This window comes from Giraffa tippelskirchi, chromosome 4, assembly GCF_054371585.1.
Source record: "Giraffa tippelskirchi isolate mGirTip1 chromosome 4, T2T-mGirTip1v1.2.pri, whole genome shotgun sequence".
NCBI lineage: Eukaryota > Metazoa > Chordata > Mammalia > Artiodactyla > Giraffidae > Giraffa > Giraffa tippelskirchi.
The window spans coordinates 97,411,208-97,623,040 of record NC_137278.1 but is presented as its reverse complement, the minus strand read 5'-3'; the positions used below and the strand labels follow the sequence as shown (position 1 = coordinate 97,623,040).

General features: G+C 39.9%; 3 protein-coding genes and 2 long non-coding RNA genes across 9 annotated transcripts; 3 read left to right on the top strand and 2 right to left on the bottom strand.

The window, feature by feature from the left end:
• Window positions 1–21,833: 21,833 nt before the first annotated feature.
• On the bottom strand, window positions 21,834–65,623 carry COA5 (cytochrome c oxidase assembly factor 5). Of its 2 annotated transcripts, XM_081484539.1 has the most exons (4): window positions 65,446–65,623; window positions 38,809–38,944; window positions 24,492–24,575; window positions 21,834–22,360 (listed from the first exon to the last, which is right to left on the bottom strand). In XM_081484539.1, exons 1-3 carry the CDS (start codon window positions 65,542–65,544, stop codon window positions 24,508–24,510), a joined length of 303 nt encoding a protein of 100 aa, XP_081340665.1. In that variant the 5' UTR covers window positions 65,545–65,623; the 3' UTR covers window positions 21,834–22,360; window positions 24,492–24,507. The 2 variants fall into 2 exon arrangements, with proteins under 2 accessions (XP_081340665.1, XP_081340666.1); XM_081484540.1 differs by lacking the exon at window positions 38,809–38,944.
• Window positions 55,955–60,519, top strand: LOC145503916 (uncharacterized). The gene is made up of 2 exons (XR_014051906.1): window positions 55,955–56,283; window positions 56,583–60,519. It is a non-coding gene; the product is annotated as an uncharacterized LOC145503916 (long non-coding RNA).
• A 128-nt stretch (window positions 65,624–65,751) lies between the features above and the next one.
• Window positions 65,752–75,261, top strand: UNC50 (unc-50 inner nuclear membrane RNA binding protein). 2 transcript variants are annotated; one of them, XM_081484537.1, is made up of 6 exons: window positions 65,752–65,853; window positions 66,937–67,220; window positions 68,601–68,721; window positions 73,223–73,362; window positions 73,452–73,553; window positions 74,927–75,261. In XM_081484537.1, exons 2-6 carry the CDS (start codon window positions 66,941–66,943, stop codon window positions 75,061–75,063), a joined length of 780 nt encoding a protein of 259 aa, XP_081340663.1. In that variant the 5' UTR covers window positions 65,752–65,853; window positions 66,937–66,940; the 3' UTR covers window positions 75,064–75,261. The 2 variants fall into 2 exon arrangements, with proteins under 2 accessions (XP_081340663.1, XP_081340664.1); XM_081484538.1 differs by having other exon boundaries at window positions 65,752–66,064.
• A 582-nt stretch (window positions 75,262–75,843) lies between these two features.
• On the bottom strand, window positions 75,844–192,923 carry MGAT4A (alpha-1,3-mannosyl-glycoprotein 4-beta-N-acetylglucosaminyltransferase A). 3 transcript variants are annotated; one of them, XR_014051894.1, is made up of 17 exons: window positions 192,855–192,923; window positions 188,019–188,339; window positions 147,534–147,701; window positions 146,031–146,171; window positions 133,002–133,135; window positions 113,890–113,936; window positions 111,337–111,450; window positions 109,403–109,478; window positions 101,927–102,041; window positions 100,670–100,800; window positions 97,703–97,810; window positions 97,071–97,264; window positions 92,162–92,240; window positions 91,288–91,354; window positions 83,055–83,167; window positions 82,808–82,912; window positions 75,844–79,621 (listed from the first exon to the last, which is right to left on the bottom strand). XR_014051894.1 is itself a non-coding variant. In XM_081484535.1 (17 exons), the coding sequence occupies exons 3-17, from the start codon at window positions 188,110–188,112 to the stop codon at window positions 82,886–82,888; spliced, it is 1,608 nt and encodes a 535-aa protein (XP_081340661.1). In that variant the 5' UTR covers window positions 188,113–188,339; window positions 191,579–191,669; window positions 192,743–192,923; the 3' UTR covers window positions 82,818–82,885. The 3 variants fall into 3 exon arrangements, 2 of the variants coding, with proteins under 2 accessions (XP_081340661.1, XP_081340660.1); XM_081484535.1 differs by lacking the exon at window positions 75,844–79,621 and adding an exon at window positions 191,579–191,669 and having other exon boundaries at window positions 82,818–82,912; window positions 192,743–192,923; XM_081484534.1 differs by lacking the exon at window positions 75,844–79,621 and having other exon boundaries at window positions 82,818–82,912; window positions 192,743–192,923.
• LOC145503913 (uncharacterized) lies at window positions 76,611–84,352 on the top strand. The gene is made up of 3 exons (XR_014051900.1): window positions 76,611–76,794; window positions 83,064–83,196; window positions 84,086–84,352. It is a non-coding gene; the product is annotated as an uncharacterized LOC145503913 (long non-coding RNA).
• Window positions 192,924–211,833: the final 18,910 nt, after the last annotated feature.

Sequence of the window (211,833 nt, the reverse complement as noted above, 5' to 3'; positions counted from 1 at the left end):
TTGTGGAGTATCTTTTTTAGGTTCTGGTCTTTTTTATCGATGGCTGTTCAGCAGGCTATTGTGGTCTGGGTGTGCTCATGAGAGGAGGTTAGCTCAAGGCCCTGCTACTCTGCCAACCTGTCCCAGAAACCGAGGACATGTTAAGCCAAGGTCATTGTGCTGTCCACAGGATGGACCGTGTGTGCACAGTAAGTATCAGAGAAAAAGCCCCTTATGCCTCCAGCAGGAGACAGGAGGAACAATTCCTCAGATCTGTGTGCAGCGTGGACACAGCGGGCAGAGGTGAGACTGCTGGCGTCATGTCTTTCTGAGTGTGTTAGCTCTGCTCATATCTTCCCATGTCCATAAGTGTGGGTGGCTGGCCATCCGTCTGTGACTCGGTGAAATGTTGCCCCGTGGTCTGGTTGTTCACTGTGTTGCACCCTGTGCTTGGCACAGCTGACTGGGATCTCTGTCGGACAGGTTCCTAGCAGTAGAAACTAAAGGATAGTAGTACAGCTAAAGGATAATTTAAATGTTCTGAAATTTTTGGACTTTTAATATTACCACAGTACTCAAAAAGTTAACCTACCACCTGGAACACCAGCCTTTCCCTTTCTCATTGGAGCTGGAGATGGCACCTTGTTTCACTTCTATTTCTTTGATTACTCTGAAACTGAACACGTTTTATACTATATTCATGCTTTGCGCAACTTCGACTGTTGATCTTTTTCATGTGACTGTTTTTAATACTATATTCTTGTCATATTTTGCAGTTTTTAAAAAAACCCATTTGTCAATTGTCTTTTGGTTTCATTGATGGTAGGTATGGGGTCTGCGTGCTAAGTTGCTTCAGTTGTGTCTGACTTTTTGTGACCCTATGAACCATACCCCACCAGACTCCTGTCCACGAGATTCTCCAGATAATACTAGAGTGGGTTGCATGCCCTCCTCCAGGGGATCTTCCTGACCCAGGGATCGAACCCCCAGCTCTTACGTCTCCTGCACTGCAGGTGGGTTCATTACGGCCGAGGTACTGGGGAAGCCCACGTAGGGGGGTCTACAGAAGTGAAAACATGTTATGTGATGAGGTACACCTCTTTTCATTTTGCTGTTTATTCTGAAATCCACGAAGAGGACGTCATGCTGTGTCCTCACTGCAGGATAGCACTGTGCTTGTCTCCTTGCACACCCACGGTTTAAATCCACTTATGATTCCTGCCTTTGCTCTGATACTGAGGTTATGTAAAAATTATTCACCTGTTCTTACTTCTAGTGCTTTGATGGCTGCTTTACATTTAGAGCAATTCATCTGGAATTATTTTTGGCATAAGGCATGAGTTGTATTTGCTACAGTCAGCATGACTCCCTCCTCTAAGCTAGCCCGAATGTTGCTTCTTTAAAGAGAAGGTAAGAAGCTTTAAGACACTGGCCACGGTCACCAGGCACTTCCTGCTGCTGCTGCTGCTAAGTCACTTCAGTCGTGTCCGACTCTGTGTGACCCCATGGATGGCAGCCCACCAGGCTCCCCCGTCCATGGGATTCTCCAGGCAAGAGTACTGAAGTGGGGTACCATCACCTTCTCTGGGCACTTCCTGCTGCCCCTCCTCAATGCCACCCTGGGTTTCTGTTCCAGCCTGTAGTGGGTGACTTGGTTCAGTTGGGCTGCTTGGTTCTAGGGGCAGTGACCAGGGAGGTTCTGATCTGAGGAAGTTAAGAGGAACTGGCTGTTAGGAGTTCCCGTTTGTAATTTTGCTGAGGACAAAGACAATCCTGTTGAAACAGTGCTATTGAAAGGGCCCTTACTTTTGTTACTTTCTTGAAGGCTGTTCTAACCGGTTTCCTTTTTAAAAAAACATTTTTGACACAGTTGATTTACAATGTTGTGTTATTATTTTCTGGTATATGGCACAGTGACTCAGTCATGTATCTGTATATATATTCTTTCATATTTTCTACTAGAGGTTTTCACAAGTTACTGAATATAGTTCACTGTACTATATATAGTAATGTGTATATGGTAATCCCAAACTTCTATCCCTCTCCCCACTTCTCCTACAGTAGCCATAGGTTTGTTTTGTATGTCTGAGAGAGTTTCTGTGTGTGCGCTTTTTAAAATTATGGCTGTACTGCAGCAGGTGGAATCTAGTTCCTTGACGAGAGATCAAACCCTGGGCCGCCTGCTTTGGGAGCACGGAGCCTTAACCACTGGACCATCAGGGAAGTTCCTATTTCTGTTTCATAGAAGTTCATTTCTACCAATTTTAGACTCCACATATAGGTGATACGTTTCTGTCTGATAATCTCTAGGGCTACCTATGTTGCTGCAAATGGCATTATTTCATTTTTTATGCTGAGTAGTATTCCATTGTGTATATACACACACACCCCACATATTCTTTATCCATTCATCTGCTGATGGACATTTAGGTGGCTTCCATGCCTTGGCTGTTGTAAATAGTGCTGCAGTGAACACTGGGATGCACGTATCTTTTTGAATTAGTTTTCTCCACATGTATGCCCAGGAGTGGGATTGCTGGATCATATGGTAACTCTGTTTAGTTTAAGGAACCTCCACACTGCTTTCCGTAGTGGCTGCACCAATTTACATTCTATGTTCTTTGCTGAAATATCAACCAGTAAGTTGGAACCATTTTTGACTGCTCCTTGCAGTATCCACCCCTAGCCTCATGTGCTCCTGTATTGTATTAATGAGGTTGAGCTTCCTGCCCAGGGTGACCCCTCAGTCAGGTGGCAGAGCTCCCAGCGTTGCCTTCTGTTCTGGGCTGGCGAGCACCAGCAGCTATGCCAGTAGAAGGGCCAGGCCTCATGTCTGGACATCCTCTAGGGAGCCAGCACCTTCTGGCAAGAAGGCCTTGTGAAACTCTCCATGTGGAGATGAACCAACTCTTCCTTCCCCCAAATGTCTTCCCTTACAAGCCTCTCTGAAGTTTTTTTTTTTTTTTTTTTTTTTAACTGCAGGTGCTGCTCTGCAGTATATGAACCCTAGTCCAGGAGCACAAAAAGTTCCCTGAGACAGTACAGCTCAGGGTGCTTGACCTGCCCCATACTGCTCACGGGGGCTGCCCAGAGGGAAGGCAGAGCTGCCCTACAGGTGGTGATGACTCTTTATATACTTTAAATGTACCCTCCTCAGAGGCCCTTTTCGAAAGTAGGAAGTAATTACATTTACAGTGGATCAACTCGAGTATTTGAGTAAGGAAAATAGAAATGAAAATTAAGTCCCTTAGAAGTAAGATCTGCCTTTAATTCCCACGAACACCCAGCAGCACATCACTGGAGGGGGGAAGTGATTGGAGAGATGGAAACTTCTATTTAGCACACTCCATGCTCCCAACAGGATCCTGGAAGCAAAAGAGTACCGGCCAGAATAGACCATCCAGTGCTTTGTTTATACCGATTGTGGGTGATGACACCCACAGGTTGGCCCAAGGGTCAGCCCACAATGTGTCTGTACGTCAAATGGCGATGTCTAGGTGGAGAGCGCAGGTGGGGGCTTTGCTGTGTTCTGAACTGCAGCAGGGCCCTGTGAGTGGACCTACCCAGGGCACCTCCCACACCCACAACTTAGCCTGTGCCATTCAGGGGAGGATCCTCTCCTCAGTCTTAGATTGGGCAAATGGGTAATAACTTTGTCTTCTTTTTATTACAGCTCTCACTACCTAGGCTCTCACACAGATTCCACACTCCCAAGTCCCCCACCTCGGATCCCCTTTGGGCTTCTGCACTCCTTTGCACTGACTCCTTCCTGCACCAGACTTCCAGTGGGCCTATTAGGCCAGTCCAGGCAGGTCTACATTTAATCCCTCTCTGTTTTACCCTTTAACACACAATAGCCAGGCTGAAGAGAACAGGAAACACGTGCTTGTTCTCAGTGAGGAGGAACCTATCTGTGTTAGAGCGGTGAAGGCAGGGGTGTGGCACTTCGTCCCTACCTCCCTAATGCTCGCCTCGCTCTTGGCCTCTGTGGTTGCTCTCCTGGCCCTTCTCTGCCTCTGACCACCCCTCTTCACTTTCACTGGCTGTTGTCCTCCACCCGCCACCAACACTGTGGTGGTCCCTAGAGCTCTTCTATCACACTTCATATGACACTCCTGAAAAATCTTGTTAGTCATTCATATAGAATAAATTACCAATTATTTGGTAAGCAGTTACCAAATAATTTGCTAATGACCCTCAATTTTCCAGATCCATCCTAGACTCTGCCCACATTCATCTGAACATCAACCACATGCCAGCCATTCTACCTGAGTGTCTCGCTGGTGTCCCAAACACAGCATGTCAACACCAAACTCACATTCTGTCCTCCAGACTAGCTGAGCTCTCCTAGGATAAATGACCTCCCCTTCCACCCTGGGTCACCTTCCTCCCTGTCCCTCCACATCCCACCAGCCACTAAGATCCTGTCTCTTCAATCCATCCCATAATTTCCATCCACATAATCACAGCCCTGGTCCATGTCTGAGTTCCTTCTGATCTAGACCACTTTCCCTCAGCTTTCCTATTCCTCTTTTCAAGGCCCATTTCAGACAAATTGCCCTCTTTTATGGTAATTTCTATCCACAAGATGAGCTGACCCTTAAAAAAAAAAGTTCCCCTAGTCAGTGTTGAATATATACCTATTATATTATGCATATCTCGTTCATCATGTTACTTACTTTTTACTTTATCCAGCATGTTACTTTGAGTTACAGCAGCAAGTATAATGCCTCACACAGGAGCTACTCAAAAAAGTTTACTGAATGGAAAGATGTTTTTGATCAATTAAAATCTTACCTGATTCATTACTAGACTATTGCTTTTCTCTATATAAGCAGCTAAAACACATTATAAGGAATCAAATTCAACAGCTCAAGGGAGAAGGCAAGCTTAATAGCATACAGGACAAACAGCAGGACAGTGGTTTTCTCTGGGGGTGAGCAAGAGGGTCTCTGAAAAATGTCAGGCATTACCGAGGGTTCAGACATTATTCCACTGATCTGGATGCTACTTATACATAATCTACTTTATAGTTAATCGATAAATTATAAAAATACTGTTATCGGGACCAGCCTCATACACCCAGTGGGCAGGCCCCAAAATTCTGCAAGACAAAAGGCAGTGGCACAATATATTTAAAGTGATAAAAGGGGAAAAGCCTACAAACTAATAATAATCCACCCAACAAAGCTTTCGTTCTGGTTTGATGGAGAGATCAAACATTTTACAGACAAGCAAAAGCTATTTAAAGAGTTCAAGCACCACAAAACCAGCTTTACAAGAAATGTTAAAAGAACTTCTCTAAGTGAAAAAGAAAAGGCTAGGAGGAGAAAAATGAGAATCATGAAAGGAAGAAGCTCACTGCTAAAGTTAGAAAATTAACACCTTATTGACCAGGGAAATTTTGTAGAAACTAACGCCTGTGGCTGGTGATTTGTTATGTAAGTAAATGTTGAAATGTATCCAGTCAATCCATAACCTTTGGGTAACAAAAGACATATTAATGTGTCTCTAGTCAATAATGTGTTAACCATGTACAAAGCTAGTAGGAGGTTAAAGTAGTAAAATCATCTATATCCTCAATAAGTAGTTACTGGTTACGTAAATATTTAAAATATGAAAACTGGTATTTGTTGAGGGAGAGGAGCAAAAATACAGGGTTAGTTACAATGCATTTGAAGTTATGAGATTAGCAACTTATATATAAAATAACGTACATGCACCAAAAAAAGGAATCATAACTCTGAAGACAGTCATCAAATCACAAGGGAAGAAAAGAAAAGAAGGAAGATGAACAAGAACTACGAAAACAATCCCCAAACAACTAATGAGCTAAATGCTCCAATCAAAAGACAGTGATGGCTATTTCTTTAGAAACTAGAACTAAAACTGCCATATGACCCAGCAATCCCACTGCTGGGCATATGCCCTGAGAAAATCATAATTCAAAAAGATAAATGTACCTCAATGTCCACTGCAGGACCATTTACAACAAGACATGGAAGCAACCTAGATGTCCATCAACATATGAATAAAGAGGTGGTACATATATACAATGGAATATTACTCAGCCATAAAAATGAACACATTTGAGTCAGTTCTAGTGAGGTGTATAACCCTTGAGCCTGCTATACAGAGTGAAGTAAATCAGAAAGAAAAAAACATATATATATATATATATATATATATGGAAATCTAGAAGAATGGTACTGACATACCTATTTGCAGAACAGGAACACTGAGACACAGACATAGACTTGTGGACACAGCAGGGGAAGGAGAGGGTGGGACAAACTGAGGAGCATTGAAACATGTATTACTGTATGTAAAACAGATAGCTAATGGGAAGCTGCTGTAAAACACAGGGAGCTCAACCTGGTGCGCTTTGACAACCAAGAGGGGTGAGATGGGGTGGAAGGGAATGGGAGGTTTAACAGGAGGGGACACGTGTATACTTACGGCTGATTCATCACTGCTCTAGGGCAGAATTCCATCACCTCCACTAGCTTTGTTCGTAGTGATGCTTTCTAAGGCCCACTTGACTTCACATTCCAGGATGTCTGGCTCTAGGTGAGTGATCACACCATCGTGATTATCTGTGTCGTGAAGATCTTTTTTGTACAGTTCTTCTGTGTATTCTTGCCACCTCTTCTTAATATCTTCTGCTTCTGTTAGGTCCATACCATTTCTGTCCTTTATCGAGCCTATCTTTGCATGAAATGTTCCTTTGGTATCTCTAATTTTCTTGAAGAGGTCTCTAGTCTTTCCCAATCTGTTGTTTTCCTCTATTTGTTTGCACTGATCGCTGAGGAAGGCTTTCTTATCTCTCCTTGCTATTCTTTGGAACTCTGCATTCAGATGAGAATATCTTTCCTTTTCTCCTTTGCTTTTCGCTTCTCTTCTCTTCCCAGCTATCTGTAAGGCCTCCTCAGACAGCCATTTTGCTTTTTTGCATTTCTTTTCCATGGGGATTTTCTTGATCCCTGTCTCCTGTACAATGTCACGAACGTCTGTCCATAGTTCATCAGGCATTCTGTCTATCAGGTCTAGTCCCTTAAATCTATTTGTCACTTCCACTGTATACTCATAAGGGATCTGATCTAGGTCATACCTGAATGGTCTAGTGGTTTTCCCTACTTTCTTCAATTTAAGTCTGAATTTGGCAATAAGCAGTTCATGATCTGAGCCACAGTCTGCTCCCGGTCTTGTTTTTGCTGACTGTATAGAGCTTCTCCATCTTTGGCTGCAAAGAATATAATCAATCTGATTTCGGTGTTGACCATCTGGTGATGTCCACGTGTAGAGTCTTCTCTTGTGTTGTTGGAATAGGGTGTTTGCTATTACCAGTGCGTTCTCGTGGCAAAACTCTATTAGCCTTTGCCCTGCTTCATTCTGTACTCCAAGGCCAAACCTGCCTGTTACGCCAGGTGTTTCTTGACTTCCTACTTTTGCATTCCAGTCCCCTATAATGAAAAGGACATCTTTTTTGGGTGTTAGTTCTAGAAGGTCTTGTAGGTCTTCATAGAATCGTTCAACTTCAGCTTCTTCGGCGTTACTGGTCGGGGCATAGACTTGGATTACCGTGATATTGAATGGTTTGCCTTGGAAGCGAACAGAGATCATTCTATCGTTTTTGAGATTGCATCCAAGTACTGCATTTCGGACTCTTTTGTTGACCATGATGGCTACTCCATTTCTTCTAAGGGATTCTTGCCCACAGTAGTAGATATAATGGTCATCTGAGTTAAATTCACCCATTCCAGTCCATCTTAGTTCGCTGATTCCTAGAATGTCAAAAGTCCGTCTAGTCAAGGCTATGGTTTTTCCAGTGGTCATGTATGGATGTGAGAGTTGGACGGTGAAGAAAGCTGAGCGCCGCAGAATTGATGCTTTTGAACTGTGGTGTTGGAGAAGACTCTTGAGAGTTTCTTGGACTGCAAGGAGATCCAATCAATCCATCCTAAAAGAGATCAATCCTGGGTGTTCATTGGAAGGTCTGATGTTGAAGCTGAAGCTCCAATACTTTGGCCACCTCATGCGAAGGGTTGACTCATTGGAAAAGACCCTAATGCTGGGTAGGATTGGGGGCGGGAGGAGAAGGGGACGACAGAGGATGAGATGGTTGGATGGCATCACCGACTCGATGAACATGGGTTTGGGTAGACTCCGGGAGTTGGTGATGGACAGAGAGGCCTGGCGTGCTGCAATTCATGGGGTCGCAGAGAGTCGGACACAACTGAGCGACTGAACTGAACTGAACTAGGGCAGAAACCAACACAACATGGAAAAGCAATTATCCTCCAATTTTGGCTGAGGAATAGAAAAACAAGACCCAATATATATACACATTGTCTATAAAATACACAATTCTGACTATAGACACACACAGACAGAAAGGAAACAGGAAAAGGTATTTCATGCAAATGGTAATCAAAACAAAGATGGGGTAACAATACTTACACCAGGCCCCCAAAAACCTTTTAAAATAAAGACTAACAAGAGACAAAGAAGGACATTTATAATGACAAAGAGACCAAGAAGATATGACAACTGTTATATATGCACCCAAGATAAAAGGGGCTTCCCTGGTGGCTCAGATGGTAAAGAATCTGCTTGCAATGTGGGAGACCCAGGTTTGATCCCTGGGTTGGGAAGATCCTTGGAGAAGGGAATGGCAACCCACTCCAGTATTCTTGCCTGGAGAATCTCATGGACAGGAGTCTGGTGGTCTACAGTCCATGGAATCACAAAGAGTTGGACACAACTGAGTGACTAACACTTTCACCTTTCACCCAAGATAGAAGTACTTAAATATGTAAAGCAAATACTAACAAAAAGGTACAAATCATCATCAGTAACAAAATAACAGTAGGGACTTTTATATCTCAACTCCATCAACGGATTATCCAGAAAGAAAATAAATAAGGAAACACTGGCCTTAAATGACATTAAACCAGATGGACTTAATATATAGAGAACATTCTAACCAAGAGAAGGAGAATGCATTCTTTTCAAGAGAAAATGGAACATTTTTCAGGACAGATGACATGCTAGGCAATAAAGCAAGCCTTGGCAAATTTAAGAAAATTGAAATCCCTAAACATCTTTTCTGACCACAATTCTATGAGACCAGAAATCAACTACAAGAAGATGACTGCAAAAAAACACACAAATATGTAGAGGCAAAACAACATGCTACTAAACAAGCAATGGATCACTAAAGAAGTCAAAGAGGAAATCAAAACATAAATGGAAAACAAATAAAAAGCACAATGATCCAAAATCTATGGGACACTGCAAAAGGAGTTCTAAAGAGGGAAGTTTATAGCAATAGCTTATCTCAGGAAATAAGAAAAATCTGAAATAAGCAACCTATCCTTACACCTAAAGGAACCAGAGAAAAAACAAAACCCAAAGTTAGTAGAAGGAAAGAAATCATAAAGATCAGAGAAGAAATAAATGAAACTGAGACTAAGAAAAAAATAGAAAATATCAATAAAACTAAGATCTGATTCATTGAAAAGATAAAACTGATAAGCCTTTAGCCAGACTCATCTAGACATAAGACCCAAGTCAATAAAATTATAAGTGAAAAAGAATAACTGACACCACAGAAATACATGGGGACATAAGACTATACCACAAACTATATGCCAATAAAATGGACAACCTAAAAGAAATGGAAAATTTCCTAGAAACGTACAATCTCCCAAGACTGAAGCAGGAAGAAATAAAAAGTATGAATAGACCAATTACCAATAATAAGTTGAATCAGTAATAAAAACTCCCAAAAAACAAAAGTTCAGGACCAAATGGCTTCACATGTGAATTCTACTAAACATTTAGAAGACAGTTAACACCCATCTTTCTCAAACTGTTCCAAAAAATTGCAGAGGAATGAAAGCTTCCAGAATCATTCTAGCCAGCAGCACCACCTTGATACCAAAAGTAGACAAAGATATCACAAAAACAAAAATTACAGGTCAAAATCACTGAAGAAAATAGATGTAAAAATCCTCAACAAAACAGCAAACTAAATTCAACAACACACTAAAAAGATCATACACCAAGATCATATGGAGTTTCTCTCTGGGAGGTAAGGATGGTCCACTATCTGCAAATCATTCAATGTAACATACCCCATTAACAGACTGAAAAATAAAAATTACATGACTAAAAACCAAAAAAATCATATGATCATCTCAGTACACACAGAATAAGCTTTTAAAAAAGTTCAACATCATTCACAATACTCTCCAGAAAGTAGCTATAGAGGGAATAACCTCAGTGTAATAAAGGCCATATATAATAAACCTATAGCTAACATCGCACTTGTCAGTGAAAAGCTAAAAGTATTTCCTCTTAAGATCAGGAATAGGAAGATGCACATTCTTATTCAAAGTCTTACAACAACCAGACAAGAAACTGAAAATAGAAAGAGATTAAATTGGAAAGGAAAAAGTAAAACTATTCCTGTTTGCAGATGACATGACACTATATATAGAAAATTCTAAGATACCACCAAAAAGACCACCAAAAAACTAATAGACCTTACCAATGAATTCAGTAAAGCTGCAGGAGAAAAACACACAGAAATATATTTCTCTACTCTAACAATGAACTTTCAGAATGAGAACTTAAGAACTCCATTTACCACTGCATCAAAAAGAGTAAGATACCTAGCAATAAATCTAACTAAGGAGATAAAAGGCCATTACTCACAAAACTGTGAGACAGTGAGGAAAAAAACTGAAGATGACACAAATAGATGGAACAATATACTGTGTTCATGGACTGGAAGAATACTGTTAAAATGACCACACTACCCAAGGCAATCTACACATTCAGTGCATTCCTTATCAAAATACCAATGGCATTTTTCACAGAACTAGGATGAATAATTCTAAACTTTGTATGGAAACAAAAGACCCCAAATAGCCAAACCAATCTTGAGAAAGAGTAGCTTGGAGCTGAAGTTATACTCCCTGACTTCAGACTATACTACAAAGATTCAGTCATCAAAACATTACGGTGCTGGCACAAAACATACACAGCACAATGGAGCAGAAAAGAGAGCCCAGAAATAAACCTCAACATGTATGGTCAATTAACTACTATGTATAAAATAAGTACACTACAAGGATATACTGTCCAGCACAGAGAACAGAGCCAATATTTTATAAAAATTTTAAATGGATTATAATCTATAAAAATTCTGATCCCTGTGTTGTACACTTGAAACTTCTAAAACATTGTAAATCAACTATACCTTAGTGAAGAAATAAACATCCTATTGACTTTTCTGATATATTTAACAGTAAAAATTACCTGTTAATTCATCATTTAATGAAAACTTTGAAAAGAAAATTTTAAAAATTCCACTTACAATAGCATCAAAAAGAGTAAAATAATTAGGAATAAATCTAACCAAGGACATAAAAGTCTTATACTCTGAAAACTACAAAATGTTGCTGGAATTAAAGACAGAAATAAATGAGAAGACATCCTACATGAATGGACTGGAAAACTCTGTATTGTTAAGACACCGGTACTATTCAAAGTATAAAGACTCAAAATATTCCCCATCAAAATCCCATTGGTATTCATTAAGAAATAGAAAAGTCCATTCTAAAATTCACATGGAATCTCAAGGGACTCTGAACAGCCAAAACAGTCTTGACAAATAACAAAGTTGGAGGCCTTGTACTTCCTGATTTCAAAACTTAACAGAAAACTACAGTAATCAAATCAGTGTGGCAATGGCATAAAGACACATGGTGCAAAGGAATAAAGAGCCCAGAAATAAACCCTAGTGTTGATGGGCAAATAACTTTCAACGAAGAAGACCATTCAATGAGGAAACAACAATCTTGTCAACAGTGTTTGGAAAACTGGACATCTATGTGCAAAAGACTGAGACTGGACCCTAACCTTACACATATCAACTCAAACTGGAACAGAGACCTAAACATAAGAAGATGATACAACTCCTAGGAGAAAACAGGGGAAGAGCTTTCTTGGACTGGAATTATTTCTGGGCACAGGCAACGAAAGTATAAACAGATAAACTGGACTATATCAAAATTTAAAACTACACATCAAAAGAACACAATCAACAGAGTGAAATAAAGTGGGAGAAAATATATTCAAATCATATATGTGGTAAGGAGTTAATATCTAGAATATGTCTTTTCATAGTTCTATATGTCTTTTCTAGTTCTTTTACTAGAATTTAATAAAAAAAAAAGATCAAGCAATGCTTTTTATATAAAAGTGGGCAAAGACCTTGAATAGACATTTCTCCAGAGACGATCTACAAACAGCTAACAACACTTGAAATGACAAAACAGTGCTCAACATCAGTAGAACTGGAGGACAGGGAAATGGGGAATTGTTTAATTGGTAAAGAGTTTCTGTTTTCCAGGATGAGAAGAGTTCTGGTGACTGGTTGCATAACAAGGTGAATTACTTAACACTACTGAATTGTATCCTTAAAAATGGTTTGGAGAAAGAAATGGCAGTCCATTCCAGTATTCTTGCCTGGGAAATCCCATGGACAGAAGAGCCTGGTGGGCTATAGTCCATGGGGTCGCAAGAGTTGGACAGCACCAAGGCAGCAGGAGGCACTTGCCAGAGGCCCCAGAGCTTTTGATGGCAGAGCCAGAACTGTGGCTGAGGACTCCCAGCTCCCAGGCCTCTTGATCCTGGCCTCTCTCACTAGATATGTGTGTGGAAAACTAGAATCTAAAATATGCCTGAGGGCTTCCCTGGTGGCTCAGTGGTAGGGAATCTGAGTGCCAATGCAGAAGACCTGAGTCCGCTCCCTGGTCAGGGAAGAGCCCACATACCTAGGGGAGCCTAAGCCAGTGCGCCACAGTTACTGACCCTGTGCACTAGAGCCTGGAAGCTGCAACTACTGAAGCCCGTGCACCCTAGAGCCTGTGCTGCACAAGAAAAACCACTGCAATGAGAAGCCCATGTACCACAGCTAGAGAGCAGACTGTGCTTGCCGCAACTAGAGAAAAGCCCAAGCAGCATTGAAGACCCTAGACAGCCAAAAATAAATAAAGTCATTAAAAAAAAAGATTAAGATGGTAAATTTTCCATCATGTAGATTTTACCACAACTAAAAATTTAAAATATAGGTACTAGGTATTCTTTAAATGGATCATAGACCCATATGTAAGCCAAAACCATGAAGCACTCAGATGAAAACAGGAATAAATTTTCCCAAGCCTGGAACAGGCAGAGTCTTCCTTTAGATACACCAAAAAGAAAAATTGGAATTCATCAAAATTAACAATTGTGCTCCAAAGAGAGCATTAAAAAAGATAAACCACAAACTGGGAGAAAACATGTATTTTTCAAAGGCCAACCATTTGTCTTTAAGTAACTTGTATACATAATGTATCAAATAACCTCTTACAACTCAACAATAAAAAGACCCACTTAAAAGAAAAATGGGCAAAGGATTTGAATAGACATTTTCCCAAAGACATACAAATGGCCAATAAGCACACAAAAACATGCTGAATATCATTAACCATTGAGAAATGGTAGTCAAAATCCCAGTCAGATACCACTTCATATCTAGTAGAATGACCACAATCAAAAGGATGAAAAATACAGTGAGGTGCTCCTATGTTGGCTGCATGTATATATTTACAACTGTTACTTCTTCTTATTGGATTGATCCCTTGATCATTATGTAATGTCCTTATCTCTCGTGTTAGTCGCTCAGTTGTGTCCAACTCTGTGACCCCACGGACCGTAGTCCACCAAGCTCCTCTGTTTATGGAATTCTCCAGGCAGGAATACTAGAGTGGACTGCCATGCCCTTCTCCAGGGGATCTTCTCGACCCAGGGATTGAACCCAGGTCTTCTGCATTGCAGGCAGACTCCTTACCAGAGTCTGAGCCACCAGGGAAACCCTTATCTCTTGTAATAGTCTTTATTTTACAGTCTATTTTGTCTCATGTGAGTATTGCTACTCCAGCTTTCTTTTGATTTGCATTTACATGCAATATCTTTTTCTATCCCTTCACTTTCAGTCTATATGTGTCCCTAGGTCTAAAGTAGATCTCTTGTAGACAGCATACATACGGGTCTTTTCCTTGCACTCTAACATAGGAGCACCTCAATATATAAGGCAAATGCTAACAGCCATAAAAGGTGAAATCAACAGTAACACATTAATAATGGGAGACTTTAACACCCCACTTACACCAATGGACAGATCATCCAGCTAGAACATTAATAAAAAATGCAACCCTTAAATGACACACTAGACAAAAGAGACTTAATTGATATCTTATGGGACATTCCATCTGAAAGCAGCAGAATACACTTTCTTCTCAGGTGCACGAAGAACATTCTCCAGGACAGATCACATCTGGGGTCACAAATAAGTCTTGGTACATTTAAGGAAACTGAAATTTTATCAGGCATCTTTTCTGACCACAACGCTATGAGATTAGGAATCAATTACAGGAAAAAAAACTGGAAAAAAAAAAACTAAACTAAAAAACACAAAGGCATGGAGGCTAAACAAAATAACTAATGGATCACTGAAGAAGTCAAAGAGGGAATAAAGAATGTAGATACAAGTGACAACAAAACATTATGATCCAAAACCCAGAGGACACAGCAAACGCAGGTTTGAGAGTTTATAGCAATATAATGTTACTCAAGAAACAAGAAAAAATCTCAAATAAACAACTTAAACTTATGCCTAAAACAACCAGAGAAACAACAAACAAAACCCCAAATTAGTAGAAGGAAAGAAATCATAAAGACCAGAGCAGAAATAAATGAAATAGAGACAAAGAAAACAGTAAAGATTAATGAAACTAAAAGCTAGTTCTCTGAGAAGATGAAATTAAACCTTCAGCCAGAAAATTGATAAACCTTCAGGTGGGTTTAGAAAAGGCGGAGGAACTAGAGATCAAATTGCCAACACCCACTGGATCACACAAAAAAATTCCAGAAAAACATCTACCTCTGCTTCATGGACTTTTACTGTGTGGATCACAACAAACTGTAGAAAATTCTTAAAGAGATGGGAATACTAGATCACCTTACCTGTCTCCTGAGAAACCTGTATGCAAGTCTAGAAACAACAGTTAGAACCAGACATGGAACAACAGACTGGTTCAAAATTGGGAAAGGAGTTGTCACCATGCTTATTTAACTCACACACAGAGTACATCATGCAAAATGCCAGGCTGGAAGAAGCACAGCTGGAATCAAGATTGCCAGGAGAAATATCAACAATCTTAGATATGCAGATGATACCACTGTAATGGCAGAAAGTGAAGAGCAACTAAAGAGCTTCTTGATGAGGGTGAAAGAGGAGAGTAAAAAAGTTGGCTTCAAGATCAACATTCAAAAAACTAGTAGTAAGATCATGGCATCAGGTCCCATCACTTCATGGCAAACAGAAGAGGAAAAAGTGGAAACTGACAGACTTTTATTTTCTTGGGCTCCAAAATCACTGTGGACGGTGACTGCAGCCATGAAATTAAAAGACACTTTAAAAAGGAAAAGATGCTTGCTCCTTGGAAGGAAAGCTATGATAAACCTTGACAGTGTTATTAAAAACCAGAGACATCACTTTGCCAACAAAGGTCTGTATAGTCAAAGCTATGTTTTTCCAGTAGACATGTACAGATGTAGGAGTTAGACCATAAAGAAGCCTGAGTGCTAAAAAGTTGATGCTTTCGAATTGTGGTGTTGGAGAAGACTATTGAGAATCCCTTGGACTGCAAGAGATCAAAATAATCAGTCCTAAAGGAAACCAACCTGACTATGCATTGGAAGGACTGAGGCTGAAGCTCCAATACTTTTGGTCACTGCATGTGAAGAGCTGACTCGCTGGAAAACCCTGATACTGGAAAAGAGAAGGCAAAAGGAGAAGAATACAGCAAAGGATGAGATGGTTAGATACCATCACTGACTCGATGGATGTGAATCTGAGCAAATTCCAGGAGATAGTGGGCAGGGGAGCCTGGTATGCTGCAGTCCATGGGGTCGCAAAGAGACACAACTTAGTGACTGAACGACAACAGCAAGACTCACCAAGAATAAAAGGAGAGGATTCAAATCAATAAAATTAGAAATGAAAAAGAAGTTACAACAGATACCACATAAATAACAAAGCATTTTAAGAGATAATACAAGCAACTACATGTCAATAAAATTGACAACCTAGAAGAAATGGACAAATTCTTAAAAAGTTACAACCTTTGAAGACTAAACCCAGGAAAAAATAGAAAATACAAACAGACTAATCACAAGTACTGAAATTGAAACTGATTAAAAATCTTCCAACAAACAAACAAACCAGGATCAGGTGACTTCACAGGTGTATTCTATCAAACATGTACAGAAGAGTTAACAGCTACCCTTCTGAAACGCTTCCAAAAAAATTTCCAAGAAACGAATATTCCCAAGCTCATTCTACCAATACAAGGCCACCATCATACTGAAACCAAAATCAGACCAAGATATCACAAAAAAATTATAGGCCAATATCACTGATGAACATAGAAGCACAAGTCCTCAACAGAATATGATTATATTGAATCTAAAAACACATTAAAAGGATCATACACTTTGATCAAGTGGAATTTGTACCAGTGATGCGAAGAGTTTTCAATATCTGGAAATCAATCACTGACATATACAACATCAAGAAATTGAAGAATAAAAACCATATGATCATCTCAATGGAGGTTCAGAAAAAGCTTTTGACAGAATTCAACACCCATTTATGATAAAAATTCTCCAGAAAGGGAGCACAGAGGGAACCTACCTCAACATAATAAAGGCCGTATACAGCAAACATCATTCTCAACAGTGAAAAACTAAAAGCATCTCTTCTATGATCAGGAACAAGACAAGGATGTCCACTCTCACCACTTTTATTCAACATAATTTTGGAAGTCCTAGCCAAGGCAATCAGAGAAGAAAAAGAAATAAAAGGAATCTAAGTTGGAAAAGAAGAAATTAAACTCACTCTTTCCAGATAACATGATCCTATACACAGAAAATCCTAAAGATGCTACCAGAAAACCACTAGAGCTCTTCAGTGAATTTGGTAAACTGGCAGGATACAGAATTAATTAACAGAAATATCTTGCATTCTCATACACTAATAATGAAAGATTAGAAAGAGAAATCAAGGAAACAATACCATTTACCATCAAATCAAAAAGAATAAAATACATACTTAAGGAGGCAGAAGATCTGTACTCAGAAAACTATAAGATACTGATGAAAGAAATAAAAGATGATACAAACAGATGGAGAGATATACCATGTTCTTGGACTGGAAGAATCAATATTGTGAAAATGATGACACTACTCAAAGCAATCTACAGATTCCATGCAAACCCTATCAAATTAACAATAGCATTTTCCACAGAATTAGAACAAAAAATTTTACAATTTGTATGGAAACACGAAAGACCATGAATAACCAAAGTAATCTTGAGAAAGAAAAATGGAGCTGGAGGAATCAGGCCCCCTGATTTCAGACTACAAAGCTAGAGCAGTCAAAACAGTATGGTACTGGCACAAAAACAGTAATATAGATCAATGGAACAGGTAGAAAGTCCAGAGATAAACCCATATACCTATGGCTACCTAATCTATGACAAAGGAGGCAACAATATACAATGGAGAAAAGACAGTCTCTTCACTAAGTGGTTCTGGGCAAACTGGAGAGCAAATGTAAACGAATGAACACCATAGACAAAAATACTCAAAATGGGTTAAAGACCTAAATGCAAGGCCAGATACTAAAAAACTCCTAGAGGAAAACATAGGCAAAACACTCAGACATTAATTACAGTAAGATCTTTTTCAATCTACCTCCTAGAGTAATGAAAATAAAAATAAAGAAAAGGGACCTAATTAAAAGCTTTTGTATAGCAAATGAAACCATAAACAAAATCAAAAGATAATCCTCAAAATGGAAGAAAATATTTGCAAATGAAGGAACCAACAAGAGATTAATCTCCAAAATGTGCAAACAGCTCAATATCAAAAAACCAAGCAACTCAGTTAAAAAAAAAACAAACAAAACAGCACATAAGATCTAAATAAACATTATGTTTATTTAGATCTTATGTGCTGTTTTGTTTTTTTTTCTTTAAAGAAGACAGATGGCTAAAAAGCACGTGAAAAGATGTTCAACACATCACTAATTATTAGAGAAATGAAATCAAAACTACAATGAGGTATCACCTCATACCAGTCAAAATGGCCATCCAGAAACAATAAATGCTGCAGGAGGTGTGAAGAAAAGGGAACCCTCTTACACTGTTGATGAGAAAGTAAATTGGTACAGCTACTATGGAGATTCCTTAAAAAACTGAAAACAGAGCTACCGTATGACCTAGCAGGGCTTCCCTCATAGCTCAGCTGGTAAAGAATCTGCCTGCAATGCAGGAGACCTGGGTTCGATTCCTGGGTCAGGAAGAATCCCTGGAGAAGGAAATGACAACCCACTCCAGTATTCCTGCCTGGAGAATCCCATGAACAGAGGGGAAGCAAGAGTTGGACACGCCTTAGCAACTAAACCACCACCAGCAACCTTCAGTTCAGTTCAGTTCAGTCGCTCAGTCATATCCGACTCTTCGCAACCCTATGAACCGCAGCACGCCAGGCCTCCCTGTCCATCACTAACTCCCCGAGTCCACCCAAATCCATGTCCATCAAGTCGGCGATGCCATCCAGCCATCTCATCCTCTGTCATCCCCTTCTCCTCCTGCCCTCAATCCTTCCCAGCATCAGGGTCTTTTACAATGAGTCAGCTCTTCACACCAGGTGGCCAAAGTATAGGAGTTTCAGCTTCAACATCAGTCCTTCCAATGAACAACCAGGACTGATTTCCTTTAGGATGGACTGGTTGGATCTCCTTGCAGTCCAAGGGACTCTCAAGAGTCTTCTCCAACACCACAGCTCAGAAGCATCAATTCTTCGGCACTCAGCTTTCTTTATAGTCCAACTCTCACATCCATACATGACCACTGGAAAAACCATAGCCTTGACTAGACGGACCTTTGTTGGCAAAGTAATGTCTCTGCTTTTAATATGCTGTCTAGGTTGGTCATAACTTTCCTTCCAAGGAGTAAGAGTCTTTTAATTTCATGGCTGCAGTCACCATCTGCAGTGATTTTGGAACCCAGAAAAATAAAGTCTGCCACTGTTTCCCCATCTATCTGCCATAAAGTGATGGGACCAGATGCCATGATCTTAGTTTTCTGAATGTTGAGCTTTCAGCCAACTTTTTCATCAAGAGGCTTTCACTTTCATCAAGAGGCTCTTTACTTCTTCTTCACTTTCTGCCATAAGGGTGGTGTCATCTGCATATCTGAAGTTATTGATATTTCTCCTGGCAATCTTGATTCCAGCTTGTGCTTCCTCCAGCCCAGTGTTTCTCATGATGTACTCTGCATATAAGTTAAATAAGCAGGGTGACAATATACAGCCTTGACGTACTCCTTTCCTGATTTGGAGCCAGGCTGTTGTTCCATGTCCAGTTCTAACTGTTGCTTCCTGACCTGCATATAGGTTTCTCAAGAGGCAGGTCAGGTGGTCTGTTATTCCCATCTCTTTCAGAATTTTCCACAGTTTATTGTGATCCACACAGCAACCTTATGACCTAGCAATCCCACTCCTGGGCATATATCTGGAGAAAATCGTAATTCAATATTGCACCCCAATATTCACTGCAATGCTATTTACAATAGGCAAGACATGGAAGTATCCTAAATGTCCATCAACAGAGGAGTGGATAAAGAAGATGCAATACATATATACAACAGAATACTACTTAGCCAAAGAAAAAGAACAGAATCATGCCATTTGCAGCAACATGGATGGTCCTAGAAATTGTCATACTGAATGAAGTGAGACAGACAAATAACACTGTAACACTTATATGTGGAATCTTAAATGATACAAATGAACTTATCTTTAAAAAAAGAAAGTTGTATAAAACAAATTTACAGTTACCAGGGCGTAAGGGGGGAGGGGATAAACCAGAAGATGAGGATGGACGTATATACACTACTACGTATAACACAGATACTCAGGATCTACTGTACAGCACAGGGAGCTCAATACTCTGTTATGGCATGCATGGAAAAAGAAACCGACAAAAGGGAAATACACACACACTCACAACTGATTCATTTTATTGTACACCTGAAACTAACACCACACTGTAAATCAACTGTACTCCAATAAAATTTTCAAAAAATAAAAATGACCTAAAAATAGTTATAATATAAAAAACAAACAAAAATATGAAAAATAACAACTGTTGGTGATATGGAAAAGCTGCAGTCCTCATACACTGCTGGTGGGGATGTAAAATGATGCAGCCACCGTAGAAAAGTTTGGCAGTTCATCAGTTAAAGCTGAAGTTATCATATGACACAGAAATAAAAATGTCCACGTAAAATTCATTCATGAATGTTCATATCATTAGTCATAATAGCCCCAAAGTACAACAACTCAAATATTCATCAACTGATAAATGGTTAAATAAAATGTGGTATATTTATACTATGGAATGTTATTCAGCAATAAAAAGAAATGAAGTACAGATGGATGCTACATATAGATGAATCTTGAAAAATGAAGAAAGAATCCAGTCATAAAAGGTCACATATTACATAATTCTAAGTTTATGAAATGTCCAGAATAAGTGAATCTATAGACAGAAAATGTATAAGTGGTTCCTAGGAACTGGGGTACCCAAGGAGAGAAGTGAGTACCTGCTAATGGAGATAGGGCTTCTCTTGGGAGTGATGTAAATGCTCTGGAATTGGATAGTGGTGATGGCTTCATGACTCTGTGACTACTAAGAGAAAAAAACTGAATTTTTACTCTAAGAGTGAAGTTTAAGGTATTTGAATTTCTCCCAATGAAGCTCTCAAAAAAGCTGTAACTAAGAAAAAATAGGGCTCTATAACATAATTTGAGTTTCTTAACAAACTTAACCTTTAATAAAAGTTGCGGCACTTAAACAGATATATACACAAGTTACTGAAAAAAATCTATCATTTTCTCTTTCCCAATGAATAATATATAAAATAGACCTCAGTGATATTCTGCAACAAGGACCAGTGCTGATGCAGAATTTTCACTTTAGGTGAACCTTTAAGAAAGCAAAGATCTACAGAATACCTTGATTGCTCTAACTCCAGTGAACTGCAGATCTATGAAGAAGCAATGGCTCTTCCATCATTCTTCAATCCTGAAAATAAAACTGGAAACTGGATTCATATCTGGCTCTACTGTATTATGTGACTGGAATAAGATCACTGTGATTTTAAACTTTTTCAAGTATTTCATAATTTTCAGTCTTGCCTTCTAGAGTCAACACTGTTTCAGTTTGCTCTGAATCCTTGCCTTTTAGGATAAGGCCCACCACTCAACCAAGGTGATTCTGACATGAATTACCAAATACAGTGCATAAGACCCAGCCCTGGCCAAGATCATGGAGTCCTGTCCCTTTTCCCACAGGGACTGGTCCAATTCAAGGTGTTCCAGAGAAGACAAGAGTCCTTTTGTGGAATCTGATTAGTGGACCCCAGAAAAGGAGGTTATCTTTCTTCTTTTTGGATCACAGACTTTAAGGATGTGTGCTCTGGGGGGACACTGGCCTCTTCCCCATTATGGAGAGAGGGCCAGCCTGAAAATGAGGTCAGGAAACAGAAAAACACTCAGGAGAGGGAGGCCAGAAGGCCTGGCAGCATAGTCCCAGCTTTGGATCCAGCTTTGCCTAATGAATGACATGTTTCGAGGTTGTTACTGAATGAATCAGTGCAGGGGAAGCATTTCTTCACCAAGCAGTCAAACAATTTATTTTAGAACTAAATAGTACAATCTGAATAAAGCAAGTTTTACCCTAAAGTTTCCAGACAGATAATTTTCTCATCAGGCTGCATGTTGATTTTCACAGTCCCATCCCCAGCCTCCACAGTATTGACAAAGGATGCACAAATTGTGTCATCTGGTTGAGAAGTCAATTTGGAAACTAACAATCTTTCCATTCCCTGTGCTTCAGAACAATTCTTAAAACACATCTATTATGTTCTCAGCTCATAACTATTCAATTAAATTTTTATTCTAAGAATAACTTGGAGCAAGAGAAATCATTTATACCTACTGAAAACCAGAACTCATCCATTTTCTTGTTTCATGGAGGAAAAAACTGGTCCACCTGAACAGATGTAACAAAAAGTATGTTTCTCATTTTGGCTTCTCTGGTTTAATGACCAGAATCCTTTGTTGTTTTCATCTTGGTTTCAACATAGTAGTATTAATATCCTTTTCTTCCCCTGAATCTTGATCTGGCATCCAACTGAAAATAAATACACAAGTAAATCATATTTTGGACACAATAATCAAACACAGTTTTGGTAACAGGTGTCACTACATGAGAGGAGTAAACCACCTTCCAGCACAATCAAAAAGGCAACTGTCACAGCTCGGGGGAAGAAAAAAAATAACAGAGGAAAAGATGGGGTTAAAAACAAAAGTTCCATTTACGGTCACAGTGAAGAATTTTCTTCTTGAGTCCAACTTGCATTCATCTTTTTTTCTGGAGTACACTCAATATACATTATTCTTATAACAAAGCTGACTTTCTAATTAAGCTTTATTTGGGTTAATATTCAAGTATTTTTAGAATCTTTAAATAGTAACTGAGAAAAGAGCCTTGAAATATATGTAACACACAGCCATTTTGAGATTATAAATCCTTAAATTACTACTCATAGGTCAACTGCATATTCTTTGACTTAAGCCTCACAGTACAGCCACTTCTTAAGTGGTGCCACAGGATGGAGGGTCCTAGTCAGTACAGAAGGCAAAATTGCACAGTCAATACCATTCCACAGAAATTCCATAGGAATGAATTAGTTTAGAGCTAAACCCTATTAATGAGGACAACACAGCCAGCATGGGACAGACCACTATTTCTTCATCTGAGCACTAGATACAGTAGCTAAGAGCCACATTTTCAAAAAGTAAGTAATTTTCAAACAGGGGAATCATGATCCGGATGATGAGATGCTTGCTACTTATTAAGAGGGCACAGCAGATTCAAACCTACCATTTCACCTTCACTCTGAGTTACATACCCATTGTTTGAAATATTAAGCAAAATTACCAGCACAATTTAAATCATTTTATTTCAGGTTTTTGCCAATTGAAGTTGCAACAGTTAGTTCCTCACACTGACTAATGGTGAGTCCTAGTCTTGAAGAAAGGTTGCAAGGATCTCTTAAATCTGCTAAAAAGTTCCCAATACTGCTCTGTCTGGGGTCAAAGTGTGAGTGAAGTTCTGCCTTGTACTGATATTTAGAAATGGTCAGAAGCATGTTTACTTTTTACTCAAGATTATTACAAATGTCTGCAGAAGGCACAAAAACTGTGGAAAAGTTTTACATGTTCTGATTTCTTAATGTTCTTTGGAGATAAAAGCCTGAGCTTCAGGATGGGCATTAACAGGGTGTTTATTACAAATCCAGTCATGATTAATAAGGACACCTCATTGCCTCCTACACTAACTGTTCTTTATGACTTCTCAATTATATAAACATGATTTAACATTCTTGAAAGGTCTAAAGGCTTGCATTTTACAAGGGTAACAAAACTGTGTGGGAGAAGGCAAGAAAATCCTCTTTTCTTACATTAAATGACAGGAAAATATGGCGAAGAACTGTGTCACTTGAGAAACCATTGCCAAATTTAATCTCACTTTACACCTCCCTGGATCTGATTAGTTAGCAAAGTTTTTCTCTGGCCTCCCAGATCAATATGCTCTGCTTCTCCAATCAACAAAAGGAAAGGGAGTTACGTGCTGCTCACCAATCGAGAGCATGTTCAAATTAAAGTTACTGCTGTTTTTAAAGGGATGTTCATTTTTGTGATTTCGTATTTTCTTTTCACAAAGACAATTTTCAATCACAAAATTGGATTGAACCATTCCTGGTTTCTATTCCAAAGACCTTTGTAGATCTTTGAATCAAAGAACAGTAGAGTACAAACCATGAGATTTGTAATGTCCTTTAGGCTATCTCTCCACAATTCATCACTACAGATTCAAACACAGACGCCAACATTTTTTCTAATCACATCAACACGTAAGGCACAGTGCACACACTTCAGACCCCCACATTATGGCTGTGTAATTGCCAAATGACCCAAATACACGGTGACCAACATCAACTTTTTTCCATTTATACATGCCAAGACCATGGTCTTAACTCTTTTAGAAATTCACGAAGTTTAGCTGCTGTGGTCAGCGTAACAGAACAATCAGCTGTGGGTTTCCATGAACCTCACATTAATTCACTGGGTGAGAAAAAATACATCTTTTTTTCCAAATGACATCACTGCAACCTATTTATAATTACTAAGTAACTCACATATTTAACTCCACAGAGCTAATTTTGAGCATAAGCTTTTAAAAATCTTTAGCCACTTACCATTGATCTTTTACACTCAAAAAATGAGTACTTTAAAGCTTTGCAGTTTCCTTCCTTCAGACACTGCCGAGGGGATTTTCCTTCCTACGACACAAAAACAATTTAAATACATGGGAAATTCTCTCACAAAGTACAAAGTAACTGTCCAGTTTTTTTTTAAGCTAAGCAAAATGAGAAAACAGTAATTTATATAAGAAATAATTCATAAATCATTTTAACTGTTGGTACCTAAGGAGAAAAGGATTTATCCTAATAAAAAATGTGTAAAATAATTTGGGGGCGTTTGAATTCTTGAAAACATTGGTTTCCATGAGACACTTTTCTACATAAAGATCTAGAAACTGAAATCTAGCTCCTTATGTGTAAGAAAAGAAAAGAGTGGAGGCGAAAGTAGCAACGGGGTTTCTTCAGTATTTTTAAAACTTCTACACTCAAGGAGTCCTGAAGACAGGGAAGATAGTGTGTATGACACAGCAACAGAGGGAGGGAGAAAGAGAACATGCAAGTGAAAGTTCAGGAACACTGGGAGCAAAGGGGAGGGGTTTGTCCTAGAAGCCAGGATCAAGTTGCTTTAAAGTCTCCAATTACATTATCCTTTTACACAAGGAAGTCTACCTGGAACACATCTTTGCATTTTCCCACCCCTTACCTTCCCAGTCAAGTTCTCTATTCCGAGAAGCTCACTGAGTAAGAATTGGAAAAGAAAAGTGAAATTTTTAACAGAATTTATATATACTTGTGAGGGAAGATCTTCCTGGGCTCAATGTGTAATTAACTTGTCTTTAAGCAGTGAAAGCTCATAAGCGCTTAAGAAAATTGGATTGAACCATTCCCTTTCTGCCAACAAGACAGGATATTGTTGAAGTTCAGTAGCCGGTACTACTATAAGATTAGTGCTATTTCTGACTCTTAACAAATAATAAGACTTTAAAAATCACCTTTGATAAAATAACTGTGAAAGTAGATAAGAGCTAAAATTTAGTAGGATTTTAGTAGGTAAATCCCAGACAACCATTGGTTCTTGAGACAACCACTTGCAGCAAGCGGCGGCTGCGCAGCACTGGAGTGGCCGAGAGGAGCTACCCCACGTCCAAGGTAAGAGAAACCCCAGTTAAACGGCAGGTGCTGAGAGACGGCATCAGAGGGCAGACAGACTGAAACCACAATCACAGACAACTAGCCAGTCTGATCACGTGGACCACAGCCTTGGCTAACTCAGTGAAACTAAGCCATGCCGTGTACGGCCACCCAAGACAGACGGGTCATGGTGGAGAGGTCTGACAGAATGTGGTCCACTGGAGAAGGGAATGGCAAACCACTTCAGTATACTTGCCCTGAGAACCCCATGAACAGTAGGAAAAGGCAAAAATATAGGACACTGAACTCCTCAGAACGGTAGGTGCCCAATATGCTACTGGAGATCAGTGGAGAAATAACTCCAGAAAGAATGAAGAGACAGAGCCAAAGCAAAAACAACACCTAGTTGTGGATGGGACTGTGGATGTGACAGAAGCAAGATCCGATGCTGTAAAGAGCAATACTGCATAGGAACCGAATGTTAGGTCCATGAATCAAGGCAAACTGAAAGTGGTTAAACAGGAGATGGCAAGAGTGAACACTGACATTTTAGGAATCAGCAAACTAAAATGGACTGGAATGGGTGAATTTAACTCAGATGACCATTATATCTACTACTGTGGGCAAGAATCCCTTAGAAGAAGTGGAGTAGCCATCATAGTCAACAAAAGAGTCTGAAATGCAGTACTTGGATGCAATCTCAAAAATGACAGAATGTTCTCTGTTCGTTTCCAAGGCAAATAGTTTTAATATCAAGGTAATCCAAGTCTATGCCCTGACCAGTAATGCTGAAGAAGCTGAAGTTGAATGGTTCTATGAAGACCTACAACACCTTCTAGAACTAACACCCCTAAAAGATGTCCTTTTCATTATAGGGGGCTGGAATGCAAAAGTAGGAAGTCAAGAAACATCTGGAGTAACAGGCAAATTTGGCCTTGGAATACAGAATGAAGCAGGGCAAAGGCTAATAGAATTTTGCCAAGAGAATACACTGGTCATAGCAAACACCCTCTTCCAACAACACAAGAGAAGACTCTACATGTGGACATCACCAGATGGTCAACACCAAAATCAGACTGATTATATTCTTTGCAGCCAAGGATGGAGAAGCTCCATACAGTCAGCAAAAACAAGACCGGGAGCTGACTGTGGCTCAGATCATGAATCCCTTATTGCCAAATTCAGACTTAAATTGAAGAAAGGCAATGCCAAAGAATGCTCAAACTACCACACAACTGCACTCATCTCACACACTAGTAAAGTAATTCTCAAAACTCTCCAAGCCAGGCTTCCACAATATGTGAACCGTGAACTTCCAGATGTTCAAGCTGGTTTTAGAAAAGGCAGAGGAACCAGAAATCAGATTGCCAACATCCACTGGATCATCGAAAAAGCAAGAGAGTTCCAGAAAAACATCTATTTCTGCTTTATTGACTATGCCAAAGCCTTTGACTGTGTGGATCACAATAAACTGTGGAAAATTCTGAAAGAGATGGGAATACCAGACCACCTGACCTGCCTCTTGAGAAGCCTGTATGCAGGTCAGGAAGCAACAGTTAGAACTGGACATGGAACAACAGACTGGTTCCAAATCGGGAAAGGAGTACGTCAAGGCTGTATATTGTCACCCTGCTTATTTAACTTATATGCAGAGTGCATCATGAGAAATGCTGGGCTGGAGGAAGCACAAGCTGGAATCAAGATTGCCAGGAGAAAGATCAATAACTTCAGATATGCAGATGACACCACCCTTATGGCAGAAAGTGAAGAAGAACTAGAAAAAGCCTCTTGATGAAAGTGAAAGTGGAGAGTGAAAAAGTTGGCTGAAAGCTCAACGTTCAGAAAACTAAGATCATGGCATCTGGTCCCATCACTTCATGGCAAATAGATGGCGAAACAGTGGCTGACTTTATGTTTTCTGGCTCCAAAATCACTGCAGATGGTGACTGCAGCCATGAAATTAAAAGACGCTTACTTGGCAGGAAAGTTATGACCAACCTAGACAGCATATTAAAAAGCAGAGACATTACTTTGCCAACAAAGGTCCATCTCATCAAGGCTATGGTTTTTCCAGTAGTCATGTGTGGATGTGAGAGTTGGACTATAAAGAAAGCTGAGCACCAAAGAATTGATGCTTTTGAACTGTGGTGTTGGAGAAGGCTCTTGAGAATCCCTTGGACTGCCAGGAGATCCAACCAGTCCATCCTAAAGGAGATCAGTCCTGAGTGTTCATTGGAATGACTGATGTTGAAATTGAAACTCCAATACTTTGGCCATCTGATGCAAAGAGCTGACTCATTTGTAAAGACTCTGATGCTGGGAAAGATTGAAGGCAGGGGGAGAAGGGGAGGACAGAGGATGAGATGGTTGGATGGCATCACCGACTCAATGGGCGAGTTTGGGTAAACTCTGGGAGTTGGTGATGGACAGGAAGGCCTGGCATGCTGCGGTCCATGGGGTTGCTGAGAGTCAGACACAACTGAGCGACTGAACTGAACTGAACTTTTCCTTTCCGGCATTATTTTTTCTTTTGGATGGTTTTGGTCACTGCCTCCTATAAAATGTTATATTAACAACTTAACAGAAGCAGAAGAGATTAAGGAAGGGTGGAAAGAACACATAAAAGCACTATGCAGAAAAGGTCTTTATGACCCAGATAACCACAGTGGTGTGGATAGTCACTTAGAGCCAGACATCTTGGAGTGTGAAGTCAAGTGAGTCTTAAGAAGCATTACTATGAACAAAGTTAGCGGAGGTAACAGAATGCTTACCTACTGAAATACTACTAAATTTTAGTTCTTACCTAGCTCACATCATAAGCTCCTTACTGGAAAATTCAGGCTTAAACTGAAGAAAGTATCGGAAAACACTAGACCATTCAGGTATGACCTAAATCAAACCCCTTATGATTATACAGTGGAGGTGACAAATAGATTCAAGGGATTAGATCTGCTTACCAGATTCTTAAATAAACGATGCAAAGAAAGAGAGGAAAATAACAGAATGGGAAAGACTAGGGATCTCATCAATAAAACTGGAGATATCAAGAGAACGTTTCATGCAAGGATGGGCACAATAAAAGACAGAAATGCTAAAGACCTAACAGAAGCAGAAGCGATTAAGAGGAGGTAGCAAGAATACACAGCAGAACTGTACCAAAAAGGTCTTACTGACCCGGAAAACCATGATGGTGTAATCACTCAGAGTCAGATATCCTGGAGTGTGAAGTCAAGTGGGCCTTAGGAAGCATCACTACAAACAAAGCTAGAGGAGGGGAGTGGTCCCAAGACAGCGGAGGAATAGGACGGGGAGACCCCTTTCTCCCCCACAAATCCATCAAAAGATCATCTGCATGTGGAGCAGCTTCCACAAAACAACTTCTGAATGCTGGCAGATGACCCCAGATACCAATTTCTCTGAAATTACGTAGCACAAAGGATAAAGACAGAAAGGGAGACCAAGGATTTCCGGACGGAGACTCGTCCTGGGGAGGGAGTCAAGAAGAATTTTCCACACAACAGGAAACCCTCTCACAGGTGGGATCAGTGGGGAGCTTCGGAATCTCAGAGACAGCAAAATCGAAAAAAATCATCACAGAAATTCTACCGAAAGGCAATTACCAGCCAAGAAGCAGCTCCCACGCTTGCAACCGCCCACAGTGAATGGGGCTGGGTGCAGAAGTGCGTGCTGCATTGTCAGTCCTTAGGGAAAAGACTAGGGTTGAATGCCATGAGGACTCAATGAGGGGACCAATGTGACATAGCACAGACAGAATGGGGAGTTTAAACCCAAACTGTGGGAATGACAGAGAAACAAAGAACAACAAAGGACCTTTCCCTCAGGAAGGCTCCGCACCGTGACCCCTGGTGCACTCACAGAACAAAGGGTCGCACCCTCGCAAATATCAAAGGAGAGCAAGCCCGCTGCTGTTTGTGGCACTCCCTGGAGGCAGAGAGACAGGTGCGAAAGAGCCAGAGGCAAAAGGCAAAGGGCCACTGCAATCTCGGCCCCAGAGACTGTATTTCCCACCAAGCACTGAGCAGGCTGCCAACCGCTAACCACGTCTTCCTGGGACCCTGCATGGTTCATATCTGCCGGTAGTGTCAGAGTCTGAGACCAGCTCCCCTGAGGAAACGCACAGCCCACCCGGGACTGGGCCCTCGCAGTGCACCTGGGAGCCTGAGCAGCTTGGACATGGGAGGTACATGCTGCCTCGGGCTGTGGCAACCCCCATGTGGTCCCTCCACTGCGAGTGCTCCCCACACATGCCGGTGGGGTTTTGTTTGTAGTGTCCCGCCCCCTCCAAAGCACAGCTGAGCAAGTGAGCCCAGATTAGGGGCCACTTTCACCCTCTCATGTCAGGGCAGAAATCAGACACTGAAGAGAGACCTACAAACAGAGGAGGCCAACTTAAGCAATGAAAAGAAGGGGGAACCGCTCCATAACTGGCAGGTGCAACAGATTAAAATCCTGCAGTTAAGCTGTGATGGTGCATTTGAGGGGCGACTGTAGACTTTGAGAACAAGTACAAGCTGGAACAAGGGACTATCTGACACTGAACTGACCCCACGCTATCCACAAGAGCTCCAGAGACATTTCTAGATATGTTTTTCTTGTTATTATTTTTAAAGTGAAAGTGAAGTCGCTCAGTCGTGTCCGACTCTTTGCGACCCCATGGACTGTAGCCTACCACACTCCTCCGTCCATGGGATTTTCCAGGCAAGAGTACTGGAGTGGGGTGCCATTTCCTTCTCCAGAGGATCTTCCCAACCCAGGGATCAAACCTGGGTCTCCCGCATTGTAGGCAGATGCTTTACCATCTGAGCCACCAGGGAAGTCACTATTATTTTTAAAGTTTTTATTATTTTTAAATTCCTTTTTATCATTATTTTCCCTTTTTCCCCCCTCTTTTTTCCCCTTCCTTCCATCTTTTTCTTTTTTCCCTCATCAGTTCAGTTCAGTCGCTTAGTCGTGTCCGACTCTTTGCGACCCCATGAATCGTAGCACGCCAGGTCTCCCTGTCCATCACCAACTCCAGGAGTTTACCCAAACCCATGTTGATCGAGTTAGTCATGCCATCCAACCATCTCATCTTCTGTCGTCCCCTTCTCCTCCTGCCCCCAATCCTTCCCAGCATTAGGGTCTTTTCCAATGAGTCAACTCTTCGCACGAGGTGGCCAAAGTATTGGACTTTCAGCTTCAACATCAGTCCTTCCAATGAACACCCAGGACTGATCTCCTCTTTAGTACTCCTTTAACTATTTTTTTCATAGCCTATTTATATCTTTCTTTAAAAATATTTACTTTTTAAATAAATTCCACATTCTTTATTTTTATGTTCGAGTCTGGATTTGTTATATCGTACTTTTCCAAGCCAGGCTTCAGCAATACGTGAACCGTGAACTTCCAGATGTTCAAGCTGGTTTTAGAAAAGGCAAAGGAACCAGAGATCAAATTGCCAATATCCGCTGGATCATTGAAAAAGCAAGACAGTTCCAGAAAAACACCTATTTCTGCTTTACTGACTATGCCAAAGCCTTTGACTGTGTGGATCACGATCAACTGTGGAAAATTCTGAAAGAGATGGGAATAACAGACCATCTGACCCGTCTCTTGAGAAACCTGTATGCAGGTCAGGAAGCAACAGTTAGAACTGGACATGAAACAACAGACTGGTTCCAAATAGGAAAAGGAGTCCGTCAAGGCTGTATATTGTCACCCTGCTTATTTAACTTATATGCAGAGTACATCATGAGAAACGCTGGGCTGGAAGAAACACAAGCTAGAATCAAGATTGCCGGGAGAAATATCAATAACCTCAGATATGCGGATGACACCACCCTTATGGCAGAAAGTGAAGAAGAACTAAAGAGCCTCTTGATGAAGGTGAAAGTGGAGAGTAAAAAAGTTGGCTTGAAGCTCAACGTTCAGAAAACTAAGATCATGGCATCTGGTCCCATCACTTCATGGCAAATAGATGGGGAAACAGTGGAAACAGTGTCACACTTTATTTTTGGGGGCTCCAAAATCACTGCTGATGGTGATTGCAGCCATGAAATTAAAAGACGCTTACTCCTTGGAAGGAAGGTTATGGCCAACCTAGATAGCATATTTAAAAGCAGAGACATTACTTTGCCAACAAAAGTACGTCTAGTCAAGGCTATGGTTTTTCCAGTGGTCATGTATGGATGTGAGAGTTGGATGGTGAAGAAAGCTGAGCGCCGAAGAATTGATGCTTTTGAACTGTGGTGTTGGAGAAGACTCTTGAGAGTCCCTTGGACTGCAAGGAGATCCAATCAATTCATCCTAAAAGAGATCAATCCTGGGTGTTCATTGGAAGGTCTGATGTTGAAGCTGAAACTCCAATACTTTGGGTACCTCATGCGAGGAGTGGACTCACTGGAAAAGACCCTAATGCTGGGTAGGATTGGGGGCAGGAGGAGAAGGGGACGACAGAGGATGAGATGGTTGGATGGCATCACCGACTCGATGGACATGGGTTTGGGTAGACTCCGGGAGCTGGTGATGGACAGAGAGGCCTGGCGTGCTGCAATTCATGGGGTCGCAAAGAGTCGGACACGACTGAGCGACTGAACTGAACTGAACTGAACTTTTGAGAGTCTAATTGGTACTTTAGGTTTTTAATTTTTGCTTTTTGAGCTTTTGTTATTAATAAGAGTCTAATTTTCAGTATCCATTTTCACTTAGGGATTTCATTACTATCTTGATTGGTCCCTTCCCTTTTGACTCTCCTTTTTCTCCTTCTCGTCACCTCTATCTCCTTTTTCCTTCTTCTCTTTTCTGTATTACTCTATGAATCTCTTTGTTTCTGACGGCTGTGGAGAGTTGTTTCACCATTAACCTAGTGGTTTTGTCTTCTGTGCTGTGTGGTCGAAGTCTTGATGCTACTGTAAAAGGTGGGGACTGAAACCCAGAGGCAGGAGGCTCAACTCCAGAACTTTGGACCATAACAAAACTCCTGACCCCAGGGAACATTGATATATGGGGGCCTACCCCAAAACCTCTATACTACACTGAGATCAAGCTCCACCCAAGAGCCAGCAAGCTCTAGTGCAAGACACCCCACACTAATCCTCCAGCAAAGCAGGAACATGACATTAAACATTTAAGAAAAAAAAAAAAAAAAAAAGGCTGCCCCAAAGTTTACCAAACCCATAAACTCACTACTGGACACTCCACTGCCCTCCAGAGAGACAAAATCCAGTTCCATTCACCAGGAAACAGACACAGGTTCCCCCAGCCAGGAAACCTTCACAAGCCACTGGGCCAACCCAACCCACAGGGAGCAGACTTCAGAATTAACAGGAACTATGACCCTCCAGCCTGCAGATAAGGAGACTGTAAACACAGCACACAAAATAAAATGAAAAGGCAAAGAAATATCCAGCAGGTGAAAAAACATGAAAAAAACCACCAAACCAAACCAAAGATGAATAGGGAGTCTACCTGAAAAATAATTCAGAATGATGTTAGTAAAGATGATATAAAATCTTGAAAACAAAATGGAGATACAGATAAATAGACTAGAGACACAGATTGAGAAGATGTAAGAAATGTTTAACAAGGACCTAGACGGAATAAAGAACAGTAATGAACAATGTAATAACTGAGATGAAAAACACTCTGGAGGGAACCAACAGTAAAGTAATTGAGGCAGAAGAAAGGATAAGTGAGCTGGATGATAGCATGGTGTAAATAAATGAAACAGAGTGCAAAAAAAGAACAAAGAATAGAAAGAAATAAAGACAGCCTCAGAGACCTCTGGGACAATGTTAAGTGCCCCAACATTCGAATCATAGGCATCCCAGAAGACAATAAAAGGAAAGAACACGAGAAAGTACTGGAGATAACAGTCGAAAACTTACCTAAAATGGGGAAGGAAATAGCCACCCAAGTCCAAGAAGAGAGTCCCATACAGGATAAACCCAAGGAGAAACACACCAAGACACATATTAAACTAACAAAAATTAAACACAATAAATATTAAAAGCAGCAAGGGAAAAGCAACAAATAACACACAAGGGGATCCTCATAAGGATAACAGCTGATCTTCCAACAGAAACTCTGCAGGCGAGAAACAAATGACAGTATATATTTAAGTGATGAAAGGAAAAAATCAATGAAGATTACTCTACCCAACAAAGATCTCAGTCAGATTTAAAGAAGAAATCAAAAGATTTACAGACAATCAAAAGCTAACAGAATGCAGCACCACCAAATCAGCACTTCAACAAATGCTAAAGGATTTTCTCTTGACAGGAAACATGGGAAAGGTTTATAAAACAATAAAGTAAGTGGTAATGGGATCATATTTATCAATAATTACCTTAAACATAAATAGGTTAAATGCTCCAACCAAAGACAAAGACTGGCCAAATGGATACAAAAACAAGATCCCCCATATAATGCTGCCTACAAGAGACCTACCTCAAACCAAGGGACACATACAAACTGAAAGTGAGGGGATGGAAAATATGGTTCATGCAAATGGAGACCAAAAGAAAGTTGGAGTAGCAATACTCATATCAGATAAAATACCTTAAAATAAACTGTTATAAGAGACAAAGAAGGATACTACATAATGATCAAGGGGTTAATACAAGGAACATCTCAATACATAAGGCAAATTCTAACAACTATTATAGGGGAAACTGACAGTAACACAAAAATATTGGGGGACTTTAATATCCCACTCACACCAACAGACAGATCATCCAGACAGAAAATTAACTAGCTTTAAATGATACATTGGACCACACAGACCTAATCGGTATCTACTGGGCATTTCACCCCAAAACAACAGATTTCACTTTTTTCTCAAATGTGCATGGAATATTCTCCAGGATAGAACACATCTTGGGCCACAAATCAAGCCTTGGTGAGTTTTAAAAAACTGAAATCATTTCAAGAATTTTTTCTGATCACAATACTGTAAGATTAGATATCAACTACAGGAAAAGAAAACTATAAGAAAACACAAACATATGGAGGCTAAACAACATGCTTCTGAATAACCAACAGATCACAGAAGAAAAAAAAGGAAATCAAAATATGCATAGGAACAAATGATAATGAAAATATGACAACTCCAAACCTATGGAATTCAGTAAAGCAGTGCTAAGAGGCAAGTTCACAGCAATACAAGCCTACCTCAAGAAACAAGAGAAAAATCAAATAAACAACCTAACCTTACACCTAAAGCAACTAGAAAAAGAATAAAAACCCAAAGTTAACAGAAGGAAAGAAATCATAAAAATCAGCAGAAATAAATGAAAAAGATATTGAGAAGATAAACCAAACTGTTAGCCAAACTCATCAAGATAAAAAAAGAGGGAGATGACTCAAATCAATAAAATTAGAAATGAAAATGGAGAAATTACAACAGACAACACACAAATACAAACTATGAGCAACTATATACCAATAAAATGGACAACTTGAAAGAAATGGACAAATTCTTAGAAAAGTATAACCTTCCAAAACTGAACCAGGAAGAAATAGAAATTCACAAACATGGAAAATAGAACTGTAATGAAAAATCTTCCAACAAACAAAAGCCCAGGACCATATGGCTTCACAGGTGAATTCTACCAAAAATTTCAAGAGCTACTACCTATCCTACTCAAACTCTTCCAGAAAATTGCAGAGGAAAGAAAACTTCCAAACTCATCCTACAAGGCCACAATCACTCTGATACCAAAACCAGATGAAGATGCCACACACAAAAAAGTAAACTACAGGGCAATATCACTGATGAACATAGATGCAAAAATCATCAACAAATTCTGGCAAACAGAATCCAATGACACATTAAAAATATCATACATCATGATCAAGTGGGCTTTAGTCCAAGGATGTAAGAACTCTTCAATATTCACAAATCAATGTGACAGACCATATCAACAAATTGAAAGATAAAAACCATATGATTATTTCCATAGATGCAGAGAAAGCCTTTAACAAAATTCAAAACTCATTTATGATAAAAATTCTCCAGAAAGTAGGCACAGAAGGGACATACCTCAAGATAATAAAAGCCATATACAACCAACCCACAGCAAACATTATTCTCAATGGCTAAAACTTGAAAGCATTTCCTCGAAAATCAGGAACAAGACAAGGGCGCCCACTCTCACTACTACTACTCAACATAGTTTTGGAAATCCTAGCCACAGAAATCAGAGAAGAAAAGAAGTAAAAGGAATCCAGGATGGAAAAGTAGAAGTAAATCTCTCACAATTTGAGATGACATGATCTTCTACATAGAAAACCCTAAAGATGCCAGCAGAAAATGCTGCTGCTGCTGCTGCTGCTAAGTCACTTCAGTCGTGTCCGACTCTGTGCGACCCCACAGACGGCAGCCAACCAGGCTCCGCCGTCCCTGGGATTCTCCAGGCAAGAATACTGGAGTGGGTGGCCATTTCCTTCTCCAGTGCATGAAAGGGAAAAGTGAAAGTGAAGTCGCTCAATCGTGTCCGACACTTAGCGACCCCATGGACTGTAGCCTACCAGGCTCCTCCATCCATGGGATTTTCCAGGCAAGAGTACTGGAGTGGGGTGCCATTGCCTTCTCCGAGCAGAAAATAACTAGACCTAATCAATGAATATAGTAAATTCAAAGGATATAAAATGAATATACTACCCAAAGTAATCTATAGATTCAAGGCAATCCCTATCAAACTACCAACGGTATTTTTCACAGAATTAAAACCAGTAATTTCACAATTTGTATGAGCTACAAAAGATCCAAAATAGCCAAAGCAACCTTGAGAAAGAAGAATGGAACTGGAGGAATCAACTTTCCCAACTTCAGACTATACTACAAAGCTACGGTCATCAAGACAGTACTGGCACAAAGACAGAAATACAGATCAATGGAACAAAATAGAAAGTTCGGAGATAAATCCACAGCTATGGACACCTTATCTTTGACAAAGGAAGCAAAAATATACAATGGAGAAAAGACAGTCTCTTCAACAAGTGGTACTGGGAAAACTGGTCAGCTATGTTTAGAAGAATGAAACTAGGACAGTTGCTAACACCAGACACAAAAATAAACTCAAAACAGATTAACAACCTAGATGTAAGACCAGAAACTATAAAACTCTTAGACAAAAACGTAGACAGAACACTCTCTGACTCACCTCCCAGAGTGACGGAAATAAAAAAAATAAACAAATGGGACCTAATTAAACTTAAAACCTTTTGCATAACGAAGGAAACTATAAACAAGGTGAAAAGACAGCCCTCAGAATGGGAGAAAGCAATAGCAAATGAAAACAACTGACACAGGACTAATCTCCAAAATATATTTAGCAGCGCAATACCAGAAAAATGAACAACCCAATTAAAAAGTGGGCAAAAGACCTAAACAGACATTTCTCCAAGAAGACATACAGATGGCTAGTAAACACAGGAAGATGCTTGACATTTCTCATTATTAGAGAATTGCAAATCAAAACCACAATGAGGTATTATCTCACATGGATCAGAATGGCCATCATCAAAAAGTCTACAAACAATAAATGCTGTAGAGGATATGGAGAAAAGGGAACCCCCTTACACTGTTGGTGGAGAACAGTGTGGAGATTCTAGGAATAGAATTGCCATGCAACCCAGCAATCTCACTGCTGGGCATAAACCCCAAGGAAATCAGAACTGAAAGAGACACAAGTACCTCAGTGTTCATTGCAGCACTATTTACAATAGCTAAAACATGGAAGCAACCTAGATGTCCATTGGCAGATGAATGGATAAGGAAGTTGTGGTACATATACACAATGGAACATTACTCAGTTATAAAAACTAATGCATCTGAGTCAGTTCTAATGAGGTGGATTAACCTGGAGTCGATTATACAGAGTGAAGTATGTCAGAAAGAGAAAGACAAATACTTTATATTAACATGTATATATGGAATTTAGAAAGATGGTACCAACAATCCTATATGCAGGGCAACAAAGGAGACACAGATGTAAAGAACAGACTTTTGGACTCAGTGGGAGAAGGCGAGGATGGGACGACTTGAGAGAATAGTATTGAAACATATATATTACCATATGTAAAACAGATGACTAGATCAAGTTTGACGCATGAAGCAAAGCACCCAAAGTTGGCGCTCTGGGACAACTTAGAGGGATAGGGTGGGGAGGGAGGTGGGAAGGGGATTCAGGATGGGGAGAACACATGTATGTCTATGGGCGATTCATGTTGATGTATGGCAAAAACCATCACAACACTGTAATTATCCTCCAATTAAAATACATTAATTTTTTAAAAATAAAAACATAAGAAGCAAAGAACAAACAAACAAACAAAAGCTAGAGGAGGTGATGGAATTCCAGCTGAGCTATTTAAAATCTTAAAAGATGATGCTATTAAAGTGCTGCACTCAATATGTCAGCAAACTTGGAAAACAGCAATGCGTAAAGGACCAGAAAAGATCAGTTTTCGTTACAATCCCAAAGAAAGGCAATGACAAAAAATGTTCAAACTACCATACAATTGCACTCAATTCACTAGCTAGTAAGGTTATGCTCAAAATCTTTCAAGCTAGGATTCAGCACTACATGAATGGAGAAACTCAAGATGTACAAGCTGGGTTTAGAAAAGGAACCAGAGATCAAATTGCCAACATTCATTGGATCATAAAGCAAGGGGATTCCAGAAAAACATCTACTTCTGCTTCATTGACTATGATAAACCTTTGACTGTGTGGATCACAACAAACTGTGGAAAATTATTAAAGAGATGGGAATACCAAATCCCCTTACCTGTCTTCTGCTGTCTCCTAAGAAACCTGTATGCAGGTCAGGAAGCAACAGTTAGAGCCAGACAAGGGGAGAAAAAGATGGCGGAGGAGTAGGTGGATGTGGAATTATGTCTCTCTCCACGGATACATCAGGAATACACATTCAGACACAGAAGTGCTTGCAGAACACCAGCTGAGAGCAGGCAGGAGTACCTGACCACTGGGAAGGAATATATAGAATCATGCAAAACTCGGTAGGATGAAGGAAGTAGGGGGAAAAACAGAAGAGTTAGTAGGACTGGACCTGCCCTCAGTGGGTGGGGGAACTGAAGCAAGGGTCTGATCCCCACATCGGGGCAACTCTGGGTCAGAGGAGAAACATTTGATGCTGAGAGTGAAGCAGCTGATCTGTGACAGTCTAAGTGGAATGCGAATCACACAGACAATCCTTGCTGCAGCCATACATACCCCAAACAGGTCCCCTAGAAGGCAGAGCGGCTGGGAGCTGGAGCGCAGCGATTGTAGAGCAATCCCAGGGCGAGGATTTCTGTTGACTGTGGGGAGACAGCCCGAGGGGAAGTGAGGAGATTGTGGTGGGAAAAGCCTGTGGAGGAAAACCAGCCATTGAGGGAATGCAATAAGCTCAGTCATGTGTAGGGGTTGGAGCCATCACCGCAGCATCTCTCTCACCACATGCCAACACCAGTAGCTGAACAATAGAGAGACTGGCCCTTCAAGCGCTTGACTCGGGAAACAAGAGAAGGACTCCAACCAGGCGAGTCCCTTTATGTGCCTGACTCGCAGAGCTTCAGAAAAGGACCCAAGCCAGGGAGCCCTCTAAGATGACCCACATGCGGAGGTGGAGATAAAACCCAATTGAAACCCAGGGTAGTATGGCTAAGGAAGAGGACCCAAAACCTTCCCACTAGCTGTACCAACTGTGGATTAAATCCATACAATCAACTACGCAGACTCTGTATCTATGGAATATATAAAAGGACGTTGAGAATTCTCACAAAAGAAAATGCACTAGTTTTGACAGCTGTGGACATTGGAGGCAAGAACAGACAGGAGTAGGACCAGATTATAGAGTCTGAGCTGCCCCCACAGCAGGTCCAGACACCAGCCCAGTGCTGGAGTGCATTCTAGGGAGGCAAGGTGGACTGTGACTCCTAACGAGGGAAAGGATGCTGACAGCAGAGGCTCAAGTAAGACATTTATTATCCTTATATTTTGACTGTTCTGTGGTTGCTTCTGGATTTTTTTTCCTTTTTCATCTGCTGTTGTAGCTTTTGACTTTATTAGCACTATTAAGTCTATTTAAGCTTTTTAGAACTTTTTAAAATCACACTTTTTATTTCTGTTACATACTTCTGCCTCTGCATTGGCCTTTCATGGTTCTGTAGGGTTTTGTTTTTTTTTCCCCCCCTACCTTTTCCTTTCTTTAATTTCAGCTTTTAAATTTTAAAATGTTACTATTTTTTTCTACACTTATTCCTCTGTTTGCTTTTCCTACTCTTCTTTTCCCACTGCAGTTAATCTTTAATGTGTCTTCTTCATCTACCTCTATTTAACTCTGCATTTCTATTCTCTTTCTTTTTCTCACCATATTTGTTAGTTTGTTTTTGTTGCTTTATTCCCCAGTTGGCACCTTGCTTTAGTTTTGTTTTCCAGTTTGTGCTTTAGGCAAGTTAGTTTTGTTCTTAACTGGTGGATATTATTTTTGGACCGTTTGGTTTTGCTTATGGGTGTATATTATGTATGTATATTCCATATTCCAATATTTCCATGATTTTGTAACTGACATTTGTCTGTGGTGTGTCTTTTGTGTCTCATTTTTGTGTTATTTGTTTTAATCCCATTTAATGTCATAACAAATTACCTGTGGAATCTCCATTCCCAGCCAGTGATCAAGCCCTGAGCCTTTGGAGTGGGAGCACTGACTCCAAGACCCTAAACTACCAGAGAACTCATGACCCTAGGGAATATCAAATAGTGAGAACTCCCACAAAGCCAACCATGTGTATACAAGATCTGGCATCACCCAACTGCCAATAGAACCCTGTACAGGTTTGGATGCCTCATCCAAACAACAAACAAGACAAAAATACAAACCCAATCATCAGCAGACAGAATTATCACCTCACTCAGTCCTGCCGTCGGGGTCAGGGTGGGGGGGAACAACTTACCTCCTTCTACCAGAACACAAGCACATGTCACACCCTACACAAAACTTATACAAACCACTGGAGCAACCTCGGGAGGGCAGAAACCAAAAGAAGAAAGAATTCAACCTCCAAGTCTCAGAAACAGAGACCTCAAACACAGTCAGTTTAAAAAAAGAAAAATGAAAGAGAAATACTGTGCAAATGAAGAAACAACCTAGAAACACACAAGTCCAAATAAATGAAGAGGAAGTAGGCAAACTACCTGAAAAAGAATTCAGGATGATAGTAAAGATGATCCAAAACCTCAAAAGTAGAATAGAGAAAATGCAAGAATCAATTAACAAAGACCTAGAAGAAATAAATGGCAACCCACTCCAGTACTCTTGCCTGGAAACGCCCATGGACGGAGGAGCCTGGTAGGCTGCAGTCCATCGGGTCGCTAAGGGTCGGACACGACTGAAGCGACTTAGCAGCAGCAGCAGAAGAAGAAATAAAGAATGAACATACAAAGACAAATGACACAATTACTGAAATTAAAAATACTCCAGAAGGAATCAATAGCAGAATACCTGAGCCAGAAGGACAGCCAAGTGACCTGGAAGATAGAATGGTGGAAATGACTGCCAAAGAGCAGAATAAGTAAAAGGAACGAAAATAATTGAGGATAGTCTCAAAGACCTCTGGGACAATATTAAACACACCAACATTCGAATGATAGGGATTCCAGAAGAAGAAAAGAAAAAGGAAGGGTATGAGAAAATTTTTGAAGAGTCTAGTTGAAAATTTCCCCAACATAGAAGACAACATAGTCAATCAAGTCCAAGAAATGCAAAGAGTTCCATACAGGATAAACCCATGGAGAAACATGCCAAGACACATACTAATCAAACTAACAAAGATTAAACACAAAGAAAGAATGTTTAAAGCAGCAAGAGAAAAGCAACAAGTTAACATACAAAGGAAATACCACAGGTTTAACAGCTGATCTTTCAGCAGAAAACCTGCAGTCCAGAAGTGAATGGCAGGGTATATTTAAAATACTGAAAGGGAAAAATCTACAACCAAGATTACTCTACCCAACAAGGATCTCATTCAAAATTGATAGCAAAATCAAAAACCTTACAGACAAGGAAAAGTTAACATAATTTAGTACCACCAAACCAACTTTACAACAAATGTTAAAAGGACTTATATAGATAGGGAGTGCAACAGAAGAAAAAGATCTACAAAAACAAACCCCAAACAATTAAGAAAATGGCAATAGGAATGTATATACCAATAATTACTTTGAATGTAAATGGATTAAATGCTTCTACCAAAAGACACAGACTGGCTGAATGGATACATTCAAGACCCATATATATGCTATGGGTCTACAAGAAACCCACTTCAGAGCTAAACACACAAACACACTGAAAGTAAGAGGATGGAAAAATATATCCCATGCAAATGGAAATCAAAAGAAAGCTAGGGAAGCAATCCTCATATCAGACAAAATAGACCTGAAAGTAAAGACTATTACAAGAGATATGAAAGGACACTACATAATGATCAAGGTATTAATCCAAGAGGAAGACACAACAATTGTAAATATCTATGCACCCAATATAGGAGCACCTCAATACACAAGACAAACACAAACAGACATAAAAGGAGAAACTGACAGTAACACAATAATAGTAGGAGACTTCAATACCCCACTTACACCAATGGACAGATCATTAAAACAGAAAATTAATAAGGAAACACAAGCCTTAACTGACATATTAGACCAAATGGATCTTACTGATATCTTCAGGACATTCCATTCAAATGCAGAAGAATACACTTTCTTCTCAAGTGCACATGGAACTTTCTCCAGGATAGACCACGTCTTGGGTCACAAGTCAAACCTCAGTAAATTTAAGACTAAATATCAATTACAAGAAAATAACTAAAAACACAAACACATGGAGATTAAACAATACGTTTCTAAATAACAAAGAGGTTACTGAAGAAATTAAAAGGGAAATTAAAAAATTCCTAGAAACAAATGACAATGAAAACATGGTAACTCAAAACCTATGGGATGCAGCAAAAGCAGTTCTAAGAGGCGAGTTTACACAATACACCCCTAGCTCGAGAAACAAGAAAAACACTGAATAGACGACTTAACGTTACACCTAAAACAACTGGAAAAAGAAGAAGAAGAACAACAACAAAAAAACCCAAAGTTAGCAGGAGGAAAGAAATCATAAAGATCAGAGCAGAAATAAATGAAAAAGAAATTTAAGAAACAATAGTATAGATTAATAAAACTAAAATCTGGTTCTTTGAGAAGATAAAACAAAATTGACAAACCTTCAGGCAGACTCATCAAGAAAAAAAGAGAAGAATCAAATCAACAAAATTAGAAAAGAAAAAGGAGAGGTTACAACTGACAATGCAGAAATACAAAGGATTATAAGACACTATTATGAGTAACTATATGGCAATAAAATGGACAACCTGAAAGAAATGGACAGGTTTTTAGAAAAGTTTAATCTTACAAGACTGAACCAGGAAGAAATAGAAATTACGAACCACCCAATTACAAGCACTGAAATCAAAACTATGATCAAAAACCTCTCAAAAAACAAAAGCCCACGGCCAGATGGCTTCACAGGTGAATTCTGTCAAACATTTAGACAAGGGCTAATGCCTATCCTTCTAAAACTCTTTCAAAAAATTTCAGAGGAAGGAACACATCCAAATACATTCTATGAGGCCACCATCAGCCTGATACTAAAATCAGGCAAAGACAACAAAAAAGAAAATTACAGGCCAATATAACTGATAAACATAGATGCAAAAATCCTCAACAAATCTCTAGGAAACAATTCAATAACACATTAAAAAGCTCATACGCCATGATCAAGTCAGGTTTATTCCAGGGATGCAAGGATTCTTCAATATATGCAAATCAATCACTGTGATACACCATATTAACAAATTGAAAGATAAAAACCATATGATAATCTCAATAGATGCAGAAAAGGCCTTTGATAAAATTCAGCACTCATTTATGATAAAAACTCTTAAAAAAATGGGCAGAGAAGAACCTACCTCAACTTAGTAAAGGCCATATATGATAAGCCCACAGCAAACATTATTCTCAATAGTGAAACACGGAAAGCATTCCCTCTAAGATCAGAAACAAGACAAGGGGTTCCACTCCTACCACTATTATTCAACATAGTTTTAGAAGTCCTAGCTATAACAATCAGAGAAAAAAAAAGAAATAAAGGGAATCTAGATAGGAAGAGAAGAAATAAAACTCACTGTTTGCAGATGACATGATACTATACGTAGAAAACCCTGAAGATACTATCAGAAAATTACTAGAGCTAATCAGTGAATTTAGCAAAGTCACGGGATACAAAATCAATACACAGAAATCACTTGCATTCCCCTATACTAACAACAACAACAAAAAAATCAGAAAGAGAAATTAAGGAATCAATCTCATTCACCACTACAACAAAAACAATAAAATATTTAGGAATAAACCTACCTAAGGAGACAAAAGAACTGCGTACGGAAAATTGTAAGACAGTGATGAAAGGAATGAGATGACATAAACAGATGGAGAGGTATTCCATGTTCCGGGGTTGGAAGACTCAGTATTGTGAAAATGACTATACTACCAAATGCAATCTACAGATTCAACGTGATCTCTATCAAATTACCAATGGCATTTTTCACAGAACTAGAAGAAAAAATTTCACAATTCATATGGAAACACAAAAGATCCCGAATAGCCAAAGCAGTCTTTTTTTTTTAATTAGCTTATTTTCTATTTTTTAACTTTACAATATTGTATTTGTTTTGCCACACATTGACATGAATCCACCATGGGTGTACATGTTTTCCCCTTCCAGAACCCCCCTTCCACCTCCCTCCCCATCCCATCCCTCTGGGTCATCCGAAAGCAGTCTTAAGAAAGATGAAAGGAGCTAGAGGAACCAACCTTACTGACTTCAGATTATACTACAAAGCTACAGTCAACAAGACAGTATGGTACTGGCACAAAAACAGAAATATAGACTAATGAAACAAGACAAAGAGCCCAGAGATTAAACCCATGCACCTATGGGTACTTTATTTTTGACAAAGGAGGAAAGAATATACAATGGGGCAAAGACAGCCTCTTCAATAAATGGTGCTAGGAAAACTGGACAGCTACATGTAAAAGAATGAAATCAGAACACTTCCTAACACCAAACACAAAGATAAAAACAAAATGGACTAAAGACCTAAATGTAAGACCAGAATCTATATAACTCTTAGAGGAAAACATAGGCAGAACATTTGATGACATAAACCAAAACAATATCCTTTGACCCACCTCCTAGAGTAATGGAAATAAAAACCAAAACAAACAAGTGGGATCTAATTAAACTTAAAAGCTTTTGCACAGCAAAGGAAACTATAAACAAGGTGAAAAGGCAACCCTTAGAAAGGGAGAAAACAACAGCAAATGAAACAACTGACAAAGGATTGATTTCCAAAATATACAAGCAGCTCATACAACTCAATGCCAGAAAAACAAACAACCCAATCAAAAAGTGGTGAAAAGACCTAAACAGACATTTCTCCAAAGACATACAGATGACTAACAAATACATGAAAAGATGCTCAACATCGCTCATTATTAGAGAAATGCAAATCAAAACTACAATGAGATGCTACCTCACACTAGTCAGAATAGCCATCATCCAAAAGTCTACAAACAATAAATGCTGGAGAGGGTGTGGAGAAAAGGGAACCCTCTTGCACTGTTGGTGGGAATGTAAATTGATACAGCCACTATGGAAGATGGTATAGAGAGTCCTTAAAAAACTAAGAATAGAACCAACGTATGACCCAGCAATCCCACTACTAGGCATATACTCTGAGGAAATCAAAACTGAAAAAGACACGTGTGTGTACCCCAATGTTCCCTGTAGCACTATTTACTAAAGTCGGAACATGAAAGCAACCTAGATGTCCACAGACGGGTGAATGGGTAAAGAAGCTGTGGTACATATATACAATGGAATATTACTCAGCCATAAAAATGAACACATCTGAGGTGGATGAAACTAGGGCCTATTATACAGAGTGAAGTAATTCAGAAACACAAAGATAAATATTGTATACTAACGCATATATATGGAATCTAGAAAGATGGTACTGATTAATTTATTTACAGGGCAGCAACGGAGAAACAGACATAGAGAGAAGACTTATGGACACAAGGGGCGGGGAGAGGAAGGAGAGGGTGAGATGTATGGAGAGAGTAACATGGATACTTACATTACCATATGTACAACAGAATGCCAATAGGAATTTGCTATATGACTCAGGGAACTCAAACAGGGGTTCTGTAACAACCTAGAGGGGTGGGATGGGGAGGGAGATGGGAGGAAGGTTCAAGAAGGAGGGGACATATGTGTACCTATGGCTGATTCATGTTGATATTTGACAGAAAACAACAAATTCCGTAAGGCAATTATCCTTCAATTAAAAAATAAATTAATTAAAAACAAAACAGAACTGGACATGGAACAACACACTGGGTCAAAATTGATTAAGAAATACAACAAGGCTGTATATTGTCACCCTGCTTATTTAACTTCTACGCACAGTACATCAAGTGAAATGCCAGGCTGAATGAAGCACAAGCTGGAATCAAGATTTCTAGGAGAAATATCAACAATCTCAGATATGCAGATGATACCACTCTAATGACAGAAAGTGAAGAGGAGCTAAAGAGCCTCTTGATGAGGGTGAAAGAGGAGAATGAAAAAGCTGGCTTAAAACTCAACATTTAAAAAACTAAGATCATGGCATCCAGTCCCATTACTTCAAGGCAAATAGAAGGGGGAAAAGTGGAAGCAGTGACAGACTTTATTTTCTTGGGCTCCAAAATCACTATGGACAGTGACTGCAGTCATGAAGATGCTTGCTCCTTGGAAGAAAAGCTATGACAAACCTAGACAGCCTATTAAAAAGCAGAGACATCACTTTGCCAACAAAGGTCCATATAGCCAAAGCTACGGTTTTTCTAGTAATGTACAGATGTTTTGAGAGTTGGACCATAGAAGGCTGAGCACCGAAGAATTGATCCTTTCAAACTGTGATGCTAGAGAAGACTCTTGAGAGCCCTTGGACTGCACGATCAAACCAGTCATCCTAAAGGAAATCACCCTGAATATTCATTGGAAGGACTGGTGCCGAAGCTCTAATACTTTGGCCACCTGATGTGAAGTCAATTCACTGGAAAGGACCTGATGCTGGGAAAGACTGAAGGCAAAAGGAGAAGGGGGCAGCAGAGGATGAGATGGTTGGATGGCATCACCAACTCAATGGGCATGAATCTGAGCAAGATCTGTGAGATATGGAAGAGTAGAGCCTGGCGTGCTGCAATCCACGGGATCAGAAAGGACTCAGTGATTGAACAACAACAACTGTGGGATATAAATCCTAATACTACATGTTCATTATCTTAAAATATTTTGAACAAATATACAGCCATAAATTGAACTTAGCACAAAGGCACTTAAACATATGGGACATATGGAAGCACCATATTTTACAATTTAGAGAGGAAAGACTAAAATTTAACTACTTAAAAAATTTTTTTTGAATGCCATACCCTCTGATTTGTCTAGTGACTAAACACCCATAAGGACTACTCTATTAAAAAAAAAAATCAGAACTGCCCCAGATTAGTTTAGCAGGAGGTTAAAAGCAAACACAAGATACTCCTGCCAGGGTTTCCCCGGTGCCAGTGTAGGAGACAAGGGTTCCATCCCTGGTCCAGGAAGATCCCACATGCCGAGAAGCAGCTAAGCCATGCGCAACTACTGAGCCCGTGTCCCAGAGCCCACAGGTCACAACTTCTGAAGCCCAGACACTCTAGAGCTAGTGCATCTAGAGAGCAGCCCCTGCTCGCTGCAACGAGAGAAAAGCCCACATAGCAACAAAGACGCAGCACAGCCAAAAGTAAATAAATAAAATTATTTTTAAAAAAGATACTCCTAAAAAAAAAATAAATTAAAAAAAAAATAAAAAAGATACTCCTGTCTACACGAGGCTCCAACAGCAGGCAGGAGGTGCACCCGTGCTAGCGTTCCTTGGAACTGTGAGCGAGTCACACAACATGGTGGGGAGGTGACACAGGGGGACAGGGGTGGTGCTGAGGGGGTTCCATTTCCCAGGAACGTGAATGAATACACCACCACCTGGAAAAAGGAGACTGAACTTGGATTTTCTGAATCACATGAGGTTGAATGACATTAACCTGTCAATTCATGAGGGGAAAAAAATCAAAACTTTACATCTTGTTACTATTAAAGAAATAACAAATAAATAAGACATATACTGCCTATAAACATTAGCTTCACGAATTACTTGACAATATGAAGGAAGATCATGGAATCTTCCTAATCAAAGAAAGTTCCAATGCACAATGAATCAAGCATATGTGTCTGAGAATAAAAATGATTCTGTTCTATGTTAACTTTATTTATTTATTTTTTTAATAAATTTATTTATTTTAGTTGGGGGCTAATTACTTTACAATATTATAATAGTTTTTGCCATACATTGACATGAATCAGCCATGGGTTTACATGTGTTCCCCTTCCTGGACCCCCCACCCACCTCCCTCCCCATCCCATCCCTCTGGGTCATCCCGTTGCCCCGGCCCTGAGCCCTGTCTCATGCATCGAACATGGAATGGTGTTCTGTTTCACATATGATAATATACATGTTTCAATGCTATTATCCCAGAACGTCCCACCCTCACCTTCTCCCTCAGAATCCATAAAATTGTTCTATGCATCTGTGTCTCTTATTCTGTCTCGCATATAGGGTTATCGTTACCATCTTTCAAATTCCATATATATGCATTAGTATACTGTATTGTTGTTTTTCTTTCTGGCTTACTTCACTCTGTATAATGGGCTCCAGTTTCATCCATCTCAGTAGAACCAATTCAAATGTATTTTTTTTTAATGGCTGAGTAATATTCCATTGTGTACACGTACCACAGCTTCCTTATCCATTCGTCTGCTGATGGACATCTAGGTTGCTTCCATGTCCTGGCTATTGTAAACAGTGCTGCGATGAACATTGGGGTACACGCGTCTCTTTCAATTCTGGTTTCCTCGGTGTATATGCCCAGCAGTGGGATTGCTGGGTCCAATGGCAGATCTATTTCCAGTTTTTTAAGGAATCTCCACACTGTTCTCCGTAGTGGCTGTACTAGTTTGCATCCCCACCAACAATGTAAGAGGGTTCCCTTTTCTCCACACCCTCTCCAGCATTTATTGCTTGTAGACTTTTGGATAGCAGCCATTCTGACTGGTGTGAAATGATACCTCATTGTGGTTTTGATTTGCATTTCTCTAATAATGAGTGATGTTGAGCATCTTTTCATGTGTTTGTTAGCCATCTGTATTTCTTCTTTGGAGAAATGTCTGTTTAGTTCTTTGGCCCATTTTTTGATTGGGTCGTTTATTTTTCTGGAATTCAGCTGCAGAAGTTGCTTGTATATTTTTGAGATTAATTGTTTGTCTGTTGCTTCGTTTGCTATTATATTCTCCCATTCTGAAGGCTGTCTTTTCACCTTGCTTATAGTTTCCTTTGTTGTGCAAAAGCTTTTAAGTTTAATTAGGTCCCATTTGTTTATTTTTGCTTTTATTTCCAATATTCTGGGAGGTGGGTCATGGAGGATCCTGCTGTGATTTATGTCAGAGAGTGTTTTGCCTATGTTTTCCTCTAGGAGTTTTATAGTTTCTGGTCTTACGTTTAGATCTTTAATCCATTTTGAGTTTATTTTTGTGTATGGTGTTAGGAAGTGTTCTAGTTTCATTCTTTTACAAGTGGTTGACCAGTTTTCCCAGCACCACTTGTTAAAGAGATTGTCTTTTCTCCGTTGTATATTCTTTCCTCCTTTGTCGAAGATAAGGTGTCCATATGTGCGTGGGTTTATCTCTGGGCTTTCTATTTTGTTCCATTGATCTATATTTCTATCTTTGTGCCAGTACCATACTGTCTTGATGACTGTGGCTTTGTAGTAGAGCCTGAAGTCAGGCAGGTTGATTCCTCCAATTCCATTCTTCTTCCTCAAGATTGCTTTGGCTATTCGAGGTTTCTTATATTTCCATACAAATTGTGAGATGATTTGTTCTAGTTCTGTGAAAAATACCATTGGTAGCTTGATAGGGATTGCATTGAATCTATAGATTGCTTTGGGTAGTATATTCATTTTCACTATATTAATTCTTCCAATCCATGAACACGGTATATTTCTCCATCTGTTTGTGTCCTCTTTGATTTCTTTCATCAGTGTTTTACAGTTTTCTATATATATAAGTCTTTTGTTTCTTCAGGTAGATATATTCCTAAGTATTTTATTCTTTTTGTTGCAATGGTGAATGGTATTGTTTCCTTAATTTCTCTTTCTGTTTTCTCATTATTGGAGTATAGGAATGCAAGGGATTTCTGTGTGTTAATTTTATATCCTGCAACTTGACTATATTCATTGATTAACTCTAGTAATTTTCTAGTAGAGTCTTTAGGGTTTTCTATGTAGAGGATCATGTCATCTGCAAACAGTGAGAGTTTTACTTCTTCTTTTCCTATCTGTATTCCTTTTATTTCTTTTTCAGCTCTGATTGCTGTGGCCAAAACTTCCAAAACTATGTTGAATAGTAGTGGTGAGTGTGGGCACCCTTGCCTTGTTCCTGACATTAGGGGAACTGCTTTCAATTTTTCACCATTGAGGATAATGTTTGCTGTGGGTTTGTCATATATAGCTTTTATTATGTTGAGGTATGTTCCTTCTATTCCTGCTTTCTGGAGGGTTTTTATCATAAATGGATGCTGAATTTTGTCAAAGGCTTTTTCTGCATCTATTGAGATAACCATATGGTTTTTTTCTTTCAATTTGTTAATGTGGTGTATTACATTGATTGATTTGCGGATGTTAAAAAAACCTTGCATTCCTGGGATAAAGCCCACTTGGTCATGATGTATGATCTTTTTAATATGATGTTGGATTCTGTTTGCTAGAATTTTATTAAGGATTTTTGCATCTATGTTCATCAGTGATATTGGCCTGTAGTTTTCCTTTTTTGTGACATCTTTGTCTGGTTTTGGAATTAGGGTGATGGTGGCCTCATAGAATGAGTTTGGAAGTTTACCATCTTCTGCAATTTTCTGGAAGAGTTTGAGTAGGAGAGGTGTTAGCTCTTCTCTAAATTTTTGGTAGAATTCCGCTGTGAAGCCGTCTGGTCCTGGGCTTTTGTTTGCTGGAAGATTTCTTTTTCTTTTTTTTGTTTTTTTAATAAATTTATTTATTTTAGTTGGGGGCTAATTACTTTACAATATTGTAATAGTTTTTGCCATACATTGACATGAATCAGCCATGGGTTTACATGTGTTCCCCTTCCTGGACCCCCCACCCACCTCCCTCCCCATCCCATCCTTCTGGATCATCCCATTGATTACAGTTTCGATTTCCGTGCTTGTGATGGGTCTGTTAAGATCTTCTATTTCTTCCTGGTTCAGTTTTGGAAAGTTATACTTTTCTAAGAATTTGTCCATTTCTTCCAAGTTGTCCGTTTTATTGGCATATAGCTGTTGGTAGTAGTCTCTTATGATCGTTTGTATTTCTGTGGAGTCTGTTGTGATCTCTCCATTTTCATTTCTAATTTTGTTGATCTGATTCTTTTCCCTTTGTTTCTTGATGAGTCTGGCTAAATGGCTTGTCAATTTTGTTTATCTTCTCGAAAAACCAGCTTTTAGTTTTGTTGATTTTTGCTATGGTCTCTTTTGTTTCTTTTGCATTTATTTCTGCCCTAATTTTTAAGATTTCTTTCCTTCTACTGACCCTGGGGTTCTTCATTTCTTCCTTCTCTAGTTGCTTTAGGTGTAGAGTTAGTTGATTTATTTGATTTTTTTCTTGTTTCTTGAGGCACGCCTGTATTGCTATGAACCTTCCCCTTAGTATTGCTTTTACGGTGTCCCATAGGTTTTGGGTTGTTGTGTTTCCATTTTCATTCGTTTCTATGCATAATTTTATTTCTTTTTTGATTTCTTCTGTGATTTGTTGGTTATTCAGAAGCGTGTTGTTTAGCCTTCGTATGTTGGAATTTTTAATAGTTTTTTTCCTGTAATTGAGGTCTAATCTTACTGCATTGTGGTCAGAGAAGATGGCTGGGATGATTTCAAGTTTTTTGAATTTACCAAGGCTAGATTTATGGCCCAGGATGTGATCTATCCTGGAGAAAGTTCCATGTGCACTTGAGAAAAATGTAAAATTGATTGTTTTGGGGTGGAAAGTCCTGTAAATATCAATTAAATCTAATTTGTCTATTGTATCATTTAAAGTTTGTGTTTCCTTGTTAATTTTCTGTTTAGTTGATCTATCCATATGCGTGAGTGGAGTATTAAAGTCTCCCACTATTATTGTGTTATTGTTAATTTCCCCTTTCATACTTGTTAGTATTTGCCTTATATATTGTGGTGCTCCTATGTTGGGTGCATATATATTTGATTGATCCTTTGATCTTTATGTAGTGTCCTTCTTTGTCCTTTTCACATCCTTTATTTTAAAGTCTATTTTATGTGAAATGAGTATTGCGACTCCTGCTTTCTTTTGGTCTCCGTTTGCATGAAATATGTTTTTCCATCCCTTCACTTTCAGCCTGTGTGTGTCCCTAGTTTTGAGGTGGGTCTCCTGTAGACAGCATATATAGGGGTCTTGTTTTTGTATCCATTCAGCAAGCCTTTGTCTTTTGGTTGGGGCATTCAACCCATTTACATTTAAGGTAATTATTGGTAAGTATGATCCCGTTGCCATTTACTTTGTTGTTTTGAGTTCGTGTTGAAACATCCTTTCTGTGTTTCCTGTTTAGAGAAGATCCTTTAGCATTTGTTGGAGAGCTGGTTTGGTGGTGCTGAATTCCCTCAGCTCTTGCTTGTCTGTAAAGCTTTTGAATTCTCCTTCATATCTGAATGAGATCCTTGCTGGGTACAGTAATCTGGGTTGTAGATTATTCTCTTTCATTACTTTAAGTATGTCCTGCCATTCCCTTCTAGCCTGAAGGGTTTCTATTGAAAGATCAGCTGTTATCCTTATGGGGATCCCCTTGTGTGTTATTTGTTGTTTTTCCCTTGCTGCTTTTAATATTTGTTCTTTGTGTTTGATCTTTGTTAATTTGATTAATATGTGTCTTGGGGTGTTTCACCTTGGGTTTATCCTGTTTGGAACTCTCTGGGTTTCTTGGACTTCTGTGACTATTTCTTTCCTCATTTTAGGGAAATTTTCAACTATTCTCTCCTCGAGTATTTTTTCATGGCCTTTCCTTTTATCTTCTTCTTCTGGGACTCCTATGATTCGAATGTTGGGGCGTTTCATATTGTCCCAGAGGTCCCTGAGGTTTTCCTCATTCTTTTGATTCTTTTTTCTTTTTTCCTCTCTGCTTCATTTCCATCATTCTATCTTCTACCTCACTTATCCTATCTTCTGCCTCCGTTATTCTACTGTTGGTTCCCTCCAGAGTGTCTTTTATCTCCTTTATTTCATTATTCATTCTATATTGACTCCTTTTTATTTCTTCTAAGTCCTTGATAAACATTTCTTGCATCTTCTCAATCCTTGTCTCCAGGCTATTTATCTGTAACTCCATTTTGCTTTCAAGATTTTGGATCATTTTTATTATCATTATTCTAAATTCTTTTTCAGATAGATTCCCTATCTCCTCCTCTTTTGTTTGGTTTTGTGGGCATTTCTCATTTTCCTTTACTTGCTGAGTATTTCTCTGCCTTTTCATCTTGTTTAGATTGCTGTGTTAGGCGTGGCCCTTCTGTATTCTGGTAGTATGAAGTTCCTCTTTATTGTGGAGGTTCCTCACTGTGGTTGGGGTTGGACAGTTGGCTTGTCAAGGCTTCCTGGTTGGGGGAGCTTGTGTCGGTGTTCTGGTGGGTGGAGCTGAATTTCTGCTCTCTAGGGTGCAATGGAGTAACCAGTATTAATTTTTGAGATGTCTATGGATTTGGTGTGCCTCTGGGCAGCCTGTATATTGATGCTCAGGGCTATGTTCCTGCATTGATGGAGAATTTGCGTGGTATGTCTTGCTCTGGAACTTATTGGCTCTTGGGTGGAGCTTGGTTTCAGTGTATATGTGGAGGCTATTGGATGCTCTCTTATTAATTAATGTTTCCCCTGGCTTTCAGTCTTACTCTTGCAGTAGCCTCAAGACTTCTCCTTCATACAGCATCAATAATAAAACTTTTAGGTTAATGGTGAAAAGATTCTCCACAGTAAGGGATACCCAGAAAGGTTCACTGAGTTACATGGAGAGATGAGGTGGGGGAGGGGGGTTTGAGGTGACCAGGAGGGGAAGAGGGGAATTCAAATGTGGAGAGAGCAATCTAGCCAGTAAGCACTTCCCTTTGTGCTTTCCACAGTTTGGAACCCTCAGAGTGGTTCACAGAGATACATAGAGAGGGGGGGAGGAAGGTAATAGAGGTGAGCATGAGTAGAAAGGGAGGAATCAAGAGGGGAGAGAGAGATCTGGGCAGTATCCTGTTCCTGAAGTGTTCTCCGGTACCCAGAACACCCTCAGAGATTCACAGAATTGGGCTGAGAAGAGAAGGAGGAGGGTGGGAGATAGAGGTTCCCTGGGGGAGAAGAAAGAGCATCAATAGGGGGAGAGAGTAATCAGGCCAGTGATCACACTCCTGAGTAAAAATGGGTCCTAAAGATTGGGTTCTTAAATGTACAAAATTGATATCAAATATGTAAAACAAAGATTACAAATCTAGAGTAGAGGTTAGACTCTTATAAAACTTACAATATAAAAAAAAAGAAAAAAAAGAAACTGTAAAAAGAAAAAAAACAGTAAAACAGTAAAAAAAAGAAACAGTAAAAAAAGTAAAACAGGAAAAAAACACAAAAGGTATAAGATATATGTATGCAGTTTGCTTCAAAAATAGGGTTTTTTTTTTTTGCAAGTTAATAGTGGGTTATGAAAATGAAAGTTAAAGGTGTAATAGAGGACTTGAAGAAAAAGGAAAGAAGAGAAAAAAAAATTTTTTTTAATTAAAAAAAAAAAATAATAATAGTAAAAAAATATATATCCCGGACTTTCTCTGGAGCTGTTGTGAGCAGTGTGGGGTCTGCTCAGTTTCAGATAGATCCTTGTTCCTGCTTATACTTTTCAAGATCTATAGGTCCTTTTCAATGCAGTCGGTATTAACTACAGGGATTTTAATCTGTTGGCCTGTCACTTGCAAAGCGCTTCCCTCTGTTTATTTGGCTTCTGTTTGGAGGTCTCTTCAGTATCTTATTTCCGCCCTGCAACAAAGCGGTGGAGGTGGTCTCCTCAGGTTCGCTTGTTCAATTGTGCTGTGGGGAGGAAGGAACACTGCAAACCTGGTGTGTGTGTGGTGAGCTCGCAGTGTCTCGGCCGCACTGGGTTCGCCCCCGCTCACGGCGTGTGTGCTTTCCCGTCTACCCTGCTCAGGCTTCAGGCTACTCAGCCGGGGAGTGGGCCCTGAGATGCGTGCACTTCCCAGGTCTAAGCCGCTCAGGTTCAGGCTCCCGGTTACTTCACAAAGGCGCAGACTTGGTTTCGCCCACGGCTTGTGCCGTTCCCGGTCGGAGCTGCTCAGGCGGCCAGGAGTTTGGCAAGCGTGCTCTCCCCTGTTGGGGCGGTGCGGCTTATCACCTCCCTGGTCCCCGCCTCGGTTTACGGGCGCGCCCGGCTCCGGTGTGCTTTGTGTCGGTTCTGGGGAGCTGGTCTCTGGCTGCGACCCTCCCGGCGGCTGTCGACCCTCCGGGATCTCAGGCAGTCTTTGCTTAGAAACTGGGAGCCTGTTTGCAGTTAGGTAGGGGGTGCCCTCTCTGGGGCCGAGTTTGCCCCTTTCCAGCTCTGGGTGGCCCCGCCTGCCCGCTGTGTCCGGCGGGGGATGGGGCGGTCCGCAGCCGGCTAGCTCTCCTCTGGTATCGCTCAGTCCTTTGTTCTCTGAGCGGGCCGGCAGTGCCTTAGAGTTGGGCTTTTCGCGGGATAGTTCTCTGTCTCTGGCTGTCCCACAGTTTAGGTTACTATCTCACGTTAGCTCCCTCAGATTGCCCTCAGGGCACTCGGGCCCGGTCCTTACCCTAGGCAGTGCCGCCCGCTCCTCTCCGTTCAGCCCCCACTTGCTGGTGGCGGATGATGCAAGCGTCTGGGGTTCTTTGCTGGGAGTTGCTTTAGGCACGTAATCTGTGGGTTTTATTTATTTTTTCCTCCCAGTTACGTTGCCCTCCGAGATAAGAAATCTTACCCACACCCGCCGGTGAGAGGGTTTCCTGGTGCTTGGAAATTTCTCCTCTTTTACGACTCCCTCCCCGGGACGGGTCTCTGTCCCTAACTCTTTTGTCTCTCTTTTTATCTTTTATAATTTCTCCTACCTCTTTTGAAGATAATGCGCTGTCTTTGTGGAAGCCTGACGTCCTCTGCCAGCCTTCACAAGTAGTTTTGTGAAGTTTGCTCAGCGTTCAGATGTTCTTTCGATAAATTTGTGGAGGAGAGAGTGGTCTCCCCGTCCTATTCCTCCGCCATCTTAGCCCCCCTATGTTAACTTTGAAAGCCCAAACAGCAACAATTAGGTGCTCTAAAATCTGAACAGCTTTAGTGCCAGTTCTCAACACTTCAGAAAAATGTTAATGAGGCTGGCAGGAGTACTACTTCGAAGGCAATGGCACCCCACTCCAGTACTCTTGCCTGGAAAATCCCATGGACAGAGGAGCCTGGTAGGCTACAGTCCATGGGGTCGCTAAGAGTCGCACACGACTGAGCAACTTCACTTTCACTTTTCCCTTTCATGCACTGGAGAAGGAAATGGCAACCCACTCCAGTATTCTTGCCTGGAGACTCCCAGGGACGGCGGAGCCTGGTGGGCTGCCGTCTATGGGGTCGCACAGAGTCGGACACGACTGAAGCGACTTAGCAGCTTAAACACCTGGTGTTTAAATTTTGCCTGCTCTTCCGTCATCAGGGATTTCCCCTCAAGCAGATTTTTGACCCTGCAACCCCACCAGTACAGTCACTCCCCAAAACCTTCATTTTGCAAGTGCCAGTCACACTCCTAGTTTTCTCTGTGAAAAAAGCTACAGGGTACATCTATGGCATTCCTGACCCCAGGAATCTTGGCCACATTCCAGTCTTTATGTCTGCTTGGGCCCTAGATTTGAATGGTCATTTATTGGGTTGGCCAAAAAGTTCGTTCAGGTTTGGCAATAGAATGGTATGGAAACACCTGGACCAACCTCTTGGCCAACTCAATCAATACCACAGTGAACCTCAACAGTGAACCAGAACAGAGTAGTAAGCTTCTCTATACTATTCCTCCCTCAGACTCTGTAATGAGGCTGCCAACATGAACAATATGGAGAGAGATAAAAGGACTACAATTACACAAAAGACTGTAATCTATAAACTGATGCTTCCTTAAAATGTATTTAAGATGCCATCTTTTTCACAAGCTTTCAACCCATACTGCCAACTGCCTAATGGGAAGATCCATCTAGATAAAATACCTACGAGAGAAATGTTACTTCATCTTCCTCCAACCCCTTAACAATCACTCTTTTATGGGTGAGCTGGATTAACCAGCCATTTTGCAGCTGGGCAGTGTCACGTGACTACGTTCTAGCCAATGGAATGTGTAGGGCACCGGAAAGTAAAACTTCCGGGTTGGTCCTTAAGGGAAACTGGCTTGCCCACTCTCCCACTCACTCCACCATGTTACCAGGCTTGATGATGTGGCAGCATGGCATTCTCAGACCAAGAGTATGAGAGTAACATCCTATCTCTCATCATAGCACCTAATCCCACAGATCAACAGTGTTTAGATCCATGAAAGACAGGGTCAAACTAGACCCCAATTACAGGCACAAGAGCAAAAGAGAGAATTCTCTATGGTATTTTAAGCCAGTGTTATTCCGGTCTCTGTAACATTTACCGGAATCTATAATTAATACACTCCCACGTTTATTTGCCTTCTGAGGTCCAGAATGGTGACTCCCAAACATGGTGACTCCCAAACATGGCTGTACCCAAAAGCCAAGTTGGGACACTTTTAATTTATAAGGGAGACAGGAGAGCAGTGGAATCTGTACTTTTAAGGGCTCCATCCCCAACACCAGGTGATTCTGATAAAAAGCCAGCAATCAGGAAGCTGTTAACAGAGACACAAGGGAGATAACTTGTAGTTGAGTTCCTTGGGCAGTTTTCAACCTTTTTGATCTCCCAGGAATCATAAAATCCTAAGAAGTTTATCTGAAAGATGCCTTTTGAATCTGCTTTTTCCTTGTGTCTCTTCTCTAGCCCCACTGGAGTTTACACCCTTATTACCATTACCCGGCATTTCTCTGAGCCCCTACAGTTGCTGGACTCTCACTGCAGCCCCCAAACTTTATATTTTATGCTGAATTCTTCCCTAAAGTGAGGTCCAGCAGCTTTTCACGTGGGCTCACTGTCAAAAGACTGGGTTAACTTCCTTACTCAAGGAGCCGAGAAATCAAGAACCTTATCACGAATGTGGCTGCCACACAGAGCAGGCACAGACTCAGCAGAATTTCCCTTGGTTCCGAGTCCTCGTGGCAAGGGGTGGGCTGGAGCTGCCAGTGACACCATGGGAGAAGGGATGATAACCTCCTGGATTTGCATAACTCAATGTTTTGCCTCACTACTGCCCCTTTACAGTCCAGTTGAAGTGACCATTCAGGATGAATTTAACACAAACTATAAACGCACTTCCATTTAAGAGACCGTTTATATGTTGAATAGTAGTGGTGAGAGTGGGCACCCTTGTCTTGTTCCTGATTTTAGGGGAAATGCTTTCAGTTTTTTCCCCATTTAGGATGTTTGCCATGGGTTTGTCATATATAGCTTTTATTATGTTGAGGTATGTTCCTTCTATTCCTGCTTTTTGGAGGGTTTTTATCATAAATGGATGTTGAATTTTGTCAAAGGCTTTCTCTGCATCTATTGAAATAATCATATGGTTTTTATCTTTCAATTTGTTAATGTGGTGCATTACATTGATTTGCAGATATTGAAGAATCCTTGCATCCCTGGGATAAAGCCCACTTGGTCATGATGTATGATCTTTTTAATATGTTGTTGGATTCTGTTTGCTAGGATTTTATTAAGGATTTTTGCATCTATGTTCATCAGTGATACTGGCCTGTAGTTTTCTTTTTTTGTAACATCTTTGTCACGTTTTGGTATTAGGGTGATGGTGGCCTCACAGAATGAGTTTGGAAGTTTACCTTCCTCTCCAATTTTCTGGAACAGTTTGAGTAGGATAGGTGTTAGCTCTTCTCTAAATTTTTGGTAGAATTCAGCTGTGAAGCCATCTGGTCCTGGGCTTTTGTTTGCTGGAAGATTTCTGATTACAGTTTCAAGTTCTGTGCCTGTGATGGGTCTGTTGAGATTTTCTATTTCTTCCTGGTTCAGTTTTGGGAAGTCGTACTTTTCTAAGAATTTATCCATTTCTTCCAAGTTGTCCATTTTATTTCCATATAGTTGCTGAAAATAGTCTTTTATGATCCTTTGTATTTCTGTGTTGTCTGTTGTGATCTCTCCATTTTCATTTCTAATTTTGTTGATTTGATTCTTCTCCCTTTGTTTCTTGATGAGTCTGGCTAATGGCTTGTCAATTTTATTTATCTTCTCAAAGAACCAGCTTTTGGCTTTGTTGATTTTTGCTATGGTCTCTTTTGTTTCTTCCGCATTTATTTCTGCCCTAATTTTTAAGATTTCTTTCCTTCTACTAACCCTGGGGTTCTTCATCTCTTCCTTTTCTAGTTGCTTTAGGTGTAGAGTTAGGTTATTTATTTGGCTTTTTTCTTGTTTCTTGAGGTGAGCCTGTATTGCTATGAATCTTCCCCTTAGCACTGCTTTTATCATGTCCCATAGGTTTTGGGTTGTTATGTTTTCATTTTAGTTCGTTTCTATGCATATTTTTATGTCTTTTTTGATTTCTTCTGTGACCCAGCAATCCCACTGCTAGGCATATACACTGAGGAAAACAGACTTGAAAGAGACACGTGTACTCCAATGTTCATCGCAGCACTGTTTTAATAGCCAGGACATGGAAGCAGCCTAGATGCCCATCAGCTGATGAATGGATAAGGAAGCTGTGGTACATATACACAATGGAATATTACTCGGCCATTAAAAAGAATACATTCAAATCAGTTCTAATGAGGTGGATGAAACTGGAGCCTATTATACAGTGAAGTAAGCCAGAAAGAAAAACACCAATACAGTATACTAACACATATATATGGTATTTAGTCAATCAGTAAAGATAACCCTGTATTTGAGACATCAAATGAGACACAGATAAATAGAACAGTATTATGGACTCTATGGGAGAGGGCGAGGGCGGGATGATATGGGAGAATGGCATGGAGGCATGTAAATTATCATATGTGAAATGAATCGCCAGTCCAGGTTCAATGCATGATACAGGGTGCTCGGGGCTGGTGCACCGGGATGACCCAGAGGGATGGGATAGGGAGGGAGGTGGAAGGGGGATTCTGGAAGAGGAAAACATGTACACCCATGGTGGAAATAAAAAAAAAAAAAGGGAGACCGTTTATAAATATAATACCACATTCTCCTAGTTGACTACATTCAGCAACAAAAAGGCCATGTACTGAATGCGGGCAAAGAACATCTGTGCCTCACGTCCTGGTCATTATCTCTGTCTACAGTTTTCCAGCTTCCCAGAGATCATTTATCTCTATGTCCCTGCAATCAGACTTGGCACTCAACTGTTTGCTAAATCAACCTATCACTGCCAAAAAACCAATTCAGTGTTCTCCTTATCACCAGTGTCCTCTTCCACTTCCAGAGTTTCTTTCCCAAGCTCCTCACTCTGACACACCAGGGCCATCATCCATGGCAACCTTTCTCTCCTCCTCCAGCCCAGCTTCTGGGTGGCCCTCCCACATCTCCCTGATTTTTCTGCACATGCTGTTCTTTCAGAGTCTCCCCACAACCACCAGAGCCTCCACTGCTTTACTTCATCAACTACTACTCAACCTTTAAGACTCAGAGCAAAGGTCACCTCCTCTGGTGAGAAGTTTCCAAACTCTCAAGCAAAATAAGCTGCTCTCCCTTGGGCACCCAAGGCACTTTGCTCCTCTACCCATTAAACAAGTATTTACCAAAGCTTACACAGCCCTTCCCCTGTAGCTCAGCGGGTAAAGAATCCGCCTGCAATGTGGGAGACCTGGGTTCGATCCCTGGGTTGGGAATATCCCCTGGAGAAGGGAAAAGCTCCAGTATTATAGCCTGGAGAATTCCACAGACTGTATAGTCCATGGGGTCGCAAAGAGTCTGACATGACTCAGCAACTTTCACTTCACACAGACCCTGCCAACACCAGTGAACCAAATGTAAATCATGAACCAGCAGAAACACCAATATCGCCAATATCATTGATGTCCATATTCGGGTAGTTGTCTTCCCTTTGAAATAAGGGTAACTTTCTGAAATTACATCTCCAAATGCAAGAATAACCGCCAGCAACTTGCTGCAGGGTTGGGGGCACTGAGTGCAGCAGTGCATGCACGGAACCTTCTGAAGGAGGTCACCATTATCTTCACTACCTCCACCACAGTTTGGCCCCAGGTCAAATAACAGGGAGGGAACACAGACCTGACCATCAACAGAAAATTGGATTAAAGACTTATTGAGCATGGCCCTGCCCATCAGTCAGCCTCTCCCATTAGGAAGCTTCCATAAGCCTCTTACCCTTCTCCATCAGAGGGCAGACAGAATGAAAACCACAATCACAGAACACTAATCAATCTGATCACATAGACCACAGCCTTGTCTAACTCAACGAAACTATGAACCATGCCGTGTAGGACCACCCAAGACGGACGGGTCATGGTGGAGAGTCCTGACCAAACGTGGTCCACTGGAAAAGGGAATGGAAAACCACTTCAGTATTCTTGCTTTGAGAACGCCATGAACAGTATGAAAAGGAAAAAAGACAGGACACTGAAACATGAACTCCCCAGGTCGGTAGGTGCCCAACATGCTACTGGAGATCAGTGGAGAAATAACTACAGAAAGAATAGAGATGGAGCCAAAGCAAAAACAACACACAGTTGTGGAGGTGACTGGTGATAGAAGTAAAGTCTGATGCTGTAAAGAGCAATATGGCATAGGAACCTGGAACGTTAGGTCCATGAATCAAGGAAAACTGGAAGTGGTCAAACAGGAGGTGGCAAGAGTGAACATTGACATTTTAGGAATCAGTGAACTAAAATGGACTGGAATGGGTGAATTTAACTCAGATGACCATTATACCTACTACTGTGGGCAAGAATCCCTTAGAAGAAATGGAGTAGCCATCATAGTCAACAAAAGAGTCCAAAATGCAGTAATTGGGTGCAATCTCAAAAACGACAGAATGTTCTCTGTTCATTTCCAAGGAAAACCATTTAATATCAACGTAATCCAAGTCTATGCCCTGACCAGTAATGCTGAAGAAGCTGAAGTTGAATGGTTCTATGAAGACCTACAAGACCTTTTAGAACTAACACCCAAAAAAGATGTCCTTTTCATTATAGGGGACTGGAATGCAAAAGTAGGAAGTCAAGAAACACCTGGAGTAACAGGCAAATTTGGCCTTGGAGTACAGAATGAAGCAGGACAAAGGCTAATAGAGTTTTGCCAAGAGAATGCACTGGTCATAGCAAACACCCTCTTCCAATAACACAAGAGAAGACTCTACACATCATCACATGGACATCACCAGATGGTCAACACCAAAATCAGATTGATTATATTCTTTGCAGCTAAAGATGGAGAAGCTCTATACAGTCACCAAAAACAAGACTGGGAGCGGACTGTGGCTCAGATCATAAACTCCTTATTGCCAAATTCAGACTTAAACTGAAGAAAGTAGGGAAAACCACTAGACCATCAGGTATGACCTAAACCAAATCACTAACGATTATACACTGGAAGTGACATATAGATTCAAGGGATTCAATCTGATAGAGTGCCTGAAGAACTATGGACAGAGGTTCGTGACATTCTACAGGAGGAAATGATCAAAACCATCCCAAAGAAAAATGCAAAAAGGCAAAATGGTTGTCTGAGGAGGCCTTAAAAATAGCTGTGAAAAGAAGAGAAGCGAAAGGCAAAAGAGAAAAGGAAAGACATATCCATTTAAATGCAGAGTTCCAAAGAATAGCAAGGAGAGATAAGAAAGCCTTCCTCAGTGATCAATGCAAAGAAATAGAGGAAAACAATAGAATGGGAAAGACTAGAGATCTCTTCAACAAAAAGTAGAGATTCCAAGGGAACACTTCAAGCAAAGATGGGCACAATAAAGGATAGAAATGGTGTGGACCTAACAGAAGCAGAAGATATTAAGAAGAGGTGGCAAGAATACACAGAAGAACTATACAAAAAAGATCTTCACAACCCAGGTAATCACAATGGTGTGATCACTAACCTAGAGCCAGACATCCTAAAATGCAAAGTCAAGTGGCCCTTAGGAAGCATCACTACGAACAAAGTTAGTGGAGGGGATGTAATTCCAGTCGAGCTATTTCAAATCCTAAAAGATGATGCTGTGAAAGTGCTGCACTCAATATGTCAGCAAATTTGGAAAACTCAACAGTGGCCATAGGACTGGAAAAGGTCAGTTTTCATTCCAATCCCAAAGAAGGGCAATGCTAAAGAATGCTGAAATTACCACACAATTATACTCATCTCACACGCTAGCAAAGTAATGCTCAAAATTCTCCAAGCCAGGCTTCAACAGTACCTGAACTGCGAACTTCCTGATGTTCAAGCTGGATTTAGAAAACGCAGAGGAACCAGAGATCAAACTGCCAACATCTGTTTGATCATGGAAAAAATGAGAGTTCCAGAAAAACATCTACTTCTGCTTTATTGACTATGCCAAAGCCTTCGACTGTGTGGATCACAATAAACTGTGGAAAATTCTAGAGAGATGGAACACCAGACCATCTGACCTGCCTCCTGAGAAACCTGTACGCAGGTCAAGAACAACAGTTAGAACTGGACATGGAACAACAGACTGGTTCCAAATCAAAAAAGGAGTATATCAAGGCTGTATATTGTCATCATGCTTATTTAACTTCTACGCACAGTATATCATGAGAAATGCTGGCCAGGATGAAGTACAAGCTGGAATCAAGATTGCTGGGAGAAACAGCAATAACCTTAGATACGCAGATGACACCACACTTATCGAAGAAAGCAAAGAACCAAAGAGCCTCTTGATGAAAGAGGAGAGTGAAAAAGTTGGCTTAAAGCTCAACATTCAGAAAACTAAGATCATGGCATCTGGTCCCATCACTTCATGGCAGATAGATGGGGAAACAAAGGAAACAGTGACAGACTTTATTTTGGGGGGCTCCAAAATCACTGCAGATGGTGACTGCAGCCATGAAATTAAAAGACGCTTGCTCCTTGGAAGATAAGTTATGACCAAATTAGACAGCATATTAAAAAGCAGAGACATTACTTTGCCAACAAAGGTCCATCTAGTCAATAGCTTTGGTTTTTCCAGTAGTCATGTATGGATGTGAGAGTTGGACTATAAGAAAGCTGAGCACCAAAGAACTGATGCTTTTGAACTGTGGTGTTGGAGAAGACTCTTGAGATTCCTTTGGATAGCAAGGAGATCCAACCAGTCCATCCTGAAGGAAATCAGTCGTGAATATTCATTGGAAGGACTAATGCTGAAGCTGATAATCCAATACTTTGGCCACCTGATGTGAAGAACTGGTTCACTGGAAAAGACCCTGATGCTGGGAATAATTGAAGGCAGGAAAAGGGGACGACAGTGGTTGAGATGGTTGGATGGCATCACTGACTCAGTGGACGAGTTTGAGTAAACTCCGGGAGTTGGTGATGGACAGGGAAGCCTGGAGTGCTTCAGTCCATGGGGTTCCAACGAGTGGGACACGACTGAGTGACTGAACTGAACTGAATGGCAGAATCCAGGTTTGCCAGTAGACTTTGAACCTCATTGGGCTTCCCACGTGGCGCTAGTGGTAAAGAACCCACTTGGAACGCAGGAGAGACAAAAGACACGGGTTCGATCCCAGGTCGGGAAGATCCCCTGGAGGCGGGCACGGCAACCCACTCCAATATTCTTGCCTGACCATCCCATGGACAGAGGAGCCTAGAGGGCTAGGGTCTACGGGGTCGCAAAAAGTAGGAAACGACTTAAGGCACGCATGCTATCAGATTGGCTCCGGAGAAGACCTGTGGCTGTACTGAGAGAAAGATAGCAAATTCCTGTCTCCCATCACAGCACCTAAAACCACAAGTTCAACGGTAGGGGGCGCAAGATACAAAGTGGTGAAAATAAAAAAGCTGTCTCTTCTACAGCTTATCCTGGAATACACAGAACTCAGCAACAAGTTCAGACCAGCACAAAGTAAATACAGCATATATTCAGCCACAACTGAACTGAGAAAGGAGGTTTCAAGAGGCAACACAGTATGCCAGGTTCATGTAATTATCTGCTAATTTACTGGTTCTCATTTTCGAGGGCTCAAGAAACCTGTGATACTCTCCTATGTCTCCAGAACCCAGCAGAGCAGCAGCATTCCGTGTTTCAAGGCCCGAGATAGTTCAAACTTCACAAAAACCGAGAGGGGCAACATCGTTTTCTGCAATTTCACCATTGGGAAGTCAGGTTTCGACCGTGGACTCGCCCAAGTTCATTAAGTTGGTGGACACCTAGGACCGCGAACTCAGAGGCTCGACTCAGCCACCACTGGGGCCCGCCAGGGACCCTCCGCCAGCCTCGCCTCCCCGCTTCGGGCCTCGGTCATCCGAGCGCCCGGCCGCGCTACCTTGAGCACGCAGTCAGACTGCAGCAGACACACGCCCAGATCCTCCTTCACGCCCGCGCACGCGCCGCCCTCCGGCTTGTCCTCGTAATACCGGGGCATTACTGCGCCTCCAGCTGGCCGCGGCCTCCACCCTCTCCTTCCGAGACGGCCCAGACTGCTCAGATGCCAGTGATGCCTCGGCGGGCGGAACCGGAAATCGACAGCAGCCACTTCCGGTGGGCGCACGGCGAGTGGCGTAACGCGAGAGGCGTCGCGCGCGGTATTTGTGGGTCACGTGACGCGACGCGACGCGCCCCCTACGCTGTTGACGTTGCGGGGAGGGAAGTTGACCCAGCGGCTGCTGGGTTGGCTGCTGGGCGGTGGTGGCGGTGGTGTGTTAAGCCAGTGGACGCCGCCGCGGGGCTCCAGGTGAGGCCTGCCGACGGCCCCGTCTGCGCGCGACTCGGGCTCGCAGGGAGACCTTTTCCTCCGGCAACTTGCGGCCCCACGTGATGTGGGGGCCAGCCCTGGAGTGACCGCGCCCGGGTCCGGCTGCTCGGCGTGCGGTGGGGCTGCCAGACACCATCGCGGAGACTGGTTACAGCCCAATTTCAGATAACAGCGAATGATGTCTGCATAGGTGTGGGTCTCACGCAGTGTTTCGGGCCTGCTTATATTACAAGTTACTGTCATATCTGCGATGCAGTTGTAACGGGACGTCCTGTGTTTTTATGCTCAATCTGGCCGCCTTACCGGAGGCCCCGAGCCGGCGGGGAGCAGCTGGCGTCCTGGAGGCCTGGGGAGTGGAGCCCGGCACTGGGCTGCCGGGGCGGGACATGGAGTCCGGACGGTGACCAGCGCCTCCCTGGCTTCAGACTGGTTGGGCTGGGCTCCCACGCTGTCGTTCCCCTGATGAACTAGTCAGGAAGTAAAACACTATACGTTTGAGTTTTGCCTTGTTTTTACATCCCATGCTAATGAACGAGTTGCTTGTTGGTGAGGCGCTGATGGACTCCTGTGATAAGCCATTTACTTTACCTCGTCGGAAACATCGTTTCTGTTTGGCTTCAGCAAAGGCTTTTCCTTCAAGTCTTGATTGTTAGCACAGATGACAGGTGGACTTTTGATTCAGACTGCCTGAGTTCAGATTTTGACTCCATCACTATCTCTGCTTCTGGAGAAGGGGTGGGAGGGGGTGGGGAGAGGTGGAGCAGGTCTGAGGATTGACAGAAGTGAAGTACAGAGAATGGGTGGACCTTGTAAAAGCGTTATTATGAAAGTTCGGAAGGCCACGGGGCAGCCCTTTCCCGAAGTGCAATGGGCAGTTCTCCAGCTCCCAAATCAGCCTCAAAACCAACTTTACTCTCTTTTGAGCCCTGCCTCTTCTCAGGGATTGGGGCCAAAATGTGACGTGACTTGTCTCCTAAATAACTCACAAGAGGAGTGCTAGAGGCTGGCAGTTTGTTCTGATGATTTGTATTAATAATATAATTTTTCCTCCCTTCTATCTAGGAAGATGTTACCAAGTACTTTGGTGAATTCCCCATTGCAGGGGAACGGAGTGTTGAGTTCCAGGGATGCAGCCAGACACACAGCCGGAGCAAAACGCTACAAATACCTGAGGAGACTTTTTCGTTTCCGGCAGATGGACTTTGAGTTTGCTGCCTGGCAGATGCTCTACCTGTTCACTTCCCCACAGAGAGTTTATAGAAACTTTCACTATAGGAAGCAGACGAAAGATCAGTGGGCCAGGGATGACCCGGCTTTCTTGGTCCTGTTAAGTATCTGGCTCTGTGGTAAGTGTATATCTGCAGGAGAGTTGAGAAGTCAGTTGAATGTTGGACTTGTCATTTGGAGAATCCTGTTGTTAGCGTGTTATGGGTCATAATTTGGGGTTCTCTGAAGCCACTGTCTTCCTTTCTGAAGTCTCCAAAACCTCCTCGCAGAAAGAGAGTGGTATTCTTCCTGATTTTAAAGGTCCCCAGCAGATGCCAGAGTAAACTGGTTCCTTGGAACTTTGAAAAGTACAGGACAGAGTCACTCCATGTCTTTCAACTGCCATGATAAATACGTAGGGCTTCCCTGGTGGTTCAGACAGTAAAGAATCTGCCTGCAGTGCTGGAGACCTGAGTTTGATCCCTGGGTCAGGAAGATCCCCTGGAGAAGGAAATGGCTACCCACTCCAGTATTCTTGCCTGGAGAATCCCATCGACAGAGGAGCCTGGTGGGCTACAGTCCATGGGGTCGCAAAAGAATCAGATACAACTGAGCTATTAACACTTTCACATTTTTCGTAAATTCATTGATACCCAAATGCAAACTTACTGTGAAAAAGAACTACTGAGATTGGAAATTACATTTCACCCTCAGGCTGATCCCGGGCTTCCTCGGTGACTCAGTTGGTAAATAACCTGCCTGCAGTGCAGGAGACCCACATTTGATCCCTGGGTCAGGAAGATCCCCTGGAGAAGGGAATGGCAACCCACTCCAGTACTCTTGCCTGGAGAATTCCATGGACAGAGGAGCCTGGTGGGCTACAGTCCATGGGGTCTCAAAGAGTCAGACATGACTGAGCCGACTAACACTTTCACTTCTCACTTTCATCAGGCCAATCCAGAGTGAGGGTTCTGAAAGTACTAATGTGATCTTGAGAAATTGCTTTAAGTTCTCCAATAGTGCAGTGAAAGGATCTGAACCACCTTTAGTGTCTCAATCATATCTGACTTTTTGTGACCCCATGAACTGTAGCCTTCCAGTCTCCTCTGTCTGTGAAATTCACGAGGCAGGAATACAGAAGTGTGTAGCCATTCCATCCTCCAGAGGATCTTCCTGGGTCTCCTGCATTGCAGGCAGATTCTTTACAATCTAAGCCAGCAGGGAAGCCCACCTTTAACTGGATTTAAATATGTGAGTGCCTTCTCAGTAGTGGTCGTATTCTGAATGCTGGGGCTACCCTGGTGAATCACAGATAGACAGGGGCCTCCTCAGTAAATGTCAGGTGTGTTCCAGGACGATCTGCATTTCTTAATCAGTTACATCTATTAATAAGATAGCTTAGGGGTTTTGTTTACATTCCTGCATCCCATTCTGGAGTGGGCATCTGAAAGGCAGAAACTGACCTGTATGCTTAGAATCTAGCAAAGTGCCTGAAAGCATCTTGTAAATCTTTCTTGCAGTGTCCACTATAGGATTTGGCTTTGTGCTGGACATGGGATTTTTTGAGACGATAAAGCTGCTCCTTTGGGTGGTATTCATAGACTGTGTAGGCGTTGGTCTTCTCATATCAACCTTAATGTGGTAAGTACGGAAGCTTTGGTTTTTCAGATGCTACTGTAGAGCTTCCCTCTGTTTGCTTCAGAGAGTAGCTGATGGAAACAGAAACTATGAACTGAAAGAACTGATTTTGTCCGCCAGGATAACCATAACTCATTCTCCTGTGTTGGCACCTAGAGCAGAAAATACTCTTCAGGGGATGGTCCGCTTTGTCAGACTGCACCAAATAAGTGAATTGAAGTCATGATTATGTTGTATTAACAAAATACCTGATTTTGCAAAAATGTTTCACAGGCAATTCTGCTGAAGTTGTCTGGATGATGGCACAGTATTCTGCTGCCTTGGTCAGCAGGTCATTTCTCAATGAGTAAAACGTGGAGGGTTATGTCATGGAATCTAACTTTGAATCTTTGACACGAAATGAAGCACATGAAAAAGGATTGTTTTGGTTAAGCTTCCTTCCTGCTGAGACACACGAGCGGGTTTTATGTTTTATTTGACTGAGTTCTCAATCTCTCTCTGGGTTTGCTGTATCAGCAATAGTGTGCTGAGTATCAATTTGGAGTCTGATTTTTTGATGGGTGCTCTTATGTGGTTGGCGGAAGGGGTAGACATGCGGGTGAGCTCAGCAGGGGGCTGGTGGTTGCTGTTATGTATCAGAGAAAACACTGGAATCTGAGTTGCAGAGAGACCTGGGTTCAAATGCCAGCTCAGCCATTTACCCTGTCCTTCTTGGAAGATGGAAGTTAATTATCTATTTGTGAGGTATTTGAAAAGCTGGTGCTGTGAAAAGCACCTGGCATACAGTCTGTGCTCAATAAATGGTAGCTGTTAACATTTTGAAAAAGATTGTGAGATGCTAACCTCTGATGATACCAACCTATTATTTTGCTTTGTAACTTCTAACCAGTCCAGTAGGTTTTGTATGTGCTGGGTAGTCAGAAAATGCAGTGCACCAGTAATCTAAAATTCTAAGTGAAAGTCGCTCAGTCATGTCTGACTCTTTGCGACCCCATAGTCTGTGGAATTCTCCAGGCCAGAATACGGGAGTGGGTAGCCTTTTCCTTCTCCAGGGGATCTTCCAAACCCAGGTATCGAACCCAGGTCTCCTGCGTTGCAGGTGGATTCTTTACCAGCTGAGCCACAAGGGAAGCCCTTAAAATTCTTAATTATGGCCTAAAAAGAATACTGCTAACTAAGATGGCAAATAGATGGGGAAACAGTGGCTGACTTTATTTTTGAGGGCTCCAAAATCACTGCAGATGGTGATTGTAGCCATGAAATTAAAAGATGCTTATTCCTTGGAAGGAAAGTTATGACCAACCTAGATAGCATATTAAAAAGCAGAGACATTACTTTGCCAACAAAGGTCCATCTAGTCAAGGCTATGGTTTTTCTGGTAGTCATGTATGGATGTGAGAGTTGGACTATAAGGAAAGCTGAGCGCCGAAGAATTGCTTTTGAACTGTGGTGTTGGAGAAGACTCTTGAGAGTCCCTTAGACTGCAAGGAAATCCAACCAATCCATCCTAAAGGAGATCAGTCCTGGGTGTTCATTGGAAGGACTGATGTTGAAGCTGAAACTTCAGTACTTTGGCCACCTGATGCAAAGAGCTGACTCATTTGAAAAGACCCTGATGCTGGGAAAGATTGAGGGCAGGAGGAAGAGGGGACGACAGAGGGTGAGCTGGTAGGATGGCATCACCGACTCAGTGGACAGGAGTTTGGGTAGGCTCCGGGAGTTGGTGATGGACAGGGAGGCCTGGTGTGCTGCGGTTCATGGGGTCGCAAAGAGTCGGACACGACTGAGTGACTGAACTGAACTGAACTAATGAAAAATCTTCTGACTGTGGAGGAGGAGGAGCTGGAGAGAGTGGTGAGGCTGGGTGCAATTGTGTGGTCTGTGTTTGAGCAGAGGAAGCCCAGACTGGTGTGGCAGGTCCAGAAGTAGAGGATGGTAGGGAAGAGGGGGCGGCCAGGGCCTCTGGGGCGGCCTGCAGGCTGCAGACTTCGGGTGCAGGTGTGTTCCGTGTGAGGCGTGCTGAGGTCAGGACTGTTGATAATGAAATAAAGGGTCATTAGACACTGGGGGAAGGGACCTGGAAGCTGTAGCAGTCTGGCTAAAATGAGGATGTGACTGGCATTCTTAATCTGAAGGTGGGAGGGGAGGACTCAGCTGTCTTTGAGCTCTCCCGGGAGGAGTGTCAGTGTTCTAGAGGTGAGACCTGGATAAAGGCCAGAAGCCTGGGAAGCACCTGTTTAAGGGCTGAGCAGAGGGGTGGGGGCAGCAGCAAGACCATTGAATGGGAACCCTTGAATGGTGAGCTAAATGCTTCTTACTCCATTCATTTTATAGCACAGTCTTGGCTCAAGTGGAAGGTGTTTTGGTAAGTTCCAGTTTGTTCTAGCAAAGCACTCAGATCTTGATATTTTCAGACAGTTGAGTATAGGACTATTTTATTAGTACTATGACACTTCTCGTTTTTCTTTTTATTTCCACTGTAGGCACAGCATTTTTCTTAATGGTATCCTTGAAATCACATGTAGAAACAACCGTCGAATTTCTGTAACTGTTTACAATCCTTTTTGTTCTTTTCCTTTGAAGACCTGTCTTTCTGTTACCTGGATGTCAGTCTTTTCATTTCTTCATCATTTAAAGGAACCATGAGACCATGCTGTGGAACAGGGGCATGAGCTTGAGTGATTGTTTTTGTGGTTGGAAATGTCGCTGGCCACTCTTTCCTTACTGGTTCCTCTGGATTCCCTGAACTTTCCACAGCGGGGTGGGGGTTGGTGGGGTGTATGTGACCCCAGTCTCAGGCCACAGACCTGTTCTCTATTTGTGTTCACTCTCTGGGTGATCTCATTCAAGTTCATGGCTTTTAGTACCAGCTTAAAGCTCAACGTTCAGAAAACTAAGATCATGGCATCTGGTCCCATCACTTCATGGCAAATAGATGGGGAAACAGTGGAAACAGTGTCACACTTTATTTTTTGGGGCTCCAAAATCACTGCTGATGGTGATTGCAGCCATGAAATTAAAAGACGCTTACTCCTTGGAAGGAAGGTTATGGCCAACCTAGATAGCATATTTAAAAGCAGAGACATTACTTTGCCAACAAAAGTACGTCTAGTCAAGGCTATGGTTTTTCCAGTGGTCATGTATGGATGTGAGAGTTGGACGGTGAAGAAAGCTGAGCGCCGAAGAATTGATGCTTTTGAACTGTGGTGTTGGAGAAGACTCTTGAGAGTCCCTTGGACTGCAAGGAGATCCAATCAATCCATCCTAAAAGAGATCAATCCTGGGTGTTCATTGGAAGGTCTGATGTTGAAGCTGAAACTCCAATACTTTGGCCACCTCATGCGAAGGGTGGACTCACTGGAAAAGACCCTAATGCTGGGTAGGATTGGGGGCAGGGAGAAGGGGACGACAGAGGATGAGATGGTTGGATGGCATCACCGACTCGATGGACATGGGTTTGGGTAGACTCCGGGAGTTGGTGATGGACAGAGAGGCCTGGCGTGCTGCAATTCATGGGGTCGCAAAGAGTCGGACACGACTGAGCGACTGAATTGAACTGCACACATGAATCTATATATCCCGTGTGGACTGCTCCTCTAAACTTCTAGACCTTCCTACTATATTTCTTACTTCTTCAGCATAACAGGGCCAGGTCCAAACTCCTGTACTCTCCCCTTCCTGCACCCAAATCACTCTTGGTGCAGCCACTCCTACCTCAGTGGCACCTCCGTCTTTCACTTGTTTTAAGGCAGAAGTCTCTCAGCTGTCCTTGACTAATCTTTTTCCCTGGTACCCACTGTCTAGTTCTCTTGTTGTTCCCACCTTCCAGCTGTAGTCGTCCCCAGGCCATCACCTCTGCTGCTGCCACCCTCTTCATCTCCTCCTCGCAGTAACTTCCCTCCTGCCTCTCTGCTTCCATTCTTGTCCCCAGGGTCTGTTCTCAGACCACAGCCAGAGGAACCCCATCAAAACAGTAAGTCAAACGTCCTTTTGGGAACTCCACAGTGACTTCTTATTCCACCAAGGGTAAAAGCTGAACGTCTGACAGTGGCCACAGGGTCTGTAAGATGCTCCTTTTTCTTTTCCCATTTCATTCCCTGCTGTCTTCTCACCTGTTGCAGGCACTCTGAGCCCCTCCCCATTCCTCAAGCAGACCAAGCCCTCCCCCACCCTCTGTGCTCAAGACGCCTCTCTGCTTGGAAGGCTCCACCCCAGGGGTTCCTGTCACTGCCGCTGGTTCTTTGCCCAGATGTCGCTCTCTCGTGACTGTTGTCATAGTTAACATTTCACCTTTGTAGCTTCTGTCCTGTCCTGTTCAGTTTTTCTCCATAGGCCATCTGACTGTATTGTTGTCAGTCCACTCCCGCTAGATTGAAGGCAAAAATTTGTTTTGTTTACCACCATATCTCCAGTGTCTGGAATAATGCTTGAGCCATAGAAGACAGTAAATACGCATGGGGTTAATTTTATTATATTATGAAAGAAATGTTATCTTTTTCTTCAGGTTTATCTCCAATAAGTATTTAGTGAAACGGCAGAGCAGAGACTACGATGTGGAGTGGGGCTATGCCTTCGACGTGCATCTGAATGCTTTTTACCCTCTCCTGGTCATTTTGCATTTTATACAGCTTTTTTTCATCAACCGTAAGTAGCAGTTACTTCTAAGCTTGGTTATCAGAAAGTCTTCATTGTACCCACTCAAAAAAGATTCACTGTATGTGTCTCTTTGGCAGATGTCATCCTAACAGACACATTTATTGGATATTTAGTTGGAAATACCTTATGGTTGGTTGCTGTTGGCTACTATATCTATGTAACTTTCTTAGGATACAGTGGTAAGTAATTGCTTTTTTTGGTTGACAACACTACAGGGAGGGGAGAAGTTATAACAGTAATACAATGAGCTTACTTTTATGGAGCTGGCACTGTCCCTGGTGTTTTACATATTCTCCCAGTTAATCTTTAGTTATATGATACAGGTTTACTATTCCCCATTTTTCAAACAAGGAGACAAGTCCAGAGAGATTAAGTAATTTATCCACGGTCCCGTAGCTCCAAAGTGGCATAGCTGGTACATAACAAACTTTTATCATTTCAAGGAACCATGTTAAACCATACTGATGCTCTCCAGGTTTCTTGCAGGAACACATGACCAGTTTCTTTTCTCCTAGGCTTTTGGGTTCTGGGTTTCAGGCAGTCTGTCAGATGAGGAAAGGGTTGGGTCCAGTGTATGGGCACGTTTAAAACTTTTGCCGTATTTTCTGTTTTATGATTGGGGGATGATTCTGAAATATTCTTCATTTTGAAAACATCTGTGTTGGTCCCAGGCCACCTGCTGGACTGGAGAAGCCTAGGGGTGAGAGGTACTGTGGATAATGACAGAAGATCAAGCCCAGCTTCTGCTAAGCTCAGGATATGTTTATAAATTCATTATTCAATTCTGCTATTGGTTCATCTTTCATAGTATGAATGAGAACCATATTTATTTTTCTTCATGTATGTTAAGAAATGACTGCTATTAAGAGTTCAATTTAGAGATCTTATGATTTGTTAGTGTTATGTATTTTAGCCCTTTACTTTATTGTCCCTCTAGATGATTAGGATCTTACTGTAAACTAAGTCACTTGGACTCACATGTGACTGATTCCACTGGTCAGAGAGTCCCCTTGACTTTGTCAGGAACCACTTACCCACCCCCCCAAACTGTAACACCTCGTTTTGGGCATTGGGGAGGTCCTGTCTCTAGTTCGGGGGAGATGGAAGTGCATTTTGGATCACTGTCCTAGTAACTCCCTACAATTTAGAAGATTCTTTGGGCATAGCTCAGTTTCAGTTTGGGGACTACTTGTATGAGAAATACTTAGGTTTGAATGCATGGGGTATGGAACCACTAACAGGAAGCCGCAAGTGAGAAAGAAAGAAACACAGATATCTGGGGGTGGGTTTTATATTTGAGAGCTTCATTTCTTTCCTAAAATCTGGGATACTAGTTGAGATCTCACCTTCTCAAAGTGGAGGTGTTACACTCCCTCAGTTGGGAAAGCTCAAACAGCTGAAAGTTGGTTTTTTCCTATAACGTCATCCATCTCTGCTGGTACATTAAGATGGGAAGCTTCTGAAGCATCACAGATTTAAATTCACCACTTGATCCATTAATAACTGGCGATGTTGACTCTCACCCTTGACCTGAATCCTGGTCCTTTTCCAGCACTGCCGTTTTTGAAAAACACAGTGGTTCTTCTCTACCCGTTCGCACCTCTCATCCTGCTCTACGGACTGTCACTAGCACTGGGCTGGAACTTCACCCACATGCTCTGCTCCTTCTACAAGTACAGGGTGAGGTAGGGAGCCTCTCACCTCTGAGCAGCAGCAACAGTAGTGGCGAGGCGGTGATTTCCTGTGAGACCTGTAAATAAAGTATCAGTGTAGATATCTTAAAGGTATAAAGTTGGCAAATTTGAAGAAGTATAAATGTTAATACTTAGTACATTCCTTAAAACTAATTAAATGTACATTTCTACAATAAATATTTTTTAAACTAAAGTGTTACCTTTTATTCATAAATATTTGCACACCGAATGCTACACAAAGTATTAAGGCTATGAGGAAAATAAAAAGGTAAAACTTTTTAACGTAAGTTATTTTTGAACGTGTATCCACATGACAGTAGTCATGTGTGTCCCATCCCCTCCCCGACTGTTACTGACAAGGTACAGAGTCACCCCCATTTCTAACAGGCCGCATTTTAAACTTTTATATAAGCCACAGGGTCCTAGTTTAAGCTTTAAAAGTCTCCTTAGGAATCACTGAACTGCAGGCTGTAAATGTCACTAGTAGCCATTATTTATGAAAAAAAGAAATACCCAACCAACAAAATGTAGTAGATTGAAGAGGCCCCCAGAAGCTGTTCTTACTCCGGGAATTCTATAGCATACATAAGGTATGAGTGAGCCGCTGTATAACACTGCTAATCATGGTCTTAACAACTAAAGCTTTTTTCTTTCTTTAAAGACTTTCCAAACCACACAAATCTACTATTGTTTTCTAACTGAAAATAGTCCCAGTAAGCTATTATTATATATTAGTGTTAAACAAAACTATAATAATAAAAAAGCTTGGTACTCATGAAGTTTTACCTGTTTTTTATTAGAAGGAGTCTTGAATTCAACATGGCTTTTTAAACTTCTTTATTTCAAATACACATGAACGGTCGTGGCACAGAGAAACAGTGATGAAGGCACAGTCAACGGGACCAGTTATCAGGTTTTCGGTTTTAGCAGCAAATTTGAAAATAAATAATCTGCCTTTGAAAATCCAACAGGACCTAAAACATTACTACAGTTGTTACCAAAAAATCTGACCAATGAAGATGTTAGAAGGAAAATATGTACAATATATTTCAGGGAAAAAAAAAAACATTGGTACAACCTGGAAAAGCAGTTCTTCAGGCAGCAGCTCCCAGGGCTGCTTCCAGAAACACCCCCAATCACAAAGACAGCCTTTCCAAACGAAGTTTGTTCTCAAGGAGAAATGCTTTAGTCTTTCATTCCATGAATGAAACAATGGTTACATTTAATCACCTGATTTCTAAAATCTTTCTTAGAAAACACGACCAACTACACTGAAAATGTCAAATCTGCTGGCAGTGCATCTTACAGTACTGTTGATACCGGTCATCATTAAGGCTCAGAGACTATGTCTTCAACAGGTATTTTCACCCAAATTTCAGCAAACTGAGCATTTTGAACAAATAATGGAATGCTTATCAAACTCAAGTACCAAATCTTTGATTCCAGGGCAATTTGCTAATCACTAATGCTCTGAATTAAACAGCCTTCCTTCAGTCCAAGAGTATGGAATGTTCCCCACAACAGACAATCCTCATTCTAGAACAGTTTTAGCACCACAGTTCCTAATGTTTTTCCACACAAAGTGTTTCCAGTCCAACACTCAGTTTACATTTTTTGAATGACATCTAAATTCTCCACTCACATACTCTGAAGCTCCAGCCCTTTCTGGTTTGTTCCTCTGGAAATGCTCTAGCTAGCACCCTAACAGGTGAAGCGGGTGTTTCAGGTAAGAAGAGTCAAGTTTCTGTATAGATATTGATGATAAAAAAAAAAATGCCTTTTTTTTTTTTTAGTAATACTCTTGTAGTCGTCTCTTCAGCACTGTAGGTTCACGTGCATTGAAGAAATAAAGGAAGCATATCAGATATGCCATATATATGTTAACAATAATTAAAGATAGACAATTCTCAAGCTAAATCTCACACACTATAAACACTGCTCCATAGCTTGGAAATGTTTCCTTTTCTTTAGGACTTCAGATAGGATTATGACTCAAATCTTTGACTTTCTGATAACTTTAGCCTCTCATTTTCTTTTCATTCAATGTTTCTTATATCAGGGCTATGGCAATATAGTCAAGCACAAAAAATATGGATAAACCAAAATTAAACCAGCAATTAACAGTTTGGGAACAGAAGTATTTTGGAAAATATATGTGAATTACAAAAGTTTGTTTAGCACATATAGGATTTGATCTGTGCTTAGATTATAAAGTAATACAGAGTAGATTATTTGATCTCTAAACAAAGGCATACTTTTTTTTCCTCTTACTAGCTTATTTCAAATACCATTGTTCATTCTTAATAATAACTGACAGGGTCAGAACAGTCAAAATCAACATAAAGTGACACTGATTTCAGGAAAAATATGCCTTACTGGATCCTGCTCCTGTGATGTCACGCTAGCAGTTCCTTTATGAAACGTGCTACTAAGCTGCTGCAAGTTTTTGCCAACAACCTTCCAATGAAAATTAAGGAGAGAATCCCAGATGAGACTTGGGTATATAATCTGGTAGGGCAAGACTTGATTCATGTGTTTATCAAGAAATAACCCAACTACGTGTAAAAAAAAATGAAACTAGAACACTTACACCATACAGAAGAAATAAACTCAAAATGGATTAAAGATTTAAATGTAAGGCCAGAAACCATAAAGCTTTTACAGGAAAGCATACATGGTACACTCTTTGACATACATCACAGCAAGATTCTCCATGACCCACCTCCTAGAGTAACAGAAATAAAAACAAAAGTAAACAAATGAGACTTAATTAAAAGCTTTTATATGGCAAAGGAAACAATAAACAAGAGACAACCCTCAGAATGGAAGAAAACAAAACAAGTGACAAAGGATTAATCTCCAAAATATACAAGCAGCTCATGCAGCTCAAAACCAGAAGAACAACCCAATCAAAACACAGACGGATGACCTAAACAGACATTTCTCAGAAGACATACAGATGGCCAACAAACATGAAAAGATGCTCAATATAGCTGATTATTAATGCAAATCAGAACTACATGGAAGTTATCACCTCATGCCAGTCAGAATGGTCATCAGTAAAAAACCTACAATGAATGCTGGAGAAGATCTGGAGAAAAGGGAACCCTCTCGCACTGTTGGTGGGAATGTAAATTGATACAGCCAGTATGACGATTCCTTAAAAAAACTGGGAATAGAACTACCACATGACCCAACAATCCCACTACTGGGCATATAGCCTGAGAAAACCATAAATGAAAGAGACACATGTAACCCCAATGTTCATTGCAGCACTTTTTACAATAGCTAGGACATGGAAGCAACTTAGATGTCCATCAACAGATGAATGGATAAAGAAATTGTACATATATACAGTGGAATACTACTCAGCTATTAAATAAAAAAGTATGCATGTGAGTCAGTCCTAGAGATGGATGAACCTAGAGCCTATTATACAGAGTGAAGTAAGTCAAAAAGAGAGAGACAAATATTGTATATTAACGCATGCATATGGAATCTAGAATGATGGTACTGATGATCCTATGTGCAGGACAGCAATGGAGATGCAGCCATAGAGAACAGAGCTGTGGACACAATTGGGGAAGGAGAGGTGGGACAGATTGAGAGAATATGGAAACATATACATTATGGAACATATACATATATGGAAACATATACATTACCATACGTAAAACAGCAAGTGAGAATTTGCTGTATGACTCAGGAAACTCAACCCAGTGCTCTGTGACAACCTAGGAGGGTGGGATAGATTGGGAGGGGGTTTCAGAAGGGAGGGAACATATGTATACCTGTGGCTGATTCATGCTGATGTATGGCAGAAACCAACACAATATTGTGAGGCAGTAATCCTCCAATTTAAAAAATAAAAATAAAAGAACATACCAGAAGGAATCAAGTAGGAAGACTTTTCTGCTTCACCTCTTTCAAATATCATATTCATTTCCTATTGCTGCATTAAATCATGGCAAATTTAAAAGCTTAAGACAACACCCATTTATTATCTCACAGCTCTGTAGGCCAGAAGTCCAGGCAGACAGGACTGCGCTCTCTGCTCAAGGTCTCACAAGGCTGTAATCCAGGTGCTGGCGGGTACCGGGCTCTTGGCTGCTGAAGCAGAGTCCATCTGCAGACTCCTTCAGATTGTTGGCTGAGTTCAGTTCCTGTGGCTGCAGGACTGCAGTTTCCATTCCCTTGGCTGCCAGCTGGGGCCTCTCAGCTCCTTAAGAGGCATTTCTCCTCATGTGGCTGCCCCCACCTGAAATCAGCCAGGGGGTCTCAAGTCCTCCTGCTTTGAATCTCTGACTTCTGCTGACAGCCTGAGAAAACTCAGGGCCCACATGATTTGGTTAGCTGTTCCCCGATAATCTCCCTGTTGCTGTACAACATAAATATGGATCATACTCACAGGTTTCACATACACTCAAAATCTACAAAGTCACTGAGGGTCATCCACAGAAGTCTGGCTGCTACAAAAACACACTGCTATTAATTAGAGTAATCTTTCCAAATATCTTGTTTGCATATAATCACACTTGGGTTCGAGGACAGCACTGTTGGCAGACAATGTTTTCATTACTAGGATACATTTAAGAGAAGACTTCACAGCATTGCTGAAGTTTTTTTAATTATTTACTGATGCAACTGTTGATCTAAAAAGCTATAAAAGACATCTCCAACGTTGAATTAACCTATACATACATGCCTAGAGCCTGCATGCTAAATAATCCACGTGCATTCATGTTTTCCAAAGCTTGTCAATCACAAGCTTTGGAACCTCAACCCCAAGTTGTAGATCTTACTGGACTCCAATAGCAGAGACAGTGAATGCCATAAAGAATGCATGAGACTGAGAGCAAAGAATTTAGAACTGGATCTCAGAAACCTGTAAATAGGTCCTCAACTTTCTCTTCTCCCCACAAATACTCATCATTTACACTATGATATATTCTGCATGTCTGCTTTTAGCTTCATGATTGCAACTCATTATTCTGGATTCTAAAATGTTCATATTAGCACTCTTGACACAGTGATGTCCTATAGAATTTTCTGGGATGATGGAGATATTCTATATCTGTGCTGTTTGATCCAGTGGCCACTAGCCATAGGGAGAGCCAGTGTGACTACAGAGCTGAATGTTTTATTAATTTAAGTAGCTTCCTGGTGTCCAGTGGCTACTGTAGAGGACAGCAGAGCTCCAGAGACATCATGCCATAGATACACAGAAAAGTAAAATTAGTCCCACCACTTGACACACTTTTCCCCACTCACTCTTTGGGCAAAAGTGGTTCAGCATCCATTCAAGGTCAAGTATTTACTTTCTCTCTTGTTTCAGGTTCCCTAATCTTCTGTCCCAGTACTTCAGTCCCTAACTTGATTCTTAAGGGCAACCACTAGAGTTGCCTGTTCTTGGCAAGCTTCTAATTGTCTAGTGGAAATCAGGGGAGGAGAGCTCAGCAAACAGGAGGCTCACAGACACCTGTACAGCAGGGGACAGACAGGAAGCACGATGTACACGCTTGCCCACAGGAGCTTGATGTTTGGTCAGTGAGTACATGTCTGTGCACACACACACCCCACAGAAACTAGACAGTTGAGACTGTGTGTGTGTGTGTGTACGTGCAAGTGTGTGGCAAGGACAGCAGGTGAAGAGAGTTCAGGAAAAGGAAGAGGAGTGTGGGCTGGAAGAGTTGGTCCCCTCCCCCAGACCCTGCCTGGGTACCTGCCACGTGTCAGGCAGTGTTCTGGGCTCAATGAGGCACTGGTAACAAATTCACAGGGAGGAAGGTGTGCACAAGTGAGTCCTTGAAAGATAAGATGTGGCTAAAACTCTTCTCAGGAACAGGAGGGGTGAGCTAATAAGGGGAGACTGAGGGTGAAAACAGGGCAGAGCTGCCTGGATAAGGCTCAGTCTCAAGACATACACCCTGACAAAGGACCAGGAACTGCAGTTACTGTCACCTCTCTGGACTCTCAGAGCATGGCTTTTCTTCCTCAAGTCAGAGTCGGCTACTTGGGAAGCAGAGAAACAAGGGAGTTCTAAACCCACCTCCAGATATTTACCTCCTGACACTTAGTTGTTAGAGCAGCAATTTAGTATGTGAAGCTGGTTCCAATGTTTTATAATGAGAGGCTATGCTTTTCCAGTGAAATTTCCCTGCCAGGCACTGGGCCAAGGAGAGTTGGGAAGAAAAGGTAAATTAAAGAAAATACGAAGTAAATTTTAAAAACTTTGAGGAAAATGTTTAACTGGACTTTGACATAAAAATAATCATTGTTGGCAACTTTTTAATCAAGAACCATTCAAGTAATGGAAAAAATTGTACCCTATCTGTGTTTTCCAGAAATAAGGCTGTTTGAAAGCTATTTGTTCAGCCTACTGGGTACAGGTGACACTTCTCCAAGCTAAAGGCAACCAGCTAGAACCTCCAGTGCCCAAGGCCTTGGCCATGGGCTCTTCTGAAAGCCCAGAGGATTTAACCTCTGCACACCTGTAACCGCCTGCAACCCACCTGAGGACACTACCGTGGTTGGGAACTGATGTGGATAATTCATAATTTTGTAAAAGACTTCTGTTAAGATCACTGACTGCTAAGGCTGATAATATTTTTGTCTACAGAAGTGACATCATGTGGAATTGCAGGTTTAAGAGTAATAAATACTCTTTGGATGTGAATTTACTTACAAGTTCATATTGCAACAGAGTAAATTATTTTGAAAAACATACACCTGTTACAATACCTTTCACCAAAAACCCACCATTACAATTAACATTTTTCTTTAAAATTAAACCAATTGTGACTCATACAACAGCATTACCTAGAAAACATTTTGTCAGAACTCAGAATGAGTGCAGATAGAAAAGCATCAAGAGAAAATGCATCTAATTCATGGATTTTAGACAAAGATTAATACAGAAAGAAGAGTTTGTCATTTTACATATCAGAGGAAATGTAATGACTTCAGTGTATAGTAATTTGGGTTGAAATGCATTACCCTTGCACATTAAAATTTATCAGACTGATTTTTTGTGGCTATACACCATACATAGTATAGTAAAATAACCCTCAAGAAGGACAATGGTCTTTAAAATCCTGGCTTTAAGGAATGACAAACGGCTTTGAAAATATTTTGCTCAGAATCATTGTAATTATAAAAGTACTTCAGTTAGGAAATCAATCTAGAATCATTCTTAAATGGCAGTGCATTTGAAAAATGGCATTAACTTGTAATGTTTGCATTTCCAAAGAAAAATATAGAAAGAACTTAAAAAAGCAAGGTAACTGGTTTTCAAAAAAAGTATTGATTCAAAAATTTACTGCACAAAAATATGTACTTCTTAAGTGTTTCTAATAAATTAACTCCATAACATTTTATGTATATTTATATATTTATATATATATATATATAATCCCTGATCATCTATAAAAGAGGGTCTATAATACTAAAATAAATGAACTTCAAAACTACCCCCTTCATAAAATGTATTTAACATTAATTTTTCTCAAATTTAATCAATGTAACAATATGTACAACTCTTATGTATTAGTATAATACCAAAATAGTACAAGTCATATTAACAGGCTGCCATAACTGTAAAACGTTTGAGTTGAGTTAAAACTGGAGGACAGCTTAGATTCAAATGAATACAATTATCCGTGGGAGATTCATTTTCCAAGTGGAAATATGACAATCATTTTATCTACAGTAGATTTCACAAGAGGTAGAATTCAAGTTACCAAAAAAAGGTACGTGCTCAGCTGTCTTTAATCAACAAATTCACAGGGGAAAAAATGTGTTGGTTTCCTAGGAGATGGTCAGTTTGTGACTTTTTTAATATGGATCTGAAATACAAGATAGTGAACAGCATGATATGGCAATCAATTTTCAATTCGAAAAAGATCTTAAGTATGAAATCTAAATGTTGTAAAAAAAAAAAAAAATGTAGAATCTAAGCTGTTTCACTGATTTAATGTATTGTCTTACCTCATTAAGAATGGCCCAAACAGCAGAATTCTGAATAACTGAAAGTCGGAAGGCTGAAATGGGATTTAGGTTGGGATCCACCATCCCTTCTGCAACACCGTTTTCAAATTTCCCTGCAAAGAAAAAATCAACACTCGTTGGGGTAAGACCGAAACAAGCACACATAAACTATCACTGACTTAAAGCAGGGAAGGAAAACACCAAAATATTTCCAGTAGATGTTTTTACACAAAGGATGGGTGAATTTTTGTTTTCTTCCTACTACCTTTATTCCAGGTTTAAATTTTTCACGAAGTAGTACATGCTTTAAAACATGAGCAGCAACCTATTTAACAGGCAGAGCTATACATTTTCTTATTGCAAATTTTTAAAGAGTAAATATATTTATTCTGACATCAACTAACACAAGTTTTTAGTAAAATATGACTTAGAAGCCTTACAAAACATACTCCTTAGCATCCCTCAGTCTACTTTGAGGATTGAGTCAATAGTAACAAATTTCACTGCTTTAATTAGACACACACACAATGGTTGGCCTTGAGTGATTTCCAAGGTCAAATCTAGGAGGAATTAAGATATGATACATCCTCAAGGCAGGTCTAATATAAAACTCCATTATAAATGACAAGCTGATAAAGCTCTCCTGTAAGGATAAGGACCAAGACCTTCTAGAAAAGGTAACAAGCTCTCTACTCTACTTTTCTTGCTGCGAGGAAACAGCAAAGAAAGAAAACAGAAAAACTGTTGAAAAAGTGTCAGAAAAATGGTTGTTCCAAGTCACACTGCTCTAAGCCAGAGATTGGCAAACTTCCTAAAAATAGCAGATAGTAAATATTTTAGGCTTTGTGGGTCAAGAGGGCATTTGAGAATATCACACAGGTACTCAAATAGGAAAAGAAAAAAACTAATTTCCATAAAATTTTTATTGGTGAAATTCAAAATTTCAACTAAGTATTTTATCTTTTATGTTTTATTTATTTTGAAATTCAAAATAACTCAGTATCTTTTTTTTTTTTTTTTTGCTAATACAGGTGTACTAAGGAGAATGTAATTCCTTTTGGAGGAATTCAAATCAACTGGGACTCAAATTCAATGTTCCTTCTCAAAATTGATCACAAATATTCATCTGTTAATGTGGATCTATAATGAGGCTTCTTTTTACAAAGAGATTTTTCAATTTAAAATATTTTTCTCCATCCATATTTATTTACTATTAAACATTTATGCAACACTCTTTGGTAAAGTAAAAAATGTCCTGAAATAATTTGTATAGCATTAAAAGATATGGCTTATCCATTGACTTTTTAAAAAAATTTTTATTTTAGAGTATAGCTGATAAACAATGTTGTGATATCTTCAGGTGCACAGCAAAGGGACTCAGCCATACATATACATGTATCCATTCTCCCCCAAACTCTCCTCCCCTCCAAACTGCCACATAATATATGAGATTTTTGATATATCTTGAAGGTTTCTTTTCAGCCTAGATAAGATACTGCCAAATAATGTTATTAATCCATAAGCACAAGATTTAATGGACCATATCCATGACTTGGAAGGTATCAAATTCTACTAAGAGTCTTTTCTTCAATAGATATCTACCTTATCATAACATTACAGATGAATTACTTTCAACCAAAGGTTAGGTGGAACTTCCTCAATTAGCTTGATATTTCTTGTAGTTTGGTGTCACCAAAGTGACTTGAATGCAATGTAAGTTTTGCACATAAGCACTGTTTTATTTTAATAATTCTAGGTTGAATTCACTAAGAAACATTATCAGGTCTGAAGCAAAAACTAATTTTCAAAAAGATAACAGTAGTTGAAGGCACTCAAAAACTTTCTCACTTGGAAAATTTTCAATTCTTATTCAAGAGCTTAAAAATAAATAAATAAAATTTTATCCCTGCTAAGCCCCAGAACTGCTGTTTGGTAGGGAAAGTCAATATTCAGTTCTTATTTCTGACAAAAATTCACAGAACTGATGTTGATGAAGTCAATGAGTGAATAAAATTCACTGGCAATACTACTAGTTCAATGAATTAATCATACACGACAGATACAAACACTCTATAAAGCATCTACTAAGTCACCTCAGTCGTGTCCCACTCTGTGCAACCCCATAGACAGCAGCCCACCAGGCTAAGCCGTCCCTGGGATTCTCCAGGCAAGAACACTGGAGTGGGTTGCCATTTCCTTCTCCAATGCATGAAAGTGAAAGTGAAGTCGCTCAGTCGTGTCCGACTCTTTGCTACCCCATGGACTGCAGCCTACCAGGCTCCTCCATCCATGGGATTATCCAGGCAAGAGTACTGGAGAGGGGTGCCATTGCCTTCTCCTGTAAAGCATCTATTGACACATAATAAGATAACCATAGGCCTGAAACACCTTACGGTTTAAAAAAAATTTCCTTTTTATATTGGAGTAGAGCTGATTAACAATGTTGTGATAGTTTCAGATGCACAGCAGAACAGCTCAGCCATATATATATACATGCATCCATTCTCTCCCAAACTCCCCTCCCATCCAGGTTGCCATGTAACATTGAGCAGAGTTCCATATGCAATACAGTGGGTCCTTGTTGGTTATCCATTTTAAATACAGCAGTAAACACTTAGTTTTGCAAGCTTTGTAACTCTGTCCATGAAACCCTTCTCCTACACAAGTATTATTTCACCACCATTCACTGTAACACATCCTAGCAGATTCCGCTTCAGGTTGTACAAATTTTGTGTCTTCTCAACTTGTTTGAAAACGTTCTTGCCTGCACTTGTTCTCTACAGGCTATTCGCAGAGGCCAATTTTTCAGTCACTTCAAACCTGGCATTGACTCCAAATAACAACAAGGCAGTAGTTGTTAACAGATAAGGCAGTAGTATCTGTCAACTCAAGCCAAAAAAAAACTACTCAAATAATTTGCTTGCCTTTTGATTACTGATATTGCTCTCAAGGTCCCCAACTCCTCAATCAAAAGTTATTACTGAAAGTCTAATGGTCTGAAATAAGATTATTTTCTCTGTACATGTATCTCTGGCTGTTATAGCCAAACAGTGGTGAATGGTTTTCTTGCTTGCTAACATGTTAACCACTTTGGTTACAGCCTCATTAGAATCTTTTATTTTTGTGAAGAAACTCTCAGTGAGGAGATATATTTAAAATTTTCTGACCATTCCTTTCCTGTGAACTAGGGATATTGTTGTGAGTGGCTAGTTTGGTAACATATTCTTTAGTACAGTTCCTTTACATAGTAAACACAATGATCTGCCATCTAACTTTGTAAAAAGAACCCATATTCCACTGTGTTAAAAAGCACAACATTCAAAGTCCACTCTCTTCTTGTTTTTACCTGAAGGGTAATCACTGGAAATTTTTTTATTTATTTTTTTATTTTAAATTAGTTTATTTATCTATCTTTTAACTTTACAATATTGTATTTGTTTTGCCATACATTGACATGAATCTACCATGGGTGTACATGTCACAACAGAGTGATGTGTGTAGCACATCAAACACTGTCAGATTATAATGCATCAGTGCTATTGGTAGTACACTGAGCAGCCATTCAAAGCAACAGGAACACCACCTTCATCTCTTTGGCAACTGCTTGCTTATCTCTGCTGTTGTAGCAAAAAGTCACACACAGACAACACAGAAACAAATGAGCATGGCTATGTTCTAAACAAACTATTCATGGGCACTGAAACTGGAGTATTTTCTAATGTTTACATATCATGACATAGTACTATTCTTATTTTTTTCAACCACTTAACAATGAAAATAAACAATGAAAAAAATTTCAACATTCTTTGCTCACAGGCCATTCAAACAAGCAGCTAACCCTTGTGCTGTTAAATTATGTGTCAATTCCAAAGTCTTAAAATATAATGGCCAGGCTCAAAATAAGACACACTCAAGTTGAAAAACATACTGGTAAAGTTTATACTCATTTTCGTGAATAATCATGTCTATTCTTGTTTTTAATTTAATTTTTATTTTATATTAGAGTATAGTTTTTGGGTTTCCCAGGTGGCGCTAGTGGTAAAGAAACCACCCACCAATGCAGGAGATGTAAACGATGAGGGTTCAATCCCTGAGCTGGGAAGATCCCCTGGAGGAGAGCATGGCAATCCACTCCAGTATTCTTGCCTGGAGAATACCACAGACAGAGGAGTCTGTTGGGCTACAGTCCACAGGGTCACAAAGAGTCAGACATGACTGAAGCAACTTAGCACACAAGCATAGTTGATTTACAGTGTTTAGGTGTACAGCATAGTGATTCAATTATACATATATCATTTGCACAGGAAATATTCAACATATGAACTGCCTAAGTAATGTTTTTATTAAAAAATTATTAATACTTGTTTCATAAAAGTATGTCCATATTTGGACTGGGGTAGGGAGTATATGCTACAAAAATAGTATTATTTTTAATAGTATTTTTAATAGTACTGTTTAATATTTAGTTAGGAAGTGGATTCAGGACTCAAAAATACTGTGGAACTTGAAACATTTTAACTTATGAGATATCTGAATCTGTCACCTGAAGAGCTCACTTAATTAGAAAAATAATTAGTAAATGATAAGACTGGCCTCATTAAAACCCTCTCACCCAGCAATTTTATACTGAAGATACACTCTTGCATGTGCAGAAAGCATATACAGACTGCAGCAAAAATTGCAAATGATTTGCAGACTGACTAGTTAAATTAGGACATGCTACTACAAGGGAATACTAGGCAGCCAATTAAAAGAATGAAGAAAGAATAAAGAGAATGAAGTAAAGTTGTAGATAATGCAGTTGTGAGTTACTTCCGTAAAGTTGTAGATAATGCAGTTGTGAGTTACTTCCATTTCTAAGCATATGTTGGAGAGAAACTCTAGTACATGTGCATAAGTTTTTAGACCAGCAAAAAGATGAAGTCAAACTTTATGACCAAACAGAAGAACAGACAGTAATGTAACCATCTCTGGAGATCTATCCAAAAGTGAAAATGAATGATCCATAGATACACAGATCCACATGGTTGAATCTCACAATGGTGAGAGACAAAAAAATTGTAGATTACAGAATGACAATCACTTATATTTTAAAATAAACAAAGTAAGACTATGCATTATTCAGGGGTATATTACACGTGTATTAAAAGCAAAGATGGAAACAGTAACCACAAAATTTAGGATAGTAGTTACCCTTTTTTTTTTCTTTTAACTTTTTGGCTGTACCCTGCAGCCTATGGATCTTAGTTCCCTGGCCAGGGAACGAACCTGTTCCCATTGCACTGGAAGGTGGAGTTTTAACCACTGGGTGGCCAGGGAAGTCCCAAGAGGATTCTTATTACCTATCTCTCTGGTTCTCTCTGTCATGGGCTACTGTATGGGCTACAGTTTAGCTTGAATGTAGCTACCAGTTTCCTCCCAATTGTTTACCATAGATCTCCATCATATTCCACAGCACCCTTGGGCTTGAACTTCCCCAAGCTCTGTTCCAAGTCAGTCCCCTTAGGGTGAGCTATGGAGCTCCCTGTTCTGATGGGCTCCCTCTCCCCTGGAGCACACCTCTGCACCATTGCTCAGGATCCCTGGCAAGGACAGCAGCTGGGGGAAAGTGACGCTCCTGCTGTTCAAGCAGAGGTGTACAGCCTCTGGGTTATAGCAGTAGCCCTTCATGTCTTGCTGACTTCTCCCAGCAGGAGGGGACTAGTGGGCAGGGAGAGGCAATGGGGACCAAGAATTCATGCCCTGCCATGCCTCCAGTGAAACTTTGCCCTAGGAATGGAGGTGGGGTGGAGGAAGGGAGCCTCAGGTCTCTAAGGGTCTGGCTAGAGCTTCTGCAACAGGGAGCTGGGGTTGGGCGCGGGGAGATGACAGGTGCTGGTGGCCTGCCTTTCCTAGTGAGATGCCTTAGCCTTGGAGCAGGAACTGGCAGGAGGCAGACTCAGCAATCATGGCTGGACAAGCAGAGTGGAGCTTCTGTGTCACTGAGCTTGGCCAGAGTAGGCAATGGTCAGAGCTCCAATGACATAAACTATTTTTTTTTTTTTTTAGATTTTTTGGTATGGCCCATTTTTTAAATAAAGTCTTTATTGAAATCTGTAACAATACTGCTTCTGTTTTATGTTTCTATTTTTTAGCCAAAAGGCATGTGGAATCTTACCTTCCTGACCAAGGATCGAACCTGTATTCCCCTGCAATGGAACGTGAAGTCTTAACAGCTGGAACACCAAGGAAGTCCCTCTAATGCCACAGACTCTTAATGTTTTTACTGAGATTCAGATGTTATAAATAAATGGTTCCCCATTTGCTGTACTTTTATGAAAAATAACTGTTACCAGTTATGGTAGACTCACTAGGAGAAGGTCTGTGAAGCCCCTCACACACTATTCCACTAAAGGATGCTTCTTAAGGGAACAGAATTTTTTATATTCAGTTGAAAAAAAAAAATCAGTTGCTTTTGCTTCTGATGCATGCCTTTGTTCCACGCCTTTGTTCCACAAGTTCCTAGGTCTCATCGCCCAACAGTTCTCTTCCGGTTCTAAATATGTATGAGTTGATGTTTTAGATGGCCATTATCTTCAAATTATTGCAGAGACATTTAATCATAAATATCTCTATTTTCTAAGCTACTTTCATAACCTAGAACATTCTCAGAAATTACATAAGTGACAGGTAATAGGGTTAATAAATGTCTCATATACACAGCTAATTTTATGAACATTTCTAGAGTGGGATAAAATATAACCCAAATATAAAAATAATTAAACTCATCAATCCACTAAAATGACATAGAAATTAGTCAGGGTTATTGCACAAGCCTTGTTGCAAAAACTGAATGATATTCACTGAACATAAAGCTGCTGGAGGGCTTCCCTGGTGGCTCAGTGGTAAAGAATCCACCTGCCAATGCAGGAGATGTGGGTTTGATCCCTGGTCCGAGAAAATCCCACATGGCCCAGAGCAACAAAGCCCATGTGCCACAACTACTGAGCCTGTGCTCTAGAGCCCAGGAACTGCAACTACTGAGCCCACAACTACTGAAGCCCAGGCACCGTAGAGCCCATGTTCCACAACAAGAGAAGCCACCACAATGAGAAGCCCACACATTGCAACCAGAGAGCAGCCCCCACTCTCTATAACTAGAGAAAAGCCCACAAAGCAACAAAGACCCAGACAGCCAAAGATAAATAAAATTATTTTAACAAAATAAAACTGCTGGAGAAAGTTATAAGAATGTGTCTGTCCTGTATACCTACAATAGTAACTGACCAATATAGTCTCTTCTGCATACCACTAGGAAAAACATTAATTTGTTTTAAGAAAATATCTAATCATTCACTGAGTTGATGTCTATCAAGGGATGGGCTCTATTATTATATACCTGGTACTTTAGGTGATAAAGAATCTGCCTGCAATGCAGGAGACCCAGGTTCGATCTCTGGGTGGGGAAGATCTGCTGGAGAGGAAATGGCTACCCACTCCAGTATTCTTGCCTAGGAGATCTCATGGACAGAAGAGCCTGGCAGGCTACAGTCCATGGGGTCACAAGAGTTGGACACCACTTAGCCACTGAACAACAACTACTATATAGCTGATTGTATTAGGTACCTAGGCTAACTTTGTTGGACTTAACGAACAAATTGGACTTATGAACGCACTCTCAGAACAGAACTCATGCACATGTAGGGGACTTAATGCAGATATTTTATGCTAATGGACAGTAAAGGGGTGTGGGATTTCAGGGTGTCTCCCAAGGTTAGACCAGGCAGCTAGATGAACACTGATGGCACAAACCATGGTGATCAATAAAGAAATGTCCCTACTACAGATGCCCAGGGCAGATAGCCACATGGCCTCCAGGAAGCTTTTCAATGAGTATCTCAGTAGAGACTTAAAGCTCAGGAGGGAGGCAGCGCTCAAGACGTGGATTCTGGCACTCGGGCATTGTTGAGACCATGAGAGGAGCCTGCTAAGGGCATCCAGTACGAGACTGCAAAAGGCGGCTGAAGGTGGATTATCTGCCAATGACAACAATGAAACAGCAGATGGAGAGAGAAAGAGGAACCAGTTGGGTCAAGATAATAATAAAAGAATGTACTAGAACATGAGAACAATAAAAGAGTACACTGGTATATATAATCCTAAAGCTGCTTAACATCTGAAAAGAACTTAAAATTACTTCAGGACTAGGTTCAGAAAAGGAAAGAACATTTTCCTAGTGTAAAGTGAGTCTTACCTATTCTGAAATAGCCATCTTCTAATCGTTTGTCTTTGGTTTCTTTGCTGATTTCCAAACCTTCACTCTAAAACAGAAAACATGAATAATTACTTCTATTTAAAATAAATCTAAGTCATTAATGCATTTTATAAACATAAAAGTGACATCTGTGGCACAGCTACCTCTGAAGAGAAAATGCCATTTCAGTCTTGAACCTCAAAAGGCTTATCAATGTTAAGTGCTCTTTTCTTAAACCATTTTCTGACTCTGTATATACTATACTGTTGGCTAGGAATTTAAAATTTTAATTATTTTCCAATTTAGATCAATTTAATAGAATGCAGTTTTCTATTAAAAACAGACCAAAGTAAAGAACTGTGTGTTAACTAGAAAGATATTAAGCATTCCTTGTGAAAGTCACTCAGTCATGTCTAACTCTGTGACTCCATGGACTGGTAGCCCGCCAGGCTTCTCTGTTCATGGGATTCTCCAGGCAAGAATACTGGAGTGGATTGCCATCTCCTTCTCCAAAGCATTCCTAAAAGACCAATAAATTAATTTTCTGTATTATTCAACAGGCATTGAAACTACATGGTATTTTGGGATTCAAAATACAAACAGCAAGTAAGCATTAACGTAAAATAATGATTCATTTATTTTGCCAGTACAAATGTCCAAGTAATCTTCCAATAGGAAACAAAATAAAGGCTCTTTCTATCAATAAGGCAACAGGACAATATACTAGGTGTTTCATAGTTCCAAAAAGAGTCGGTATGACTCACCGCCAAGGTCCTGCAATCATGAGAATTCTCTTTCATAAGCAAGAAGAGCCTCAAATCAAGTCTATTAGTATTAGTTCTCAAAGGAAACTGAGGGGGAAACATAGTCATACCTTCAAAGGCAAAACTTCCACAGTTGTGTTGAGCAGAATATCCCCTGGATGTTCCTGGTTGCCACTATGAAACAAATAACTGGAAAGACAAACATAAAAAAAAGAATATGAATCAGACTTGACAAAGATTCAGGAAGATGGCCTTTACCTTAGGATAAGGTTGACACTAGAGTTTGTGATTACACATCATGTGTTCTGAATAGCTGCATGGATATTAAAAAACTAAGGAGGATATGCCAACTCCTCCGTCAGAGGGGCATGCTTGCTGCTAACATAATAATGCACTTCACAGACAAAAAAAAAATGATGACAGTTTTTTGCTGCTGTTTACACTGCTTTAAACATATAAACTTCATGATGGAAAATGCCAATTGTAGCCACTATAGAATACTACTGTATCTTTTCCTCCTATATTTATTTGTCTATTTATTCAGCTGCACTGGGTCTTAGCTGCAGCATGGAGGGCCTTCCGTTGTGGCACGCAGGCTCAGTAGTTGTGCTGCGCAGGCTTAGTTCCCCCATGGCATGCAGGATCTCAGTTCCCTGACCAGGGTTTGAACCTGTGTCCCTTGCCTTGCAAGACGAACTCTTAAGCCACTGGACCACCAGGGAAATCCCACTACTGGATCTTGTATCAGATAAAACGTTCACTAGGACAGCAAGGAGTTGTGGCAAATTCAGAGACTAGTTTTAGCCAATATAAATAATTTTGGTTTAGTTCAGTTCAGTTGCTCAGTCGTGTCTGAATGTTTGCAACCCCATGAACCGCAGCACGCCAGGCCTCCCTGTTCATCACCAGCTCCTGGAGTACACCCAAACCCATGTCCATTGAGTCGGTGATGCCATCCAACCATCTCATCCTCTGTCATCCGCTTCTCCTCCTGCCCTCAATCTTTCCCAGCATCAGGGTCTTTTCCAATGAGTCAGCTCTTTGCATCAGGTGGCCAGAGTATTGGAGTTTCAGCTTTAGCATCAGTCCTTCCAATGAATATTCAGGACTGATTTCCTTTAGGATGGACTGGTTGGATCTCCTTGCAGTCCAAGGGACTCTCAAGAGCCTTCTCCCAACACCACAGTTCAAAAGCATCAATAATTTTGGTATGAACAGTTAAAGTGAATTAACCAATTCCAAATATCAGAATCACTTCATTGTCAACATTAACAAATCTTTGAATATCATGACTGATTACATGATATTGTTGTTCAGTCGCCCAGTCCTGTCCGACTCTCTGTGACCCCGTGGACGGCAGCACGGCAGGTTTCCCTGTTCTTCACTATATCCTGGAGTTTCCTCAAACTCATGTCCATTGAGTTGATGATACCATCCAACCATTTCAAATATTCTCTGGGCATAATGTTATAGTGTTTTGATACTTTGGAAACTAGTGTGTACATGCAAAGTGTGTAACAGAGGATGGAAGCTGGATAGAGTGCAAAGCGTATCTAAGCCTAACCCTAAACTTGAGTTTAGTGAAGTCCAGTGGTTAAACGCTCGTCCTGAGGAGTCAGAGGCTCCTCCCCAGGTCTCTCATTTCCTAGAATCTTCACCTTCTGCAAGTTTTGTTAAGCTTCTGAGCCCATGTCTCCTCAGCACAATCAGCCATTTCCATCTATCTCTCACGGTTATACCAGAAAGTTCCTGAGAATTGACGAAAACTACCTTACATGTTAAAAATAGTGAGTAATAGTCACAGAATAGTTACGATACCCTTATAGTATGGTATCTGTGGGCGAGAATTTGATTTTCAAATGTCACACAGACCAGTGGACCCTAATAAGAAGTTGCTTCTAAGCTAAATATACCAAAACTAACTCCCAGAGTTTCCAGATGAGATACATTTTTTTAAAGGCATCTTTGACTCAGAATGTCATATAACCACAGACCATTCAATAACTCAGCTATAGATGCCAAATCATGGGACAGGGAAGCCACTTTTTAGAAAAGAGTCCATGGATATAACCTGGAGTTAAAACAGACTGACTCAGAGGTGTTCACTATGTAATTATTTATAGTGAAAAACTCCATACCACCTAGAAAGTTTAACATTGGAAGATGTACACAATGGTAGAACCACGCAATGAGACACTGTTCAGTCATCAAAATACTGGATTGGCCCAAAAGTTCATTTGGGTTCTCCTGTAAGAAGCTATGGGAAAACCCGAATGAACTTTTGGACCAACTCAATACTTGTGAGTCACAACAGAGTATAATGGAAAATGTAAGATATAAAACTACATGTAGACCATGGTCTTAAGGTAGAAAATACACAGAATTACCAAGAAAAAAAGATGTCAATATGGTCATAATGGTTTCCTTGGGGTTATGATTTTTTCCTCAGTATTTTTTAAGATTTTTTTTTTATGTCAACCATTTTTAGTCTTTATTGAGTTTGTTACAATATTGCCTCTGTTTTATGTTTTTTGGTCATAGGGCTTCTGGGATCTTAGCTGCCTGACCAGGGATCCAACCCACATCCCCTGCATTACAAAGCAAAATCTTAACCACTGGGTTGTCAGGGAAGTCCCTTTCCTCATTTTCACACTTTAAAATTTTTGTATAAGGCACACACATGTTATAGAAAGAATATTTTTAACACTTCATTTCTATATTAATAAATTTTGCTACTTCCCCTCTCAGCAAGTAAATTATGGCAAAAATCAAGTAATCCTTTTTTTCTGTCCTAGGAAGGTCAAGAAAATTCTTATATACTGTTATTTTAGAAGACTAGTGTTTCACTAGAAAAGTGTCCACAATAGAGTCATTGTAAATATTACTTCACAGAGGTTTACTGTAAATATATTTGTTGTTACTAAGTTTGATCTCCAATATATGAGCTCTTTAGCAGATTCTTTGATAGGACTGTTTTTATGTGCTAAAAATAAACCCATAAATTGACTTCAGGTTATTCTTGATGAAGTGAAAACTGTTGTTTCTAATTCTAGGATGACTCATGAAAATGTGGTGAACAATATCTCTCAGGGCAGAGTTCCACTATACAGTATAAAATGAATATTAAATAACAATAAAACCAATATTAAATACTTATACAAGTGAAAAATATTATTCATAAGTTTAATATGTTTTGCCAGTGATCTTCTCATTGCTTATAACATTTTTATGCTTAAATTCCTCTTTAGAATCAGCTTAGAGTAAGAAAAGAAAATTAATAGCATTACATGTAGCTATGCATTGTTACTGACCACCTTAAAAAGAATTAAGGTGGTCAGATACTTGACAAATTCTAAAAATAAAATGGCCTTCACAGGAAAACACATAACATCGTATGCCACAGGCTAGGAAATTATATTCTATTCTGGGGATTATATGTAAGTATGCCACAGACAGTCTGAGGAACACACCCAAAACAGGGGAAAGATTGAAGGAATTGTGACTGTTAGGTGAAAAATGGGAAGGAAAATGCCCCAACTTTTTCAAAGTGAACATAAACCCCAAATCACAGAAAAGGGTTGTAAGACACATGTACCCCAATGTTCACTGCAGCACAATTTACAATAGGTAGGACATGGTAGCAACCTAGATGTCCACCAACAGATGAATGGATAAGGAAGTTGTGGTACATATACACAATGGATTATTACTCAGCCATAAAAAGGAACACATTTGAGTCAGTTCTAATGAGGTGGATGAACCTAGAGCCTGTTATACAGAGTGAAATAAGCCAGAAAGTAAAAGACAAATATCGTATATCAATGCATACATATGAATCTAAAAAGATAGTACTGACAATCCTACTTGCAAGCCAGCAAAGGAGACACAGGCATTTTGGACACAGTGGGGGAAGGAGAGAGAGGGATGAAATGAGAGAAATAGCACTGAAACATATATATTACCATATGTAAAACAGATAGCCAGTGGGAGTTCAATGTATGATGCAGGGAACCCAAAGCCAGTGCTCTGTGACAACCTAGAGGGATGCGATGGAGAGAGGGGTGTTCAAGAGGGAGGGGAGATATATATACCTAATGCTGATTCATGCTGATGTATGGCAAAAACTATTACAATACTGTAAAGTAATTATCTTCTAATTTTAAAAAAGAAAAAGAAAAGAGTTGTAAATTCCTCCATGGCATATACTAAAAGTCATCCAGCACTTGCAAAATCACTACCTAGGAATAGTCATACTCTGTTAAATTTATCACTTCAGCCAATTGCTGGGCCGTCCACCAGCTCACAGTCAAATCCTAAGGTAAGGGCAGGAAAACTAATTGGATATTCTGAGGAAGAGTTCTACATAAAAGTATTAGAAATCTCTACTAGGGACTTTTCTGATGGTCCAACAGTTAAGACTGCATGCTCCCTACAATTCCACAGGCCACAACTAAAAGATCCTGCATGTTGCAACTAAGACCTGGTGCAACCAAGTAAGTTAATAAATAAAAACAAGTATATCTTAAAAAAATCTATACTAAATATACTTTCAGAAATACCAATAGAATTTATCTAACATACTAAATGCCAGTGTTCTGAAAGCAACCCACCCATATTATTACTGAGTTGTAGGAAATGTATTTTATGTGCGTGCCTGAGTGCTCACTCACTTAGTCATGTTCTACTCTCTGCGAACCCATGGACTGCAGCAAGCCAGGCTTCTCTGGCCATGGAATTCTCCAGGCAAGAATACTGGAGTGGGTGCCATTTCCTTCTACAGGGGGATCTTCCTGACCCAGGGATCAAATCTTCATCTTTTACATCTCCTGCCTTGGCAGGAGAATTATTAACTGCGCCACCTGGGAAACTCCACATATTTTATAATATAACATTTAGGACTCACTGATTCCTTATATGTGTTACATATACAAAAAAAAAAAAAAAAAATTCTACCACAAATCACATTGTGAAGAAAAGGTCTAAATTGTAAGACCAAATTTTATTTCAATAAGGACCCACCTTTCCACATTGACTGGCTTGTCGAATTTAAATAGGATGTAGTCTCCAGCTACTGGGGTTATAGCCCAGAAGAAGTCCTCACCCATATAAGTTTTCTCCAGTGTATGACCTTGATAGACCTTCAAAGAAGTAGATACCTCTGCAGGGGGGTTTACATGGATTTTGAGCAGTAATGGTTTCATGTAATCTTTATCCTAGGAGGAAAGACATATATGCTATTAAACAACATACAGCTTATTTTTTTATTTGTTCAGAACTGCTTCTTTTCATTTATTTAATTTTTATTGGAGTATAATTGATTTACAATGTTGTGTTAGTTTCAGGTATACAGCAAAGTGAATCAATTATGCATATACATATATCCGCTCCTTTTTAGATTCTTTTCCTATCTAAGCCATTACAGAATATTGGGTAGAGCTCCCTATAGCATACAGTAGGTCCTTATTAGTTATCTGCTTTGTTGTTATTTTTTTTTAATTGGAGTATCACTGCTTTACAATGTGTGTTAGTTTCTGCTTGTACAACAGTGAATCAGCTGTAACATACAGCTTATTTATATTTAAGAAGAACAATGATTATACATTAAATAGCAAATTGTCTGTGCATGAGAAAAATAAAATTAAATCACTAACCGTGAGTTTCTGAATTTTTCCTGTGAGTGAAGAATGCAGACCAACGTGTTGGAAAAGGGATGGTCTGAAACGGATTCGCAAGTTTGCCTTCTGTCGATCACAGTGTTTCTAAATATTAAAGAGGAGTGTTAGCGTTACATTAGAAAGTGACATCTTGTCCTCCTCTGAAACCTGAGACAGCCTTTAGAAGAGTAAATCTTAAAAAGAAAATCCAATTTCATTTCATAATTCCAAGTCATGTGTTTTTTTTAGGGTCCTTCTGGAGAAGTTAATAGATTTTCTACCAACTTGATAAATAGACATGATGCAGAAATTTAACATAAGCACTTCTAAGGGAAGAGATAAGGATTTAATTTCAACCACCTTTTACAAAGTGTCAATATCAATTTGGCTTTTAATATTAAAAGGCACCAACCCTAGAGGTTTGGTTCAAATACACAAAATAGCTACACAAAATAATACAATGAAGAATTTGCAGATAAGGCCCATTTTGTTGCATCAAAGCCATGTGAAAACAGGAGGCAGTAAATAGACTATAAGCAAGGAGACAGAGTCAAAACAGACAAATCCATCTCGACACAGCTGAGGGACACCTAAACTTCAGCTCCCAGTGTCCCACGGCCCAGACTTCAGATCACAAGCTGCTCTCACGCGTGGTCACGCCTGGTAGACCCTCAGCCCTGGCCGGGCTCCTGTATGTTCACTAGCTCAGTGCTTCAGGACAGGCATGTCCTGAAGAGTTTTATAAACTCTTTCAATCTTCAATGACTTTTATAGGTTTTGGGTGAAGAACATAGTGAAGAAGACAAATGTATAAGGCATTTCGTTGTGAAAAACCTCTGATAATTCTCTGGGTGTTAAAATGCCTAATTTTTCTCAAGAGCTTTACTTCATTAGCATTATTGCTAACGGGAGAGTAGAGGTGAAATTTTATATATACAAACATTTCATAAGATAAAATTTTATAAATTTTTACTTAAATATTTTAATTTTATAAATTATTAAAATTTATATATTTAATAAAATAAATAAAAATTTATCATTGCAGACGAATGGATAAGGAAGCTGTGGTACATATACACAATGGAATATTACTCAGCCTTTAAAAAAAATACACTTGAGTCAGTTCTATTGAGATGGATGAAACTGGAGCCCATTATACAGAGTGAAGTAAGCCAGAAAGAAAAACACCAATACAGTATACTAATGCATATATATGGAATTTGAAAGATGGTAACGATAACCCTATATGTGAGACAGAATAAGAGACACAGATGCATAGAACAGTCTTATGGACTCTGAGGGAGAAGGTGAGGGTGGGACGTTCTGGGACAATAGCAATGAAACATGTATATTATCATATGTGAAACAGAACACCATTCCATGTTTGATGCATGAGACAAATGCTCAGGGCTGGGGCAATGGGATGACCCAGAGGGATGGGATGGGGAGGGAGGTGGGAAGGGGGTCCAGGAAGGGGAACACATGTAAACCCATGGCTGATTCATGTCAATGTATGGCAAAAACTACTACAATATTGTAAAGTAATTAGCCCCCAACTAAAATAAATAAATTTATTTTTTTAAAATTTATTTTTAAGTTATAAAATAATTTTATAAATTATAAAAATAAATTTTATTTACACAAACATTTAAAAAATCTTTTTACACAAACACAACAGTCAAGAGGAAGGAGAGGAAAGGGGAGGGAGGGAGGAGAGGAGGGACGGTGGCGGCGGGAGCAGGGTCTGAGGTCAACCCCATCACTCAACACACAGGCATACAGATAACACATCTGGGCCTGAAGAGTCAAGAGCAGGTCCATAAACCTTTGGAAGAATGTGTGAATTGTTTTTATCTCTTTTTTATGGTAACACTAGTTTATAATATAAGTTTCATGTATGAACATCATATTTCCCCTATCTCACCTGCCCTCACCCCCTGCCCTTGCCCCTCTAGTAACCACTACTCCCTTTTCTGTATCTACATGCTTTTATTTGGTATTACTGGTGCTAATATAACTTGGTGCACCAACTATGGAAACAGTATGGAGACTGCTCAAAAAATTAACAATAGAAGTTCCATGTCACCCAGCTATCCCACTTCTGAGTATTTATCCAAAAAACACAAAAACATTCATCAGCAAAAGCAGAAGCAGCCCTATGTTCATCACAACAGTATTTACAATAGGCATGATATGGAAGTAACCTAAGTACCCATCAGTGGATGAATGGGTAAAGATGTGCTGTGTATACACACACACAAATGGAATACTACTCAGACATATAAAAGATGAGATCTTTTCATTTGCAACAACAGGATGGCCCTTGAGCATTTTATGCTTAGTGAAATAAGCATAATGCTTGGAAGAGGCTCCTGGACCACCCTCAAAGGGATGTGATTCTGGAGCAAGCAAGTACATGACAGTTTCCTTGACATCCTAGTGGAAGCAACTGAAATATTATGGGCCACAGAAAGAAGAGTGAAAGAATGGGTCTGCATGGTTTTACTTTTTATTTTCAGAGACTTTCACCTCACAAGCTCGTTTTAGAACCTAACCATGTATTAGATAAAATTGCATGGAAGCAATGAAATGCAAGTATGTTGTACAAATGTAAAGATGACATTAACGGTTCTTTGTCCAACAGTAAAAATTTCTGTAAATCCACAAGGAAAATACAGGTAAGGGCTTACATCATAAAAATGAGTTGATTGAATCAATTTCTATGTTCAGTCATTGTTGGAAAGTAGGCATTTTGCTAGTTTGCTACATTCTATGAGTTGCTCCAAGAAAGTGGTTATTTTTTTTTTAAAGAGAGAGAATGCAACAATAGCTTACAAACACTGTTTGTTTGTTTTCAGCTACCTATTTAACTGTTTGTTTACAAAATCTGGTTCCCTAGGACTCATCACTTTCACTAAATACATAAAATAAGCCTGTTCCATTCTCCTAAGAGATAAGACTTACTGCATCTTTTTCAGGGTTGCAGACTTTCACCCACAGAATATGGTCCAAGAGCCAGTCAATGGGTTTCTCCTTATAGAACATAAATATGAATTCCACAATCAGAGTGAGGTCGGGTGCTTGAAACATTTTACCTGAAAAGATACTCCCAATCAGTAACTGTAATAAGAAGCCAACCATCAAAAAGGCTTCAATAAGTGAAGTCCATGCAACAGATACATTGAAGCTTGTGCTTTCAACTATAAATCATTATGAATAATTGTCCCATCTCTCTTGTCAAAAACAAATTTGCTTTAGCTAAGTTTGGTTGTCACCTGATATAAATGGAACTCTTGATTTTCTCTACTACAAAATCTATCATACCACTACTGGCTCAAAGGATTCAAGAAGAGATTGGAGATTTTTCCGTCATGTCTCATTAAACTGCTTCTCATAAAAAAGGAAATTAAGTTTAAGTTTAAATAAAATTTTAACTAAATTAATAAAAGCAAACACAAGGACTCCTAATTCTGTCTTCACTGAAACCTTCACAAATATTTTTTGAGTTTTGAGTCTCGAGTTTTGAGATAAATGATCAACAAGGTCAAAGCCTCAGCCTCTAATATTTACAGATTTAAAGCATTGTAGGAAGTGAAATATTATTCTCTGGGTGTTTTCTAAAAACTCATACATTTCCTTCAATCTTCAACTTTAAACATATTCTCTTTAGTTGGATGATTTAGGAATTTTAATGAAAAAAACGTTTAAAATAAGCACCCTGACCAGTCCATGAAAGCAACCCATGAATACAAATTAATGACTGAACAAGAACTTCATGTACTACACTGAATACCAGGAATTCCTATTAAAAAGCCATTAATGCAGCATTCCTTTTAAAAGGACCTCAATCTCGCAAAAGCTCTGGGCTTTAAAACGGGAACTAGAGGCATCAGAGAAAGAACCAGACGTACTCCCGAGGACCGTGGTTGGTTCTGTCAGCATGGAAAGTCAGCAGGGCTGCCTTGCAAAACTCCAGAGTAAATACTACCATGTGAGAACTCTCCCAATACTATTCTGAGCTGACTTCAACATTTTATACGTAGAAGTCTACCTAACTTATTAGGTAGTTATTAATAACTACTTAAGTTATTAATAAATTTCTTTAAAAGCAATCCATTTCCAGAGGAAAAAAGAGAAACCTTTTTAAGGTGAAAAAACAGTCCAAGATTCTAAGAGTCACAGTTATTTCTGAAAAGTAAATAAATCTGCCACTTTTCTTACCAATGAATCCCAGCTGGGAGAACTCAAGTATCATCCATTCCTCAGAAGAAAGTTGAAGTGCAAAATTTTTTATGGTGTTAAAGTAATTCTGTTTGACAATAATATCATCTTCAAGCTAAAGAAAGTTGAATAATCATATTAATGAATCAGAAAGAGAAGGGAAGATTTAGATGGGACACTCTTTCTTATGGAAAAACTCAAGCACACTTTTATAATGACAATCAAGAAAACAATGGTCAAAAATGATGAAAATAAAAATAAATTTCAGGACTTAACTGGTGGTCCAGTGGTTAAGACTCTGAGTTCCCAACTCAGGGGGCCCAGGTTATAGCCCTGGTTGGGGAAGATCCCACATGCCTCATAGTGTGGTCAAAAAAATAATAATTTTAAAAAATAATAAAATTAAAAGGAAAAAAACTAAAAAATAAAAAGAAATTTTATTAAAGGGAAATGAAAATACAATGGCAGATGTACACAGCAAATCAATAAAACCACTCCCTCACTATGAGAAATTACAAAACATTCCATGAATTACTCATTTTGGCCCCTTTATGGCTCCCAACAGGATTTCACACTAACTTGTTTTCTTTTCAAAGGAAAAGAATTTTAGAGGCCTTTTAAATGTTTTTTTTTTTTCCCCGCTTTTTACATAATACATGTAACAAGTCATTAAAAAGAAAAAAAAAAACATAGTTTTCCTTCTTTACCCTCCACCCTTCTAGTGGAGGCGACTAATGTTCAAGGTTGGGTGTGCACCCACTGGACACCTGCAGAATGTACATACAACACAGGGAGAGAAGACAGGGAAACCTACCTTACGGTTCCCACCCACCTTTAGATTTTTATTAAACTGGCTTTTTTCCTCTTAATATATCATGAGTATCTTTCCAGGTTAATACGCATGTATTTAAAGCAGTCTCTTCAATAGATTTATACTATCCCCAGGGATCCATGGACAAACCATTTGTTTGTTCACAGGCAGACACCCAGGCTGTTTCTTATTCTTTGTCAATGCAAACAATGCTTACACTTCACATCAGTGCTATTCATTTCTGTAGGATCGGTTCCTAAAAATTCTCTTTTTATATTTTAAAAGATATCTTCAAAATAATTAAATAGCTATAGCAGCTCAGAGTAGCCATTAACCCCATGTGCTCTGCCATCACCACATGTGTTACTGGCAAGTTTATCAGTTCAACAAGGAGTTGACAGAGATCGAGGATCATGAGTGTCTGCAAAGACTTCTTCTCCCAAATTTTCAGAGAATTTTGAATTTTGTGACTTTCAGAAAGTCACAAGATGATTTTTTTTTTTACATATCCATACATTCTTTTAAAAATATTCTTTACCACTGATGATTTTAATATCCCAGGAAAAACTCTTCCTTTTTCTAATGACACATTATCATTTCCAGTTACCTGCTAAGTAATTTTTACTTATTTCAGTATTTGGACTTTTCATAGATTTGAGTCCTATAAACTTTCTTTCTGTCTGTGAAGAAACAGTAGCCGTATTTGGAAAGGCATGATTTTGACTGGGGCTTCCCAGGTGCCACAGTGGTAAAGAACCTGCCTGCCAATGCAGGAGATGTAAGAGATGTGGGTTCCATCTTTGGGTCGGGAAGATTCATGGAGGAGGGCATGGCAATTGACTCCAGTATTCCTGCCTGGAGAATCCCACGAACAGAGGAGCTTGGAGGGCTACAGTCCATGGGATTGCAAAGAGTCGGACATGACTGAAGTGACTTAGCACACACGCGTACAATTTTGATCCACAAGTATTTACAGAGCTATGATTATGCTCCAGACACAATCCTAAAGCCTGGGAACTCATCAGTAAACACAAAGACAAGTTTTATACACTCAGAGTTTGTAGGGAAGCCTGAGGTAAAATCAGACAGAGCACAGAGTTCTCACGAGCACTTAACCTTGCTCTCCCAGAGACACCCACACTCACACCAAACGCTGACTATGGGTGCCCAAAGAAAAGATGACCCCAAATACCAGGCCATCCCAAGTTTTCCCAACAAGCAGATTAAAAAACAAGCTTGGTACTGATTGAAATACACAGAAGCATAGATGAAATAATTAAATGCCTATTTAAATTTAGTATACTAAACCTGGCTACCACAAAAAAAATTCACTTATATATTAAATTAGAAATATTGCTTTGTTCCAGTCTCAGCAAACAACTATGCTTTCTAAAAGGACTTTGAAAGATAATTGTAGATCATATACAGCTATGAAAAAATAATACAGAGACCCCAAACAGTCCCAATATACATCCTCTGATATAACTATAGCATGATATCACCATCAGTAAATTGACTCTGACACAACTCATCTACCTTATTCAAATCTCACCAGTTTTACACAGACTTAGTTGTGTGTGTGTGTGGTTTGTGTGTCTCTGTGTTTAGTTCCATGTGATCTGAACATGTGTCCACTTGCAGGAGCACCACTAGAGCTGGGATACAGGACAGTTCCATCACAGGGATTCTCACGCTACTCTTCATATTCACAGCCACCTCCCTCCTTTACCCCCTTCCAAACCTCTGGAAACCAAGAGTCTGTCCTCCATCTCCATAATTTTGTCATTTCAAGAAAGCCGTATAAGGACTTCCCTGGTGGTTCAGTGGCTAAGACTCCACCTTCCAATGCAGGGGGTGTGGGTTTGATCCTTGGTTGGGGAACTAAGATCCCACACCCCACAGGGTGCAGCCAAAAATATTTTTTTTAATAAATAAATTCTTTTATAAAGACTGGGTTTTTATTTATTTATTTGGGGCTGTGATGGGTCTTCATTGCTGTGCAACCTTTTCTCTAGTTGTGGGACTCCTCTCTAGTTGTGGTACATGGGTTTCTCATTGCAGTGGCTTCTCCTGTGGCAGAGCATGGGCTTCAGGAGTTGTGGCACACTGGCTCAGGAGCAGCGGCTCACCGGCCCTAGAGCACAGGCTCAGTAGTTGCGGCACACGGGCTTAGTCGCTCTGCAGCAGGTGGGATCCTCCCAGATCAGGGATCGAACTTGTGTATCCTGCACTGGCAGGCAGATTCTTTACCACCGAGCCACCAGGGAAGTCCAAAAACTGGGTTTTTAAACTGAGCATAATTCCCCTGAGATCCGAAATGCCGTGTATCATAGTTCCTGTCTTTTCATTATTTGACAGTCCATAGTATGGAGGCACCACAGTCTGTTTAACCAGTCACCTGCCAAAGAACATATGGGTTGTTTCCAGGTTTTGCTCTTATGAATGAAGCTGCCATGAACCTTCATGTATAGGTCTTTCAGTGAACATATGTGCTTCTCTGACATCCATGTTTCATCACAGCAAGACCCACTCTTGGAAAATCTAACATATACCTCATTAGTGATCACTAGTTTCTGCAGGGAAGTGAAAATACAAGATGTAAAACACTGCTTTTGCACTATGTACCTGCAGAGTCTGTAAGAGGTAGAATATTACACTTTTGTTCCAATTTTTTAAATGTACAAGCAGAAACCAAAAACGCATGGTGGTTGCCCATGGCGGGGGGAAGGGACATGGGAAGACAACAGGGATAAAAAGGAGACCTCTGTAAACATATCTTGTTTTATATAAGTTTTGATTTGGGAATATTATACTTTTTACAACCAAAAAAGAAAAAAAATGCTAACCACTGAATACAAATGGAAATAAATGAACCTACTTTCATATCAGGTTATTAATGTGGTCACATAATATGAAGAATTTTATCAACTGACTTTCAAACATGGAATTTTGACTATATATCTATATCAGGATATACTCTTCGGGAGGGAAACAAGAATAAAAGATTTTTAATTGCATTTAGTAGTTTAATTGATACTGTTATTTTGAAACAATTCTAGGTATTATTGTTGTCGTTTAGTCAGCAAGTTATGTCCGACCCTGTGACCCCTTGGACTGTAGCCCACCAGGCTCCTCTGTCCATGGGCTTTCCCAGGCAAGAATACTGGAGTGGGTTGCCATTTCCCTCTCCAGGAGACTTTCATGACCCAGGGATTGAACCCACGTCTCCTGCCTTGCAGGCAGGATCTTTACCATAGAGCCACCAGAAAAGCCCATTCTAGGTAAACTATAGAATAAAAGAATTATGTTATTTAGATAATTTTACTAAAACCAAGGCTTTGAATGTAAGAAAAAGAATATACATAAAATTCAAAAATGTTAAATAAAAATATTATAATTTTACACTTGAATTGGGATTATCAATATAAATGTGATTTTTTGTCCTCTGAGAAATAAGATGTTCCTTTCCTTACTAAAACACCTAGAAGCAAAGACACCACAGCAGCCATGAGCATCTCCAGTGCACAGACTGTGGTTCTAAATACTGTATACCTCTAAAGCAAACAGGATTCCTTAAAGAAATGGCTGGGTCTACGTCCTGGACAGGAAATGTGCAAGATGTGCCAGTCAATAAGGAAGTGATTCAAGTGATTACTGGGCTTACATGAAAAGAATACAGGAGCCCATTTGAAGAAATTCTCACTGGCTTAGGATGGGCCAAGACAAGCATCAATATCAATAATGATTGCAGAGACTTCCCTGGTGGTCCAGTGGCTAAGACTTTGTGATCTCAATGCAGGGGGCTCGGGTCTGATCTCTGGTCAGGAAACTAGATCCTGCATGCCCACACCTAAAAGTTGTCATGTGCCACAGCTAAGACCGGTGGAGCCAAATAAATAAATGAACATAAATAAATGATTGAAAGACTAAGGCAAACCAAATCTAGTTTTAAAAAATCCATGAGTTCACAACAATACTTTAAAAATGGTCACACTGCAGACTGCTAAGGTGTCAACTTAAAAATTAATAAAGAGAAAGAATCAAGCACTTAATCTTCTTTTCCTTCGTAAACTATTTTTCAACATCACCAAACAGTTAAGAAAGGAGAGTCCTTTTACAGAAGAGCTCTACTTATAAGAACATTACCATTTTATAGAATTAGAAAATTACCAGTTGGCAACCTCTAACAAAAAAAGCAATCTGGGGGAAAACAATTACAGAAGCTCAAACCATACAAGAAATGGCTGCTGGGTAGCTTTTTAATAAAGGAGAAATGAGACTGACAACCCTACACCCATGGATTAAACCTCAGCATCACTAAAAGTGGGACAAGCTGACACAGTATGCAACATGATGCAATACAGGAAGAACGATGCAGTACCACCTACGAAGTGTCTGCATCACCAAACAGTTTTCTTCAGACTGTCTTCAAGTCCAAGTCATTTGCAATAGAGCACTTTATGAATCCGGGTTTGCTGCTGTCATAGAAAACTTCTATAAGCCACAAGCAAAACAGTAAGGCAGGTGGCATTTCCTTTTCCCTTTAGATGTACATCTGCGATGACCACAGAGTAACCACTGAGTCTAAGATAGATCCACTGGACATTCTTAAAATTACCCTATTTGTCCAAAAATTATGCCTCAGAAAAGGTGTCTAGAGCATGTTAACTTCCCTGGTGGCTCAGAGGTAAAGAATCTGCCTGCCAATGCAGAAGACATAGGTTGGATACCTGGGTCGCGAAGATCCCCTGGAGAAGGAAACGGCAACCCACTCCAGCCTGGAAAATCCCATGGACAGAGGAGCTCGTTAGTGGCCTACAGTCCATAGGGTCACAAAAGAGTTGGATCTGACTGAGAGACTAAACAACAACTGTACATTAAGTGACAGGAAAACACACTTTGATACAGTATCTACAGCACATTCCTGTTATAAAAAGGGTTATATTAAATGAGTTAACATGTGGAAAGCATAAAGTATAAAAAATAATGCCTGACAGGATAAGTGTGCAATAAATGTTAGTTCATAGCAGTTGTTGTTATAATATCTCATATAATACTGTAATATCTCATATATTGACCTTGCTTAGGGGACATTTTCCTTACCACCCTCTTTCTTAACCCTGTCCTTTCCTCAACTTCTTAAACATGAACTTTTCCTACATTCCCTCCCAAGAGCTTTATTGGTTCCATTAATTCTTGCCCTGGAAGAAAATTGAAAACAAATTTCAAAAGTAATACAGATGCACTTTTTAATGCTGTGTATAAAGTTCTAGACCATAATGTAAATATTAATATACTGGGCCTGGAACAAACAGCAAGGTTCAACCACAATAATATTGTGTGTGTGTGTGTGTGTTAGTTGCTCAGTCGTGTCCTACTCTTTGCGACCCCATGGACCATAGCTCTTCAGGCTCCTCTGTCCATGGGACTTCTCCCAGGCAAGAATATTGGAGTGGGTTGCCATTTCCTTCTCCAGGGGATCTTCCCGCCCAGAGATTGAATCCGGGTCACCCACATTGCAGGCAGATTCTTTACAGTCTGAGCCACCAGGGAAGCCCACAATAATATTGGGGGTATGTTAAACTGCTTCAAAATTATTATTGTTATTTTTAAATCAGACTTCTCTGAAGCGTTTGGAGGAAATGCACTACCTATATCTAGGATACCGTGTTTTTATACACACAGCTGTTGCATCCTGTAATAGACATGTCATACCCTATCACCATTTCTATTTTTCATCCTGTGACTCAAGGAAGGGTTCACGCCCATTTGAATACAGCTGGCCCAAGGTACAGCATCACAAGAGACTAAAGTCTGCCCTCAAGAAGTCCGCCTTTCCAAGTGATGCCAGACCCTTTCCTTAGATCTTTCTTTTCCTCCCCAGTCCCTGCCAGCAGCCGCCTAACCATTTCCTTCCTAATTCAGCGACTCAGGGCTGTTTCTTGCCACTCTTAGCCACACATCCTCCCAGCACCTAATAAACTTTTTATACTGGAAAAAAAAAACCCAAAACCTGACACACTTCATGTGCTATATACCTCTCAGGGGTATTTGCATTTTGAACAGGGATAAAGATATCTGACTGAAGAAGTGAAATTCCAATGCAGAAATTTAAGCTTAAGTATTAACTGAAGAACACTTGGAAGAAAAGAGCTTCCTAGAATTACTTAAGCTGTTGCCCAGCTGGCTCACTTAAAATATGCATCACGATGGACTTACTGTTTTAGCCATGCTACTGAAAGTTGCACCTGTGTGTGTGTGTGTGTGCACGCGCACGTATGTCTGCGTTAGTCACTCAGTCATGTCCAACTCTTTGCGGCCCCATGGACTGTAGCCCGCCAGGCCCCGCTGTCCATAGGATTCTACAGCCAAGAAAATTACAATAGATGTTGGCTTTATAATCCTGAACTCAAATGTAAATGTATTACTGCACAAAACAACTATCTGCTTTCAGACCACTAAATCATTAAGAGATAAACCAGGGAGTGCGGCTGCAGAGCCCACGCTCTTAGTGATGTGACTGACCTTCTGCTCTGGTACACTGTTATCATCTTAAATATTTTAGAGGGCTCACGCTTTTGAAACTTCATTTTAATGAAAATATACCCTTGATATTACTTTTTCTTTAAAAAAGTGTGAAAAAAAAAACTAAAGGAAAAGCTTACCTGGATGTAGTATGTGCCTTTTTCCTGAGCATACATCATTAGAAAACAATAATCTAGGTTTTGCTTTGTTCTCCACCTGAAATAAAAATGTTCAAAAATAAGTTAGGAATCAGACCCAAAGTTAGCCAAATAAGGTTAGATGTATATTTTATAATATATAACAATATTATAATATGTGCAATATATATATCACATATATTGTACATATGATAATATGATATTAAATGTACAGTTATATATTGGCTTCCCTGGTGGCTCAGTGGTAAAGAATCTGCTTGCCAATGCAGGAGACATGGGTTCGATCCCTGGATTAGGAAGATCTCTTGGAGAAGGAAATAGCAACCCGCTCCAGTATTCTTGCCTGGAAAATCCCATGGACAGAGGAGCCTGGCGGGGGGGGGGGGTGCTCCATAAGGTCACAGAGTCAGACATGACTTAGCAACTAAACAACAACAGTCAGACATTAGCTAGATAGGTAGACAAATCAATAAATGGCTGGAACCACATACATGGTGTATCCACTCAGGAGAGAGTGCAAGAGAATTCACTTTTCTTTAAGAAGGCTTTATCAAAATACATTCTCAAAAACACTAACCCGCAAGATGTCCTAGGGAAAAAGGAGTCTAATGTCTAGTAAGTTTGGGAAGGACATATATTTCTTTTCTAGAGACACATTAATATATTAGAAGCATTGAAACATTCAGCAGTAAATAGCATCTGTGGAAAAAAGTTTTTAATTCAATATTTTCCAAATTTTCTTGAGCACAAGCCCCTTTTTCAGTAATATCTTAATGTCTCTAAGAACCAGTGCTTCATATATAGGTAAAAATGTTTTCTTAAAAAAATCTAAAACATTGTATTAAAATTTACAATATTAGGTCCTTTTGGTGAATTCTTGGTAGCCTACAGAAACACACTGACCAATGCTGAATAAAGAGAAGTGGTTTTTTAAAAGCCAGTTAAAAACACACACACACACACAATAGAACTAAAGCTCTGAACCACTAAGCAAACTTCTCCAGAAAGTACCTTATAAGCTGTTCTGAATTTAATGAGTCTATTCACTGGTTTTTTTTTTTTTAAAAACAAACTCAATCCTAAATGTTTTAAGTAACATATTTATTGAGAGACAATTAACTAATTATAGAGACATATCTGTCTTTGTGACAAATTAACAACTCAAGAAATACAATAAATCTCTTCCCAAAACACTACTTTTGTCCTTTTTTATAGTTATAGACAATCCAAAAATATTGCTAATATCTCTTAGATTACTTTGTCTTTAACAACAACACAAGGAAAGTTTCTAACTCCTTCAATGTTAGAGATTTAGAGATAAATAAATTAATGGACTATTTTATTGCAATATGATTCTGCAGAAGACTATTATTGTTTTTATCACTTTTATTGAATCAGTTCTCATTTATGTTTCATACAGACATAAGATTTCTATCTGGACTAACTTTTGAGTTGCACTGAATATACTCTTAAGAAAAGTTATAACAGCACAGAGCAGCATGGTTATAAAATTCATTAGGTTGACCAAATTCAACCCCTCATCAGGAACTCCACAGAATTTCCAACCAAATAATCAAAAAGGCATTAGCTCTCACTAATTAGTTCAACCCTAAAATGAGGGCTTCCCTGATGGCTCAGTCGGTAAAGAATCTGCCTGCAATGTGGGAGGCCTGGGTTCGATCCCTGGCTTGGGAAGATCCCCTGGAGAAGGGAATGGCTACCCACTCCAGTATTCTTGCCTGGAGAATTCCAAGGACAGAGGAGTCAAGGGCTGCAAAGTCCATCGGGCTGCAAAGAGTCTGGACACAATTGAGCGACTTTCACTTTCAAAATGAGTCACATTTTGATAAACAAGGATGACACTTATTACATATTATACTCACAAAGTTGGGAGATTTTAAACACCACAGGCTCACCTTACTCTTTCTTTAGAATCTCCAAATGTCTCCTTTAAGTTTGTCAGGTCAGGATAATAGCTTTCAGGAGGTGATATTATTTCCACCAAGCCAGAACTGATTTCTTTAGAAAATCTGTCATGAGAAAGGTTGGCTAAGTTATAGAAGTTCTGTGGGATTTTATATCTAATGATCAACTTAGGTATTTAACAGAAAAATACACCAGTAAAGTAACAATGTGTTAAGTGAAGCAGCTCATCATTGATTCATTGCTAGAAAATACAGATTTTTCCAATAGTAGAGGTTTTGTTTTTAAATAATGCTTCAAACAGAGTAAAAATACTAACATACTTAGAGTAACAGAGAAATTCTAGGCCAACTGCAGGGACTGAAGTCCTGAAAAAATCAGAATTCTTAAAAAGCAATCAAGGTGCCACAGAAAATAAGAAAGAAAAACAACCTAATGAATGTGTATGTATACCAATATACATATATATTAGCAAAACCAGTTTTTTTCCATTTTCAGGAAGGCTTAGTTGTGGGATACAGACTGTATGTCATTTTAAACTACTATTTCTCACCTGGGGGTGATCTTGTCCTGTGAGAGTACATCAAACTATGTCTCAATGTCTGCAGGTTGTGCAAGGATAGGAAAATTTTTCTAAAGTTTTTAAAATTCATCTTCACTGATTCAAATGTAATTTCCTTTGCATCTGCCTTCTTCCTTACTTCAGGTTTGCAAATCTCCACAAAATACAACTACCTGCCTTTACACCAAGGCTCCTGGTGCTTCACTGCCCTTTTTCCTGGGCTTGGTTTTCTTGCACACTGAGGAAGAAAGGAACCGACAGAATCCTTGCATAAGCCCCTCAGACCTGCCCATGTGGTCTGTAGGAAGGGGGACCAATGATTGCCTGGTACCTATATTTAAGCATTCTACACCAATTTGTGATTGTATAAAGGCTGCCAAGAAATTGAGCAATTGAGGGAAAATCTAACAAATGCACAATTTAATCTTGAACTATGCATATATGTGTAAAAATCTCTGGTTTTAGCATACTGACAGACAAAGATAGAGCCACATTATCCTGGAGTTGGCAAACTCTTTGGCTTCTCTTTTGTCTTGTCTAATTTACACAAAAAATATGTCTTTTGGGGGCGACAACAGATACATTTCAATCAAGAAACCCATAGCAGGACTAATTTTATGATATCACTATCAAATCTACAAGGGCAGTATTATAAAAACTAATGGTATTGGCGATGATGAGTTGGATAGCATCACCAACTCAATGGACAGGACTTTGAGTAAACTCAAGGAGATAGTGGAGGACAGGGAAGCCTGGTGTGCTGCAGTCCACGGAGTTGCGAAGAGTCAGACATGACTTAGCAACTGAACAAGAACAATGCTATCTGCATCTTACTAAGCTGTCCACCTATTACCTGCTATGTGCTCCACTCACAATAAACTATTAATAAACCTTTGCATATTTTTAGACATTATTTAGCATTGAGGTTTCAAACTGCTCCCTGACTAGCTGCCCGGACAGCAGAAAATTTTTCTCTTGGTAAACAGAGGGTGAAAGATTTAAGTGATCTCATTTAGTGTCATTGTTATTCAGTCGCTAAGTCATGTCCAACTCTTTGTGACTCCATGGACTGTAGCACACCGGGCTCCTCTGTCCTCCATTATCTCCCAAAGTTTGCTCAAATTCATGTGCATTAAGTCAGTGATGCTATCTAACCATCTCATCCTCTACCACCTCCTTCTCCTTTTGCATTTCATCTCTTCCAGCATCAGGGTCTTTTCCAATAAGATGGCTCTTTGCATCAGGTGGCCAAAATATTGGAGCTTCAGCAACAGTCCTTCCAATGAATATTTGGGGTTGATTTCTTTCAGGATTGACTGGTTTGATTTTCTTGCAGTCCAAGGGACTCTCAAGAGTCTTCTCCAGCACCACAGTTTCAAGGCATGAATTCTTTAGCACTCAGCCTTCTTTATGGTCCAACTCTCACATCCATACATGACTACTGGGAAAACCACAGCTTTGACTAGATGGACCTTTGTCGGCAAAGTGATGTCTCAGCTTTCTAACATGCTGCCTAGGTTTGTCATAGCTTTTCTTCCAAGGAGCAAGTGTCTTTTAATTTCATGGCTGCAGTCACCATCTGCAGTGATTTTGGAGCCTAAGAAAATAAAATCTGTCACTGCTTCCACTTTTTCCCCTTCTATTTGCCATAAAGTGGTAGGACCAAGTGCCATGATCTTAGTTTTTTTTAAATGTTGCCTCTCTCTCTACTCACTGTCTTCGCGGTTAAAGACTGTTATTTGATAGTGTCATATATGACATTCAAGTCTTTTCTATAATGAAATACACCCACATATCCCATCAAGTAACCTGATATACATACGTATACTTTATGATAATTTATATATAAAAGACCAGTGGTAGGTGGTCTAATGACCACCGAACTCCAAAGAAAAATGAACTATAAAAGAAGATATTTTCTTTTCACAAGAAGCAAGAGATCATAGTAACTAAAATATTTTCAATTCCATAATTAAGAACTTACTCTTTCTCCAGGTTGGCTACAACACCATTTACATAATCAGTATCTGTCTGAGAGAGAAAAAAAAATTACACCAACATTCATGTTTCTATGTTTTTATATCTTTATTTCATAATTGATTTAACTTTTAAATCTGAACTTAAATAAATGATTAAAACATTCATTGGAAACATGAAATTTTCAGACAACTTATGGGATTTGCATAAGTTATACTCTACTTTATGGCCCTGCTATATATCATTGAGTACTTACCAATACAATAAGCAGATTCTTAAGTTTTTATTGCTTTCAATTGTCTCTGTCTCCGTTCAATTCAGTAGAAAAAAGTGAGCACAGAGACTATTTCTACTTCTGCAACATCCAAATTATAAGTAGTGAATAAATACCAGATACAGCATCCAATAGGGAAAGAATTTCCACTTGGAATCATAAAATCTAGGTTCAAGATTTGTCTCCCGAGCTACTGGTCTATGCAATCTAAAGTCACTATGCTGAGCCTCAGTTTCCTGTCCTATTTAAAAGAAAAATGAGTGGGAGGAGATAATATCTCAGAGACTATGACATTAAATGATAAAGCTATGCAATAAAAAGCTGTGTTATTCTTTATTACTGTTATTATTTTATTTTTAGGCTGATAATGAGAATCCAAGTCAAGAGCGTGTTAACAAATCAGCAAAAAGTTTAACAAACCTGTCAACTTCTAAAGTATATACAAGTGGACAGCCAATACTCCCAAACAATTTTAACTACAGTGACAGCTTAAAATGCTCAATTGTTAAAAGGAATCAATGATATATACAGTATGATCTATGTTACAAATACTGCCAAAACACTTCATACTTGAGGAAAACAAAACACACCAAAAAAGATAAAGCTTTAAGCCTGGATATTACAAAACCACTGAATTTAAAAAAAAAAATTGTTTTAGGGGAAGTCTTTTTGGAAAAGTATTTCAACTGTAATTTCTGTTCATTGAAAGTAATTCCTATCTTACTGTTAAAGACATAAGAGTGAGGCAACTTACTGAGAACACAGCCTTCAAATTCTTAACAAAGAATCATGGGGATACAACTAACACACAACTCAAAATCCTCCATCCTTCCCCTACACAAACCCAAGCACATCTCACCACTCATCAGGCCGTGATTTTGGAGAACACAATCAATTCTGGTTTGTATAACCTTTAGTGAGTTTATTAATACCTGAAACTCAATTTGATAAGCATTTATTAAGAGCCAGTGATTTGTCTATCCAAGGAAATAGGAATACAAGACAGAGAAGAGCAGCTCCCTGTCCCAGGAGGCTGGCCGAGAGGGTGGCCAAGAATAGGCTATGTGAGCACAGATCTATCATGTAACGTATAACAAAACATAAAATGCAAGTGATCCATATCTAACAGTACACATAACCCTTATGTTGCACATTAACTGACATTAAGTAGCAAAAGATTCATTTAAAGGACTATATAGTCTTTGAGATTTTGGAAGCTTCGTTGCTTTAAATTTAAAGAACCTTTTTCCTGAAATCTTTTTTATAAAGGTCTGTGGAGATTTTTTTTTTAAGATTTATTTTTGATGTGGACCATTTTAAAGTCTTTATTGAATCTGTTACATACAGCTTCTGTTTTGTTGTTTTATTTTAAGTTGAAAGGCTTTGTGGGATCTAGCTCCCTGACCAGGGATCGAACCCACACCTCCTACACTGGAAGGTAAAGTCTTAATCACTGTACTGCCAGGGAAGTCCTACATGAAGACTTTTTAAAAGGTAATACTGTTACCCAATTATCAGCATGTATCTCTGAATCTATGACTGCTGCTGCTGCTGCTGCTAAGTCGCTTCAGTCGTGTCCGACTCTGTGCGACCCCATAGACGGCAGCCCACCAGGCTCTGCCATCCCTGGGATTCTCCAGGTAAGAATACTGGAGTGGGTTGCCATTTCCTTCTCCAGTGCATGAATGGGAAAACTGAAAGTGAAGTCGCTCAGTCGTGTCCGACTCTTAGCGAACCCATGGACTGTAGTCTACCAGGCTCCTCCATCCATGGGATTTTCCAGGCAAGAGTACTGGAGTGGGGTGCCAAATATGTTTATTCCAAGGGTATGTAAACGATATGATTGAGATAGGTGGGGGAAAAGAGTAGACATACATCGTAAAGAAGAAACAGCATTTCCCCCCCTTGGAATATCAAGTCTTTTTTATGGTTAAGCAAAATTATTATTTTTTAATTAAAACCAAAAGATGTATAAATACATACTGAAACATGGATGAACCCTGAAAACACTATGCTAAGTGAGAGAAGCCAGTCACAAAGGACCACATACAGTTTTTAACTGCACTTTTAAAAACTGTCCAGAATTAAAACAAAAAAATCTACAGAGACAGAAAGTAGATTAGTGGTCTACTAATTAGTGTCTAGGCCTAGAGGGAAAGCAGTATTAATGAGTAATAGCTAAGGGGTGCAAAACTTTTTTTTTAGGTGATAAAAAATCTTCTAAAATTGATTGAGATGATGGCTACAGAACTCTGACTTAAAATAGGTGAATTGTATGTTATGTCAATTCCAAATAAAAATCAAAAACATAAAACCAAGAAAAAAGTTAAATGTAGAAAAAGAAGGATTTCAGACTGTGCATACAGAACTGTGGGGTCAGGTTCTCTTAGGGATACATAAGGAAAAGTTTAAGACTCATAGAAGCAGGTTCACATAAGTCACTAATACTGACAATTCACCACTGTAGAGTCACACATATGTAACAATTCATCAACATATATGCTTGGCTTAAGAATCAATTTTACCTGTAGTGTATAAATTAGATGAAATGAAAGTAACAAATCCCAATCTTTATCTTAAATCAATAATTTATAAAGTCCAATTTAAAAGAAATAATTCTCTGCCAAATGCCATGGCAGTCAGGAAATTGCAACAGAGTCAAAATATTTCACAGAAACTTTTGATTAAACTCAATTAATATATAAAATATCATATCACTTTTGAATGTGCTATAGCTGTTATGTTCTGTAATATGCAAAGAACAAATATGTGAAACAGAAGCCTGAGTAAAAAGATACTTCTACAAATAAATTATAGAAATGTATTTCTAATGGCCTAATGAATAAAACAGAATGTTAGAGGCAACCTCCTATGAAAAATAAACGTTGCAAATGTCAGAGAATTTTAACAGATACCAGCTGTAAAACAGTTACTCAGATGAAAAGAAGAAATTTAAAGCACTAGATCAAAAAGAACATAAAATTAAAAAGACTGAATTTTAAATCACTTGAAGGTAAAAACCATCTTTAAAAAACTGATTTTATGTTTAAAGAACATTTTTAAAATGTCCTTTATATATGGACAGAGGAGCCTGGCAGGCTACAGTCAATCAGGTTGCAAAGAGCTGGACACGACTGAAACAACTTAGTACACACACACACATATGTAAATTTACTATCTTCTTTCTACTCACTTCATTCCACAAATATTTACTTAGTGTCTACACCATAAGCAGGGATATTTACATCCATAGCATATCCATCGGAGAAGGCAATGGCACCCCATTCCAGTACTCTTGCCTGGAAAATCCCATGGACTGAGGAGCCTGGTAGGCTGCAGTCCATGGGGTCGAGAAAAGTCGGACACGACTGAGCAACTTCACTTTCACGCATTGGGGAAGGAAATGGCAACCCACTCCAGTGTTCTTGCCTGGAGAATCCCAGGGACAGGGGAGCCTGGTGGGCTGCCGTCTATGGGGTCGCACAGAGTCGGACTCAACTGAAGCGACTTAGCAGCAGCAGCAGCATATCCATATTGTCAAACTCTGAGTGCATAAATGCTCAGTTGCTAAGTTGTGTCTGACTCTTTGAACATCATGGACTGTAGCCGCCAGGCTCCTCTGTCCATGGGATTTTCCAGGCAAGAATACTGGAGTAGGTAGCCATTTCCTTCTCTAGGGAATCTTCCTGACCCAGGGATCAAACCCAGATCTGCATTACAGGCAGATTCTGAGCCCCAAGGGAAACCCTTAGACAGGGTATGTGTAAGATAATCCACTGGAATATGTCACAGTCTACATTTTTCTATTTTGGATATATTTTAGAGGGTATAATATACTATTATTAGCATACACGTGTACAGCCTGGGAGTATGGGATCAATGAGATGCTGAGCAGGAAGGCTGAGTTCGTAATGCTATACTGGGTGAGTCCTGGTGAGATAGCAAGGTTGAATCAGCCAAACAGGCCACCAGGTGGTAATGAAAATAGGCCATAGAAACAAGGATGCTATCAGCCACCTTTTACAGTTACCTTCTAAATAACCCCTGCTGGCTCTCTATCATTCCCTTGATAGCTTTGCTGAAGTCTTCCTCTATCCTTGTTCCTAGTGGCTACATTTTCTTCCTGTTATGGGTCACTTTTTTTTGCTCCTTGGCATGCAGGATAACAATAATTAATTCTTATTTGATACCAGACATCACAAATGGACACGGCTTCCCGGTGGCTAAGTGGTAAAAAAAAAAAAAAAAAAAAAAAAAATCTGCCTGCCAATGCAGAAGATGCGGGTTTAATCTCTGGGTTGGGAAGATCAGCTGGAGAAGGAACTAGCAACCCACTCCAGTATTCTTTCCTGGGAAATCAAACCAGTCAATCTTAAGGGAAATAAACCCTGAATATTCATTGGAAGGACTGATACCAAAGCTCCAATGCTTTAGCCACCTGATATGAAGAGCTGGCTCATTAGAAAAGACCCTAATTCTGGGAGAGATTGAAGGCAAAAGGAGAAGAGGGCAACAGAGGATGAGATGCTGAATAGTATTACTGACTCAATGGACAGGAGTTTGAGCAAACTCCGGGAGATAGTGAAGGACAGGGAAGCCTGAGCAAACTCCGGGAGATAGTGAAGGACAGGAAAGCCTGGCGTGCTGCAGTCCATGGGGTCATAAAGAGTCGGACACAACTTAGTGACTGAACAACAATAAACAACTAAAAAGCTGGGCAAAATATATGATCCAGTTGTTCTCAGACAGTGGATAGCAGACTCTGCAGGATGGGATTCTCCGAGAGAGAACTGAGCATCACGATTGTCCCGACTTTCGCCTGGAGACATTTCCAGATCACATTGCAGGAAGGGAAACCTGAAGACAGCAGCTGGAAAGTGCAGAACAGACTTGCCAAAAGGAGACTGACTGCTGCACAGAAATGATGGTGCCCTTGCATGTTTGTTGGGTGGGGACCCAGTGAGAATTCCAGAAAGATAATGTGTACAAGTGACAAATCAAAAGGATTAAAGTGACAGGCCTGTGCCACAATGGGGTTGGCAGCTCACAATAAATTGCAGATCTACCAATGAAGGTAACAAGTACCACAGTTAGCTTGTAGTTTCTGAAATAGTCAAGCCATCAAAAAACAAGAGTAAGAAAGAGGAAATTAAAAGGATACACAATGTATCTATCCTAAGTCTTTCCTACTTTCCATCTCCTAAAGAGTCAGCTGATGCTACAGCAATAGTTATCAAACTTCTGTGATCAGAGTCCTCTGTTCGGTTCAAAGTAAATTCATTAATTTCATGACTTTTCGCCACCTCCATGAGCATCTTAGTCCAAGCCTCACCTGGATTAGTATAATAGTTTTCTAAGTGGTCTCTTGGCTTCTGCCCTTTCCAAAGAAGCCTCGATGATCCTTTTAAAAAGTAAGTTATATCAAAAACATAATTGCAATCTAATCATGAAAAAACATCAGACAGATCCAAATTGAGACAGTCTACAGAATAACTGACTAGGACTGCAAGGAGATCAAACCAGTCAATCCTAAAGGAAATCAACCCTGAATATTCATTGGAAGGACTGATGCTGAAGCTGAAGCTCCAATACTTTGGCCACCTGATGCAAAGAACTGACTCATTAGAAAAGACCCTGATGCTGGGAAAGATTGAAGGAGAAGGAGGAGGCAGAGGATTAGATGGATAGATAGCATCACTGACTCAAGGGACATGAATTTGAGCAAACTCTGGGAGACAGTGGAGGACAGAGCAACCTGGCATTCTACAGTATATGGGGTCACAAAGAGTTGGAAGCAACTGAACAACTCATGAAAAGTCTCCTAGTGCATGAAACACAAGAAAAGACTGAAGAACTGTCATAGATAGGAGGAAATTAAGGAAACAGAACAACTAAATACAATGTGATATTTTGGCTTGTATGCTGGAATAGACAAATGACCTTAGGTGGAAAAACATGGAATCTGAATCATGTCTACAGTCTGGTTAATAACATTATGTCAAGGTTAATTTCCCGGTCTTAATCATTTGAATGTGGCTACGTGAGTTATTAACATTAGAGTCAGTACAGTGAAGGGGATATTCTTCATCACTTTTCCAACTTTTCTGTAATTCTAAAATTACTTCCAAATAAAGTATTTTAAAGTGACTTACTGGAAAAGACCCTGATGCTGGGAAAGATAGAGGGCAAGAGAAGAAGAGGGGTAACAGAGGATGAGATGGTTGGATGGCATCACTGACCCAATGGACATGAGTTTGAGCAAACTCTGGGAGACGGTAAAGGACAGGGAAGCCTGGCATGCTGCAGTCCTTGGGGTGGCAAAGAGTCAGACATGACTGAGCGACTGAACAACAACAACAAAAGTGCCTTCAAAGAAAAAAAGTCAGTCAGGCGTCTTTCCCACTTGAAGCTCTCAAATGACTTTCTACATCAGCAGTTTGCAAAACAGACCCACTCTTTGTTTTCATAAACTAAAACTTTACTGGAACACAACCCCACCCTTTTATTTACATATTGTTTCTGGCTGTTTGGGGGGCTACAACAGCAGAGTTGAGCAGTTGCAACAGAGACTGAATGTCCTGCAAAGCCTAAAATGTTTGTCATGTGGCTCTTTATCAAAAATAAAAACTTTTTGTCAGTTCTCTGACTGAGGATAAAAGTCACATTCTTGTGATGGCCTGGAGAGTCCTAAGCGATCTGGCCCAACCCACTCCTCCACCTGCTGCCCACTGCTGAGCCCCTTACCTTCTCTGCTCCAGTCACATAGGCCTCTCCTTGCTGGTTCACAAAATGTGCCAAGCAGTGCTCTCACCTCAGGGCCTTTGCACACACTGTGAGTCCGCCTGGACTGTTCAGCTCCTGCACCCTTCAGGTCTTTGCCCAAAGGTCTTTGCTCAAATAAACCATCCTCTGGCAACCTGGTACTTCCTTGATTATTCACTCTGATTTATTCTCCACAGCATTCACTACCATCTAACAATTATTGATATGTATTTGCTTTTTTATCTGTCCTTCTTGACAATGTAAGTTTCATTGGGAAGAGGCTTTGTTTCATTCAATGATATGTCTAACACCACTGTTTTGGTAAACAACTACTGGATCACAAGCAACTTTTATAGGACATATAGATAGATACACACACACACACACACACACACTTTCTTCCTGACCGGCATTTGTGTGATTTATAATCAATGCATAAGTGTGTGTGTGTGTGTGTGTGTGTGTGTGTGTGTTAGTTGCTTAGTCGTGTCTGACCCTTTGCGACCCCATGGACTTAGCCCACCTGGCTCCTCTGTCCATGGAATTCTCCAGGCAAGAATAATGGAGTGGGATGTCATGCCCTTCTCCAGGAGATCTTCCCGACCCAAGGATCAAACCCAGGTCTCCCACATTGCAGGTAGATTCTTTATTGTTTGAGCTACCTGGGAAGCCCAACATCTTAAAATCTAGCTGCTAAAAAGATTACAGATCAAAAATACTTCTGAAGCACCAAGACAGTTACCTGTGATTTAAATTCAAGAACAGAAACAACTAATAACTAGACAGGTCATCAGCAAGTCTGCAAAGACATGAACATTATATTCAATAATGGAAAAGATTGTGAAAAAGAATATGTATATGTATCGAGTCACTTTGCTGCACAACAGTCATTAACATAATTCAACTATACTTCAATAAAAACTAATTAAATAAATAAAAATAAAATGAAAATATAGAAATGATAAAGGCAATAAAACTAAGAGTCAGTTCTTTGAAAAGATCAAAAATGATAATCAACTGAACAGCATCACAAGAAATATTTCTACTTTACCTGATGGCCAGTGAGCTGGAGATCTCAGAGGGGGAGGAAATGGGCAACAGAAAGGAAGGGAAATAGGGGTGGGGTAGGAAGAATGAAGATAGGAGATTGCTGTTTAGTATAATAAACCTTGAGGAACTATTGGACTCTTGTGCATATATAACTTAAATGCACTTAGCTTTGTGCATATATAACACAAATTTTTCAAAACAAGAAAAGGGTACAGAAAAAATTATTCTTCTGTAATTCTAAACTACAAGTTAAGGGCACAATCTACTGCCTAATGGAATTTTTTTTTAATCTCCTCCAGTACCTTCCTCATTTTAGTACTTCAATAAATACTAGTTCAATGAGTGAAAGTATACTTAGAATGAAATCTATTCTTTTGTCTCTATTAAAAAAGATGACAAACAGGTAATGATGCGAGTTTGAGAAAATGTTAAGTCTAGTGATGGCCACTGTTTCTGAGGAAACTGCACTTGTCAGGTGCTTTGGGGTGGAAGAAAGTTCCAAAGCATTCATGTCAGAATTGGCTGAAAGCACACTGAAGGGTCTAACCAACAAAGACTAAACCACTCACAGAGTTCACTCAGGAACACAGCACTGACATTACACACACTCACCAATGAGAAACAGGTACGACTACAAACTCCATTTTCAGTAAAACCCAAATTAATCAAAATTCTCAAACTCAAAAGGAACCCAGTTTGATTCCAGTAATCCAAGGTAACATGCAGAATCATGAAGACTAGCTATATTTGCAGGAAGCAGCCAGACTCTGTGGCAGTTACAAAGGCATGGTCTTTGATCAAAAAATAAAACAAATCACCAATTAGCCTGTTCCTCCTCCTCCTCCTATAAATCAGGAGTCTAGAGAAAAAAGCCATTTCCTCCAATGATGATTCACAAAGAAGGAACCAACACAGCAACTACAGAAAAATAAAAGAAATAAAGAAGAGCTTCAACAAAACCTGTGAACAAAAATAACTACGTCAATAGCCACAAAACAGGTGAGAAATAAGGACCAAATACTTCCTCATTAACGTAAAAGGAAAACACACCCAGTTGAAGCTGTTGTAAAGCAACTACAGATAGTAGAAATGATTGGAATGATTCTAAAATATACACAGAAATGCAAAACACCTACAGTATCTAAAATAATCTTGAAAAGAAGAGAATTGGAGGACCTAATGTTACCTGACTTCAACATTTAAAAGTTATAGTCATTAAGATAGTGAGAAATTTGTATAAGGATCAACCCACAGATCAATGGAATAAAACAAAAAAAGACCCACATTATAGGATCACTGGATTTTCAACCAAAGCACCAAAGAAATCCAATGGGGAAAGGAAAGTGTTTCAATACTTGGTACAAGAGAAAATGACATCCATACAAAAAACAGTGAACTTTAACGTGACCAAAAATTTACCACTAGATGGACTGTAGACCTAAAGCAGAAGTTGAAGCGTGAATTTTTCAGAGAAGAAAATCTTTATGATTTAGGGGGAAGCAAGGGTTCCTCAAGTCATGGAGAGCAACAGTCATAACAGAAAACATTGATAAATTAAACTTCATCAAAATGAAAAAGTTGTGCTCACTAAGACAAGGCAAAAAGATGCACCGACTCCCACAGATTGGGAGAAATATTCACAAAATCACGTATTTGACAAAGGAATGGCATCCATTATATACAAAGAACTCTGAAAAACTCAACACCAGCATCCAAATTTTTTAATGGGCAAGGTTCAAATAATGATGGATAAATAGAGATGTGATAAATAAAAACACGAAAACATCAGTAGAATTTAGGCAGTATGTAAATAGCTATTTACTATAAAATTCTATCAATTTTGTTGTATGTCTTAAAGTTTTCATAATAAAAGGTACCATTCAAAAGCTCTTGAAATTAAAGAAGGCTTGACTCTATATTCCTAAAGAATATATCATGTGCCAGGGGAAATGATCCACACATAGTGGTTAAAATCAAGACATATTATAGCAAAATTAGTAGGCTTTAAAACTGAAAAAGAATCTTTTGGGCAATCAGACTAAATATGGATTACTTGTAGCAAAAAATAAGAAAGCTGGAATAACATCTGTCTAGTTTCAGCAACAGCACTATACTACTCCCCTACCTCTTCAGGAAAAAAAGAGAAATTCCTCACATGAACTTTCTTGAGGAAAACGAGAAAATGAACTTTAATCAACAGATTTAAGTAGGTTAAGCAAGTGAGTAGATGGGGTTCTCAGGTGGAGCTAGTGGAGAAGAACCCGTCTGCCAATGTAGAAGATGTAAGGGACACGGGTTCAATCCCCAGGTTGGAAAGATCCCCTGGAGTAGGAAATGGCAACCTGCTCCAGTATTGTTTGAAAAATTCCATGGACAGAGAAGCCTGGAGGGCTACAGTCCCTGGGGCTGCAAGTCAGACAAAATTGAGCACTCTACTTACAGTACCAAGTAAGTAGCTACACTATGAATCATGAGGACCAAACTTCTCATCGTTGGAGAAAAAGAGATGAAATTAAGGAATGAGTGCGGAGGCTAGAATAAACTCTGTGGTATTGGGCTGTACCTACAAATAGATGCACACAGGATGTACACAAATGTACATATGTGTGAATGCCTGTGTATGTATGAATACACATACTTCCCAGCTCTGGTCACTGAAAAGACCAGAAGCAATGATTCTTCAGGAACAAGGAGCATATCTGGAATCCAGGTCTTGGTTTCCATTACCATTCTCCAAAAAAATAAAGGAACCGGCTTTCTTGGGGATGTATTGCATTGGCCAAAAGCTCATTCAGAGTTTTTCGTCCATTATGGCCATGTAAGATGCTGACATCTGGGGAGATCGGCTACAGGGTATCTGGGAACTCAGTATAACTTCTACAATTTTCCTACAAGTAGAAGATTACTTCAAAATAGTTTTTAAAAATGAAATGTGAAACTATCCCCAAAAATAACCAATGCAAAAAACAAAAAGCCACTACAAACAAGAAAATTTAAGAACACTCATGGTCATCTCCTTGGTCAAAGAGGAAACACAAACCAAAATCACCGATGGTGCACGGTAGGGGTAGGAAATTAATAGATACAAGGAATATAGCCATTTATAATAACTTTAAATGGACTATAATCTGCAAAAACATTGAATCACTGTGTTGCACACCTGAAATTCTAACACTATAAATAAACTATACTTCAATTTAAAAAATCATGGACTAATAAGAATTGAAACATTTCACATTAGAACCTATGGGATACAGCTAACACAGTACTCAAAAGAAAATTCATATTAGTTCTTATATTAGCAAAAGGAAATAATAAATAGCAAATAATAAATCAGTGTAGCATCTGGGTCAAGATGTTTGCAAAGTATTAAATGGAACCAACAAAAGCAAAAAAATTAACAGTGTTAAAAGCAGGCATTAATAAATTAGAAAACAAAAGAGAGAAATAATAAACCTAAAGGATGGTTTAGAGGATAATAAAACCAGATCCACTAGCTAATCCATTAAAGGGGAAGGGCATACAAATACAAACACATAAACTAAGAAATTAAGGAGATATCATCACAAAAAGAACAAAAGTTACTTTGCTCTACTCTATATAAAGCAAATTTTAAAACTTTTATAAAATGAACCACTTTCTAGGAAGGCATTTTATCAAAATTGACAAGAAACCTAAGTAGCTCTTACTGTTCTAGTATGAAAATCTGTTAGTATTATATCATCTATGTAGAAATGGGGAGAAAAATAATACATCCACACATACACTCATGAAATATCTCTGAATGGGTAAACAACCGTGACAGGCGAGGGGGATGTACAGATCGTCATACTGAGTGAAGTAAGTCAGACAGAGAAGGGCATATATCGTATGACATCCCTTATATGCAGAATCTAAAAAGAAAATTTATTTACAAAACAGAAACATACTCACAGACTTAAGAGAATGAACTTATCATTGCCAGGGGTAGAGTAGAGGGGATGGAGGCAGGAAGGGATAGTCAGGGAGTTTGGGATGGGCATGTACACACTGCTATATTTAAAATGGATGACCAACAAGGGCCTACTGCACAGCACAGGGAACTCTGCTCAATGTCATGGAGCAGCCTGGATGGGAGGGGAGTTTGGGGGAGAATGGATACATGTATATGTATGGCTGAGCCCCTTTGCAGTCCACCTGAAACTATCACAACATTGTTAATTGGCTAATCTCCAATATAAAAGCTTAAAAAAATCCATCAACAGGCAAGGGGAACAGCCTTAGAGGAGAGACTTTTTGAGGTATATATAACACACATTTATAATTTTTAAACCATGTGATCCTATTACCTGACCAAAAAATTAACTAAGTAGCAAATAATTTTCCCTTGCAAATAAAATATAGAACAAAAAATAAAACTCCACAGCAACTGGATCAATTCTCTCTGGTTATTATTCAATTTGTTTTCATTTACAAATTAACCTGCTCTGCAAATCCTGCCTATAGGCCTGCTAACCAACTAGCACTATTAACTCAATTTAAATCAAAGAATTTAAAGAAAGCATACTAAAGTTCTCTGGCACTCTGACTGTAAAACACAAACTAAGATGTGTACAACAGTAAAACCAGAAACTTAATAAAAAGCAAAACTGTTCTCATGCCAAATATTAAACATTCCAAAAAGCCAGAAATTCTCTAAACTCAACTTTTCAGAGACTACTTTTAGGTATTTTTCCAACATGATGTATTTGTTATTTCATTGTAGAATCACAACTTGAAATCTATTGTTTAGGAACTTAAAAATTAAATATGGCTTTCTGATTGTTTCTAGGCAAACAGGATCTTAGTTGAAACCAACAGAAATTGACTCAGGTAGAATTGTTAGAAAAACAATTTACTGAAGATGACTGGTTAGAATTCACAGAACCTCCAGTGAGGTTGAGGAACCAGGCTAGGAAGGCGGCAGAAATAAAGTGGGGCCAGAGTCAAAAATCACAGAATGGTCACAGTGCCACAGCTTTCAAGTCCTCACCATCCATCAATAGTCGATGCTCTAGACTCTGCCCCTGTAGTTCCGGGAGACCCCAATACCACCACTGTCCATCACCAGAATGTCCACAATCTCTGCTTCTTTAGAAAAATACTGCTAAATATATTTTCTAATTTTTTGCTATTGGCATTTAGAAGTATAAACTGATCCTGTATTCAGCCACCTTAATAAATTCCCCTCTTACTCCAAGCAATCTGCCTGTTTTGGAGGGGTTTTCCATGTCATCTGAAAAAAATGAAGTTCCACGCAAAGTCCGGGAAAGGGATAGCCACATGGCTGAGCTTAGGTCACATGACTGAACGGGTCAAGCACATATCTGGCATTTTTCAGTTTCCATAGTAGGAGGAAGACACTTTCTCTCAACAGGATTCACTAAATGGGGAATTCTCCAAAGATAAAAAGGAGCGTAAAAAAATAATTTTTGCTAAAATTCAGAATATACTGTAGGAAGATATTCTGTCAGAAATGATCGTGACAGAAATAATATTATAGAAATGGTTATGAAATAAGAAGAAATATTATAAATTAATAATAAAGTATATACATAAAAATAAGGAGGCATATAGACAACCAAGGATCACTGGGATTCAAAAATACGAATTACATTCTAAGTAAAAGGAAACACAAGAATGATGCAATCTTAAAATAGGAACACCACCCTTGGTTGGTATCACAGTTTCTTCAGAGCACGTGGAATTCATTCCTCTCTACTCCTCCTGCAATTTCAGAATACAGTTAGTGAACTCTCAGTAATGCACCAACAGCCAGCTGTTCAAAACCTTGAATTTTCTGTAACTGTCTCATCAAGTTAAACCAATGGACATTTAAGGAAAAATCAACAGAAAGGAACAAAGAAATAGAAACACAGCAAATGACTACTTTTCTGTCTCTCCTTTCTTTCAAAAGGGGCATCTTATGGTTCCCCACTTCAAGGAAAAAACACAAAGAACAGAAAGTCCAACAAGGATGAAGAGACTCCTTCATAGTCTCCTTCACTGTCTATGTGTATTCTTGTCTAGTGTTTTCATTTCTGGTTTTCTCCTCACATGTTAAAGTAGACCCATGGTAATTCATACTTTTATAAAAGCTGAAAATGTTAGCAAAACACAAATTTACTTTGGCCAATTTACTCTAGGTAAATTTCAAATGGGAGAGTAGGGGAAAGTTTCATAAAAGGGATGAGCTGGGAGCTGAAGGAGGAATAAGGAAGAAAAAGGAAGAAGCAACGTTTAGGGTGACGAATAACACAATGAGAACCAAGAGAATGCAAAGTCTATGTAATAAACTGATGGCAGATGACTACAGCCCAGACCTACTAACACTATGATGTGAAGAGAAAGTGAAAGTCGCTCAGTCGTGTCTGACTCTTTGCGACCCCATGGACTACTGGAGTGGGCAGCCTTTCCCTTCTCCAGGGGGTCTTCCCAACCCAGGGATCGAACCCAGGTCTACCCCTTTGCAGGTGGATTCTTTACCAACTGAGCCACAAGGGGAGCCCACACTATGATGTAAAGAACCTTTAATAAACAGACCAGAAACCTGGAAGAGAGGCAGTTTGGAGAAACCAGACTAATTTAGTTATGGACAGATTAAGAGTTGCCCATAAAATACTTCAAATGATGTTATCAAGTCGGCAGTTGAAAGTAGAGACTCAAAAAAAAAAAAAAAAGAAAGGAGACACTCAAGAAGAAGCTAGAGATCTAGATTAGGATCCACCCTACAGGAAGATCATGGTCAGAGCCACAGAACACGCATTTGGGAATAGTATTAAATGGGTCCCAGGCTACCAGACACTTAGGTGAAAATTCTTAATTAATGTTGAACCAAATGTGGCGATTAATAATTTTATACTGGGACTTTCCTGGTGGTATAGTATCTCCCCAAAGTGTGATCTCATTGCACCTCCCTGCAACAGTGTTGACCTCAAAGGCATTATTCCCCTTTTAAAGATGAAGAAACTGAGGCTGACCAAAAAAAACCACCTGCTCCCGTGGCAGAATCCAGACCCTGAACACAAGTCATGTGACTCCAAACCCAGCATTATATCTTAGTGATCAGAGAAACAGCTACAGCAAGAGGGTCCTGAATCTTCATAGTGTTCAAAAGCTATAACAAACCTAGACAGCACATTAAAAAGCAGAGACATCATTTTGCCGACAAAGGTCCATATAGTCAAAGCTATGTTTTTTCTAGTAGTCATGTACAGATGTGAAAAGTGGATCAGAAAGAAGGCTGAGTGCCAAAGAATTGATGCTTTCGAACTGTGGTGTTGGAGAAGACTTTTCAGAGTCCCTTGGAAATCAAGGAGATCAAACCAGTCAATCCTAAAGGAAATCAACCCTGAATATTCATTGGAAAAACTGATTCTGAAGCTGAAGCTCCAATATTTTGGTCACTTGATGCAAAGAGCTGACTCAATGGAAAAGACCCTGGTGCTGGGAAAGATGAGGCAGGAGATGGGGGAGACAGAGGATGAGATGGCCGGATGGCATCACCAACTCAATGAACATGAACTTGAGCAAATTCTGGGAGACAGTGAAGGACAGGAAAGCCTGGTGTGCTGCAGTCCCTGGGGTTGCAAAGAGTTGCAACATGACTGAGCGACTGAACAACAGCAAGCGTTTATCTCTATAAGCTGAGTACAATTTTTCAAATGAATAAGGATAGTTTTTTATTCTATAGTTTTTAAATTTTAATGCTTTTTTCCTGATAAAAATCAATACAAGCTCGTTGCAAAAAAGTTCAAATCTTAGGTCTTCCCTGGTGGTACAGTGGATAAGAATCCTGCCAATGCAGGGGACACAGACTTGATCCTTGGTCCAGGAAGATCCCATATGCCGTGCAGCAACTAAGCCATGCATCACAACTACTGAGCCCACACGCCCTAGAGCCCATGCTCCCCAGCAAGACAAGCTACTGTAATGAGAAGCCCATGCACCACGACTAGAGAGCGCTCCCACACAGCAACAAAGACCCAGCACAGTCAAAAACAGAAATAGTCATTGTTTTCAGTTTTACAAAACTACATGGAATATAAAGTGGTATCTTCCCATAATCCCCATTCTCAAGCTATCTGCTACTAACAGTTTCAAGTCTAAGAAAACCTAAAAAAGAGGGGATATATATATATATACACACACACACACACATACATACATATATAAAACTGACTCACTTTACTGCACAGCAGAAACTAACACAACATTGTAAAGCAATGAGACTTCAATAAAAATTAATTTAAAAAATGGTTTCCAGTCTATTTCACGAGACCATTTTCTCTATTCATTTTATCAATGCACATTAAGAGCTGTATGAATGTGTCATGTGCTGGAATATATTTAAATACTCACAAATGTTTCTATTGGATCAATTTTTAGAAGCAGGATGTTAGCTCACAGAGGAAACCTAACATTTTAACAGCTATTGACAAACTGCTTTCTAAAGAGATTGTACCAATTTCTACTGATATACAATATGTGATTGACAGATTTGATTAATTAAAATGTAAAATTTCTATAACAGACAAAAACATCATAAACAAAGCTCATGCAAAAAACAAACTGGACAAAAGAGTTAATTAAACAGTCAGAGTTCATTTACATGAAAATTTCTTATAAATCAAAACTTACAAATGAAAAGAATGAGCAAAGGATACTCAACATCACTCATCAGAGAATTGCAAATCAAAACCACAATGAGGAATCATCTCACACCCGTCAGAATGGCTGCTATCGAAAAGTCTACAAACAATAAACACTGGAGAGGGTGTGAAGAAAAGGGAACCCTCTTACACTGTTGGTGGGAATGCAAACTAGTACAGCCACTATGGAGAACAGTGTGAAGATTCCTTAAAAAACTGGAAATAGAATGTAACCCAGCAATCCCACTGCTGGGCATACACACCGAGGAAAACAGAAATGAAAGAGACACGTGTACCCCAATGTACATCACAGCACTGTTTATAATAGGACATGAAAGCAACCTAGATGTCCTTTGGTAGACGAATGGAATAAGAAAGTTGTGGTATATATACGCAATGGAATATTACTCAGCTATAAAAAAAGAACACATTTGAGTCAGTTCTAATGAGGTGGATGACACTGGAGCCGATTATACAGAGTAAGAAAGTTAGAAAGAAAAATACCAACAGTATAGTAACACATATATATGGAATTTAGAAAGATGGTAATGACGACCCTATATACAAGATAGCAAAAGAGACAGATGTAAAGAACAGATTTTTGGACGTGGGAGAAGGCAAGGGTGGGATGGTTTGAGAGAACAGCATTGAAACATGTATATTATCATATGTGAAATAGATCACCAGTCCAAGTTCGATGAATGAAGCAGGGCACTTAAAGCCGGTGCACTGGGACAACTAGGACAAGAGGGATGGGGTGGGGAGGGAGGTGGGAGGAGGGTTCAGGACGGGGGGACACATGTACACCCATGGCTGATTCATGTCAGTGTATGGCAAAAACCACCACAATATTATAAAGTAATTAGCCTTCAACTAAAATAAATAAGTTAAAAAATAATATTATAAATACAAATGGCCAAAATATATATAAACCATTTAATCCCATTCAGTAGACAAATCCAAATTAAACAAAAGCAATGTATTATCATTACCCATCAAATTAGCCAAAATAAACTTAAAGAATAATAATATTATCTCACAGAGCCTGGGGACAGGGTACCAAGCTCTCTCCTAGACTGCTGAAAAGAGACACGAGCAGCTCAACTTCTGCAGGGCATCTTTCCCAGGTGTGAACATTTAATGTATGTGGACTCTACCCAGTAATTCCACAGTTAGGAATTGATCCTGCATCAGTACCAGCCAAGTGCACAATCATTTATTTATAGTAATGTTCAGTGCAGTGTGAAAATAGCAAAGGTGTGAAACAGTCTAAATCTGTCAATCAGATTAAATCAAGAATGCTAAAAATCATACAGTGGAATGTTATGAAGCCATAACAATGATGGTGTGATAGCTATTTGTGTTAGCTTGGGAAAATGTCCATGATAATAAGAAATATACAGAACAATTCCATTTATATATCTGTATACAGCCAGAGGAAAAATTTCTTAAGATATATGTATTTCATATTTCATATCTCAAGATATATGTATTTCAAAATAGTGACAGTCATTATATCTATTTGGAGGAATTACAGGCAATTTTCCAATATACTTGTCTGTAATGTTTTGAACAATATACATGTGTTTATTCTTTATATATAAACAAGCACATTTTCATTTAAAGAGAGACAGGAAACACTGAAAAGTTGGGAATCAGTGGGCCAAAATCAGATGAGGTTATAAAACCTTATGTTCTTAAATTCTATATAATAATTAAGGAAATATTTATTCCAGGGTGCTTCTTCCTCATTAAAAAAACTTGCTCAAGATTTACTCTTTCCCCATATCTTTTGAGGATACTAAAATAAAAGAAATCGAGCATTTATCATTAACATGATATTTGACTTTTCATTTTTTGACTTTTTAAAATTTATTTGTTTTTAAATGAAGGACAATTGCTTTACAGTACTGTGGTGGCTTCTACCAAACATCAACATGAATCAGCCATAGGTTTACAATAATGTGGCTGCACCTTGGGAGTACAGAGAAGGGGTAGAGAGAATAGAAATGATAAAAACCCCAGCCTAGGCTAAACCTTTCTCAGGTTTCAAAACTCCCAAAAAACATTAATGTGAATCTCCAAGTTCAGGTCCCGGAGCTAAAAATGCAGACGTGTTTGTAAAGATCTATATATATAATATCATCCAACTGACAACAGATGTTACCATTCCTGCATTGTGAATACAGAAAGGAAGTGAATGCAAACATTACAAGTTAGATTTATATTTAACTGTCAGATGGAATAGATCACCTAACCTTTACTCATCACATTTTATACAAAAAGTTTATAAGAGCATATTCAAAATATGGTCTCAATTCTTACAGATTATATGTGGTAAAAAAATATATAACAAATAATTACCTCTCCTATGAAGACTACTATAACACAGTCCAACTTCTCTTCAGGATACAGATTATCAATAAGGGAATGAAGAGTTTCTATGAGGTAAGATTTAACTTCTCTCTTCACTGTAGGAATTCCCATTACTATTGAAACTGAAACAAAAAAATGATAGTAATTATACTAAAAGATGTCACAAAGACAATGCAGAAAAACTCCAGTATTTCAAAATTATACCCTCTCAAATTGATAGAAAGAATTGGGTGATCAAAATATACTACATTTCAGAAAGAAAAATAATCAAAGATATGGGGCATACCTATTACACAATAATTCTTTTCCATATGACATCTTCATAAGAAAAGCAATAATGTCAAAGAACTGATCAAGATGAAAAACATTAAACCACACAGTAAAAATGGACATTAAAGTGTAAACAACAGATTTTATTATATAACTAAAACTTAGAAATATTAAACACACCCTAAAAATTAATTTCTCATATGTTATGTATGAGGCACCCTAAGGAGGACACAACATCCCTTCTGCGTTTTTTTTTTTCCAAATTTATAACCTCAATCTAACCATGAAGAAACGTCAGACAAATACAAACTCAGGGGATACTCCACCAACACCAGGAAAGAAAGGATGAGGAACTGTCCTTGACTGGAGAAGACTAAGGGGACCTGACAATTACATGAAATATGGGATCCTGAGTTAGATCCTGGAACAGAATAATAGCAACAACAATAATAAAATGACAAAATCTGAGTAAGATCCAAGGTTAACAGCATTAATGTTAATTTCCTGGTTTTGATCATTATACAACAGCTACATAAGGTGTGACTATTTACAGAAACTAAGTGAGGTAATACAGAAACTGTGTACTATTTGTGCAACTGTAAGTCTAAAATTACAGTCAAGTCTACCATAATGCTTGTTTTGAAGCATTCTTCCAACATGATGAATACACTAGAGAACAATTTGAGCATGATGTGGATTTTATGTTGGCTTTTATGCAATTTCCCCCCGGGACAAATACTTACTAGGTGAGCACAGAAAACTGTACCCATTTGGACTGAGTTCAGAAAAGTGAACCAAGCCAGGTAAAAATAATGCACAGCTGTCTCACTTCACTGCACGCTGAGAACCACACCCGTCTATTTCTGGTGCTACAACTTTCCACCAGATTTCAGTCCACCCACTTTGCACCACTTCACAAAAACCTTCCAAGCTGCAGTCCCTCTGAAGCCCACTTTAACAAGCAAACCTCAAGTCTTTTTTACAAGGTATTGATAGAATATCATATTTATTGTAGTATTTATGCACTTCTCCAAAATTCAATATGTGCCACTGCTTTTATTAGCTTATCTTTTCTTTGTGTGCAACTGACAGTGTTTTTGAGCGTTGTGATCCTAACCCCATTTTTAGCATTTTATGACACAATTCTGCATAGCACAGTAATATTTAGGAACACATATATTACAGTATCTCACAATGTTTTTAAAAATAACATCTTTCAAAGTCTTAGTATCCTAAGTGTTATGTATCAGTGGAGAAGTAGCTTGCAAAATTTAAAAAGAAGTTTTAATTATGTAACAATTTATTGGAGATACTGTACTACAAAATATCAGCTTTTGCCATAATCCAAATGAACTTTTTGGCCAACTCAATACTTAGAGGTCATAGACTTCTAAAGCTAGAAGGAGGCTTAAAGATTATGGATCCATGATTTTACTACCTTAGTATTCTAAGAATACTAAGGTCCAAATAGCTTATTCAAACCCCCAAGTTTGAATACCATAATCCTCTCTCGCATTCTGGGCTGAAGAGTTTTCAAGGACTCAAAAAAAGATGTGCTATATTTGTTTTGAACATACATATTGAACACATTAAATGCAAGGCATTATTCTAGATGTTAGGGATATAAGAGTGAACAACACAGATAAGGTCCTTGCCTTCATGGGACCTTTCTTACTGAACACATTCTAGAGGAAGGAAAAAGATAAATAATTTTTAATAATTTTGATGTGAAGAGCCAATTCATTGGAAAAGACCCTGATGCTGGGAAAGACTGAAGGCAAAAGGAGAAGGGGGCAGCAGAGGATTAGACGGTTAGAAGTATCACCAACTCAATGGACAGGAATCTGAGCAAATACTGAGAGATAGTGGAGAACAGGGGAGCCTGTTGTGCTTCAGTCCATGGGGTCACAAAGACCTGGACATGACTTAGCACCCAAACAACAACAACAACAATCTTAAAACGTGGCAATATTAGAAAGCATGTGCAGAGGATGGGGGAAGGAAAGGTACCTCTACAGATAGTACAGTCACGGACAGACTCTCTAATATCAACTGAGCTGGTAATTGATGATGAGAAAGAGAAGATGACAAAGATGAGGAAACAGCTGGGTGCTGAAGAGAGAATGGTCTTAAGGTAGTCATGCAAGAGTAAGAATAGAATGTATCCAAAGCAGAATGAGATTAGATTCAGAGGAATCAGTTCAGGATCAGATCACATATAACCTTAAATTTAGTTTTAGTTTTGTGCAAGGTAGTAAGTGGGGAAGTGACAGTATCCAATTTGCAATTTTAAAAGGTTACCAAACGTTGTGGAGAACAGACACAAAAGTTTAGATGGCATGTCTAGAGAAGAAGCCATTTTTCCCCAATAGACTGTTTTGGAGCTGAAATAGAAATTCTTTAGTTTAAACCAAGGCACTCAAGGTCTCCAAAAGCACTACAAAGGAAAGTACTAATTTCAGCTAAATCTACAGAATTAAGAGTATTCATGGTAATTCACAAAATACCATAAAAAAAAGGACAGCTCTTTCCTGCCTTTTGGACATGTGGTCAGGTCCTCTTTGTGAGTGCTGTGTGCTAAGTCACTTCAGTCATGTCCAACTGTTTGCAACCCCATGGACTGTAGCCCACCAGGCTCCTCTGTCCATGGGATTCTCCAGGCAAGAACACTGGAGTATCATACCCTCCTCCAGGGGATCTTCCCAACCCAAGGGTCCAATCCATGCCTCTATGTCTCTTGCATTGTTCTTCACCACTAATGCCATCTGAGTGGCTGGGGAACTTGAGGGGAGAGGATCTGACTGGTAACAATGAGTCACCACCATGTGTAACTCACGTCCTGAGTACCTGGAACTGTAGTGTGCAATCTTGTCTGCTCAGCAGAGCAGCCAGTAACATTCATCATGGCAACTGCTCCATCAGCCTGGATCCGGAGTGGTCAGTGATGCATGAAGTCCCCTGCTAACCCTAATGAACATGTACTTTGAGCAGAAATAAATAAACCTTCAATTACTTAAATCTGGGGGGTTGTTAGTTACCACCACATAGCCCAGCCTGTCCCACTTGCTACAATTCTTCTATGGTTTACAAGGTAGAAAATGAATGTATTCTAAGGGGTTAGAGTTTGGAAGAAAAATGTCAGCAACATGAACAATAAGGCCATATCATTCTTTTAGTGGGGGCTTCCCTCATGGCTCAGACGGTAAAGAATCCTCCTGTGACTAAGGAGACTTGGTTTCAATCCCTGGGATGGAAACATCTCCTGGAGAAGGGAATGGCTATCCACTCCAATATTTTTTCCTGGAGAATTCCATAGACAAGAGAAGCCTGGTGGGCTATAGTCCATGGAGTCACAAGGAGTGACTGAGCAACTAAGCACACACGTCATCCTGACATAAGGAGCAAGGTGAATGGAGCAGCCAAACAGAAATAGAGATCAAGGGCTGGAATAGGTACTCTGTTCCATTGATTCACTGTCCAATATTTCCCACTCAAGTATGAATTGTGCATCTGTAATACATCTGTAATGTACTAGACAATCTAAAACCACAGATGCAACTTATAGAAAGAAACTCTCTGACTTAGAGAAGGAACTCATGGTTGCTGGAGGGAAGGATGGGAAGAAGAGAGAGTTAGGGAGTTTGAGATGGACATGTACACACTGTGATATTTAAAATGGGTAAGCAACAAGGACCTACTATATAGTACAGGGAACTCTGCTCAGTGTTATGTGACAGCCTGGATGGGAGGAGAGTTTGGGGGAAAATGGATTCATATGTATGTATCGCTGAGTCCCTTCACTGTTCACCTGAAACTGTCACAACATTGTTAATTGGCTATACCCGAATACAAAATACTGTTCATGGGGCTCTCAAGGTAAGAATACTCAAGTGGTTTGCCATTGCCTTCTCCAGTGGACCACATTTTGTCACAACTGTCTACCAAGACCCATCCATCTTGAGTGGCCCTACATGGCATGGCTCATAGTTTCATTGAGTTAAACAAGGCTGAGCCAAAGACGGAGCCAAAGCAAAATAACCACCCAGTTGTGGATGTGACTAGTGACAGAAGCAAGATGCGATGCTGTAAAGAGCAATATGGCATAGGAACCTGGAATGTTAGGTCCATGAATCAAGGCAAATTGGAAGTGGTCAAACAGGAGATGGCAAGAGTGAACGTTGACATTTTAGGAATCAGCAACTTAAAATGGACTGAAATGGGTGAATTTAACTACTTCAGTATCCTTGCCTTGAGAACCCCATGAACAGTATTTTGTATTTGGGTATAGCCAATTAACAATGTTGTGACAGTTTCAGGTGAACAGCGAAGGGACTCAGCGATACATATATATTCGTTTTCCCCCAAACTCCCCTCCCATCCAGGCTGCCACATAACACTGACCATTATATCTACTACTGTGGGCAAGAATCCCTTAGAAGAAATGGAGTAGCCATCACAAAACAGTCCGAAATGCAGTACTTGGATGCAATCTCAAAAACGATAGAATGATTTCTGTTGGTTTCCAAGGCAAACCATTCGATATCACAGTAATCCAAGTCTATGACCCGACCAGTAATGCTGAAGAAGCTGAAGGTAAACGGTTCTATGAAGACCTACAGGACCTTCTAGAACTAACACACCTAAAAGATGTCCTTTTCATTATAGGGGACTGGAATGCAAAAGTAGGAAGTCAAGAAACACCTGGAGTAACAGGCAAATTTGGCCTTGGAGTACAGAATGAAGCAGGACAAAGGATAACAGAGTTCTGCCAAGAGAACGCACTGGTCATAGCAAACACTCTCTTCCAACAACACAAGAGAAGACTCTACACATGGACATCACCAGATGGTCAACACTGAAATCAGACTGATTATATCCTTTGCAGCCAAAGATGGAGAAGCTCTATACAGTCAGCAAAAACAAGACCAGGAGCAGACTGTGGCTCAGATCATGAATTCCTTATTGCCAAATTCAAACTTAAATTGAAGAAAGTAGGGAAAACCACTACACCATTCAGGTATGACCTAAATCAAATCCCTAATGATTATACAGAGGAAGTGACAAATAGATTTAAGGGACTAGATCTGACAGACAGAGTGACTGATGACCTATGGACAGAGGTTTGTGACATTGTACAGGAGACAAGGGGCAAGACCATCCCCAAGAAAAAGAAATGCAAAAAAGCAAAATGGCTATCTGAGGAGGCCGTACAAATAGCTGTGAAAAGAAGAGAAGCAAAAGGCAAAGGAGAAAAGGAAAGACATACCCACTTGAATGCAGAGTTCCAAAGAAGAGCAAGGAGAGATAAGAAAGCCTTCCTCGGTGATCAGTGCAAAGAAATAGAGGAAAACAAATAGAATGGGAAAGACTAGAGATCTCTTCAAGAAAATTAGAGATACCAAAGGAACATTTCATGCAAAGATGGGCTCAATAAAGGACAGAAATGGTATGGACCTAACAGAAGCAGAAGATATTAAGAAGAGGTGGCAAGAATACACAGAAGAACTGTACAAAAAAGATCTTCACGACCCAGATAATCACGATGGTGTGATCACTCACCTAGAGCCAGACATCCTGGAATGTGAAGTCAAGTGGGCCTTAGGAAGCATCACTATGAACAAAGCCAGTGGAGGTGATGGAATTCCAGTTGAGCTATTTGAAATCCTAAAGGATGATGCTCTGAAAGTGCTGCACTCAATATGCCAGCAAATCTAGAAAACTCAGCAGTGGCCACAGGACTGGAAAAGGTCAATTTCATTCCAATGCCAAAGAAAGGCAATGCCAAAGAATGCTCAAACTACCGCACAATTGCACTCATCTCACATGCTAGTAAAGTGATGCTCAAAATTCTCCAAGCCAGGCTTCAACAACAAGTGAACCGTGAACTTCCAAATGTTCAAGCTGGTTTTAGAATAGGCAGAGGAATCAGAGATCAAATTGGCAACATCTGCTGGATCATCAAAAAAGTAAGAGAGTTCCTGAAAAACATCTATTTCTGCTTTATTGACTATGCCAAAGCCTTTGACTATGTGGATCACAATAAACTGTGAAAAATTCTGAAAGAGATGGGAATACCAGAGCACCTGATCTGCCTCTTGAGAAATCTGTATGCAGGTCAGAAAGTGTTAGAACTGGACATGGAACAACAGACTGGTTCCAAATCAAGAAAGGAGTAGGTCAAGGTTGTATACTGTCATCCTGCTTATTTAACTTCTATGCACAGTATATCATGAGAAATGCTGGACTAGATGAAGCACAAGCTGGAATCAAGATTGCTGGGAGAAACAGCAATAACCTGAGATATGCAGATGACACCACCCTTATGGCAGAAACTGAAGAAGAACTAAAGAGCCTCTTGATGAAAGTGAAAGAGGAGACTGAAAAAGTTGGCTTAAAGCTCAACATTCAGAAAACTAAGATCATGGCATCCAGTCCCATCACTTCATGGCAAATAGATGGAGAAACAGTGGAAAGAGCGGCAGATTTTATTTTTTTTGTGGCTCCAAAATCACTGCAGATGGTGATCGCAGCCATGAAATTAAAAGATGCTTACTCGTTGGGAGAAAAGTTATGACAAGCCTAGACAGCATATTAAAAAGCAGAGATGTTATTTTTCCAACAAAGGTACATCTAGTCAAGGCTATATTTTTTCCAGTAGTCATGTATGGATGTGAGAGTTGGACTATAAAGAAAGCTGAGCGCCGAAAAATTGATGCTTTTGAACTGTGGTGCTGAAGAAGACTCTTGAGAGTCCCTTGGACTGCAAGGAGATCCAACCAGTCCATCCTAAAGGAAATCAGTCCTGAATATTCATTGGAAGGACTGATGTTGAAGCTGAAACTCCAATACTTTGGCCACCTGATGCGAAGAGCTGACTCATTGGAAAATACCCTGATGCTGGGAAAGATTGAAGGCAGGAGGAGAAGGGGACAACAGAGGATGAGATGGTTAGATGGCATCACTGACTCAGTGGACATGAGTTTGAGTAAACTGCTGGAGTTGGTGATGGACAGAGGGCCCTGGCATGCTAAGTCCATGGGGTCACAGAGTCAGATATGACTGAGCGACTGGACTGAACTGAAATACAAAATAAAACGTCTAAAAGAATAAAATAAAACAGTCATATGATGGCTAAGGCTGCTGCCTCATGGAGTTTATAAATTGACAGAGATATCAACAGTTGTATCAGTTTTCTTCAACTTTCCAAGAAGTTTTCAATCGAATACTTATTTCCTTTAAAAATTAAGAACAACCTTAATTTGGCATTTCTTCAATTACTCAGTTTATCTTTGTTAGAAACTAAATTACTCATTGGAAATGCATCACAGAGCAACCATGTGGTTTCCTTTACTCATAGAACTATCTGTTAGATCTGTGGGAAAAAAGTACATGACCGAGCTGCCAAGTCAACTATGAAAAACCTAACAAACATTTTTACCTTAGGTATTGGCATATCCCAATGATCTGTACTGCTCTAAGGTGTGGCAATGAAGTTAAAGGGTCAGATTCAGGGGGAAATTTGAAGATGCTATGCTCTGAAGATAAAATAAGAGCCCTCAGACTAAAGAGAGTAGGTGTCTCTAGAACCTGGAAAAGGCAAAGAAATGGACTTTCCTCCATAGCTTCCAAAGGAAACACACTCCTGTTGACACGCTGATTTTAGGACTTCTGACCTCCTGAACTATAAGATAATAAATTTGTGTGGTCTCAAGTCACTAAGTTTGTGATAAGGTGCTACACAGCAACAGGAAACTAATTCACCCGTCTTTACCTGTAAACTACCTATTCCTCTGATCTCAGGTCAAAATGTATTTTTCAAGACTAAACTCTTTAATACTCTTTCTATTCATTCTCAAATCTTCTTTTACATCATTAACACTGTTTAACTGTACAATTGTTTACATAATTGATTATTTGACTAAAGCATTCTTCCTTTAGTAGAATGAGGATCACAAGACTAGGAATCATATCTGATTTTGTGTAACAAAACTCACACAAGTGCACATGGATTTTTTTGGCTGCACTGGGTCTTGGTTGCAGCATGCAGGACCTTTAGTTGTGGCATGCGGGATCTAGCTCTAACCCAGGCCCCCTGCATTGGAAGCACAGAGTCTGAGCCACTGGACCACCAGAGGAGTCTCCCCATTTTTTCTTTTAACTTCAGCAAATATTTAAAGGATTACCCACTGTCCTCTATCAATCAGTAATGCCATTCTGACAGGTAACCTATGGAGGGTCTTTTTTCAACCACCTTGCTCAGCACTGAGTGAGTCCTTCATCTGAAGACAAGTGTGTTTCTTCAATCAAAGAAATTTTCTTCTACTATTTATTTATTTCTCCCCTTCACTCTGTTTGTTCTCTTTCTCAAATTCCTATTACATAAATTTCAGAATGTTTGTCTGTGTGAACTCTTTGTATCCTTTATGTTGCATTCTAGAAGAACTACACAGCCAGCTCAATCTTTCTGATCACTAATTTGACCTTCAGCTATATCTATCCTTACAATATGGAAACTTAAAATACAAATATCAAAATAAAAGATGTCTAACTGATCCTTTTATAAATAGTCACTTATGAGCTGTCACTTCTAATCCCTCTGAAAATATGTTTTAATATTACAGTCTGCTTGCTCTGTGAGTCATTAAGTCATTCATGATGTTGGTTTTCTTAAATATCTGGGAACCCTAGTTATACAAGATGGCCTTTGACCCATCTGTGGTTGCTGTGCCTGTTGATTGCAGTCTGCCTTTGTAAATCTGTGGGAGGATGGGTGGATGTGAGAATCTCTTTCCTGAGGAGGTCAGGAGCTGCTTGACCACTCTTCTCCCTCCTTGCCCTTGGAAGGATGAGCTGGTCTGAGCAGTGTTCCTTAATCAGCCTGACCTTGGAAGAACAGAATTGTAAGCAAAAAGTAGTTTTCTTTGATCTAAAACAACTGAAGCTCTTGGGGACTTCTCTGGCAGTCTAGTGGTTAAGACTTTGTGCTTTCAACGCATGGGGAGAAGGTTCAGTCCCATATGCCAAGTGGTGCGGCCAAAAAATTTAAATATTAAAACAAAAGGCTCACTGGGGAGTCCACAAAAAATAACTAATTAAAATAAATAAATAAACTGAAGTTCTTCATGTACAGTGCCTAGATAGGTTTTAGGGCTCCACAAAACCACAGAAATTACATATAAAATTACTTTTTCTAGGAGCATGTTTCTAAGTAGAAGGTTAATAGCTTTCCTAAAATAACTAAAGGGTTCTATTACTTTAAAAACATTAAGAACCATTGCCTAAAGATTTAGGAAGAAAGATTTTTAAAGAAAATCTGCAGGTTTTCTTGGTTGTTTTTCCCTAAGTTGTCTGCTTTTTCGATCTTTAGAAAACAGTTTCAGCTTAATAAGAATGTTAACTACTGAGAGGCTGGTTGACTAAGATTTGTTATATTTATGAGAAAAAATCTTTAACAAATGGGATAGAAAAAGCAACTTCAAAAAAAAGAGAGAATGTCACATTCATGAAACAAAAAGGACTGACTATAAAAGAAGCTATAAGAGACCTTGGAGGTTTTAAATGACTTTAAAAATACTTCTACTTTCTTTTTATTTGATTCTTATTAATAAATAAATAGTCTAAAACAACAAATGCATGAAATGGCTATGGCATCTTACCCAGATGGTGATTTTTTTTAAATACACTAAAACTTTTATTAAAGTTTTATTAGTAAGCATATTGGGAGAAGGCAATGGCAACCCATTCCAGTACTCTTGCCTGGAAAATCCCATGGATGGAGGAGCCTGGTAGGCTGCAATCCATGGGGTCGCTAAGAGTCGGACACGACTGAGCGACTTCACTTTCACTTTTCCCTTTCATGCATTGGAGAAGGAAATGGCAACCCACTCCAGTATTCTTGCCTGGATAATCCCAGGGATGGGGGAGCCTGGTGGGCTGCCGTCTCCAGGGTCGCACAGAGTCGGACACGACTGAAGTGACTTAGCAGCAGCAGCAGTAAGCATACTGAATGCTACAAGATTCACAAATGGCTCTTTTGCATGAGGATGCTGGTATAAATTAATTTTATTTATATAATATACAAATACTTAATTTGCTTGTAACTATTTAAATGGAGACTATTCAACTAAGAGTACTAATGTGCATTTTTCTTTTTTTCCTCTTATTTTTAAATTATTTTTTAAGTAGATAAATTAAGATTTTTAGTTGGAGTTGCAATATCAAACTCTCAAACATTAATAGAATGATGAGACAGAAATGTAGAAGGATATAGTAGACCTGAAAAGCACCATGAACCAACTGAACATAATTAAGATTTACACAATTTTCACACAACAGTAGGATACAAATTCAAGTTCCCATAGACTATAAACTAGGAGACACTGGAACATATCCATGGATAAAAAACAAGTTTATGGTCTAAAGTATTGAAATCATACAGAGTGTGTTCTCATCACTGTGGATTAATGTTAGAAATCAGTATCAAAAGATACTTGAAAATAACCTACATATTTTCAAGTGCAATGTGACATTTACAAAGAGATATATGACTTAGCCATTGGAAGCCTCAGTAAAGTTCAGTTCAGTTCAGTTCAGTCGCTCAGTCGTGTCCGACTCTTTGCAACCCCATGAATTGCAGCACGCCAGGCCTCTCTGTCCATCACCAACTCCCAGAGTCCACCCAAACCCATGACCATCAAGTCGGTGATGCCATCCAACCATCTCACCCTCTGCCGTCCCCTTCTCCTCCCGCCCCCAATCCCACCCAGCATCAGGGTCTTTTCCAGTGAGTCAACCCTTCGCATGAGGTGGCCAAAGTATTGGAGTTTCAGTTTCAACATCAGACCTTCCAATGAACACCCAGGACTGATCTCTTTTAGGATGGATTGATTGGATCTCCTTGCAGTCCAAGGGACTCTCAAGAGTCTTCTCCAACACCACAGTTCAAAAGCATCAATTCAGCGGCGCTCAGCTTTCTTCACCGTCCAACTCTCACATCCATACATGACCACTGGAAAAACCATAGCCTTGACTAGATGGACTTTTGTTGGCAAAGTAATGTCTCTGCTTTTAAACATGCTATCTAGGTTGGCCATAACCTTCCTTCCAAGGAGTAAGCGTCTTTTAATTTCATGGCTGCAGTCACCATCAGCAGTGATTCTGGAGCCCAAAAAAATAAAGTCTGACACTGTTACCACTGTTTCCCCATCTATTTCCCATGAAGTGATGGGACCAGATGCCATGATCTTAGTTTTCTGAACGTTGAGCTTTAAGCCAACTTTTTCACTCTCCTCTTTCACCTTCATCAAGAGGCTCTTTAGTTCTTCTTCACTTTCTGCCATAAGGGTGGTGTCATCCACATATCTGAGGTTATTGATATTTCTCCCGGCAATCTTGATTCCAGCTTGTGTTTCTTCCAGCCCAGCGTTTCTCATGATGTACTCTGCATATAAGTTAAATAAGCAGGGTGACAATATATAGCCTTGACGTACTCCTTTTCCTATTTGGAACCAGTCTGTTCTTCCATGTCCAGTTCTAACTGTTGCTTCCTGACCTGCATACAGGTTTCTCAAGAGACAGGTCAGATGGTCTGGTATTCCCATCTCTTTCAGAATTTTTCACAGTTTATTGTGATCCACACAGTCAAAGGCTTTGGGATAGTCAATAAAGCAGAAATAGATGTTTTTCTGGAACTCTCTTGCTTTTTCGATGATCCAGCGGATATTGGAAATTTGATCTCTGGTTCCTCTGCCTTTTCTAAAACCAGCTTGAACATCTGGAAGTTCACGGTTTACGTATTGCTGAAACCTGGCTTGGAGAATTTTGAGCATTACTTTACTAGCATGTGAGATGAGTGCAATTGTGCGGTAGTTTGAGCATTCTTTGACATTGCCTTTCTTTGGGATTGGAACGAAAACTGACCTCTTCCAGTCCTGTGGCCACTGCTGAGTTTTCCAAATTTGCTGGCATATCGAGTGCAGCACTTTCACAGCATCACCTTTGAGGATTTGAAATAGCTCAACTGGAATTCCATCACCTCCACTAGCTTTGTTCATAGTGATGCTTCCTAAGGCCCACTTGACTTCACATTCCAGGATGTCTGGCTCTAGGTGAGTGATCACACCATCGTGATTATCTGTGTCGTGAAGATCTTTTTTGTACAGTTCTGTGTATTCTTGCCACCTCTTCTTAATATCTTCTGCCTCTGTCAGGTCCATACCATTTCTGTCCTTTATCGAGCCTATCTTTGCATGAAATGTTCCTTTGGTATCTCTAATTTTCTTGAAGAGATCTCTAGTCTTTCCCAATCTGTTGTTTTCCTCTATTTCTTTGCACGGATCGCTGAGGAAGGCTTTCTTATCTCTCCTTGCTATTCTTTGGAACTCTGCATTCAGATGGGAATATCTTTCCTTTTCTCCTTTGCTTTTCACTTCTCTTCTCTTCCCAGCTATCTGTAAGGCCTCCTCAGACAGCCATTTTGCTTTTTTGCATTTCTTTTCCATGGGGATTTTCTTGATCCCTGTCTCCTGTACAATGTCACAAACCTCTGTCCATAGTTCATCAGGCACTCTGTCTATCAGGTCTAGTCCCTTAAATCTATTTGTCACTTCTACTGTATACTCATAAGGGATTTGATCTAGGTCATACCTGAATGGTCTAGTGGTTTTCAATAAAGTTAATACCACATAATACTCCAAGACACAATTCAGACCAGCAATGCAACTACAATAGGAAACAAAATAAACATACCTCCTGTTCGTCCACTTCCAATCTGTACGGCAGGTTGAAGGCTTCCTTCATTTTGCAATAAATGAGGCAAATGATAATAAATACTTGGCACTTGAAGAGATTTTTTGCTTGTTAACTCCTTTAATATCTTTAGGGTATCATCTGAAACACAGAAGTATAATCATTCCACGGTAATATCTTACTTTTAGATGTTACTGATGCTACCAAGACAACAGTAAAAATATATGAAAACTAAAAGAATTTTCTCTCCTAAATTTTTCTCTCATACTGTGGTGAGTGAGATTTCCATGGACACTTGCAACCAGAGTCTCAGAGTCATGATGCTGAGAACAGTCTAAATAAAGCTAAAAATGGGAGCTCAAGTACTATGAGAAGGTGGGACATGAACTCCTCATCTTTGTAATATGTCAGAACGTGAGCCCAAGGGGACAGACTTTAAACAAGTGACCCATTCATGAAAATGTAATAATAATAAATACAACAACCACCAGTAGCTTCCACTTTTTTATGCTACTACATTTGCCCAAAATTTTACATGGAAGACTTTTCTTTTAATTCAAGTACAATAATTTAAACAATACAAGTTGAGAATCTTTGGTACAGTTCATAACTTTCAAATCATTTTTCAGTTTTTATGAGAGGAACCAATGAACCATTTAATATAAAAATAAAACCTTGATAGGATAAGGAATATTGTTTTAAAATTCCACTGAAATAGAACTTAACCTTTGACATAAGAAAGTAAGCAGTAAGGACTGGTAGCCTCGACAATAATTTCATATAGAATATGAAAACTCCATTAAAATATTCCGAAAATTCAGAACCGAAGAAATGCAAAAGGACTATCATACATGAAATTCAAGTTTAATTTTATGTTAAAGTAACAATTACACATTACAAGACATCAATATTCACCTTCAAATTAAATTAGCAGATTAAATAATATATTAAATTGTGGTGATAATATAGTAAATGTTTCAGTTATTCAGAACAGCATCAAAAATCCTAAAACATTTCATCCTATTCAGTAATTTCCCTTTTAAGAATTTAACTTTTATGCATTCAAAGTACCCATTATAAAACTATCTCTTTTTATTTCTTGTAAGTCATATTTAAGAGCACTAATTGCTTCAAATAGCTCAGAGACTCCCTGGAGTTCATCTGAAATCCCTACAAGTCACAACAGAAACAATCATAAACACCAAGTTAAATTTTAGCCTCATATTGTATGTTTTTAAAAAGATGCTGTTTCTTCACTATTGTCAGTGAAATGTATATAACTGAAATTTAACTTAATATTACTTTTTTAAAATCAAATTTATCAATTAATAAAATTGTTTTATAATTAACAACAACAGAAAGAGTTTTGCATGGCGATTTTTCTCTCTGTAGCGGTTAACAGATGCTGGCTGATAAGCAACCGTAGGCAGCTTTCAAAGAGAATAGTTCACATAACTCTCTGAAAGTATAATCTTTTCATAAGACAAAAAACAGTGCCTGTACCTGAAAATTTATTCACTGTATCCTTACTTCTGTTTGTTTCTGCTTCTACACGCTTGAATTGCTGTACAATGGCACTGAGTTCAGAAGAGCGCTGAGAGATTCGATGTTCAGCTATTCGGAGACGTTCTTTCAGAGCAAGAAATTCTCGCTGATAAGCAATCACTTTTTCTAAAAACAAAACTAGACGTTATTAGTGCATTTCTTAAAAAAACATAAAAACACCATTATAATCAAAACTGAACTGTAACATCAGAAATGTTAAAGCTGCATTTTTCAGAAACATACTCATTTTTGAATTCACTGAGATAGAACTGAAAACAAAAGAGTCTGAACTAACAAAGTGGTGACAAAGCCACCGTAACATAGTGCTATCAATATCTGTGAGAATGTGAGCACTTTCTAATTAGTACTTTGGAAAGTTAAAGATAGGGAGAAAAAGACAACGTTTTTGGAATTAACACTTCAAGCATGATACCAATATCATTTCTTAAAAGGCACAGACAATGGTAAAGACCCTATTTGTATGAAAATAGAGATGAATCATTGAAACTGATGATAATATATCTAATAATATAATGAATATAATAACATTTATAGCATAACCATCCATTTCCATAGGCTGTTTCTTCTGTACTCTTTATTCTGCAAAAATTTCCCCAGGCCAGACTTGGGTCAAATTCCTAATGCCTAACAAATCACTCAGGTAGATGTAAGACGACAACAGAGTCAATTATTTCAGGGACTTCCCTGGTGATCCAGTGGCTGAGACTCTGCTCTCCTAATGCAGGGGGCCTGGGTTTGATCCCCGGTCAGGGAACTAGATCCCACATGCTGCAACTAAGAGAGGCAGCCAAAACATAAATACAATTTTTTAAAAAGTCAATTACTTGAATTTGAGACAATCACATGCCAGGAAAGCCTACTCTGGGAAATACAAGGGGATAAATGTAGACACTAAAATAATAGAACAAGACAGCTCAAATACGAAGTATACCATGTACAGAGGCCCCAGGACAGAACTGGACACCAAAATCTAAGAGATCGCAGAAAAGAAACCATGCATTTATCTTGATCAGCAGCGCTGAAAAAGAGCTGAGGCTGGTGAAGCAGCACAAGCAATTTCCACAACCTCATTAAACAAGAGAAATCAGAACTGTTTTGGCGTCTCTATCAAGCTGGGTAATCTAAGGTTACTACTAATTTGACATCTAAGTGAAACAAATCTTGGAAAGACTACTTTTAATTCATATTGTAATCTCAGTTTTACTTAAGGATGGAAACAGAATTAAGGAATAGAAATCTGCCCGTTTCATAAAGCTAGTCTTAAAATCAGTCAATTGCCTTATTCCTTGTCCCTTACATAAAGGACCACACAGTAAATATCGTGTAAGAATTTTGTGGCAGATAATAAGGTCTCCCTGCTTAACTGCCATGTTTCCTTGTATTGAACAAGGTAAACAGCTTTAGTTTCCTTAATTTGCTGGCTGTAGGAGGGAAGGAAGGAGGCAGGAGTTGTGATTAGGAAAGGGTATATGGGGAGTCTCAAGGGGCCAACAAGGTTCTAGTCATTGGCCTGGCTAGCAGTTATATAAAATTCATTACTATACTTTCATGGTCTAGGTACTTTTCCATACATGTACATTCACAACAAAAGAAATGTTATAAAGACACTATTCACAAACACAAAACTATTAACAATTATACTGTAAGAGGCACTCAAGAGTTACGTGATAAAAAACTATATGCCTAAAAAATTAAATTTAAAAAAATCTATAAGCCTTTTCCTAGAGCCTGTAATGGAAGAAAAAAAATTAACTCAGTTATTAATTCTAAGTCGGAAAACCCAATCTTGCAAAAAATAAAAAAGATAAACCCTACCCTAAGCTAAATAGTAAATTCAACGCCTTTCAAAATAGCAAAAAAATTTGGAACTTCACTTTTGACATGTCATTCTAAAATTCATGTAAAAGAATGTTTTTAAAAGTTCAAAGAAATCTAGAAGCAGTAACAGAGAACTTACTCAGAATGCACTATATGGCTCTAGAAATGAAAACCATGTTGACTGCCAGGTGCAGACAGTGGGGACAAAGGCTGACCACACCAAGCAGACTGTGTCCAAAATTAGCATGCATGAACTATCCTGTGAGTTCTTCCCTCTTTACCTCGTACCACCTACAAGGTGCCAAGATAGTGGCTTCTAGACACCTGCCACTAATAAAGGATTAGAACCCTTTGAAGAAATAATTTTAAGATGAACTTGGAGCACCCTTGTGTCAAGTAAGAAAATGTTATTTAAAAAAAAAAAAAGCAGGCCAAGGGACTTCCCTGGTGGTCCAGTGGTTAAGACTCTGCACTTTCAATGCAGGGGGTTTGATCCTTGGTTGGGGAACTAAGATCCCACATGCTCTGCAGCATGGCCAAATAAATACATAAAGAATATACTTCAATTTAAAAAACAAGACAGGATATGTCAAAAGGACACAGGAAGCTACCTGAGGGGCTCTCACTGGCCAAATTCAGGGCAATTTAAGTATCAAAACAAATATTGATGGTAATGACTTTTAACTTACTAAATAAAGTAGGAATCTGTGAGTCCATTTTAATAAATAACAATTAACGGATGACAGAAAAGTGTTTCTTACAGTGTAATGCCAGCTTATAAATTATGAAAAAAGGATGAATGTTAGAAAATCACCCCTTTGCAACTGTCCAAGCAATAACAGATTTGAGTGAGAATCAAACATGGATGCAAGACAGAGAAAGACAAACACTGTATGATACAACTAAATACAAATGACAATCCTGGATGGGATCTGGAACAGAAAAAAAAATAAATGCTATAAAGAATATTATTGGGACAAACTAATAGAAGACAGACTACAGGGACTTCCCCAGCAATCCAGTGATTAAGACTTCACCTTCCAATGCAGGGGATGCAGGTTCCACCCCTGGTCAGGGAACTAAGATCCCACATGTGTCATGGTGTGGCGAAAAGATTTTTTTTTAAAAAAAGAAGACTACAGAGTATGCAGCAAGGTGCATAAATTTTTAAAACTTGACACCTGACTGTCGTAAAGTAAGAGAATTCCCTGTTCTTAGGAAATAAAATTATTCAGGAGTAAAAAGGCATGATTTCTGTAATGTACTTTCACCTGGTTCTGAAAAGAAACAAGTTTCTACAGATAGATAAAACAATAAGAGGCAATGTGTTCACAATACATAAAATGCATAGAGAAGTTATAACTTCATCTTAGTCGAAACTTTTTAAAAAATAAGAATTTTTTAAAAAGTAAGCAGGAGGATGGGATGGCATACAGGTTCGGTCTTTCAGCAGCTCTTTTGTGATAGGAGGGATGTGGACCTGAGGCCAGTCTCTGCCCTACATGCATGTCTTGGTACTTTTGGAAACTACCTTCCCAGAGGCCAGCCTCACCAAGCAGGGAGACCAGCCAGCAGCAGCAGAGGAAAACCCCCCACTCCAAATTCCAATCTGCCTCCCCTACTTTGAGGTGAAGTGGCCATGATTTTGAAAAGATGTCTTGGGTTGAGAGTCACACATATTTTCTTTCAGATTCAGATGCTACGGCTACTCTTACTCCACAGCATACAGCCATGAAAGTGCTCAAAATGGGTCATTTCCCATCTCGTTCCCATCTGTTCTTTGCGTCTAATTCCACCCTTTCATATTAAAAGTGTTCTCTCTTGGGAGTTTGGGATTAGCCGATACAAACTATTATAGAGAATGGATAAACAGTAAGGTCCTATTGTAGAGCAGAGGGACTTCTATGCAATATCCTGTGATAAACTATAATGAAAAAGAATACTAAACAGGAATGTATATGTGTATGTATACATATACACACATATATATATATGTATAACTAAATCAGCTTGCTGTACACCTGAAACTAACACAGCACTGTAAATCAACTACACTTTAAAATAAATTTTAGAAAGTGTTCTCTCCATGACATCAGAGCAAGTCTACACTACCTAGAAAGTCAAGACTTTGTGCAGTAAAGCTCTCAGCTAGTCCTGCTTGGAATTCCAAGGGACACCATTGACTCTTGTAATTAGGGAACAGTTACACATGGTTTTCCGACAACCATCCCTCCCAGTGTATCCTCCACTGTCCACCCGAACACAGCATTACTAGTGACTTCCAGAATTTTCTCCATGCGTATTTTCCATAGTACCACCTTACTCTCTTGGGGAGAGTGGCTTACCAGCTCTCAGAAAAAGTTAAAACTTTATCATAATAGACAAAAAACTCCATCAAATTAGTGATATGTGTTTGACAATGTCCTATTTTCAATGTTACTGACAAAATTTTTATTTTTGTATTTCTTTGAATCATTTCAATCAGTTTCTATGGGAGAACCTGGCAGGAAACCATGAGGGAACTTTCACACAACCTGACTGAAAGTCCCTGGTTTTGGTCACTGGTTTGTTTTTATTGAAGACTGCATATAGCTTTTTTTCCCTTAATTGTAGAAAAGCACATACCCACATTAGACATTAAAAGTATAAATCACATTCTGTGAACCTAAGAATCTGAAACAAACAAAATTTCTAAAGAAACCACTTTCATTTCTACAAATCAGTAATCAAGTCAGTTTTCCAATGAAAAGAGTACCTTTAGGTTGTCAAAGAATTACTAGCTGAACCATATGAAACTGGTGGTATGTGAACATTTTTGACCAAAAAAAAAATGGTAATTTCATACGGTTCAACAGTAACAGCTTCAGACTCAACAATTTAATTTAAAAATCTATAAATAGTACAGATGAAAAGTTAACACAAAGAAGCACTAATAACTAATACCCAATATGTAGTACATAAAAGTCAAACAGAAAACTTCATTTTTTTCATTGTTATCAGCAAGATGTTGGGTGGTACTACTTAATTCTATGAGCTAACATTTAAAAACTGGCTTTTTATGTTGAAATTAAAATTATCAAAAATTAAACATACTTTTAAATTATTTTAGTATTTATTAAATAATAAAATTCTGGCACTGGAAAGAAGGTTGAAAAACCATCTGATCCATCCCTCTGTTCTTTGGTACTACACTGAACTATTTCATACAGAAAAAAATTTTCTTAAATATATGAAAAACTCCCTATAACAGATTCTAAAATTTAACAAGCTACACACTTCAGGAAGTCACCACTTTTGAAAACATTTTATTCCACATTCACCGTTCTTATACAACCATTTTTAAACAGAAAGGAGAAGGCCTACATGAAATTATGGATACTTTCCCATGAACAGATCTCTTAAAGAAAAAAATTGAAGAACTGGATTCAGAAGATAGTTTAGGAGACTAAAAGCCTAGAAAAGTCAAAGACAGGAGACTGAATGAAATAGGCTAAAAACAGAATCTGAAGACATTTCTAAGGAGAATGGATAGCTAAAAATTACAAACAAGATTTGGTATCTCACTGTTTCTCTAATTTTTTTGTGCATAAGAACCACCAGAAAGAGCCTGTCAAACATAAAGTTCTGGCCCCATCCTCCAAAGATTCTGATTCAGCAGGTCTGACATGTGTATGCTCAGTCATGTCCGACTCTTTGCGATGCTATGAACTGCAGCCCACCAGGCTCCTCAGTCCATGAGATTTTCCAGGCAAGAATACTAGAGTGGGTTGCTATCTCCTTCTCCAGTCTGACACAGGGCCTGAGAATTTCTAACAAGCTCCAAGTTGATGCTGAGCCACTGGGTGAGTAGCACTGAGGGAGTCCTCAATGTAGGTCTAGACTCCAGCAGCCTGGAAATTAATGCTGCTCTGCGCCCCTACCCACTTCTCTCCTCACGTAAGAAGCAAAAAGAAAACTCAGGGCACTCACTGTTATGTAATTCCTTGGGTCCCAAGATCTCTTCTCTCATCAAGAGATGAGACGTTAAGAGCTCCGAGGAGAAGAGGGGTTCATCAAAATTTTAGGTCCATAATCTTCAATTCAGGGACTTTCCTGGTGGTCCAGTGGTTAAGAATTCACCTTGCAATGCAGGGGACACAGGTTTGATCTCTCGTCAGGGAACTAAGGTCCCCCATGCCAGGGAGCAACCAACCCCATGATTGCAACTAAAGAGCCTCAGCACCACAGCTTAGAGAGCCCACGGGCCGCAACGAAGATCCCACATGCTGCAACCAAGACTGCTGCTGCTGCTAAGTCGCTTCAGTCGTGTCCGACTCTGTCCGACCCCATAGACGGCAGCCCACCAGGCTCCCCTGTCCCTGGGATTCTCCAGGCAAGAAGGCTGACGTAGCTAAATAAATACAGTTTAAAAAAAATCATCTGAAGTTACACTTGAAGACAGAAAGGATTTTTAAATATTCAGCCAACACCTATTTCCAAGGTCTCTTTTAAGAGTTAGGAATGAACAAGATCACTGCCTACTTCTGGAGTCTTTCAGTCAGATATAAACATGAACTGTGAAGAGAACTTGTACCTTTCTAAACTCAAAAGGGAAAATGGGGTTCACAGACATATAGAATCATATATTTTATTTACATTAAAACAAAGAATATAATTCAATTTGTTCCCTTACATGATGTTTTCACTATGCTTATACAACAGGACCCTAAGCAGTGAATAACAGATATGCTACAGTTGAATAGTCTTCTGCAACATGATCACTATTTGTAAGTTGTCCCCTAAAGTAATATAATTATTAATGTCATTCAAAACAAAACAAACTTTCAAGTAGAGGTTTAACAAGTAAAAATCTATCCACTGACCTTGTAAAGCACAAAACCTTAAGATATAAAATGATGTTGCATATACCTATAACCTACACTTTCTTAGAAATATTATCTTCATCTAAATAGTTGCAATCACTTCCCTTGATTTCCCTTGAAGACAGAGTAGTCTCTTTTTAGTAATTTTACTATCAAGTCCCAAATTCCATTATCATTGTGAAATGAGAAGAAAAACAATAATTTGAATAACCTAGGATAAAGGTACTTAGCCATAACAACAGTTCTTTACTTCTAAAAAATATAAATGATTTTATGCAACCTGATTTTTTCAAATTCAATAAGCCATAAGGAACTCAGGGTAAAAATCACCAGATGGCTATTAACTATTTTCCTTAAGAACTTAAACTTATTGGCAGACATTTTCCATAAAGGTGTCGCTTTGCTCCCAAAAGGGAAAAAAAAATTGTATTCTAAAATATAGGGGCTTCCCTGATAGCTCAGTTGGTAAAGAATCCACCTGCAATGCAGGAGACCCCGATTTGATTTCTGGGTCAGGAAGATCCTCTGGAGAAGGGACAGGATACCCACAACAGTATTCTGCCTGGAGAATTCGCTGAGTAGACATGACTGAGTGAAATATATAATGGTATATATTTTTCTACGAAGAATTTTTCAAGACAGAGCATTTTATTCATTAGAATCATCTTTACTTAAAAAGAAGAATACTGGTAATTAATCAATTCTACCCAGTGGACTGGCTCTACTAATGAATGTGCTAGCTGGACATGACTACTCCTTTTATGACCAATTTCATGATTTTTTTCTTCTATCTCCTCACTTTCCTCTTTTCTTCATTTTCCACCTTTTCCCCTTCCTATTTTTCTGTAAAACTCTTCTCAAATTCTTCTTCTGTGTGTCCTTTTGGACTTTTCATTTTCAACCACAAACTTCACACCTCTCACTTCTTCTTTCACATATTTACACCCCCCCATCCACCCACAATATCCCTCTCTGTTGTCTGTTTCACATCACCAAGGACTTTATTTTCCAACTGATGTAAATAGTCCACTTGCCTGGAGACCCTAACTTTGTAGTCTTTTGTAATCTTTAATGAATACAAATGAAAATTTAGGATTTTTCCTTCTTGTACTCATGGCAAAGAGAAGAAAACTGCCAGAGGAAAATGTTTCATAAGGATTAAGATAAATCAGAACATGAATGTGGAACTCTAAACTCTAACAATGTTGGTCAATTCAATCATAAAAGTGAAATCTCATACTACAAGTCTTCAGATGACAATATCCTAAATGACTTTTCTCAGGTTCAAGATCAGGATTTCCAATTACAGACCAAAATAGTAGACACATTTCTCCCTATCCTTCACACTGAGTACAATGAAAACCCTGTACATTATATATTGAGCATACAGAAAACTCTACACAGCAGGAAGAAGACAGCAGACAGAAGAGATCTTGGGACCCAAGGAATTATATAACAGTGAGTGCCCTGAGTTTTCTTTTTGCTTCTTACATTCCAGACTGGTATCAGAAAAGCCAGCATCCTGGAAACACCAACAGGAGGGCACAAAAATGCCCCAAGAAAATCTCACTCGGTCTAGCCAAAGTCCAAGGATGACCTAGCAAAACAGAAAATATTTTCTACAGTAACTGCTCTGTTTCAGTTAAACACTATGGGGAAAAAAAAAAGGCTCCATCTCTGCCCTATAGGCATGAAGGGAGCCTAGACGTCCACCCCCGCCTAACTGTAACAAAGACATGGACACACATGGGTGGTGACAGAGAGGACTGAGTGAGGCCAGGCCTTTCACTCCCGGCAGCAGTAATGAATCCCCATCTGAGGTGCTAGTGGGACCTCTCCCACTGCCAGCTAGAGCGTTATCAGAAGAGGCCAAGTAAAAAGACTGGACTTCTATCCTCCCCTGGTGGTAATGAGGTAACAGTCCCTTTTTCCCCTCCCAGAAAGGTGTCAGAAGGGGGTCAGTGAAGATGGACAAATTAAATAAGACCCAGATTCTCATAATACCCCAAATACCCTGGATACAATTGAAGTCACTTATCATGTTATTAAACAGACAAAGCTCAACTTGAATGAAAAAGGACAATCAATATATGCCAACACTAAGATGACACAGATGTTGGAATTATCTGATAAGGATCTTAAAGTAGCCATCATAAAAATGCTTCAACAGGCAAACTAAATAAAATGGAAAAAAATAGAAACCTTAAGCAGAGAAACAAGATATAAATTATAAAAACACACGAAAATTTTAGAACAGAAAATACAATAGTTGAAACAAAAATCTTAATGGATGAGTTCATTAGAAGAATGGAGAGGGCCCCCAAAAATATTGGTGAATCTTGAGAAAAAAAATCAATATAACCCAATCTGAACAACAAAGAGAAAACAGACTGGAAAAAAAAATTAACAGAGCCTCAGAAACCTTTGGAACTAAAACAAAAGATCTAAAATCTAACATTCCTATCATCAGAGTCCCAGAACAAAAAGAGAGAGGGCAGAGTGGGGAAAATATTAGAAGAAATGATGGTTAGAATTTCCCAAATTTGGCAAGAGACAAACCTTCATAAAGATTCAAAAAGCTGAGAAAATCCCAAACAAGGTAAAGCCAAAGAAACCCATGTCAAAAAAATGCCACAAATAAACATCAAAAAAACTAGGAACAAACAAAAACATTTTGAAAGCAGTCAGAGAGAAACGACACATTATCTATCTACTAGGGAAAAAAAAATCTGAATGACTGCAGATTTCTCATCAAAAACCATGGCAGCCGGAAGGAAGCGGCACTACATTTTCAAGCACAGATCTTCCTTGAATTGTAATGGAATTACATCCCAATAAAGCCAGTGTAAGCTGAAAACATCATTAGTAGAAAATGCATTTAATATACCTAACCTACTGAACATCATAGCTTAGTCTGCTGCTGCTGCTGCTAAGTCGCTTCAGTCGTGTCCAACTCCGTGCGACCCCATAGACGGCAGCCCACCAGGCTCCGCCGTCGCTGGGATTCTCCAGGCAAGAATACTGGAGTGGGTTGCCATTTCCTTCTCCAGTGCATGAAAGGGAAAAGTGAACGTGAAGTCGCTCAGTCGTGTCTGACTCTTAGCGACCCCATGGACTGTAGCCTACCAGGCTCCTCCATCCATGGGATTTTCCAGTCTAGCCTACCTTAAATGTGCTCAAAACACATTAGCCTACAACTGGACAAAACCATCTAACACAAGCCTATTTTTTAACAGTGTTGAATATTTCAGGTAATTTGTTGAATGTTGTACTAAAAGTGAAAAACAGGATGTTTGTATGGATACAGCATGGTTGTAGGTGTATTGGTTATTTACCCTCTTGATCCCGTGGCTGATTAGGAGCTGTGGCTCACTCTTCTCCCACTGCGCAGTATCATGTGAAAGTATTATACTGCATATTCCTAGCCCAGGAAAGATCAAAATTCAAACTATAACTTCTACTGAATGTGTATAGCATTTGCACCATCATAACATCAAAAAGAAGACTCCTGAAAGTCCCTTGGACAGGAGATTAAACCAGTCAATCTTAAGGGAAATCAACCCTGAATACTTGTTAGAAGGACTGATAATGAAGCTGAAGTTCCAGTATTTTGGTTATCTAATGCAAATAGCCAACTCATTGGAAAAGTCCCTGATGCTGAGAAAGACCGAGGGCAGAAGGAGAAGAAGGCATTAGAGGATGAGATGGCTGGATGGCATCACCGATGCAACAGACATGAATTTGGGCAAACTTCAGAGATAGTGACGGACAGGGAGACCTGGCCAGCTACAGTCCATGGGGTCGCAAAGAGTCAGACATGACTGGGCAACTGATCAACAATAACATCAAAAAATCATTAAGTAGAACCATCATAAGTTGGGGACCACCTTTACTGGGAAAAAAATAAAAGAATATCAACTCCAACTTCCATATCTGGAAAAACTATCCTTAAGGAATGAAGGAGAAATCAAGATACTCACAGACAAAGAAAAACTAGTGGAATTTGTCATCAGCAAACCTACCCTGACATGATTGCTAGAGAAATTTCTTGAAAGAGAAAGTAAATGATAGAAGAAATCTTGGAATATCAAGAAGAAAGAAGGACCAAAAAGAGCAAAAATACAGGTAAACACAATAGATGTTTCTTCTGTTTTTGAGTTTTTCTTAATTATGTTTGATGACTGAAGCAAAAATGTCTGATTTGGTTCTCAATGTGGAAGAAATTGTTAAACCAATTATAAACTGGGGAGGGAAAAAGAGTTTCAAAGGAGATAAGGTTTCTACATTTCACATAAACTGATAAAATGCCAATGGCAGTAGACTATGATGTCATGTATGTGCATTGTATACCTAAAGCAACAACTAAAATATCTATACAAAAGGGACACATTCAGAAACACTACAAAAAAACTTAGTGGGATTTTTTTAAAATGTTCAAGTAGCCCATAAGAAGTCAGGAAAAAGACAACAAAAACAAAAACACAGAGGACAAGCAGTGAACCAAATAAAAATGACAGACTTTAAGCCTAACATCACTAATCACATAGAATGTAAATATTCTAAATATACCAATCAAAAGAGGGATTGGAATAGTGAATTAAAATACATGATCCCATTATATGCTGTCTACCAAGATGACATCCATAGCATGGAATCTTACTCAACAATAAAAAGGAATGAACTACTGAAATAGCCAACAGCTTGGATGGACCTCAATTATGCTGAGTGAAAAATGTCACTTTCAACAGGTTACATACAGTATGATTCCATTTATATAACATTTCCAAAATGACAAAATAATAGTGACAGATAACAGATTAGTTGTTGCCAAGAGTCAGGGATGGTGGGGGATGGAGGAGCAGGTGTGACTATAAAGGGGTGGCACAAAGGGAGATCTTTGTAATAATAAAACTGTTGTTCATCGTGTTAGCAGTAGTGGTTATAAGAATCTGCACATGTGATAACGTGACATAGAATTATACACACCCATAGTACCAATGTCAACTTCCTGATTTTGAATCTGTACATTATTCTATATAACTGTCACAAGAAGTAACCATTAGAGGAAAATGGGTCAAAGTTACCTTGCATCTTTCTGGACTGTCATTACAGCTGCCTGTATTTCTGTAATTCTTTTAAATAGTTTTTTAAAAGCAAAACAAAAAAGAATCAATGAATGAATAATCATTTCTGAAGACTAAAAGGAAGCACAGCATTTTCATCAAGTTAGTCATTCATCTGGGAGGACTTCATCACAATGAACATCCTGTTTTGCTAAAAGGATGGGTAACAGTATTATTTTGTCTATGATGTGATTGTACAATGGGATTTACTGAATAGGTTCACAAGCAGATAAATGATAAAGGCTTGTGGGCATACTAGAGTGATCAGAAAGAGAGGATTTAGAAATGAAAAAACTTCACTGGACTAATCATTCTAAATTTAATAATGAAAATGTTTTACAATCAAGGTGCAAAGAAGATGGCCATACTCTCTTCAACGAAATACTGAGCTACAAATGTTTTCAAAATTTTTGTGTTTTGATAATAGAGGTCCAGAAGAACTAGAAGCAATTAAAGATGAACTAGAACCCATTAGATGTGTATCTGAAATCTGAAATTAGAATTTACTAGCAAGATGCATACCAGGTTCACATCCTGTATTCAAAGGATATCATCCATTTTAGTTTATACACCTAGCAAAGTAGAAACAGGAGAATAAAAATTTAGCTTTGCTATGTTTAATTTCTTATTAAAATTTACAACAGAGTTGTTTTTCACTGTCCTTTTATTATTTATATATTATTTATAAAATCACTTCCAATAAAAGTAAAGGAAAGACATCCACAGGACCCAGATGGTAAACACTGATGTCTATTTTTCCTGGTAGAATGAGGACTTTTAAACTGAGTTTAAGGAAACGACCACTTCCCTCCATTCACAGTTCAACCCTTCCCACATTATCTACAGCAAACCTCAATGGATGGGGGTTCTAGTCTTCAGAATCGCACTGGACAACACAGAAAGGACCAGTGAGTTCACCAAGTTTCCCATGATCCCACCCACTCTAATAGCTCCTACAAGGTCATCCACATGGTGAAGCCAATGTAACATCTCCTACATCTGGGGAGGTAAAGGGATGGAGGGGACGGTCATCCTCTCAAAAATAGCAGAGTCTACAGTTACTAAGAAAAGTACCCACATCCTGAAGTTCTCACTTATAGGCTGAATATACCTCTTGAAAATTCCTTGGGCCCCACTTATCCACCCTTCTGAGTGCTGAAGCTTTTCATAGGCTCTGAAATTTCATCACCTTTGCTTACGTCAGTGTAAGGTAAGTACCGATCCTCGTCTTCACCCAGATGCCACTGTAAGCCCTCATGTTATCTGGATCAGAACACAACTGTTCCCCACGCCTTCTTGCATCCCTGGACTAGCACATAGCATGTTTTCTAAACTGAAAACCCTTAAATGACTCTCTGCTTAACTCTCCAACAGTCTCTCTTACTCTTGCCCAAAATCATGTATGGTGTCAACGTTCTCATACTGCCTGGAGTTCTCCAAACACACTAAGAGTTTTATCTCTTATAGCTCAGGCTTAACAGACCCACTACTCTTTCTTCATTTGATAAAATTCCATTCATCCTTCAAAATACCCTCAGTTATATTCTCCTTGAAGCTCTCTCCAACTCTTCAGCAATCCCGTGGGCTATAGCCCACCAGGCTTCTCTGTCCATAGGATTCTCCAGGCAAGAATACTGCAGAGGGTTGCCATTTCCTTCTCTAGGGAATCTTCCCAATCCAGGGAAGGTATTTAGTAGAATGCCAGTGAACTAAGGAAAATCCTCTAAAATTAAAAAACAAAAAAAAAAACCTCATAAGAAACTGATCAATGATATGCACAAAATCTATCATAGTATTAAGATTGAGCTAAAGATGGTTATTATATAATGGAATATTATGGGTCCACTAAAAATCATGACATGGGAAACACTGGTGATATATTAAGCAAAAATGTACATTATACAACATTCACAGTATATCAATTACATTTTATTTATATTTAGTTCAGGTAGCTTCCAAACTATTTGGTCTCAGAACCTCAACAGTTTATTGTTGTTGTTTAGTCGCTAAGTCATGTCCAACTCTTTGTGACCCCATGAACTGTAGCCCACCAGGCTCCTCTGTCCATGGGATTTCCTAGGCAAGAATACTTAAACGGGTTGCCATTTCCTTCTTCAAGGAATCTTCCCAACCCAGGGATTGAACCCGCATCTCCTGCACTGGCAGGTGGATTCTTTATTGTTGAGCCACCAGGGAAGCCCCTAAAGACCTTCTGTTTATATGAATTATAACCCACTGCATGTTAACATAAAAAACACATCTATAAAAAATAACTATATTTTCCAAAATAAAAAATTTGGTCGCATGAAATCTGCTCAAATCTCTTTAATATTTGGCTTAAAATACAGCTGAATTCTTGTATCTGTTTCTGCTATTTCTTATGAGAGTGAAAAAGGGATATAACCAAATAACATATCAGTGTTATTAGAAAAACAGTCTTAACTTCGTAAATCTCCTGAAAGGGTCTCAGGAACCCTAATGGGTCCTTGGACCAAACTTTGAGAACCACTAGTCCAGAAACATGAAAGCTTATGTACCCAAAAAGTTAACATTGCTCTAAATGTTAGATTCCATTGATTAGCACTTTAAGATTTTCATGCAGCTACATTCTACTAAGTAAGACTGATCTATGAATCTCCTTTTTTTTAAGCTATTCTTTTCCACTACTGGCTAAAGGGCCCAGTGTACTGTGTACTTCATTTAAGTACTGTATACTTTATCTGTGTACTTCATCAAACAATCAAGTCTGGAGCTGGACAATTACTCACATCCTTCAAGTCTGACTCGCAGTATTTCTAAAGCAGCACACACATGCAAAAAAGTCAGTTAGCTAATGTTCTGTAATAACCCAATGTTCTCAATTTAGTCTCTGCTAATATGTCAGCCATGAATAATATCCTTTCAGAGTTAAGAACACCTCAAGCACAGATTCCAGACAACCTCTAAGCAGAATACATTTCCTGCTTTCCAACCTGGAAAAATTAGATTAGGAAACTGTTTTAGGAAATGGATGCTGGCCAACTGAGCTGAACATAAAATAAATACCCCAGGCAAGTCTAAGGGCCAAATCTGCCAACTTTAATATATAAACAAGAGAGGCTACTAGCCAACTAGGCAGAAAATGGGTCTACACTGTAGCTCTCTTTAGTTCCTATTTTAAAATTAGGTCCTTATTTATAAAATCTCAGATGTTAAAGACTTTTGAAAAAAAGAAGTTCAATATGGCAAAAAACTTTGCTATGCTGCAATTTTATGTGTATGTATTTAGAGCTTGAGGGCTTCCCTGGTGGCTCAGATGGTAAAGAATTCACCTGCAATGCAGGAGACCCAGGTTCCATCCCTGGGTCAGAAAGATCCCCTGAAGAAGAAAATGGCAAACTGCTCCAGTATTCTTGCCTGGAGAATCCCATGGACAGAGGAGCCTGGTGGGCTACAAACCAAGGGGTTGCAAAAGAGTTGGACGTGACTGAGAGACTAAACAACAGCAACAATTTAGAACTTGAAGAATTGCAGGTATGGTGGTTCTCTATGCTGGCTGAGTATCAGAATCACCTAAGGGAACATTTAAAAAATGCTCAGGGTGGAACTTCTCTGGTGGCCAAGTGGCTAAGACTCTGCTTCTATTGCAGGGGGCCCAGGTTCAACCCCTGGTCAGGGAACTAAGCTCCCACATGCCACTTGGTGTAGCCAAAAAGTAAAAAAATAAAAATAAAAAAATTAAAGTAAAAAAATTGTTTTTCTTAAATGCTCAGGGGACTTTTAACTTATGGCATAGAAGACTGAGAGGGCCCACAAATTCAATGCTTTCTCCAAAAAGCAACTATAAAGCTAAAATGGGTGGGGCGGGGGAGCGGAAATCCCACCATTTCAGTGCTATGGGAAATCAACCAAAGACAGAGCAAACAGAGAAGAGTTTCTTCATGAAGATGACAGCACTTCGGCGGAAGAACAGGGTAAGTCTGTGACTGTCTTGGCAGCAGCTGCCCTCTTGCCTCCCCAGCTATACGACTTCAGAGGTTCAACAGGGCAGAGGTAGGTCTGGAAACGCACAGGTTCCCTGAGGAGTTGGGGGTGGGTGTGGGATAGCGACTCATTAGATTCAGAGTGTTGTTGGTCAAAGTGTCATCTAGAGGCAGATGCACAGAGAGGGCCAGAGGCTGCGCAAGCCTGAAGATGCTGTTCTGTTTGGGGAGAGCACTGGACTTGGGCACTGCAGACCAGCCTGAGATGGAGCAGGGAGCTCTGGGCAGAGACAGCTATGGGGGCTTATAAGGCTCTTCACATCTCCCAGGTTGACGCGGAACTATAAGCATGCAGAGCAAAGACCAGAGAGGGGCCCGGCCAGCCACACACCTGCACACAAAGGAACAGAAAGAGGCCAGAGGAGGAGAGGAGTCTCAAGTCTGACTGCCCCACCATCCACATGTACCACCAGCAGGGTAGCGAGCCTTACTGCTCCAAGCACTTGACTACAACCTCTGAGCTACCTGCAGCTGGGCACAGTACTATGCAGACATACGTGCAATCCCTCAAGGAAACCAGGCTTAAAAATAAAAACACACCAAGACAAAAGTATAGAGCATCAGTAGTCACACTGGAGAGACAGACTCGAGAGATTTCATCCAGTCAAGATACCGAACAAATGAGCAAACAAAACCACTACCACCACTGTCAAAGGTAAAAAGTAAGAATCTAGAGCTGCATCAATATACTTAAAAAAAATGCATGCATGCATGCTCAGTTGCTCAGTCGTGTCTGACTCTTTTGTGACCCCATGGACTGTAGCCTGCCAGGCTCCTCTGTCCATGACATTTCCCAGGCAAGAATACTGGAGTAGGTTGCCATTTCCTCCTTCAAGGGATCTTCCCAACCCAAGGACCAAACCCACAACTCCTGTGTCTCCCACACTGGCAGGCAGATAATTTACTACTGAGCCATCTGGGAAGCCCAAATAAAATATATAGTAGTCAACAAATATATGCAAGACAAGCAAAGAAGAAAGGAAGGGTGACCCACAGTGAAAGTGAAAAGTGTTAGTTGCTCAGCTGCATCCGACTGTTTGCAACCCTGTGGACTGCAGCCTGTCAGGCTCCTCTACCCATGGAATTCTAGGCAAGAATACTGGTGTGAGTAGCCATTCCCTTCTCTAGGGGATCTTTCCAACTCATGGGTCAAACCTGGGTCTCCTGCATTGCCGGCAGATTTTTTTACCGTCTGAGCCACCATGGAAGCCTGGATGGAATTAAAAAGCAGTCAGTGGCAATGTTCCCAGATGTTGGATTTAGCAGATGAAGATTTCAAAACAGCTACTATCAAAGAACTAAACAAAACCACATCTGAAGGATTAAAGGGAAGTGTGATGAAATTGATGATATGAATTGAGAAAACAGAGAGGAAGAAGTTATAGAACAAAATGGAAATTCTGGAGTTGAACAGTAACTAAGATGAAAAATTCATGGTAGGGCTTCAACAGCAGATTTCTGGTGGCAAAACAATGAGTGAATTTGAAGTTAGAGCAAGAGAAAGTAACCAATCTGAAGAACAGAGAGGAAAAAAAAGATTTAAGGAAACTGAAGAAAGCCTTATGAGATACCATCAAGTACACCCATGCAGAGAGAAAACATGTGGAAAAATCAATGGCTTTCCCACAAACTAAGGAACACAGGGGGACATCCTCAACTTGAGAAAGAACGTCTACAAAAATTCTACAGCTAACACTGCACTCAATGGTGATAAACTAGATGCTTTACTACTATGATCAGAAAAAGGGAAGGATGTCTGCTCTCACTACTCCTATCCAACATCATATTGGAATAAAACAGGAAAAGGAAATTAAAAGCACATGTACAAGGACTTCCCTGGTGGTCCAGTGGCTAAGACTCCACGCTCCCAAGGCAGAGGACCTGGGTTCAATCCCTGTTCAGGGAACTAGATCCTGCATGTCACAGCTAAGAGACCACATGCCACAACTAAGTTCCAAGATCTCACACACTGCAACTAAGACTTGGCACAGCCAAATAAATGAGTATGTTTTAAAAAAAAATCAATAAAAGTAATTGTACAAATTGAGACGAAAGAAGGAAAAGTGGCTTTGTTTGCAGATGACAACTGCCTATGTAGAAAATCGCAAACATCAACAAAAAAACTCCTAGAAATAATAAGCAGTTATAGCAAGGTTTCAGGATACAAGGCTAATATACAAAAACCAATTGCATTCTTACATACCATCAACAATTGGAATTTGAAATTCAAAACACAGTACCATGTAAATTAGCAGTCCCCAAAATAAATAAATCTAACCAACTATGTCCATGATCTCTACGCAGAGAACTACAAAACTTTGCTGAAAGAAATCAAAGGAGATCTAAATAGATATTTCATGATATCAGTTCTTTCAAATTTAATATATACAGTAAGATGTCTGTTCTCCCCAACTTAATCTACAAAGAAAAATCAATAAAGCCAAAAGTTAGTTCTTCGGTAAAAATCCTCCCAAAGGAAAAAAACCCAGGATCAGATGGTAATGAATGCACGGTTGGTTCAATATCATAAACCAATTAATAAATCATATTAATAGAATAAAAGATAAAAGAACATGATTTTCAATAGATGCATTAAAAAGCAATTGACAAAATTCAACAATCGGTACTTCCCTTGTGGTCCAGTGGCTTAGACTCCCACACTCCCAAATCAGGGAAGCTGGGGGGTTCAATCCCTGGTTGGGGAACTAGATCCAACTTGCCACAGCTAAGAGTAAGAGTTTGCATGCTGCAACTAAAGACCTGCATGTTGCAACTAAGATCCAGCACAGAAAAATAAAATATTTTTTAAAAATCCAACACTTACAATTTTAAAAACTGTAATTCACATCATATTTAATGGGAACATGCCATTTTTATTCAATGTTGCACTGGATTGTCTAGCCACTACAACACAGAAAAAGGGAGGGTTGGGGGAGAGGGAAAGGAAGAAAGAGAAAAAGGAAGATAAAATACATTTTAAAGGTTTCTAAAGGGATAAAGACAACAGGTAATATACCAAGAATATAGGACTCCATAGCCTTACTGGCTGCTAGAAGATAGTAAGAGCATTTTTAATTCAGAAGAAACGTAATTTTCAACTTAAAATTCTTTACCCAGTCATCAATGAAGTGTGAAACTAGGATTTTAAAACATTCAAACACGGACCTATTCAGGAAGCTGCTGGAGAACATGCAAAGGAAAAAAGCCACTGGGATCTGGAAAACACTCCCAAGAGGGTGGAGGTGGTGATGCTTTAGTCCCTCAATTGTGTCCAACTCTTTTGCAACCCTGCAGACTGTAGCCCACCAGGCTCCTCTGTGCGTGGGATTCTCCAGGCAAGAATCCTGGAGCAGGTTACCATTTCTTTCTCCAGGGGATCTTCCCGACCCAGGGATTGAACCCAGGTCTCCTGGACGGCAGGTAGATTCTTTACCACTGAGCCACAAGGGAAGGCCTTCCCAAGAGGGAGACAAAGGGATAACAGTGACTGCAAACTCAAAAGACAGCTCTGCAGAGGCCTGGTGTGTGACCAGTCCAGATTGGAGAAGGACAGGGAGTCTCAGGAAGGAAGTAACTGGGAAGAAAATAAAACTGATAAGTTATCTGGTGTACGAAAAGATTTGGAGAGAACTACTGATAGACATATGGCACACAGAACCAACTGGAATAAAACAGGCACTCAGAAAATGATACCAGAATGAAAACTGTTTAATATATTGGGGAAACAAAAAGTTATATACTAAAGGAAAGGTACACAAACAATACGTGGTTCAGAAGTAAGATATATTTATTCAGTCAAAAAATGTAAATATGGTGTCATGACTTAGCTAAAAACTGTGATGTGGTTACACTGGAAGAATGAGAAGGAAAGTGGAAATCAGAGCTAAATTTTCATCTATAATAGGAAGTCCATAGATGATGTCTAAAAGATGTATAAAAAATTTAATAAAGTAGTATACACACACATATATAATTTATAAATATGGAACTGCCAAAAGAACAGGCAAAAGAACTGAATATATAATAGATTCTTTTAAGATTTAGGAGATTTAGGAAACTAAGAGACTAAAAAGGAATGGAGCTGGATGTTAGTCTTCCAATATCACCTTTCAGAGTTATCAAAAAAAATTTTTAACTATGGGTATATTTTACTTTAATAAAAAATTTGACTTAATTTAAAAGCACACAGCACCTAAATATGCAGCAATACTATTGCTTTCACTGAAGGACCTAGAAAACACGACTGGAAGATCCACTCTGCATTACAGGAGGATGGGAAGAAACCAAAGACATGAGAAAGTCATGAGATGGTGGAACTCGGGAACAGAGCCCGCTGAGAAGAGGAACATGAGAGGATCAGAATGCCACACCCTGCGAGACGCTGCCAGGAGGCTGAGGGCATCTGTGTACCAATTTCTAAGATCAGGTCATGAGCTGACATACTGGCTGGAAGGTGCCATGAGGACGGGCAGCCAGAGATTATGGGACTGCTGAGTCATTGCAGCCAGAACCTATGGAACAGATACAGCTGCGGCCAAGGGGGCTAGGGGAGGGACATTCACAGGAGTAAAGAAGGTCAAGAATCCAGGGTTAATATTAAGTACCCAGGATGGAAGATGAAGATGAACTAGATCCTGGAGACCTCTGACATGTCAGGACGAGAAACTCAAAACTGCATATAAAATGGGTCTGTCCTCATCTTATACAACCTCTCAGCAGCATTCCAAATGGCTGATGACTTTTCTCCACCTGAAATCACTTTCGTCAAGGGAATCTTTCACACCACAATCCCCTAACATTCTTCCTACTTCACAGCTTTTCCTATTCCACTTGACCTCAATGATGGAGTGTGCCAGGACTCAACCCTCTCAGTTTTCTCGTCCATCCTCACAACTCTCAGTTTGTCTATACACCAATAACACTCAAACGTCTTTGTTTTTAGTTTTTGTATAGGAGTATAGTTGACGTTTTGGTTTGGGTTCTTTTTTTTAACAGGCGTGTAGGTATGCACGGCTTCCCAGGTGGCGCTTGAACCCTTGAGGCCACCTCTGTCACTGCCCATCCCATCCACGTGTCTTACTGCCAGCATTCAGTCGAGTCTGTTCAGCTGCTCAGCTATTGCTGCGCAACCTCTCCCCGCTGAGCATCTTATCCATAGGCACTACGGTAGCAAGGATGTTGACCCTGATGACTACACCCTGTTGACCACCCCACTGCCAGTACCTGGTGAAACACTGCTTTGTCCACATTCAACAAACACAAGGTGAATAATAAATTAACTGAGCTAAAGAGACAAAAACGAACAATCTGAAGAAAGCTACTTTCAAACCAAAGAGCACTGTGGCAATAAAGCACCATTATCCTATAACTGGGGTTAGTACATCGCCTTCAAGATTGAATTCATCACCAAGCAGTGAAAGCAGTAACACTCATGGGTGCATTGTTCAACTTCTTGGCGACAGTTTGTACATTAACTTCTGGCCAGTGTATCAAAAGAACACAAGAGGCATAGTTCACATGCAGGAAGAAATGTCCCTTACAGAAGGTGACAAGGGCATCTGCAGTGTTCTATTTCTACCTTACCTTTATCTTAAGTTTTCTGATAAGGAAACTCCAGTGATCCTTCCTCTTTTTATCAATCAAGTGAGAAAGGGTACAGCTTATTTCCCTTGAGAAGAGAGTTGACTAACCTGCTAAACTGCAATCAACACACTAAAAAGTAACTTCCTTTCATGACTGCATCAGCACAAGCTTGGCACCACCCAGGGAACAATTTCCCCTTCTCGCTGGTCATACTTCCTTCTTTAGGACTTAACTGCAACCCTGGGTCAGTTCCACGCAGTGTTTAATGAGTGCACTGGATCACACACTCTCTCCGGTACACAGGTTCATAGTGATTCTGAGAGCCACTGAGAACTTCAGTTCCCATCATGAGCAAATCAGTTTCCCTGTTTTGCTCGAACATGGCCAGTCATTTTCTTTGTGTGTGCTCAGTCGCTTCGGTCATGTCTGACTCTCTGTGACCCTATGGACTATAGCCCGCCAGGCTCCTCTGTCCACGGGTTCCTCCAGGCAAGAATACTGGGGTGGGTTGCAACTCTAATCCCAGACTAATTGTTACTAGTAATAATAATTACTTTCTAGTTTGTCGATTTGGACAATAAATTATATGATCACCCTAGCTGTTGAGGAAATAAATGATGCCCATTAAAAATATTATCTACAGTTGAACAATTGATATGTAATCTTGAAACAGTCTGACCTTAATGGAAATCAACTAGCAATAAAACTCCTATGACTCAATACCAAGAATAAAGTGTACACAAACACTGAAATGAGGACTACAATGTGCATGTTGAAGACATCTATAAAATTAATAATTCAGAGGTTTTGTTATCATGTGCTAAATGTTATCTACCATGTATACAGGGACAAAAGAGTCAAGGCAAGCTGTTGAATGAACAAAGATGAAAATGCTACACAGCTAGTTCAGAAGAACTTGGACTAATCTCACTAAGAACAGAACAGTGTAAAAAATGACTGTAGAGTAACATCTGCAAAAATGATGGAGTAGTGAGCTCCAGGTGTTTACGGACCTCAGAAACACTGAAATGATGTGATTAAAAAAAGACAAGATGCTATTATATATGTAGAATAATACTTGTGTAGTATTGTTACACAGATCACTATACAATTTGTGTAAATGTTATAAAACACAAAAATGTTATGTCTATACATACACTTTATGGATATTAATATACATAAATTAATGTATAAAAAGTGGACTAGACGAGCACATAGACATGATATAGTTTGCCTGGGTCAAGGTAGGGGGCAGAGGTAAAAAAAAATGGGTGAAAGATTTTACAGAAGTCTGCTACGCTTCATTTATTAAAAGTTAAAAGACTGGAAGTAAATACAGAAATCTGGGGGGGATACTTCTGTATCATTCATTGTGTTTTTCCTGTATACTTTGAAATTTTCAAAAACGGGGTCAGGTAGGGTGGGGACATGGTCACTGTCCTTTAAGAGGCTCACTGTCTAGACTCAATCCTAGTTCATTTTTGCTGGCTGCCAGCAGTCACTGCTTCTTTTTATAAATATTCATGCTCTGAAACTACCCAATTAATGTCTGTCCCCAAATGGCAAGTTCTGTAATTGGCAGGATCCACCTTTCTGTCCTTGGAAGGGGAAAACCAAAAACCTGTTTGCTTGCATTTTACCTTCAAGTACTTCACCCAGTCTTCAGAATTCCTCCATGATCGTTAACGGGAAAATGAAAGGCAAAAGAAAAACAAAAACTCAAACCCAAAACAAAGCCAGAAAGCTAACATGACTTTTCCAAAATCCAAGAGCAACCTCTAAGAGAACCAAAGGCTCCAGGCTCTTGTTTTTACCCAATGATAATACTGCCGTTGTTCCTCAGGAAAAGAAAAAACTATCAGCACCATCTTAAGACTTCTTAAATATTCTCTACATTCACCTTGCCTTTCACTTCTAAAAAGGAATCAAGTCCTACTCTGCCAGAGGAAGGCTGGTCATTTGTCATCTCCAGAGTTCTTTCTGGACCTTCTGTTAATCCCAATATTTAAACATTTGTTACAAGTCAAAAATTTCACACATTCCATGATACACCTGACCTTCATTATAACTCACTCCCCAAAAATGGTTTCAAAGTAACAAGTTCCACACTGCAAACTTATATTGTCTAATTACCTATAAATCTTTTTGCCAGTTGCCTTAGGTTTACCTTAATCAACTCTGTTATAAACCAAACTACATAAGTCAAGTCTAGGACATTCTCCTCTGTGATTTAGTCAATGTCAGGGTCCTTTAGGTTAGCACAACTGAAATAGTATGCTTTTTAGGTCCATAATAAAAGGAAACATACTAAATTTGATGTTTGATAAAACACATTGACTGTGTGTTTTATTTTCATCAAAATTCCCCAGATTTATGTGTCCTCTGCATCAGACCAATAAACCTAAATTCTGAAAGTTTAAGATTCTGTATAATTATATCTGGAGAAAAAGAAAAGGTTATAACCATTCTAAACTATGGCAACATGTTGCTAGGAAGACTTTAATGTACCAAAATAAAACCCCACCATCATCAGTCAAATGAACACATACTTCTTCAGCAACCAATAACACAGACACTTCAATTTAAAGGGAATTTGCAACAGATTATCTGCATGACCTAAGTACCCTTTAATTAAAGGCAGAGTGAACTGATTTTTTAGCTGAAAAACAATCAAATTAATGAGTTTTTTCTAAATTTCTTAAAATTGAAATCTCATACTCTAAAAGAAAATTGCAACATAAATGGATAGGGCTAGAACATGATTAAATACTATCAAAGAATGTATTATTTTAGAAAAACCATATGAAAGAAGCCATATAAGGTGACCAACAAAATGGGACTTCCAGAAATTCCTCTGTGGAGACTGTTCTCTGCTGCAGTGGGCAGTTGGCTTCAGGTGGTACAAGCCATGGCATCAGACACACTTGGGCTTAGATGCTGTCATTCTCCAATCACATAACAGAATGGGACAAAGTAATTTACTAATTGCCTGAGTGTCTTCACGTCAAACATGGATTTCATAACTCACTTATTTCCCTAGAACTGTGGTGAGAACTGAATGCGACCATCAAATGGTATTCTTTACCATCCCAAATGCCAACTCTATGCTAATCTTCAGTTTTGAAACTATAGGCTTATGTCTCCTGAAACAGCAGCAGTAAATAGCAATTGTTGTTTAGCTATTAAGTCACGCCTGACACTTTTGCGACCCCAGGGACTGTAGCCCACCAGGTTCCTCTGTCCATGGGATTTTCCAGGCAAGAATACAGAAGTAGGTTGCCATTTCCTTCTCCAGAGGATCTTCCCAACCCAGGGATCAGACCCACATCTCCTGCATTGCAGGTGGATTCTTTATCACTGAGTCACCTGGAAAGCCCAGGAAATATCAGTAACAGAGATCTAATCAGTATTATTATTTCTCTGCAAAACTGCTTACAAATTAACAGGACCTTGGGTTTGTGTTAGTTGCTCAGTCATGTCCTACTCTTTGTGACCCCATGGACTGTAGCCCACCAGGCTCTTCTGTCCATGGGATTCTCCAGGCAAGAATACTGGAGTGGGTAGCCATTCCCTTCTCCAGGGGATCTTCCTGACCCAGGAATTGAACCCAGGCCTCCTGCATTGCAGGTGGATTCTTTACCATTTAAGCCATCAGGGAAGCCCAGTGATTAAAAGGGGGAAAAATAAGAACGGATAAAAGATCTGGAGGAATGTTGCAGTTATGAGACAATCTGAGATAAATTCAAATTATGAGAGGCAACAACAACAGCAAAAAACTTTACAACAAGTCTTATTGTAAAGTTTACTTTCAAATCTTGAAGGTCAGGTTTTTAAACTTAACCTCCACCGACTTAATTAATCAACCACATGGTACCACCAGGGAAAACTCTATCATGGCTGTAAGCCACCAGACATTCAGTTTAGGGATATTATATTTCCTGGAACATTTAGGTTCTTCTTCCATAACTCATACACAGGATGTGTAAAGAAACTTTTCTCTAAGTTGTTTTTTTTTTTTTTTTGTACTTTGAAATAGTAATCAAGGCACCAACAGAAGTTTCTTTACACTGAAGATGCCCAGGATTAACAAAGAAATAAATTCAAGTAACCACCACGTGAGGAAAGAGATAAACTACTGACAATACACAAACTTTTCCTATAGGCTTCCCAGGTAAAGAATCCACCGGCCAATTCAGGAGACACAAGAGAGGCAGAGGAGCTTGGCAGGCTACAGTCCGTGGGGTCACAAAAGAGTCGGACATGACTGAAGTGACCCAGCACACACACACACTTTTCCTATCCCACACATGACTTTTCACATTCTCCTTTAAGTAACAAGTCCCAGGCTGCCTGGTTGCCCTATAAAACTCCAATCCTATCCTTCAATCCTCTTTTGAGAGCTGGAGTTCATGAACATAGAACAAAGTCTTAGAGATCAATAAAACCTCATAAAGAAAGCAGAGGACAGCACCACAATGGGTTAAACTGGAAAAACCAACCAATGACCATGTCCTAAGAACAACAGCAACACTTTTCTTCATCATGGGAGTCCAACTTTTGCAACCCCATGGACTGTACCCTGAAATGCTCCCCAGTCCATGGGACTTTCGAGGCAAGAATACTGGAGTGGGTTGCCATTTCTTCATGAAGTCTTAAGGAGACCCAAATACTGGTCTTTAATATGATCCCTCCTGAAAGGAATTGGCACTCTTAAGGTACAACTTATTCCACACTTTCTATTTCAGAAAAATATTAGGACTGTCTGCAAGCATGGAAATTGGATTAAGAAAGCAAGCATGCTTCCAAAGTTGTCTGAGAGAGTTTTAGAGACAAAGACATCAGCTTCTTCTTCTTTTTTTTTTTTAATCTTTTGGCCACGCTGCATGGCACGCGGGATCTTAGTTTCCTGACCAGGGATCAAACTCACACCCCCTGCACTAGAAGGCCAAGTCTTAACCACTGGACCACCAGGGAAGTTTTAAGACAACAGCCTTTTTAAAAGGACCTTCAGTAGACAAGTTGTGACAGTAGAAGGAAAAAAAAATATTAAGTAGATGTAAAGTCATTTTGTAAATAGTACTAAAAAAGAAAAATCTTCAGAAAAAGGTTGCTATGACGAAAAAAGAGGTAAAGAACATATGGTTAATTTTTTGTTAATGTAAATAAGTAGGAGACTGTCAATAAAACTGAGTATGGCTTTTTCTAATAAAGCATATCTCCTTATAAAGTATGTATATAATTTTGTATTTCTCTGTGTATACCAAGAAATGCAGCAAGGGGAGATTTTGTGCAAGCCCAAGAGTCTTCAATCAACATTAAGAAGTGTAGCAACAATGGCAGAGGGGAAGGGATGATCAGAACAATGGTCACACAAAAAATTAAGAGAAGAATGATTTGTCCTAAAATGATCACACTTCTAGACTAGACTCCCTCATCTCAGAGGAAAAAACTCTAGCTAGCCTTATAATCAGAAGATGCTAATAAAGCATGCTTAGATTTACAACATGTCTACCAGGAGGACAATCAAGAATCCTACTGCAGAGGGAAAATACCAGCATGGAAAAAACTAACACCATGAACAAAGGGTGCTTAAAAGGCCTTATTAACCTAACAAGATATATTTCATTGTAAAAAAATACCCAAGAGAAGCATAAGCATCTCGGGTGTAAATAAAGCATCCTCAGAGAGGCAAGTAGGCCTGCCACTGTAAGAGACGCAGGTTCAATCCCTGGGTCAGGAAGATCCCCTGGAGGAGGAAATGGCAACCTACTCTAATATTCTTGCTTGGGAAATCCCATGGACAGAGGAGCCTGGCAGGCTACAGTGCATTGGATCGTAAAGAGTCGGACACGACTGAAGCAACTGAGCACATGCACACTAAATAAATAGGATATTTGACTGGAAGTAAAATTTAGAGAAAGTAACAGAACAATGATACTCTTCATCATGAACTCCTCCCTGGCCCTTCAGATCTCTCACCACCTTTCCTGCTACCACACCGGCTCTTATCATATCTGCTTCTGATCTATCAGAAGCTTCCAGTCCCTAGACTCTCCTACTCCCTCCATCTCTTCCTGCTTGCCTTCCATCCTTTCTGCGTCTGGGCCTCTGATCCATCGGGTCAAATGCTACTGCCATCCAAGGCTTCTCTGCCACCTGCACACACCTTGGTTCAACCCAGCATCCACCCTCTCCACTACTGCAGGGAATCCAATCCTTCTGTTATCGAACTCCTATTTGATAGGAAACTGCTCTGAAGACAATAAATACTGAAATTTGCTGAAATGAAGATGGGATACACATGCCACCTCTTCTTCCTCGTGGCTAGAAAATATCTTATCTCAATTGGGGAGAAAGTAAAATGTCTGACGTGACTATTTACTACTTTTTAAACTGCAGAAATAAACTTTAAAAAATGAACAATGACTGCAATTTGCTTTAACATGTTATGACTGGGGGATTTTGCAAAAATTAATGCCTGTGGCTGTGATAAGTCTCTGGTCAATAATGTGTTAAGTCACCTTTCAGGTTCCTGTTGAAAAAGTATGGAATATAGCCTCTAAAAAACTGGCCTACCTTGTCTTCTGGTTTTGAAAACTAAATATTAAGTTAGATAGGCAAACAAAAAATACTTCAGCAAAAAAGAGAGAGAATCTACTTTTCCTGCCTGAATAAGGTATTTAAATCTAAATATTAATTAAAACTATTCTACCCTCAGACTTTCATGTTTATGACATAGATGACAACTCCAGTTTTCTTCCAAAAAATTAAGATCTTGATTTCCCATGATCTGGATAAAAAATTAAGACTAAAATTAAACCAACAAATAAAAGCCTCTGTAAGCTAGATTTCCACTACTCAAGGCCCTGCACAATGCCTGGCAGAAAACATGTACACACACAAAAAAATACTGAATGAATGGGAGATGTACAAAAACCATATGCATATGCCCCTGGAGAGGAGAGTAGTTGGAAAACTTATGCTTCATCCACACAATGGAGTTGTATGAAATTGTTAAAAAAAAAAAAAAAAAAAGGAATGAAGATTATTTCTATGAAATGAAGTGACATGGAATGATTTCCAGCATACACTGCTAAGTGAAAAGGCAAGAGTTATCTATGATGTGCTGTCCCTCATGGAAGAAAGCAAAGGATATGGGAAATGTCCGTGTATCTGCTCATGGGTGCCCCAAGAAATACAGGAAGGAAAAAGCCAGAAAATAATGAGATTATTTACCTGCAAAGGACAGGTGGGAGCAGTGGAGAAAAAAGGAAGGGATGGAAATGGAGCAGAGGGAATGAGAACATTTCTCTCAGGACACATTTTTTTCCTCAACTGGTGAGTCCCAGAACCAAGAAAATGTTTCACATATCCAAAATGTACATGACTGCAATTACACAGGACATGGGGGAAACCCAAAATAGAATATTCACAGTAATAAATGGACGTATGTGTGTTATAAATAAACAGTATAACCACACTGAAGAGGAAATGACTAAAACAAGGAATAAGGAACTCTGCAAAATATTTGACTATATAACTGCGAAAGTAAATACAAAAAGAAACATGTACAAATAATGTTACTTTTCACTTGGGTATGGGTTAGCAATTCTGAAACTACTAAGAAAAGAAAGTGTAAGTCACTCAATTGTATCCGACTCTTTGTAACCTCATGGACTATAGCCCACCATGTTCCTCTGTCCATGAAATTCTCCAGGCCAGAATACTGGAGTGGGTAGCCGTTCCCTTCTCCAGGGGATCTTCCCAACCCAGGTTTCCTGTATTGCTGGCAGATTCTTTACCGTCTGAGCCACCAGGGGAGACCAAGAATGTTGGAATTCATAGCCTATCCCTTCTCCAGCAGATCTTCCCGACCCAGGAATCGAACTGGGGTCCCCTGCATTGTGGGAAGACTCTTTACCAGCTGAGCTACCAGGGAAGCCCTTGAAACTACACACACCCTGAGATTTAGCTAATAATTACTACATTGGGATATTAACAGCCATGTTTTTTATGGATACAGGGAAATGTGGAGACAAGAATGAATACTATAGCACTGGATTAAAGTCAGAGGGACCAGTATGAACTCATGGTGGTTTTATACATATATATATATGTATATATATATATATATATATATACACATATATATATATATATATATCCTCTCTATATATACATATATAAGTTTCCCTGGTGGCTCAGTGGTAAAAAAAAATCCGCCTGCAATGCAGGAGCCACAGGAGACTCAGGTTCGATCCCTGGGTCAGGAAGATCCCCTGGAGGAGAGCATAGCAACCCACTCCAGTATTCTTGCCTGGAGAATCCCATGGACAGAAGAACCTGGCAGGCTACAGTCCATAGGGTCACAAACAGTTGGACCCTACTGAAGCAGCTTAGCATGCACACACGCATATAGAAATAGCCTTGCGCTGGCCACTAAGAGGGACAAGAAGTGCTGGTACCACAAAGGAACGAGTCTACCATGACTCCATTCCTCAAGAAACTAGAGGCTCCTTGAAGAAATGACGACTTCCAGGGCTAGGGCAGAGAAAATACAAGGTGATCCTGGACTATATTATGGCAACAGAAAATTAAAAATTGCTCAAAAAATGGAGACTAGATAAAGATGGTGGTTGCACATTATGAATGTACTAAATTATTCACTTTAATAAGGTTAATTTTGTTATGTGAATTTCACCTCAACAAATTTGAAATTGAAGCAAAGCTTAAGTCACAGAAGCCAACTCAAAGAGCTCCCAATGGCCACCTCTGGACAATCTGGCCACCTCTGGACAATCTAACAAAAAAATAATTAACGACTGTTAAGGATTATAACCCATAGGACAAAATACATACTCATGAGTTCACACTCATATAATAAAAAATAAATGAGAGAGAATAGACATCTCTTCCTTTCAGTCAAGTTCCAGTCAATAAACACAGAAGGAATGATGGAAACAGAAAATCATATTTGGCAGAGAGCACAGTAGTAACTGTCGCAGACAAAAATCATCATACTTGTAAAATCTGTGAGCAAACGTATGATGAGAAACAGGACATCTGCTTAAAGATGCTTTCACAAAATACTTATTAATTACAAAGGAAAAAACAGTAACTTTACAGGGGAGAAGCTTGGCAGATTGCACTTTAACCAAGTGAGCAGGGTTAACATAACCATTGATAAGACCTGTCAGCTTCAGGCACCTCTTGATATAAGGCACTAAGAACACAATGTCATTTCTCTGGTATTCTCACCAAAAACGCATTACCTCAGTCTAATAATGATCAGATGAATCCAATTAAGGAACATTCTACAACGTAACTGACCAAATCACTTCAAAAAGGCCAAGATCAAAATAAGGAAATTTTCCATGAAGGAGGAGGCTTCTAGGAAGATGACAACTAAATGCAGTGTGGGATCCTAGTCTGGATCTCCGAACAGAAGAAGGACATTAATGGGAAAAAACTGGTGAAATCAAAATGAGGTTTGTAAATTAGTTAACAGTCTTGTATAAAAGTGAATTTTTTGGCTTAGAAAATTGTACTCTGTGTTTATGTAAGCTGTTCACATTAGAGGGCATAAGGGAACTCTGCATACTACTGTGCAAATTTTTGGAAAATCTAAATTTCAGAATAAGAAAGTTTAAAAAACACATTATTCTTTAGCTTATTGTTTATCTTTTTTTTTTTTAGCTGTCCCCCCTCCTCCCAGTCCATGGGTTCACAAAGAGTCGGAAACAACTGAACGACTGAACAACAACCTCTCCCCCCGACACTACAGCAGGATTTCTGATATACTCACTAAAGTAACCCAAACTTCTAACCATGCCTGATACACAGAAAGCACTCAACAAGCACAATTACACAATTTTGGTGAGCCAGAACCATGAAAGGGCTTCCCCGATAGCTCAGACAGTAAAGAATCTGCCTGCAATGCACGAGATCCAGGTTCGATTCCTCGGTTGGGAAGATCCCCTGGAGAAGAAAATCGCAACCCACTCCAGTATTCTTTTTTTTTTTTTTTATTTGACTGCAAAGGGCCTTTGTTGCAGTATGTGATATCTAGTTCCCTGACCAGGAATCAAACCCCAAACCTCTGCATTGAGCATAGAGTCTTAGCCATTGGACCACCACGGAAGTCCCCCACTCCAGTATTCTTGCCTGGAGAATTCCATGGACAGAGGAGCTGGAGGGCCGACAGTCCATGGGGTGGCAAAGAGTTGGACACAACTGAGAGACTAACACACAACACACACAGAACCATGAAAGTATACTCCAAATCCCAGATTTTCCATTAATTTTCTTTATATTCTATTTGAAAGAAGCTTTGCTTATTCCAGGTGTCCCTGGTAGCTCAGCTGGTAAAGAATCTGCCTGCAATGCAGGAGACTCCGGTTTGATTCCTGGGTTGGGTAGATCCCCTGGAGAAGGGAACCCGGCTACCCATTCCAGTATTCTGGCCTGGAGAATTCCATGGACTGTATAATCCATGGGGTCGCAAATGGTCAGACACAACTGAGCAACTTTCACTTCGCTTATTCCATATAGAAAAACTAAAAAAATCTATAAGCTCTGGTTCACTGTTTTGTGTTCAATGAGAGTCACAATTTTAAATAAAATAATATAAAAATACAGACACCAGATACAGCAAACAGGATATGACCTCTGATCTTCTCAGGCTCCAAGGCTCCACCTTCAGTGCAGTATGCTGAGAATACTGGGATCCCCACAGACCTTCCTCCAGCTAGTGAGGCAGACCCAAGGCTACTGGCCCCTTCTCCTTAACTAGGGCTCAGCTCCTAAAGTGAGGGTGCCACCCAGACAGAAGCCTATCTTTTGTCCCCACCCCACCTCCAGAGCCCTGGCTCAGAAATTCTGCCAGGAGGAAAAGTGGGCCGTAAAACAAACAGCTCCTAATTTTCCCCAAGGAAACCAGCTTCATTTGCAGCAGAGCACAGAGTTGTTTAAACCAAGAGCCCTCTGAAAAACAGTGGAGGTTGGGGTGAAGGGAATGGAGACAATCATGGATTTAATGAAGAGGCAGCCTGTGCTGTAGGCATGTGTAGCTAGTTGGCTAAAGAGAACCAAGGAAAGTGACAGCTAGCAGCAGCCTTCTTGTGGTCAGACCAAATATCAAACACTGAACTCAGGAAGTTTCTCCAAGGGAGCCACAATTGAATTAGTTTGCAGCAGAATGTATGTTCCAGTGCATTGTTATAAACAATTAGCCAGTAATTAGTGTAGTGGTCACCGGAGGAGTCATCCCAGGATGACTGTGGGTGCACCCCAATCATGCAGCCCCATCCTCAAGGAAGCACCAACAGAGACTTAACTTTGAGGGGGTGAGAAGAAGGACAGATTTCACTAAAATAATCCAGCCAGTCATTAAACAAACAAATATTAATAAACAAGCCCTGAGGTGGAGAGGAGGAAGTACCCAGTGTTACTAAAATATATTACCTAACAAATGTCCAGTGTCAAAAAAAAAATTATGATGTGCAAAAAAATAGGAAAGTAGGACCCATACACCAGAAGAAAAGCAGGCTGCAAAAACTGCCTATGAGCACAACTAGATATAGGATTCCAGATAAATACTTCAAAGCAGTCATTATAATTATACTCAGAGATCTAAAAAAAAACAGCTCCACTAAAGAAATAAAGGAAGGTATGACAATGTTACATCAAATAAAGAATATTAAGAAACAGAAATTTTAAGAAAGAACCAAATGAAAATTCTGGAGTTGAAAAGGCCAGTGACAGAAAGGAAAAAGTCACAAGAGGGCTTCAACAGATTGGAACCAGCAAAAGAAAATCAGCAAACCTGAAGACAGATCAATAGACATTATATAAGCTGAAGAAAGAGAAAAAAAAGAACAGAGCCTCAGAGAAACACTGAATACCATTAAACATATCACCCTAAATGGAATGGGAATACCAAAAGGAGGGGAAAGGTTGAAAAAAATTCAAAGAAATAAATGACTGAAAAAACAACAACCTACGCATCTAGGAGGCAAGACCCATAAACAGATACATCATGGTAAAAAGGATGAAAGTCAAACACAGGAGAATCTTGAAAGCATATGATTTATCACTTACAAGGGGGACCCCAATAAGATTAATAGCTGACCTCTCAGCAAAAATAACAGAGGCTAGAGGCAGTGGATAACACAAAGTACTAAAAAACAAACACACACACACACAAAAAAAAAAACCCTGTCAACCAAGATCCCCACATCTAGGAGAGCTATTTTTTTAGAAAATGAAAATAAAATTCACACATTACAAGATAAACAAAAATTGACAAGAATTCATTGCTAGCAGACTTGCCTCATAAGAAATACTAAGGGAAGATCACCAGGCTGAAAACAACTGATACAAGTGATTCAAATCCACACAAACAGCATCAGAAATTATATAATTGCTGATGCCCATTTTCTCCTTTCCCTCAATTGATTTATAAACTTCATAAAATGATACGTATATAATGCATTGTTGAATCTGTAACACATGGGAATGGAATAAAGTTGCTAAAAACAGCACAAAAAAAGGTAGAGGGGAAAAAAGCTGCTATGTGCTAAGGAAAAAATAACAGGTGGTGTAATAATTAATAATTGTAACAATGTATTGCTGGGTTTATAACATTAACAGATGTAATGTGTGTAACAACCGTGCCACAAAACAAAGGGCAAAAGGAATAGAGCTAAATAGGAGTAACTTTCTATATACTACTAGAATTAACTAGTATAAACTCAAATTTGAATCCAATAAGCTGAAATGTACGTGGTGAACTCGGGAATAATCACTAAAAATACTCAAAAAATAGTGAAAAATGTCACTAACGAAATGAAAATGCTACATTAGAAAATATTCAATCAACATGAAAAAAATTAAGCAAGAATACAGAAACAAAAAAGACATGAGACATATGAAAACTAAAGAATAAGATGGTATCTGTAAATCAAACTATGTCAGTATCACATAAATGTAGATGAAGAATAGTCCAGTCAAAAGGTAGACACTATTAGGCTGGATTTTTAAAAGAGCATGATCCAACTATATGTTATTTACAGTAGATACAACAAATGGTTATGGGGCAACTGGATAGTCACATGCAAAAGAATGGAATGGGTCCTTTATACCACATACAAAACTTAACTTAAAACTGATTAAAGACCTAATGTAAGAGCAAAACATGCAGTCCATGGGGTCGCAGAGTAGGACACAACTGAGCAACTGAACTGAACTGAAGAGCAAAACAAAACATAGGAGAATCTTCACGATCTTAGATTTGGCAGTGGATTCTTAAATATCATGCCAAAAGGACAAGCAACAACAACAAAAAACAGACTGGACTTCATCAAAATTTAAAACTTTTGCACTTCACAGAACACCATCAAGAATATGAAAAGACAACTCACAGAATGATAGAAAATATTTGCAAATCACATTCCTCACAAGGAACTTGTATCTAGAAAGAACTTTTTGTTTTTTTCTCTTTTTAAATACTGAAATATAGCTGATGTACAATATGTTAGTTTCAGATGTACAACATAGGGATCTGACAATCAAATACATTATGAAATAATGACAAGTCTATGACATTACCATACAAAATCAGTACAGTATTATTGACTATTTTCCTTATGCTATGTTACATTCCTATGACTTAACTGTAAGCTTGTATCATTGTTGAGTATGATGTTAGCTGTATGTCATATACAGCGTTTATTATACTGAGGTATGTTCCCTCTATGCCCACTCTGTTGAGAGTTTTTATCATAAATGGATGTTGAACTTTATCAAAATATTTTTCTGTATCTGTTGAGATGATCATGACTTTTATCCTTAATGTTTCTAATGTGGTGTATCATGTTGATTGATTGGTGAATATTAAACCATCTTTGCACCCCTGGGATAAACCCCACTTGATTATGATGTATGAAACTTTTAATGTATTGTTGATTCAGTTTGCTAATAATTTGTTGAGGATTTTTACATCTATGTTCATCCAGGATATGGCCTATAATTTTTTGTGTGTGATATTTGTACCTGGTTTGGGTACCAGGGTAGTACTGGCCTCATAGACTGAATCTGAAAATGTTCCTTCCTCTTCAACTTTCTGGAATACTTTGAGAAGTACTTAAATGTTTCTTTAAATGTTTGGTAGAACTCACCTATGAAGCTATCTGATCCTGGACATTTGTTCTTTAGTTGTTTTTTTTTTAATTACTGATTTAACTTCATTAAGGTAATCAGTTTGCTCAGATTTTCTATTTCTTCCTGATTCAATCTTGGAAGACTGTGTTTCTAGGAATTTATCCATTATTTCTAGGTTGTGCAATTTGCTAACATACAAATTTTCATAGTCATCTCTTACATTTTTTATTTCTGTAGTATCAGTTGTAACTTCTCTTTCATTTTTTATTTCATTTATTTGGGCCTTCTTTTATTCTTGAGGAGTCCAGCTAAAGGTTTATTGATTTTGTTTATCTTTTCAAAGGACCAGATCTTAGTTTCTTTCATTCATCTTTGCTGCTGCTTTTTTCATCTCTATTTCATTTACTCCCACTCTGATCTTTATTCCTTACTTGTACTAACTTTGGGCTTTGTTATTCTTTTTCTAGTTCCTTTATGTGTAAGGTTAGATTGTTTGAGATTGTTACTGTTTCCCAAGATAAGCCTGTATTGCTATACACTTCCCTCTTAGAAATGTCTTCTCTGTGTCCCATAAATCTTGGAATGCTGTGTTTCCATCTTCAGTTGTCTCAAGGTATATTTTTATTTCCTCTTTGATATCTTCAATGACCCATTGATTGTTTAGTAGCATATTGTTTAGACTCCACACATTTTTTTTGAGTAGTTGATTCCTAGTCTCATACTGCAGTGGTCAGAAAAGGTGCTTAATATGATTTAAATCTTCTTAAATTTTCTGAGACTTGCTTTGTGGCCTAGCATGTGATCTATCCTGAAGAATATTGATTACATCCACACTTGAGAAGAATTAGTATTCTGCTCTTCTGGAGTTGAAAGTCCTATATATATTTAATCCATCTGACCTAATGAGCCATTTAATGTCAATGTTTCCTTACTGATTCTCTGTCTGGATGATCTATCCACATTGATTTAAGTGGGTGTTAAAGTTCCCTACTCACTATATTGTTAATTACTCCCTTTATGTCTGTTAATAACTGCTTTATGTATTTAGGTGTTCCTATGTTGGGTACTCCATAGACAGAGGAATCTGGCAGGCCACAATCCATAGGGTCATGAAGAGTTGGACATGACTGAAATGACTTAGCACACTTTTTTTTTTTATTCCACCACCTCATTTTACATTTTTGATCTCATCTTTTATATATTTCTACTTTGTCCACTCCCTAATTATTGTGTGTATATATTTTTATTGATAGTTATATGATTTTACTAGCTTTGTCTTTTAACCTTCATATTAAGTATATAGGTGGTTGATCCACTACCCTTACTGTATTTTTGCCTTAGAATACATAAAAAATTCTTTAAGTTTAAATTTTCAAAAAAATTTTTAAATAGGCAAAGACCCTGAATAGACATTTTTTTCTGAAGAAGATATACAAATGGCTAATAAGTACATAAAAAGATGCTAGATATTATTAGAAATGCAAATTAAAAACTACAATGATAAACTACTTCACTACCACTAGGACAAGTAGAATCAAAAAGCCAGGAAACATGTATCATCAAGAATGTAAAGAAATGGTAACCCTCATATCCTGTTGGAGGAAATGCACAATGGTCCAGCTTCTTTGGGAAAAAAGTCTGGCAGCTCCTCAAGTGATTAAATATAGAGTTACCACATGACCTAGCAATTCTACTTCTAGATAAAGAGAAATGAAAATACATGTCCACACAGAAACACGTACATGAATGTTAGGTATGCCTAAGGACAGAGGTCTAAGATGTCCAGTTTCTGGATTGTGCCTGACCAAAATAGTAAATTCATTAGGAGAACCATCCCCCCTCAATACACACACACACACAAACACACACGAGTAAGACATGCAATTACTCTCATCCCACTCTCACACCTGCTTACAACTTTCCCACTGTGCTTTCCACATACTTGGAATTGTCTCATTTTTTTATGTGAGAATCCAGTATACCCTGCAAAAACTTGTACCCTGGCCTGAACTCCAGCTTTCCTAGTGGAGTTACTGATATCTTCCCCAAATTATGCCAATCCCATGAACCAGTTCATTTATTCTTTCGAGTAGTAAATGGAGACCTAGGATAAATATGATAGGGACCACACTGGGATTACCAGCTAAACCCTGGGACAGTCCTGGAACCCTATCTGCCAACCACAATGAATATCTTATAACTCCAAAGCACAAATACTCCACACTCTCTCAGAGCTTCATGAAAGTAAAGGCAGCTCCCTCTACCTGCCATGCCCACTCTCCCCTAATCTGCCTGGTCTCTGCTCTTCTGGGCAGCAGACCAATAGCTAAGAGCATCATCTCTGGAACCAGCTTCACCGAGTTTAAACTCCACTCTTCCACTTAATATATGACCTTGACAAGTTTCTTACACTCAGCCTTGGTTTCCTTATCTACAGAAAGTGAGTAATCATACTTCCTAGGGTTGTTATGAGGATTAAATGAGACTATGTTGTTGTCTCATAACATATAATATGCACTCTGTTACTGCTTCTATCTCGGTCTATCTGATGGTATCGCATTTTTTTACTTGCACCTTCCCCTACTGGTCCTTGAGATTTCCAAAGGTGTGTACTGTCTTCTTCCTTTTCATATTTACAGCATATAATACAAAGATAGGCACAAGGTAGGTACACGAAAGGGAGTGATGCATGCATGAAAAATAAAAACTCTGAGCCCAGCAACATCCAGCGATTACGGAAACCATGCTTTCAATATAAAAAGCAGAGCATGTGGTTTACGAGTATACAAGAATTAAACATCTGAAATGAGGCCGGCTCTGGAAAATCCAGGGTGACTGCCAGAACCATCTAGAAAGAATCCAAATGCTCAGCAGTTAGAGTGGTTACATAAACGATGTCATTAAAGCACAGGGGATTTTACATAACCACGACAGGAGACCTCTGTTGATACCTGAAAGAGTTCAGACAAAACACCAAGTAGAAAAACAGAGCAGAAAAATATGCACGGGAGGATTACAGAACTGCTCAGAGTGATAACCAAAGAAAAGAGACTTTGTGTGTGTGCTTCTAATACCATATTCTGGTCTCTGATACCACATTCTTTCACATTCTGGTGACAGAATCTGTATATTTTTTTAAATTAATATTGATTCTAAACACAACCTAACACACAAAAATAGCTTATAATGGCTTTACATAAGAAATAAGATAAATGGAATGGAGATTCCAAAAGTGTTAACGCCTCAAATAAGACAGTTAAAAGGGTCAAGTTTCTGTTACTATAACTCTCTGAGTAGATAAGTTTCCTGATAAGAAAAAATTTCATATACTCTTATGATTAACTCTCTTATTTTCTAAGTTGACCACTAAAGCCAGTCATCTGTTCTGCTCACATCAGGGCCAAGCAATAGTTTGATTAACTACTCTAAGTTCTTCCTAAGTAAGTCTTCTCCTTTTGGTATGATTAAAAAATGAAATCTAAAATGTATATATTTGTCTGCAAAGAAGAAAGATTTTCAGTAAGTATTTTATTCAGTTTTCCCCTCAAAGAATGCCTTCCAAAATTAGAGCCGAACTCAGAGAAAGAGAAAAACAATACCAAACTTGCTCAAAGCACAGAGCACATTTGCCCATTTATATCAGCTCATTTCATGAATATATACACGCTGACAGATATATACATATCTACACACACACCAGAGACAAATTAATAAAGTTACCTTCACGCAAGTCAATAATGCCAACAATAGCACCTTTTGATAACCAAGTGATAACTACTTCTCTACCCTGACTCTAACAAATCTCCATTCTTCTTGCCATTAATATTTCCTAGATTAATATGAGGAAAAGAGATATGTAAAAAGAGGTAGGAGACTTCCCTGGTGGTCCAGTGGTTAAGAATTCACCTGCCAATGCAGGGGACATGGGTTCAATCTCCGGTCTGGGAAGATCCTATATGCTGTGGCACAACTAAGCCTGCGCACTGCAACTACTGAAGCCTGTGCACCTGCAGCCCAGGCTCTGCAACAAGATAAGCCACTGCAAGAGAAGTCCATGCACTGCATCTAGAGTAGCCCTTGCTCACTGCAACTAGAGACAGCCCACAGGCTACAATCTATATGGCTGCAACAAGGGAAGCCATAAACAAATAAATTATTTACTTAAAAGTCTACAAATAATAAAAATAGGGGTAGGAATTTACTATAAATATTTTCCCAAAAAAGCAAAGAAATGCATTATCCTTCAATATAGTTCCAATCTCTAAACAGATAACCCTCCTTAAAAACACAGTTCAATAGTCTTAACAGAATTAATTTTTAAAATTTCAGATCGGAATTTCTCCTCATCCACTTCAAAAATACTTTTGGCTAAAGAGCAACCTATCAACACGTGTGGTTTAAATCATTAACTACACAGCAACAAATCATTAGGATAATCAGCATATAAATATCATGAAGCCGCTGTGTCCTTTTAAGTGTTTCATACAACATCCGGTACAAGGAAGCTTATTAAACATTGATGATGTTTAATAATAAAAATAAAACACCAAAATGAAAGTCTTCATTATTCAACTTGGCTGTCATTTATAATACAAACTACTGATGAGCATGTTTCTACAAGAGCAATTACAAGAAATCAAGAAACAAAGCAAACCCCATTCAAATGAGAAATTCTGTCTCCTCTGTCCAAGAATACTGTTTCATTTCGGTGTCAGAAAGAAACTGGCACGATGCCAGCAGATAGCATGAAACATGCAGACTGTAGGGGCATTTAACTCAGAGCATTTATGCACCATTGACAAAGCAAAAAACCAACCACATTCCATGCACGTTTTTTGGAGATGTTTTCCTTACCTTTCCCATTTTGCCATGTTGTATACCAAGATAAAGTGAGGAACGAGGTGATAAATGCTAAAACAGTGGCTACAGTTCCATTTCGGAGCCTCATCTCATTTCACCATCACACTGGTTCATATGTTTACGATGATAACCAAGACTGTTTCTTTTTATCCTGAAGTCAAGCAAACCCAGTACTCCTGGCTTGGGGCCAATTGAAACAATCAATAGGAGAGGTTCATTTCAGATGCTCAGCAGAGCTAGTCTGGCAGCCACACCATCCACAATTACTATTCAGGACTGTCTGCACGGTCTTCATAGGTGGATGCTTCTTCCTCCCTAGTTAAGGGGAAAAGAGAAAGAAAAACTTGCTCAAGGATGCAAAATACTCGTTTCTTCATTTATCAGTCACTGTTACAAACAGATTCTTGGCTGGGCTACAGTTTCTTGGCCTGGGTATCTGTAAAGATTACCCCCCACATCCAAATGACTCATGTGATATCCTAGAATGATATGGTTCTTCTCCAGGGAAAAAAAGCTTTCAACTATACTCCCTGCTCGTTGGTTCTGTTGTGTTTGTGGTTACTTATGTAAAGGAAGAAGTGGTGGGGCCCATGAGAACTCTAGTGATCAAACAATGGTTCCTGAGTAACAATCTTCACTCTCTACAATTCTCATATTGAACAATAATAGTTAATGGTTCAAAATTTTTAAAGAAAACAGACTACAACTTACAAGGGTCAAAAGCCTGGGTCCTACCAAAGCCCCACCATTACTTGCGTGACTTCAGGCATGTCAATTATCTCAGCTTTGTAGTTTCATCCAGGAACTGAGAAAGCTAACTGTCTCGGCTCCTCCTGTTCTCATAAATAATAAAAAGGTTACAGTGATGACCGCTACTGATCATCATCATAAGATAAATGTAGTTTTTCCAACAATTAACCTACTCCCCAGGTGTAAACTGAGATTATTTTGGCATTTTAAAAACATGGCAATCCAACCAGGATACCACAGGACCCAGGATTAACCACTGAGCATTGCTTTAACTCAGGAAATCTGGAGATCACCTCCCATCTAGCAAACCTGTTCAGAAAATGGAATGAGGTGGTCTAGTGGCTGAGAATCTGGGTCACGGGTTTGATCCCTGGTCTAGGAGGATCCCACATTCTGCAAAGCAACTGAGTCAGTGCACCATAACGTCTGAGCCCACGCACTCCAACTACAGAAGCCTACGAACCCTGGAGCCCACACTCCCCAACAACAGAAGCCAGCTCAATGAGAAGCCCACACACCGCAACTAAAGAGAGTAGCCCCACTGGCCACAACTAGAGAAAGCAAGCCTGCTCGAAGCAACAAAAAGCCAGCACAACCAACAGTAAATAAATAAATCCTTAAAAAAGAAAATAGAATGAAATCATGTCCCTGGAAGTACTTAAGCACAGTCACCGAGTACAATTCTAGGATCTCAATAAATGTTAACTGTATTAATAAAAATAAATAAAACCAAAAGCCTGCAGCCAGTCACTAGTTTAGGCCTCTCTGCACAGAACCAATTTCATTCCCTCGGGGCATGTCAGGCCAGACAAGACGTGCATTGATTCTTGGTGGCCCCAGGAGACCACGAGATGCACTTGGCAATCCACTAAGTGTCACTCCAGCAGGGTGAGTTAATGCAACTCCAAAAAGGCCTGGGAAGCCCAAGGGACAATTCTCTCTGACTAAAGCGGCCATTTGTAGGCAATTCAGAAATTACCATATCAGCTGGTTTGTAAAACTGACCGTTGCTAGAAACCTCCACTAGCGAGAAAAGATCATCTGTAGTAATAATGATGAGGACAGACACTACAACTCACTGAGCTCTAAATCTTCACCAACTCCTGTGAGGCATGCACTGCTAACCCTACTTTACACATAATGAAATGAACCCAGAGAAGGAACCCTAGTTTGCATGATTCCAAAGTCCAAGTTCTCATCTCCCACCCTCTGCCTCTCTGCACCGCAGTCCTGTGAAAAGAACCTCCAGGGGTACTCCAAGCCTCAGGTTGCACTGGAGAATCTTCACGAGGTGTTACCTTTACCCAACAGTTTGAAGTGTGAATTAAAAAAAGAAATTAGACTCTACAATGAATACGGATCTATTATGGAATAAACTGCAAAATTCACAGGAAACTTCAAAGTTTCAACTTAAAACCTGAATGAATTTCTCACTTCCTGTACCCTGGGCTGGGCCCTCTTCTCCCCTACTCACACCCAAGCAGCCTGTGAACCCTCCTTGACCAGCAGCTTTGTAGTACTGATGTAATACCCTAGAGGCACTGAACTTTTCTACTTCCTTGCTTCCCCTTACGCTCTGCAATCAAGAATTCCCAAAGATACTCTCGCGTTCAAGTTATGATTATTTTCTAAAACCAAAGTTATTCACCTAACATACCCATGTCAACAGTCTTCATGGTGAAATCCCAGAATTTCAACTCAATTCCGTAAGTGCCTAATATACTGTCTGATTAACATATCAATAGGCACTCAAGGGACTTCCCTGGGGGTCCAGTGGCTGACTCTGCTCCCAACGCAGGGGGCCAGGGTTTGATCCCTGGTCAGGGAACAAGATCCCACATGCTGTAACTAAGACTCAGCACAGCCAGATTAAAAAAAGCACTCGATAATGATTCTGATAATAAAAAAATGAAGGGCTAACTCAGTGAATTATGTAACTTGGAATTTTAATTTTTTCATGGCATTATATGAAGATGCATATAACTTTCTGTTGCTATAGCCCTACCTGAGCCCCACTTTACTTCAAAAAAGTACTGTCCTGATAAGAGATCCAGAAGTATACAGATTATTAGAATAAACATTCAATCAGTAATCACAGGGAAGGGGAAGTGAAGAAGTAGAAAATGAAGGAATTTTGAAACACAGTTTTATTAAATACAAATAAATCCCGTAAGATGAAAGTCAGTATAAACGGGTAGAGAGACAAGTAAAAGTGAATGAACTCTATAATGAAAGTAGATTATAGATACAGTATTGGTAACATGAAAAACATAAGGAATATTAAATATTGGATCCAGGAAGTTATTCATCTCTGGTTCGAAGAAAATGCTTATAATGAACTCTACCAACAAATAGGACCTGAAATTCAGCAAGAGAAATACAAGAGCATTTTACTCAGAATATTGTCATACATTTTAAATCAGAGTTTCCACACTAATGAAATTCAGTTACACCATAAAAGAGCAAAACCAGTGATCCCTATGCTCTCAAATCAGGAGAGGTAGTTCAGACAGCCAAGAGCCCTCTGGGTTGACTGACTACCTAAGGCAGGAGAAGTGACCCATATTTGTTGTCAGCGTCCACACTCACAAAAATTTCAATCTAACACCTTGACGCTCTCTGAGATTATCACTTAACACATCGAAATCCTCAACAACAAAAAGGCAGAGGCTAAAGTTACTGGTCATCTTCTTCATCCTGACAAAGATGTTTGGAACTTTCAACTCCAGATCTCAGACTGGAAAAAATCTGTTTTATTAAGTCTTTTAAGGGCTGCAGTCCTATGTTATTATTAGATACATAACCTTTGATTTCAAAGTGTTCTCCGAAATAGTATGTTCCATGGCGAAAAATGCTTGACATGATTTCACTGCCACTCCAGACAGAACAGGGTGCCTGAAGGAAAGGCACCCTCATGAATACCATGATGCAAGCCCTGTAACTTTATTCATCGCGGTTTTGTTAAAATTCATTGGTTTTATATTTATAATAGGATTTCTATTTTTCCTTAATACAGCTTACATAACTTCATCGTCCTGTGCGTTTTCAGATTTACACGGTGCGGGCTAAAGAAACCTTTGTTAGAATAACCTGTTAATGACAGTGTTGTTTTTTAACATTCAGAAAAAGAAACATAAACCATTAAACGCATATTATTTACTTCTAAATTTAGCTTCTAAATTCAAACGAACGACGTTGCCATTTTCTTTGGCCAGAAGTCGTCCGACAGCAAAAGCACAATAGCAAAATATATGGAGAGCACTGAAAACAGACACTGCGCCTGCTTCTATTTCGCAATCCGGATTGTAAGCAAAGAACGGGCTCCAGAGAAACACTCGCTGCGAGAAATAAAAAGCGGGCGCGCGAGTGGTCTGACTGCCAGCTCATAAAGCACGCCGTCCCGCTGTCACCTGGCGGTACCCTCAGTGGAATCACCTGGCCCCGACCCGAGGATCCCACTCGCAGCTTCCTCGATAGCGGGGAACTGAGGCCTGGGGATGGAGGTGCGCTTACACATAGGACCCGCAGGTCTTGACTTTGTAGGAAAATTCGCCAGAACAGTGAACGCCTCGGGAACAACCCCGGCCCGCGTCGCCCCCGCCCCACCTGCCCCGCGGCCCTGGGACGCCGCCGACTCCGGGACGGGCGTGAGCCCCGGGGCAGTCCCGCGAGCAACTCGGCCTCACCCCCCAAACACCCACTTTCCTTCACTTTGCCCCAAAGTCGGCGAGCCCCGCCGCGCCACGGAGCACCGAAAGCGCACCAGACGCCCGGCCGGCCACCGAGAGAGCGCGCGGCACGGAGGGGCTGCGGCGGCGGCAGAGCGAGGCTGACGGCGCTCCCAGGGTAGCTCGGCCCGCGCCCGCCCCCGCCCCCGAGGCCCAGCCCGCCCGCGCCCCGAGACGGCCCCGCAGCAGCCGGAGGCGCACGAGCTCCGGGCCCGGCCGCGGCGCCTGCGGCTCCGTTACCAGCAGGTGGATCTCCCGCGACCCGGCGCCGCCCCTCCATCCCGCGCCCTCCGCGCAGCCGCCCTGCGCCCCCCTCGAAGCTGCCCGCACGCCGCCGCCGCGAACCCCTCACCCGCCGCCGGCGTACGAGTCCTGCCGCGGCCGCCGACGAGCCGCCACCGAGCAGCCGCCGGGTGCCCCCGCCTCCCCGCGCGGCTCCGCCCCGCCGCCGGAGCGCCGCGGCCCCCGCGCTCGGCCCCGCCCGGGACCCCGCCAGCCATTGGCCGCCTGTGCCGTCCCCCGGGCGCCCCCGCGCGGCCCAGCCGCCGGCCGGAGGCCCGCCCGGTTGTCATTTAGGGGCGCCGCCTCGCAGCCTGTACCGTTCTCGTGAGATCTCCCCGCTTCACTCGCTGTCACCGCTGGGTCTAGACCCGCGTCTGGGTCTCCGGCCCGGGCTTTGAGCGCTCGGCGGCGCCGGGCCGCCACATCTGGCTTTAATCCTCTCGGGCGTGTGCGCGGAGGCCGCTCAGGCTGCCAACAAAAGGCCCCGGGGAGCCCCCGGCCTCCGCCTGGCGCGCCACCCGACCACCCGGGCTGCCGCGGCCTCAGCGCCTTCCCCCAACTGCGGTCCGCAACCGCCGTATCCCCCTGGGCAGCATTCCTGGTGACAGGTCCCTGGCCAGCTCCCGCCCTAATCCAGCAAGAGCTTCCGAGGCTCCGCGGGTCCAGGCGCCTCACCCACTGTCTCTGGCCCTCGCGACATCCCAACTAATGGGCATCGTTATCCTCAGTTTACCGACCAAGAGACCAGGACTAGCTTTAGCAACTAGCAAGAAGATAAAGAAAGTACGGTTTAAATGCAGATCATTTGAGTGCTGCTGCTGCTGCTGCTAAGTCGCTTCAGTCGTGTCCGACTCTGTGCGACCCTATAGACGGCAGCCCACCAGGCTCCGCCATCCCTAGGATTCTCCAGGCAAGAATACTGGAGTGGGTTGCCATTTCCTTCTCCAGTGCATGAAAGGGAAAAGTTAAAGTGAAGTCGCTCAGTCGTGTCCGATTCTTAGCGACCCCATGGACTGTAGCCTACCAGGCTCCTCCGTCCATGGGATTTTCCAGGCAAGAGTACCGGAGTGGGGTGCCATTGCCTTCTCCGATTTGAGTGCTAAAGCTTCTGATTTTTCCACTACACCACGCTGTCCTGTCCCTTTCTCACAAGCTCCATGTCCTAATCTATCACCATTTCTGTAAAGTTGGAGGTTAACTTGAAAACCAAGTACATAATTAGCTATTGAGAGGTCTGAGTGGCCTGCCTAAAGTTTTTCTTAGTATCCTTTGCTACTAGGACTTGGGTTAGTAACTGGCTTGAGGGCCAGATTTCCTGTAATCTATGACAAAGACAATGCCTAGTAGCAAGCTGGCAAAAATTTCATGACCAGATGTAAGTAATAAAGGCTGAAACCTACTCGGATACAACCTTTGATACATTGTTTGATATATCTTGCCTGATATATCTCTTGGGAATGGAAAGCCCAAAGCCTTGTTGTACAATGCTCAATGACAGGCAATTTCCATGCAGAAGAAAGCACTAGCATTTAACAAAGCCATGTCCACAAGACTGGCCAAAAGATTAAATAGCCCAGGGAGCTCCCCATTCTATGGGAAGGAAACTGGAGGCTCTGAGAGATTAATAGTACAAATAATAATACAAGACAAGACTTCCCCAGTGATCCAATGGTTAAGAATCCACCTGCCAATGGAAGGGACACAGGTTCAATCCCTGATCTGGAAACTAAGATCCCACATGCTGCAGGGCAACTAAGCCCATGTGCCAAAACTACTGAGCCCCAGTGCCGCAGCTACTGAAGCCCACTTGTCTAGAGCCCTGTGCTCTGCAACAAGAGAAGCCACTGCAATAAGAAGCCCCAGCACTGCAACTAGAGAAAGCCCGTGGGCAGCAACAAAGACCCAGCATAGGCAAAAATAAATAAATAACACAATACAAACCGATACAAACAGTGATGTAGGCACTAGTAAGTGATCCAACCAGAACTCAAACCCAGATCTGTTTGACTGGGTTTGAGTCCCTGCAGCCTTCCTGTACCCCTCTGTTTATATTTTCAGCAGCTGACAAAATCTTGTTGAGTGGATGAATATTAAAAAGATACATATCTCTCCACTTTTTCCATTTTTTTTCCCCTCAGGAAGGAAATGAAAGCATTCAGAAACATTCTAGAAGCAGAGGCATATGTCAGAGAGAAAGGACAGCTGCAAAGGACAAGCTTCAACGATGGACTCAGTGGGCTTATCCAGGAAGACAGCAGAATTCCCCCTGGACAAAGGTCAGTGGAGAACTGACATCAAAAGACAAAAAGCAGGACAAACAGAACTGCCTTCCTTTGGGGCCCTTCTTGATAGCTTATTGCCACTCCATCTGGCAGGAGAAAGACAGGTTTCGGGAGAAATCTGATGTTACAGTTAAACTTGTCATAAACCAATCACTTTTAGCTCCACAAAGTCTGGATTTCAATTTGTTGTCCTAAGAAACGAGAACATCACAGGATATATGCCAAGGTATGGGTTAGAATGGATTTGTCATCCACCTTCACTTTGCAGTGGATGTGACTAGTGATAGACGCAAAGTCCGATGCTGTAAAGAACAATATTGCATAGGAACCTGGAATGTTAGGTCCATGAATCAAGGCAAATTGGAAGTGGTCAAACAGGAGATGGCAAGAGTGAACGTCGACATTCTAGGAATCAGCGAACTAAGATGGACTGGAATGGGTGAATTTAACTCAGATGACCATTATATCTACTCCTGTGGGCAAGAATCCCTTAGAAGAAATGGAGTAGCCATCATGGTCAACAAAAGAGTCCAAAATGCAGTACTTGGATGCAATCTCAAAAACGATAGAATGATCTCTGTTCGTTTCCAAGGCAAATCATTCAATATTACGGTAATCCAAGTCTATGCCCCGACCAGTAACACCAAAGAAGCTGAAGCTGAACGGTTCTATGAAGACCTACAAGACCTTCTAGAACTAACACCCAAAAAAAATGTCCTTTTCATTATAGGGGACTGGAACGCAAAAGTAGGAAGTCAAGAAACACCTGGCATAACAGGCAAGTTTGGCCTTGGAATACAGAATGAAGCAGGGCAAAGGCTAATAGAGTTTTGCCACAAGAACGCACTGGTAATAGCAAACACCCTATTCCAACAACACAAGAGAAGACTTTACACATGGACATCACCAGATGGTCAACACCAAAATCAGATTGATTATATTCTTTGCAGCCAAAGATGGAGAAGCTCTATACAGTCAGCAAAAACAAGACCAGGAGCAGACTTTGGCTCAGATCATGAACTGCTTATTGCCAAATTCAGACTTAAATTGGAGAAAGTAGGGAAAACCACTAGTCCATTCAGGTATGACCTAGATCAAATCCCTTATGAGTATACAGTGGAAGTGACAAATAGATTTAAGGGACTAGACCTGATAGACAGAGTGCCTGATGAACTATGGACAGAGGTTCATGACATTGTACAGGAGACAGGGATCAAGAAAATCCCCATGGAAAAGTAATGCAAAAAAGCAAAATGGCTGTCTGAGGAGGCCTTACAGATAGCTGGGAAGAGAAGAGAAGCGAAAAGCAAAGGAGAAAAGGAAAGATATTCCCATCTGAATGCAGAGTTCCAAAGAATAGCAAGGAAAGATAAGAAAGCCTTCCTCAGCGATCAGCACAAAGAAATAGAGGAAAACAACAGATTGGGAAAGACTAGAGATCTCTTCGGAGAAGGCAATGGCACCCCACTCCAGTACTCTTGCCTGGAAAATCCCATGGACGGAGGAGTCTGGTAGGCTACAGTCCATGGGGTCGATAAGAGTCGGACACGACTGAGCGACTTCACTTTCACTTTTCACTCTCATGCATTGGAGAAGGAAATGGCAACCCACTCCAGTATTCTTGCCTGGAGAATCCTAGGGACGGCGGAGCCTGGTGAGCTGCCATCTATGGGGTCGCACAGAGTCGGACACGACTGAAGCGACTTAGCATAGCATAGCATAGCATAGCATAGCATAGCATAGCATAGCATAGAGATCTCTTCAAGAAAATCAGAGATACCAAGGGAACATTTCATGCAAAGATAGGCTCGATAAAGGACAGAAATGGTATGGACCTAACAGAAGCAGAAGATATTAAGAAGAGGTGGCAAGAATACACAGAAGAACTGTACAAAAAAGATCTTCACGACCCAGATAATCACAATGGTGTGATCACTCACCTAGAGCCAGACATCCTGGAATGTGAAGTCAAGTGGGCCTTAGAAAGCATCACTACGAACAAAGCTAGTGGAGGTGATGGAATTCCAGTTGAGCTGTTTCAAATCCTCAAAGGTGATGCTGTGAAAGTGCTGCAGTCGATATGCCAGCAAATTTGGAAAACTCAGCAGTGGCCACAGGACTGGAAGAGGTCAGTTTTCGTTCCAATCCCAAAGAAAGGCAATGCCAAAGAATGCTCAAACTACCGCACAATTGCACTCATCTCACATGCTAGTAAAGTAATGCTCAAAATTCTCCAAGCCAGGCTTCAGCAATACGTGAGCCGTGAACTTCCAGATGTTCAAGCTGGTTTTAGAAAAGGCAGAGGAACCAGAGATCAAATTGCCAATATCCACTGGATCATCGAAAAAGCAAGAGAGTTCCAGAAAAACATCTATTTCTGCTTTATTGACTATGCCAAAGCCTTTGACTGTGTGGATCACAATAAACTGTGGAAAATTCTGAAAGAGATGGGAATACCAGACCATCTGACCTGTCTCTTGAGAAACCTGTATGCAGGTCAGGAAGCAACGGTTAGAACCGGACATGGAACAACAGACTGGTTCCAAATAGGAAAAGGAGTACGTCAAGGCTATATATTGTCACCCTGCTTATTTAACTTATATGCAGAGTACATCATGAGAAACGCTGGGCTGGAAGAAGCAAAAGCTAGAATCAAGATTGCCGGGAGAAATATCAATAACCTCAGATATGCAAATGACACCACCCTTATGGCAGAAAGTGAAGAAGAACTAAAGAGCCTCTTGATGAAGGTGAAAGAGGAGAGTGAAAAAGTTGGCTTAAAGCTCAACGTTCAGAAAACTAAGATCATGGCATCTGGTCCCATCACTTCATGGCAAATAGATGGGGAAACAGTGGAAACAGTGTCACACTTTATTTTTGGGGGCTCCAGAATCACTGCTGATGGTGATTGCAGCCATGAAATTAAAAGACGCTTACTCCTAGGAAGGAAGGTTATGGCCAACCTAGATAGCATATTTAAAAGCAGAGACATTACTTTGCCAACAAAAGTCCATCTAGTCAAGGCTATGGTTTTTCCAGTGGTCATGTATGGATGTGAGAGTTGGACGGTCAAGAAAGCTGAGCACCGCAGAATTGATGCTTTTGTACTGTGGTGTTGGAGAAGATTCTTGAGAGTCTCTTGGACTGCAAGGAGATCCAATCAATCTATCCTAAAGGAGATCAATCCTGGGTGTTCATTGGAAGGACTGATGTTGAAGCTGAAACTCCAATACTTTGGCCACCTCATGCGAAGGGTTGACTCATTGGAAAAGACTCTAATGCTGGGTAGGATTGGGGGCGGGAGGAGAAGGGGATGACAGAGGATGAGATGGTTGGATGGCATCACCAACTCGATGGATATGGGTTTGGGTGGACTCCGGGAGTTGGTGATGGACAGAGAGGCCTGGTGTGCTGCGATTCATGGGGTCGCAAAGAGTCAGACACGACTGAGCGACTGAACTGAACTGAACTCACTTTGCAGAGTACGTGATTCTGGATTTTCCAATCACTCCTGTCCCTGGTGGCTCAGATGGTAAAGAATCTGGCTGCAATGTGGGAGACCCAGGTTCAGCCCCTGGGTTGGGAAGATCCCCTGGAGAAGGGAATGGCTACCTACTCCAGTATTCTTGCCTGGGGAAATCTCATGGACCGAGGATGGTCTACAGGGCCACAAAGAGTCAGACACGACTAAGCAACGAACTCCACTTTCACACAAACTCCACTGAGTCTCATCTAGTTCTTTTCTTCATCTTTTCTGCAAAGATTCTTTTTTTTTTTTTTTAAGATGTTTTCTATGTGGACCATTTTTAAAGTCTTTACTGAATTTGGTACAATATTTTTCCCTTTTTATGTTTTGGTTTTTGGGTCCCGAGGCATGTGGGACCTTAGTTCCCCGACCAGTGATTGAACCAGATCACCCTGCTTTGGAAGTCGAAGTCTTAACCCCTGGACTACCGCCAAGTCCCTGTGATACTTCACTAGTTCCATTATCCTGCAGCTTCTCTTTTTGCCTTCTCCTGGCCTTTAAGGCCACACAATCAGTGGAAGCTGGGGAGGTATCCAGGCTAAAAGTTCTGCCTGGGACATACTTAAAGTAATGAAAGAGAATAACCTACAACCCAGATACTGTACCCAGCAAGGATCTCATTCAGATATGAAGGAGAATTCAAAAGCTTTACAGACAAGCAAAAGCTGAGAGAATTCAGCACCACCAGACCAGCTCGTCAACAAATGCTAAAGGATCTTCTCTAGACAGGAAACACAGAAAGGGTGTATAAACATGAACTCAAAACAGCATAGTAAATGGCAAAGGGACCATACTTATCAATAATTACCTTAAATGTAAATAGGTTGAATGCCCCAACCAAAAGACAAAGACTGGCTGAATGGATACAAAAACAAGACTCCTATATATGCTGTCTACAAGAGACCTACCTCAAAACAAGGGTTACATACAGACTGAAAGTAAAAGGCTGGAAAAAAATATTTCACTCAAATGGAGACCAAAAGAAAGCAGGAGTCGCAATACTCATTTCAGATAAAACAGACTTTAAAATAAAGGCTGTGAAAAGAGACAAAGAAGGACACTACATAATGATCAAAGGATCACTCCAAGAAGAAGATATAACAATTATAAATAAATATGAACCCAACATAGGAACACCACAATATGTAAGGCAAATGCTAACAAATATGAAAGGGGAAATTAACAATAAAACAATAATAGTGGGAGACTTTAATACCCCACTCACACCTATGGATAGATCAACTAAACAGAAAATTAACAAGGAAACACAAACTTTAAATAATACAATAGACCAGCTAGATTTAATTGATATCTACAGGACATTTCACCCCAAAACAATCAATTTCACCTTTTTCTCAAGTGCACACGGAACCTTCTCCAGGACAGATCACATCTTGGGCCATAAATCTAGCCTTGGTAAATTCAAAAAAATTAAAATCATTCCAATCATCTTCTCTGACCACAATGCAGTAAGATTAGATCTCAATTACAGGAAAAAAACTATTAGAAATTCCAACATAAGGAGGCTAAACAACACGCTTCTGAATAACCAACAAATCACAGAAGAAATCAAAAAAGAAATCAAAATATGCATAGAAACGAATGAAAATGAAAGCACAACAACCCAAAAACCTATGGGACACTGTAAAAGCAGTGCTAAGGGGAAGGTTCATAGCAATACAGGCGTACCTCAAGAAACAAGAAAAAAATCAAATAAATAACCTAACTCTACACCTAAAGCAACTAGAGAAGGAAGAAATGAAGAAACCCAGAGTTAGTGGAAGGAAACAAATCTTAAAAATTAGGGCACAAATAAATGCAAACGAAACAAAAGAGACCATAGCAAAAATCAACAAAACTGCTGCTGCTGCTGCTGCTAAGTCGCTTCAGTAGTGTCCGACTCTGTGCGACCCCACAGACTGCAGCCCACCAAGCTCCACCGTCCCTGGGATTCTCCAGGCAAGAATACTGGAGTGGGTTGCCATTTCCTTCTTCAGTGCACAAAAGGGAAAAGTGAAAGTGAAGTCACTCAGTCGTGTCCGACTCTTAGCGACCCCATGGACTGTAGCCTACCAGGCTCCTCTGTCCATGGGATTTTCCAGGCAAGAGTACTGGAGTGGGGTGTCATTGCCTTCTCTGTCAACAAAACTAAACGCTGGTTTTTTGACAAGATAAACAAAATTGACAAACTGTTAGCCAGACTCATCAAGAAACAAAGGGAGAAGAATCAAATCAACAAAATTGGAAATGAAAATGGAGAGATCAGAACAGACTACACAGAAATACAAAGGATAATAAGAGACTACTAACAGCTATATGCCAATAAAATGGACAACTTGGAAGAAATGGACAAATTCTTAGAAATGTATAACTTTCCAAAACTGCACCAGGAAGAAATAGAAGATCTTAACAGACCCATCACAAGCACGGAAATCAAAACTGTAATCAGAAATCTTCCAGCAAACAAAAGCCCAGGACCAGATGGCTTCACAGCTGAATTCTACTAAAAATTTAGAGAAGAGCTAACACCTATCTTACCCAAACTCTTCCAGAAAATTGCAGAAGGTAAACTTCCAAACTCATCCTATGAGGCCACCATCACCCTAATTCCAAAACCAGACAGAAATGCCACAAAATAAGAAAACTACAGGCCAATATGACTGATGAATTTAGATGAAAAAATCCTTAATAAAATTATAGCAAACAGAATCTAACAACATATTAAAAAGATCATACATCATGACCAAGTGGGCTTTATCCCAGAAATGCAAGGATTCTTTAATATCCACAAATCAATGTAATGCATCACATTAACAAATTGAAAGATACAAACAATATGATTTTCTCAATAGATGCAGAAAAAGCCTTAGACAAAATTCAACATCCATTTATGATAAAAACCCTCCAGAAAGCAGGAATAGAAGGAACATACCTCAACATGATAAAAGCTATATATGACAAACCCACAGCAAACATTATCCTCAATGGTGAAAAATTGAAAGCAGTTTCCCTAATGTCAGGAACAAGGCAAGGGTGCCCACACTCACCACTACTATTCAACATAGTTTTGGAAGTTTTGGCCACAGCAATCAGAGCAGAAAAAGAAATAAAAGGAGTCCTGATAGGAAAAGAAGAAGTAAAACTCTCACTGTTTGCAGATGACATGATCCTCTACATAGAAAACCCTAAAGATTCTACCAGAAAATTACTAGAGCTAATCAATGAATATAGTCAAGTTGCAGGATATAAAATTAACACACAGAAATCCCTTGCATTCCTATACTCCAATAATGAGAAAACAGAAAGAGAAATTAAGGAAACAATACCATTCACCATTGCAACAAAAAGAATAAAATACTTAGGAATATATCTACCTAAAGAAACAAACGACTTATATATAGAAAACTATAAAACACTGATGAAAGAAATCAGAGAGAACACAAATAGATGGAGAAATATACCGTGTTCATGGATTGGAAGAATTAATACAGTGAAAATAAGTATAGTACCCAAAGCAATCTATAGATTCAATGCAATCCCTATCAAGCTACCAAAGGTATTTTTCACAGAACTAGAACAAAGAATTTCACAATTTGTATGGAAATATAAAAAACCTCGAATAGCCAAAGCAATCTTGAGAAAGAAGAATGGAACTGAAGGAATCAACCTGCCTGACTTCAGGCTCTACTACAAAGCCACAGTTATCAAGACAGTATGGTGCTGGCACAAAGACAGAAATATAGATCAATGGAACAAAATAAAAAGCCCAGAGATAAATCCACGCACCTATGGACACCTTATCTTCGACAAAGGAGGAAAGAATATACAATGGAGAAAAGACAATCTCTTTAACAAGTGGTGCTGGGAAAACTGGTCAACCACTTGTAAAAGAATGAAACCAGAACACTTTCTAACACCATACACAAAAATAAACTCAAAATGGATTAAAAATCTCAATGTAAGACCAGAAACTATAAAACTCCTAGAGGAAAACATAGGCAAAACACTCTCCGACATAAATCACAGCAGGATCCTCCATGACACATCTCCCAGAATATTGGAAATAAAAGCAAAAATAAACAAATGGGACCTAATTAAACTTAAAAGCTTTTGCACAACAAAGGAAACTATAAGCAAGGTGAAAAGACAGCCTTCAGAATGGGAGAAAATAACAGCAAACAAAACAATGGACAGAGAATTAATCTCAAAAATATACAAGCAACTCCTGCAGCTCAATTCCATAAAAATAAATGACCCAATCAAAAAATGGGCCAAAGAACTAAACAGACATTTCTCCAAAGAAGACATACAGATGGCTAACAAACACATGAAAAGATGCTCAACATCACTCATTATTAGAGAAATGCAAATCAAAACCACAATGAGGTACCATTTCACACCCGTCAGAATGGCTGCTATCCAAACGTCCACAAGCAATAAATGCTGGAGAGGGTGTGGAGAAAAGGGAACCCTCTTACACTGTTGGTGGGAATGCAAACTAGTACAGCCACTATGGAGAACAGTGTGGAGATTCCTTAAAAAACTGGAAATAGATCTGCCATAGGACCCAGCAATCCCACTGCTGGGCATACACACCGAGGAAACCAGAATTGAAAGAGACACGTGTACCCCAATGTTCATCGCAGCACTGTTTATAATAGCCAGGCCATGGAAACAACCTAGATGTCCATTAACAGACGAATTGATAAGGAAGCCATGGTACATAGACACAATGGAATATTACTCAGCCATTAAAAATAATACATTTGAATCAATTCTATTGAGATGGATGAAACTGGAGCCCACTATACAGAGTGAAGTAAGCCAGAAGGAAAAACACCAATACAGTATACTAATGCATATATATGGAATTTGAAAGATGGTAATGATAACCCTATATGCGAGACAGAAAAAGAGACACAGATGCATAGAACAGTCTTATGGACTCTGTGGGAGAAGGTGAGGGTGGGACAATCTGAGAGAATGGCATTGAAACATGTATATTATCATATGTGAAACAGAACGCCAGTCCAGGTTCGATGCATGAGACAAATGCTCAGGGCTGGGGTAATGGGATGACCCTGAGGGATGGGATGGGGAGGGAAGTGGGAGGGGAGTTCAGGAAGGGGAACACATGTAAACCCATGGCTGATTCATGCCAATGTATGGCAAAAACCACTACAATATTGTAAAGTAATTAGCCCCCAACTAAAATAAATAAATAAATTAAAAAAAATAAATTAATGAAATCTCAAAAAAATAAAAAAGATAAATAAATAAAAGTTCTGCCTGTAACTTCACCATTCTACACTCTTGTCTCCAACCATACTGTGATGTGGTGGCTCTTCTGAGTTCCTCAGATGTGTGGAGCAGCTGGTGCCTACCAATAGGTGCTCCAGATTAGTAAGAGGTGAAAAGGGATTAGACCAAAAGACAGTGCCCGAAGCTCAGGTTACTGGGACAGAAGACAGACTGGGGCCCTGTATCAGATTCGCAGGGCGGGGAAAGCTTCCTGGAGGTGATATCTGACCTAAAAGCAGAGTACACACAGGAAGTTAATCTTTCATCACTTTGATGGTGAGTAGTTTTTGGTGGGGCTGTGCCTATAGCAATCAGCTTCTAAGATATCAAACACAGGATCTTAATTCTTTTCTGCTCCAGTCCCCTCCATGCATGAACAATAACACTTGCATCATTTTATGAGTGTTGATGAATGTTGTGATTCTGGTTTCTTGGCTACTGGCTCAAATGGGATCTTTTTTTTTTTTTTTTTTTTTTGCAATTGTAAAGCCTTCATGAGAATCACATTGGAGGCTCTTCTGGTTTTGTTTTGACTTTTTTGTAAATGGCTCATACAGAGGTGTAAAGACTCTGATAAAGACTTTACTTTTATAAAGACCCTGATGCCTGTAAACATTGAGGACAGGAGAAGAAGGGGGTGACAGAGGATGAAATGGTTGGATGGCATCACTGACTCAATGGACGAGTTTGAACAAGCTCCGGGAGATAGTGAAGGACAGGGAAGCCTGGCGTGCAGCAGTCCATGGGTCACAAAGAATCAGACACAACTAAGCGACTGAACAACATGTACAGGTGGCAGGAGCCCTCCCATTTTTCTTCATAAATTGTGTGTTTTATCCCTTTAGTCTAGAAGCTATAGGGGAACCAGGACCCGGCTGGGCAGTAAGTTTATTAACTCTTTCTTAGCCACAGAGTGTTTCAGACAGAGTGTACACAGTATTTCTGTTGTGTAATCAGACAGGGCACAAAAGGTCCAAGAAATTAATGGAAGAATTCAAACAGAACTAACCACCACATTTAATATTCAACTCTAGGTGGTCATTAAGGTTTATCCAGATGAAAGACAGCAGAGAGCTAGATTTAAAATTTTTTTTCATTTCTACACGTTCTCCCCACACCTTTGCTCATCTCTTTGTGAGAGACCCCCTGAATGATCCCTTTCCTGTTTGTCCACATTCACCCCCTCGGGGTAGATGTACCTATAAGGTTATTCAACAAAAGCCAGGCTGTGTGGCTATAGGATTGTGGAATTGTAAGCCCACGCCATACTGAACCGGCTTCCCAGGTGGCCCTAGTGGTAAAGAACTCACCTGCCAATGCAAGAGGCTTAAGAGATGTGGGTTCAATCCCTGGGTCAGGAAGATCCCCTGGAAGAGGGCATAGCAACTCACTCCAGTAGTCTTGCCTAGAGAATTCTATGGACAGAGGAGCCTGGCAGGCTACAGTCCATAGAGTCACAAAGAGTCAGACAAAACTGAAGCGACTTAGCACTCACACACACCATACTGAAGTGTTGTGGCCAGTGGTGTTTACATATGTGTACAGGGCACTGCAAAACAGTTTTTTCAAGAAAATCCCCAAACAAAAGGGAATCCAACCATCTTACTGGGAACTGGTGCCCTCAGCATGCCATGTGGCAGGAAGTTTAGAAGGCTTAGAGAGATCTCTCTTTCCTTCGAAGTGACTTGGCCACACCATTAAAGCTGACTCACCGGTTTCATTGTATTTGATGTATATTCCAAAGGTTAGATGGAAAAGAATTGTGTGCCAGAGGATTGCAGAGCCTTGGGGATTTTTTTCTTTTCTCACCCTTCCTCTGTGAATTTGGTACTTGGAAAAGATGCTGGATCAACAGCCCTGCATCTGAAATCTGTTCATACATGAAACCAATTTGAGCAGCTCAACTGTGCTCCTCCATCAATACATTTCAAACAGGATAAAAACCTTTACTTCAATAATACACTCAGGACCATGACTGTCCAATATTAGGCCATTTGGAGTTCTGGATAACAGGACAACATAATCTATGTCATCTTTTTCATAGATCTAGTGCTTCTTTACCCTTTTTATATCAACTGATTTCCTGAAGGAAATCAACTCTGAATAGTCACTGGAAGGACTGTTGCTGAAGCTGAAGCACCAATACTTTGGTCACGTGATATGAACAGCTGACTCATTGGGAAAGACCCTGACACTAGGAAAGACTGAAGGCTGAAGGAGAAGAAGGCAGCAGAGGATGAGATGGTTGGATGGTATCACCGATTCAATGGAAATGAACTTGGGCAAACTCCGGGAAATGGTGAGGGACAGGGAGGCCTGGCATGCTGCAGTCCATGGGGTCACAAAGAGTCAGACACGACTTGGTGACTGAACAACAACAACAACAGCAACAATAGCAACTGAACACAACTCTACAAGTGTCATCAGCCATGGACCAGACAGGAAAGAAAGAACAAGAAAGAAAGAAAGGAAGGAGAAAGGGAAGGAAGGAACTCTTCTAGTTTTTTTTGGATGGAGGGAATATTACACAGGAAATTGCTTGCAAAGGTATTGGAAGGGTTGAACGAAGAAAGAAGGGTCACAAAGAGCAAATAGAATGTAGGACTGATACCCAAGGATCAGAGGCTGCTAGTACCCCTGGGTGGACACTTGGAGCTTGCATCTGCTGGTGCATTATTGGAGAACTGTTGCTATTGGTCTGCAACTCTGAAAGATGCTGTCTTAGCCTGGGTGGCTGGACACAGGAATTACTCCACAACCCACTGTTTCTGCAACTATTGCCAACAACTTCCAACAGCTGCCACAGTGTTGCAGGCAGAAGCAGGAAGTTTCTCTCCTTCCTCTGCCTTCTAACCTCCAGCCACTGCCTTCTATGGGCAGCTATTATACTAACAGAAAGCCCATTCCAGGAAGCCCAGCAGCTGTAGCCCACTCACTGGCAGCTCCAGCATCACACAGCAGAGGACAGAACAACAGCAACATGGGAGGCTCGACAACGGGTAAACAAGCAAATCAGTGTTCAGGGTAAAACACAACACTAGGCATTCTTTAGAGCGAAACCAGAGCTTGTCCTGGAAACAAGAGGGAATGGAGCCTGTCAGGTCTTTCCGCCCCAGTGGGACTCTTGGGAACTCCAGAAAACACCTTTCACATTCACAACAGTCTTCTGAGAGACTTGTCCATATGTCTCGTGGCAGCCACCCTGATATTGTCGCTAGGAACGGGAGAATTTTCTATCAGTTGGGGATGCTGTATTGAGCCCTTCTGTGATCAGGGGTTTAGAAGACACAGACTTGTAAAATGTGGTCTCAACCCTCTAGGAATTCACAGTATGGTTGAAGGAACACACACAGCTCTCCTCATCTCATGCCTGCTTGCCACAAGAACCACATTCTAGCCTCTGTCCCGCAAACCCAGTGACACCATCCTGGACCATTCTTTGCCTGCACCGTATCCTGTTTTTTTCTAGCAGCTCTCTCCACAGCCCCACCACACTGCCCTCTATGGCTAACATTCTTTTTTTTTTTTTTTTAATATATTTATTTTTAATTGGAGGATAATTGCTTTACAGTGTTGTGTTGGCTTCTGCCATACATCAGCATGAATCAGCCATAGGTAGACACATATCCCCTTCCTCTGGAATCCCCCTCCCCCCCACACCCTCCTACCCCTCTACGTTGTTGCAGATATGGCTAACACTCTGCAAAATTCAGCTTGATGCAACTGTGCAGGAGGATTTCCCTTTCCCCCAAGACTGGGAGAGGGACACACTGTACTCTGTTCCTACTCCTACCAGTGGGTTTATCACACTGGATACCACCCTGAGCTCCCAAGCTGGTGTTAGTTAGAGGAAGGGCATGCTTCAGTGCTTCTCAGCCTTTGAAGGGTTTGGTTCAGATCTGGGCAGCTGGAACCTTCCAGTTACAAGCAGCCTGGGAGTCATGGCAAATATCATTATCTCTGTTTTATTAAATGAAAGAAAAAAAAAAAGCTGGGCAGCACCAGATATAATCATCTGCTGACTTATCTGTCTCATTCACTCAGCTGTTACACTGCTCGAGGTTAGGGACCATCTTATTCATCACTGTATGGCAGGCACATGGGAGCCACTGCCAGCATTCCCTGAGAGAATGAAGGAAGACTTTGTGGGAGAGGACACACTTGCTCTGAGCCTTGGAGAAAGGGTGTAGGATTTGCACAGATGTAGGGGGAAAAGGAGATCAAACCAGTCAATCTTAAAGGAAATCAACCCTGAATACTCATTGGAAGGACTAATGCTGAAGCTCCAATACTTTGGCTACCTGATGTGAACAGGTCTTATCATTGGAAAAGACCCTGATGCTGGGAAAGATTGAGGGCAGGAGGACAAGGGGGACAGAGGATGAGATGGTTGGGTGGCATCACCAATTCAATGGACATGAACCTGGGCTAACTCCGGGAGATGGGGAGGGACAGGGAACCCTGGCATGCTGCAGTCCATGGGGTCACAAAGAGTTGGACACAATGACTGAACAACAACAACAACAAGGGGGACAAGGAAATAAGCCTTAAATGAGAAAGAGGAGGACACACACAGAGAGGGCGATGTATCAGTCTTCATGGCACCTGGGCAGGGGGAGTGAACAGAGTCATCATGGGAAACAGGGCAGGAGATGAAAACTGTACAGAATCGCAGGCTTTGGTGAGAGGAAGACTTTGAAGATTGCAGAATATAAAAGCAACATGATAACAAAAAATCCTCAAGGCCAATCCTTATGTCATTGGCCCCAGCTATAAAGTTGCTGTGGTATTTTTACCTGAGTGAGAAAACAATGTGTCTTATGATCATCCAACAAATATTTGCTGGGCTGCTACTGTCTGCCCTGTCTACATACTTTCAGTAGAGGCTCCCAGTAAATATTTGCTCACTGCTTTGTTTTTGCTTCCTATTTTAAATTTCACACTGGCCTAGGATCAAAATCACAAGGCTTGGGACTTCCCTGGTGGTTCAGTGGTTAAGAATCTGCCTGCCAATGCAGGTGACATGAGTTCAATCCCTGGTCCAGGAGCTAAATTCCCACATGCCATGGAGCAACTAAACCCATGTGCCACAACTACTGAGGCCACACACAACTACTGAAGCCTGAACACTACAGCCCATGCTCTGTAACAAGAGAAGCCACTGCAATGAGAAGCCTGCCCACTGCAGCTGGAGAGTAGCCCCTGCCCGCCACAACTAGAGAAAAAGCCACATGCAGCAATGAAGACCCAGCACAGCCATAAATAAATAAATAAAAATTTTAAATTATTTTTAAAATCACAAAGCTTCAGATAAGATGGAGAGTAGAAAAACACATCAATCAATGGACAAGCTAACTTTAGTGTCTCAGATGCAACTGAAAATGTCCCATCGCTTCAAAAATGCAAGAGAGTGAGAGCTAAGATGTCTCTTCAGGGAAAAGAATCTTCCAGAATTCTGAACACTCCATTTAATAGCCTTGTTCAAGCTGATCTCTATAGAAGGCACTCGGGAAAGTAAAAATGGTGTAAGAAATCAGGAATTGTCCTTGGAATAGAAAATCTTGGTGCACAGAAATGTCAATAAAACATTCCAAGACAACCTCCACAGAGTATTTGGTAAAATTAATTTTGTCACAACTCTCTAAAATGCTTTTGGACAGCAATTTGCTTTGTGAATTTAAAAGTGCTTATTGAAGTGACACATATAAGACTGACCTGCCTCTGGTTCTGCATGGGAAGGCATGGAGGGGCCACAGTATTTATCTTATCCTGGAGGTAATGGAGAAGTAAGCAAATCTTTCCCAGGCTAAGGGACAAGAGAACAATTTTAAAAGAGGTGCCTGAATGTGCATGAGTACAAATACAGAGGCCTCCTTCTAGAGGAACTCAAGTCTTGTGCCAATTTGTTTCCTGTCCCTTTTTGTTGTGGGGAGGCGGGGCAGGCCTGGTTCACAGCCTTGAACCATCTTCCTTTCCCTAGATGTTGACTTCTTTCACCAGTTGAATACTTGCCCCATCCTTGTATCATTGAGAACCTTCTGTTCCTGTTGGTTTTCCTCCTAACGACTCCAGCTTATCTAAAGCCTCTCAGGTGGCTCAGTAGTAAAGAATCTGCCTGCCAATGCAGGAGATGCAAGAGACGCACTTTGGATCCCTGGGTGGGGAAGATCCCTGGAGGAGGGACTGGCTACCCACTCCAGTCTTCTTGCCTGGAGAATTTCACGGACAGAAGAGACTTGCGGGCTACAGTCTATGGGGTCGCAAAAAATCGGACACAGCTGAACAACTAAACAACAACAAGGCTTCCACACACCAAAGCAGCTAAATGGGTATTGAGTACTCATTATCCTACTATTAATCAAGTGATACATGGGTAGGCAAAAAATCAAAAGTTCTGATTTATAACAGTGAGATAGATGGCCCAGCTGTTTTACAGACTAGCCGATGTCCCAAGATATAGGGCCCTGACACACGGACCTCTCTGTAGGTGTGACTTAAACAGAGCTGAGACCAAGGGGACTCATCAAATCTCTTCTTCAAACATCTTTGAAACAAAGACATATGGTCTCATTTGCTGTCAGGGCAGAAGTGGAAAGACAGGAGACGAAGTAGGCAGAAGCCATGAGCAGAGAGGAAGAAGAAGCCAAAAGATAAAAAGTAAACATAAGTGAGGGCTACCCAGGTGGCTCAGTGGTAAAGAATCCACCTGCCAATGCAGGAGACACAGTTTCGATCTCTGGGTCAGAAAGATCCTCTGGAAAAGGGAATGGCTACCCACTGCAGTATTCCTGCCTGGAGAATTCCATGGACAGAGAAGACTGGTGGGCTATAATCCATGGGGTTGCAAAGAGTTGAACATGACCGAGAGACTGAACAACAAAATAGAAGTGAGTCCATAAAAGAGTCAGAGCAGCAGGTGGGGGAGGAGCAGAGACTGAGGCAGGGGCAGGAGATGCATTTGGGACCTAGCTGCTGTGGGCAGGTGGTGCCTGCTGCTGACAGGTCAGGGACAGACAGACTTGAACTTGTCCATGAGGCTACAGGTTTGAGTTCCTGCTCTTCTCAGAACTTTCCATCACATGACTTTGTACAAAGGGCAGAGCAGAGGGGTCAAACGTTTGGGGAAGGCAGCTCAGGTCTTCATAAATAGGACTTGATCATTGTTGTTATTGTCACTTTTTAAATGTTCTGTGGCCATGTGCTGTGAGGGATGAGGGATCTAGCTCCCCCAATCAGGGATGCAACCCATGCCCCTTCAGTGAAAGTGCAGAGTCTTAACCGCTGTACTACCAGGGAAGTCTCCAGGACTTGATTGTTTTCATGAAGGAAACTGAGCTCTTAAAAAATGACATATGCCCATTCAAATGGGAAAGCTAAAACATTCTGGAATCAAAGACATAAACAGGCTTTTTCGATTATCCACAGTGTGTTTTGCTCTCCATTACGCCATACTCCTGTCACCTACTAGCTGAAAAAAGTAGGTTGCTATTGTTAGTCACTTAGTCGTGTCCAACTCTTTGCGACCCATGGATTGTCCATGGGATTTTCCAGCCAAGAATATTGGAGTCGGTTGCCATTCCCTTCTCCAGGGGATCTTCCCAACCCAGGGATTGAACCCGTTTCTCCTTCAGTGGCAGCAGATTCTTTACCTCTGAGCCACCAGGGAAGCCTGAAAAAAGTAGGTAGTTATACTTATTTTCAGTTTGAAACTTGAATTTAAGACAATTGAGCATGGATTGAAGGGGTAAAGAGACCAAGATGCCAAACCTCATCAAGGTGGCCCAAGATGCAAAAAAGATAGTTTCAATCAATGTGTGACTTAACGGATATACATGTCCATCTTAGAGAGGACCATTTTAGAGAGGACAAAAACGACCTATTTCTAATCATGATGATCACAGTTTCCCCCTTCTGTTAATCCTCCCCAGACCCAAGACATG

Bases quoted from the DNA above. Each gene is read 5' to 3' on its own strand.
- UNC50 (XM_081484537.1), top strand. From the start codon at position 66,941: ATGTTACCAAGTACTTTGGTGAATTCCCCATTGCAGGGGAACGGAGTG. The intron at 67,221-68,600 runs GTAAGTGTATAT...TCTTTCTTGCAG, and splicing joins GTTAAGTATCTGGCTCTGTG to TGTCCACTATAGGATTTGGC. The intron at 68,722-73,222 runs GTAAGTACGGAA...CTTTTTCTTCAG, and splicing joins CTCATATCAACCTTAATGTG to GTTTATCTCCAATAAGTATT.
- MGAT4A (XM_081484535.1), bottom strand. From the start codon at position 188,112: ATGAGGCTCCGAAATGGAACTGTAGCCACTGTTTTAGCATTTATCACC. The intron at 133,136-146,030 runs GTATGTTTATTT...TTTTTGTTTCAG, and splicing joins TGGAAGTGGACGAACAGGAG to TTTCAATAGTAATGGGAATT. The intron at 97,265-97,702 runs GTTAGTGATTTA...CTTTCCTCCTAG, and splicing joins GAAAAATTCAGAAACTCACG to GATAAAGATTACATGAAACC.
- COA5 (XM_081484539.1), bottom strand. From the start codon at position 65,544: ATGCCCCGGTATTACGAGGACAAGCCGGAGGGCGGCGCGTGCGCGGGC. The intron at 38,945-65,445 runs GTAGCGCGGCCG...TTTCCTCCACAG, and splicing joins AGTCTGACTGCGTGCTCAAG to GCTTTTCCCACCACAATCTC. The intron at 24,576-38,808 runs GTATGTATGGCT...TTTGTGTCGTAG, and splicing joins TTCTAGGGGACCTGTTTGGG to GAAGGAAAATCCCCTCGGCA.